Below are 258,899 nucleotides of genomic sequence, written 5' to 3' on the forward strand. Positions count from 1 at the left end.
CTCTCTTCATGGACTGTGATGCACTCTGTTACCTTGTCATATGTCTCCAATGGGGCTATGCTGGCCCTTGGCAACTCTCTTCATGGACTGTGATGCACTCTGTTACCTTGTCATATGTATCCAATGGGGCTATGCTGGCCCTTGGAAACTCTCTTCATGGACTGTGATGCACTCTGTTACCTTGTCATATGTCTCCAATGGGGCTATGCTGGCCCTTGGCAACTCTCTTCATGGACTGTGATGCACTCTGTTACCTTGTCATATGTCTCCAATGGGGCTATGCTGGCCCTTGGAAACTCTCTTCATGGACTGTGATGCACTCTGTTACCTTGTCATATGTCTCCAATGGGGCTATGCTGGCCCTTGGCAACTCTCTTCATGGACTGTGATGCACTCTGTTACCTTGTCATATATCTATAATGGGGCTATGCTGGCCCTTGGCAACTCTCTTCATGGACTGTGATGCACTCTGTTACCTTGTGATATGTCTCCAATGGGGCTATGCTGGCCCTTGGCAACTCTCTTCATGGACTGTGATGCACTCTGTTACCTTGTCATATGTCTCCAATGGGGCTATGCTGGCCCTTGGCAACTCTCTTCATGGACTGTGATGCACTCTGTTACCTTGTCATATGTCTCCAATGGGGCTATGCTGGCCCTTGGAAACTCTCTTCATGGACTGTGATGCACTCTGTTACCTTGTCATATGTCTCCAATGGGGCTATGCTGGCCCTTGGCAACTCTCTTCATGGACTGTGATGCACTCTGTTACCTTGTCATATATCTACAATGGGGCTATGCTGGCCCTTAGCAACTCTCTTCATGGACTGTGATGCACTCTGTTACCTTGTCATATGTCTCCAATGGGGCTATGCTGGCCCTTGGCAACTCTCTTCATGGACTGTGATGCACTCTGTTACCTTGTCATATGGCTCAAATATTCCTTATTTTTACAAGATTATTTATAAACGTTGTTGATGTTTTCTTACATACTAATAAAAGACATGTCATTGCACGATTCTTTGTCCTCATTATTCATTTTATTGATTGAAAGCTTTAGTTTATCTGGTTGATCCTTAAAGGGACCTACTAAAAATAATGGATTTTCAAGAATCATATATGTAATACAATTGTAAATGACTTTAAGATTAACATCTCCAATGTAATTTTATTATTTGTCTTTATATATTTTTCTCAAAGCTTTATCATTGCATGATTATGATTAGCATAGTAATTCTTTTATATATTTATATATAGATTGTTATTTGTGTATATATGTATATTTCAATTTTCACATCCATGTGTGTATTTAGAAACTCTGCATGAATTGATGCACCTTTAACAAATGATCTGAGGATTGATACAATGATATAATCCCTGTAAAGTGTTCATTTTATTGAAATAGTATTGTCTCTGTGTATCCTCTTTTAAAAAAAAAAAAAATCATGTCCCTTTAAGTGATGGTGAGCACAATTGTTAATGAATGTATTTCCATTTCTAAAGCGTTTTTGTCCTTTTTACATGAACAAGGACATATAATCTTATTAATAAACAATCTTATTGTAATGTTGACAGCACATGTATTTCATTTTCAATTCTATCTTATTGTAAAAGTGTAACCAAATAAATCTCTGTGTGTAATGCGCATATTTTAGATGATGAATATTTTTTACCAAATATGTTAACAAAATACTTCTCCTCCCATATATGGCTATAGGTAGGCTGACCATATTTCAACTTGAATAAATGACACGTTTAATCAATACATGTGTCATTATTGTTATTCAAAAACAATCTAAACATATCTTAAAACATCAATGGCATATGTATTTCTCATGTGTATCTTTTAAATGTTAAAGATATACACCATAGCTATAGTTCAAGGGACAGTCAAGTCCGAAAAGATGATTCATGATTTCGTGACATTCCTAGATAGCAATCTAGACACATACTTGTTACTAAAATATAAATACGTTTCTTAGTGATATGCCAAGCTGTCAACTGAGTCCTTGTATTGGCTGCAGTTTTTCAGCGATCGCGGATGCGCCATGTTGCTTAAGACGTCACCTGCCAGGCTGTCCAATGATTCCATGTATTGACTGACGTTCTTACGTGATCAAGAATGTGCCTTTTATTGGATGGCGTTTTGACGCGATCAAGGATGCGCCTTTTTTTGGGGGGCGTTCTTACGTGATCAAGATTGTCTGATTGTATTACGTAGTCCCGCAATATTTGTTTGTGCACGTTAAACACGTTTGTGAATGAAGCCAATTTTAAAAACCTTGCGAATATGTATTTTTTGCATCATGTTACATTGTTGACCTGTAGCTGATAAAGACCACCACATTCTCTTTTGCTGGATGTCTGGTTGAATAAACGAACGAAAGCAAAATGTTTTCATGCATATGATATTTCGAGGCAAGTGCAAATCTCTATAGTCCATGTTGTTTAATATGTTTGTCAACAATATGTTCCTTTTTCTGAAAAATGACTGTTGTGTTCAATGTTAAAGATATCTTATTCATAAATATGCGCTATTGTGTTAGAATAAAGTAATCAATATGCATTTATCTTTATCATATGCTAAATATATGATGCCGACTTCTAAATGTAATTTCGTCGTATATTTTATTAAAGGTTCATTAGACACTCACATTATAAATCAAATTTTTTAATTTGGTCTCTAGTTAGATAGTCCATTGTTTAACAAATACACGTTTCATTTTGTTTCAGTTCAAATAAAATGTAAGTAATTTTCAGACTCCTCGCCAAGCCTCTAAGTTTCATGTGAGTACCATCTCCAGCTTTCTCCTGTTTTGTGTATGATGGTGTATTGTCTTGTTTTACGGTTGTAATGGGGGTTCATCTATATTTTCAATAGAGCTAACCCGATTTTCTTTGAAAGTGTTTAAAGCTTTGTAATATTGATATCAGTATATGTTAATCTTGTTGTTTCTAGTAGTGTCTATTACATACAGTTCTGTTAAAAATATAGTATACTGTCCCTTTAATGCAAATGTTGATTTTTGTATCATGTATGAGTTCCACATTGGTTAATCTCCAAATATATTATTGTTAGCATATTTTCACCCCCCACTCCTAAAAGGACTTTAAACCATATTCATTGTTAAAACAAATGTCTTTCTAAAAATAAATTAACACAATAATGTCTCTTTAAGAAAATAGACTTTATTTAACATGTCAATATAAATCTGATTTCAATATTTATTGTTTGAACAAGTACATGTAGATATACCAACAATCTTCAAATATATGTTAGCATATGTAATTTTGTTAAAGGGACAGTTTAGAAAACAAATAATGTTTTGCATTATTCTAAAAGTCAATTTTGTAATATCAATGATATCAAATGTTTCTCACCAATTAATCATTTGTCTGTGTTTATTTTAATTTGCTAGCTAAACCTATGAGGTTCGTGTGCTCATTTCTTCGAGCTTGAAGAGTGTATGTAATCATTATACAATTTGACCACTAGAGGGCATTTGGATAGCATTTGTATATGTAAAACCTTGTGCTCATACAGCATATTATTTACCATGTATTGATCATTGATATCTAAAATGTTGTTATGTCAGAACAACAAATAAGTGGTCATTTTTCATAGTCATAGATACAAGGGTAAGCACATAAGTCACACGTATTTCTCCATGTTTTGTTGTTTCCAACTTGATAATGCGTAATACAGTGTTTTCTTTGTAATCAATAATTTTCTGACTGTCCCTTTAAGCTGTGTTATTGGCATTCAAACAGTAATATGCCATCATGGATAATTGTAATGGTAATTTTGTTTGCGAATCGGGAAACAGTTTGGACATCACATCACAGAAACCAATCAATATCATGAACAAGGATAGGTATGTGATGATGTGGTTTTCACACACTTATAACCCACACTCTGCAAACAATCTTCCTCCATGGACCCGGTCCCATAGAAGTAGATTATATACAGAGTGTGGTCCACAAGTGTATGAAAACCACATCATCACATACCTATCCATTACACATTAAATAAAAAAAACATTAAACATGAAAACAAATACTTACTTCCTCTTCCTTCCCCTCTTCCCATGGGGCTGAGGCTCTGGGAGGGGCAACTGCCAACTCTGACGAGTTCTCCTTGGAGATGTTGTGGGAAGAGTGGAAGGAAGAGTACTGGGACGACCAAGGTGAGGAGGAGAAGATGGCTGAGGAGGAGAAGATGGCTGAGGAGGAGAAGATGGCTGAGGAGGAGAAGATGGCTGAGGAGGAGAAGATGGCTCGGCAGGAGGAGATGGCCCGGCAGGAGAAGATGGGCCGGCAGGAGAAGATGGGCCGGCAGGAGAAGATGGCCCAGCAGCAGGAAGCCCAGCAGCAGGAGGCCAAGCAGCAGGAGGCGGACCAGGAGGCAGATCAGCATGCGCCTCCCGGAAAAAATTAAACATCTCTTGATGTAGATTAATGATTCTGTTTTGCCCTTGTTCTATTCTATTAAGTATGTTTATTATTTGGTTTTGTCCTTCAATTATTTGGTTTTGTCCATCAAGAATTCGAGTTCGGCCTTCAATATTTTGTATCCGGGAGTTACGCATCTGGTCTATGTAGTCCAGTAGAACCCGCACCTCCGCTATTTCCTCTTGTTGTGCTTGGCGGGGTACCCGTGCACGGCGGGGTGCCCGTGCATGGCGGTGTGCGGGTCCTTGAGGGGCCTCTGGTTCCGCGGCCTCCTCCTCTGCTTCCGGGGCCTCTTAATCTGCTTCCATGCCCTCTTCGTCACGGGGGGCCTCTTCCCTCCGAAGTGGAAATTCCTCCCCACCACTCTCATCCCGGGGAGATGGAGGAGGCTGTATTTGTTGTGCTGCCTCCTCCCCAGACTCTGTATATTTGAAAAATAAATAAATGTATATATTAGCATATTTCCAAATGAAGCTTTAAATGACTTAGCTTACGATACAATTACAAATGCAGAATCATTAATCCACTTTGAAATCTAACAATCAATACGATTTCCGCATTTTCTAAACCGTGTTTGTGATATCTCTGGTCAATCTGAATGTTTTAGCGTTTGTTTTCAGTCTGTTTAAATGCACACCTAACCTATAGCCTAGATACTGATGTAACCGCAAAGTAATTGTGAATGCGTGTAAACAGCGTAATAGCATTAATCTGATCCTTAAAGGGACATGAAACCCAATGTTTTATCTTTCATGATTTAGAAGCATACATTTATAATCAACTTTCTAATGTACTTTTCTTATCTAATTAGCTTCATTCTCTGGATATTTTTTGCTGAAAAGCATATCTAAATATGCTTAGATGCTGATTGTTAGCTGAATATAGCTGCCTCCTGTGATTGGTTCACCGTATGCATGGCTATTTCTTCATTAAAATATATCTCAAGAATGATTCAAATTAGGTAATATAAGTACATTTGAATGTTTTGTCAAATTGTATTCTCTACCTCAATCATGAAAGTAAAGGTTTGCGTATAGTGTCCCTTGAAAAAGGTCTATATCTGACCGAAACGCGTCGACTGGTGAGTAGCATTTTAATTTATTCCACTACTTTTGAAAACCATCTGCACTATTATTATTTCTTTCGGCAGAAGGAATAGTATTCGGGTGACGCTGGAGCTGAAAAACTGTCTAATGACGCTGAAGCCCAATCCCCGCTACAGGCGATAAACACCTCACATAGACTGCTAAATCTACTGACTATAATACAGAAAGAGGGATTAACGCCGATTTGGAACACTTTGAAAAACCGACTATAACATATATATTTTTTAATTTTTTAATTTTTTAATTTTTTTACTTTTTGATTCACAATTGTCGACTGGTATCCTGCTGGTCACTAGTGTTCTCTGGGGAATCCTTTGAAGCACACTTTAACACTTTGAAAATTCACTTTTGGAGTACTGTTTCACACATATCGTTTTTTGAAGTTACAATCTTTGCAAGATTTTTTAGTTAGAAGTTATGTTTTACTATGTTTATTAGTACCACTGTATATTTGTGATTTGTATATTTGTGATTTGTGTATTAGCACCACTCGAACCACCTAACATTTGCATTACTTGATTTGATCACCCATTCACTGACATTGAGCACAAATTCACTGACACTGATAACTATTTCTATCCGCTAGCGGAGAACGGTCTCTGATCCTTGTGAGGCACAGTAGACCAGTTCCTTTCATTCGACAAGCAGAAACAATATGAGTTGACATCTATTGAGGCCCAAACCCACTTTGGACGGACATAGAAAGATCTAAGATTAGAGATATTCTTAACCGGCTTGTTTCTGAACTGTCTAAATATTTCTGATATATTTTTGATGTAATACAGAAATGATTATTGTATAAACCTCAAACTGGTTAGTAAATTATAGTAAGTATCACTGCTATAGGGAACTACAGTAGTTAGCACCACTACAGAGGAGTGCGTTCATTTATCCATTCCGGACATTTTTTAGTAACCCTATGAAAGTATCTTTGGGTTATTTATAAACATATCAGGTAATACTGATTTAGAACAATCAATCTATATTTTATTGTTATCCTTGAAGGTACCTTCCATTGTTTTATTATTTTATTGTTAATTGTTACATGTGAATGTATGCAAGAAAAACCACATAACAACTGTATTTGGCTACATTTTAATATTGTTTTAATAAACACTAATTTTACTCTAACTGTGAAGGAATAGGTTTCACATTTCTGAACCTAAGCCGGTCAGCCGGCGCTTTGATATACTTTTGAATTTTCCGATTTTCCTAAACGTTTTTGACCACTAGGGGTCACTTATCAAAGCTAAGGGTTCTTCTAGCAGTAGGCGCTAAGTGAGATTTCCCACCTTGAAATACATTCGTATGTGAATTTATTCTTCAATGAGCTTACCGTCAGATGAGAATGGCAGGTTCCCAGTATCAATTCCTCCGATACCGACTACATCCACCTCGGAGATGCTGGGCCGCAACATTTCCTCCCATCGGCAGTACTCGATTTCCAGGGCAGGGCCGCCACTGGTTCCTGTGGCATGTCGGGCCTCCAGGCTTAACTTTTCTTGAGATCCATCTTACAGTCCCGGTAGCGATGTTTTATAGAGTCCATATCTCTGTTCCGGCCACCCACTGCATTGACTGCATTCCTAATCTCATGTCAGAGCTTCCTCTTCTCAGTCGGGGTGGTCTTCTGGTGCTGCAGCCTCCTATACCTGGCCATATAGGCCTCTACGAGGGCCTCCTTCTCCTCTATCGAAAACCTCGCCTCCCTAGTCGCCTTGGCCTTCCCCTGTGACGATGCCCTCTGTTTCCCGGACTGTGAAGCCCTACTCTGTCCGCCACTGGGCCCAGCCACTTGTTCATCTTGAACCAAGTGGCTGGGTCCACCCACCACTTCCACCCTGCTTCCTGCCCCCCTTCCTGCCCTGTTCCTCTCCCCCTCCCTCTCCTCCCCCCTCTACCTCTCCCCTGCCTGCCCTCCATCTGTTCCCTAAACTAAACCCCAAATAATCAAACAAAAAGTGAGTGTGATGAAATGAAAGGAGGTCAAAATAAAGAACTAAAAAGACAAAAAAAGTGCTGAAAGCGTGAGAGGGATCTAAAAAAACAAAGAGGGTAAGTATTTAAATAAACCAAAAGAAGAAGAATACTAAAAGGAGGATATGTAAACTAAATGTAACTAGGGGAGGGGTATGGGATGGGTATGGGGTATGGGATAAGAGTAAATGGGATGAAAGGGAATGGGACTACAGGGAATGGGGTATGGAGTGTAGTATGAGGGGGTATGGGGGATGGAGTGTATGTAGTGTTATTGATAAGTGTATGTATGTATTGAATGTGTTTGCGTGTAAATGTGTTAAGTGTACAGAAAAATCACTCGCTCGCTAACTCACACTACTACTAATTCTCACTAACACACTACTACTAATTCTCACTAACTCACACTCCCACTAACTCTCAATAACTCACACTACCACTAACTCACGCTCCCACTAACTGACTCACAGTACCACTAACTCTCACTAACAACTCCCACTACCAATAACTCACTCACGCTCCCACTAACTCCCACTCACTCACGATAACACTAACAACTGACTCTCTCACACTAACACTAACTCACTCACAATAATGCACAAACTCTCTAATCTTAAACCTCCAATCTCCAAAGACCCACCAGCAACACAGTCAAAGAAGCTATGCTTGTGTGGTGCTTATATACCCTGTGTAAATGTTTAATGATGTACCAATTTCCGTTGTAAATTGTGTTCAGGTGTGCTTTATTAGCAATTAATATTAGTGCAATGTGTATTAGTTGTGTGAATTTGCGCATGCTCATTTGGAGTTAGTATTTGTGGAATGTGTAGAATGCGATGATGTCATAGTGGTCGTTTTCTCTAACATTGTCCAATAGTATTCTGTTTAAATGTGAATTTGCGATGGTGTGTTATTAGTGAAGTGTTGTATATGTATGTTTGTCCTAATATATAGTGATATTGAATGCGATTATTTTGCTAGTGTATGTATATATTTTTTATTCCTTGTTGTTATTTTGCGAATTTCCGCATCTTAAAGTATATGCGTATTCCCTGTATTAAATTTTATTAAAAATCCCCCCGCTTGTGAATGTGTAGTGCTTGTGTGCTTTGTTGAGTGATTGTTGTTGTGACATTTGCGGCGTGTTATTGTTGTGCATGATGTGGTATGCGTCATATGACCGAGCTGTGCGTATTTCTCGCAAGATCGAGTGTTAGGTGAAAAAAGAGTTTTTTTTGCATTTCCATTGATCTCTATGGGAGACTGTCTAACGCGGGCAGGATTCCGCGTGTGACATACACGCGTTAGGAGCATCGTTAGATGGTCTTTTTTGTACTCTAAATACCGGAGTCAAACAATGCCGTGCGTTAGACATAAACCACGCGTAGCGTTAGCACCCCATCTACCGCCAAACTCCAAATCTAGCCGAGAGTTTGCAAAGTAGCAGTGTCCAGGAAACAATCCAGGAAATATATGGATACTTCCAATTTAGTATAATTCAGGCTTTAGCTGACAGGTAAGGCTGTAATTTGAATATATCTAGGAAAGTCCATGCTTGAACAAACACAGGGATCTGTAAATCTGGAACAAACTTTAAAGCTAGTGCAAAGCACAATAAGCCTGACATGACTTAAAAAGAGGCTGAGAGAATCAGGTGCATGAATAATTAATTAGGCAGACAAGTTTCAGAATTAGAATGAATGCAGACTACTCCCCAAACAGCATGATCGACAGAAGCAGGGAAGGCAGTCTTAAAGGGACAGTAATAGCAGGTAGGCATATGCTACAAGTCTGAAGAGATGTCCACAAAGAAAATGACTGCTTTACTAAAAGATCTGATAAAATAAAATGAGAAAGATTGTGGCCATCTTTATTCCATTCACGCAACATGCAAAACTGAAGGCAATGCATTGGAAACCACGCAAAAGGAATAGCGCCTGATGCTGCCACCATCAGACCCACTACCTCCATACACTGAGCTACTCAAGGATGAAACTGAAGATATAGGCAAACTGACTGAATTTTGAGTTTGTTTTGATCTGTTAAATACAGATGCATGGTCACAGAGTCTATAATTACTGCTAAGAAGGTGAACCAGAGAAATCTTGGAAACATTTTCCTTCCAACCATGACTGCGAAGAAACAACAGAAGTTTGTTGGTGTGAGAAATTTCTAAAGGTAAAGTTGGTGCCCTAAACAATATTTTATCCAGGTAAGGTACTACAGCTATACCCTGAGCCCCTGGAACCTTGGTAAAGAATCTGGGGACTGTCGATAATCCGAAAGGAAGGGATACAAATTGTTAGTGTTTTTTTCCTGAAATGCAAACCAAAGAAACTGATGGTAGTCCTTGAATATATGAAGATAGGCATCCTTTGAGACTATTGTTGTCATAAACTGACCTGTTGAACTAAATAAAGAATTATTCTGATAGTTTCCATCTTGAAAGAAGGGACTCTTAAAAACTTGTTCAGAGTTTTCAGATCAAAAACAGGTCTGAAAGTTCCCTCCTTTTTCAGAACGATGAATCGGTTGGAATAGAAACCATGTCCTTGCTCCAAATCACCACCATGAGCATTAGATTCTGAACACACTGAAAAGGCATTTCTCTTCTTTTATTGCACAAGTGACAGAAGGAACCTCCACTGAGGAGGCAGAGACTGAAAACCTATTATGTAATCCTGAGACACTATCTCTAGTACCCAAGGCCTTCCTAAGGAAAGGTAAAGGAAAAAGTCTACTTTTGAAAACTATGTCAGCAGACCAGTATTTCAGTCATAAAGCACTACTAGTGAGAAAAGCCAAGGCTGTATTTTTATTAATGCATATAATTTCAATCACTGCTTCAAAGATAAAGGAGTTAGCTAGTCTAAGACACTTTATACAGTCCTGAGTACCCTTTAATGAAGAATAATTGGAAACTACATCAGATAAAGAGTTGAACCATAGATATGCTTTACCAACAATACAATCGATTCTGACCACAAGCCTGAAAAAACTCCCCCTCTTGAAGGAAAGATTTTCTAAGAAAACCTTCAAGCTTTCTGTCTACTGGATCTCTGAAAGAATAACTATCTTCCAGAGGAATGGTAGTTCTCTTAGCTAATGTAGAGATAGCTCTGTCTACCTTTGAAATTGACTCCAGATAAATTTTAGATTAGTAGTAGGAATCGGAAACATCTTCTTAAACTTTGGAGATGGAAGAAAAAATCAATAGGTTTGTTCCATTCTTTAGATTTTTTTTTCAGAAATGCCTCTGGAACTAGAACACTGGCTTAGCTGCTGGTGTAAAAATTAAGTCCAGTTGATTAACAGATTTATCATTTACTGGATTAAAATCCTGCACCTGTAAAGTCTGTAATACCTCCATAAGCAAAGTGCGTAAATATTCAACCTTAAAATTTGGGAAGTGTCCTCTGGATTTTTATCAGAACTAGAGTACTGTTTGTCAGTGAATATGTCCCCCTCTGAAGATGGATTAGAGGCTTGTAATCTGAATCCTGGACAGATCTAGCAGACACAGATAAGAAAGGAAAATCACCTTTAGCAGAAGGCTGAGGAGAAATATGCTTTTGCTTACTTGAAGGTGGCATAGGAGCCAAACCCTCAGTAAAAGTTGACCATACAAAGTCCTTAAAACCTGTAATAAAGTCCATGGGACTCACCTGAGAAGGTTCCATAGAAGGGGGATACATCACTTTAGGAGGAACAGCTGGAGAACTCATATGAGAGTTTAAAACAGAATTTAAGCAAGAACTGCAAAGGACAAACAGTGGTCAGCTTGCAAAGCACACACTTATTTAAAGACAACAAATAATCAGTAAACATCCCTTTTAATGGAACACCACCAGAAGGAACAGTCCCAGTCTACTTTATATTGTAAAAATTGAACAAATAAAGCAAATGAATAATACAAAAAGAGAAATATGAGTTGTATATAGTCAATTGTTGAGGCTAAATATTTGTAGTGGAAACAAGTTAGACTGTTGATATATAGAAATATATGTAAACATAATATCATAGATATAAAAATGTTCCAAAAACTGTATTATGACTCTAATCCCAGAAATGGCTGCTGTGTAGAGAGAAAAAGCACATAAACTATAACCCCTGAAATCCTGGAGTCCGTTAGTACTGTAACTAACAGAAGAGGATTTCCATTGAGAGAACAATAGTATGGCCAAGGAGGAGAAGGCTGAAGGACCAGTCCTAGCAACACATGTGGCAGGCTTAAGATTAAAGACTCCCACAGGAGATTTACAGTATACAGCCCAATACTCTCCTAATACCCTCTCATCAAAGTGTCACCTTATGAGAGGAACACAGGGTCAAAAATGACCCCCTTCTCTGGGAGGTATAGGGAGTTGTAGGGGTTAACAGTTCTGATTTCTTTGTCTCCTCCTGGTGGCAAGGTACTGAATTCCCAATATGGAGGACTCATGGACTCTCGCCATCTTAAAGGGGCAATATACACCAATTTTCATTTAACCTTTTAAAAACACCAATTTTCATAAAACCTTTTAATAACTTACTTAGGGGGACTTGCGGTGGCCGGGCCAAGAGTAAGCAGCTCCGTTTCAGAGCTCTGTGAAACTCCTGAAATTTTGGCTATTTCCAGGAGACAAACTCAGCCCAACTGAACTGGTCCTTGGCAAGGATTGTGCCCTTACATAACTTAAAAACTTAAAGTTGAAGAGCAACATCGCTCCCCCACCGAGGACCTAACATCACAAGACAGTATTAAGCACCAGGATCAATGGTCATAAGGACCTTCACGGTGCAGATCTGCATCATACGCCTTGTTGGCTAGATCGGGAGGTGAGAACAAGCAGGGACAGAGAGATGCATGAAAACAGCCAGATGCATAGTGGAGCGGGGTAAAGAAGAGGCATGAAGCAGTTGTCGCCATTTCATTCACAAGCAGACACAGAACTCTCCTTACCCCAGGGTTATCTCACTCCACAAGCCGGCCTAACAGCCTTCCACGGACATCCGTAAACCACAAAGACATCTGCGCCCTGGATTCTACTGGGTCCTTGGTCTGGGTAAGGTTGAACCCCTCATGACCCCATAACGTTGCCGCACACAGCCATTGCTAAGGGGCACATTTCTCCTGGGACACCCTGCCTCATAGACACTTACCCTAGCACGTGTACTGGGTGGACATTGCAGCGGTATATGAGGAAAGACTTATACACTTGCCTGAATCTGTTGAGCAGAGGCAGAGCTTTTATAACATCAGGGGCCCATTTGGTCTACTTTGAACAGCTCCACATGGCCACCTTCTTATAGCATTTGCACAGTGTCTTGCAGACAACTCACTATACAGACCCAACGACAAGGAGCCCATTGGCAAGTAACTCTCACAAACACAGGAACCTGCACAAAGACTCCTGCCTGAGACTCAAAACCTTTACACAGTCACAACTTTATAAAGTCCTGATTTGTTATAACAGCCCTTAACATGGTAGTCTCCTAGCCCATAATAAGAATACTTTCAGTGTATGACTTATATTGCATCATTGTGAACTAGGTTTGTACTTATGTGTCTTGCATGGAACTGCCTATATGTTGATGGATGTTGTGTCCTACATACCCTGCATAACGCTTAGAAGTGCTAAAAGTGTATTGCATCAGTGATTGCTCCATTTTCTAATGTTTGTACACTACACATATTTCTGGAGTATAGGATGTATACCAATAATTGATGGTGGTTTGTGCTACACTTATAATCAGCAAAAACACTCAGTATTGTATGTTATTTACTGATACACTACCTTAAATTTAGGCTACTTTAGGCCTTTGTTTCAGATTATCTAGCCCTTTAAACTCTGACATAGGAAGAGACGGTATTTCTCTGGTGACATTGTCCTTTTCTGTAATTAGCACCCTGTCGAAGGACACATGTAACACAGCCACATTTCCTTCTTATATGGATACACTTCTAGAACCTTCTAGAATGTCTGGTAAAGGCAAGACAGGTGAGAGGAGACAAAAGAGCAGTCTAGATAACTCAGCTGCTCCCGCAGCTACAAACAGTGACATCATACCTGAACCCAAAGAATCTCATGCCATAGTACAACAACTCACTTCTCTTTTTATGCCCAAAATGGATAATATCCAAAGAGGTTTAGACGCTTTAGTTGGTGAGGTTAAACAAATAACAACTCGCTTTAATGAAGTGGAAGAAAGGGTCTCAGAGTTAGAAGATTTTAATGTCGCACACACACAAAAAAAGTAGAGGATTTGACACATCAGAATCAGCTATTGTACCAGCGTTTGGAAGACCTGGAAAACAGATCCAGGTGAAACAATGTCTGTCTGGTGGGCCTACCTGAATCTGTCAAACCCTCAGAAATAATACACTTCACTGAACAAATTCTTCCAACCTTACTAGGCATAGCAGCGGGCAGGGGTAGCGTTGAGAGAGCACATAGAGTAGGCCCAGAAAGACAGAACCCCAGAGAGGGCCAGCCTCCTAGACAAGTAATGATTACATTTTTGCACTTCCCGGTAAAAGTACAAGTGCTCTGGGCCTATCGCAGACTCCCCTCCTTAATGTTCGAAAACGCTAAACTCCTACTTTTTCAGGCTTACTCCGTGGAGTTTATGAGGAAAAGGAGGGAATTCTTTGCGATATGCTCATCCCTGAATAGGGAAGGTCGCAAAGTGTACTAACTCTATCCGGCTAGGTTGAAATTGTTAACTGTCAACGACCCCAAAGTCTTTGACTCACCCTCGGAAGTCCAGGACTTCCTGAGGGAGACCTAAGAATGGCCTGGCAAATCTCACAGAGAGGCAATGCATGTTGATCCAGATTGAGGGATGGAGGAAGGAGAGAAAAAGAGAGAAAATGTTTACATAAGGGTTTGGCCTACATTTTAAAGAAGATGTGTGGTCTTTTTTTTTATTGCTTTTTCTCTCGCACACTTAGGCTGGTATATTGCACTGAGCAATAATTGGGTGCAAACTGAGACCGCGTACTGCGAAGATGCCTCCTTTCTTGATAGAAACCCGGTATTGAACTCATGGCAATATCATGCTGTTAAAAGGTTTCATGGTGAAGTGAACTTTGATATTTTTATTCCCGTTGTGCTCTTGTTCATTGTTATATTTGAATTACTATTGATCTTGCACCTTAGGATATCACTCTGCAAACAGGACTCTGGAAAGAAAGGCGCTCCTACTGCAGCTCAATGTTGAAAAGTTTATTTGTTATACACACAATGATTATATTATTATTATTTGGTATGGTAATATTTTTGCACTCAATGTTGAAACTAACTGTGAGATACACAGTTCACGGTGCCTCTTTGTTGACTTGCACATTCTCATCCAAGTGTCTCTGGGTGCTTACCCTGGATGGAAGGTGATGCGAAATGGAAACCTCTTACATATAAATACTAATTTTTATAAACTGGTCTCAATGATCTTTAGGTTATCTCATATGCTACTGCTAATAATGTTTCTCATAAATGTGAGGATGGGCGGATTGTTGTCACTGGGGCCTGCACTTACATCTTTTTTTTTATCTCCTTAGCTGTGTGACACTCTGGGAGGAAACAACCTACAGGGAATGCCTCCCTTGGGATCAGTGGGAACCTGTGAGGCCTTCTGCCTCTGCTTCCGACTATTGGGTAATTGATGTACAGCATCAGACTCTCACTTTTTTTTCTATTTTTGCTAGATATGAATATAGCTGATTCTCCAATGGTTGGATGCATGCAGAGGGCCCTTTCCACTGGAAGGACTACTGATGGTCTGAATTTTTATCTCTTTCTCTGCTTGTTCTTCCTTCGAGTCCTCCTGCCCTCGCTCCATGGATCTGCAGATGGTAATTTGAATGTCTGCTAAATTTGTTACCTGGAATGTTGGGGGAATTCATTCCCCATTTTAAAGAAAGACCATACTGATGCATTTGCGTAAACTGCATACTGATGTTGCTTTCCTACAGGAGACACATCTGACTGACTCTGATCATGACAAACTAAAATTAGACTGGGTTGGCAACATTCCTTTTCTCTCACATACTATCTCCAGCAGAGGCTTAATTGACTACAGACATCACTAAAATTCATAAAGACCCAGAAGACTTCAACCTGGCTCCCAGATTAAGGGCTCCAGGGGCCCCTCCAGAGGCCAAATGATCTAAATACAAGGGGCGATTTGAGAAAAATATCTTTAACAATCTTGCAGCAGAGCTCGGGCTATGTGATATATGGCGGTTACGCCATCCTGAGGGTAGGGATTTCTCTTGTCTCTCAAAGATGAAAGCCTTGCTGTCCCGGATACACCTTTTTATGATATCGGAACCGATTATCTCGCTGGTTTAACAGGTCCATGATAATACCTTTTTCCTTCCACTGATGAAACGGTAAAGCATCAGTGCCTGCCGGGAAATCCAAGTTACACACTAGGGGAAGTAATGTAGGGGAGGGGCAATGAGACCCCAGGAATCTATGAGCCAAGCGACAAGATCTATGATATCCTCTTGTCTGATCATGCACCAGTTAAGCTTATGCTCCACCCTCACAGAAATCCCACTAACAGAAACACCTTGAGATTCCCAACTTACTTAAACATCTCAGAGCCTTTTAAACAATTTTTAGTTCACTCTTGGAACAATTTTTACACTGATAATCGGACTCATGTGGACAATCCCAAATTGTTTTGGGAGACTGCTAAAGCGGTCCTAACAGGTAATATCATCTCCTATTTAGCCAATCTTCACTGCAAAACTCAACATAGGTACGTGTCCTTGGAAAAAAGTCTAGTTGCGGCCTATCGGTAGTACAGCTCCTCTAGGACTAAAGAGCTATATGACACTTATATGGCAACTAAGGAAAACCTAGATACTTTTCTGGACCAACAGGCAGCATCAGGGTTAATTAAAACAGCCTCCAAATTCTATAGATTCGGAAACCGATTGGGGAAAATGCTGGCCTCCATAGTCAAAACCCGAATGGCAAAAAGAGATGTGGGGGGGAGGACTCACACTACTCCCGGAGATGTTGTCAGAGGATTTGCGGAATATTCTGCATTATATAATAAGCAACCGACTTGTCACCCGGATATCAAGGAATCATTGTGGTCCTTACTGAACTTATCCCAGCTTAGCCAAGACCAGGTAGAACAATTAAACTCTCCTATTACTGCCGATGAAGTAGATAAGGTAATCTTGTATATGGCCATAATTAAGGCGCAGGGCCTGGATGGCCTTCCCATTGAATTCTATTGATTGTTGCAGCCCAACATCTCTAGGACTCTATTGACCTTGTACAATGGATATTTTCAGGATGGAATTTCTCCATCCACTGCCTTTTCAGCAGCCCATATAACGCTCATTCCCAAGGCTGGGAAAGATCATTGTTTACCGGAATCTTACAGACCCATTTCGCTATTGAACGCCGATCATAAGATCTTTGTTCTGGCGAGACATCTGAAGGTTCTTCTCCCTTCTCTTCTTCACTCGGATCAGACAGGTTTTGTCTTCAAGCGATCATCGGCAGTCTGAGATGAGTACTGCAGGTCATTGATTTCTGTTGGAGAAGGGGAGGAGGAAATCACAGAAATGACCTATCGGAGGCCTTCCTGCTATCCTTGGATGCAGAGACAGAGAAGGCCTTCAACCGTGTGAAATGGGACCATTTGATTGACACTATGGCGCGTTTCCATATCAGTGCAGCATTTGCGACAAACCATCCGAAACATATACTCACGGCCAGTGGCTTGGGTTCTTGCTAATGGTATATTTTTGTCATATATCACTTTGCAAAGGGACATGAGGCAGGGCTTTCCCTTATCCCCGCTGCTCTTTGACCTGGCACTCGAGCCGTTAGCCACCAAACTTCAACAAATTTTCCCAGGGATTTTGGTGCATGACAGACCTCAAAAATTGGCTCTCTATGCTGATGACATGTTGCTATTTGTAGAAGACCCTGCAAGGCATATTTCCAACATCCTTAAAACCATTCAAGACTTTGGAACCTTTTCAGGCTACAAGGTTAATGCGGGGAAATCAGAGATCTTGTGGCTGAATAAGCACACCAATAGTCAGGGGAGCTACCTCTTCATGGTGGTGGGAAAAAAACTCACATACCTCCGTATCCACTTACACAGGAACCCGTAATGTTTATATGACACTAATATTTCGAAACATTGCATTAATCTCTGTAGTCAGCTTCAGCAATTGAGCTGTCTGTCGCTATCAGTTATGGGACGAATTAGCATTATTAAAATGGTAACTTTGCCATGACTCCTGTACCCAATGCTTATGTTACCTTTCTTGGTTAATAAGAGAGACTTGAGAACCTTGCATGCGGCTATTAGGAGGTTCATATGGCGGGGAGGTAAACCTCGAATAGCAGTTAAACTGTTGCAGCAACCTTATCGCAATGGGGGTCTAGGCCTCCCGAATCTTAAAATGTACAATTGGGTGGCTATAATTAGACTAGAACTAGACTGGCAATTGGGTACTTCACACTTTTGCGACGCTGACCTAGAAAATGCAGTACTGAAACCTATAGACTTATCATATCTTCCTTACCTGAAGATGGGTGAAACCCCTCCCCGCATCAAATCCTCCATTCTTTATAAAGGCTCTCTGGTGGCTTGGCGCTTGGTTCATAGATTCCTGGGGTCTCAACGCCCATCCCCTAAACTACTTCCCCTAGTGTGTAACTTGGATTTCCCGGCAGGTACTGATGCTTTAACGTTTTCTCTGTGGAAGGAAAAAGGGGTCAGGGTAGAGGGGACCTATTGGACCCTCTGTCACACACAGTTAAGACGTTCCATGAACTAAGTAAGAAACATGCCATTCCAAATAACCAATTCTATGCATATCTTCAGGTGCGCCACTACATTGACAGTCTTAAGCAGAACGACCAAAATTTTTGGGATGCCTCAGTATTTGCTATTCTGCCAACAACCTTTACATTAGGGAGCTTCTCTCTGTCTGGTATATATGGAATTCTAATACACAAGATAGCGACTGACAATCAGACGTAGACCCTAGACAGATGGACAGAGAGAGGGGTAAAAGACATCTCCTTTATTGACATAAAAAAAAGCTTAGACCAAATTAAAAAAGTGACACTAAGTATACCTTTGCGTGAGGCACAGGTGAAAATGATACACTTTGATTATATAACCCCCAACAGACTCTCTAAATGGAATCCGCAAAAACAAAATAGATGTGGGAAATGCGGAGCGATGGTCCCTAGTGTTCCACATTATTTTTACCGCTGCCCCCTAGTACGGCAATTCTGGGCCCGAATCCAACATTGGCTCAAGAGCACAATGGGAGTTTCCATTACATTGCATTTAGAACAGGTTTGCATCTTTCGCTGGACTGAACTGCCTCATAGGTACCATAACCTGCTGACATTATTTATGCTGATAGCCAGAAACTACATATTGTGCAAATAGGAAACCCCCTACTATAGGACAGTTTAAGCGTAAGCTTTACAAACAGCTGTTCACTGAACAGTTTGACGTTAAACTCGATATGACACGTAGGCTGCTACCTTTCCAGACTAAATAGAAGCCCTTCTTACAAGCCCAAAGTCCTATGATACAAAGACAAATTCTAGGACCGTTTGCACAGATGGAAATACTTCTATCTGCTTCTCTAAGGGGAGAGTGGACAGCACTCTACAAATCCGACGCACCTGCAGTGGACGGGGGGTGCGAGATCCTAATCTCGCAAATCTTTTAGGAAGGCTAAATTGAAAACATATAAAATGCTTGGGGGGGGGGGGGGAGTGGAGAGAGAGTAAATATATATATATATATATATATATATTGATTATTTTTTTTTCAGACCATGGGGACGTCTGCTATCCTTTAAGTATCCACAGGCCACATAATCACCTAGATTACGAGTTTTGCGTTAACAGGGGTGCGGTGCTAACGAGCAGTTTTCCCTCACCGCTCACCTACAGACAGTGCTGGTATTACGGGCTTTTAGAAATCTGGCGTTAGCCGCAGAAAAGTGAGCGGAGAGCTCCACATCTCACCTCAATACCAGTGCTGCTTACGGTAGCGGAATTAAAGGGATGCCATCTTGGATGACGTCATTTAAAAGAACTTTCATTCTTCAGTTGGACTTCGTTTGAAGAGGATGCTCCGAGTCGGATATCTTGAAGATGTAGCCGCTCCGAGCCGGATGGATGAAGATAGAAGATGCTGCCTGGATTAAGACTTCTGCCCGTCTGGAGGACCTCTTCCTCCCGGCTTGGATGAAGACTTCTGCCCGTCTGGAGGACCACTTTGCCCTGGCTTCGTTGAGGACTTCGGCCCGGTTGGGTGAAGACTAGTGATGTCGCGAATAGTTCCCGGCGAAAATAGTATGTTCACGTTCGCCGCGGATGGCGAACATATGCGATGTTCGGGCCGCCCCCTATTCCTCATCATTGAGTTAACTTTTAACCCTGTACCTCACAATCAGAAGACACATTCCAGCCAATCAGCAGCAGACCCTCCCTCCCAGACCCTCCCACCTCCTGGACAGCATCCATTTTAGATTCATTCGGAAGCTGCATTCTTAGTGAGAGGAGGGACAGTGTAGCTGCTGCTGATTTAATAGGGAAATCGATAGCTAGGATAGTGTATTCAGTGTCCACTACAGTCCTGAAGGACTCATCTGATCTGACCTTTTTAGGGCTAGAACATGTCTGCTTTTTTTTTTTTTTCCTGTGCAATCTAATTGCAGTTGCCTATCTGCCAGCATGTGTGTCAGGCTCACAGCGTATACTGTGCCCACTTGCCCAGGGCCACCACTCATATCTGGTGTAACAGTAGTGTACATTTAAAAAAAACAACACTTTTTTGACTGTGAAATAATAGCAGACAGCTGCCAGTACCCAAGATGGCCGCCAATAAGACAGATGGGGAGGGTTAAATTGCTGTTTTGGGGGGGATCAGGGAGGTTGGGGGCTAAGGGGGGATGCTACACCACAGCATATGTAAATATGCTAAAAAATAAAATAAACAAATTTAAAAACCTTTTATTTCAGTACTGGCAGACTTTCTGCCAGTACTTAAGATGGCGGGGACAATTGTGGGGTGGGGGAGGGAAGGGAGCTGTTTGGAAGGGATCAGGGGGTCTGATGTGTCAGGTGGGAGGCTGATCTCTACACTAAAGCTAAAATTAACCCTGCAAGCTCCCTACAAACTACCTAATTAACCCCTTCACTGCTAGCCATAATACACGTGTGATGCGCAGCAGCATTTAGCGGCCTTCTAATCAGTGGCGTCACTAGGGTTGGTGTCACCCGGTGCGGTAAGTTATGGTGTCACCCCCCCCCCCCCAGAAAGCAGACACACACAAAAACACAGGCAAACACACATACAAACACTCAGACACACTTAAAACATACTCAGATGCACACACAAACACTCGGAAACACACTCAGACACACACACACACAAAAACACTCAGACACACACACACACACAAAAACACACACACACAAAAACACTGAGACACACACACACACAAAAAAACTCAGACACACACATACAAAATATGTAAACTGCACTGCATTAATTATAAAGCTCATGCCTAGAGCTGCTCCCTGGCTCAGCAGAGCATCAAATGAAAGATAAATAGAGCACTCTAAAAATAAATCACTAAAGAAAAGTTTTAGGTGCAAACTATGAAAATTCTGCTCTCTGACTCTGTTCCAAGTCTGTCAGTGCACAGCCACGGGCCGCGTGCCTACCGCTTCTTATGGCCAATCAGCTCTGCACTCTGCCCACCCCCAGACCCCCGCCCGCCCTCCTACCTGTTCAGTGTGCACTTAGTGTACCGTAACCGTAATGGTCTGGTGGGCATCATATGTGGCTGCTTCACTTTAAAGACAGTGTCAAACAGTCATGCGGTCAGGTGCCAGGCATCCCCTCATGATTTGCCAGTTCCCGTTTAGAGAGACAGCACAGCAGTGAGTGACTCCACTGCTCCACATGTCACTGAGCAGTGAGCACAGATAGGCAGGCAGGTTTAGGCTAGGAGCAGCCGGGAAAACTATTTGTTGAAATTGCAGCACTGGCTCAAGGGGCAAAAAAATTGTGTGTCTACATCTTCCCCAGTCCCACCAATGTTCACAAATGCCAGCCCCTCTAATAAAAAAAAAATCTATGCATCTCAACATTGATTGTATTTCTTTGAATTTCAATAAAATTAAAAAAAAAAAAAAAAAAAAAAAAAATTTTTTTTTTTTTTTTTTTTTTTTTGGTGTCACCCCCTGGTGGGTGTCACCCGGGTGCGGCCCGCCCCCCCCGCCCCCCCCTAGTGACGCCACTGCTTCTAATTACCAGAAAGCAACGCCAAAGTCATATATGTCTGCTATTTCTGAACAAAGGGGATCCCAGAGAAGCATTTACAACCATTTGTGCCATAATTGCACAATCTGTTTGTAAATAATTTTAGTGAGAAACTTAAAATTGCGAAAAATTTGTTTTTTTTTAAATTTGATCGCATTTGGCGGTGAAATGGTGGCATTAAATATACCAAAATGGGCCTAGATCAATACTTTGGGTTGTCTACTACACTACACTTAAGCTAATTAATTAACTCTACAAGCTCCCTACATGCTCCCTAATTAACCCCTTCACTGCTGGGCATAAAACACGTGTGGTGCGCAGTGGCATTTAGCAGCCTTCTAATTACCAAAAAGCAACACCAAAGCCATATAAGTCTGCTATTTCTGAACAAAGGGGATCCCAGAGAAGCATTTACAACCATTTATGACATAATTGCATAAGTTGTTTGTAAATAATTTCTGTGAGAAACCTAAAGTTTGTGAAAAAGTGAACAATTTTTTTTTATTTGATCGCATTTGGCGGTGAAATGGTGGCATTAAATATACCAAAATGGGCTTAGATCAATACTTTGGGCTGTCTACTACACTACACTTAAGCTAAAATTAACTCTACAAGCTGCCTACATGCTCCCTAATTAACCCCTTCACTGCTGGGCATAAAACACATGTGGTGCGCAGTTGCATTTAGCAGCCGCCAGCCTTCTAATTACCAAAAAGCAACGCCAAAGCCATATAAGTCTGCTATTTCTGAACAAAGGGGATCCCAGAGAAGCATTTACAACCATATATGCCATAATTGCATAAGTTGTTTGTAAATATTTTCTGTGAGAAACCTAAAGTTTGTGAAAAAGTGAACAATATTTTTTTATTTGATCGCATTTGGCGGTGAAATGGTGGCATTAAATATACCAAAATGGACCTAGATCAATACTTTGGATAGTCTACTACACTACACTTAAGCTAAAATTAACTCTACAAGCTGCCTACATGCTCCCTAATTAACCCCTTCACTGCTGGGCATAAAACACTTGTGGTGTGCAGTGGCATTTAGCAGCCTTCTAATTACAAAAAAAAGCAACGCCAAAGCCATATAAGTCTGCTATTTCTGAACAAAAGGGATCCCAGAGAAGCATTTACAACCATTTATGCCATAATTGCATAAGTTGTTTTTAAATAATTTCTGTGAGAAACCTAAAGTTTGTGAAAAAGTGAACAATTTTTTTTTATTTGATAGCATTTGGTGGTGAAATGGTGGCATTAAATATACCAAAATGGGCCTAGATCAATACTTTGGGTTGTCTACTATACTACATTTAAGCTAAAATTAACTCTACAAGCTCCCTACATGCTCCCTAATTAACCCCTTCACTGCTGGGCATAAAACACGTGTGGTGCGCAGTGGTATTTAGTAGCCTTCTAATTACCAAAAAGCAATGCCAAAGCCATATAAGTCTGCTATAATGGCATGTCTGGCACACAGTGTTGGGGCAAGGGTCCATCTGACCACTGATACCTGGTCTGCAAAGCATGGTCAGGGCAGGTATATCACCTACACTGCTCACTGTGAAGCGGGCGTAACCCTTACACTACCTGATTGATACATTATACCTGATGTTTTAAAGCACGTTTTTCCAAACAATTTAGGAATGTTAGGTGATTTATGCCCTTTATGGATTAAAACCAGACTCTGCATCAACTATGTCATTTTCCATGGGAGTTTTGCCATGGATCCCCCTCCGGCATGCCACAGTCCAGGTGTTAGTCCCCTTGAAACAACTTTTCCATCACTATTGTGGCCAGAAAGAGTCCCTCTGGGTTTTAAAATTTGCCTGCCTATTGAAGTCTATGTCGGTTCCGGGTTCGCGAACTTTTGAGGAAGTTTGCGTTCGCCGTTCACTAACCCAAATGTTTATGTTCGCGACATCACTAGTGAAGACTTTTCAAGGTAGGGTGATCTTCAAGGGGTTAGTGTTAGGTTTTATTAAGGGGGTATTGGGTGGGTTTTAGAGTAGGGTTGGGTGTGTGGGTGGTGGGTTTTAATGTTGGGGGGTATTGTACTTTTTTACAGGTAAAAGAGATGATTACTTTGGGGCAATGCCCCGCAAAAGGCCCTTTTAAGGGCTATTTGTAATTTAGTATAGGGTAGGGATGATTTTATTAGGGGGATTAGATTAGGTGTAATTAGTTTAAAATTATTGTAATTATTTTATTATTTTCTGTAATTTAATGGGGGGGGGTTTCTTCGTACTTTAGATAATTTTATTAAATTGTATTTAATTGTATTTAGTTTGGGTAATTAATTTAATTATAGTGTAGTGTTAGGTGTAATTGTAACTTAGGTTAGGATTTATTTTACAGGTAAATTTGAATTTATTTTAACTAGGTAGCTATTAAATAGACAATAACTATTTAATAACTATTCTACCTAGTTAAAATACATACAAACTTGCCTGTAAAATAAAAATAAACCCTAAGATAGATACAATGTAACTATTAGTTATAGAGTATCTATCTTATGGTTTATTTTATAGGTAAGTATTTAGTTTTAAATAGGAATAATTTAGTGAATTCTAGTAATTTTATTTAGATATATTTAACCCCTTAATGACCGAGGACGTGCAGGGTACGTCCTCAAAAAAAAGGCAGTTAATGCCTGAGAACGTACCCTGCACGTCCTCGGTTTGGAAAGCAGCTGGAAGCGATCCTGCTCGCTTCCAGCTGCTTTCCGGTTATTGCAGTGATGCCTCGATATCGAGGCATCCTGCAATAACCATTTGTAGCCATCCGGTGCAGAGAGAGCCACTCTGTGGCCCTCTCTGCACCGGACATTAACGGCTACGTTCGTTGGTGGGTGGGAGCCGGTGTGGGAGGTGGGTGGCGGCCATCGATGGCCTTTGTGATGCGGAGGGGGGCGGGATCGGGGGCGGGGACGACCGGGGGGACGCGCACGGACGCGCGCACGTGCTCGGGGAGGCCGGGAGGGCGCGTGCACGGGGAGGGAGCGGGTGGGAACCACTACGCTACAGAAATTTTTTTTGTTAGAAGTGGGGATCAAAGGGGTTAATATGTTTATTTTGGTGATCAGTTTGGCTGGTGGGGTATTGGACTGTGGGGGGGAAGCTACACTACAGAAACAAATAGTAAAAAATTAAAAAAAAACATTTTTATTTGCAAACTGGGTACTGGCAGACAGCTGCCAGTACCCAAGATGGCCCCAATAAGGCAGAGGGGGAGGGTTAGGGAGCTATTTTGGGGGGATCAGGGAGGTTGGGGGCTAAGGGGGGACCCTACATAGCAGCATATGTAAATATGCTTAAAAAAATATATATATTTTTTTTTATACCTTTTATTTTAGTACTGGCAGACTTTCTGCCAGTACTTAAGATGGCAGGGACAATTGTGGGGTGGGGGAGGGAAGAGTGCTGTTTGGGAGGGATCAGGGGGTGGGATGTGTCAGGTGGGAGTCTGATCTCTACACTAAAGCTAAAATTAACTCTGCAAGCTCCCTACAAACTACCTAATTAACCCCTTCACTGCTGGCCATAATACACATGTGATGCGCAGCAGCATTTAGCAGCCTTATAATTACCAAAAAGCAACGCCAAAGCCATATATGTCTACTATTTATGAACAAAGGGGATCCCAGAGAAGCATTTAAAACCATTTGTGCCATAATTGCACAAGCTGTTTGTAAATAATTTTAGTGAAAAACCAAAAGTTTGAAAAAGTGAACAATTTTTTTTTATTTGATTGCTTTTGGCGGTGAAATGGTGGCATGAAATATACCAAAATGGGCCTAGATCAATACTTGGGGTTGTCTACTACACTACACTAGAGCTAAAATTAACCCTAGAAGCTCCCTACATGCTCCCTAATTAACCCATTCACTGCTGAGCATAATACACGGTTGGTGCGCAGTGGCATTTAGCAGCCTTCTAATTACCAAAAAGCAAAGCCAAAGCCATATATGTCTGCTATTTATGAACAAAGGGGATCCCAGAGAAGCATTTACAACCATTTATTCCATAATTTCATGAGTTGTTTGTAAATAATTTCAGTGAGAAACCTAAAGTTTGTGAAAAAATTTGTGAAAAAGTAAAATAATTTTTTTATTTGATCGCATTCGGCGGTGAAATGGTGGCATGAAATATACCAAAATGGGCCTAGATCAATACTTTGGGATGTCTTCTAAAAAAAAATATATACATGTCAATGGATATTCAGAGATTCCTGAAAGATATTAGTGTCCCAATGTAACTAGCGCTAATTTAAAAAAAAAAGTGGTTTGGAAATGGCAAAGTGCTACTTGTATTTATGGCCCTATAACTTGCAAAAAAAGCTAAGAACATGTAAACATTGGGTATTTCTTAACTCAGGACAAAATTTAGAAACTATTTAGCATGGGTGTTTTTTGGTGGTTGTAGATATGTAACAGATTTTGGGGTTCAAAGTTAGAAAAAGTGTGTTTTTTTCCATTTTTTCCTCATATTTTATAATATTTTTTATAGTAAATTATAAGATATGATGAAAATAATGGTATATTTTGAAAGTCCATTTAATGGCGAGAAAAACGGTATATAATATGTGTGGGTACAGTAAATGAGTAAGAGGAAAATTACAGCTAAACACAAACACCACAAAAATGTAAAAATAGCCTTGGTCCCAAACGGACAGAAAATGGAAAAGTGCTGTGGTCATTAAGGGGTTAAATTATATTTAATTTAGGGGGGGGTTATGGTTAGAATTAGATTTAGGGCTTAATATATTTAATATAGTTGCGGCAATCTTGGGGGCGGCAGATTAGGGTTTAATAAATGTAGGTAGGTGTCGGCGATGTTAGGGACGGCAGATTAGGGGTTAATAAAATTTAACTAGTGTTTGCGATGCGGGAGGGCGGCGGGTTTAGGGGTTAATATATTTTTTATAGTGGCATCGATGTCCGATTCGGCAGATTAGGGGTTAAAAAATATTTTTTAGTGTTTGCAATATGGGGGGGGGGGGCTCGGTTTAGGGGTTAATAGGTAGTTTATGGGTGTTAGTGTACTTTTTAGCACTTTAGTTAAGAGTTTTATACTACGGCGTTAGTCCATAAAACTCTTAACTACTGACTTTTATATGCGGTATCAGTCTTGACAGGAGAGGCTGTATCGCTCACTTTTGGTTAGACTCGTAATACCGGCGTTATGCAAGTCCCATTGAAAATATAGGATTCGCAATTGACGTATATGGATTTGCGGTATTTTCGAGTGTGACCAAAAAAGTGAGCAGTGAGCCTGTCATTTCAAGACACGTAATACCAGCGGGCGTTAAAAAGCAGCGTTGGGACCTCTCAACGCTGCTTTTTAAGGCTAACGCAAGACTCGTAATGCCGATGGTTAGGGAATGTTAGGTATTATTGTAGTAAGTTGTATAAAAATAATAAAATGCAGAGAGAGAAAGGAATAACAGGATACTAACAACAGCTCGGTAAAAGTGTATTGTACTACTAAAAGATACTATTGTGACTAGTCAACGACGAGCTAATAATATGTTCACTTGCAATGATATAACAAAATGTCTGGAGCATTATGTACAAACTCTAACTAATGTAGATAGTGAATCTGTAGCTGCACTGTTCATAATTTGACTATGTTATTGCATGACATTGTGTACCTGTTCCTGATCTCTTCTAATAAACAGAATTTATAAAAAAAAACTAAAAAAAAAACTTACTTAGAAGCTACCAATTTAACACTGTTAATGAGATAAGCCTGGGACACCCAATGAAAGGGCCTGATAGCAGAACCTGCCCTCTTACCCCTCCCCTGCATTTGAAAAGACCCATTATACAAACAGAAGCAGTCTGAAGTCTATATACATGAGTACACATCAGTACATCAGTACACATCTACACATCTAAAACTTTTGAGGTTGTTTAGGAGTCTGAAAATCATCACAATGTTATTTAAAAATAAGCAAAACTATACATTTTTACAAAAACACACCCAGATGGAACATATAAATTAATCATTCACAAAACATTTATGCAACAAAAATTCTAGTGAAGAATGTCCCTTTAAGAAAGAAAACAGCAATTTAATAATCAGGCTTTCTCCATCTGTAATGTAATCTTCCAACAACTAAAAATTCAGGATAAAAATAATTCATTATTAGGAACATTTTAAATAATAATAATAAAAAAACACCCTTTCATAATGGAGGATCTAGCTGTTTTCACATTTTTTCAATAAAATTCTTAATTATGCCAGTATGTAAATAGCATACAGCTGTCATCAATAAAAGTGATTCTGATTAAATCCAGATTAAAATCAACTGATGCTGTAGGATTTGCTTGGATGTTTGGAGCTCTATCCTATTGGTAAAACAAGGGTCTGCAAAGAGATGCCAAAGAGATAATTGTTGAAAATAATCAATCAGGAGAGGGATATACATGAATATCAAAGGCACTGAATATACCATGGAGCACTGTCAAAATGATTATCAATAAGTGGTGAAAATGCGGCACCATAGAGACATTGCAAAGATCAGGAAAACCCTCCAAAGCTAATGAGAGGACAAGGAGAAGACTTATCTGGGAGGCTAACAAGAGGTCAACAGCAACACTGAAGAAACTAAAGGAATTTCTGGCAGGTACTTGCACGAGACCACTGTCATATTTTGCACATGTCTGGGCTATGGGGTAGAGGGGCAAGATGGAAACCCTTTCTTACAAAAGATTAATTTACTAAACCCAAATCATGTGGGAAAATGTGGTGACGAGACAAAGGCATGCCTCTGTCAGAAGGCTAAAGAAGAATTTCACATTTCAACATGACAATGACAAAATCTACACATCTACCAAGGTATGGCTTCAGAGAAGGAAAATCAAAGTCTTGGAATGGCCCAGCCAGAACTAAGACCTCAATCCAATCAAAAACCTTTGGAATGATTTCAAGAGAGTTGTACACAGGAGATCCCCTAGGAATTTGGAGGAACTTGAATTTAAAAAGTCTAGATGTGCAAAGTTAGAGACTTAGGGGCCGATTTATCATCAGTCTGTCCGACATGATCCACTCAGTGGATCATGTCCGTCAGACATCGATGAATGCCGACAGCATAGGTTGTCGGCATTTATCATTGCACAAGCAGTTCTGGTGAACTGCTTGTGCAATGCTGCCGCCTGCAGATTGGCCGCTAGCAGGGGTGTCAATCAGCCAGATGGTATGAGATCAGGCAGATTGATGTCCGCAGCCTCAGATCAAACGGACCAGTTAAGAAGAAGTGGTCTTAAGACCGCTGCTTTCTAACTGCTGTTTCCGGCGAGCCTGAAGACTTGCGCGGAAACAGGGTCAGCAGGGGCGATTCGGCCCTTGATAAATCGGCCCCTTATTCACAAAGATTTTCTGCTGTAGCAAATGCAAAAGGTGCTTCTATAAAGTTAGGTGGGGTACGCATATTTTGTTGTTTTTTTAGTTTAAAATGTTACTAATTATTAAGTGGAACACAAACGATTTTCTGAGGGTTTTCACAATTTAACCTAGAATCATTACCGCAATTTCAGAGCTGTGGCTAACTGTTTTCAAAAACTAAAAAGTTACACAAAACATATCAAAAATACATTACAAAGTACTCTTACACTCATAATAACACTGTCTAATAAAAAATATTTAATAAAAACAATGAACAAAAAAGTTCTAATGGCTCAAAGATATGAGATCTCAGGTGTTAGAAAAAAAAAAAACCTAAGTGCTTTAACCTAGAGATACATACATATAAATGTCTAGATGTATATGTATGTGCACATATATATATATATATATATATATATATATATATATATATATATATATAAAAGGGTATGAAAAAAAGCAAACACTGCACGGGCAATCAGAGTGCTGTTAAAGTCAGAAAGTTTATTTCACCACAAAAGTTAGACAAGGTCAGACATCAGAACACCTGACATGTTTCGCGCAGGCGTACCTGCGCTTCATATATATATATATATATATATATATATATCAAGGACGTGCACTCATAAGAGGCAGGGGAGGCAGTGCCCCCCCATGTAATGCTATGGAGAGGCAGGTACAGGAACGCTTCTCTCCATTGCAGTACATGGGTCAAAGGAAAAGCTGTGCTGCAGCACCACCTGTGTTCTGTCAATATATTAGCAGCAAAAATTGGGACCAATAGGAGGCACCCCTCTTGATGCCTCCTAGCAAGTGAAGGAGGATGCAGTGAGCAGGGTCATGTGACACAACTGGAAGCTGAGGTAACCTAAGAACAGATGACACCAAGCAGAAGAGTAAAGTAGTATTCTACATCTCTTGTGATTCACAACTTGTGTGTTCAGATGCAGCTCATTAACAGGGGGACAAATACAAAACAGAACTCCAGCACTCCAAAAGTGTAGAAAGGCAATATTTATTAAGCAACGTTTCGGGGTCACAGCCCCTTCCTCATGCTATATTTTTAATGATTAACACACCAACATTTAAATACCCTTCACAAGGTGCCAAAATGCACCTACATTGGGGAAATATCTCCCCCTAGTGGTCATCTGTGACCTTTACACTAGGTCTATGTAACTTAATATACAACATAGAATACTGACCACCTATTTAAAAACAATATACAGTATCAAGTACTATAGAAACATATGAATGCAGAATAATTATGCAATGTTGCATTTTATGTTTTACCTGTACCTGACAAATGAGCACTAACTTACAGATTTTTAAACTAATAAGGGATATCCTAAGAGTTAATAACAGATAAAATAACTTTATCAGATAATATAGAGTGTCAGACTCATTATGTACCTAAATCTAGTTATCGAAAGATTACAGTATTATGTTTAGAAAAAACTATAATGTTGTGTTTAGAAGAAACAGGACAGATCATAGTCTCTATTGAGACCCCTAGGTTGTAGTGTGGCAAGTTGGTGTATCCACCACATTTCCCTTTGTTGCAGGACGCGTTCCCTATCCATACCATTTCTATTAGGGCCCACATGATCTATGATCTGCCACCTCATCTGGCTAACACTGTGGCCTTTCTCCAAAAAATGACTTGATACAAGGGCCTCTTTATTTTTGCACCTAATATTTGATCTGTGTTGGCTCATACGGTCACTAGCCTTGCGGGTGGTCTCGCCAATATATACCAAAGAACACGGGCATTTAATGAGGTAAATTACATGAGTTGTCTCGCAGGTATAAAAACCTTTAATCATATATTTCCTACCACTCTGTGGGTGATGGAAATTTTCTTCTTTAATGATTGAATGACAACTCATGTAATTGTAACAGGGGAAAGTGCCTACTCTCTTTTTACCTGTAAGAGTCTGTTGTACTTTGTCCTTGGTCCCCACGTCTGTCTTTACCAGCTGATCCCTAAGGCTCTTGACTCTTTTATAGGCCATGAGGGGAGGTTCTTGGAATTGTACCACTCCCTTGTTGCATTCCTCCAAAATATGCCAATTCTGGCGTATCAATTTTGCTATTTTGTTGATAAGAGGATTATATTGGCTCACAAAAACCATTCTATCCCTGTTCTTCTCTGTACTCTTACCCTTAGTTTTGTCTAATTTGGACAAAGTATTGTCCAATAGTTTATAGGGGTATCCCCTGTTGATAAACTTTTCCTTCATTTCTTTAAACCGGTGTGACTTCGTGTCATTAGTACTCACATTAGTACTCACAATTCTCTCGACTCTGAGAAACTGACTCCTGGGGAGTGACTCTATCAAATTCCTGGGGTGAAAGCTATTATAAAGAAGTAGGTTATTTTTATCTGTTTCTTTGCAGTGTAAATCAAACTCTAGGAGTCTACCTGCTTTAATAACTTTCGTATCCAGAAAAGCCACATGCTCCTCACTGTAGTTTACAGTAAACTCTAAACCCTTTACTTCAATATTGAGCTCTTTGACAAACTGTAGTAGGGACTCCACATTGCCCCACCATACGCCAAACACATCATCAATGTAGCGGAGTCAAACAGCCCCATACTTTCTGAATAATGTATTTTGATATACACAGTTTCCCTCTATTTCTTTCATGAATAGATTGGCGTATGATGGGGCAACGTTAGAGCCCATTGCTGTGCCTCTTATCTGCACATACCACTGGTCCTGAAACAAAAAATAGTTCCAATAAAGGATCAATCTCAAAAGATCCTCAATAAAGTTTACCTGGCCATGACTGTTTCCCCTGTTCACCATCAATGTCTTCCTAATAACAGCAATCCCTGTTTCATGTTTTATAGAGGTGTACAGACTTTTCACATCCATGGTGAACAGGAGATACTTGTCACTTGGAAATTCTAATGCCTTTGTCTTTTCCAGAAAGTGGTTAGTGTCTTTTAAGTAACAAGCCATCTTCACGACCTCTGGCTGAAGTACATTATCAATAAACTTGGAAATATTAGTGTATACAGAGTCTACACTAGAGACAATAGGTCTCCCAGGAGATCTTTGGCTGTCCTTGTGGACTTTTGGTACAGTATAGAAGATGGGGTTACGTGGATTATTTACACTTAAGTAATCCATAAGTTTATTATCTATAATGTCCCTGTCAACAGCTTTTTGCAGGATACATGTAATTTCATTCTGTATAATGTTTAATGGATTCTGTTGTAATGTCCTATATGTGTCCCCATCTCCTAGTTGTGATAGTGCTTCGTTAATATAATAAGCTCTGTCCATGATGACAGTAGCACCACCTTTGTCAGCCCCCTTGAATATGATGTCCCTATTTTGTATCAAATTTTCTAATAAGATGTTATATTTTTTAGAAAAGTTAGACAATTCAATTCTGTTCCCTTTGTACCAAATTTTTGAATGATCTTTCTTCTTGTACTGATCTTTAAGTTGTGACACCCCATTTTGTACCAGTTTAATAAAGGTATTAACCCCATGTTCACAAATATTGGGGTTAAATTTACTTTTTTTGGTAAGACCAAGATTTTTAAGGGACCATTCATTTGTATTATCTGCAACATACACATCTTTACCACAATTTTGCTGCTGAAACCATATTTTTAATTTAATATTATGAAATAGTCTATGTAAGTCCTTATCAACTTCAAAACAATTGGTGTCACTATACGGGCAAAAGGACAACCCTTTGTTAAGCATTTTACTTTCATCCTCAGACATTACATAAGCGGAGGTATTAATGATAATGTCCTTAGGTGCAGTATAGCTACTCACAAAGTCCTTTGTCAGTACTTCTTCTTCTGCTTCCTCCGTTCGGATCTCCGCACCTCTCCTGCCTTGTCCGCAATGTTTCTTGCCTGCCCTGCAGTTCTGGTGCTGTCTTCGCCGCTTGACGTGTCCAAAAGGGAGGACTGTGATGACGTCTCTTGTGCGCTTGACGTTCCTGATGCTTTGCCCTGATGTAATCTTCGTTGGCCATACCTACGTCTCCCCCTGGGTCCTACTGCACCCTGGCTTCCCTGGTTACCTCGCCAACGGTACACTCTGCCTGAGCGATAGTCATCCTCATCCCTTTGGAACTTCACCCGCTTCGTTTCTTTGATCACTTTTTGTTCCTCTGCCACTTTTGCTGCGATCTTGCTCTCCATCTCATCGAATTCCTCCTCAGACTTGGTAGTAAGTAATGCTTCTTTATGTTTTGCGATTACTTCTTCCTGCAACCCCATTTCTTCCTGCAGGGACTCAACTGTCCATACCATGATGTCATAGGAGCATTTGTTAAGAATCGCCTCAAACTTGTCGCAGTACTTTTTATTGTTAATCAGTAAGGTAGGACAGGTATTCATGCGGAGGCCTCTAGGGATCCTTTTTACCCTGTAATATTCTGCTAGCGTGGTAGCGTGCAGTTCCCACTTCATCTGTTTGATTTTTAACTTTTCATATTCCTTATTGATAGTCTCTCCCGGGGCAGTTCTCAGAAAGTCTCTCGAGCCCTTCATAAGGGCTGTGATTCTAGCTGCATCAACTTCATCGTAGGCAAACATAATGCTTCCATCTGTAGCCTGTGTGTCATTATTGCCTGTGGCCATCTTAGAGAATCCACAATCCAAAGGAGAGCACAGCACAGAGGTATGGGTGCACAGGAGACCAAGGGCACTGCCACAGCCCTCCAGCAATCAGCAAATACAAAACAGAACTCCAGCACTCCAAAAGTGTAGAAAGACAATATTTATTAAGCAATGTTTCGGGGTCACAGCCCCTTCCTCATGCTATATTTTTAATGATTAACACACCAACATTTAAATACCCTTCACAAGGCGCCAAAATGCACCTACATTGGGGAAATATCTCCCCCTAATGGTCATCTGTGACCTTTACACTAGTCACACAGGTTTAAAGAAATGAGGGAAAAGTTTATCAACAGGGGATACCCCAATAAACTATTGGACAATACTTTGTCCAAATTAGACAAAACTAAGGGTAAGAGTATAAAGAAGAACAGGGATAGAATGGTTTTTGTGAGCCAATATAATCCTCTTAGCAACAAAATAGCAAAATTGATACGCCAGAATTGGCATATTTTGGAGGAATGCAACAAGGGAGTGGTACAATTCCAAGAAACTCCACTCATGGCCTATAAAAGAGTCAAGAGCCTTAGGGATCAGCTGGTAAAGACAGACATGGGGACCGAGGACAAAGTACAACAGACTCTTACAGGTAAAAAGAGAGTAGGCACTTTCCCCTGTTACAATTGCATGAGTTGTCATTCGATCATTAAAGGAGAAAATTTCCATCACCCACAGAGTGGTAGGAAATATATGATTAAAGGTTTTTATACCTGCGAGACAACTCATGTAATTTACCTCATTAAATGCCTGTGTTCTTTGGTATATATTGGCGAGACCACCCGCAAGGCTCGTGACCGTATGAGCCAACACAGATCAAATATTAGGTGCAAAAATAAAGAGGCCCCTGTATCAAGTCATTTTTTGGAGAAAGGCCACAGTGTTAGCCAGATGAGGTGGCAGATTATAGATCATGTGGGCCCTAATAGAAATGGTATGGATAGGGAACGCGTCCTGCAACAAAGGGAAATGTGGTGGATACACCAACTTGCCACACTACAACCTAGGGGTCTCAATAGAGACTATGATCTGTCCTGTTTCTTCTAAACACAACATTATAGTTTTTTCTAAACATAATACTGTAATCTTTCGATAACTAGATTTAGGTACATAATGAGTCTGACACTCTATATTATCTGATAAAGTTATTTTATCTGTTATTAACTCTTAGGATATCCCTTATTGGTTTAAAAATCTGTAAGTTAGTGCTCATTTGTCAGGTACAGGTAAAACATAAAATGTAACATTGCATAATTATTCTGCATTCATATGTTTCTATAGTACTTGATACTGTATATTGTTATTAAATAGGTGGTCAGTATTCTATATTGTATATTAGTTACATAGACCTAGTGTAAAGGTCACAAATGACCACTAGGGGGAGATATTTCCCCAATGTAGGTGCATTTTGGCGCCTTGTGAAGGGTATTTAAATGTTGGTGTGTTAATCATTAAAAATATAGCATGAGGAAGGGGCTGTGACCCCAAAACGTTGCTTAATAAATATTGCCTTTCTACACTTTTGGAGTGCTGGAGTTCTGTTTTGTATTTGCTGATTGCTGGAGGGCTGTGGCAGTGCCCTTGGTCTCCTGTGCACCCATACCTCTGTGCTGTGCTCTCCTTTGGATTGTGGATTAACAGGGGAACAGTAAGTGAGCATAACCCAATACTGATGGGAAGTCAAAGGGTCAATTCAAATTTAAATCCATAATTTAAAACCCAGAGTTTGAAGTTAAGTGTGCAGTGTCCACATTATTTAAATTAAAGTTTTTGACATTGAATATTGCTAAGCCTCCCTTTTTCATGGTTATTTGATTTAATTAGGTACAAACTCCATATCTGTTATGTCTATTCGGTCAGAGGATGCAGTATCTATTTTTATTTTTCTCTAAGTCTCCATTTATTTAAAGACTGCTGTTAACTTGTAATTCACAAATCAATTGAAAGCTGTTGCATTGTGTTTTTAATATGTGCTGCTTTTATACAAGTTTATTTTAATAAAAAGGAGATAATGAGTCATTTAAAAAATATATGTAATTATTGCAGTTAAATGTTTTTAGAAAAAATGCCACTGTAAAGTAACTGGTTAAACACATAGTCAAAGGGAGACATTTAAAATTAAATTTTCATGATTGAGGTAGAGCATGCTATCTTAATAAACTTTTCTAGTTATTTATATTTTGAGAATTAGCATCAACTGTTACTGGCCCCATGTCAGCAAATCAAATTAGTTTTTGAAAGGAACATGAAAGTCATAATTACATCACCATCATTTAGATAGAAATTGCACACAAAAAATAAATAAACTTTCTATTTTACTTTTATTATTATGTACTTCATTATTTTGGTATCCTTTGGTGTTCTTTGCTGAAGAGCATACCTAAGTGTGCATGTGTGTTTCTTAAACACCATATTGCAGCAGCTGTGTTGGCAGTATTGATAACTTGTCCTTTGTATAAAACTCGTATGGTAAATTATTTCTATTTTTACAATACAGTAGTGAGTAGAGAAGAGATTGTGTATCATTCTAATTGCTTAGTAACTGGCACTGTGCCACAGAATTGTGTGAGTATGTGTGGGTGTCAGTGAGCAGAGTATGTGTGCTTTATTCTCCAGGTAATCAATACATTTCCGATGAGCTGGTGCTTTAGTGCAGTGTTTCTCAACAATGGTCCTCAAGTACCCCCAACAGGCCAGGTTTTCATTATAGCTGAATCAGTGCACAGGTGAAGTAATCAGCTGATCAGTAACTCATGCCTAGATTTAGAGTTCTGCGTTAGCCGTCCAAACCAGCGTTAAGGGGTCGTAACGCTAGTTTTTACCGCCCGCTGGTATTTAGAGTCAGTCAGGAAAGGGTCTAACGCTCACTTTCTAGCCGCGACTTTTCCATACCGCAGATCCCCTTTCGCCAATTGCGTATCCTATCTTTTCAATGGGATCTTTCTAACGCTGGTATTTAGAGTCTTGGCTGAAGTGAGCGTTAGAACTCTAACGACAAGACTCCAGCCGCAGAAAAAAGTCAGGAGTTAAGAGCTTCATGGGCTAACGCTGGTTTATAAAGCTCTTAACTACTGTGCTCTAAAGTACACTAACACCCATAAACTACCTATGCACGCTAAACCGAGGCCCCCCCACATCACCGCCACTATAATTAAATTTTTTAACCCTTCTGACCGCACACCGCCGCCACCTACATTATCCCTATATACCCGTAATCTGCTGCCCCTAACATCGCCAACATCTACATAATATTTATTAACCCCTAATCTGCCCCCCGCAATGTCGCCGCTACCTACCTACACTTATTAACCCCTAATCTGCCGACCGGACCTCGTCGCCACTATAATAAATGTATTAACCCCTAAACCGCCTCACTCCCGCCTCAAAAACCCTATAATAAATAGTATTACCCCCTAATCTGCCCTCCCTAACATCGACAACACCTAACTTCAAGTATTAACCCCTAATATGCCGACCGGACCTCGCCGCTACTCTAATAAATGTATTAACCCCTAAAGCTAAGTCTAACCCTAACCCTAACACCCCCCTAAGTTAAATATAATTTAAATCAAACGAAATAAAATAAATCTTATTAAATAAATTAATAGTTTAAAGCTAAATACCTACCTGTAAAATAAACCCTAATATAGCTACAATATAACGAATAATTATATTGTAGCTATTAAAGGATTTATATTTATTTTACAGGCAACTTTGTATTTATTTTAACTAGGTACAATAGCTATTAAATAGTTATTTACTATTTAATAGCTACCTAGTTAAAATAAGTTACAATTAAACCTAACACTACACTATCAATAAATTAATTAAATAAACTACCTACAATTATCTACAATTAAATAAACTATACATACCCATAATATAACTCAAACCCCCCTTAAAAAACCTAACACTAAGCCCCTGAAGATCTCCCTACCTTATCTTCACCACGCTGGGTATCACCGATCCATCCAGAAGAGGGTCCAAAGTCTTCATCATATCCGGCAAGAAGAGGTCCAGAAGAGGCTCCGAAGTCTTCATCCTATCTGGCAAGAAGAGGACATCCGGACCGGTAGACATCTTCATCCAGGTGGCGTCTTCTATCTTCATCCATCCGGCGCAGAGCGGGACCATCTTGAAGCAGCCGACGCGGATCCATCCTCTTCTTCCGGCGACTCCTGATGAATGAAGGTTCCTTTAAGTGACGTCATCCAAGATGGCGTCCCTCGAATTCCGATTGGCTGATAGTATTCTATCAGCCAATCGGAATTAAGGTAGGAAAAATCTGATTGGCTGATTGAATCAGCCAATCAGATTCAAGTTCAATCGGCATTCTATTGGCTGTTTTCCTACCTTAATTCCGATTGGCTGATAGAATCCTATCAGCCAATCGGAATTCGAGGGACGCCATCTTGGATGACGTCACTTAAAGGAACCTTCATTCGTCGGGAGTCGCCGAAAGAAGAGGATGGATCCGCGTCGGCTGCTTCAAGATGGTCCCGCTCCTTGCCGGATGGATGAAGATAGAAGACGCCGCCTGGATGAAGATGTCTACTGGTCCGTATGTCCTCTTCTAGCCGGATAGGATGAAGACTTCGGAGCCTCTTCTGGACCTCTTCTTGCCGGATAGGATGAAGACTTCGGAGCCTCTTCTGGACCTCTTCTTGCCGGATAGGATGAAGACTTCGGACCCTCTTCTGGACGGATCGGTGATACCCGGCATAGTGAAGATAAGGTAGGGAGATTTTCAAGGGCTTAGTGTTAGGTTTTTTAAGGGGGGTTTGGCTTAGGTTATGGGTATGTATAGTTTATTTAATTGTAGATAATTGTAGGTATTTTTTAAGGGGGGTTTGGGTTAGATTAGGGGTATGTGGGTGGTGGGTTGTAATGTTGGTGGGGGGTATTGTATGTTTTTTTTAAATGCAAAAGAGCTGATGACTTTGGGGCATGCCCCGGAAAAGGCCATTTTAAGGGCTGGTAAGGTAAAAGAGAAGTTAACTTTTTATTTTAGAATAGGGTAGGGCATTTTTTTTATTTTGGGGGGCTTTGTTATTTTTTTAGGGGGCTTAGAGTAGGTGTAATTAGTTTAAAATTCTTGTAATCTTTTTTTATTTTTTGTAATTTAGTATTTGTTTGTTTTTGTAATTTAGTATAGTTTATTTAATTGTAGATAATTGTAGGTAGCTTATTTAATTAATTTATTGATAGTGTAGTGTTAGGTTTAATTGTAACTTAAGTTAGGATTTATTTTACAGGAAATTTTGCAATTATTTTAACTAGGTAGCTATTAAATAGTTCTTAACTATTTAATAGCTATTGTACCTAGTTAAAATAAATACAAAGTTGCCTGTAAAATAAAAATAAACCCTAAGCTAGCTACAATGTAACTATAAGTTATATTGTAGCTATATTAGGGTTTATTTTACAGGTAAGTATTTAGCTTTAAATAGGAATAATGTATTTAATAAGATTTATTTTATTTTGTTAGATTTAAATTATATTTAGGGTGTTAGGGTTAGACTTAGCTTTAGTGGTTAATACATTTATTAGAGCAGCGGTGAGGTCCGGTCGGCAGATTAGGGGTTAATAAGTGTAGGTAAGGTAGCGGCGACATTGGGGGCGGCAGATTAGGGGTTAATAAATATAATATAGGGTGTTAGGGGCAGCAGATTAGGGGTACATAGCTATAATGTAGGTTGCGGTGGTGTACAGAGCGGCAGATTAGGGGTTAATAATAAAATGCAGGGGTCAGCAATAGCGGGGGCGGCAGATTAGAGGTTAATAAGTGTAAGATTAGGGGTGTTTAGACTCGGGGTACATGTTAGGGTGTTAGGTGCAGACATAGGAAATGTTTCCCCATAGGAAACAATGGGGCTGCGTTAGGAGCTGAACGCTGCTTTTTTGCAGGTTTTAGTTTTTTTTTCAGCTCAAACTGCCCCATTGTTTCCTATGGGGGAATCGTGCACGAGCATGTTTTTGAAGCTGGCCGCGTCCGTAAGCAACGCTGGTATTGAGAGTTGAAGTGGCGGTAAATTATGCTCTATGCTCCCTTTTTGGAGCCTAACGCAGCCATTCAGAGAACTCTCAATACCAGCGTTGTTTAAAAGGTGCGGGGGGAAAAAAACACTTGTAGCTAACGCACCCCTTCTAACGCAAAACTCTAAATCTAGCCGTCAGTGAATACTATCCCAATTAGTTTTTTTGGGTATAAATAGGAGACTTCAGTCATATTTCAGTAGAACTTGCCTGAGGAAACAGAGTGGTGAGCTCTGAGAAACGCGTAGCGTGTTTTACTGATTGTTTTTATGTTCATTTATTTATATTTATAAAACTCATTTTTGATATACTTCTGGAGTCTCCTATCTTTTATCTGCTACATTGATCCACTGCTTGCCAGAGTGTTATGTGCGCTGGGCCACCATAATATACCCAGCTTGCCTCATTAGCACTATAGTGTGCTCCATAATATGTGAGTATCTCTCTAAAGGGATCATTTGGGGCTTACAACTGTATCAACTGATTTGCACTAGGAGTCGCCCTCTGTATATTTTTCCAGTTTTCCAGATCTTTTCCATTCAAGAGGAGCAGCCCTTCTCATGGTGCACAGTCAACTGGGACACTGATAAGTTTCCAGACCATCTACCTAGGCATTATCGTTGCCTTCACTAAATGTGAGTACAAAATCTGTGAATATATATTATCTACTTACAAAAATTGGCTACACTAGGAGGCGCCCTTTCTTTTTTTGTTTCAGTCAGTGAATACTATATTGCTCTCACCCATCACCTGATTATGTCACCTGTGCACTGGTTCAGCTATCATTTAAACCTGCCCTGTTGGGGGTACTTGCGGCCCTCTGTACATGTGTTTCTCCATCGTATCATATCTAGTGCCTCACCAGCCAAATGTATGTAGACAATTAAATATGCTCAAAACACAGTAAAACTTGACAGTAATGAGTATCGGTGGCAAGCAAAAATAGAGAAATATTGAATATCTACAGTCTTAGAATAATAATGGACATTTTCATCAATAGGAAATGCCTAGGATGTGTTGTGTTAACTCACATGAAGCTTGCCCTGTTCAGGGCTCCTAGCTTCCAGCTACAGAGTGCAGCATATACTGCCTTGAACAATAAACGGAACACAATTTGCTCCCCAGAGTCCAGATGATCACCGGTCCCCCGGGAACTATGCAGGTCCGCCTTGAATTTGTCCCCCAGTTTGCCAGTGCGGTAGTTATACAGGCTAAAATGCTTCCTCTTTTCAGCAGCAAAACTGATTATCAATATCCACTGTAGTATGCTGTGTATTCAGACCAGTAACAGCTTCTCTCAAAAACAGTCTGCTCACCTGACCGCTAAGTACCTGCATCAAACAAACTCCAGCCCAATTCAGCAGGAAAGGAAAACGCCCGGTGTATGAGGATAAGTTTCAAAGCATAATCAAAGAACAAACCAGCATTAATCCTTGGTGCTGTTAAAACGAAGCTTTATTTTACCAATTTAAAAGTTTAGCCAGAAGTGTCTGACATGTTTCGGCGTGAGTGCCTTAATCATAGACATGATCTTGCTTAAAATGCAACTTGTTTTAAAAGAAAGCCTTTGCTTCTATTGGTAGCTCATTATAATCACATGATTAGCTTCTAGTCACATTTAAAGGGCTATTATACATCTAAAAAAGAATCATAAATACATAGTAGAAACAGAGCATAGGAGCTCATGGTTACAAAGTTAGTCAAGATATATGGCAAATAATATAATATTATTACATTTGTAGCAAAAAACACACCTAGACAAAATATTAAAGGATAAGCAATCATAAAGATACATTAATCCTAATTCATTTGAAACATTAAATTTGCATATGCTATAAAGATGCTACAAAATGTGTAAATACATATATCGCAAAAAGAACCCACTTTTTTAGAGCATAATCTAAGTTTGTCCTATGCTATACTTTTCTTAGTCACTTAGGACTCTGATCAATTTACTAGTCAAAACACTGACATTAAATTGGCACTGCATTGAAAAAAATTATTATTTATTTCAAGAAGAAAAAAATAAAAACAAATAAATGTTGTCATGTCTCGATACAATAGTGTCAAGAAAAAGAAGAACCTCAAGGATACAGTATTAAATGTTCAAAAATACTGATGAAAAGCCAATATACATTGCTGAATAAACACCCCATAAGTATATTAATTCATAATATCGTAATTAGACCATACAAAGTATAGTGCGTATACAGGATTAGTGTAGAGTGTAAACATTAGAATATACCTTCTAGGCTTGTCTACCTATATTCATGTACTCATACTTAATTCATGGTAAATGAGTGTTTATGTTTACTCTAGATATCAACCTATTCAAAGTCATCTTTTTACAGAGAGGATGGGCCGGATATAGATACATTACTGAGAAAACATTGATAATAAAGTCAGAATAAAAATATACTATGTAACATATACTAGTGATGTAGAATGTATTATTTATTCCCAGTAATTGATAATGTCAAATACAGAGTTATAACCCTTAGGTGTACGTGTACCTAATGTAAATATCCAAAATGCCTCTCTTTTGTGTAATAATTTCACTATGTCACCACCTCGTGAGGGCAGATTAGTTTTTTCAATAACCATTCATTTAAGGGTATCATTTTTGCTGTCATGTTTAGTAATGACAAAGAAAAAAAAAACAATGGCACTGCTAGAAGGGTGATAGGGAATAAGCTATAAAATAATTTTAATTTAGCTACTAGAGGGTGTTTATTAGCATCTCTGTAGTCTGCAATAAATGATGTCGCCTTAGGTGCTGTGTACTGAATACAATTCACTGGAAAGCAGAACAGGACTGCAGAGAGGTGTACACATGGGAAGCACTCAAATTCCCTCAAAGATAAACTAGATCCAGAGAATAGCAGTGGGCAGAGTTGCAACAAGGAAAATATCTTAATATTAAAAAATAACTTTTATTAGGTCGTTTATTAGGTCGTTTTTAAAATAATGGACACACATACATTAAAAACACAGGCTCGAGTGCATAGGCGATCAAGTAAATTATTTAAGCTAGATTCCTTCTCAAGTTAAAACATGGAGTGAGAGCCCATTAACTCCCCAACCTCCCTGACATGTTTCGCCGATTAACTCAGCTTTTTCAAAGGGTTACGGATGTGCCGTATTGGCGGGTATTTTTCCCCTTAGAACTCCGCCCATATCATGACTGAAACAGATTTCCTTGAATCGGATTGAAGGTATTGGTTGGTCCGTGATGCGGGGAATACCTCACACCGGTTTGTATATAAGAATGTGAGAATATTGTTTAAGAATTAAGCGGTATAAGTGCTAAGAGAATCACTTCCTTTGTCTTAGCTGGATTTGCATAACAGAAAAATCAGGAGTTGCGATCATAAAACCACCATTGATAATTTCAAGTTGGGGAATATAAAGTTTGAGATATCTTTCCAAAAAACAGACTATAAATGTGTCTTAGATAACGTACATATCTTAAAAGAAGTAACAACATGAATAATTTTGTTCATTATAAAGGAATATAGAATAGATGGATAATAGGGATTAAATGTGTCTGACTGACAAATGTTTGCACAAGAATTAAAAGGGGATAATGATGAATGTGGGATGAATGTTTTTAACACATATTTGTTTAAGAATGAGTAATAAATAATGAATGAATATATATTGGAATTACTTAGGTACCATGTATCATAGCATGATATCAGGTTCATCTTACTAATCAACTATATCCATAATTCTGCCAATATAATTAATATATATTACACCTAATATATGTTGTAAATATATCCGATAATTCAACTAGTATTATAGAGGTGATGTGTCTACCTGAAAAAGAATAGGGAAAATTAGGTATGAGAACCTGTCGTGATGTAAAATATAAATATTAATCAAAAGTGCTCTAGTATAAATTGTGTGTGAGACTATAAGACTGGTTGCCTAACCAAAATTGCTGTGTGCATGAGAATTAGGGATAAATACTATCCTCTTAAAATTTGAGGATAATAATTGTGAATATATTATGATGACTGGGTTAGGTCAATAGAGTGTAATTAATATTAGGGGTGATGATCTTCTTGATGTGAAATTGGACACAAAAAAATAAAAACATTGGTTTTATTTTTGTTGTTTATCAAAAAAACACCCGTGCAAAAATAAATAATGTGGAAAAATAAAAGGATTTATCACATTTCAGGGGGGCAGAAATGTCACTCACATTGTTATATGTTACCATTCTCTATATTATGGCATATTAATTTTCTAAATATTGAGTTTTGGGAAGTAGAATAGAATAGATATTGTATATGTATCTACAGAATATATGACATATATAGTTATTATAATATATATGTAGGGTACAGGTGCTATCAGAAATGTATTTATATAAAATGGACTTAATATCCACATATACTATATGTATTATCAAGGGATTAACTACGATATAAGAAAAGATGGATTAATATTTAAATGTATTTGTGAATTATGTGAATCATATATGATTATATAGTATATATCTAGAATATAAATGTTATCAGGAAATATTAAAAAACAAATCAAATGTCCACATATGATATATATGTGGTATCTAAAAATTAATATATAAGGTACCATGGGCATATGATATAGAAAACAACCTAATTTAATGTTCAGTCTTGTTAACCTCAGTTTTAATATCATTTTATATAATTTATTAGAAACGTTTCTACTTGAGATTAGGTGTCATTCTAACTGATGATAGTTAGATAAGGGTTGTATATTAATCTGAATCCTAGATAAACCTTACATTTATTTTAATAAACAATGTTTAGATTGTAAATTCTTATGTACTATTACTATATAATCAGAACATGAGTGGAATATGAAGATGATATTGAATAGTATACATTTTATTCCCAGATCTTAATATAATCAAAATCATATAGTGTTCTTTATAGATATGAAAAATAATTATTATGTTCATTGAGTCCGTTAGGTTGGACTGAACTCATGAGGAAGATCCATCTGCTTTCACATTGTAGCAGAGTTTTGGTTATATCTCTTCCTCTTATACCAAGATTAATCTTTTGAATCCCAGTGCAAGTCAGATTCCCGACTTTACTTTGATGGTATTTGAGGAAATGATGGTCTACAGAGGTGATGTTCTTGTGTTTTTGCAGATCATTTGCTGCATTTTTAATATTACGCAGATGCTCCTGAAGACGTATACGTAGTTTACGTGTAGTCATACCTATAGAGATTTTTGGGCAATTGCACTTAATCATATAAATCACTCCTAATGTATTACAGCTTATATAGGATTTGATGTTATGTACACCTCTCTGCAGTCCTGTACTGCTTTCCAGTGAATGTTTAGTAATGAAGTGAGTGGCCAGTTCAGAGGATTGGTGGGATCTTTTTATGTCAGACAGATGCTGTCTAATTCTTTCCCTGACCTCTCGCATGGTACATCCCATAAACTGTCTTGCAGGTGCACCAAATGAGATAGACCACATTCTTACAATTCACATAATCCCTGACTGCATATCTTTTGCCATTATCCAATTTCTCATATCCACATTTATGCATTCCCTTAGTAGTCAGCCATGTCCTATCTCTGTAGTTTGTTGGTAATTCACTCAAGGAGATAATGTTTCCTATGGTAGGTAGAGCCTCTCCTGTATGAGAAGCGACATCCTGATTTGTTGGCTTTATATAGTCTGTCATCCGCAGCCAACATGGGGATGTGTTTGCGTATGATTTTACACACTTCCTCATAGTCTGAGGAATATTGGGTCACAAAGGTAACTGGTTGATCTCTGCTATCATATCCTGACCCTATTTTGCTCATTTTGTTTTTATTTTTACTTTTATCGTTAAGGAGTGAAGTCCTATTTATGGCATCTACCTCAGTCTTAGCTTTTGAGATCACTTCCTGTTTGTAACCTCTTTCTAAGAGTCTATATGTTCTGTAGCTTGTTTGGTATAGTCTGATTCATTTGAACAATTACGTTTTATTCGTATGAATTAACCTTTGGCTATCGCAAACACTAAAATAAAATTATTAACCCCTAATCTGCCGTCCGCCCACACCGCCGCTTTAATAAACCAATTAACCACTAAACCGCAAGCCCCCCACAACGAAATATACTAAAATAAATTATTACCACTAAACCTCTGACCTCCCACATCACTAACTCTACATAAATATATTAACCCCTAATCCTAACCCTAACGTAACCCTAACTCTAAGTCTAACCCTAACATAACCCTAACACCCCCTAACTTAAATATAATTTAAATAGATCCAAATAAACCTCACATCTATTAACTAAATACTTACTTACCTGTAATAAAAAACCTAAGCTAGCTACAAAATAACTAAAGTCCGTTTTTGCAGAAGATATTGAGAGTGCTGCCTTTTCTTCTACTGTACAAAATAACTAATACTTATATTATAGCTATCTTAGGTTTTATTTTTATTTCACAGGTAAGTTTGTATTTATTTTAACTAGGTAGACTAGTTAGTAAATATTTATTAACTATTTACTAGTTACCTAGTTCAAATAAATACAAACTTACCTGTAAAATAAAACCTAAGCTACCTTACACTAAAACCTAACATTACAATAAAATAAAATAAATTAAATTATTAAAATACAATTTCTTTCATGTAATTAGCAAGAGTCCATGAGCTAGTGACGTATGGGATATACATTCCTACCAGGAGGGGCAAAGTTTCCCAAACCTTAAAATGCCTATAAATACACCCCTCACCACACCCACAATTCAGTTTTACAAACTTTGCCTCCGATGGAGGTGGTGAAGTAAGTTTGTGCTAGATTCTACGTTGATATGCGCTCCGCAGCAAGTTGGAGCCCGGTTTTCCTCTCAGCGTGCAGTGAATGTCAGAGGGATGTGAGGAGAGTATTGCCTATTTGAATGCAGTGATCTCCTTCTACGGGGTCTATTTCATAGGTTCTCTGTTATCGGTCGTAGAGATTCATCTCTTACCTCCTTTTTCAGATCGACGATATACTCTTATATATACCATTACCTCTGCTGATTCTCGTTTCAGTACTGGTTTGGCTTTCTACAAACATGTAGATGAGTGTCCTGGGGTAAGTAAATCTTATTTTCTGTGACACTCTAAGCTATGGTTGGGCACTTTGTTTATAAAGTTCTAAATATATGTATTCAAACATTTATTTGCCTTGACTCAGAATGTTCAACTTTCCTTATTTTTCAGACAGTCAGTTTCATATTTGGGATAATGCATTTGAATTAATCGTTTTTTCTTACCTTCAAAAATTTGACTCTTTTTTTCCTGTGGGCTGTTAGGCTCGCGGGGGCTGAAAATGCTTCATTTTATTGCGTCATTCTTGGCGCGGACTTTTTTGGCGCAAAAATTATTTTCCGTTTCCGGCGTCATACGTGTCGCCGGAAGTTGCGTCATTTTTTGACGTTATTTTGCGCCAAAAATGTCGGCGTTCCGGATGTGGCGTCATTTTTGGCGCCAAAAGCATTTAGGCGCCAAATAATGTGGGCGTCTTATTTGGCGCTAAAAAATAAGGGCGTCACTTTTGTCTCCACATTATTTAAGTCTTATTTTTTCAGTGCTTCTGGTTGCTAGAAGCTTGTTCTTTGGCATTTTTTCCCATTCCTGAAACTGTCATTTAAGGAATTTGATCAATTTTGCTTTATATGTTGTTTTTTCTCTTACATATTGCAAGATGTCTCACGTTGCATCTGAGTCAGAAGATACTACAGGAAAATCGCTGTCTACTGCTGGAGCTACCAAGCTAAGTGTATCTGCTATAATTTTTGGTATCTGTTTCTCCAGCTGTTGTTTGTATTGCATGTCATGACAAACTTATTAATGCAGATAAAATTTCCTTTAGTACTGTTACATTACCTGTTGCTGTTCCGTCAACATCTAATTTTCAGAGTGTTCCTGATAAACATAAGAGATTTTATTTTTTAAATCCATTAAGAAGGCTATGTCTGTTATTTCTCCTTCTAGTTTACATAAAAGTCTTTTAAAACTTCTCTTTTTTCAGATGAATTTTTAAATGAACATCATCATTCTGATACTGATAATGGTTCTTCTGGTTCAGAGGTTTCTGTCTCAGAGGTTGATGCTGATAAATCTTTGTATTTGTTCAAGATGGAATTTATTCGTTCTTTATTTAAAGAAGTATTAATTGCATTAGAAATAGAGGATTCTGGTCATCTTGATTCTAAATCTAAACGTTTAAATAAGGTTTTTAAATCTCCTGTAGTTATTCCAGAAGTGTTTAATCTCCCTGATGCTATTTCTGAAGTAATTTCCAGGGAATGGAATAATTTGGGTAATTCTTTTACTCCTTCTAAACGTTTAAGCAATTATATCCTGTGCCATCTGACAGATTAGAGTTTTTTTGGGACAAAATCCCTAAGGTTATGGGGCTGTCTCTACTCCTGCTAAATGTGCTACTATTCCTACGGCAGATAGTAATTCATTTAAGGATCCTTTAGATAGGAAAATTGAATCCTTTCTAAGAAAAGCTTATTTATGTTCAGGTAATCTTCTTAGACTTGCTATATTTTTAGCGGATGTTGCTGCAGCTTCAACTTTTTGGTTAGAAGCTTTGGCGCAACAAGTAACAGATCATAATTTTATAGCATTATTATTATTCTATAACATGCTAATAATTTTATTGGTGATACCATCTTTTGATATCATTAGAGTTGATGTCAGGTATATGTCTCTAGCTATTTTAGCTAGAAAAGCTTTATGGATTAAACTTGGAATACTGATATGTCTTCTAAGTCAACTTTGCTTTCCCTTTCTTTCCAGGGTAATAAATTATTATTTCAACTGTTTCTGGAAGGAAGGGAACTTTTTTTCCAAAGGATAAAAAATCTAAGGTAAATTTAGGTCTAATAATCATTTCGTTCCTTTCCTCACAATAAGGAACAAAAGCCTGATCCTTCATTCTCAGGAGCGGTATCAGTTTGGAAACTATTTCCAGTTTGGAATATATCCAAGCCTTTTAGAAAACCTATAGCCAGCTCCTAAGTACCCATGAAGGTGCGGACCTTATTCCAGCTCAGCTGGTATGGGGCAGATTACGTTTTCTTCAAAGAAATTTTGATCAATTCCGTTCTCAATTTCTGGTTTCAGAACATTGTTTCAGAAAGGTACAGAATTGGCTTCAGTTAAGGCCTCCTGCTAAGAGATTTTTTTCTTTCCCGTGTCCCAGTTAACACAGCAAAGGCTCAGCATTTCTGAAATGTGTTTCAGATCTAGAGTTGGCTGGAGTAATTATGCCAGTTCCAGTTCTGGAACAGGGGCTGGGGTTTTATTTTATCTCTTCATTGTACCAAAGAAGGTCAATTCCTTCAGACCAGTTCCGGATCTATCAATATTGAATCGTTATGTAAGGATACCAACATTCAAGATGGTTATTGTAGGACTGTCCTGCCTTTTGTTTAGCAAGGGCATTATATGTCTACAATAGATTTACAGGATGTGTATCTACATATTCCGATTCATCCAGATCACTTTTAGTGTCTGAGATTCTCTTTTTAGACAAGCATTACCAGTTTTGTGGCTCTACCGTTTGGCCTAGCCTCAGTTCCAAGAATTTTTTTCAAAGGTTCTCGGTGCCCTTCTTTCTGTAATCAGAGAACAGGGTTTTTTGGTATTTCCTTATTGGACAATATCTGGGTACTTGCTCAGTCTTCTCATTTTCGAAGAATCTCATACGAATCGACTTGTGTTGTTTCTTCAAGTTCATGGTTGGAGGATCAATTTACCAATCAGTTCATTGATTCCTCAGACAAGTGTAACCTTTTTAGGTTTCTAGAATAGATTCAGTGTCTATGACTCTGTCCTTGTCAGACAAGAGAAGTTTAACATTGATATCAGCTTGTCAAAACCTTCAGTCACAATCATTCCCTTTGGTAGCCTTATGCATGGAAATTTTAGGTCTTAGGACTGCCGCATCAGATGCGATCTCCTTTGCTCGTTTTCACATGCGACCTCTTCAGCTCTGTATGCTGAACCAATGGTTTACTCAAAGATATCTCAATTAATATCTTTAAACCGATTATACGACACTCTCTGACATGGTGGGCAGATCACCATCGTTTAGTTCAGGGGGCTTCTTTGTTCTTCCGACCTGGACTATAATCTCAACAGATGCAAGTCTTACAGGTTGGGGAGCTGTGTGGGGGTATCTGACGGCACAAGGGGTTTGGGAATCTCAGGAGGTGAGATTTCCGATCAATATTTTGGAACTCCGTGCAATTTCAGAGCTCTTCAGTCTTGGCCTCTTCTGAAGAGAGAGTTGTTCATTTGTTTTCAGATAGACAATGTCACAACTGTGGCATACATCAATCATCAAGGAGGGACTCACAGTCCTCTGGCTATGAAAGAAGTATCTCGAATTTTGGTTTGGGTGGAATCCAGCTCCTGTCTAATCTCTGCGGTTCATATCCCAGGTATGGACAATTGGAAAGCGGATTATCTCAGTCGCCAAACGTTGCACCTGGGCGAATGGTCTTTACCCAGAGGTATTTCCTCAGATTGTTCAAATGTGGGAACTCTCAGAAATAGATCTGATGGCTTCTCATCTAAACAAGAAACTTCCCTGGTATCTGTCCGGATCCAGGGATCCTCGGGCGGAGGCAGTGGATGCATTATCTCTTCCTTACAAGTGTCATCCTGCCTATATCTTTCCGCCTCTAGTTCTTCTTCCAAGGGTATTCTCTAATATTCTAAAGGAATGCTCGTTTGTCCTGCTGGTAGCTCCAGCATGGCCTCACAGGTTTTGGTATGCGGATCTTGTCCGGATGGCCTCTTGCCAGCTGTGGACTCTTCCGTTAAGACCAGTCTTTCTGTCTCAAGGTTCTTTTTTCCATCAGGATCTCAAAACCTTAATTTTAAGGTGTGGAGTTTGAACGCTTGATTCTTGGTCAAAGAGGTTTCTCTGACTCTGTGATTGATACTATGTGACAGGCTCGTAAATCTGTATCTAGAGAGATATATTATAGAGTCTGGAAGACTTATATTTCTTCAGGATGGTTTAGATAAAGGTTTGTCCGCAAGTTTCTTGAAAGACAAATCTCTGCTCTTTCTGTTCTTTTTCACAGAAGGATTGCTAATCTTCCTGATATTCATTGTTTTGTACAAGCTTTGGTTCGTATAAAACCTGTCATTAAGTCAATTTCTCCTCTTTGGAGTTTGAATTTGGTTCTGGGGGCTCTTCAAGCTTCTCCTTTTGAACCCATGCATTCTTTGGTCGTTATATTACTTTCTTGGAAAGTTTTGTTTCTTTTGGCCATCTCTTCTGCCAGAAGAGTCTCTGAATTATCTACTCTTTTTTGTGAGTCTCCTTTTCTGATTTTGCATCAGGATAAGGCGGTGCTGCGAACTTCTTTTGAATTTTTTACCTAAGGTTGTGAATTCTAACAACATTAGTAGAGAAATTGTGGTTCCTTCATTATGTCCTAATCCTATGAATTCTAAGGAGAAATCATTGCATTCTTTGGATGCTGTTAGAGCTTTGTAATATTATGTTGAAGCTACTAAGTCTTTCCGAAAGACTTCTAGTCTATTTGTCATCTTTTCCGGTTCTAGAAAAGACCAGAAAGCTTCTGCCATTTCTTTGGCATCTTGGTTGAAATCTTTATTTCATCATGCCTATCTTGAGTCGGGTAACACTCCGCCTCAAAGGATTATAGCTCATTCTACTAGGTCAGTTTCTACTTCCTGGGCGTTTAAGAATGAAGCTTTGGTTGATCAGATTTGCAAAACAGCAACTTGGTCCTCTTTGCATACTTTTTCTAAATTCTACCATTTTGATGTGTTTTCTTCTTCTGAAGCAGTTTTTGGTAGAAACGTACTTCAGGCAGTGGTTTCAGTTTGAATCTTCTGCTTATGTTTTTTCATTCAAATTTTATTCTGGGTGTGGATTATTTTCAGCAGGAATTGGCTGTCTTTATTTTATCCCTCCCTCTCTAGTGACTCTTGTGTGGAAAGATCCACATCTTGGGTAATCATTATCCCATACGTCACTAGCTCATGGACTCTTGCTAATTACATGAAAGAAAACATAATTTATGTAAGAACTTACCTGATAAATTCATTTCTTTCATATTAGCAAGAGTCCATGAGGCCCGCCCTTTTTTGTGGTGGTTTTGATTTTTTTGTATAAAGCACAATTATTCCAATTCCTTATTTTATATGCTTTCGCACTTTTTTCTTATCACCCCACTTCTTGGCTATTCGTTAAACTGAATTGTGGGTGTGGTGAGGGGTGTATTTATAGGCATTTTAAGGTTTGGGAAACTTTGCCCCTCCTGGTAGGAATGTATATCCCATACGTCACTAGCTCATGGACTCTTGCTAATATGAAAGAAATGAATTTATCAGGTAAGTTCTTACATAAATTATGTTTTTCTAACTTACAAAAAAAAATAAACACAAAATTACAAAAAATAAAAAACAACATTATCAAAAATAAAAACGAATTACTCCTAATCTAATAGCCCTATCAAAATAAATGAAAGCTCAATCCTATTGGCTGATTGCAACAGACAATAGTATTTTTTCCCTTTAATTCCTATTGGCTGATATAAATCTTTCAGCCAATAGGAATGTAAGGGACGCCATCTTGGATGACATCACTAACACCCCCTAACTTAAATATAATTTAAATAGATCCAAATAAACCTCACATCTATTAACTAAATACTTACTTACCTGTAATAAAAAACCTAAGCTAGCTACAAAATAACTAAAGTCTGTTTTTGCAGAAGATATCGAGAGTGCTGCCTTTTCTTCTACTGTACAAAATAACTAATACTTATATTATAGCTATCTTAGGTTTTATTTTTATTTCACAGGTAAGTTTGTATTTATTTTAACTAGGTAGACTAGTTAGTAAATATTTATTAACTATTTACTAGTTACCTAGTTCAAATAAATACAAACTTACCTGTAAAATAAAACCTAAGCTACCTTACACTAAAACCTAACATTACAATAAAATAAAATAAATTAAATTATTAAAATACAATTTTCTAACTTACAAAAAAAAATAAACACAAAATTACAAAAAATAAAAAACAACATTATCAAAAATAAAAACGAATTACTCCTAATCTAATAGCCCTATCAAAATTAAAAAGCCCCCCAAAATAAACTCCCCCTAGCCTACACTAAACTGACAATGGCCCTTAAAATACAAACACCCCCAACATTAAAACCCCCCACCCACTCAGCCAAACCCCCAAATAAAAACCTATCTAAATAAACCTAAGCTAAACATTGCCCTGAAAAGGGCATTTGGATGGGCATTGCCCTTAAAAGGGCATTTAGCTCTTTTACATTGCCCAAAACCCTAACCTTAAAATAACCCACCCAAAAAATCCTTAAAAAAACACTAACCCCTGACGATCCACTTACAGTTATCGAAGTCCAGGCATCCATCTTCATCCAGCTGGCAAAGTCCTCATCCAAGCGGAAAGAAGTCTTCATCCAGACGGCATCTTCTATCTTCATCCATCCAGCACAGAGCGGGTCCATCTTCATGACATCCGGCACCGAGCATCCTCTTCGTACGGTCATTGCTGGAAAATGAAGGTTCCCTTTAATTGATGTCATCCAAGATGGCTTCCTTTACATTCCTATTGGCTGAAAGATTTCTATCAGCCAATAGGAATTAAAGGGGAAAAATCCTATTGGCTGTTGCAATCAGCCAATAGGATGTAGCTTTTATCCTATTGGCTGAGCCAATCAGCCAATAGGATTGAGCTCTCATTCTATTGGCTGTTCCAATCAGCCAATAGGATGAAAGCTCAATCCTATTGGCTGATTGCAACAGCCAATAGTATTTTTTCCCTTTAATTCCTATTGGCTGATATAAATCTTTCAGCCAATAGGAATGTAAGGGACGCCATCTTGGATGACATCACTAACACCCCCTAACTTAAATATAATTTAAATAGATCCAAATAAACCTCACATCTATTAACTAAATACTTACTTACCTGTAATAAAAAACCTAAGCTAGCTACAAAATAACTAAAGTCCGTTTTTGCAGAAGATATCGAGAGTGCTGCCTTTTCTTTTACTGTACAAAATAACTAATACTTATATTATAGCTATCTTAGGTTTTATTTTTATTTCACAGGTAAGTTTGTATTTATTTTAACTAGGTAGACTAGTTAGTAAATATTTATTAACTATTTACTAGTTACCTAGTTCAAATAAATACAAACTTACCTGTAAAATAAAACCTAAGCTACCTTACACTAAAACCTAACATTACAATAAAATAAAATAAATTAAATTATTAAAATACAATTTTCTAACTTACAAAAAAAAATAAACACAAAATTACAAAAAAAAAAAAACAACATTATCAAAAATAAAAACGAATTACTCCTAATCTAATAGCCCTATCAAAATTAAAAAGCCCCCCAAAATAAACTCCCCCTAGCCTACACTAAACTGACAATGGCCCTTAAAATACAAACACCCCAAACATTAAAACCCCCCACCCACTCAGCCAAACCCCCAAATAAAAACCTATCTAAATAAACCTAAGCTAAACATTGCCCTGAAAAGGGCATTTGGATGGGCATTGCCCTTAAAAGGGCATTTAGCTCTTTTACATTGCCCAAAACCCTAACCTTAAAATAACCCACCCAAAAAATCCTTAAAAAAACACTAACCCCTGACGATCCACTTACAGTTATCGAAGTCCAGGCATCCTTCTTCATCCAGCTGGCAAAGTCCTCATCCAAGCGGAAAGAAGTCTTCATCCAGACGGCATCTTCTATCTTCATCCATCCAGCGCAGAGCGGGTCCATCTTCATGACATCCGGCACCGAGCATCCTCTTCGTACGGTCATTGCTGGAAAATGAAGGTTCCCTTTAATTGATGTCATCCAAGATGGCTTCCTTTACATTCCTATTGGCTGAAAGATTTCTATCAGCCAATAGGAATTAAAGGGGAAAAATCCTATTGGCTGTTGCAATCAGCCAATAGGATGTAGCTTTTATCCTATTGGCTGAGCCAATCAGCCAATAGGATTGAGCTCTCATTCTATTGGCTGTTCCAATCAGCCAATAGGATGAAAGCTCAATCCTATTGGCTGATTGCAACAGCCAATAGTATTTTTTCCCTTTAATTCCTATTGGCTGATATAAATCTTTCAGCCAATAGGAATGTAAGGGACGCCATCTTGGATGACATCACTAACACCCCCTAACTTAAATATAATTTAAATAGATCCAAATAAACCTCACATCTATTAACTAAATACTTACTTACCTGTAATAAAAAACCTAAGCTAGCTACAAAATAACTAAAGTCCGTTTTTGCAGAAGATATCGAGAGTGCTGCCTTTTCTTCTACTGTACAAAATAACTAATACTTATATTATAGCTATCTTAGGTTTTATTTTTATTTCACAGGTAAGTTTGTATTTATTTTAACTAGGTAGACTAGTTAGTAAATATTTATTAACTATTTACTAGTTACCTAGTTCAAATAAATACAAACTTACCTGTAAAATAAAACCTAAGCTACCTTACACTAAAACCTAACATTACAATAAAATAAAATAAATTAAATTATTAAAATACAATTTTCTAACTTACAAAAAAAAATAAACACAAAATTACAAAAAAAAAAAACAACATTATCAAAAATAAAAACGAATTACTCCTAATCTAATAGCCCTATCAAAATTAAAAAGCCCCCCAAAATAAACTCCCCCTAGCCTACACTAAACTGACAATGGCCCTTAAAATACAAACACCCCAAACATTAAAACCCCCCACCCACTCAGCCAAACCCCCAAATAAAAACCTATCTAAATAAACCTAAGCTAAACATTGCCCTGAAAAGGGCATTTGGATGGGCATTGCCCTTAAAAGGGCATTTAGCTCTTTTACATTGCCCAAAACCCTAACCTTAAAATAACCCACCCAAAAAATCCTTAAAAAAACACTAACCCCTGACGATCCACTTACAGTTATCGAAGTCCAGGCATCCTTCTTCATCCAGCTGGCAAAGTCCTCATCCAAGCGGAAAGAAGTCTTCATCCAGACGGCATCTTCTATCTTCATCCATCCAGCGCAGAGCGGGTCCATCTTCATGACATCCGGCACCGAGCATCCTCTTCGTACGGTCATTGCTGGAAAATGAAGGTTCCCTTTAATTGATGTCATCCAAGATGGCTTCCTTTACATTCCTATTGGCTGAAAGATTTCTATCAGCCAATAGGAATTAAAGGGGAAAAATCCTATTGGCTGTTGCAATCAGCCAATAGGATGTAGCTTTTATCCTATTGGCTGAGCCAATCAGCCAATAGGATTGAGCTCTCATTCTATTGGCTGTTCCAATCAGCCAATAGGATGAAAGCTCAATCCTATTGGCTGATTGCAACAGCCAATAGTATTTTTTCCCTTTAATTCCTATTGGCTGATTGGAACAGCCAATAGGAATGTAAGGGACGCCATCTTGGATGACATCACTTAAAGGGAACCTGTATTTTCTGGACAAAGAGGATGCCCCACTCCGGATGTCTTGAAGATGGACCCGCTCCGCGACGGAGAGATGAAGATAGAAGATGCCGTCTGGATGAAGACTTCTTTCCGCTTGGATGAGGACTTTGCCGGCTGGATGAAGATCGAAGAGGCCTCATGGATGAAGACTTCTTGCCACTTGGATGAGGATGGATGTCCGGACTTCGATAACTGTAAGTCGATCATCGGGGGTTAGTGATAGGTTTTTTTAAGCTTTTTTTGGGTGTTTTTTTTTAGGTTAGGGTTTTAGGCAATGTTAAAGAGCTAAATGCCCTTTTAAGGGTAATGCCCATCCAAATGCCCTTTTCAAGGCAATGTTTAGCTTAGGTTTATTTAGATTTGGGGGGTTTGGTTGGGTGACTGGTGGGTTTTACTGATGGGGTTTGTATTTTTTTACAGGTAAAAGAGCTGATTTCTTTGGGGCAATGCCCCGCAAAAGGCCATTTTAAGGGCCTTTGGCAGTTTAGTGTAGGCTAGGGGTTTTTTATTTGGGTGGGGGGGTTTATTTTGATAGGGCTAATTCGAGTAATTCGTTTTTATTTTTGATAATGTTGTTTTTTATTTTTTGTAATTTACTGTTTATTTTTTTTTGTAAGTTAGAAAATAGTATTTTAATAATTACATTTATTTTATTTTATTGTAATGTTAGGTTTTAGTGTAAGGCAGGTCAGGTTTTATTTTACAGGTAACAATATATTTATTTTAACTAGGTAGTTAGTAAATAGTTAATAACTATTTACTAACTAGTCTACCTAGTCTACGTAGTTAAAATAAATACAAACTTACCTGTGAAATAAAAATAAAACCTAAGCTAGCTACAATATAACTATTAGTTATTTTGTAGCTAGCTTATGTTTTTTTTTACACGTAAGTATGTATTTTAAAAAGATCAAAAAGCTGTGGCCTAGATTAAGAGTTTTGTGTTAGCGGCTGTGCGTTGCTAATGAACAGTTTTCCCTAACCGCTCACTTACCTACAGCGCTGGTATTACAGGTTTTTACAAACCCGTCGTTAAAAGACAAGAAGTGAGCGTTGAGCAAAATTTTGCTCATTACCGCACTCCAATACCAGCGCTGCTTAAGTCAGCGGTGAGCTGGTCATACGTGCTCATGCGCGATTTCCCCATAGGAATCAATGGGGAGAGCCGGCTGAAAAAAAGTCTAACACCTGCAAAAAAGCAGTGTAAAACTCCTTAACGCAGCCCCATTGATTCCTATGGGAAAACAAAAGTTATGTCTGCCCCTAACACCCTAACATGAACCCCGAGTCTAAACACCCCTAATCTTTCACTTATTAACCCCTAATATGCCACCCCCGACATTGCCGACACCTATATTGGATTTATTAACCCCTAATCTGCCGCTCCGGACACCGCCGCCACATACATTATATTTATGAACCCCTAATCTGCTGCCCCCAACATCACCGACACCTACATTATATTTATTAACCCCTAATCTGCTGCCCCCAATGTTGCTACCACCTACTTACACTTATTAAGCCCTAATCTGCCGCCCCCAACATCGCCACCACTATATTAAAGTTATTAACCCCTAAATCTAAGTCTAACCCTAACCCTAACACCCCCTAACTTAAATATAATTACAATAAATCTAAATAAAATTTCCATCATTAACTAAATTGTTCCTATTTAAAACTAAATACTTACCTATAAAATAAACCCTAAACTAGCTACAATATAACTAATAGTTACATTATAGCTAGCTTAGGGTTTATTTTTATTTTACAGGCAAGTTTGTATTTATTTTAACAAGGTAGAATAGTTATTAAATAGTTATTAACTATTTACTAACTACCTAGCTAAAATAAATACAATTTTACCTGTAAAATAAAACCTAACCTAAGTTACACTAACACCTAACACTACACTATAATTAAATAAATTACCTAAATTAACAACAATTAAATAAATTAAATGAGCTAAAGTACAAAAAAAAACACTAAATTACAGAAAATAATAAACAAATTACAGATCTTTAAACTAATTACACCTAATCTAATAGCCCTATCAAAATAAAAAAAGCCCACCCCAAAATAAAAAAACCCTAGCCTAAACTAAACTACCAATAGCCCTTAAAAGGGCCTTTTACGGGGGAAGTGCCCCAAAGTAATCAGCTCTTTTACCTGAAAAAAAAATACAAACAACCCCCCCAACAGTAAAACCCACCAATCACACAACCATCCCCCCAAATAAAATGCTAATTATAAAACAACTAAGCTCCCCATTGCCCTGAAAAGGGCATTTGGATGGGCATTGCCCTTAAAAGGGCAGTTAGCTCTTTTGCAAGCCCAAAGTCCCTAACCTAAAAATAAAACCCACCCAATACACCCTAACCCCCTGAAGATCGACTTACCGGGAGAAGTCTTCATCCAAGCCGGGCCAAAGTCCTCAATGAAGTCATGAGAAGTCTTCATCCAAGCCGGGCGAAGTGGTCCTCCAGACGGGCAGAAGTCTTCATCCAGATGGCATCTTCTATCTTCATCCATCCGACGCGGAGCAGGTTCATCTTCAAGACATCTGGCGCGGAGCATCCTCTTCAATCAACGCCTTCTTACTAAATGAAGGTTTTCAGGGCAATGGGGAGCTTAGGTTTTTTTAGTTAGTATTTTATTTGGGGGGTTAGTTGTGTGGGTGGTGGGTTTTACTGTTGGGGGGGTTGTTTGTATTTTTTTTTTTCAGGTAAAAGAGCTGATTACTTTGGGGCAATGCCCCGCAAAAGGCCCTTTTAAGGGCTATTGGTAGTTTAGTTTAAGCTAGGGGGTTTATTTATTTTGGGGGGGCTTTTTTTATTTTGATAGGGCTATTAGATTAGGTGTAATTAGTTTAAAGATCTGTAATTTGTTTATTATTTTCTGTAAAAAAATTTTTTTTAAATATATCTTTATTAAAAGGGAGTTACAGCATTAGACGTCAGAAGACATGCATCTCAATAAGTATACAATACTTAACATGGAGTTCAGTCTGATTAGTAATCAGATCACATAATGACAAAAAATGTCTACAATTCCATCCTCATTAGCATATTTAACATGACAATGTTCGATCCTTCATCAGGGTGTTTGCATATGTCAGCGTTCGTCCAAGTAGCTGCCACCCTTCATTTTTAATATTTTATAAACAATAACTTAACATAACTTATAACCTTATTAAACATACTCTAATAAATAACATTGGTCAAACACTCATAAACAGTTCAGTCTCTGGGGAATCTGTCTTTTTAAATCCTCATCAAGAGGGAGAGGGAGGAAGAGAAGAGTGGGAGAGAGAGAAAAAAAAAAAAGAGTTATAAGTAGAAAAGGAAGAAAGTTCCTATATTTCTTAGAAGAAAGATGGCACATCAATGTCATTCCCAGGCTCTGTTGGGGGTATATTAGGGAGAGGTTCATACAGAGCTCCCCACTCCCCCCTTAGTGTCGCTTCCATCATTATCTCAGTCTGGAGGAAGGGCCCTAATATTTGTTTTTGTTTTTCTATTTTGAGTGTTTCCAGGAAAGTCCTCCACTTCCTTAAAAAGGACAGTAGCCTTCCACCTGTATCCAATAATGTGTCTTGTTGCTCGATAAATATTTGTCTAATTAGGGCTCTTTTGAACTGTGTCAGTGTGGGAGAGCGTCTAGTACACCATAGAGTTAGAATACAGTTCCTAGCTATCAAAGTACAGAGAGTGCAAAAGGGATGTAGCCTTGCATTGATCCACTCCCATAGAAACAGGTATATATTGTCTATGGTAAATGTTATCTCTATTTTCATTACCCTCCTAAACCAGTATTGTAAGAGTCCCCAAAAGCGACGAACCATAGGGCAGTCAAAAAAGTAATGGGATAGAGAGGGATTAGGGTATCTGCATTTAATACAGTGATTTGGGAGTTGGGAGTTCCATTTACTCCGTTTACTGGGTGTGATGTAATCTAGGTGTAGCATCCTGATTTGGGCCTCTCTCAGTGTTATACTTAGTGTAGCTGATTTAACTTTTAAGATGCTCGTTGTGATGTCTGTGCTAGTGATAACGGGTGTGAGTACTTTCTGCAGATTAGCTAACAGGGAGCCCTGAGTCTTGACCAGCTGAGATCTAAGTAATGTCCTGTACAGTGCTGAAATGGAGAAACCTCCCAGGCTATATGCAGTTTGTGTGATTGCGAAAGGGGATTGATTCCAGAAATTCTTATCCGAGTCTATCAGAGCGTTCACATAGTGCCTGATTTGTAAGTAAGCATAAAAATGCTTGTGTGGTAAGTCAAATTTAGTTCTTAACTCCTGGAACGTTCTGACTGTGTGTAACAGCGGGTCCAGGATATCACCAACTTTATTTAGACCCTTCTCCCTCCACTCAGCAAAGGGCGCGTGATTGCCTCCCGCTGGGAAGTTGGGGTTCCCTATAATAGGGATAAACTTTGGAGATGGTCGGGTAGAGCCAAGTAGTTTATGTGCCTGGGTCCAAACCTTAAGTGGGTCTTCATACAAAAAGTTGTTTCTTAGCCGTTGTGGGAGATCACCCAGCGAGAGATAAGGCAACATATTCAATGCTAAAGGTGTCACAACCGACTCCTCTAGAGACTTATCACAAAAGTGTCGTGTGTCTAATTGCCAATCCATAACCAGTCTCAGCAACGCTACCCAATTGTAAAATTTGATGTTTGGGAGACCCATGCCTCCCTCCAGAAAGGCATGGTGAAGCTTGTGAGCAGCCATTCTCGGCTTCTTTCCCCTCCACACAAATTGTTGAATTGCTTTCTCCAGGGCTCTGATGTCTCCCCTGTGTAGCATAAAGGGAAGCATCAATAGTGGATAAAGGATTTTTGGCAGCAGGGACATCTTAAGGAGATTTATACGTCCTGTTAGCCCCAGGGGAAGATCTCTCCATCTCTCCATCTGGGAGCATATTGAAGCACATTGAGACTCCAGGTTCATCCGATATAATCTATTCTGATCAGTGCTCAAGTGGATCCCAAGATATGTGAGGGAGTGTACGACTTCCACAAAGGGATAGACCGCACCTCCACAACTGTTTTTATGTAGCCACAGTATCTCAGATTTCAGATTGTTTATCTTGTATCCAGAGAAGCTACCGAATACCTCCAGAGTTTTCAAGATTCTTGGAATGTGCGTCCTGGGAGACTCCACAAATAGCAGCATGTCGTCTGCATACAATGCTAATTGTTGAACACTGTTACCTACTCTAACTCCTGGGAAAATCTGTCTCAACTTAATCGCAAGGGGCTCCAGGGCAAGGTCAAAAATCAAAGGCGATAAGGGGCAACCCTGTCTTGTGCCTCTTTCAAGCCGAAAATCTGGAGAAAAGTGTCCGTTAACCATGATTCGGGCCATAAGGGCTTGATAGATTTTGCGCAATGACGTTATGAAGGGGCCCTGGAAATTAAAACGCTCTAAGGTGTCAAATAAATAGGGCCACTCCACCCTATCAAAGGCCTTTTCTGCGTCCAAAGACAGCAGAAAGGCCTCTGGTCCCTCGTCCGTCTCCTCTCCTCTCGTCTTTTCCCGGTAGTGATTTATCACCTGAAAAACCCGTCGTAGGTTGGTGACAGGCGATCTACCAAACACAAATCCCGTCTGGTCAGGGTGTAGGAGGCCGGGTAGTAAAGGTTTTAAGCAGTTTGCCAGTATTTTGGTATAGACCTTGTAATCCGCGTTAAGCAATGAGATTGGGCGGTATGATTCTGGGGCAGAGTGATCCTTTCCCGATTTGGGAATCAAGGTGATGTGGGCTGATGAGAATGTAGGAGAAGGAGGGTTATTCTCACTAAGAAGATTATTATATAACCTTCCCAGCGTAGGGGATACCTGGGATAACAGCATTCGATAGAATTCTATCGGGAGGCCATCTGGGCCAGCCGCCTTGCCCAATGCTATTGATTTTATTGTATGTAGGATCTCTTCGACCGTGATGGGCGCATTCAGGGACTCTAGTTGCTCCTCTGTCAGGGTAGGCAGTACCAGATTGTCCCAGAATTGTTGCAAACTAGCCGCCTCAGCCGCCGGTTGTTTGGTATATAAGGATTGGTAGTACTCTGCAAAGCAGCGTGCAACCTCCTGTGTTGTTTTGTATGTTGTCCCTTTATAAGTCAAGGCGGCCACTTCCCGCCTTGCCTCCTTTTTATTTACCAAGGATGCCAGCATTCGGCCCGACCTACCCCCAAACCTGTAGAACTTCCCGGCAGTTCTCAGGAGCCCATACGCTGCTTTTTGCTTCAAGAAATTGTCCATTTGTTCCTTAATTCCTACAAAGGCATCATAAGTCTCCCTGGAATTAGTAATAGAGTATGTCTGATATGCCAGGTCCATGCTCTTCTGTACTTCATCATGTTTCCTCTGAAGTGTTCTCTTCAAAGTCGACATGTAAGAGATAACCTGTCCCGTAAGGACCACTTTTGCAGTGTCCCAAAACAGCTGAGGCATATCTAGATGTTGCTGATTGTCGGTTAGAAAATCATTCCAGCAGTGCGTAAGGTATTTTAGGAATTTTTCAGAATTCATCAGATAAGTTGGGAATCTGAGTTATGTTTCTGTTAGGTTTGGGTTTATTTAAGTCAAGCACAATTTCTATAGGCGCGTGATCCGATAGTATAATCGAATGTATTTTTTCGGAGCGAACCAGTGGGATCATGGAATCAGATACTAAGAATAGATCTATTCTAGAAAATGAACCCGCCGCCCTAGAAAGACATGTGTAGTCTCTGTCCGTTATGTGTCTCCTCCTCCATATGTCACACACCTCGAGGTCAGCCTGTAATCTCTGAAATATTTTGTGTTCATATCTGCCTTTATATTTCAAGGATTTAGGATTAACCTCTTGTGGTGGAGGCCTCGATCTATCCAACTGTATATTGGGGGTCAGATTAAAATCCCCACCCAAAATAAATGGGAATCCTGTGAATGGGGTAAGAGCCTGTACAAGTCTGTCCCAGAACAATGGATCTTTATTGTTTGGTGCATATAGGTTACAGAAGATATAAACTGTATTGCCTATTTTGACTTTAAGTATGAGGAACCTACCCTCACTGTCTTTACATGTGTGAAGGATATCAACTGGATTTCTTTTCCCGAAGAGTATGGCAAGTCCCCTACTTGAGCCGGTAAATGAAAGACATGACAGTGTACCTACCCATTGTTTTTTAAGTTTATCATGCTCTTTATCAACCAGATGTGTCTCTTGAAGAAATGTGACATCAGTGTCTAATTTTCTTAGGTGCGTCAGGATCGAGCTTCTCTTTATCGGGGAGTTAATGCCCCCCACATTCCATGAATGGATCTTAAGTGTCATTGAAGGTCTAGGTGGGAAAGAAGGAGACAGAAACAGAGAAGAAAAAAAAAAAAAAAAAAATCTTTCCCCCCTCTTCCCCCAGTCAGGGTATAGACCCGCACAAGATAACTGTGTGTGATAACTTTGTTCAGTACATAAGTAGGTAAAAGTATAGCCCTAGTTTTAGATTCCAGAACTGGGACCACAGAAGCTTTTTTGCCTGCATTAATCAGTAAACTTTTCATAATGTATTCAGTAAATGATGTTTTCCTTCTGGGGCTAATAACAATCCATAATCCCCTTAGGCCATTATAAACTATCAGCATCTCTCTTGTGTTGTCCAACATAACAAATAAAATAAATAACATGTTAATAAACATTACACATAAAATTAACATAAGAATACGATAGCTATTATTGCTATTAATGTATTTCGGGGCTGTCTGCGACTTAGCCGCAGAGTATAATAATATTGTGTCTTCATGTAAAGAAAAAGTTTCGACCATCCCTGTGGACCTGTGAATTCCAACTTCACACAGGCCCGCCAGGGGCAGCCGCTTAGAAGTCTGTCTGTGAGCCAGTGGTATGTAGCCATTTAACAGGATCACATCTGCGAACACAACATGCAATTCAGAAAAAATATTTTTATTTTTAGCAGCCCTGCCATTTGTGAGTTTAGTGTTGACCTGACTGTATAGAGTCATGACCAGTCCAGAGAAGGAGGTCCCAGCCAGCCCCGTGGACCCGCAAATTTTAACGTCACACAGGTCCAACAGGGACAGCCGCTTAGGAGTCCCTCGCTGGGTCAGCAATACACAAGGATTTAACAGCATCACAGTATTTATCATGACATATAATTTGCAAGTATTTCCACTAGTGTTAGCATATGTGATATCAGTATTGACCTGTATGAAAGGAGTTGTGATCAGCCCCGAGGACCCGCCACTATCATCTACACCTGGGTCCCCGAGAGTCGACCACGTTGTGGGACGTGCCCGTGGTAGAAAGGCACAGTAAATGCGGGGGCTGTGTACCCGTGCATGTAAGGCATGAGCTGCTATTAGAACGTGTGGCTCAGGTCTCTGTAAGCTATTATGTGCCATCAGTAACTCTCCTGTGTTATCAAACAGAACATGTGAAACAAACAGCATGACAATAATCATTACATGTAAAGTATGGAGAAAAATAAAACCAAATGTAATTCAGGGTTATCCTTGACTCAGTAGCAGTATGCAATAATTCTTTGTTTTTATGTAGAGAAGGAGCTTTAACCAACCCTGTGGACCTGCGAATTTTAGCTTCACACAGGCCCAGCAGGGCTAGTCGCTTATAAGCCTGTCGTTGAACCAATGATACATAATCATACAGCAGAATCACAGTAACAAACATAACATAGAACTTAAAAACATTTCTAACTGAGGAAATAAATTTCCCAACATTACAAACATAACTTTCTCCTGGATTTGTCCCTGTTTGATTATCATTGTCATTACTAGTAGTTTGGGTGTGTTCTTGAAGTTCAAAGATAGAGTATATTTCATACCCAAGCAGTTTAGTAGCTTTTAACTGAAGTTCAGTTTGAGAGGGCCAGGATCCTTCAAAATGAACCTTCATTGCACTTAGGAGTCATTGCGACGTTTAAATGCAGCAAAATACCAACCCCCTTAGTCTGCTCCATTTTGTTTTTCGGTCTTTAAATAACTTTCCACGGCTTGAGGGGAGTGGAAGAATTTGGGGCCATAAGTGGTCTGAAGCCTAAGCTTTGCAGGAAACAGCAGCGCTGCCTGCCTTCCCTGATCGTAGAGACGGGAGCAGATGGGCGCAAATTCCTTGCGCTGTCTTGTAACTTCAGTAGAGAAGTCCTGAAACAAAAGCAGCCTATTGCCCTCATAAATGATTTCCTTCTTTAATCTGTAGGCTCTGAGAATTTTTAGTTTCTCCTGGAAATTGAGACATTTAAATATAACCTGCCTTGGCTTGGTGTTGTTGGTTTCTAGATTGCGCTCCAGGCCCACTCTATGTGCCCTCTCTACATCAATAGGAAGGATATCTTGTGAAATGCCCAGGAGTTTCGGGAATACCAATGCAGTAAAAGCCAAGAGATCCTTACCCTTCACCTTTTCAGGGAGGCCTATTATGCGCAGGTTATTGCGGCGGCTGCGATTTTCTAAGTCTTCTACTCTCTCTTGTAAAGCCTTATTTTGACGCAGAATTTGCTGCAAAGAGTTGCCAGCTTCCACTTGTCTATTCTCTACATCTGATATTCTATTTTCAGCCGCCGTTAGGCGCGTGGAATATTGACTAACCTCGCTGGTGAGAGTGTCTAGGCCCGCTTGCAGGCTCTCCATTTTAGGCAGGAAGAAAGATTTAAGTTCTGACATTAGTTGCCCCCTGTCATCTACACCATTAGACTGCTCCATTGGATGTGGGGATGTTTCTACACTCACCTCAGAGTGGTGCCTATTTTTTTTATCTCCTGCTTTATTTCTGTGGGCCATGGCGCCGTCCTGGGAGGATGACAGTTTATAGAAGTATTTATCCACTTTCATGTAAGCTTGGCCTGTTGTCAGCCTTTACAATGTTGTATTTTTTAAGGGCACAGTAGGTATATTAAGAGAGGCCCGTCTCTCTGACACAGGGGTGTAACAGTGATAGTGGTGTGTGAAAAATAGTTGCGGCACAGAATCTTATGCATGTACTACAAATCTAAGGAGCTGTTGGCCGCACAATCTTCGGTCTTTTTCCGGAGCTCCTCTCTCTGTCGTAAGTGGCGGGGAAACGCTCCTGCGTTCTGACATTAGTTGCCCCCTGTCATCTACACCATTAGACTGCTCCATTGGATGTGGGGATGTTTCTACACTCACCTCAGAGTGGAGCCTATTTTTTTTATCTCCTGCTTTATTTCTGTGGGCCATGGCGCCGTCCTGGGAGGATGACAGTTTATAGAAGTATTTATCCACTTTCATGTAAGCTTGGCCTGTCGTCAGCCTTTACTATGTTGTATTTTTTAAGGGCACAGTAGGTATATTAAGAGAGGCCCGTCTCTCTGACACAGGGGTGTAACAGTTATAGTGGTGTGTGAAAAATAGTTGCGGCACAGAATCTTATGCATGTACTACAAATCTAAGGAGCTGTTCTCAACTTCTCACACGAAAACTCACAGATGTCTCTGTTAAGCCCAGCCTTCACAAACACTGCAGTGTGGTGTGTATACAGATAGTACAATTAGCAGCCCAGCACACTTTATCACTAAGGGTATTAAAAAAAAATTATTTGTGTACAAGATTTCAATAGTGCAGCACTCCCAAGTCCTGAGTTCTCAGTACTGTATCCGCTGGGCAGTACTTGAAGTGTCAGTGCTTATTGGATACCTGTAAGGCCTTCAGTATCTGTCTATTCAATCAGAGCCAGGGCATATATGTAGCTGTACACAATCCAGTTAACCCCTGTAGCTCAGATATAATGCTGGCACCCCTAGTCAGGTTTAAAAATGCCCAAAGTTATCTCCAAAGATGTCTCTCAGTGATAGGGTGATTTGTGTAGGAGTGTAGGAGCATAAACAGTGAATCTTACCCAAGCTTCTAGCCGGAGCTGCAGGGGGATCTGTCCCACGTGTGATGCAAGATGGCGTTCAGGCGTGCTAGCTCTGTAGAGAAGCTGCCACAGTAGGAATCCGGAGCTGGGTATTGGGGATGCGGAGTTCCGGAGCTCGTCGCTCTCTCTGGGAGTATTAGGCAGTCTTTCCCTCTCCAGCCTCCGGTTCAGGCCTGTCTCACCTTTCCCACATGGCTTGGCTGTTAGGCGTGTGCATGAATGGGGGGGGGGGGCGTGGATCTTCACCCCACCGCCTAGCCAAATCTCACCGTGGGGCAGATGGGTGATGTCTCTGTGTTGGCCGCACAATCTTCGGTCTTTTTCCGGAGCTCCTCTCTCTGTCGTAAGTGGCGGGGAAACGCTCCTGCCCGCCACTCCACTCTGTCTCTGGTACTGTGCGGACTCGCAGCGGGGGCAGATAGCAAATGCCGGTGCTTAGAATAGCCGGGTACCCAGTGTACCAAGGTCAGAATGCACCCAGGTCCTTAGGGGGATATAATACCCACACAACAGGGGTAGTTAAATAGGTCAAAAACCTTTAATAAGAGTCTGCTGGTCCGGAGCTCTTACACCAGGCTTCTTCCTCCTAGGCCCACCCACCGGAAGTCGCCTGTAAATTTATTTTAAAAAAAATTCTGTTTTTGGTACTTTAGCGAATTTTATTTAATTGATTTAATTGTTGTTAATTTAGGTGTTATTTAATTGTAGTGTAGTGTTAGGTGTTAGTGTAACTTAGGTTAGGTTTTATTTTACAGGTAAATTTGTATTTATTTTAGCTAGGTAGTTAGTAAATAGTTAATAACTATTTAATAACTATTCTACCTAGTTAAAATAAATACAAACTTGCCTGTTAAATAAAAATAAACCCTAAGCAAGATACAATGTAACTATTAGTTATATTGTAGCTAGCTTAGGGTTTATTTTATAGGTAAGTATTTAGTTTTAAATAGGAATAATTTAGTTAATGATAAGAATTTTATTTAGATTTATTGTAATTATATTTAAGTTAGGGGGTGTTAGGGTTAGACTTAGAGTTAGGGGTTTATAACTTTAATATAGTGGCGGTGACGTTGGGGGCAGCAGATTAGGGGTTAATAAGTGTAGGTAGGTGGCGGCGACATTGGGGGGCAGTAGATTAGGGTTCATAAATATAATGTAGGTGGCGGCGGTGTCTGGAGTGGCAGATTAGGGGTTAAAAATTTTATTTTACTGTTTGCGATGCGGGAGGGCATCGGTTTAGGGGTTAATAGGTAGTTTATGGGTTTATGTACTTTTTTAGCACTTTAGTTATGAGTTTTATGTTACGGCGTTGTACCATAAAACTCTTAACTACTGACTTTTAAATGCATCAGGACTCTTGACGGAGTAGGGTGTACCACTCACGTTTTGGCCTTCCAGGACATACTCGCGCTATGGAATTCCCATAGAAAAAAGACTTTACGAAGTTTATGTAAGTCGTTTTGCGGTAAGGCCAAAGAAGTGTGCGGTGACCCTAAACCTTCAAGACTCATAATACCAGCGGGCGTAAAAAAGCAGCGTTAGGACCGCTTAACGCTGCTTTTTTACCCGAAAGCACAACTCATAATCTAGGCGTAAGTGAATAAACACCTAGGAAGGTGGCGCACTGATAGTATGTAAAAAGTAAATGAAGAAATTAAAATGAACAAATGTAACTGTTGTCTGTGTGGACAAAAATAATTTAAATATACATGATCACAATTATTAGAATGATAAATAATAGTTCAAAAGTAAAGTCCATAAATTGATAATCAAATTCTATTGCGAAAATGACTTTCAAGGGTAGAAACCAATTTCGGAAGCAATGTAAGGCAGCTCCACTTGTGGAGAAGGATCTCAATTCACCTCGATAATCTAAATAAGAAAAAGAAAAGGGGCGCATTATAGTGAAATCCATATGCAATATGGTCAGAACAAAGAAAGAGTGAAACTCACAATTTGTGATGGCACTTATGCAGTGCAAACAGGCAGGCTGACAGTCACAGTGGTCAGCTAACTGGATACTTCTCCCGTATCAGGGTGGATCCTGTCTCAGGTCTCTTGTCTGTCAGCGTCCAGGCCGCAACAACAGCAAACAACACAGTGTGGAAAAGTCAGTAGTGCAGTGATACAGATGTAAAAAACTTCAATTTAATTAAACTACATCTTAACATTTTACAGAGGTGTCTGCCTGTTACTTCCATGGAAGTTTTTTACATCTGTATCACTGCACTAGTGACTTTTCCACACTGTGTTGTTTGCTGTTGTTGCGGCCTGGATGCTGACAGACCTGAGACAGGATCCACCCTGATACAGGAGAAGTATCCAGTTAGCTGACAACTGTGACTGTCAGACTGCCTGTTTGCACCGCATAAGTGCCATCACAAATTGTGAGTTTTACTCTTTCATTGTTCTGACCATATTGCATATGGATTTCACTATGAGGCGCCCCTTTCCTTTTCTTATTTAAAGTATGTATTTAGTTTTAAATAGGAATTATTTAGTTAATAATTGTAAGATTTATTTAGATTTGTTTTAATTATATTTGTTAGGGGGTGTTAGGGTTAGGGTTAATTTAGGGTTAGACTTAGACTTAGGGTTACAATAGGGTTAGGTTTAGGGATTAATAACTTTAGTATAGTGGCGGCGACATTGGGGGCAGCAGATTAGGGGTTAATAACTGTATGTAGGTGGCAGCAATATCGGGGACGGCAGATTAGGGGTTAATAACTGTAATGTAGGTGGCGGCGATGTTAAGGGTGACAGATTAGGGGTTAATAAGTGTATTTCGGTGGCGGCGATGTTAGGGGCAGCAGATTAGAGGTTAATAACATTATGTAGGTTGTGGCGATGTCGGGCGCAGCAGATTAGGGGTGTTTAGACATGGTTATTATGTTAGGGTGTTAGGTTTAAACATAACTTTTTCTTTCCCCATAGACATCAATGGGGCTGCGTTACGGAGCTTTTGTTTCTGCGATCGCAGGTGTTAGGCTTTTTTTTTGGCCAGCTCTCCCCATAGATGTCTATGGGGAAATCGTGCACGAGCACGTCAAAGCAGTGCTTGTATTTGGGTTCGGTATGGAGCTCAACGCCATCATATCGCCCGTACAAGCCTGCTTTTTGGAAACGTGTAATAGCAGCGCTGTAGGGGTTAAAATTACGGTGCTTTTGTGGTGGTCAGTAAAATCCCTATAGCGCTCAAAACTCGTAATGTAGCTGTTTGTATTTAATGTATATATTTCACATTCTAGTGTTCTGCACATAGCAGAATATGTTCTATGTATTTTTACATAGATATTCCTATACATATCTGTATATATCTATACCTATATATAAACACATATATATACATACTGTATATATAGGTATAGATATATATCTCTGTAAAACAAATCAGAAATATTTATTTATGAATATATATAGAACCTATTCCATTACAAAAAGAACATTTTAATATGAAACGAGAATTTGTTATGGTGTTTGCACGAGAGTGGGGTGGTTATTTTTTTCTCCATTGACTTCTATGGGGGGATACGTGAACTCACACGATATTGTACGTTCAGATTATTGTGCCAGTTGGGTTACTGCTAGAGCAAAGTCATTTTTTATTAACTTGTAATATCAGCGCAAAAATCTTAATTCTAGAGGTGTTTTCAATATAGCAAAAATGCTAAATCATGCTCCACTTGTAATCTAGCCCTAACTGGGGGTTTTTTCTCTGGAATTTTGTTTGTTGGAAGTTCACATTACAGATGGAAAAAGCCTGATATTTACATTGTTGTTATTTTTGTCTTTACATTTAAAAAACCTGCAATTTCATAAGGGTGTGTAAAATGTTATATCTACTGTATTTACCAGTCTACCCATGCTCTTTAAAGACTACCTTATGTATTGCCTCTTTAGGACTGTCTGCCCCTACCATAGCCCAAGAGCATTATACATTGTCCCTGCTTATATGTTACTCTTTTGTTACAGTAATATTCATGTCACTCTTTTGAAATCTATGTCCTATTTGTGGCTACCATGTTTAAGGACTTCAAAAGACGATATAGATACAGTTTTTCTGATTGGTAGTGGAAGATCTTTAGGGTGTTTTGAAATAGAAAAATACACAGTTGTATCTGTTTAAAACAACAAATTTGGCAATTGGCATGTGTGTGTGTGTGTGTGTTTGTGTGTGTGTGTGTGTTTGTGTGTGTCTGTGTGTGTGTGTGTGTGTCTGTTTGTCTGTGTCTGTTTGTCTGTGTGTGTGTGTGTTTGTGTGTGTGTTTGTGTGTGTCTGTTTGTGTGTGTGTGTGTGTTTGTCTGTGTCTGTTTGTCTGTGTGTGTGTGTGTTTGTGTGTGTGTGTGTGTGTGTGTGTTTGTGTGTGTGTGTGTTTGTGTGTGTGTGTGTGTGTGTATGTGTGTGTGTCTTTATGTGTGTGTCTGTGTCTGTTTGTCTGTGTGTGTGTGTGTGTGTGTGTGTGTGTGTGTTTGTGTGTGTCTGTTTGTGTGTGTGTGTGTGTGTGTGTAAATATATTTCCTTATCCAGCACATATTTAGAAAGGTATTGTATAATAATGTTGTAACATAATAAGATCAAAGTTAATAAGCTTCTGGTTTCACTGATCACTTTTTGTTCCTAAATAGATGATGAAAACAGCATTGCATATCTCATAGGTTAACCAATAGAATTCAACATGTTTCTAAATGCCATAATTTCTGCTGCAGTTTTTGGCTGCCGGATTTTCTTTTCATCGGAGTCAGCAAAATATTTGGTCAAGGTTCATTCTCCCCTTGCTATGAATAAAATATAGAAGTCAAAGGTTGCAAATGAAAAGGGGGATGTTAATTTACAGCATCTCCAAACTTTCCAGTCTCACCAATTCTTATGTTGTCCTGTAAAGCATATTTACTAAAGAATGTAGAGATGTGAGCATTTATGAAATTATGAACATGCTTTCCTAGAATAACAAATAAATTAATACTTTTTTGTTTTAATTTTTCCTATATCTATAAAATAATTACTAGATAGCAAAGTGATTTCTTTCAGAATCTATATTTTTTTTATTTATGAGTCATTATTAAGGAAGTAATTTTGATATATAAATTAACACAAATGATGGAATGTTCTGTGTTAGTGTAGACCAATTTGATTTTACTTCTGTAATAAATGTTCTTTTTAAAAAAAAAATTAAAATATGAAATATACAGTATCACACAAAAGTGAGTACACCGCTCAAATTTTTGTAAATATTTTATTATATCTTTTCATGTGACAACACTGAAGAAATGACACTTTGCTACAATGTAAAGTAGTGAGTGTACAGCCTGTATAACAGTGTACTGTCCCCTCAAAATAACTGAACACACAGCCATTAATGTCTAAACCATTTGCAACAAAAGTGAGTACACCCCTAAGTGGAAATGTCCAAATTGGGCCCAAAGTGTCAATATTTTGTGTGGCCACCATTATTTTGCAGCACTGCCTTAACTCTCTTGGGCATGGAGTTCACCGGAGCTTCACAGGTTGCCACTGGAGTCTTCTTTCACTCCTCCATGATGACATCACAGAGCTGGTGGATGTTAGAGACCTTGCGCTCCCCCACCTTCCATTTGAGGATGCCCCACAGATGCTCAATAGGGTTTAGGTCTGGTGACATGCTTGGCCAGTCCATCACCTTTACAATCAGGTTCTTTAGCAAGGCACTGGTCGTATTGGAGGTGTGTTTAGGGTCATGGTCATGTTGGAATACTGCCCTGTGGTCCAGTCTCCAAAGGGAGTGGATCATGCTCTGCTTCAGTATGTCACAGTACATGTTCGAATTCATGGTTCCCTTAATGAACTGTAGCTCCCCAGTGCCAGCAGAACTCATGCAGACCCAGACCTTGACACTCCCACCACCATGCTTGACTGTAAGCAAGACACACTTGTCTTTGTACTCCTCACCTTGTTGCCGCCATACACGCTTGACACCATCTGAACCAAATAAGTTTATCTTGGTCTCATCGGACCACAGGACATGGTTCTAGTAATCCATGTCCTTAGTCTGCTTGTCTTCAGCAAACTGTTTGCAGGCTTTCTTGTGCATCATCTTTAGAAGAGGCTTCCTTCTGGGACAACAGCCATGCAGACCAATTTGATGCAGTGCGCGGCGTATGGGCTAAACACTTACAAGCTGACCCCCCACCCCTTCAACCTCTGCAGCAATGCTGGCAGCACTCATACGTCTATTTCCCAAACACAACCTCTGGATATGATGCTGAGCATGTGCACTCAACTTCTTTGGTCGACCATGGCGGAGCCTCTTCTGAGTGGAACCTGTCCTGTAAAACCGCTGCTCCAGATCAGTTTCAGGGTCTTGGCAATCTTCATATAGCCTAGGCCATCTTTATGTTGCGCAACAATTCTTTTTTTCAGATCCTCAGAGAGTTCTTTGCCATGAGGTGCCATGTTGAACTTCCAGTGACCAGTATGAGAGAGAGAGTGTGAGAGCGATAACACCAAATTTAACATACCTGCTCCCCATTCACACCTGAGACCTTGCAATACTATCGAGTCACATGACACCGGTGAGGGAAAATGGCTAATTGGGCCCAATTTTGACATTTCCACTTAGGGGTGTACTCACTTTTGTGGTCAACGGTTTAGACATTAATGGCTGTGTGTTGAGTTATTTTGAGGGGACAGCAAATTTATACTGTTATGCAGGCTGTATACTCACTACTTTACATTGTAGTAAAGTGTAATTTCTTCAGTGTTGTCACATGAAAAGATATAATAAAATATTTTTACAAAAATGTGAGGGTGTACTCACTTTTGTGAGATTCTGTAAGTATTGATAATTATAGAAATTCAAAACCAAAAAAGTTTAAAGGGAAAAGGAAAAAGAAAATGTATTTATACCAGTGTATTTATGGTACAACCTCCAGCAACAGACCTACCTAACATAGGGCCCTGGGGCAAACATTTTTGGGGGCCTCCGCAAAGGTACTCAGTAGTAATCATATTAATATACATACTGCTCTGTATAATGGCAGAGGTAGCAGCAACTGAGCAGATTGCATAGCAATAGAGTGGAGACTCAAACATATACAACATTCCTGTTTATTAGGAGAAAGGTACACAGGCAAATAGCAAGTAATGTCATGAAACAGGTTATACTTGAAAACAGGAAAAAAAGGTACAGGCAAGCGTTAAAGCAAACTGTATAAACCAGTATAGCTGATGTTCAGGTGCAAGTTAAGATAGACAAGAGCCAAATTTTAAAATGCCCACTTAAGTGTCAAGGACTGGAGTGCCCGCTTCTGGGCCAAGCAAAAGGGAAAACCCACTTCTGGGCCCCGCAAAGTAGTGCCCACCTCTAGGCAAAGCAAAAGGAGTGCTCACCTCTGGGCCAAGTGAAAGGGAGTGTCCACTCCTGGGCCAAGCAAAACGGAGTCCCCTCTTCTGGGCCAAGCAAAAGCAAAAGGCAGTGCCCACTTCTGTGCCAAGCAAAGGGATACCAGGCAAGCAGCAGCAAACAGAGACAGTGTTGGAGACAGGACAAACCATCTTGCCAGTTGCAAACCTCTTTGGCATCTAAGGTGGTAACAGAAGTTTGACTCCAGTGCCATTGTTGTCAGTGACATTGCTACTGTCACATTCTGGTCATTGTAATATTACAACTGTGATACTCTGGGCAACAGTAAAAAAAATGCTTTATATGCCTGCCATTATAAGTGCTAGTGAAGCATATCATGCCTCAGACCAGACATATGACCTTCATCCTTATGCCAGCTAATTTCTTTATTAGAGTTATGGCCATATACTAGACCCTGTTGTCAGCAACATGCCACATCAGATTATTTAGATGAAGTGTTCCTATCCCATGTAGGCTAGATTTATGCTATGTCACTAGATATATGATGAAGTCCTAAGCATATTATTTTCTTGGCTTAATATTGTCCATCTAGGAGCTCGCTTCTATTGAGCTGTTAAAAATGGAGCCGTAAGCTTTCGAAGCGGCCGACAACTAAATGTAAATTACAGCTCTATTTTAGTACCAGGTTTCTATTGAAAAAGTTTCCGCTTTGTGTGCGGTCACTCTTTTCGTGTAGGTGTTAGCGTTGTGTTAACACTTCCACCCGATACCCGATTTCTAAAACATTAATAGGTTACTATGGTAACCCGACCTTACACTACACTCGATCGCATAAACGGCGCTGCATACAAGTGTGGCGCGTATATGTTCCCCGTCGCTCGCTGTTAAAATCAAACACCTAACACATGCGCAATATCTACCTTGCAAGCGCAAACCCCCCATCGCAATAACTAATAAATGTATTAACCCCTAATCTGTCAACCACCATATTGCAAAGTATCTATTTAAACTATTAACCTCTAAACCGCCATGCCCTATATCGCAAAGTATCTATTTAAATTATTAACCCCTAATCCGCCATGCCCCCACAACGCAATCTAGGTATTTAAACTATTAACCCCTAATCCGCCATGCCCCCACAACGCAAATAACTAATCACTAAGCCCCCTAACCTAACACCCATTAAATTAACCCCATTACATAAATTAAAATAATACTAAATTACAATTAAAATAATAAATACTAAATTACAAATAAAAGTAAAAAAAACTAACATTACTTTAAAAAAAAAAAAATAGGTTTAAATTAATCTAAAATTACAAAAAATAAGAGTCTAATATTACATAAAATAATAAACCAAATAATCAAAAATTAAAAAAATTAAACCTAATCCCTATGAAAATAAAAAAGCTCCCCAAAATAAAAAAAAACCCTAATCTAATACTAAACTACCAACAGCCCTTAAAAGGGCCTTTTGTAGGACATTGCCCTAAGTTAAACAGCAATTTTACCTTTAAAAAAAACCTAAAGTTCCCCCAACAGTAAAACCCCAACACCCACCAAACCCCCCAAAAAAACAAAACCTAACACTAAAAAATCCTAAACGAACCATCTCCATTTGTATGGAGATTGCCCTTAAAAGTGCATTCAGCTCTTTTACTGCCCTTAAAGGGCATTCATCTTAAAATATCCCATTAAATCCATAATCTAAAAAATAAAACCCCTCAAAATTTAAAAAAAAAGCCTAAATCTAACCCCCAGATAGGTACTCCCGGCTCCTGAAGTCTGGCGGTGAGGTCTTCTACCAAGCGGGACATCTTCTTCCATCACGGCGACCTCTTCTATCTTCATCCAGGACCGTGGAACTGAAGACCGTTGACCGCGGAACTAAAGACCCGCAACCGAGGAGCCAAGGAGCGTGGAGGATCCTCTTAGTACGATCACCACCGTACACTGAATATTGAATGCAAGTTACATGTTTAAATATGGTGTACATTGCTATCCTATTGGCTGATTTGATTCTTCCAATTCAAATCAGCCAATAGGATGAGAGCTACTGAAATCCTATTGGCTGATTTGAACAGCCAATAGGATTTCAGAAATTCTCATTCTATTGGCTGATTTGAATTTGAAGAATCAAAGCAGTCAATAGGAATGCAAAGTACACCATATTTAAACGCATAACTTGCATTCAATATTCAGTGTACGACGGTGATATTTCAAAGAGGATCCTCCACGCTCCACGGCTCCATGGTCGCCGGTCTTCAGCTCCTCGGTCGCCCGGGCTTCAGTTCCACGGTCCTGGAAAAAGATAGAAGAGATCTTCACGATGGAAGAAGATGTCGCTACTTGGAAGAAGACTTTACCGCCGCAATTTAGAAACCCTGATTATCTATCTGGGGGTTAGACTTAGGCTTTTTTTAAATTTTTTATTTTTTTTATTTTTTAGATTAGGGATTTAATGGGCAATTGTAAAAGAGCTGAATGCCCTTTTAAGGTCAATGCCCATACAAATGCCCCTTTAGGGGCAATGGGTAGTTTAGGATTTTTTAGTGTTTGGCTTTTTTATTTTGGGGGGGTGGTGGGTGAGGGGGTTTTACTGTTAGGGGGAATTTGTTTGTTTTTAAATATAAAAGAGCTGTTTAATTTAGGGCAACGCCCTACAAAAGGCCCTTTTAAGGGCTATTGGTAGTTTAGTTTAGATTATGGGTGTTTTTATTTTAAGGGGGCTTTTTTATTTTTATAGGGGTATTAGATAAGGTTGAATTTTTTTATTTTGGATAATTTGGTTTATTTTTTTCTGTAATTGTAGACTTTTTTTTCTTTTTCTTTAATTTTAGATTTAAGTACAGTATTGTAATTTAATCTTAGATTTAGTTTTTAAATTAATGTTAGGTTTTTTATTTTTATAGTAATTTAGGTTTTATTATTTTAATTGTAATTTAGGATTATTTTAATTTATGTAATGGGGTTAATTTAGGGGGTGTTAGGTTAGGGGGCTTAGTGTTTAGGTATTTGTGTTGTGGGGGAATGGCGGATTAGGGGTTAATAGTTCAAATTGATACTTTGCGATATGGGGGCATGGCGGATTAGGGGTTAATAGTTTAAATAAGATACTTTGCTATATGGGGGCATGGCGGTTTAGGGGTTAATAGTTTAAATAGCTAGATTTCATAGTGGAGGCATGGTCGGATTAGTGGTTAATAGATTTATTATAAGATGTGATGTGGAGGGGTGGTGGATAGAGGTGTTTTGATGTGGAGGGTTAGATTTCAATGGGAAAAAGGTCTCAAAAAGCACCTTTTTCCTGTTTTACACCTAGTTGAGCTGGGTGGAATTTTTTGTTAATGTATCAGCAGCCTATGACAGTGTATTAATGGTTTGCGCAGGCATTGGAAATCTGGTATTATTTAAAGATTAGCTGCTTCTGATACTTTGTATGGGACACGATAATGTTTTCGGCAGCCGGAGTCCGGTTGCCAAAATTGAGGTATAAGGGCCGTTGAAAGCAGTAGGTGAACAATATTGCTTCTAACAGCCTTTTTAACGGTTTGCGAGCACACACAAACCTAATTACGGCTCAAGAGAAATGAGCCCTATATTGGCAGGAGGGGCTAAAAAAATATTATTAATATTATCGTTTATTTGTATAGTGCTGCAAAATTTCGTAGCACTGGGTACAGAGATAGTGGTGTACAATGACAAGGGTTTGTGATAATATACAAAAACATACAAACACATAACAGACTTTACAGATCTAGTACAGGAGAAACAGAGAACCATGCTCTGAAGAGTTTGCAGTCTACAGTTTGAGAGTGCAGAGACATAAAGTTTTGTGTAGCTTGTCACATGGACTGTAGTAGCAGCAGTGAGTTAAGGCACAATCAGCTAGATTACGAGTTTGGTGTTATGACTCAAAAAGCATTGTTATGGCCCATAACAATGCTATTTCCCTACCGCTGCTATTACAAGTCTTGTCAGAATAGTTGTACCACACACTTTTTTGGCTGTCAAGCAACGTCAGTAACGCACTTTAAGAAAAGTCCTTTTTCAATGGGACTTCCATAGTGCCGGTATTACAGCCTAAAATGACAAGATTTGTACTGCCATCTAAAGTCAGTAGTTATGAGTTTTATGCTACAAAGCTGTACCATAACTCATAACTAAAGTGCTAAAAAGTACACTAACACCCATAAACTACATATTAACCCCTAAACAGAGGCCCTCCCGCATCGCAAACACTATATTAAATTTATTAACCCTTAATCTGCCGCTCCGGACATCACCGCCACTATAATAAACCTATTAACCCCTAAATCGCCACCCTCCGGTATCGCAAACTTTATTAAATATAATTAACCCCTAATCTGCCGTCCGCCCACACTGCCGCTATAATAAACCTATTAACTCCTAAACCTAACGTAACCCTAACACCACCTTACTTAAATATAATTAAAATAAATATAAATAATACTTACAATTATTACCTAAATAATTCCTATTTAAAACTAAATACTTACCTTTAAAATAAACCCTAAGCTAGCTACAATATAACTAATAGTTACATTGTAGCTAGCTTAAGTTTTATTTTTATTTTACAGCTAAGTTTGTATTTATTTTAACTAGGTAGACTAGTTAGTAAATAGTTATTAACTATTTACTAACTACCTAGTTAAAATAAATACAAATTTACCTGTAAAATAAAACCTAACCTGAGTTACACTAACACCTAACATTACAATAAAATTAAATTAATTAAATTAATTAAATACAATTATCTAAATTACAAAAAAAAAATAAACACTAAATTACACAAAATAAAAACTAAATTATCAAACATAAAAACGACTAAAAAATAAATAAAATTGAATTACTCCTAATCTAATAGCCCTATCAAAATAAAAAAGCCCCCCCCCAATATAAAAAAACCCTAGCCTACACTAAACTGCCAATGGCCCTTTAAAGGGCCTTTTGTGGGGCATTGCTCCAAAGAAATTGGCTCTTTTCCCTATAAAACAAATTACAAACAACCCACTAACAGTAAAACCCACCACCCACACAACCAAACCCCTCAAATAAAATTCTATCTAAATAAACCTAAGCTAAACATTGCCCTGAAAAGGGCATTTGGATGGATATTGCCCTTAAAAGGGCATTTAGCTCTCTTACTGCCCAAAGTCCCTAACCTAAAAATAAAACCCACCAAATAAACCCTTAAAAAAAACTAACACTAACCCCTGATGATCCACTTACAGTTTTGGAAGACCAGACCTCAATCCTCATCCAGCCGGCGAATTCCTTATCCAAGTGGGCAGAAGTCCTCATCAACTCGGCCAGAAGTCTTCATCCAAGTAGTCAGAAGTCTTCATTCAGACGGCATCTTCTATCTTCATCCATCCGGCACGGAACAGGTCCATCTTCAAGACATCCTGTGCGGAGCACCCTCTTCAATCAAAGTCTTCTTCCACAATGTAGGTTCATTTAAGTGACGCCATCCAAGATGACGTCCCTTGAATTCCGACTGGCTGATAAAATTGTATCAGCCAATCGGAATTAAAGGTGAAAAAATCCTATTGGCTGATGCAATCAGCCAATAGGATTGAGCTTCAATCTTATTGGCTGGTCCAATCAGCAAATAGGATTGAGCTTGCATTCTATTGGATGTTCCAATCAGCCAATAGAATGCAAGCTCAATCCATTTGGCTGATTGCATCAGCCAATAGGATTTTTTCACCTTTAATTCCAATTGGCTAATAGAATTCTATCAGCCAATCAGAATTCAAGGGACGCCATCTTGGATGACATCACTTAAAGGAACCTTTATTCTGGAAGAGTCGTCGTAAGAAGAGGATCCAAGAAGAGGAGCGGGTCCATCTTCAAGACATCCGGTGCGAAGCATCCTCTTCAATCGAAGTCTTCTTCCAGAATGAAGGTTCCTTTAAGTGACATCATCCAAGATGGCGTCCCTTACATTCTGATTGGCTGATCCTATTGACTGATCAATGAAAGCTCAATCCTATTGGCTGATTGCACTAGCCAATAGGATTTTTTCCTTTTTAATTCCTATTGGCTGATAGAATTCTATCAGCCAATCGGAATGTAAGGGACGCCATCTTGGATGACGAACCTTAAAGGGAAACTTCATTCTTCGTTGACCATCGGAAGAAGAGGATGCTCCATGCTGGATGTCTTGAAGATGGACCCGCTCCGCGCCGGATAGATGAAGATAGAAGATGCCGTCTGGATGAAGACTTCTTGCCGCTTGGATGAAGACTTCTGACCGCTTGGATGAGGACTTCTGCCCGCTTGGATGATGACTTCGCCAACTGGATGAGGATGGATGTCCGGTCTTCCAAAACTTTAAGGGTATCATCAGGGGTTAGTGTTAGGTTTATTTAAGGGTTTATTGAGTGGTTTTTATTTTTAGGTTAGGGACTTTGGGCAGTAAAAGAGAAGGCAATACCCATCCAAATGCCCTTTTCAGGGCAATGGTTAGCTTAGGTTTATTTAGATATGTTTTTATTTGGGGGGTTTGGTTGTGTGGGTGGTGGGATTTACTGTTGTGGGTTGTTTGTTTTGTTTTTTACAGGTAAAAGAGCTGATTTCTTTTGGGCAATGCCCCGCAAAAGGCCCTTTTAAGGGCCATTGGCAGTTTAGTGTAGGCTAGGGTTTTTTTATTTGGGGGGGGGGCTTTTTTATTTTGATAGTGCTATTAGATTAGGAGTAATTAAATTTTATTTTTGATAATTTCTTTTTTTATTTTGTGTAATTTAGTGTTTTATTTTTTTGTAATTTAGATAATTGTATTTTATTAATTTAATTTATTTAATTTTATTGTAATGTTAGATGTTAGTGTAACTCGTGTTAGGTTTTATTTTACAGGTAAGTTTGTATTTATTTTAACTAGGTAGCTAGTAAATAGTTAATAACTATTTACTAACTAGTCTACCTAGTTAAAATAAATACAAACATACCTGTGAAATAAAATAACACCTAAGCTAACTACAATGTAACTATTAGTTATATTGTAGCTAGCTTAGGGTTTATTTTACAGGTAAGTATGTAATTAGTTATTAATAGTAAGGTTTATTTAGAATTATTTTAATTATGTTAAAGTTAGGGTTAGACTTAAGGTTACGTTAGGGGTTAATATATTTATTTAGTGTTAGTGATGTGGGAGGCCAGAGGTTTAGGGGTTAATAACTTTAGTAAAGTGGCGGCGGCGGTGGCGACAATGGGGGCGTCAGATTAGGGGTTAATAAATGTAGGTAGGTGGTGGCAACGTTGGGGTGGCAGATTAGGGGTTAATAAATTTATGTAGGTGGCATTGACATTGGGGATGGCAGATTAGGGGTTAATACATTTATGTAGGGGGCGGCAATGTTAGGGGCAGCAGATTAGGGGTGTTTAGACTCAGGGTTTATGTTAGGGTTTAAACATACATTTTTTTTCCCATAGACATCAATGGGGCTGCGTTATGGAGCTTTTCATTCCGCGATCGCAGGTTAGGCTTTTTTTTAGCTGGCTCTTCCTATTGATGTCTATGTGAAAATCGTGCATGAGTATGTCAAAACACTGCTTGTATTTGGGTGAAGCATGGAGCTCAACGCAACCATATCGCCCGCACAAGCCATTTTTTTGCAAACCTGTAATAGCAGCACTATGAAAGGTGAGCGGTGAAAATAGCGTGCAAGTACTTAGCGAGCCAGCCATAACGCAAAACTCGTGATCTGGCTGAATAAGATTTATTTTGGCTAGGATGAAAAGCAGGGGAAAGATGGCAAGCCTCGATGAACAGGTTTGTTTTCAAATAGCGTCTAAAGATATTAGTTCCAGAGGACAGGAGCAGTGCTTGAGAAGTCTTGGAGGTGAGAGACGGACATTAAGGTAATAGGTGTGGAGAGACATAGGTCAGAAATTGATCGAAGAGGATGTGTCTGGGAGTATTTGTATGAGAGAAAGGAAATATAGTTGGGAGCGAGGCTGTTGAGTGCTTGACAGGTTAGAGTTAATACTTTGAAATGTATTCTAAATTGGATGGGTAGCCATTAGAGATTGGCAGAGTGGAGCAGCTGATGTAGATTGGCGACTTAGGGGGATGAGTGTAGCTGAAGAATTCATAATAGATCTGAGGGGGAAGGTGGTGTTTGGGAAGGCCATTTAGAAGTGCAATTAATTAATATTTTTGTAATTTCTTGAGTAAGGAATGTTTGAATAATGGAGATGTTGCGTAGGTGTGCACAGCAGGATTTGGCAAGCGCTTGTATATGTCGAGTGAATGTGGGTTCAGAGTCTAGTGTGACCAGGGGTGAGGTGTTGAGTATAGAGTCTCTAACTGTCAGAGAAATGTCAGGTGTTGGATGTCTCGAAGAGGGGGGAATAAGAAAAAGTTCAGTTTTAGATAGATTGACTTGGAGATAGTGTGAGGACATTCAAGAGAAAATTGTAGCCAGACTATTTCTAATCTTGTTGAGTAAAGAGGTAGAGATATCAGGAGAGGAAATAAATATTTAGGTATCATCAGCATAAAAATGTTACTGGAAGCCAAAGAAGGATATCAGTATAGAGAGAAGAAAAGCAAGGGACCCAAGACAGAGCCTTGCAGTATGCTAACTGAGAAAGGCAAAGGATCAGAACATACAGGGAGTGCAGAATTATTAGGCAAGTTGTATTTTTGAGGATTAATTTTATTATTTAACAACAACCATGTTCTCAATGAACCCAAAAAACTCATTAATATCAAAGCTGAATAGTTTTGGAAGTAGTTTTTAGTTTGTTTTTAGTTATAGCTATTTTAGGGGGATATCTGTGTGTGCAGGTGACTATTACTGTGCATAATTATTAGGCAACTTAACAAAAAACAAATATATACCCATTTCAATTATTTATTTTTACCAGTGAAACCAATATAACATCTCAACATTCACAAATATACATTTCTGACATTCAAAAACAAAACAAAAACAAATCAGTGACCAATATAGTCACCTTTCTTTGCAAGGACACTCAAAAGCCTGCCATCCATGGATTGTGTCAGTGTTTTGATCTGTTCACCATCAACATTGCGTGCAGCAGCAACCACAGCCTCCCAGACACTGTTCAGAGAGGTGTACTGTTTTCCCTCCTTGTAAATCTCACATTTGATGATGGACCACAGGTTCTCAATGGGGTTCAGATCAGGTGAACAAGGAGGCCATGTCATTAGATTTTCTTCTTTTATACCCTTTCTTGCCAGCCACGCTGTGGAGTACTTGGACGCGTGTGATGGAGCATTGTCCTGCATGAAAATCATGTTTTTCTTGAAGGATGCAGACTTCTTCCTGTACCACAGCTTGAAGAAGGTGTCTTCCAGAAACTGACAGTAGGACTGGGAGTTGAGCTTGACTCAATCCTCAACCCGAAAAGGCCCCACAAGCTCATCTTTGATGATACCAGCCCAAACCAGTACTCCACCTCCACCTTGCTGGCGTCTGAGTCGGACTGGAGCTCTCTGCCCTTTACCAATCCAGCCACGGGCCAATCCATCTGGCCCATCAAGACTCACTCTCATTTCATCAGTCCATAAAACCTTAGAAAATCAGTCTTGAGATATTTCTTGGCCCAGTCTTGACGTTTCAGCTTGTGTGTCTTGTCAGTGGTGGTCGTCTTTCAGCCTTTCTTACCTTGGCCATGTCTCTGAGTATTGCACACCTTGTGCTTTTGGGCACTCCAGTGATGTTGCAGCTCTGAAATATGGCCAAACTGGTGGCAAGTGGCATCTTGGCAGCTGCATGCTTGACTTTTCTCAGTTCATGGGCAGTTATTTTGCACCTTGGTTTTTCCACACGCTTCTTGCGACCCTGTTGACTATTTTGAATGAAACGCTTGATTGTTCGATGATCACGCTTCAGAAGCTTTGCAATTTTAAGAGTGCTGCATCCCTTTGCAAGATATCTCACTATTTTTTACTTTTCTGAGCCTGTCAAGTCCTTCTTTTGACCCATTTTGCCAAAGGAAAGGAAGTTGCCTAATAATTATGCACACCTGATATAGGGTGTTGATGTCATTAGACAACACCCCTTCTCATTACAGAGATGCACATCCCCTAATATGCTTAATTGGTAGTAGGCTTTCGAGCCTATACAGCCTATACAGCTTGGAGTAAGACAACATGCATAAAGAGGATGATGTGGTCAAAATACTCATTTGCCTAATAATTCTGCACTCCCTGTACAGGTATGCAGTTAAAGGAAACTGTAAAAGCTATTTTAGAGACATGAAGCAAACCAGGAGAGCGTTGTGTCTCAGATGCCAAATGAATGTAGTATTTGTAAGAGTAGAGCATAGTCAACTGTGTTGAAAGCAGCAGATAGATCCAGAAGAATTAGTAAGGAATAGGGCCCCTTTGCTTTAGCTGATTGCAGAATATTTGTTACTTTAGTAAGAGTGGTTTTCTTTCCACTATCATGAAAATGGATTTCTATAGAGAGTGTGGTAGATTCAATATCAATAAGGGACACATTTCTTTGGTAGCTTCCTTTTAAAAATAATATTGTGTAATGTTTTAAAATGGTATTGAAAGCTTGTGTTCTATACCTCACACTTAAAAGATCAGTAAATACAGAAGATTTGAATAATCAACAAATCCATGATAACAAGACAATGCAATGGCATTTAATCTGAACTTCAAATGAGTAGTATTGATTAATTTTTCTAACAAATTTCAAAGTTATGTCAATTTATACTCTTGTATCATGTGACAGTCATCAGCCAATCACAAATGCATATATGTATATTCTAAGAATTCTTGCACATGCTCAGTAGGAGCATGTGCACATTGTGTTAATGTAAGTAAATTGGAAAGTTGTTTAAAATTGCATGCTCTATCTGAATTATGGAAGTTTAATTTTGACTTGAGTGTCCCTTTAAGTAAAATAAAGAATGTATGGCCCCCAAATCGCCTGAGGCAGCATTATACCTTCTGTTTTGTGTTTTAGTATATGGACTCATTTATGAATCTGCAAATGCAGCTCCAGGGCCTGAGCATTGCAGGTTTGCATGAGCAATTATTGTTTAAGGGTCTCCTAGGAAGATACTGTGCGTGTAGTAAGGCAGCAGGATCATGATTTTCAATTCAAAGAACATTAAAATACAGTAAAAAAAGATATTAAAAGTCCTTTCCATAGAAACCTTTAGCCACCATTTTGTTGTCAATTCACACCAAATTTAGTTGAACGGTGTCCAGATAGCGATAGAAAAATGGTGATATATATATAGTTGTTGTTGAAGGATAGCATGCATTATTTGTGGAATATATATATATACAGTATCCCACAAAGTGAGTACACCCCTCACATTTTTGTAAATATTTTATTATATCTTTTCATGTGACAACACTGAAGAAATTACACTTTGCTACAATGTAAAGTAGTGAGTGTACAGCCTGTATAACAGTGTAAATGTGCTGTCCCCTCAAAATAACTCAACACACAGCCATAAATGTCTAAACCGTTGGCAACAAAAGTGAGTACACCCCTAAGTGGAAATGTCCAAATTGGGCCCAAAGTGTCAATATTTTGTGTGGCCACCAGCATTTTCCAGCACTGCCTTAACCCTCTTGGGCATGGAGTTCACCAGAGCTTCACAGGTTGCCATTGGAGTCCTCTTCCACTCTTCCATGACAACATCACAGAGCTAGAGGATGTTAGAGACTTCCATTCCCCCACTTTCCGTTTGAGGATGCCCCACAGATGCTCAATAGGGTTAAGGTCTTGAGAAATGCTTGGCCAGTCCATCACTTTTTACCCCCAGTTTCTTTAGCAAGGCAGTGGTCATCTTGGAGGTGTGTTTGGGGTCGTTATCATGTTGGAATACTGCCCTGCGGCCCATTCTCCGAAGGGAGGGGATCATACTCTGCATCAATATGTCACAGTACATGTTGGCATTCATGGTTCCCTCAATGAATTGTAGCTCCCCAGTGATGGCAGCACTCATGCAGGCCCAGACCAAGACACTTCCACCACCATGCTTGACTGTAGGCAAGACACACCTTTCTTTGTACTCCTCACCCGGTTGCCGCCACACACACTTCACACCATCTGATCCAAATAAATGTATCTTGATCTCATCAGACAACCGGACATGGTTCCAGTAATCCATGTCCTTAGTCTGCTTGTCTTCAGCAAACTGTTTGCAGGCTTTCTTGTGCATCATCTTTAGAAGAGGCTTCCTTCTGGGATGACAGCCATGCAGAAAAAAATTGATACAGTGTGCGGCGTATGGTCTGAGCACTGACAGGTTGTCCCCCACCCCTTCAACCTCTGCAGCAATGCTGGCAGCACTCATACGTCTATTTCCCAAAGAGAACTTCTGGATATGAGGCTGAGCACTTGCACTCAACTTCTTTGGTCAACTATGGCAAGGCCTGTTTTGAGTGGAACCTGTCCTGTGAAACCGCTGTATGTTCTTGCCCACCATGTTGCAGCTCAATTTCAGGGTCTTTTTTCTTATAGTCTAGGCCATCTTTATGCAGAGCAACAATTCTTTTTTTCAGATCCTCAGAGAGTTCTTTGCCATGAGGTGCCATGTTGAACTTCCAGTGACCAGTATGGGAGAGTGTGAGAGCGATAACACCAAATTTAAGACACCTGCTCCCCATTCACACCTGAAACCTCGTAACACTAAAGAGTCACAAGACACCGGGCAGGGAAAATGGCTACCTGGGCCCAATTTGAACAATTACAATTAGGGGTGTACTCACTTTTGTTGCCAACAGTTTAGACATTAATGGCTGTGTGTTAAGTTATTTTAAGGGGACACTCACTACTTTACATTGTAGCAAAGTGTCATTTCTTCACTTTTGTGGAATACTGTATATATATATATATATATATATATATATATATATATATATATATATATATATATATATATATATATGTGTGTGTGTGTGTGTGTGTATATAGTGCTATAATTGTTTAGTTAGATTTCATGAAATATTTATTGCCATATTGCATTAACTAAATATTATATTACACTACTACTTTAAGACAACCTCTCCTAGCAACCAATAAGAACAAATAAGAGAGAGATCCATGTAATAATAAGTTAACATCTAACTAATTCTGTTTGCTGACTCACTTTGCACTGGAAGCAGCTCTCACATAATCTACTTCTATACTAAGAACATTCATTTTTTGTGTGCAAAATTCAGTCTGTTTGTGTCTATTCTACAGTAAATACAATCCTTTTTTGTTTGGATGTATAAAACTTTATTTCAAATGGATTCGGTGATAACAGTCTTTTTCCTTGTTTGTGTGGGTTTTACATTGCAAGAAGCAGGTAAGAGAGACTTTAATAATTAGTGCCTCATTCATTTATATGTCAATGAGCAGATACATACTTGTTACTTATGCTATTTATTCTTAGTTGTAACTTTTTTTTTCTGAATGACACCCAACAGCTCAATAATAAAATAACATTCTAATGCAAAAGCATAATGCTCTTATTTGTTGCACGTGTAATTCTTACAACAGTGAACCTTTAAATCATATCTACAAAATGCTCAAACAAATAGCTTGAGTCCTGCTTGGAACACGATGCAGAATCTGAGCAGAACACAGAGGGTGATTTCATGCCATTGCTATTCAGGTGCTGCATTGTGATGTGGCACTAAAATTGAACTTTAGCTATGTGTTTAACAACTTTGAAAGGATTAAATATATAGCCCCACCTCATTCAAAAACATTTGAATTTACGCACCAAAAAGATTGTATAGCAGTTTCGGTGTTATTTTATGCCTGAAATGTTTCTATGCAGTTTATCAAATGATTTCTCTACTAAAAAGTATTTTTCTGTTGAAAACCTTTAGATACTTTTTTCTAAAGGATTGTGATTCTCCCCAATATTAATTAATGAAATGTGTATAATCAATAATTTCATTATTGCTTTTGGTTAATTGTTATTTGAGTGTTTAACATATGAAGTGAGCAAGCACAAGAATGTTCATATTGACTACAAGGTGTGCCACCAGTTAAAAATGTCACTTTTAAACATGTCAAATGCTTAGAATTTAAGCAAAAAATACCCGAAATTAACAACTGTCTCTATGAAATTTGAAAACCCTGTTGAATCACATAGCATACACTTTGTAAGGGACATTTATTTGGGCCCCATTTAATAAGCTGCAAAAGCAGCTTTAGGGCTCCAGTATGTCAGGCTCATCTGAAACGCTAGTTAAGTAGCAGCAGTCTTAAAACCACTGCTGCTTAACCTCTCCGTTACCTAAAGTATGGCGGAGTGAAATCATCCCAATCCAATCAGGATGATTGACAGCCCCTGCTTGTGGCCGATTAGCTGCCAGCAAGCGGGGGTTGGCATTGCTCAAGCAAATGCTTGTGCAATGTTAAAAGCAGGTATGGTACTCCGCCCACTCGCAGTTAGGTCGGGCAGATATGTTTGCGGTAGCAAATCATATTTCCCAACCTTTAATAAAAGGAGCCCATTTTTTAATTGGAATGGCGTTTATATTTAAAAAGGAGGACAGTATTGCAAAATCAGATCTTTGCTAGGAGAATTGCACAAAATCCTAAGCAAAATTGAACACAGTGATAACTTATCCCTTCTAATATTCACTCAGACATAAATGTATCTGTATAGACACTATTTATCACCCACAACCGCATGCATATTTATACACACATAGCAATATTTGCCTGCAGAGGCGAGACAAATCAGCTCCCCTCCTGATAGATGTGCTGATGAGACTTAAAGGGACATGAAATCCAAAATGTTTCTTTCATGATTCAGATAAAGGGTCCCATTTATTAAGCTTTGGATGGAGCTTGAGGGCCCATGTTTCTGGCAAGTCTTTCACTGCTCCATAACCTGTCCACCTGCTCTGAGCAGACGGACAAATATCACCAAAAATCAACTCGATTGAGTACGATCGGGTTGATTGACACCTTCCTGCTGGCCGCAAATCTTCAGGGGGCGGCGTTGCACCAGCAGCTCACAAGAACTGCTGGTGCAATGCTGAATATGGAGAGCGTATTGCTCTTCACATTCAGTGAGGTCTGGCGGACCTGATCCGCACTGTCGGATCAGGTCTGCCAGACCTTTGATAAATATCCCCCAAAGCTTCTTCCTTACTTCTGTTTTGAAATGTTCATGATTTTCCTGGACACATTCATATGTTAATGATAAAAGACATATATCATGCAGCCACCAATCAGCAGCTAGCTACCAGTTGTTCCCTGCTGCTCTTGAGCCTACCTAGGCATGCTTTTCAATAAAGGATACCAATAGACTGAAACAAATTAGTTAATATGAATAAATTGGGAAAAGTAATGCTTCTAATATTGTTTATTTGTTGTGACATTGAAATTTCAGAGTTCATCTGTGTTTGTGCTATGACTATGGAAACCATTTGGGGGGTCCATGATTAGGGGAGGAGTTTTAGCCATACATTTTCTTTGCTTATTATCTGGCAGTCGGATAAAGTGGCTGTGAAATTTAATATATATATATATATATATATATATATATCAGCAATTAATAACTGAATTGCGTTGCTTTTTAGTTAAAAAGTCTGTTTTGTAATACAAAAGCACTAAGCAGTGGCTGATACTTAATAGAGATCATTGCAATATTGTCAGTGTTTCACCTGACTTTGCTTGTTGTTTGCAGCTTTTTGTTATGGCTGCAATTTCTCTCACCTGTGTTCTCTCCTTGCCTGAAGCAGAATTTGTAACGCTGCTCACTACACCCAGGCTTCACAAATATGACAATGGTAATTGACTGCGCCAGGATAAATGAACCAAGCTCACTATAAAGGGACCTCCTGACAACAGGACCCAGCTATGTATTGGGATGTCTCTATCCCACTACACTCAGGCTCCTCTTATGTCCAAACTGGAGAAATTCATCAGTGAGAGACAGGTATCAGTCCCAGAATGATGATGTCATCACTTACAATTTAACCCCTTAATGACCGAGCATGTGCAGGGTACGTCCTCAAAAAAAAGGCAGTTAACGCCTGAGGACGTACCCTGCAAGTCCTCGGTGTGGAAAGCAGCTGGAAGCAATCCTGCTCGCTTCCAGCTGCTTTCCGGTTATTGCAGTGATGCCTCAATATGGAGGCATCCTGCAATAACCATGTATGGCCATCCGATGCAGAGAGAGCCACTCTGTGGCCCTCTCTGCACCGGACATCGATGGCCGGTATCGTTGGTGTGTGGGAGCCGACGTGGGAGGTGGGTGGCGGCCATCGATGGGCCCAGTGATGTCGAGGGGGGGCGGGATCGTGGGCGGGGATGACCGGGGGGCACGCACGGACGCGCGCGCGTGCACGATAGGGAGGGGGCGGGTGCGTGCATGGGAGGGAGCGGGTGGGAACCGCTACACTACAGAAAATATGCACCATAGGATTTGCTAATCAGGGTTCTAAAACCTAATAATAATAAAAATAAAAAGCAAAATCAGGGGGTGTTGGGTTGGTATGTGGGAGGGAAGCTACACTACAGAAAAAAAACTGGGGAAAAATAAAAAAAAATACATTTTTTTCTTCAAATTGGGTACTGGCAGATAGCTGCCAGTACCCAAGATGGCCACCAAAAAGGCAAAGGGGGATGGTTAGAGAGATGTTTGAGGGGGGATCAGGGAGGTTGGGGGCTAAGGGGGATCCTAAACAGCAGCATATGTAAATAGGCTATACAATTTTTTTTTAAAAAAACAACAAAGATTCCCTTTATTTTTGTACTGGCAGACATTCTGCCAGTACTTAAGATGGCGGGGACAATTGTGGGGTGGGGGAGGGAAGGGAGCTGTTTGGGAGGGATAAGGGGGTGTGATGTGTCAGGTGGGAGGCTGATCTCTACACTAAAGCTAAAATTAACCCTGCAAGCTCCCTACAAGCTACCTAATTAACCCCTTCACTGCTAGACATAATACACGTGTGATGCGCAGCGGCATTTAGCGGCCTTCTAATTACCAAAAAGCAATGCCAAAGTCATATATGTCTGCTATTTCTGAACAAAGGGGATCCCAGAGAAGCATTTACAACCATTTGTGACATAATTGCTCAAGCTGCTTGTAAATGATTTCAGTGAGAAACCTAAAATTGTGAAAAATTTAACGTTTTTTTTAATTTGATCGCATCTGGCGGTGAAATGGTGGCATGAAATATACCAAAATTGGCCTAGATCAATACTTTGGGTTGTCTACTACACTACACTAAAGCTAAAATTAACCCTAGAAGCTCCCTACATGCTCCCTAATTAACCCCTTCACTGCTGGGCATAATACACGTGTGGTGCGCAGTGGCATTTAGCGTCCTTCTAATTACCAAAAAGCAACAACAAAAGCCATACATGTCTGCTATTTCTGAACAAAGGGGATCCCAGAGAATAATTTACAACCATTTATGCCATAATTGCACAATTTGTTTGTAAATAATTTCATTGAGAAACCTAAAGTTTGTGAAAAAAATTGTGAAAAAGTGAACGATTTTCTTTATTTGATTGCATTTGGCGGTGAAATGGTGGCATGAAATATACCAAAATTGGCCTAGATCAATACTTTGGGGTGTCTTCTAAAAAAATATATATACATGTCAGGGGATATTCAGGGATTCCTGAAAGATATTAGTGTTCAAATGTAACTAGCGCTAATTTTGAAAAAAAGGGGTTTGGAAATAGCAAAGTGCTACTTGTATTTATGGCCCTATAACTTGAAAAAAAAGCAAAGAACCTGTAAACATTGGGTACTTCTAAACTCAGGACAAAATTTATAAACTATTTAGCATGGGTGTTTTTTGGTGGTTGTAGATGTGTAACAGATTTTGGGGGTCAAAGTTAGAAAAAGTGTGTTTTTTTCCATTTTTTCCTCATATTATATAAGTTTTTTTTATAGTAAATTATAAGATATGATGAAAATAATGGTATCTTTAGAAAGTCCACTTAATGGCGAGAAAAACGGTATATAATATGTGTGGGTACAGTAAATGAGTAAGAGGAAAATTACAGCTAAACACAAACACCGTAGAAATGTAAAAATAGCCTTGGTCCCAAACGGACAGAAAATGGAAAAGTGCTGCGGTCATTAAGGGGTTAAGCGCCTCAGTTCAGTCTGCCTTTGTCCTTGTGTTGTCTCTGACTTCTCTGTGAGTTCCTGTGTTCCTGGCTCCGTGTATTACCTGGCTTGTTTGACGTCCCTTCTGGTTCCTGATTCATGGCTTTTTCCTGACTTTGCTGATCTTCTTATTCCTTATCCCGGTTTGTCTCACTACTCGCTTTGGTTCCTGACCCCTGCTTGTCTTACTACCCACTCTGGCTTTGACTCCTGGCTTGTTATATGACTTTTGGGCTTATAATAATTTTTTGTTATTTTTTAATAAAGGTGTGATTAATTTAGTATTTCATGTCTCTGTCTGGTTCCTGGTACCCTGGTATTGCACAAGGGCCATGAATCCTGTCAATGCTAATAATCTACCTTTGCGCACCATCATTTCCAGGATGGAGGAACAGGATCACTGCATGGATCAATTTGCTCTAGCCCAACAAACCATTCTGACTCCCACAGCACGCTTGGTTCGGAGTGCCCCACACAACATAACACACTAAAATATACCATAACACTAATTCTACAGCATAGCTTATCATAGTGAATAATCAGTTTACACCCTTCTCAGCACCTTTAGGGTGCTACATCTCCTAACATAATATGAAACTACCACATCTATTACTTTATAAGCAAGCATTACTCCCCAATAATGCCCCTGTTCAGCACATAGAGATATTAACCTACAGATCACCTTTGATACTTTACCCATAGGCCTGGATTCTCTACTTTTCCCAATGCTATAGCAGTTTCTCTCCTTGTGTATGATTCACCTCCATAACCTCCCCATCTCTCAAGGTACTGCCTATTTATCTATTTATATCTAGGAATTATCTGTTTCTGGTACGCTGTTTACAACATAATAATTTGAGACACGAATACAGTTTTAGGGGCATATTTATCAAGCTCCATATGGAGCTTGATGCCCCTTGTTATAAAGCAGCAGTCTAAAAACTGCTGCTCCATAACTTGTCCGCCTGCTCTGAGGCGGCAAATACAATCGGGTTGATTGACACCCCCTGCTAGCGACCGATTGGCAGCAAATCTACAGGGGCGGCATTGCGTATTGTGTTAAGTTGATTAAAATTGTGTGTTCTATCTGAATCGTGACAGCGTATGCTGTCTGCATTTATCGATGTGCAGCAAACATGATACGCTACTTCGTATCATGTCTGCTCGCACATTGTTAAATATGCCCCCTGGCCTTTGATTAATTTTTAATTTTTTCATGTTTACATAAATATATATGCTGTAATACCTTTATAATTTCCCTAAATCAATCCTTATTTGCTGTTACAGAGGATTCAAGAGTGGTCCGGTTTGCTTATAAAAGGGACAAAAATGAGGACAATCATTTTGTATGCACACCTATTAAGGTTAAACGACATAAGCTATTTTGTGAGGAATGCATATTCTGTTTTCCAGAAGATTATTAATGATGTCCTATGAGATATGTTTCAATGCTCCTGCTGTTTTCCAGGAGTTTATTTATGATGTCCTATGAGATATGTTGCAATGCTCCTGCTGTTTTCCAGGAGTTCATTAATGATGTCCTACGAGATATGTGGCAACAGTGTGTAGTGGTGTACTTAGATAGCATCCTTAAATACTTACCCGCACTTGAGGCTCACTGTTCTGATGTCACACGGGTAGTTCAGAAACTACATGAGAATGGCCTGTTTTGCAAACTCAAGTCACTTTCCTAGGTTATGTAATTTCTGCAGCAGGGTTCTCCAAGGATCCTGGCAAGTTATCTGTAGTTCTTCATTGGCCTCACCCAGTTGGTCATTAGGCCATTCAACATTTTTTAGGCTTTGCCAATTACTATAGGAAGTTTATTAAACACTTTTCTTCCTTGGTCAAACCTATCATGGACATGACCATTGGTCTCCTTCTGCAATTAAGACCTTTGAGAGTCTAAAACTGCCTTTGCTGCCACCCCGGTTCTGGCTCATCCTTACCCTGCTATGCCTTTCATTCTAGAGGTCGATGCATCTGAGACAGGAGTAAGCTCCCTCATGTCTTAACATCCTACGCCTGAGGGTCACAGCATCTGTGTGGTTTCTTCTCTAAGAAATTGACCCCAGTGGAATGCAACTACGAAATTGTTTAAAAGGGAATTACTGGCCATAATTTTGTCATGAAAGGAATGGAGGCACCTTCTCGAAGGTACTAGCATACCGGTGCTTATCCTCATTGACCACAAGAATTTGACTTGCCTTTCACAAACTAAATGTATGATGCCTAGAAAGGCCAGATGGGTGCTTTTTTGTCTCGATTCAATTACATGGTTTCCTACCTGCCTGGTAGTAAGAATGTTAGGTCTGATGCCCTCTCTTGTCAATTTTAGCCTCTGTCCAAAGAGGTGTCTGTTCCCACTCCTGTTATACCTCCTGACCATATTTTGGCCACCGTATGTACCAATTTGACTTCTCCCTTGGGGGAGGAGATCCTGGCCGCACAAATCAATGCCCCTCCAGAGAAACCTAGTGGCAAGTGCTTTGTACCTGTGAACCTTTGCACCAAACTATTGCAAACTTACCACTAGCCTAAAGTCGCAGGTTACCCAGGTAAGAACCAAATTATTTGGTTTGTCTATCAACAATAATGGTGGCCAGGTCTTCATTCTGAGGTTTCTGCGTATGTTGCATCCTGCTCAGTCTGTGCACAGAATAAGACTCTTCGATGTCTTCCTGTGGGCCTTCTCCAACCTATTGCTAATGGTGAGCATCCTTGGACACATCTATCCATGGACTTCATTGTCAACTTTCCTTTTTCCAGTGTCAATGCTGTTATCTTGATGGTTGTAGACCGTTTTTCCAAAATGCCACATTCCCTTGAAGAAGCTGCCTACTGCTCAGAAGCTTGCTTCAATGTTTGCCCGGGAGGTCTTCCATTTACATGGGTTACCCAAGGAGATAGTCTCAGACTGGGGAAGCTAGTTTGTCTTTAGATTTTGGCTTTCTTTTGTGCCTAAATGGGGATCCAGCTTTCCTTCCCCTTGGCCTATCACCTTCAATCTAATGAGGCTTCTGATTCGTTAAACCAAGCTGAGGAACAGTTCCTCCATTACTATGTCTCAGATCACCACAATAACTGGTCTGACCTGTTAACTTTGACGGAGTTCGCTCGAAATAGTGCTATATATCCCACATGTCCCCTTTTATGGAGAACTATGGGTTTAAGCCAGCCATGTTGCCGAATACATTTTTGCCACAGGGTATTCCCGCTTTGGAGGAGCAACTGCAGGAACTCTGTTACACTTGGGTGCAAGTTCAGGATTGCCTTATTCAGTCGATGCAGGGCCAAAAGTTCCAGGCAGACCATAGGCGTCTAACTGCACCTACCTACCAGGTACAAGAAAGGGTTTGGCTGTGCTCCTGCAAGTTGAACCTTCGTGTGCCTTACAATAAACTGGCTTCTCATTATGTTGGGCCTTTTCGAGTACTCTGACGGGTCAATCTGGTTGCCTACGCTCTTGACCTTCCTCTTACCATGCGTATCTCCAATGTGTTTCACATCTCCATTTGAAACCCATTAATTTGCAATTAGCTTACCACTGTGTTGCCTCGTCCCATCCTATTTCTATTGACAACCATGAAGAATATGAGGTCAGCAGCATTATTGACTCTCGTATGTCCAGAGGTCGAATACAGTATTAGGATCACTGGAAGAGTTACAGTCCAGAGGAGCATTCTTGGGTTCTCTCCGCTGGCATTCATGCTCCTTCCATCCTCCTTGCCTTCCATGCCCTTTACCCTGATAAGCCTTTTATCCTCCTGCAAGGGAGGGGTTGTTGAGGGGAGGGTAGTATCAGTGTTTCACCTGACTTCGCTTGTTTTTTGCAGCTTTTTGTTATGGCTGCCATTTCTCTCACCTGTGTTTTCTCCTTGCCTGAAGCAGAGTGTGTAACACTGCTCACTACACCCAGGCTCCCTCTTATGGCCAAACTGGAGAAAACCATCAGGGAGAGACAGGTTGCAGTCCCAGAATGATGATGTCATCACTTACTATTTAAATGCCTCAGTTCAGTCTGCCTTTGCCCTTGCGATGTCTCTGACTTCTCTGTGAGTTCCTGTGTTCCTGACCCCTGTATTGTCTTGCTTGTTTGACATCCCTTCTGGTTCCTGATCCCTGGCTTGTTCCTGACTTCACTGATCTTCGTGTTCCTGATCCCAAGTTGTCTGACTACCTGCTTTGGTTCCTGACCCAGCTTGCCTGACTACCCGCTCTGGCTTTGACTCCTGGCTTGCTATTTGGCTTTTGGGCTTGTTATAATTTTCTGCTATTTTTTATAAAGGTGTGATTAATTTAGCATTTCACATCTCTGTCTGGTTCCTGGTACCCTACCAAATATATTGTATTCCTCATTGTAAATGGATTTGACCTCTTATTTCTATTTTTACACTACATTTATGCAGTGTCCATTACTTCCTGTCACAGCACATCAAGCAGGAGAAGTCCTGTTAGAATAGATAAAAAGGAGTCATATTTGCCCTTGGAGTCATCCTTTAAAGGGATATGAAAACCAATTTTTTCAAATAGAGCATGCAATTTTAATTAACTTTCTAATTTACTCCTATTATCAAATTGCCTTTGTTCTCTTAGTGTCTTTATTTGAAAAGCACAAATGTAAGCTTACGAGCCAGCCCAATTTTGGTTAAGCACCTGGGTAGTGATTGCTCATTAGTGACTACAATGTAGCACAATAAGAATAAAAAAGAGTTCCACGCACCTGCTCCACAACTATACAAAAATAAATATCTTCCAACTCCTCCCATTAAATATCATATGCATCCAATCAAAAAAGTGACAAGTCCGGTAAGCCCCACCCATCCAGTGGACGAACACCGGAATATGGCCATTTAGCTAAGTCTCCATCAACTGTGTAGGGACATTAAACCCTTAAACACAACAAGAGGGGAGGAAACCTGGAATCACTTAGATAACAGAGCCGATGGCAACACACACATTGGCCCCACCCAAACACCCCATGACTCCAAACACCCTGGGACTCCAATAAAGATGCTAAGGATAAACTATACCCATATTAAAACTGGTACACCATCATCTACGCATTGGCTTTGCCCCCTAATAAGCAAGAGACCAATCCTAGTTAGAGGATACACTCCACTTGACTATTTTCCATAAATACAAATTACCCCATGCAGATTAGGTCTCACCACATGCACAGAACTGTAATATTTGACATTTAATTCATTCTGGTCAATATTTAGTTTTCCAATAATATTGTGTGTATATCTCAATTTGGTTAATTTTAAATACATTTAAATATTTATATAGCTTGTTTTGTACTTTATTCATATTCACCTAGATTACGAGTTTTGCGCTAAACAGGGTGCAAAACTAATGCCAAAAAGTTGCATTATTTCAGTCTCTATAGCACTGCCATTAGGAGTTACTGAAAAGCCTCCATGTGCGTGCGATATGGTGGCATTAAGCTCCATAACACACAAAATCCAAGGGTTGCTTTGACGTGCACGCTTTCCCCCATAGACATCAATGGGGAGAGAGTGTTAGAAAAAAAACTGAAGTGTGGAATGAAAAATCTCTGTAACGCAGCCCCATTGATGTCTATTGTGAAAAAAGGTTACTTTTAAACCTAACATCCTAACATAAACACCCCTAATTCACCCCCCCCGACATCGCTGACACCTTAATAAAGTTATTAACCCCTAATATGCCGCTCCTGACATCACTGACACTAATAAAAGCTATTAACCCCTAATCCGCCGCTCCCCGCCATCGCCGCAACTATAATAAAGCTATTAACCCATAATCCGCCACTCCCCAACATCGCCGACACTATAATAAAGCTATTAACCCCTAAACCTCCAGCCTCCCACATCTCTGCAACTAAATAAACCTATTAACCCCTAAACCGCCGGGCCCCCACATCGCAAAACACTAAATTAAACTATTAAACTGTTTTTTATTGTTCGTAATTTTGTGTTTAATATTTTTTGTAATTTTTGATTTTTTAATTTTTCTCGTAGTGTTAGGTTTTTTTAAATTTGTAATTTAGATTTTTTAATTGGTAGTATTTTTTTATTTTATTAGAATAGTAAGGTTAGGTTAATTTATAGTTTAATGGTAGGTTTATTTTTATTTCACAGGTAAGCTTTTATGTATTTAAATATAGTTATATCGTAATTTTAATTTAAAGTTAGGGGGGTGTTAGGTTTAGGGGTTAATAGTTTAATTCTTTAGAGCTGCCACGCTAAGCCTCCTATTAGCGTGTGAAGAAGACAATGGAATTAACTATGAAGAAAACAATGGTAATAGCACTGTTCTTTAGTGCGCTAAAGTACTGCGATTATTTAAAGGAAATGAATGAATACTAAGGAACTTATTATTCATTTGTTTTCCTTCATTTTCATGCTGCCTTCGTTCAGATAATGATTTTGTGGAAACAAGGCGAAGATTCGTGTTTTGTGAATGAATGTGCATCCATAACAAAATGATTGCACATGTTCTAAGGCTATTGTCGTATTGTAGAATGTACCTGTGCAAAATGCATTTACACATTACCTCTATCAGCTGTAAAATGATAACTCTTACAACAAGCAGTACTATCCAAAGAACTATGACCTGCAATACAAAGTAAAAATAAAGCAATATCAAAGTGATATGAACCTTTATGATGCAAGCTGAACAAGTAAATATGTGCAAGGTCCTATGAAAATAGATTAACATGGGATAATGATGTAAAACATTTACTTCAGAAGTAGACAAACAGTATTGCAGTAACTTGATTGTTATTTAAAGATGTGTTAAAGGGATATGAAACCCAAATGTTATATTTCATGATTCAGATAGAGCATGCAATTTTAAGCAATTTTCTAATTTGCTCCTATTATGCATCTTATGTAAATGTCCTTGGAATCCCTTCCTACCACATCATTGCCTCTGAGAAAAAAAGCCACATAGAACTGGGTAGCAGATGTATTACAAGTTGAAAGTAAAACATTTTGAATGAGCGTTAACCAGACGCATGCAAAAATCTGAACATCTAATATTGCAACCACATTAATGTTTTCCCCCATACACTTCAAAGGAGCGTAAAAAGTGGACCCTTATGCGCAAACCTGATCACGTTTACTCAAGTGCGCTAACCCGACATGAAATATTAATGTTTCACATTACAATGTTCTTCACAAAGCTGAATATGTATTATTTATTCATAAATATCTGCAGTATATACTGTATATATATATGATGTCTTATATATATATATATATATATAATGTATATATATATATATATATATATATATATAATTATATATAGGTATACCTATTTAAAAATACTTAGAACAAATTCCCCTATGTGAAGTATACTTGAATGTGAAATATTTATAGTAAATACACACTATAACACTTTATCAAATATGAATTAACATTGCATAAATATGATATTACATATTTTTAGCTACTTGACTGCAAAGGGCTCCAATGCACTTATATATACAGTCATGGCCAAAAATATTGGCACCACTTCACCCAGAAAATTGTTGCAATTTCAAATGTTTAGGCATTCTCATGTTTGTTTCTTTTGGATGTATTGGTATGACACAAAAAAGTAGAAAGAAAAAAGCCAAATCTGACACATTTCACGCAAAACTCAAAAAATGGACTGGACAAAATTATTGGCACCCTCAATTTAATATTTGGTATCACACCCCTTGGAAAAAATACCTGAAATCAATCACTTCCTTTAACCATCAATGAGTTTCTTACACCTGTCTACTGGAATTTTGGACCACTCTTCATTCGCCAACTGCTCCAGGTCTCTCAGATGGGAAGGGTTCCTTTTCCCAACTGCTGTTTTGAGATCTTTCTACAAGTGCTCTATGACATTGAGATCTGGACTTATTGCTGGCAAGCTCATTACTGTCCAGCACTTAAACCATTTATGGGTGCTTTTTGGTGTGTGCTTTGGGTCATTGTTCTGCTGTTAAACCCATAACCTCTTAAGGGGACCCAACTGTCTGGTATTGGGCCCTACATTGCACAACAGTATTCTTTGGTAGTCTTCAGATTTCATAATGCCATGCACACAGTACAGACATTCAGTGCCTGAAGCAGCAAAGCAACCCCAAAACATCAGTGAACCTCCACCATGTTTGACTGTAGGGACTGTATTATTTTCTTTAAAAGCCTCATTTCTTTTTCTGAAAACAGTTGAATTATGAGCTTTACCAAAAAGCTGTAATCTTGTTTCATCTGTCCAAATACATTCTCCCAAAAGGATTTTGGCTTCCTCAGGTAAGTTTTGGCAAACTCCAATCTGGCTTTTTTATGTTTCTGTGTCAGCAGTGGGGTCCTCCTGGGTCTCCTACCATAGCCTCCCCTTTCATTCAGATGGCGAGGTATAGTGTATCCTATGCCTGAAGGTCAGCTTGAATCTGTCTGGAAGTTGATTGAGGTTCTTTATCCACCATTCGAACAATCCTTTGTTGCAATCTTTGATCAATTTTTCTTTTTCGTCCACATCCAGGGAGATTAGCTACAGTGCTATGGGCTGTAAACTTCTTGACAATATTGCGCACAGTGGACACAGGAACATTAAGATCTCTGGCGATGGACTTGTAGCCTTGAGATTGTCCATGCTTTTCTACAATTTTTGTTCTCAAATCCTCAGACAATTCTTTGCTGCTCTTTCTCTTCTCCATGCTCAGTATGGCACACAGACACACAACTGAAAGGTTGAGTACATTTTTCACCATTTTAACTGGTTGCCGGTGTGATTTCTATATTGTCAGCACCTGTTAATTGATACAGGTGAGTTTAATTACAAATTACAGGAGCATCACAAACTTGGAATGCAATTATTTCTTATAATTTTGAGAAGGTGCCAATAATTTTGTCCAGTTCATTTTTGGAGTTTTGCATGGAATGTGTCAGATTTGGCTTTTTTTTTCTCCACTTTTTTTGTGTCATACCCATACAAACAAAAGAAATAAACACAAGAATGGCTAAACATTTGTAATTGCAACAATTTTCTGGGCGAAGTGGTGCATTATCAGACAGAAATGCAGGGGTGCCAATATTTTCGGCCATGACTGTATGTTTTTATGTGTGTACATGTGTATTTATGTGTTTACATGTGTATATATGTTTGTAAATAATTATATACACATACAAATACACACATATAAATAGATAGATAGATAGATAGATAGATATACATATATACAAACATTTATTTAGACATGTATATTTATGTAGCTCTATATGTGTATATATGTCTGTAAATAATGATATACACATACAAATACACACATATAAATAAATAGATAGATAGATAGATAGATATACATATATACAAACATTTATTTAGACATGTATATTTATGTAGCTCTATATGTGTATATATGTCTGTAAATAATGATATACACATACAAATACACACATATAAATAAATAGATAGATAGATAGATAGATAGATAGATAGATATACATATATACAAACATTTATTTAGACATGTATATTTATGTAGCTCTATGTTAAAACCCTTTGCATGCTTGAGACTTCATATGTTTAAGGCCAAATAACTTTTATGTGCAATATTTTTTTAATAATTGTTATTAAACAGTGTTATTATGAGTGTAACTGTACTTTTGAATGTATTTTGATGTGTTTTCTGCAACTTCTTTCACTGACGTATATCCTGGTGCGCACTAAATTCAATTGTAAAAGCGTTCACTTTTAACTTGTTATACACACGATACTTCAAATCCTCGAAGAGCTGTGAAAAACCCCTTATCGTTCTCGCACAACAGTTAGCCCGCCATTTGTAATCTAGTCCTAAATTGTTACTAAGAGAATCCAAATTTGGAAAATATGTTCATACAGGACTTTGGAGGTTGTAATAAAAAACAGAGAGTCCCCTTTGTTCCAGATTAGAAATAAAATACATTTTACAGACAAAGAGAAAGAGACTTGCCCACTTTAGAAAAAAAGATACATTTCAAATTTTTATTTATGTGTGCCTAAATATCTCTTCCCTATAAAAAAAAAAAAAACATTGTTCTGACTTTTATTACCTTTTGCATTTTTGGGGGCCATTCTCTTTCAAATGAGGGGTCTTCTTCTAAGATTACTCTTGTGCCTTTAATGAGTGCTGTAGATGCAGGGGAACTGGATGAAGGGGAGTTATTCAAACCCCTCTATCTTAGCTCACTTGCAGCTACATTGGCACCGGCCTTTGTGACCTCACCACATATTTCTTTGAAGTGGCTGCTGCTTCCCCTGCCTTTTCTCTATCAACATTTTTCTGTGTGTTCTCACAGGAATGCATATTGTTATCCATCTAAGCCAACTAATTGTATGTTTTATTAGTAAAAAATATAACAGCTACAAGTTTTGGAAAATTATCAATTGCCTACACCACTGTTGAGTTGCTACATAGGCACTAGGCCAGTTGTACCCACTAAAAACAACAGTGAGCTGTGTGTAATTTAAACTATTTTCTGTAATGCACGTGCATCCTGATTGGCTGTTTAAAGTCACTGTTTAATGGAATATGGCTACTGAGGAAATTTTGAGGTAAAATAACTTCCTATGTTCACATAGAGATGTTTAGGTGATATATTCGTGTCAGCTTTTTTACAGATATGCTGCATTGCTTTTAAGTGCTTCAATGATTGGGTATCATGTCCTTTAACTTATCGTCGCATTCCACTTTATTTTTATACAAATTTCCTTCTTGTACTTTGCTCAAGCTCTTCAAAATGCTTTAATAAAAACACTCCCCTGCAGCTCCACAGGATGCAGCAAATTTGTATCCTTACTTCTGATTGGCTAATTCGATATATAACTAACTGGAGAGGCACAACAGAACTTTGCCTTTTTTATTCAAACCACTTTAAAGGGTAGATTTACCATTGTGCAGGCGGAAATAATCCGCTATAGCGGATCATGTCCTCCGCACATCGATAAATGCCAACAGCATACGCTGTTGGCATTTATCATTGCACAAGCAATTCTAGCGAAATGCTTGTGTAATACAGCCTCCTGCACATTCTCGGTCAATCGGCTGCTAGCAGGGGGTGTCAATCAAACCCAATGGTATCCGTTCGGGCGGATTTGCTGTCCCGCCGCCTCAGAGATGGGGGACGAGTTAAGGAGCAGCGGTTTTAAGACCGCTGTCTCTTAACTCCTGTTTCCGGCGAGCCTAAAGGCTCGCGCGGAAACAGCTGCATATAGCAGCACTCAGGCCTTGATAAATCGTCCCCCATGTGGTTAAAACCTAATAGAAGAAAATTAAAAAGGATTATTTTAAAATTAAATTCTTTCAATAAATAGTAGTGCATATAGTTTTAACCTGGAATACTTCTTTAAGTGGTAGTCAATGTTTTAATTAAGTGCTCTTAGTACAGGTAAAGAGGGATGGACGGGATGCATTGAGTTTAATGCATAAGTTCCTATCCATATACTACAACTCAATGCCACAAGTTAAAGGGACACTGAACCCAAATTTTTTCTTTTGTGATTCAGATAGAGCATGACATTTTAAGCAGCTTTCTAATTTACTCCTATTATCAAATTTTTATCATTCTCTTGGTATCTTTATTTGAAATGCAAGAATATAAGTTTAGATGCGGCCCATTTTTGGGTGAACAACTGGGTTGTTCTTGCTGATTAGTGGATAAATTCGTCCACCAATAAAAAAAGTGCTGTCCAAAGTTCTAAACCACAAAAAAAAGCGATCAGGGGAGTTCCTTGCCCAATTAACACTTTATACTGGTGATAATAGCTTTTTTCTGCTATAGCCTCTAAAACAATATGTTAAACACACAAAACATGAATACACCAACCCTTGCCATCACCAGTAGGAATGGGTGAGTGTTTTACAACATTATAAAAATTAAACTAATTTTAAACGCATTCGTTCTTTCTGAATTTCAATGTTTGTACAACATTCTAAAATTTGTTTAATGTAATAGTTTTTCTAATGCTTTTTTTAAATGTAATATTTAAATTATGTAATATTCAAAATGGAAAAATGTGAATCAATATATTGCTATCTATTATGTATAATTTTACTAACTTCCTTACATGAACTATTGAACTTCTGAACAATATTTGTTAAAGCGAATATTATATTAAAAATTTTGAATGTGGATATTAGATTTAATTTTGAACACCTCAAAACAAAAGTACTATTTGAAACTCGGAAGGAATTAACAAAATTTTAAGGGGGTTTCTGTCCTTATCGACATTCCTTTTTCCGAAACAAATGCCCACAGGACTATTTTGTTTGACCAAACAAATTGGACTTTTGGACCATCCCTAATCACCAGGACCCCCTTGGTGATATTTTCTAGTCAGCTTTTTACAGCTATGCTGCATCACTTCCATGTGCTTCAACATTTAGATATCATGTCACTTTCAAAGAGATACTTTCTGAGTAAGGGTTGAACAACGACAAAAAGTAGTGTAGTAGGTTTTTTTGAACGTTGTAGTGGTATTACACTGGAGATTTATAAATGGTGTCCACTGTGTGATAAAGGAGTCTTGCCAATAGGGGATTATTTAGGTGGAGGATAATGTGGTTAAGGTTGATGTAATGGGGACTGTGCAGCTAGAATTAATATGATGAGGGAACTCAAAGAAAATATAATGTGGCAGTGCAACACTGGTTAGTAGGGGTTAAATAGCAGTGTAAACTATTTCTGTTAAGGTTTATGTGGTGTGTGGGAGAGTCACTGTAAAGGTTAATGTATTTATGATGATGAAGTAAGGGTTAATGAGCTGGGAGTCCAGAACAAAAAAAGCAGCATATTGAAGCTATTGTGATACAGGGCTCTCTTTAGTGCTATTGAGATTTACTCTGGGGATGTAGTGTACAAAGTTTCTTGGGTGATGAGAGTTGCACTATAGGGTTAAGTTGGGGTTCATTGGGTGCTAGGGTAATCTTGGTCAGAAGGGATTAAGAAAGTGAGCCTCACAATTTCCATAGTAACCACACCCCTTTGTATATGGACATTAAGCATTCAGTTTGCTTGTACCATAGCTAGCAATTAAGGGATGTGCATTTAGCAAATGTAGGAACAGTCACTTTTTTTCCTCTTGCAAGATTATCACAAAATTCCATAAGATCACAATGAAGTAAATGAAGCAATGATGATGTTTTTTAATCACAACAATGAAAGTATGGGATCTGAATGGTAAATGCTCACAACGCAGTTTTAAATAAAGAAAAAATGAGGTATAACGTATGATACGTTTTCTTTTTCACAATTGCTTCAGTGATAAAGTAGAATTTATGTTGAATAACTTGTCTCTATTTATTTTTTAACCCTTAATACCCAAGTTTATGCTACATTCATTTCAGTGCAAGCAGATACAAATCCATTACTGGAAATCAAGTATGGACAGTTACGAGGGAAAATAGTTCATGTGAAAGAGACAGATCAAGCAGTGGATGCTTTTCTTGGAATCCCTTTTGCAAAAGCTCCAGTTGGATCATTAAGATTTGCACCTCCTCAACCAGTAGAACCATGGAACTCCATCCTAGATGCAACACGGCATCCACCCTTGTAAGTCGCTAAGAAAAGCAATGTTTTAAGATCCATTCACAACTGGGGATGGGCGAATATTTCTAAAAATTCGAAATTTAAAACAAATTTTTATACATTTGTTCGTTCTAATGGAATTTCGAATGTTTATATAGCATTCTAGCATTCTATTTTCGAATTTTCGTTTTCTAATTTTTCAATAAAATTCGAAAATATTCGTTAGAATAATAGAATGTTTAGCTATGTATTCATTCATTCAATTTTGAAATGTAATATTCAAATTCGAATGTGACATTCAAATTCTAAATAGTATTTCTAGTCTACAACTGTGTTTAATAAATTTAATATTCGAATTCGAATGCTTCATTCGAATTTGAAATAGTATTTCTAGTCTAATACTGTGTTTAAATGAAATATTCAAATTTGAATGTGACATTTGAATTTGAATGTGACATCTGAATTCGAAATAGTATTTCTAGTTTACAACTGTGTTTAATAAATGTGATATTCGATTCAAATGTGATATTTGATTTGAATGTGATATTCGATTTGAATGTGACATTCAAATTCAAAATAGTATTTCTAGTCTAATACTGTGTTTTATAAATGTAATATTCAAATTCGAATGTGATATTCGATTCGAATGTGACATTCGAATTCGAAATAGTGTTTCTAGCCTACAATTGTGTTTTATAAATGTAATATTCGAATTCGAAAGTGACATTCGAATTTGAATGTGACATTCGAAAACTGTAAATACTATTCTATTCGTTCTTATCAACATTCTATTATGTAAATCGAATTTCTACAATAACATTCGTTCTAACATTCGAATTTGAATATAAACACATTCGCCCATCCCTATTCACAACATTACTTTAAAATAAAATGTCCTACCTAATTAACAGGCAACATAAATAGAATAACAGTTTCTTACCCACAAAAGTTTTTAGGAAGGGACCAGATTACTCATTAGGCCTGTTAGACATCTGTCTATGGGAACTTAAAGAGTCAACAAAACAACTGATCAAGCAATGCAATCCATTTTTTGTGTTTGCTGTAAAATGGCTATCCAATAAAGGCCTAGATTACAAGTAGAGCAAATGTTAGAGCTGTGGTGTGCTAACATCACAAGAGTGCAATCTTTAGAGCTTACCTTTTTACTCTCATATTACAAGATAAGACTAAAATATTAGTGCTCAAGTGAACACCTAGGGGTAGATTTATCAACTGTTGGGCGAACATCGCTAAATGCTGACAGTATACGCTGTCAGCATTTATCACTGCACAAGCATTTCTGGTGAAATTTTTGTGCAATGCCGCCCCCTGCACATTTGCGGCCAATTGGCCACTAGCAAGGGGTGTTAATCATCCAGATTGCATCTTATCGGGATGATTGCTGTCCGCCACCTCAGAGGTGGCGTATGAGTTAAGGAGCAGCGGTCTAATGATTGCTGCTTCTTAACTTTTGTTTCCAGCAAGCCTAAAGGCTCGCACCGAAACATCTACATTTGCAGCATGATAGGGTGCTCTAAACCTGGAAATTGGGTAGTGCTGGTGTGCTAAATACCTCAAATAATAGACTTCCTTTGGGCATGTTGAACAACTCAGGTCTAATCCATAAAACTATGCTTTTATATTGAAATGTATGTTTATGTGTGTATGTACACACACATATATATATATATATATATATACAGTTGTGCTCATAAGTTTACATATAGTGATGTCACGTACATAAAAATTTGGGTTCGCGAACGGCCAACGCAAACTCCCGCAAAAGTTAGCGAACCGGCAAACCGGGCGAACCCCCATTGACTTCAATGGGCAGGCGAATTTTAAAACCCACAGGCACTCTTTCTGGCCACAATAGTGATGGGAAAGCTGTTTCAAGGGGGATCCATGGCAAAACTCCCATGGAAAATTACATAGTTGATGCAGAGTCTGGTTTTAATCCATAAAGGGCATAAATCACCTAATATTCCTAAATTGTTTGGAATAACGTGCTTTAAAACATCAGGTATGATGTTGTATCAATCAGGTAGTGTAAGGTTACGCCCGCTTCACAGTGACAGACCAAACTCCTGCAGCGGGTACAACATCATCATCATCACACCGTACGTCCATGTGTGTAATGCTGCCTGACTGAGACATATCCCTGTTATCTACATCCTCTGGCAATAATGGTTGTGCTTCACTCATTTCTTCCAACTGATGTGTGAATAACTCCTCTGACGGATCAAGTGAAGCGGCTGTGGTGCTAGTGTTGGTGGTGGCGGCAGGCGGGCGAGTGGTAACTTGAGAGGTGCCCGAAGCTAAGCTGGAGGAGGATGGTGCGTCAAGGTTCCGAGCGGAAGCTGTAGAAGATTGGGTGTTCTGTGTTAGCCAGTCAACTATGTCCTCAGAACTTTTCGAATTCAGGGTACATGGCCTCTGAACACTGGGCATTATTCTAGGGCCAAAGGGAATCACAGTACCATGACCATAACGGCCCCTGCAGGGTGGCCTGCCTCTGCCTGTCATTTTTTTTTTTTCGATTAGTGGTACTATGCGTGCAAGCTACTGTGACATAAGATATGAGTGGCACTGTGCACTGGCAGAAGTTGGCAGAGTAGACGCGCTGTAGGCCTGACACACACACTTGCAGACAACTAACTGCTATTCAATCTATTACAGTCAAAATTGTATTTTTTTTTTAATGTACACTACTGTTATACCAGATATGAGTTGCACTGGTGTGACACTGTGCCCTGGCAGACCCTGAAAAATCTGTTACACATCTACAACCACCAAAAAACAACCATGCTAAATAGTTTCTAAATTTTGTCCGGAGATTTGAAATACCCAATGTTAACATATTCTTTGCTTTTTTTTTGCAAGTTATAGGGAAATAAATACAAGAAGCACTTTGCTATTTCAAAACCACTTTTTTTCAAAATGAGCGCTAGTTACATTGGAACCCTGATATCTGTCAGGAATACCTGAATATCCCTTAACATGTATATATTTTTTTTTAGAAGACATCCCAAAGTATTGATCTAGGCCCATTTTGGTATATTTTATGTCACCATTTCACCGCCAAATGTAATCAAATAAAAAAAAATTGTTCACTTTTTCACAAACTTTAGGTTTCTCACCGAAATTATTTACAAACTTATGCAATTATGGCATAAATGGTTGTAAATGCTTCTCTGGGATTCCCTTTGTTCAGAAATAGCAGACATATATGACTTTGGCGTTGCTTTCTGGTAATTAGAAGGCCGCTAAATGTTGCTGTGCATCATACGTGTATTATGGCTAGCAGTGAAGGGGTCAATTAGGTAGTTTGTAGGGAGCTTGCAGGGTTAATTTTAGCTTTAGTGTAGAGATCAGCCTCCCACCTGACACATAAGACCCCCTGATCCCTCCCAAACAGCTACCTTCTCTCCCCCACCCCACAATTCTCCACCTCCATCTTAAGTACTGGCAGAAAGTCTGCCAGTACTAAAATAAAAGGTTTTTTTTTAAAAAAAAAATATTTTTTATAGCATATTTACATATGCTGTGGTGTTAGCATCCCCCTTAGCCCCCAACCTCCCTGATCCCTCCCAAAACAGCTCTCTAACCCTCCCCATCTGCCTTATTGGCGGCCATCATGGGTACTGGCTGCTGTCTGCCAGTACCCAGTTTGCAAAAAAAAGTAGTTTTTTTCTGTTTTTATTTTTTTTTTCTGTAGTGTAGCTTCCCTACCCCCACAGACCAACCCCCACCACCTGCCTGATCTTTTTTTTTTTTATTTTTATTCCTTTTTTTTTTAAAATTTTACACCAACTTTTTCTGTAGTGTAGCGGTTCCCACCCGCTCCCTCCCCGTGCACGCGGCCACCCCCGCCCTCCCGTGCACGCGCGCCCCCGGACATCTCCGCCCACGATCCCACCCCCCTCCACTGACTGCTATTATTTCACAGTCAAATTTCTAGTTTTTTTTTAACCCCTTAAGAACCAAAGGCCATTTTTCAATTTCTTTCCCTTAAGGACCAGGGCTATTTTTACATTTCTGCAGTGTTTGTGTTTAGCTGTAATTTTCCTCTTACTCATTTACTGTAACCACACATATTATATACCGTTTTTCTCACCACTAAATGGACTTTCTAAAGATACCATTATTTTCATCATATCTTATAATTTATTATTAAAAATATTATAAAATATGAGGAAAAAATGGAAAAAAACACACTTTTTCTAACTTTGACCCCCAAAAATCTGTTACACATCCACAACCACCAAAAAACAAACCATGCTAAATAGTTTCTAAATTTTGTCCTGAGTTTAGAAATACCCAATGTTAACATGTTCTTTGCTTTTTTTTTGCAAGTTATAGGGAAATAAATACAAGAAGCACTTTGCTATTTCAAAACCCCTTTTTTCAAAATGAGTGCTAGTTACATTGGAACCCTGATATCTGTCAGGAATACCTGAATATCCCTTGACATGTATATATTTTTTTTTAGAAGACATCCCAAAGTATTGATCTAGGCCCATTTTTGGTATATTTTCATGCCACCATTTCACCGCCAAATGCGATCAAATAAAAACAAAATTGTTCACTTTTTCACAAACTTTAGGTTTCTCACAGAAATTATTTACAAACAACTTATGCAATTATGGCATAAATGGTTGTAAATGCTTCTCTGGGATCCCCTTTGTTCAGAAATAGCAGACTTATATGGCTTTGGCGTTGCTTTTTGGTAATTAGAAGGCTGCTAAATGCCACTGCGCACCACACGTGTTTTATGCCCAGCAGTGAAGGGGTTAATTAGGGAGCATGTAGGGAGCTTGTAGAGTTAATTTTAGCTTAAGTGTAGTGTAGTAGATAACCCAAAGTATTGATCTAGGCCCATTTTGGTATATTTCATGCCATCATTTCACCGCCAAATGCGATCAAATAAAAAAAAAAAACGTTAAATTTTTCACAATTTTAGGTTTCTCACTGAAATCATTTACAAACAGCTTGGGCAATTATGGCACAAATGGTTGTAAATGCTTTTCTGGGATCCCCTTTGTTCAGAAATAGCAGACATATATGACTTCTGGTAATTAGAAGGCCGCTAAATGCTGCTGCGCATCACACGTGTATTATGGTTAGCAGTGAAGGGGTTAATTAGGTAGTTTGTAGGGAGCTTGCAGGGTTAATTTTAGCTTTAGTGTAGAGATCAGCCTCCCACCCAACACATCAGACCCCCTTATCCCTCCCAAACAGCTCCCTTCCCTCCCCCACCCCACAATTGTCCCAGCCATCTTAAGTACTGGCAGAAAGTCTGCCAGTACTAAAAAAAAAGGTTTTTTTTTTTTAAAAAAAAAATTATAGCATATTTACATATGCTGTGGTGTAGCATCCCCCCCCTTAGCCCCCAACCTCCCTGATCCCCCCCAAAACAGCTCTCTAACCCTCCCCATCTGCCTTATTGGCGGCCATCTTGGGTACTGGCAGCTGTCTGCTATTATTTCACAGTCAAAAAAGTGTTGTTTTTTTTAAATGTACACTACTGTTACACCAGATATAAGTGGTGGCACTGGGCAAGTGGGCACAGTATACACTGTGATCCTGACACACACGCTGGCTGCAATTAGATTACACAGGGAAAAAAAAGCAGACTGATGTTCTAGCCCTAAAAAGGGCTTTTGGGGGTGCTGTCCTTACAGCAGAGATCAGATGAGTCCTTCAGGACTGTAGTGGACACTGAATACACTAGCCTAGCTATCGATTTCCCTATTAAATCAGCAGCAGCTACACTGTCCCTCCGCTCACTAAGAATGCAGCTTCCAAATTAATCTAAAATGGATGCTGTCCAGGAGGTGGGAGGGTCTGGGAGGGAGTGTCTGCCGCTGATTGGCTGTAATGTGTCTGCTGACTGTGAGATACAGGGTCAAAGTTTACTCAATGATGACGAATAGGGGGCGGATCGAACATACTATGTTCGCTGCGAACTATTCGCCGGCGAACTATTCGGGACATCACTATTTAGATACCCTGGCAGAATTTATGATTTCTTGGCCATTTTTCAGAGACAAAGGGGCATATTTATCAAGCTCCGAACGGAGCTTGATGCCCCGTTTTTCTGGCGAGCCTGCAGGCTCGCCAGAAACAGCAGTTATGAAGCAGCGGTCACAAAGACCGCTGCTCCATAACCTGTCCTCCTGCTCTGAGCAGACCTTGATAAATAGAGGCCTATGAATGATAATACAAAAACTTTTCTTTCACTCATGGTTAGTGTTTGGCTGAAGCCATTTATTATCAATCAAATGTGTTTACTCTTTATAAATCATAATGACAACAGAAACTACCCAAATGCCCCTGATCAAAAGTTTACATACCCTTGTGATTTTGGCCTGATAACATGTACACAAGTTGACACAAAGGTAACCATCCTCACCTGTGATCTGTTTGCTTGTAATTAGTGTGTGTGTGTGTGTATAAAAGGTCAATGAGTTTCTGGACTCCTGACAGACCCTTACATCTTTCATCCAGTGCTGCACTGATGTTTCTTGAAAGAAAAAGAATTGTCAAAGGATCTATGGGAAAAAGGTAGTTGAACTGTATAAAACAGGAAAGGGATATAAAAAGATATCCAAGGAATTGAGAATGCAAATCAGCAGTGTTCAAACTCTAATCAAGAAGTGGAAAATGAGGGGTTCTGTTTAATAACATACTGATTTCATCTTGCCATCAATTCTGACCAAATTTCCTGTGCCTTTGTAGCTCATACATCCCCAAAACATCAGAGATCCACCTCCGTGTTTCACAGTATGAATGGTGTATCTTTCCTCATAGGCCTTATTGACTATTCTTCAAATGTAGCGTTTATGGTTGTGGCCAAAAAGCACAATTTTGGTCTCATAACTCCAAATGACTTTGTGCTAGAAGGTTTGAGACTTGTCTCTGTGCTGTTTGGCGTATTGTAAGCGGGATACTTTGTGGCATTTGCGTAGTAATGACTTTATTCTGGTGACTCAACCATGCAGCCCATCTTTCTTCAAGTGCCTCCTTATTGTGCATCTTGAAACAGCCGCACCACATGTCCTGTATTTCACCTGAAGTTATTTGTGGGTTTGTGTTTGCATCCCGAACAATTTTCCTGGCAGTTGAGGCTGAAATTTTAGTTGGTCTACCTGACCGTGGTTTGGTTTCAACAGAACCCCTCATTTTCCACTTCTTTATTCTCAATTCCTTGGATATATTTTTATATCCCTTTCCTGTTTTATACAGTTCAACTACCTTTTCCCGCAGATCCTTTGACAATTATTTTTCTTTCCCCATGATTCAGAATCCAGAATCGTCAGTGCAGCACTGGATGAAAGATGCAAGGGTCTGTCAGGAGTCCAGAAACCCATTGACCTTTTATACAAACACACTAATTACAAGCAAACAGATCAGAGGTGAGAATGGTTATTTGAAAAGCAGGAATGTAAGCTTAGGAGCCAGCCCATTTTTGGTTCAGCACCTGGGTAGCGCTTGCTGATGGTGGCTAAATTGATAATAGTAGTAAATTAGAAAGTTGCTTAATGGGCCAGTCTAGTCAAAATTAAACTTTCATGATTCCGATGGGGCATGCAATTTTAAAAAACTTTCAATTTACTTTTATCATCAAATTTCTTTGTTTTCTTGCGGCTAGATTTAGAGTTTGGCGTTAGCCGTCAAAACCAGCGTTAGAGGCTCCTAACGCTGGTTTTGGGCTACCGCTGGTATTTAGAGTCAGTCAGGAAAGGGTCTAACGCTCACTTTGCAGCCGCGACTTTTCTATACCGCAGATCCCCTTACGTCATTTGCGTATCCTATCTTTTCAATGGGATCTTTCTAACGCCGGTATTTAGAGTCGTGGATGAAGTGAGCGTTAGAAATCTAACGACAAAACTCCAGCCGCAGAAAAAAGTCAGTAGTTAAGAGCTTTTTGGGCTAACGCCGGTTTATAAAGCTCTTAACTACTGTGCTCTAAAGTACACTAACACCCATAAACTACCTATGTACCCCTAATCTGCTGCCCCTAACACCGCCGACACCTACATAATATTTATTAACCCCTAATCTGCCGCCCCCAATGTCGCCTCCACCTACCTACACTTATTAACCCCTAACCTGCCGAACGGACCTCACCGCTACTATAATAAATGTATTAACCCCTAATCTGCCTCACTCCCGCCTCAATAACCCTATAATAAATAGTATTAACCCCTAATCTGCCCTCCCTAACATCGCCGCCACCTAACTTCAAGCATTAACCCCTAATCTGCCGACCGTACCTCACCGCTACTCTAATAAATGTATTAACCCCTAAAGCTAAGTCTAACCCTAACACTAACACCCCCTAAGTTAAATATAATTTAAATCTAACAAAATAAATTAACTCTTATTAAATAAGTTATTCCTATTTAAAGCTAAATACTTACCTGTAAAATAAACCCTAATATAGCTACAATATAAATTATAATTATATTGTAGCTATTTTAGGATTAATATTTATTTTACAGGCAACTTTATATTTATTTTAACCAGGTACAATAGCTATTAAATAGTTAATAACTATTTAATAGCTACCTTGTTAAAATAATTACAAAATTACCTGTAAAATAAATCCTAACCTAAGTTAAAATTAAACCTAACACTACACTATCAATAAATTAATTAAATAAATTACCTACAATTATCTACAATTAAACCTAACACTACACTATCAATAAATTAATTAAATAAAATACCTACAATTAAATACAATTAAACCTAACACTACACTATCAATAAATTAATTAAATACAATACCTACAAATAAATACAATTAAATAAACTAACTAAAGTACAAAAAATAAAAAAGAACTAAGTTACAAAAAAATAAAAAAATATTTACAAACATTAGAAAAATATTACAACAATTTTAAACTAATTACACCTACTCTAAGCCCCCTAATAAAATAACAAAGCCCCCAAAATAAAAAATGCCCTACCCTATTCTAAAATTAAAATAGAAAAGCTCTTTTACCTTACCAGCCCTTAAAAGGGCCCTTTGCGGGGGCATGCCCCAAAGAATTCAGCTCTTTTGCCTGTAAAAAAAAACATACAATACCCCCCACAACATTACAACCCACCACCCACATACCCCTAATCTAACCCAAACCCCCCTTAAATAAACCTAACACTAAGCCCCTGAAGATCTTCCTACCTTGTCTTCACCATGCCAGGTATCACCGATCGCTCCAGGATCCCGAAATCTTCATCCAAGCCCAAGCGGGGGTTGGAGATCCATCATCCGGCTGAAGTCTTCTATCAAGCGACGGCTGAAGAGGTCCAGAAGAGGCTCCAAAGTCTTCCTCCTATCCGGGCAGTAGATCCGGACCGGCAACCATCTTCTTCCAAGCGGTCACAAGCGGCTCCATGTTGAAGACCTCCGGCACGGATCCATCCTCTTCTTGCGACGTCCTAAGTCCGAATGAAGGTTCATTTAAATGACGCCATCCAAGATGGCGTCCCTCGAATTCCGATTGGCTGATAGGATCCTATCAGCCAATCCGAATTAAGGTAGGGAAAATCTGATTGGCTGATTGAATCAGCCAATCAATTTGAGCTCGCATCCTATTGGCTGTTCCGATCAAAGGGCCCTTTTAAGGGCTTGGTAAGGTAAAAAGAGCTTTTCTATTTTAATTTTAGAATAGGGTAGGGCATTTTTTTATTTTGGGGGTATTTGTTATTTTATTAGGGGGCTTAGAGTAGGTGTAATTAGTTTAAATTGTTGTAATATTTTTCTAATGTTTGTAAATATTTTTTATTTTTTGTAACTTAGTTCTTTTTTATTTTTTGTACTTTAGTTAGTTTATTTCATTGTATTTATTTGTAGGTATTGTATTTAATTAATGTATTGATAGTGTAGTGTTAGGTTTAATTTTAACTTAGGTTAGGATTTATTTTACAGGTAATTTTGTAATTATTTTAACTAGGTAGCTATTAAATAGTTCTTAACTATTTAATAGCTATTGTACCTGGTTAAAATAATTACAAAGTTGCCTGTAAAATAAATATTAATCCTAAAATAGCTACAATATAATTATAATTTATATTGTAGCTATATTAGGGTTTATTTTACAGTTAAGTATTTAGCTTTAAATAGGAATAATTTATTTAATAAGAGTTAATTTATTTAGTTAGATTTAAATTATATTTAACTTAGGGGGGGGTGTTAGTGTTAGGGTTAGACTTAGCTTTAGGGGTTAATACATTTATTAGAGTAGCGGTGAAGTCCGGTCGGCAGATTAGGGGTTAATAATTGTAGGTAGGTGGCGGCGACGTTGGGGGCGGCAGATTAGGGGTTAATAAATATAATATAGGGGTCGGCGGTGTTAGGGGCAGCAGATTAGGGGTACAGAGGGATAACGTAGGTTGCGGCGGTGTACGGAGCGGCAGATTAGGGGTTAATAATAATATGCAGGGGTCAGCGATAGCGGGGGCGGCAGATTAGAGGTTAATAAGTGTAAGGTTAGGGGTGTTTAGACTCGGGGTTCATGTTAGAGTATTAGGTGCAGACTTAGGAAGTGTTTCCCCATAGGAAACAATGGGGCTGCGTTAGGAGCTGAACGCTGCTTTTTTGCAGGTGTTAGATTTTTTTTCAGCTCAAACAGCCCCATTGTTTCCTATGGGGGAATCGTGCACGAGCACGTTTTTGAAGCTGGCCGCGTCCGTAAGCACTGCTGGTATTTAGAGTTGCAGTGGCGGTAAATTATGCTCTACGCTCCCTATTTGGAGCCTAACGCACTGAAAACGCAGCCATTCTGTGAACTCTAAATACCAGCGGTATTTAAAAGGTGCGGGGGAAAAAAAGCATGCGTAGCTAACGCACCCCTTTGGCCGCAGAACTCTAAATCTAGCCGTTGGTATTCTTAGTTGTAAGATAAACCTAGTTTAGACAGCACTAATTTATGTGTGCCCTATAGATAACATTGTGCTCATGTCCGTGGAGTCAGCACTGATTGGCTAACATGCAAGTATTTTTAAAGAACTGATTCAAGTGGACACTCTGCAGAGGGATAGATACAAGGTAATCACAGAGGTAAAAAGTATATTAATATAACTGTGTTGATTATGGGTAATATAGGGATTATCTACCGTTTTAAAAAAATTGTATCAGCATATTCAAGTATTTTCAAGCACTGTGTTAATTATAAATACAAACATACAGCAAGATTACAAGTTGTGCGGTACGGCTATACCGCTAAAAAAATTGGTCTTTCTGCGCGGAATGGAAGGTCACCCGTATTACAAGTCGCTGCGGTATGACTTTACCGCAAGCGTTTAAGCCTTTAACGCAACTCTCCATTCCGCACTCAAAAAATGGCTTTTGAGTGTCGAATTTTCAGTTCACCTGTATTACAGGTTGTGTGGTCCGGCTATTACGCCAGCATTATAGCTTATACCGCAATGATTCATTCCTTGATCAAAGACCAGTAGTTATGGATTTTGCAAAAGAAAAATGTTTTTACAAGACTCATATCAAAAATGTTACAAGTACACTAACACCCATAAATTACCTATTAAGCCCTAAACCGCAATCCCCCACATTGCAAATACTATGTTAAACCTATTAACCCATAATCCACCGCTCACCCACATCACCAACACTAAATAAACCTATTAACCCCTAAACCGCCGGCCCCCACAATGCAACTACTATAATATACCTATTAATCCCTAAACCACCAGCCCCCAACATTGCTAATACTAAACTAAACCTATTAACCCCATAAACCACCGGCCCCTCACATTGCTAATACTAAACTAAACCTATTAACCCTTAAACCGCCGGTACTTCACAGAGCTAATACTAAACTAAAGCTATTAACCCCTAAACCTAACACCCCCTAACTTTAAATTAAAGTTACAATACAACTACCTTTAAATAAAAAAAAAACTTACCTGTTAAATAAAAAAAAAATAAGCTTAAACTATAAATAAACCTAATAACCCCTAAACCACAGACCCCCACGTCGCAAGTACTATAATAAACCTAATAACCCCTAAACCGCCGGCCCCCCACATAGCTAATACTAAACTAAACCTATTAACCCCATAAACCGCCAGCCCCGCATCGCTAATACTAAACTAAACCTATTAACCCTTAAAACGCCGGTACTCAACAGAGCGAATACTAAACTAAAACTATTAACCCCTAAACCTAACACCCCAAACTTTAAATTAAAGTTACAATACAACTACCTTTAAATGAAAAAAAACTTACCTGTTAAATGAAAAAAAACTAAGCTTAAACTATAAATAAACCTAATAACCCCTAAACCACCGACCCCCACATTGCAAGTACTATAATAAACCTAATAACCCCTAAACCGCCGGCCCCCCACATAGCGAATACTAAACTAAACCTATTAACCTCATAAACCTAACGCACTGAAAACGCAGCCATTCTGTGAACTCTAAATACCAGCGGTATTTAAAAGGTGCGGGGGAAAAAAAGCATGCGTAGCTAACGCACCCCTTTGGCCGCAGAACTCTAAATCTAGCCGTTGGTATTCTTAGTTGTAAGATAAACCTAGTTTAGACAGCACTAATTTATGTGTGCCCTATAGATAACATTGTGCTCATGCCCGTGGAGTCAGCACTGATTGGCTAACATGCAAGTATTTTTAAAGAACTGATTCAAGTGGACACTCTGCAGAGGGATAGATACAAGGTAATCACAGAGGTAAAAAGTATATTAATATAACTGTGTTGATTATGGGTAATATAGGGATTATCTACCGTTTTAAAAAAAATTGTATCAGCATATTCAAGTATTTTCAAGCACTGTGTTAATTATAAATACAAACATACAGCAAGATTACAAGTTGTGCGGTACGGCTATACCGCTAAAAAATTGGTCTTTCTGCGCGGAATGGAAGGTCACCCGTATTACAAGTCGCTGCGGTATGACTTTACCGCAAGCGTTTAAGCCTTTAACGCAACTCTCCATTCCGCACTCAAAAAATGGCTTTTGAGTGTCGAATTTTCAGTTCACCTGTATTACAGGTTGTGTGGTCCGGCTATTACGCTAGCATTACAGCTTATACCGCAATGATTCATTCCTTGATCAAAGACCAGTAGTTATGGATTTTGCAAAACAAAAATGTTTTTACAAGACTCATATCAAAAATGTTACAAAGTACACAAACACCCATAAATTACCTATTAAGCCCTAAACCGCAATCCCCCACATTGCAAATACTATGTTAAACCTATTAACCCATAATCCACCGCTCACCCACATCACCAACACTAAATAAACCTATTAACCCCTAAACCGCCGGCCCCCACAATGCAACTACTATAATAAACCTATTAATCCCTAAACCACCAGCCCCCAACATTGCTAATACTAAACTAAACCTATTAACCCCATAAACCACCGGCCCCTCACATTGCTAATACTAAACTAAACCTATTAACCCTTAAACCGCCGGTACTTCACAGAGCTAATACTAAACTAAAGCTATTAACCCCTAAACCTAACACCCCCTAACTTTAAATTAAAGTTACAATACAACTACCTTTAAATAAAAAAAAAACTTACCTGTTAAATAAAAAAAAAATAAGCTTAAACTATAAATAAACCTAATAACCCCTAAACCACAGACCCCCACGTCGCAAGTACTATAATAAACCTAATAACCCCTAAACCGCCGGCCCCCCACATAGCTAATACTAAACTAAACCTATTAACCCCATAAACCGCCAGCCCCGCATCGCTAATACTAAACTAAACCTATTAACCCTTAAAACGCCGGTACTCAACAGAGCGAATACTAAACTAAAGCTATTAACCCCTAAACCTAACACCCCAAACTTTAAATTAAAGTTACAATACAACTACCTTTAAATGAAAAAAAACTTACCTGTTAAATGAAAAAAAACTAAGCTTAAACTATAAATAAACCTAATAACCCCTAAACCACCGACCCCCACATTGCAAGTACTATAATAAACCTAATAACCCCTAAACCGCCGGCCCCCCCACATAGCGAATACTAAACTAAACCTATTAACCTCATAAACCTAACGCACTGAAAACGCAGCCATTCTGTGAACTCTAAATACCAGCGGTATTTAAAAGGTGCGGGGGGAAAAAAAGCATGCGTAGCTAACGCACCCCTTTGGCCGCAGAACTCTAAATCTAGCCGTTGGTATTCTTAGTTGTAAGATAAACCTAGTTTAGACAGCACTAATTTATGTGTGCCCTATAGATAACATTGTGCTCATGCCCGTGGAGTCAGCACTGATTGGCTAACATGCAAGTATTTTTAAAGAACTGATTCAAGTGGACACTCTGCAGAGGGATAGATACAAGGTAATCACAGAGGTAAAAAGTATATTAATATAGGGATTATCTACCGTTTTAAAAAAATTGTATCAGCATATTCAAGTATTTTCAAGCACTGTGTTAATTATAAATACAAACATACAGCAAGATTACAAGTTGTGCGGTACGGCTATACCGCTAAAAAATTGGTCTTTCTGCGCGGAATGGAAGGTCACCCGTATTACAAGTCGCTGCGGTATGACTTTACCGCAAGCGTTTAAGCCTTTAACGCAACTCTCCATTCCGCACCTCAAAAAAATGGCTTTTGAGTGTCGAATTTTCAGTTCACCTGTATTACAGGTTGTGTGGTCCGGCTATTACGCTAGCATTACAGCTTATACCGCAATGATTCATTCCTTGATCAAAGACCAGTAGTTATGGATTTTGCAAAACAAAAATGTTTTTACAAGACTCATATCAAAAATGTTACAAAGTACACAAACACCCATAAATTACCTATTAAGCCCTAAACCGCAATCCCCCACATTGCAAATACTATGTTAAACCTATTAACCCATAATCCACCGCTCACCCACATCACCAACACTAAATAAACATATTAACCCCTAAACCGCCGGCCCCCACAATGCAACTACTATAATAAACCTATTAATCCCTAAACCACCAGCCCCCAACATTGCTAATACTAAACTAAACCTATTAACCCCATAAACCACTGGCCCCTCACATTGCTAATACTAAACTAAACCTATTAACCCTTAAACCGCCGGTACTTCACAGAGCTAATACTAAACTAAAGCTATTAACCCCTAAACCTAACACCCCCTAACTTTAAATTAAAGTTACAATACAACTACCTTTAAATAAAAAAAAAACTTACCTGTTAAATAAAAAAAAAATAAGCTTAAACTATAAATAAACCTAATAACCCCTAAACCACAGACCCCCACATCGCAAGTACTATAATAAACCTAATAACCCCTAAACCGCCGGCCCCCCACATAGCTAATACTAAACTAAACCTATTAACCCCATAAACCGCCAGCCCCGCATCGCTAATACTAAACTAAACCTATTAACCCTTAAAACGCCGGTACTCAACAGAGCGAATACTAAACTAAAGCTATTAACCCCTAAACCTAACACCCCAAACTTTAAATTAAAGTTACAATACAACTACCTTTAAATGAAAAAAAAACTTACCTGTTAAATGAAAAAAAACTAAGCTTAAACTATAAATAAACCTAATAACCCCTAAACCACCGACCCCCACATTGAAAGTACTATAATAAACCTAATAACCCCTAAACCGCCGGCCCCCCACATAGCGAATACTAAACTAAACCTATTAACCTCATAAACCGCCAGCCACCGCATCGCTAATACTGAACTAAACCTATTAACCCTTAAACCACCGGTACTCCACAGAGCGAATACTAAACTAAAGCTATTAACCCCTAAACCTAACACCCCAAACTTTAAATTAAAGTTACAATTCAACTACCTTTAAATAAAAAAAAAACTAAGTTTAAACTATAAATAAACCGAATATAACTATTTTAAAAAACTAAAATAAATGAAAAAAACTAAAAAAAACTAAATTACAAAATTAAAAAATCCAAACACTACGAAAAAATAAAAAATACCTAACATTGCAAAAAAAAAAACCCACTAAAATTACGAAAAATAAAAAAAATCTAAGATTACAAAAAAAGTAAACAAAATGTTCAAATCAGCCAATAGGATTTAAGCAGCTCTCATTCTATTGGCTGATTTGTAAATTTCATCCAATAGGAATGCAAGGTACCCCAAATATAAAAGAGGTACCTTGCATTTAATCTTCAGTGTGTGGCGGAGATCGCATGAAGAGGAACCTCCACGCCGCTGAGGACTTCCGCCATTGAGGACCGCCGCTGCTGAAGAGTACCACCGATCCAGGTCCGAGCATCGGAGAAGAAAGCTCTGCACCTCCAGGAAGAAGTTAGAAGATGGTCCCGCAATGGATGAAGACCTTCATCTCCGGACTTCAGGAATGGTGAGTACCTATTTCAAGGTTAGTTTTTTTTTTTTTTAGATTAGGGATTTTTTATTTTGATGTGCAGCAAAAGAGCTAATTGCCCTTTTAATGGCAATACCCATATAAATGCTCCTTTAGGGCAATAGGTAGCTTAGGTTTTTTTAGAGTTAGGTTTTTTTATTTTGAGGGGTTGGTTGGGTGGGAGGGGTTTACTGTTAGGGGGTACTTTGTCATTTTGTTTTATGTAAAAGAGCTGATTGGTTCAGGGCAATGCCCTACAAAAAGCCATTGTAAAGGCTATTGGTAGTTTATTGCTAGATTAGGGGGTGTTTTTATTTTGGGGTGGCTTTTTTGTATTTATAGGGGTATTAGATTAGGTTTAATTTTTATTATTTTGGATAATTTCATTTATTATTTTTTGTAATCTTAGATTTTTTTTCGTAATTTTTTTTGTAATGATAGTTTTTTTTTAATTTTTCGCAGTGTTAGGATTTTTTAATTTTGTAACTTAGGTTTTTAATTTTTTGTTTATTTTAGTTTTTTAAAATAGTTATATTAATTTTGTTTATATTTTATGCTTAGTTTTTTTTATTTATTTCACAGGTAATTTTTTTATTTTTATTTAAAGGTAGTTATATTGTAACTTTAATTTAAAGTTAGGGGGTGTTAGGTTTAGGGGTTAATAGTTTAATTTTGTGTGTCGCGATTTGGGGGGCCAGCGGTTTAGTGGTTAATAGGTTTAGTTTAGTATTAGCTATGTGGGGGGGGGGGGCTGGCGGTTTAGGGGTTAATAGGTTTATTATAGTAGTTGCGATGTGGGGGGCCTTTGAGATAGCCGTTTAGGGCAAAACATGTTAGGGACGCTAGGGTTCTGGTGAGGAGTCCTAGGAGCTCCTGTATTTTTAGTAAGCATTAGGCTACCTTAATTTACTATAGTGTTACTTACGGCTCTTTAGATGGAGTGCTTAATTGTTACCACATAGCAAACATATTAGTTCAGCGCATTTCAGCCTGTTGATTCCCCAACCGGAATTTGTACCCATTAGGAAACACAGTGAACCACAGTAGCTCAAACGCTTGACATCCTTATGATCCGATAAGACTACCAGATTAAGCCTTAACAGTAAGGGATATTGTTGAGAGACTATTTACTAACTACACCGAATAATGGTTATATCTCTGATTCCATACTTATATGGTTAAATTTCGGTGGAACCATATTACTCAATAATTATTTAGTCAGTTGATATTATTAACTGCTACATCCCTCGCTTATAGCACTTATATGTATCAAACAAGTTACAATTCTTCCTGGGATATAAATACTATGTGTATACATTAAGGTCATATGTACGAACAACATCTATATATATATTTCTTTGTTACCAGTCCCTGTGTGGACTAACTACACAAATACTTGAAGTGGTATTTGACCTTGTATCTTCACGTTGTTACTTTTTTCAGGATTATTATTATTATTATTATTATTATTAACCCTTGTTTGTACACATTGTTGGTTCCACACTTCTAAATTCAGCGAGTTTATACACCACACAGTTTTCAATTAATTTAATCCGTGTCAAATAACCTATTATTCAGCTACCTCGCTTTAGCCCTCACAAGAGGCAATATAAAGCTAATCAGATTCTATGTTGGATACTATTGCATTAATTCTGAACTATATCAGTGGCCATATGAGAACACTTACCCCTGGGATTTATTATCAGAAGATCTCAGTACACACTAACTCCCCTACATTTTCTGATTACAAAACATATAGGGGAATTCAATAAAGCTGTAACAATCACACTGCAATATTATTGAGCTACGTTTGACTATATTTGTGGTCAAGCTCTATTTCATATTCCTATAATAATTTATATACACTTTATAAGGTACCTATGTGTGTTTTTAATGATTTTATATTTTATTTGTGCCTTAATAAAAGTAAATTTTTATTTCACTATGAGCCCACAAGTCTATTAGTGAATAAGCTGTATATTTCTACCAGATGTTTCAGCTGCATGATAATTCTAAAACCGAGAGTGCTATATGTGTTTCTCTTGAAGAGAAGGTCTCTTTACCTCTCTTCACATTTGTTTAAGATTTAGTTTAGCATTAGCGATGTGGAGGGTCGGCGGATTAGGGGTTAATAGGTTTATCTAGGTGTTAGCAATACGGGTGTGCAGTGGATTAGGGGTTAATAATTTGAATTAGTGTTGGCGATGTCGGGGGTGGCGGATTAGGGATATTTAGACTAGGGAGCCTATTTATCAAGCTCCGTATGGCTTGATAAATAGCATTCAGGCTCGCCAGAAACACAAGTTATGAAGCAGCGGTCTAAAGACCCCTGCTCCATAACCTGTCCGCCTGCTCTGAGGTGGTGGACAGACATCGCCGAAAATCAACCTGATCCAATACGATCGGGTTGATTGACACCCCTGCTAGCGGCCGGTTGGCAGCGAATCGGCAGGGGTTAGTATTGCACCAGCAGTTCACCAGAACTGCCCGGTGCAATAATAAATGCAGAGAGCGTATGCTGTCTGCATTTATCGATGTGCGGCGGACATGATCTGCTCGCACCTTCTTAAATTATGCCCCTTTGGGTTTATGTTAGGGTGTTAGATTTTTACATAACTTTCTTGTCCCCAAAGACATCAATGGGGATTGCGTTATTGCAATCGCCATTCCACAATCGCAGGTGTTAGTTTTTTTCTCTCCATTGATGTCTATGGGGGAAAATGTGCACAAGCACGTCAAGTCAGGACTTGGCTTTTGTGCGGTATGGAGCTTGAAGCACCATAACGCACAGCACAAGAAGGTTTTTCTGTAACTTTTAATGGCAACGCTATGGAAAGTGACAGTGATACCACTAAATATTTAGCGTTATTTATGCATCAGGTTCAGCGCACAACTTGTAATCTTGGTGATAGGTTATTATAAGAAACCAAGATTAGGGCAAATAAAATAGGTTGCACAGTTTAACCACAAATTGCATTTTATTTGGGATGTATAAATAGCAATGCCAAAATAAGAAAAATATATAGGATTAGGATATTATACAAACCCGAAAAGAAAAATACAACCATACTTTGATATTACAATAATATGTGCCATCCACGGATATAGCATAAACAAGAAGTTTTTTAAAGTAACGTACAATGAACAGTTGAGTGCTAAATGTGTATCTTATTCAGCAATTTTGCTGAATTTGACATAAAATAGCTGTTTCAGCAATCAGCCTTAAGCTCACAGCATCTCTGCAACTCAGATGATTGCTACACTGTTTACAGCTTCACACAGCAAACTTGTCAGACAGACTTGCAGCCTCCTGTGCCTACTTAACAATCTGCCTATAACTCACAGTAAGTTGTTCTTTAGGCTGCAACACAGAATCTAGTTTCACCGACTTGCTCATAACCAGATATCCTGCTGCTGTCTGGTTCACAGCCTCTCTGCTACACTGAAGCGGCAGCCTGTTTCATAGACTGTCTGCTACTTCCAGTAAGTTTGGCTCATCTTACCTGCTACACAGAGTCTTATTACCCAGTGAACCTGTTGCTCTCCACCAGCTTATTTCACAGTCACTTAGCCTTTTAGGCCTGCTCACAGTTTGTCTACTAATCTGATTGTCAGGTTGTTATTCACAAGAATATTATAGAATCTGCCTAGTGCACTGCTTGCTTCGTTGCTTTTTAGTCTAGAGGCACAATTACCTCCATTAGCCTTCTCCAAGACTCTCACTCAGGAACTTCTTTAATTAAAGGGACATTAATCATCTTTGCCCTTCTACCTTCCTATCTCTTTAAACTGGGGTCTACTCTGCAGTTGTTGTTCTATCTTGTACATTTCCTAGTAGTGATGTGTTGTAGTGTGTGTGAAATAATATATTGTATTATACTATACATGTTTGTAGTTATGCTTTTATTCTAGCCCTAAAACTTTACTCCGGGTGTCCAGTCACATTACATTTTTCAGCACCATTATGTTTTGTGCTCAAGGACACCCTGTGCTTTCCATTGAAAGCATATGGGGCATCTAAAAAAACATCGGCCACACTAAAATGTTCTGGTAAATCTCTTTTACCATTGATTTGTTATAGCAGATTGTGCACTTTTTTTAGAGCAGGGTCTTGGTATGGATAGTGTACCCTGCATTATAAATAGTGCTCCACTTGTAATCTAGACCACAGTGTTCCGAAAACATAGTCTAGTGGCGATGCCATTAACATAAATATACTAGATTTGCCTAGGAGCATATACATGATATGGCTTACGTAACTCTTGTGTAAACTGAAGGTATTTCCTTATCAAGTTCTGACAAAAATGTTGTATTTACAATCTCCAGATGTTTGCAAAGCAGAGAATCAAATTTTTACTTCGCTGAAATGTACCAATCAGATATAGAAATACCCCCAATGTCAGAGGACTGCTTGTTTCTAAATGTCTTCACTCCTGCAAACCGAGAAAAACATTACAAGTTTCCTGTAAGTATTTCTATTTTACAGACACAAAACTGAAAAAGTTATTTTTCTGTAATGGTAGAATGCACATATATTTTTCCATGATGTCTTCTTTAATTCATTTAATTAGATAAAGGGACATGAAACCCCAAACATTATTTCATGGTTAAGACAGAGCAAATGATTTTAAACAAACAATCCAGTTTACATTTATGATCTAATTTGCTTTGTTCTTTTGTATTCTTTGCTGCAAACATGCAAAGCATACATAGGTAGGCTCAGGAGCTGAGATGTAGTTGCTGATTTGTGGCTGCACATATATGCCTCTTGTCATTGGCTTACAATGTGTTCAGCTACCTCCCAGTAGTGCTTTGCTGCTCCTTCGGTAAAGGATACCAAGAGACTGAAGCAAAATTGATAACAGGAGTAAATTAGAACGTTCTTTCAAATTGTATTCTCTATCTGAATCATGAAAGAAAAGATGTGGGTTTCATGTCCCTTTAAATTAAGACATTTCAAGCTTTTTAAAGGGATGTTGTAGGGTAAAACTTAAATGCTTAGGCCTAGATTTAGAGTTTGGCGGTAGCCGTGAAAACCAACGTTAGAGGCTCCTAACGCTGGTTTTAGGCTACCGCCGGTATTTGGAGTCAGTCAGGAAAGGGTCTAACGCTCACTTTTCAGCCGCGACTTTTCCATACCGCAGATCCCCTTACGTCAATTGCGTATCCTATCTTTTCAATGGGATCTTTCTAACTCCGGTATTTAGAGTCGTGTCTGAAGTGAGCATTAGAAATCTAACGACAAAACTCCAGCCGCAGAAAAAAGTCAGTAGTTAAGAGCTTTCTGGGCTAACGCCGGTTTATAAAGCTCTTAACTACTGTGCTCTAAAGTACACTAACACTCATAAACTACCTATGCACCCCTAAACCGAGGTCCTCCCACATCGCAGCCACTCGATTAAATTTTTTAACCCCTAATCTGCCGACCGCCACCTACGTTATACTTATGTACCCATAATCTGCTGCCCCTAACACCGCCGACCCCTATATTAAATTTATTAACCCCTAACCTGCCCCCCACAACGTCGCCGCCAGCTACCTACAATAATTAACCCCTAATCTGCCGACCGCAAAGAGCCGCCACCTACATTATAGCTATATACCCATAATCTGCTGCCCCTAACACCGCCGACCCCTATATTATATTTATTAACCCCTAATCTGCCCCCCTCAACGTCGCCTCCACCTGCCTACACTTATTAACCCCTAATCTGCCGAGCAGATCTCACCGCTACTATAATAAAGTTATTAACCCCTAATCCGCCTCACTCCCGCCTCACTAACCCTATAATAAATAGTATTAACCCCTAATCTGCCCTCCCTAACATCGCCGACACCTAACTTCAATTATTAACCCCTAATCTGCCAACCGAATCTCGCCGCTATTCCAATAAATGGATTAACCCCTAAAGCTAAGTCTAACCCTAACACTAACACCCCCCTAAGTTAAATATAATTTAAATCTAACGAAATAAATTAACTCTTATTAAATAAATTATTCCTATTTAAAGCTAAATACTTACCTGTAAAATAAATCCTAATATAGCTACAATATAAATAATAATTATATTATAGCTATTTTAGGATTAATATTTATTTTACAGGTAACGTTGTATTTATTTTAACCAGGTACAATAGCTATTAAATAGTTAAGAACTATTTAATAGCTAAAATAGTTAAAATAATTACAAAATTACCTGTAAAATAAATCCTAACCTAAGTTACAATTAAACCTAACACTACACTATCAATAAATTAATTAAATAAAATACCTACAATTACCTACAATTAAACCTAACATTACACTATCAATAAATTAATTAAATACAATATCTACAAATAAATACAATGAAATAAACTAACTAAAGTACAAAAAATAAAAAAGAACTAAGTTACAAAAAATAAAAAAATATTTACAAACATCAGAAAAATGACCCCCAAAATAAAAAAATGCCCTACCCTATTCTAAATTACTAAAGTTCAAAGCTCTTTTACCTTACCAGCCCTGAACAGGGCCCTTTGCGGGGCATGCCCCAAAGAATTCAGCTCTTTTGCCTGTAAAAAAAAACATACAATACCCCCCCCCAACATTACAACCCACCACCCACATACCCCTAATCTAACCTAAACCCCCCTTAAATAAACCTAACACTAAGCCCCTGAAGATCTTCCTACCTTGTCTTCACCTCATCGGGTAACACTGATCCGTCCTGGCTCCGATATCTTCATCCAACCCAAGCTGGGGCTAGACATCCATCATCCGAAGGCTGAAGAAGTCCAGAAGAGGGTCCAAAGTCTTCATCCTATCCGGGAAGAAGAGTAGATCCGGACCGGCAACCATCTTCTTCCAAGCGGCATCTTCTATCTTCATCCGATGAGGACGGGCTCCATCTTGATGACCTCTACCGCGGACCCATCTTCTTCCGACGACGACTTCCCGACGAATGACGGTTCCTCTAAGGGACGTCATCCAAGATGGCATCCCTCGAATTCCGATTGGCTGATAGGATTCTATCAGCCAATCGGAATTAAGGTAGGAAAATTCTGATTGGCTGATGGAATCAGCCAATCAGAATCAAGTTCAATCCGAATGGTTGATCGGATCAGCCAATCGGATTGAACTTGATTCTGATTGGCTGATTCCATCAGCCAATCAGAATTTTCCTACCTTAATTACGATTGGCTGATAGAATCCTATCAGCCAATCGGAATTCGAGGGACGCCATCTTGGATGACGTCCCTTAAAGGAACCGTCATTCATCGGGAAGATGTCGTCGGAAGAAGATGGGTCCGTCGGATGATGGATGTCTAGCCCCCGCTTGGGTTGGATGAAGATATCGGAGCCAGGACGGATCGGTGTGATACCCGGTGAGGTGAAGACAAGGTAGGAAGATCTTCAGGGGCTTAGTGTTAGGTTTATTTAAGGGGGTTTGTGTTAGATTAGGGGTATGTGGGTGGTGGGTTGTAATGTTGGGGGGGGGTATTGTATGGGTTTTTTTACAGGCAAAAGAGCTGAACTTCTTGGGGCATGCCCCGCAAAGGGCCCTGTTCAGGGCTGGTAAGGTAAAAGAGCTTTGAACTTTTGTAATTTAGAATAGGGTAGGGCATTTTTTATTTTGGGGGGCTTTGTTATTTTATTAGGGGGCTTAGAGTAGGTGTAATTAGTTTAAAATTGTTGTAATATTTTTCTTATGTTTTTATTTTTTGTAACTTAGTTCTTTTTTATTTTTTGTACTTTAGTTAGTTTATTTAATTGTATTTATTTGTAGATATTGTATTTAATTCATTTATTGATAGTGTAGTGTTAGGTGTAATTGTAAGTAATTGTAGGTATTTTATTTAATTTATTTATTGATAGTGTAGTGTTAGGTTTAATTGTAACTTAGGTTAGGATTTATTTTACAGGTAAATTTGTAATTATTTTAACTATTTTAGCTATTAATAGTTCTTAACTATTTAATAGCTATTGTACCTGGTTAAAATAAATACAAAGTTACCTGTAAAATAAATATAAATCCTAAAATAGCTATAATATAATTATAATTTATATTTCAGCTATATTAGGATTTATTTTACAGGTAAGTATTTAGCTTTAAATAGGAATAATTTAATTTCGTTAGATTTAAATTATATTTAACTTAGGGGGGTGTTAGTGTTAGGGTTAGACTTAGCTTTAGGGGTTAATCCATTTATTAGAATAGCGGTGAGCTCAATTCAGCAGATTAGGGGTTAATGTTTGAAGTTAGGTGTCGGCGATGTTAGGGAGGGCAGATTAGGGGTTAATACTATTTATTATAGGGTTAGTGAGGCGGATTAGGGGTTAATAACTTTATTATAATAGCGGTGCGGTCCGCTCGGCAGATTAGGGGTTACTAAGTGTAGGCAGGTGGAGGCGACGTTGTGGGGGGCAGATTAGGGGTTAATAAATATAATATAGGGGTCGGCGGTGTTAGGGGCAGCAGATTAGGGGTACATAGGGATAATGTAAGTAGCGGCGGTTTACGGAGCGGCAGATTAGGGGTTAATAATAATATGCAGGGGTCAGCGATAGCGGGGGCGGCAGATTAGGGGTTAATAAGTGTAAGGTTAGGGGTGTTTAGACTCGGGGTACATGTTAGAGTGTTAGGTGCAGACATAGGAAGTGTTTCCCCATAGCAAACAATGGGGCTGCGTTAGGAGCTGAACGCGTTTTTTTTTTCAGCTCAAACAGCCCCATTGTTTTCTATGGGGGAATCGTGCACGAGCACGTTTTTGAGGCTGGCCGCGTCCGTAAGCAACTCTGGTATCGAGAGTTGAAGTTGCGTTAAATATGCTCTACGCTCCTTTTTTGGAGCCTAACGCAGCCATTCTGTGGACTCTCAATACCAGAGTTATTTAAAAGGTGCGGCCAGAAAAAAGCCAGCGTTAGCTACGCGGGTCGTTACCGACAAAACTCTAAATCTAGCCGTTAGTTTCTTTATAGAATTTTATTTTGGAAATGCCTATGATTAACCACTGTGTTGCACTCATGTGCCACTCCTGATGAGGATAAAGCTGGTGATCAATTGAGAAGCAAGTATACAAGTGCATGCTCCAATCACTGACATATCCTCATCTGGGGCGAGATTACATATGCGGCGCATGCTTCAGCGTAACTGCTGAAACCTGTGTCACCCGCAATTTCACATTGGGGAATCACATATACGGTAAGTCGGATAAACTAGCGATGTCCAGAAATGTGCGTAAATACAAATTTCTGGAGTCGACGGTGACTTACTGTACGTTAGAAACTGCCGGCGCCTAAGAAAAAAAAAATTAAATCTCCCGTAAAAGTCTAACACGCCTGTCAAAAATAAACCTGAAACGTAAAACCCCTATATCCGCCATCACCCCCATATCATAACTAATAATAAATGTATTAACTCCTAAACCGACAACCCCCCAATACGCAATATGCCTAATTAAACTATTAACCCTTAATCCACCCACATCACAATATACCTACTATATTTATTGACCCCTAAATCCTCCAACCCCAACATCACAAACTACCTAATAAATGTATTAACCCCTAATCCACCATTCACCCACATTGCAAAAAAAAAGGGCCTTTTGTAGGGCATTGCCCATTTTCCCTAAGTTAACCAGCTCTTTTACCATAAAAAATACTAAGTCCCCCCTTTTCCCCCCTCAGTAAAACCCCCCACCCACCAAACCCCCCAAAATAAAAAAAACCTTACACTAAAAAATCCTAATACTATATGTATTGACCCCTAAATCCGCCAACCCCAACATCACAAACTACCTAATAAATGTATTAACCCCTAATCCACCATTCACCCACATCGCAATCTACCTAATAAAAGTATTAACTCCTAATCCGCCAACCCCTCACAACGCAAAGTACCTATTAAAAATATTAACCCCTAATCCGCAAAACCCACATCGCAACAAACCTAATAAATCTATTAACCCCTAATCCGCCAAACCTCCACAACGCAAATAACTAATTAAATTACTAAGCCCCCTAACCTAACACCGCATAACCTAACACCCCCTAAATAAACCCCAATGAGCTAAATTAAAAAAATACTAAGTTACAATTAAAATAAAAAATCTAACATTACTTAAAAATAAAAAAATAAATAAAAAAAAGTAATCTAGGATTACAAAAAATAAAAAAGTCTAACATTACATAAAATAATAATCCAAATTATCAAAATAAAAAAAGTAAACCTAATGCCTATAAAAATAAAAAAGCCCCCCCAAATGAAAACACCCCCTAATCTAATACTAAACTACCAATCGCCCTTAAAAGGGCCTTTTGTAGGGCATTGCCCATTTTCCCTAAGTTAACCAGCAATTTTACCATAAAAAATACTAAGTCCCCCCTTTTCCCCCCTCAGTAAAACCCCCCACCCACCAAACCCCCCAAAATAAAAAAAACCTTACACTAAAAAATCCTAATACTATATGTATTGACCCCTAAATCCGCCAACCCCAACATCACAAACTACCTAATAAATGTATTAACCCCTAATCCACCATTCACCCACATCGCAATCTACCTAATAAAAGTATTAACCCCTAATCCGCCAACCCCTCACAACGCAAAGTACCTATTAAAACTATTAACTCCTAATCCGTCATCAACCCACATTGCAAACAAACCTTATAAATCTATTAATCCCTAATCCACCAAACCCACATTGCAACAAACCTAATAAATCTATTAACCCCTAGTCCGCCAACCCCTCACAATGCAAATTACCTATTAAAACTATTAACTCCTAATCCGCCATCAACCCACATTGCACCAAACCTTATAAATCTATTAACCCCTAATCCGCCAAACCCACATCGCAACAAACCTAATAAATCTATTAACCCCTAATCCGCCAAACCTCCACAACGCAAATAACTAATTAAATTACTAAACCCCCTAACCTAACACCCCCTAAATTAACCCCAATGAGCTAAATTTAAAAATACTACTTTACAATTAAAATAAAAAAGCTAACATTACTTAAAAATTAAAAAACCTAAAATTAAATTAATCTAGGATTACAAAAAATAAAAAATGTCTAACATTACATAAAAAAATAAACCAAATTATCAAAAATAAAAAAATTAAACCTAATGCCTATAAAAATAAAAAAGCCCCCCCAAAATAAAAACACCCCCTAATCTAATACTAAACTACCAATCGCCCTTAAAAAGGCCTTTTGTAGGGCATTGACCATTTGTCCTAAGTTAACCAGCTCCTTTACCATAAAAAATACTAAGTCCCCCCTCCCCCCACTCAGTAAAACCCCCCACCCACCAAACCCACTAAAATGAAAAAAACCTAACACTAAAAAATCCTAAACTACCCATTGTCCCTAAAGGGGCATTTGTATGGGCATTGCCCTTAAAAGGGCATTCAGCTCTTTTACTACCCTTAAAGGGCATTCAGCTCTGTGCCCAAAATACCTAAGCTAAAAAAAAAAAAAAATCCTGACTCTAAGTCCCAAATAGGTACTCACCGTTCCTGAAGTCCAGCGGAGAAGGTCCTCTTCCAGGCGGCGGTGAAGTCTTCTTGGAACTGGCGACATCTTCCATCTTCATCCAGGACCAAGCCAGCACAGAGCGGAGATGACCGCGGAACTGAAGAACGGCGACCGCGGAGGATCCTCTTCGTACAATCACCGCCGTACACTGAATAGTGAATGCAAGGTACGCGTTTAAATATGGCGTCACTTGCATTCCTATTGACTGATTGGAATCTTCAAATTCAAATCAGCTAATAGGATAAGAGCTACTGAAATCCTATTGGCTGTTCAAATCAGATTGAAGATGTCGCCGGTTCCAAGAAGTCTTCGCCGCCACCTGTAAGAGGATCTTCTCCGCCGGACATCAGGAACGGTGAGTACCTATTTAGGGCTTAGAGTTAGGATTTTTTTATGGGGGGGGGTTATTTTTTAGATTAGGGATTTTGGGTACTTATAAAAGAGCTGAATGCCCTTTTAAGGTTATTAAAAGAGCTGAATGCCCTTTTAAGGGCAATGCCCATACAAATGGCCCTTTAGCGGCAATAGGTAGTTAAGGGTTTTTTAGAGTTAGGTTTTTTTAATTTGGGGGGTTTTATTTTTGATAATTTGCTTTATTCGTTTCTGTAATGTTCTTATTTTTTTTAATTTTAGTTTAATTTAAACTTAAGGGACACTGAACCCAAATTTTTTATTTCGTGATTCAGATAGAGCATGCAATTTTAAGCAACTTTCTAATTTACTCCTATTATCAATTTTTCTTTGTTCTCTTGCAATCTTTATTTGAAAAAGAAGGCATCTAATATCTTTTTTGGTTCAAACTCTGGACAGCACTTTTTTATTGGTGGATGAATTTATCCACCAATCAGCAAGAACAACCCAGGTTGTTCACCAAAAATGGGCCAGCATCTAAAAGTACATTCTTGTATTTCAAATAAAGATACCAAGAGAATGAAGACAAATTGATAATAGGAGTAAATTAGAAAGAAAAAAAATTGGGTTCAGTATCCCTTTAGTTTTTTTTTTATTTTTAAAGTAATTTTAGGTTTTTAATTGTAACTTAGTATTTTTTAATTTAGGTAATTGGGGTTAAATTAGGGGGTGTTAGGTTAGGGGGTTTAGTAATTTAAATAGGTTAATTGCATTGTGGGGGTTTGGCGGTTTATAGTGTTATTTGAAAAAGGTTCTCATATGGCTAAAGCTCACATTCAGGCTGTTTGCTTTCTCCTCAGGTCATGGTGTTTATCCACGGAGGAGGTTTGGTGGAAGGAGGAGCAGCACTTTATGATGGAGCTGCTTTATCTGCTTATGAACATGTGGTGATGGTGTCAATCCAGTACAGGCTGAACATACTGGGTTTCTTTAGGTAAATACCAAGCTAGGGGGTCGATAACAATCTTATCGGCTATTTCCTCCTAAAATGACTTTCTTCTTTCTAGACGAATTGGGCCTATTTTCCATTAATGTGGTAAATTGTGGAAGCTTGTGATAAAAATATTTATCTCTATTAAAATCTATGGAGATTTTTTTATGTTAGCACCAGTTTCCAAAACCTCAATGGAAACTAGGCCTTGGTTAGCATATTTTTTGGTGATCACAAATTGGACCCGTGCATTAAAAGTCTGCATCTTTGAGCAAGTTTTTATTAGAAAAGTTCTCAAAAATGTATTTTTGTGTGTTAAGTACTTGTTATCTGGATAGAAACTTAGGCCTAGATTTGGAGTTTGGCGGTAGCCATGAAAACCAGCGTTAGAGGCTCCTAACGCTGGTTTTAGGCTACCTCCGGTATTTGGAGTCACTCAAAAAAGGGTCTAACGCTCACTTTTCAGCCGCGACTTTTCCATACCGCAGATCCCCTTACGTCAATTGCGTATCCTATCTTTTCAATGGGATTTTTCTAACTCTGGTATTTAGAGTCGTGTCTGACTCTGGTATTTAGAGTCGTGTCTGAAGTGAGCGTTAGAAATCTAACGACAAAACTCCAGCCGCAGAAAAAAGTCAGTAGTTAAGAGCTTTCTGGGCTAACGCCGGTTCATAAAGCTCTTAACTACTGTGCTCTAAAGTACACTAACACCCATAAACTACCTATGTACCCCTAAACCGAGGCCCCCCAACATCGCCGCCACTCGATTAAATTTTTTTAACCCCTAATCTGCCGACCGCCACCTACGTTATCCTTATGTACCCCTAATCTGCTGTCCCTAACACCGCCGACCCCTATATTATATTTATTAACCCCTAATCTGCCGCCCACAACGTCGCCTCCACCTGCCTACACTTATTAACCCCTAATCTGCCGAGCGGACCGCACCGCTACTATAATAAAGTTATTAACCCCTAATCCGCCTCACTAACCCTATAATAAATAGTATTAACCCCTAATCTGCCCTCCCTAACATCGCCGACACCTAACTTCAATTATTAACCCCTAATCTGCCGACCGGAGCTCACCGCTATTCTAATAAATGTATTAACCCCTAAAGCTAAGTCTAACCCTAACACTAACACCCCCCTAAGTTAAATATAATTTAAATCTAACGAAATTAATTAACTCTTATTAAATAAATTATTCTTATTTAAAGCTAAATACTTACCTGTAAAATAAATCCTAATATAGCTACAATATAAATTATAATTATATTATAGCTATTTTAGGATTAATATTTATTTTACAGGTAACTTTGTATTTATTTTAACCAGGTACAATAGCTATTAAATAGTTAAGAACTATTTAATAGCTAAAATAGTTAAAATAATTACAAAATTACCTGTAAAATAAATCCTAATCTAAGTTACAATTAAACCTAACACTATACTATCATTAAATTAATTAAATAAACTACCTACAATTACCTACAATTAAACCTAACACTACACTATCAATACATTAATTAAATACAATACCTACAAATAACTACAATGAAATAAACTAACTAAAGTACAAAAAATAAAAAAGAACTAAGTTACAAAAAATAAAAAAATATTTACAAACATAAGAAAAATATTACAACAATTTTAAACTAATTACACCTACTCTAAGCCCCCTAATAAAATAACAAAGACCCCCAAAATAAAAAATGCCCTACCCTATTCTAAATTACTAAAGTTCAAAGCTCTTTTACCTTACCAGCCCTGAACAGGGCCCTTTGCGGGGCATGCCCCAAGAAGTTCAGCTCTTTTGCCTGTAAAAAAAAACATACAATACCCCCCCAACATTACAACCCACCACCCACATAACCCTAATCTAACCCAAACCCCCCTTAAATAAACCTAACACTAAGCCCCTGAAGATCATCCTACCTTGTCTTCACCTCACCGGGTATCACCGATCGGTCCTGGCTCCAAAATCTTCATCCAACCCAAGCGGGGGCTGGCGATCCATCATCCGGTGGCTGAAGAGGTCCAGAAGAGGCTCCAATATTCCTACCTTAATTCCGATTGGCTGAGAGAATCCTATCTGCCAATCGGAATTCGAGGGACGCCATCTTGGATGACGTCCCTTAAAGGAACCGTCATTCTTCAGTTGGACGTCGCCGGATGAAGATGGGTCCGCGGTGGAGGTCTTCAGGATGGAGCCGGTCCTCATCGGATGAAGATAGAAGATGCCGCTTGGAAGATGATGGTTGCCGGTCCGGATCTACTCTTCTTCCCGGATAGGATGAAGACTTTGGAGCCTCTTCTGGACCTCTTCAGCCACCGGATGATGGATCGCCAGCCCCGCTTGGGTTGGATGAAGATTTTGGAGCCAGGACCGATCAGTGATACCCGGTGAGGTGAAGACAAGGTAGGATGATCTTCAGGGGCTTAGTGTTAGGTTTATTTAAGGGGGTTTGGGTTAGATTAGGGGTATGTGGGTGGTGGGTTGTAATGTTGGGGGGGGGGATATTGTATGGTTTTTTTTACAGGCAAAAGAGCTGAACTTCTTGGGGCATGCCCCGCAAAGGGCCCTGTTCAGGGCTGGTAAGGTAAAAGAGCTTTGAACTTTAGTAATTTAGAATAGGGTAGGGCATTTTTTATTTTGGGGGTCTTTGTTATTTTATTAGGGGGCTTAGAGTAGGTGTAATTAGTTTAAAATTGTTGTAATATTTTTCTTATGTTTGTAAATATTTTTTTATTTTTTGTACTTTAGTTAGTTTATTTCATTGTAGTTATTTGTAGGTATTGTATTTAATTAATGTATTGATAGTGTAGTGTTAGGTTTAATTGGAGGTAATTGTAGGTATTTTATTTAATTAATTTAATGATAGTATAGTGTTAGGTTTAATTGTAACTTAGGTTAGGATTTATTTTACAGGTAATTTTGTAATTATTTTAACTATTTTAGCTATTAAATAGTTCTTAACTATTTAATAGCTATTGTACCTGGTTAAAATAAATACAAAGTTACCTGTAAAATAAATATTAATCCTAAAATAGCTATAATATAATTATAATTTATATTGTAGCTATATTAGGATTTATTTTACAGGTAAGTATTTAGCTTTAAATAAGAATAATTTATTTAATAAGAGTTAATTAATTTCGTTAGATTTAAATTATATTTAAGTTAGGGGGGTGTTAGTGTTAGGGTTAGACTTAGCTTTAGGGGTTAATACATTTATTAGAATAGTGGTGAGCTCCGGTCGGCAGATTAGGGGTTAATCATTGAAGTTAGGTGTCGGCGATGTTAGGGAGGGCAGATTAGGGGTTAATACTATTTATTATAGGGTTAGTGAGGCGGATTAGGGGTTAATAACTTTATTATGATAGCGGTGCGGTCCGCTCGGCAGATTAGGGGTTAATAAGTGTAGGCAGGTGGAGGCGACGTTGTGGGGGGCAGATTAGGGGTTAATAAATATAATATAGGGGTCGGCGGTGTTAGGGGCAGCAGATTAGGGGTACATAGGGATAACGTAGGTTGCGGCGGTGTATGGAGCGGCAGATTAGGGGTTAATAATAATATGCAGGGGTCAGCGATAGCGGGGGCGGCAGATTAAGGGTTAATAAGTGTAAGGCTAGGGGTGTTTAGACTCGGGGTACATGTTAGGGTGTTAGGTGCAGACTTAGGAAGTATTTCCCCATAGCAAACAATGGGGCTGCGTTAGGAGCTGAACACGGCTTTTTTGCAGGTGTTAGGTTTTTTTTCAGCTCAAACAGCCCCATTGTTTCCTATGGGGGAATCGTGCACGAGCACGTTTTTGAGGCTGGCCGCGTCCGTAAGCAACTCTGGTATCGAGAGTTGAAGCTGCGTTAAATATGCTCTACGCTCCTTTTTTGTAGCCTAACGCAGCCTTTATGTGGACTCTCAATACCAGAGTTATTTTTATGGTGCGGCCAGAAAAAAGCCAGCGTTAGCTACACGGGTCCTTACCGACAAAACTCTAAATCTAGCTGTTAGTGAACACAAATTCCAAACACATTCATGACAGTGTGTTTTACAATTTTTGCACCTACTTTATTACATTTCTAAATGGGATAACACCTTAGTGAACATGAGTTGTTTAGGGCTAAATCTGCACAGACCCAAGCAGAGTTTAGGTGAAGTTGTGGTATCATTGCTTTATGATGTTGAATTTTGGCCATCCTAATTTTCTGGACTGATTTAAGCAATCACTTTGTACCATGTAACATGGACAAAAACATGCTACATTCTTAGATATGACATAAAAACAACAATCTGTTTTAAGAAGTTGAACAATCACAATCGGATTAAATAAACTTTTGTTTCAAATAAAATTGCAAAAAAAGTAAATTGCATACCTCCCAACCCTCACTGCATTTTCCAGAATTGTAAGAAGTTGGGAGGTATTACCGCTTCCTGTCCATAGCCTATTGGGGTCCTGTTTTTAAGTGGAAAACTGAGCCATGCCCATGGCCCACCTGGTCCTGCCCAAAGCCTGTCCCTTTGTGTAACCCCACAGACACTTCCCACATGTTCTCAATTCTCAATCATCCCAGAGAGCCTACAGTAATTGTTGCTAGACATTACATTGTTTGTTATTACATGTTATAGGGAATTTCATTTTGAATTTAATATCCTTTGATATTTTTTATGAGAGTGATATATGTATGGTTCAACAAGGAGGTTTGAAAAGATATTAAATAGTCCTTTTTCATATATATGATGAGGAAATATTAAAAAAGGTATTCTAGGTATGATTATTTTCCAAGCATTAAATATTGCAAATTAAATAATTACATTGTGCAAAGTTAAATTTGATTTTAGGTAGCTTTGCAATTTGCCAAAATAGTAAATATATGTTAGTGTAAGATGATTTCATCCTACCTCCTAACATTTCCTGGAACTGGGTGAGGGACGCTTGATCTGGGTGGTGGTCTGTACGTGTCTTGTGGGTGGAGCTATGGCTTGAGCGGCTAAGTATCACAGGCATAATTGGGACTATCCCTGGTTTCACTTTGGGAAAAAAAAAACATTTACCCTTAAGTGCGAAGCTCCAAAAACTGGGATGGGATTGTTTATGAGCTTCTGCTTGAGCATAGTAGCCTGGTAATTACATTACTAACCGTACCAACTTCTCCATTAACTTAGGGTCGTCAGCTAATTAGTGGAACACAAGACTTCCATGCTGAAGTGAACCCTGATGCATAACATAATGTCTTTCTTCTATCTCAGTACAGGAGATGAGCATTCACATGGGAACTTAGGATTTTTGGATCAGGTTGCTGCATTAAAGTGGGTTCAGGAAAATATTGAGGATTTTGGAGGAGACCCACAGTCTGTTACTATATTCGGTGAATCTGCTGGTGGAGTCAGTGTTGCTGCACATGTGAGTGTTGTATATTTATTTGTTTGACAAAGAAGTCTTTGATTTGAAAGTAGACTAGGCTTTAAATCTAGATAATACAAAAAAAGTTTGTTTACAAATTTATATGATCTCTACTCATTTTGTCAAGTACATTGTTCAAACTTCAACCTGTTTTTTAAAAAAATTTAAATAATAATAATAAAATAAACAAGTTTGCACAGCAAAAATGTAATTATAAAAATGTGCAAGCCTGCCTTAGAATTAACACTTTGACTTCCAGTCCTAAATAATAATAAATATTTGTGTCAAACTGAAATTCATATTAGTAAATGATCGTTGATGCATTCAAATTTGACACATCTGTTTCTAGCCATTTATCATGTTAGACTTCCTATAATTATGTTTCTTAAGTCATCACTATAGCAAGTCAAGTTATTTGGCTGACGTTGCTAATGTTAATCTTTTTTATATGGCCATTAACTTTTAACAACAGGCAGCAGGTTACAGAGAGGCCAAGTGCTTAGTGCTCCCAAAATTATGAAGAGAGAAGGTTGTTTTTTTGGATCTATTTCAATAGGTGCTAAAAATGATCAATTTCTCATAGTTCATATTATTCCCATTTAATAACTCTTGACTTTTTTAGCTTCTTCTGCTAGATATAAGCGGCTAGAATGCAGTTTTAAAACATGTAAAAAACACATTTTAAATAATATCTAATGAAAATGTTGATAGAATGGATTAACAGTTCTCATTATGGGCTAGGTTACAAGTGGTGTGCTATTTAATGCTTAAGCTCAAGCGTTAACACCAACAGAAGTAATTGCTACCCCTCAGGCGCATTACAGGTTGAAAGTAAAACTATTATGCATAAATGAAACCTGATACACTCTTGCCAAAGAAATTCAGATATCGTGACCATGCTAAGACTTCAATGGAGAGCGTTGAAAAAAAAAAAAAACTAACACTTAATGCTCGCATGCTAACCTGACAAGAGTTATTAATATTTCACATTCCAATGTTCTTCACATACAGAAACATGTTAATTTTATTTTAAATACAAATTTCTATAAATATCGATAAATATCTACACCTGTATATCTATTACAATAGATGTATAGGTATATATCTTACACTATCATTATCAGATTATAATATATATATATATATATATATATATATATACCAGTAAATTAAGTACATTTGCATAATTGACATATGCATTATAACAAGACAATGCACTAGAACTGTATGAAGCAGCATAGGCTGCTACTAAACCCTTGCGGGGCAGGTTCACACATCATATATATATATACAGTATATCTGATAATGTTTATGTAAAATATATATTTCTATACCGATACATTTATAAGAATAAATCTATAGGTGTATATGTGTGTGTGTGTGTGTAAATATATATATATATAATATACATACATATACATATACAGTGGGGCAAAAAAGTATTTAGTCAGCCACCCAATTGTGCAAGTTCTCCCACTTAAGAAGATGAGAGAGGCCTGTAATTTTCCTCATAGGTATACCTCAACTATGAGAGACAAATTGTGGAAACAAATCCAGGCAATCACATTGTCTGATTTGGAAAGAATTTATTTGCATATTATGGTTGAAAATAAGTATTTGGTCACCTACAAACAATCAAGATTTCTGGCTCTCACAGACCTGTATCTTCTTCTTTAAGAGGCTCCTCTGTCCTCCACTCATTACCTGTATTAATGGCAACTTTTTGAACTTGTTATCAGTATAAAAGACACCTGTCCACAACCTCAAACAGTCACACTCCAAACTCCACTATGGTGAAGACCAAAGAGCTGTCGAAGGACACCAGAAACAAAATTGTAGACCTGCACCAGACTGGGAAGACTGAATCTGCAATAGGCAAGCAGCTTGGTGTGAAGAAATCAACTGTGGAAGCAATAATTAGAAAATGGAAGACATACAAGACCACTGATAATCTCCCTCGATCTGGGGCTACACACAAGATCTAACCCCGTGGGGTCAAAATGATCTCAAGAACGGTGAGCAAACATCCCAGAACCACACGGGGGGACCTAGTGAATGACCTGCAGAGAGCTGGGACCAATGTAACAAAGGCTACCAACAGTAACACACTACGCCACCAGGGACTCAGATAATGCAGTGCCAGACGTGTCCCCCTGCTTAAGCCAGTACACGCCCGGGCCCATCTGAAGTATGATAGAGAGCATTTGGATGATCTAGAAGCGGATTGGGAGAATGTCATATGGTCAGATGAAACCAAAGTAGAACTTTTTGGTAGAAACACAACAACTTGTCGTGTTTGGAGGAGAGAGAATGCTGAGTTGCAACCAAAGAACACCATACCTACTGTGAAACATGGGGGTGGCAACATCATGCTTTGGGACTTTTTCTCTGCAAAGGGAACAGGACGACTGATCCGTGTACATAAAAGAATGAATGGGGCCATGTATCGTGAGATTTTGAGTGCAAACCTCCTTCCATCAGCAAGGGCATTGAAGATGAAACGTGGCTGGGTCTTTCAGCATGACAATGATCCCAAGCACACCACCCGGGCAATGAAGGAGTGGCTTTGTAAGAAGTATTTCAAGGTCCTGGAGTGACCTAGCCAGTCTCAAGATCTCAACCCCATAGAAAACCTTTGGAGGGAGTTGAAAGTCCATGTTGCCCAGCGACAGCCCCAAAACATTACTGCTCTAGAGGAGATCTACATGCAGAAATGGGCCAACATACCAGCAACAGTGTGTGACAACCTTGTGAAGACTTACAGAAAACGTTTGGGGAACAGGTTTGCTATAATCATGTATATATGTTATGGGTAAAGTAAGAAATCCAGGTAATCCTAGCAGCTGTGGGTAAAGCCGATTTACTGTAATTCCCCCATCCACACTATTTCGTTTGCCTCTGCCTGGGGGGTTCAAGAAATATGCCCCGACGATCCTCTGGCATCCACCCCAAATGAACCTTGAGGAATGTGGTTTATAAAAGATAGTGAAGATAGGGGAATTACCTTGGGGAATAAGGAAAAAAAGATAGTGAAGATGAGGGAATTATAGTGCATGCTATATATGTGACTTTGCACTTTGAGGGGATTTATGATCATACATCGGGTTTTACCCACAGCCACTTGGGTAATGTCTGTTAGATTTGTTCTACAAGCTGTATACTTCTATGCTCTGCAATAAAATAGTGTTGTACCTTCTATGCTGTGTCCTGCATCTCATGACATGGTGTCAGAAGTACTTGCCTGTGCTTTTGTTTCCTGATTAATGACGATGTCAAAGTTTACCCCACCTGAGCCTTTTGATTTCTCTCAGCCTGCAGCTTGGCCCACATGGCATCAACGGTTTTAACACTTTAGGATTGCTTCCAAGCTGGACAAGGATAGTGGTGAAGTACAAGTTAATTCTCTTTTATACTCTATGGGGAAAGATGTGGAGCCAGTGTTCAATGCCTTTACTTTCTAAGAAGGGGAAGAATTTGACTTTGAAATAGTCATGAACAAACTCAGTGCTCACTTTGTGCCCAAAAGAAATGTTATTCATGAGAGGGCTTGTTTTCACAAACGTGCTCAGCGTATGGGAGAATCTGTGGAGTAATTTGTGTGCAGCCTGTATGAACTAGCTGAATTTTGTAAGCTTAATGTTGCTAAAAAAGAGCAAATCAGAGACAGAATAGTCATAGGAATTGCAGATGTTGAGGTCTCACTGAAGCTACAGTTGGAGGCTGAATTAACATTAGATGGGGCTATTAGGATGGCCCGCCAGAGTGAACTGGTGAAAAAGCAAAGTGCTGATCTGAGGTCTGAGAGTATTGTGGATGAAGTGCAGCAGTTCAGGAGAGCTGCAGGTGAAAGGCACAGTGTGAGCGGGGGACCAATTGCAGCAGATAGGCCCAGAAGCGGATGGGCGCAGCCGGCTAGCTGCACACGGTGTAACCATACCCGTGATCAGAATGTCGTATAAAAGATGTAGAAAGTGTAACCAAATGGGTCTTTTTGAAGTGGCGTGTTAAACTGAATACATTAAGGAGATGCAGGTGGATAGTGACCAGGAGGGTCAAGAAGTGTCCTTTGTAGGGTCTGTTGTTGAACGGTCTGGTTCAGATGAAGATTGACGGGTTACCCTTACTGTAATGGGAGCCAAGGTTGCCTTCAAGATTGACACGGGAGAATACATCACTGTTATGTTATTTGCAGCATTCATAAAACTGCCTCGACAGCCTCAGCTGGTGAAAGTTACAACGTAGGTTCATAGTCCTGGTGGCCGCATCGATTGTGCGGGGAAATTTCTTGCCAGCTGTGAGTACAAGCAGAGGAAATTCACCATGTGGGTGCATGTAATTAGAGATCAGTGTGTTAACAACCTATTGAGCAGGAAAGTGAATGAGATTTCGGAAGACATGTTTGGTGAATTGGGCCTACTGAATTGCAACCCAGTCTGTATATATCACTTAAAAGTGAAGCAGTCCCATACAGCGATACCACTCTTAGTAGAATTCTGTTCCCTCTCATGCCTCAAGTGGAGAAGGAACTTCTGCATATGAAGAATATGGGAGTTATTGAAGAGGTTGATGAAGCAACTGACTGCTGGTGTGCCCCCATTGTGCCTGTTGCGAAGAAAAATGGGAAGGTACGCATCTGTGTAGACTTGAAAAGGCTGAATGAGGCGGTGAAAAGAGAGAGATATGTGCTGCCAATGCTTGAAGACATAGCTCTGAAACTGGCTGGGGCGAAGTTCTTCTCTACACTGGATGCTTCCAGCGACTTCTGGCAGATACCTCTAGATCCACAGTGCTGCAAACTGACTACCTTCATTACACTGGTAGGTCAGTTTTGCTTCTGCAGACTCCCCTTTGGGATATCCTCTGCTCCTGAAATCTTTCAAAGAGAGATGAGTTCCATTCCTAAGGGAGCACGAAGCATGTCAGTCGTCATGGATGACATTTTAGTGTATGGGTCTACATTGGAAGAACATGACCAGCGATTGAGCTGTGTGCTGCAGACCATTAGAGAGTCCGGACTGAAATTAAATAAAGAGAAATGCCATTTTAGAAAATCTGAGTTATGTTACTTTGGGCATATCATCAATGGAGATAGCATCAAGCCGGACCCTGATAAAATCCTTGCTATTGAACAGATAAAAAGTCTTTCGGATGTACACGAGCTGAAACAACTATTGGGCCTTGTGAATTATGTGGGCAGGTTTCTTCCAGATTTATCCAAAGTACTATACCCTATCACAGAGTTGTTGAAGAATGATGCTGCCTGGGTCTGGGGTCCTTCACAGGAGAAATCTTTTGTACAGGTCAAGTCCTTGCTGGGGATTGCCCAATGTTAGGGTTCTACGACCCTTCTAAAAAGACTGTGGTTAGTGCTCATGCAAGCACAGTTATGGGCTAGGGGCCCTCCTGCAGTTGAATGAGAACAAACTACAGCCCATCGCCTACTGTTCCTGTACACTGATGACTGCTGAGTCGAAATACGCCCAAATTGAAAAAGAGTGCCTGGCTTCAGTTTAGGCCTTTGAGCCCTTCCAGCATTACTTAATGGGTTTAGAAAAATTTAGTCTAGAGACTGACCATAAATCGCTAGTCCCTCTAATCAACTCCTATGATATTGACAAAATAAGATGCCAGAGACTTCTAATGAGGCTGCTCAGGTTCAACGTTGAGGCAGTGCATGTGCCGGAGGAACAGATACACTTTCCAGGCTCCCACTGGCTGCTGCTGAAGAATCTTCAACGGAATCAGATGTGAAAGTGTATGTGGATTCAGTTCTGGCATCCAAATCCATTTTCACTTTGATACCCTGGAACCAAAGGGGCTCAACAGAGAAATAGATTGGTCAGTTTTTTATTGAATTTAGTAAATGTTTAAATTAAATTAATGTTTTGCTTAACTTTGGCCATTCTATGTGGACGACCTAAGTAATAAATCTTTGCTGTAAATAAATTGATAGGTTGGTAATGTAGTGTATTTTTTTGAATATATTTGCCTGTATTTTTCTAGTTTAGGCTTCATATCTGTTTGTTTTTAATTTTATCAGATACATCTTGGGTGTTCGCTAGATGGCGCTATTGCATAATATGCTGTGCTGTTAGTAAGAATGTAAGGGTAAGGTAAGGCTATTTAAACAGGTCTATCTGCATTGTGATTGTACACATGATTAAGGGGTGTATTACCCCGAAACGTCGTGACTGTTAATCCTGATTTTTCATGGAATAAAGAATTAACTTTGGCATTTGGTGAGCTTCCAATTTTAACATTGCCTACTTTACTATTGGAGTTTGGTAGTAACTCCTTGGGGCTTGAACCGTTGGTGTTTTGTGCTGGATATTGCTGGACTTTATCCAAATCCATTTTGTCAGGGAAGCTAGAGCAAATAAGAAAGGAGACACGTTTAGATACAGACCTTCAAGAACTTATTAAGTACATAAAAGAAGGTTGGCCTGAGAGCTGGGCAGACTGGATATCATTAAGTTCTTACCAGTCAGAGAGGTTGCAGCTCACGGAGCTGAATGGGTTGGCATTGTTATTCCTGTTATCATGCAGCAGGAGATGTTAAGCAGGATTCATTATGGCCACTTGGGCATTACAGAGTGCAGAGAATGGGCAGCTATGGCAGTATGGTGGCCTGGGATCAGTTCTGACATTGCAAGCCACATGTCAAAATGTGCCTTTTGCCAGGAATGCCGGTCTACTCAGAGAAGGGAGCCCTTGATTTCTACTCTGCTGCCTGTAGGCCCATAGCAGAAAATAGCTGCTTATTTGTGTGAACTGCACGGAAAAAAAGTACCTAGTCATGATTGACTACTATTCCAGATATTTGGAGATTGCACCCTTGAATGAGATCACCATTCAAGCCGTTATCACTCGTCTCAAGAGCTTGTTCGCCCGGTGGGGCATACTAATGGAGTTAGTGAGTGATAATGGACTGCAGTTTGCTTACATGGAGTTCAGTTCTCTCAGCAGTGAATATGATTTTGTCCATTCTACGTCAAGTCCACATTACCTGCAGGCCAATGGAATGGCTGAAAGGGCAGTTCAAACAACAAAATTCATTTTGAAGCAATCTGAGCCGTACCTAGCTCTCTTGGCCTATAGGACGACTCCCATATAAGCCACAGGTTTTAGCCCGGCACAGCTGATGCTAGGATGTCAGATTTCCACCACTTTACCCTCTGTGGGTGTTTTCCAGCCAACCAGCTCTGTTCCTCGTGATGAGGTCCTTAGGAGGGAGGAAGAGGCTTAAAGGGATTATCGATTCTTCTACGACAGAAAACACTCTGTGAGGCCCTTGCAGGAGCTGAATGTGGGGCAAAGTTTCAGAGTTAAACTGGATGATGAGAAGAAATGGAAGACACCTGCTATGGTAATTGGACACTCTCCAGAACCAAGGTCTTATGTAGTCCTTACTGATGAGGGACAGTCACACGTTGAAATAGAAGACATCTTCAGCCAGTACCTGAGAGTTTGGGACTGGATGCCTCTGAGCCACCGCCAGTGGGATCTCCTGTTTTAAGAGAGGTGCCTTCCCCGCAAGATCACAGCAGGGATACTTATTTGCTTCCAGCAGACTCTCAATCACTTTCTTCTGTATCATGTAAAATGACATCAAGTTGAAGAGCGGTGAAACGTCCAGCCCAATATCGGGATTAGCACTAGTTAAATCAGTGACCAGAAGAATAGGCAGAATAATCCTATGGTCACTGTGGACTAGGGTAGTCTACCCCGAAGTTCAAGTCAGGATTGTATTTCTTGTTGTTCATATATATTCTCTTTAAAGGAACAGTCTAGGCCAAAATAAACTTTCATGATTCAGATAGAGCATGTCATTTTAAACAATTTTCCAATTTACTTGTATCACCAATTTTGCTTTGTTCTCTTGGTATTCTTAGTTGAAAGCTTAATCTAGGAGGTTCATATGCTAATTTCTTAGACCTTGAAGGCCACCTCTTTTCAGAATGCATTTGAACAGTTTTTCACCACTAGAGGGTGTTAGTTCACGTATTTCATATAGATAACACTATGCTCGTGCACGTGAAGTTATCTGGGAGTAGGCAGTGATTGGCTAAACTGCAAGTCTGTCAAAAGAACTGAAATAAAGGGGCAGTTTGCAGAGGCTTAGATACAAGATAATCACAGAGGTTAAACGTATATTATTATAACTGTGTTGGTTATGCAAAACTGGGCAATGGGTAATAAAGGGATTATCTATCTTTTAAAACAATAAAAATTCTGGTGTAGACTGTCACTTTAACTTGTAATTTGTTATACACTAAACAAAACTATTTTTGTATGCTTCTTGTATACCTTGTTATTTGATATACTCTAAAAAAAAATATGCTTTGTCCTTTGAGAAAGGGGAAGATGTTATGAGAGTGGGAGGTGATGTCACTAAATAGGGGCGTGGCTTATAGCCGTTATTGTCTATGTTGCAAATACTAAATTAGATGTGTTGTACAAGCTGTATACTTCTATGCTCTGCAATAAAATAGCGTTGTACCTTCTATGCTGTGAACTGCATCTTATGATAGTCCATTTTACCCGGGATTATCCAATATCTGACTTTACCCTCAACATATATAGTTATAAATATATTGTGCAAAAATCCATCAGATGTATATTTAAATAGCTCTTTAAGAATAAATAGAACATATTCTGCTATGTGCAGAACATTGGATTATGAAATATGCAATATTATCTTCTTATGTTGCACTTTTAAATAACCGTAATTGTGTTTGCGCATCTTGTTAATAGGTTTATTTCAACTTTTTGGCACCATTGAAGTCATGGGGGAATGCAATTTTGGATTCCTGACTTCTCAGAGTCTATCGGCTAGATTATGAGTCTTGCGTTAGCCTTAAAAAGCAGCATTGAGAGGTCCCAACGCTGCTTTTTAACGCCCGCTGGTATTACGAGTCTTGCAGATACAGGTGTTCCGCTCACTTTTTCGGCCAGACTCGAAAATACCGCAAATCCACTTACGACAACTGCGTATCCTATTTTTTCAATGGGACTTGCATAGCACCGGTATTACGAGTCTTCCAAAAAGTGAGCGGTAGACACTCTCCTGTCAAGCCTGGTACCGCATTTTAAAGTCAGTAGTTAAGAGTTTTATGGTCTAACGCCGTAGCATAAAACTCTTAACTAAAGTGCTAAAAAGTTCACTAACACCCATAAACTACCTATTAACCCCTAAACCGAGGACCCCCCCACATCGCAAACACTAAAATAAAATTTTTAACCCCTAATCTGCCAAACCGGACATCGCCGCCACTATAATAAATATATTAACCCCTAAACCGCCGCACTCCCGCATCGCAAACAATAGTTAAATTTTACTATCCCCAAATCTGCCATCCCTAACATCGCCGACCCCTACCTATATTTATTAATCCCTAATCTGCCGCCCCCAATGTCGCCGCCACTCTATTAAAGTTATTAACCCCTAAATCTAAATCTAACCCTAACCCTAACTTAAATATAATTTAAATAAATCTAAATAAAATAACTACATTAACTAAATTATTCCTATTTAAAACTAAATACTTACCTATAAAATAAACCCTAAGATAGCTACAATATAAATAATAGTTACATTGTAGCTAGCTTAGGGTTTATTTTTATTTTACAGGCAACTTTGTATTTATTTTAACTAGGTAGAATAGTTATTAAATAGTTATTAACTATTTAATAACTACCTAGCTAAAATAAATATAATTTACCTGTAAAATAAAACCTAACCTAAGTTACAATTACACCTAACACTACACTATAATTAAATTAATTCCCTAAATTAACTACAATTAAATACAATTATCTAAAGTACGGGGAAAAAAACACTAAATTACAGAAAATAATAAAATAATTACAAGATTTTTAAACTAATTACACCTAATCTAATCCCCCTAATAAAATAAAAAAGCCCCCCAAAATAATAAAAAGCCCTACTCTATAATAAATTAGAAATAGCCCTTGAAAGGGCCTTTTGCGGGGCATTGCCCCAAAGTAATCATCTCTTTTACCTGTAAAAAAGGTACAATACCCCCCCAACATTAAAACTCACCACCCACACACCCAACCCTACTCTAAAACCCACCCAATCCCCCCTTAATAAAATCTAACACTAAGCCCTTGAAGATCACCTTACCTTGAGAAGCCTTCACTCAACCAGGCTGAAGTCCTCAACAAAGCTGGGCGAAGTGGTCCTCCAGACGGGCAGAAGTCTTCATCCAAGCCGGGAAGAAGAGGTCCTCCAGACGGGCAGAAGTCTTCATCCAGACGACATCTTCTATCTTCATCCATCCGGCGCGGAGCGGGTCCATCTTCAAGACATCCAACGCGGAGCATCCTCTTCTTTCTTCGTCTGACGACTGAATGAAGGTTCCTTTAAATGATGTCAGCCAAGATGGCGTCCCTTCAATTCCGATTGGCTGATAGAATTTTATCAGCCAATCGGAATTAAGGTAGAAAAAATCCTATTGGCTGATTGCATGTAGGGCTTTTTATTATTTTGGGGGGCTTTTTTATTTTATTAGGGGGATTAGATTAGGTGTAATTAGTTTAAAAATCTTGTAATATTTTATTATTTTCTGTAATTTAGTGGGGGTTTTTCGTACTTTAGATAATTGTATTTAATTGTATTTAATTGTAGTTAATTTAGGGAATTAATTTAATTATAGTGTAATGTTAGGTGTAATTGTAACTTAGGTTAGGTTTTATTTTACAGGTAAATTTGTCTTTATTTTAACTAGGTAGCTATAAAATAGTTAATAACTATTTAATAACTATTCTACCTAGTTAAAATAAATACAAAAGTTGCCTGTAAAATAAAAATAAACCATAAGCTAGCTACAATGTAACTATTAGTTATATTGTAGCTAGCTTAGGGTTTATTTCATAGGTAAGTATTTAGTTTTAAATAGGAATAATTTAGTTAATTGTAGTAATTTTATTTAGATTTATTTAAATTATGTTTAAGGGTTAGACTTAGGTTTAGGGGTTAATAACTTTAATATAGTGGCGGCGACATTGGGGGAGGAAGATTAGGGGTTAATAAGTGTAGGTAGGTGGTGGTGACATTGGATGCAGCAGATTAGGGGTTAATAAATATAATGTAGATGTCGACGATGTTGGGGGCAGCAGATTAGGGGTTCATACGTATAATGTAGGTGGCGGCGGTGTCTGGAGCGGCAAATTAGGGGTTAATAATATAATGTAGGTGTCGGCGATGTTGGGGGCGGCAGATTAGGGGTTAATAAGTGTAAGATTAGGGGTGTTTAGACTCGGGGTTCATGTTAGGGTGTTAGGTGTAGACATAACTTTTATTTCCCCATAGGAATCAATTGAACTGCGTTAGGAGCTGAATGCTGCTTTTTTGCAGGTGTTTTTTTTTTCAGCCGGCTCTCCCCCATTGATTCCTATGGGGAAATTGTGCACGAGCATGTTTAGCCAGCTCACCGCTAACGTAAGCAGCGCTGGTATTACAGTGAGATGTGGAGCAAAATTTTGCTCTCTGCTCACTTTTATGCGGATAACGCCGGGTTTGTAAAAACCCGTAATACCAGTGCTGTCTGTAGGTGAGCTGTGAGCAGAAACTGCTCATTAGCACCGCACCCCTGTTACCACAAAACTCGTAATCTAGGAGTATATATTTCCTCAACATTACGAACACTAGAGCACAAACTATTTACTTTCAACTTGTAATACAAGCACATCTCTCGGAGCGCAAAAAAATACTTCTAGCGGTTTTAACGAGAGCTGAAACTACCTTTCCACTCGTAATTTGGCCCTATGTATTTTAAGTAACTTTGCTATTAAAATAAACATTTATTGTATGGGATATTAATATCCAATTGAAAACAGTAGCCATTAGTTTTTTTTCTTAAAATAATGAACTTGCTTCAAATACATAATATATTATTTTACAGTTTAACACTACAACTATATACACATGTACAATATAGCCACAGACCACCAGCACATATAGGTTTATATTAACAATGTTGATGACATAAATAGCAAATACAGTATATAGGTTTCTATAGGAGTATCCTCTATTATAAAGGGAAACTTTGCAGGTATGGTTTAAACATTACATTCTAGCTTGGGTGAATATTTTAACACATTTTACCTGTCTCACCACTCTTTCAGTGATGAGAGGAACAATTGTAAGACATTTACAGCATTTACTGTGAAAATTAGTTGGCATTTAGATTATTTGAAATATTACAAAACGTAAATTATTTTTATAGTTAAGGAATGCATATCATATGTTGTGTAAACATGTTTTAAACATGCCTTATAGTTTCCATTGGAGGGCACATCACCACTCATCTGTACAGCAAGGAAAATCCCCCTTTTATTATTACATGTTTCCCAATGGGGGGGTTAGTGAGATTGGAGAGACTGAAATTACCATTTCTCACGGACCTGGTGATGCTTTTATTGGTGGGCCCTTGATATCTATAACAACAGTAGTCACATAATCAGAATATTGACTCTCAATTTTATTATATATTTTTCTATTTGGAGATTGCAAGCGGGTAAACTTATTCGCAAAGGGATTATGATCTAGGACAAAAGTGTTGAAGAAACTTTAAGAACTTTGATAGTGTTTTCCTCTTTAAAAAAAGTGGTTTATCATTGGTGCACGCATCAGGTTTTTCACTCGTATTACAGGTTGAAAGTAAACACGATCGCATGAGTGCAATAGAAGGTAACGTGCGATGGATTAGCATAACCTCAGAGCTCTGGTTAACTGTTTCACAAAATAAAAAAGTGTCACAAAACACATCAAAAATACATTCAGCGTTAAGGGGTCCCAACTAGGGATGGGCGAATGTTTCTAAAAATTCTAAATTTAAAATGAATTTTGATACATTTGTTTGTTCAAATCAAATTTCGAATGTTTATATAACATTCTAACATTCTATTTTCTAATTTTCGTTTTCGAATTTTTCAATAAAATTCGAAAATATTCGTTCAAATAATAGAACGTTTAGATATGTATTCATTCAATTTCGAAATGCAATATTCAAATTCGAATGTGACATTCAAATTTGAAATAGTATTTCTAGTGTACAACTGTGTTTAATAAATGTAATATTTGAATTTGAATGCTACATTCGAATTTGAATGTCACATTCGAATTTGAAATAGTATTTCTAGTCTAATACTGTGTTTTAAATGTGATATTCGATTCGAATGTGATATTCAAATTCGAAATAGTATATCTAGTCTAATACTGTGTTTTATAAATGTAATATTCGAATCCGAATGTGACATTCGATTCGAATGTGATATTCGATTCGAATGTGACATTTGAAATGGTGTTTCTAGTCTACAATTGTGTTTTATTAATGTAATATTCGAATTCGAATGTGATATTCAAATGTAACATTCGAATTCGAATGTTACATTCGAATTCGAATGTTACATTTGAATATTACATTCGAATGTGACATTCGAACTGTAAATAACATTCGAAAATTTAATTTTTAAGAATATTTGTTCTTATCAAGATTCTATTATGTAAATCGAATTTCTACAATAACATTCGTTCTAACATTCAAATTCGGATATAAACACATTCGCCCATCCCTAGTCCCAACGCTGCTTTTTAATGCCTGCTGGTATTACAAGCCTTGCAGGTACAGGTGTACCGCTCACTTTTTTCCACGATTTTAGCATACCGCAAATCCCTTTACGTCAATTGCGTATCCTATCTTTTCTATGGGATTTTCCTAATGCTGGTATTACAAGTCTTGGAAAAAGTGAGTGGTAGACCCTCTCCTGTCAAGACTCGTACCGCATTTAAAAGTCAGTAGTTAAGAGTTTTATGGGCTAACGCCGTAACATAAAGCTCTTAACTAAAGTGCTAAAAAGTACAATAACACCCATAAACTACCTATTAACCCCTAAACCGGGCCCCCCCCCCCACATCGCAAACACTATAATAAAATGATTTAGCCCCTAATCTGCCGACCGGACATCGCCGCCACTTTAATAAATGTATTAACCCCTAAACCACCGCACTCCTGCCTTGCAAACACTAGTTAAATTTTATTAACCCCTAATCTGCCATCCCTAACATCGCCGCCACCTACCTACATTTATTAACCCCTAATCTGCCGCCCCCAACGTCGCCGACACTATACTAAATTTATTAACCCCTAAGTCTAACCCTAACCCCCCCTAACTTAAATATAATTTAAATAAAATGAAATAAAATTACTATAATTAACTACATTATTCCTATTTAAAACTAAATACTTATCTATAAAATAAACCATAAGATAGCTACAATATAACTAATAGTTACATTGTAGCCATCTTAACGTTTATTTTTATTTTACAGCTAAGTTTGTATTTATTTTAACTAGGTAGAATAGTTATTAAATAGTTATTAACTATTTAATAGCTACCTAGTTAAAATAAAGACACATTTACCTGTAAAATAAACCCTAACCTAAGTTACAATTACAACTAACACTACTCTATAATTTAATTAATTCCTTAAACTAACTACAATTAATTACAATTAAATTAAACTAAATTACGAAAAAAACACTAAATTACAGAAAATAAAAAAGAAATTACAATTTTTTAAACTAATCACACCTAATCTAAGCCCCCTAATAAAATAAAAAAGCCCCCCAAAATAAAAAAAATCCCTACCCTATACTAAATTACAAATAGCCCTTAAAAGGGCCTTTTGCGGGGCATTGCCCTAAAGTAATCATCTCTTTTACCTGTAAAAAAAAAATACAATACCCCCCAACATTAAAACCCACCACCCACACACCCAACCCTACTCTAAAACCTAATGAAAAGAGTATCCACAGCACCAAGTAAAATGAAAGCTGTTTATTCAGGTACAGAAAATAAAAATAAACACCTTTCATTTTACTTGGTGCTGTGGATACTCTTTTCATTGGAATGCTGAGAGGAAGGCAGTCTCCGCTATCCCACCGGTCACCATAAACCCTGAGATGAAAAGGGAATTAGGGAATTAAGGTGCTGTTTGTGCATTGTTTGGTGCTACTCTAAAACCCACCCAATCCCCCCTTAAAAAAACTAACACTAACCCCCTGAAGATCACCCTACCTTGAGCCGTCTTCACCCAGCCGGGCACAAGTGGTCCTCCAGAGGGTCAGAAGTCTTCATCCTATCCAGCCAGAAGAGGACATCCAGAGGGGTAGAAGTCTTAATCCAGACGGCATCTTCTATCTTCTTCCATCCGGAGCGGAGCGGGTCCATCTTGAAGACATCCGACGCAGAGCATCCTCTTCTTGCAACGGCCGACGACTGAATGAAGGTTCCTTTAAGTGACGTCATCCAAGATGGTGTCCCTTGAATTCCGATTGGCTGATAGAATCCTATCAGCCAATCGTAATTAAGGTAGGAAAAATCCTATTGGCTGATGCAATCAGCCAATCGTATTGAAGTTCAATCCTATTGGCTGATCCAATCAGCCAATAGGATTTAGCTTGCATTCTATTGGCTGTTCCAATCCTGTTAAGGGCTATTTGTAATTTAGTGTAGGGTAGGGAATTTTTTTATTTTTGGGGGCTTTTTTATTTTATTAGGGGGCTTAGATTAGGTGTGATTAGTTTAAAAAAATGTAATTTCTTTTTTATTTTCTGTAATTTAATTGTATTTAATTGTAGTTAGTTTAGGTAATTAATTTAATTATAGTGTAGTGTTAGGTGTAATTGTAACTTAGGTTAGGATTTATTTTACCAGTAAATTTATATTTATTTTAGCTAGGTAGTTATTAAATAGTTAATAACTATTTAATAACTATTGCACCTAGTTAAAATAAATACAAAGTTGCCTGTAAAATAAAAATAAACCCTAAGATAGATACAATAGTTGCGGCGACGTTGGGGAGGGAGATTAGGGGTTAATAACTATAATGTAGGTGTCGGCGATGTTGGGGGCGACAGATTAGGGGTTCATAGGTATAATGTAGGTGGCGGAGGTGTCCGGAGCGGCAGATAAGGGGTTAATAATACAATGCAGGTGGCGACGATGTCGGGGTCGGCAGATTAGGGGTTAATAAGTGTAAGATTAGGGGTGTTTAGACTCGGGGTTCATGTTAGGGTGTTAGGTGTAGACATATTTTTTATTGTCCCATAGGAAACAATGGGGCTGCGTTAGGAGCTGAACGCTGCTTTTTTGCAGGTGTTAGTTTTTTTTTCAGCCGAATCTGCCCCATTGTTTCCTATGGGGAAATCGTGCACGAGCACGTTCAGCCAGCTTACCGCTACCGTAAGCGGTATTACAGTGAGATGTGGAGCAAAATGTTGCTCTCCGCTCACTTTTTAGAGGCTAACGCCGGCTTGCAGAAAACCTGTAATACCAGCGTTGATTGTAGGTGAGCGGTGAGCTGGAACTGAGCCTTAGCAACGCATAGCTTTACCGACAAAACTCGTAATCTAGGTGATTGCAAAGTACAGTTACACTAATAATATTACCATCCAATACAATTTATTAAAAATATATATATATAAGTGCACTGGAGCCCTTTGCAGTTAAGTAAATGAAAACATGTAAAAGCATATTAATGCAATATTCATATTTAATAAAGTGTTATAGAGTGTATTTACTCTAAATATTTCACATTCCAGTGTTCTTCACATAGCAGAATATGTTCTACGCATTTATCTATATATATATTCCTATATATAATCATCCATATATATATAGATAGATAGATAGATAGATAGATAGATACAGTATCTCACAAAAGTTAGTAGACAGCCTGCATAACAGTGTAGTAGTATACATTTACTGTCCCCTCAAAATAACTCAGCATACAGCCATTAATGTCTAAATCATTGGAAACAAACGTGAGTACACCCCTAAGTGGAAATGTCCAAATTGGGCCCAATTAGCCATTTTCCTTCCCCAGTGTCATGTGACTCATTAGTGTTACAAGGTCTCAGGTGTGAATGGGGAGCAGGTGTGTTAAATTTTGTGTTATCGCTCTCACACTCTCTCATACTGGTCACTGGAAGTTCAACATAGCACCTCATGGTAAAGAACTCTCTGAGGATCTGCAAAAAAGAATTGTTGCTCTACATAAAGATGGCCTAGGCTATAAGAAGATTGGCAAGACCCTGAAACTGAGCTGCAGCACGGTGGGCAAGACCATACAGCAGTTTCACAGGACAGGTTCCACTCAGAACAGGCCTTGCCATGGTCGACCAAAGAAGTTGAGTGCTGCCAGCATTGCTGTAGAGGTTGAAGGGGTGGGGGGTCAGCCTGTCAGTACTCAGACCATATGCTGCACACTGCATCACATTCGTCTGCATGACTGTCTTCCCAATAGGAAGCCTCTTCTAAAGATGATGCACAAGAAAGCCCCCAAACAGTTTGCTGAAGACAAGCAAGATTTAGGACATGGATTACTGGAACCATGTCCTTTGGTCCGATGAGACCAAAATAAACTTATTTGGTTCAGATGGTGTCAAGCATGTATGGCCGCAACCAGGTGAGAAGTACAAAGGAAAGTGTGTCTTGCCTACAGTCAAGCATGGTGGTGGGAGTGTCATGGTCTGGGCCTGCATGATGGCTGCCAGCACTGGGGAGCTACAGTTCATTGAGGGAACCATGAATGCCAACATGTACATTGACATACTAAAGCAGAGCATAATCCCCTTCCTTCGGAAACTGGGCCGCAGGGCAGTATTCCAACATGATAACGACCCCAAACACACCTCCAAGACGACCACTGCCTTGCTAAAGAAGCTGAGGGTAAAGGTGATGGACTGGCTCCAGACCCAGACCTAAACCCTATTGAGCATCTGTGGGGCATCCTCAAACGGAAGGTGGGGGACTGCAAGGTCTCTAACATCCACCAGCTTCGTGATGTCGTCATGGAGGAGTGGAAGAGGACAATTTGAAGCTCTGGTGAACTCCATGCCCAAGAGGGTTAAGGCAGTGTTGGAAAATAATGGTGGCCACACAAAATATTGACACTTTGAGCCCAATTTGGACATTTCCATTTAGGGGTGTATACACTTTTGTTGCCAACGGTTTAGACATTAATGGCTGTGTGTTGAGTTATTTTGAGGGGACAGCAAATTGACACTGTTGTACAGGCTGTACACTCACTACTTTACATTGTAGCAAAGTGTAATTTCTTCAGTGTTGTCACATGAAAAGATATAATAAAAATATTTACAAAAATGTGAGGGGTGTACTGTATATATGTATAGGTATAAAAATATATTTGTGCAAAATACCATTATTTATATGTATATATATATATATATATATATGTGTGTGTGTGTATTTATGAATAAATAGAACATATTCTGATATGTGAAAAACATTGGAATGTGAAATATTCATATTTTTATGTCAGGAATATGCAATGGGGTTTATATGACTTGTTTGGTGTTAGTTTCACCCCCCCCCCCCTTTTTTTTGCTCCATTGACTTCTATGGGGGAATACTTTCTCGAAAACAGTTTACTTTCAACTTTTAATACGATCGCTACCTGACACACACAAGAAGCTTACTTCTAGTAGAGTTAATGCTCAAGTGGGAGCATTAAATACTGCTCCACTTGTAATCTTGCCCATAGTTGGGTACATTACAACAATACCCTTTCTTCTAAAAGTTTGATGGCAAGTATGCAGAATTTACTTTATTTTTAACCTGTCTTTGCCTCATCTACCCCATCATTGTGGCACCATGTACTTATCAAATTTCACCTTAACCAGATACGCTAACTAGATTTTTTATGTATTCCTGCTTACATTTCCCAGCCCATTGTATTGTTCTCATCAACATTTTTTACTTTATTTTCAGATGCTATCACCGTTATCAAAGAATTTGTTCCACAGAGCAATAGCTGAGAGCGGAGTTGCATTAATGCATGAACTGATATTCAGTAAAGCTGAAGATGTAATATTATTCAGAAATGTAAGTTTTGCTTGTTTTAAATGTTTTGGTTCCTGGACTGTAGGGGGCCCGATTGTGGAGAGAAATCCTCAGCTTATTTTACTGAGCATTATATTCTAAAGTAAGTGTCCCTCCTTCACATAAAGAATATAATGCGATACACAGTTCCCGATGTAAAATTGACATTAAGAAAATCCCTGAGGGAACTTCTAATATTGACCGGGCGTCTTATAGAATCTTGTCCGACCAGAGAGCTTTAGAGACTTTAGCCCTTAATATCTAGTGGCCTTTCTTTTAAAGGTACACTCTCAGAATTGTCACCGGGGTTCATCAGGCTGCAAAATAAGCTAAAATGTCATTTTTAGAGTCTGACTTATTTTAAATTAATTAGAAAATTTATATTTTCAATAAACCTATGGTAGGTTGAACTTGCCTGTCAGGAGACTGTGAAATGTAGAGAAATAAAAGCCTTTATTTAGCAGTATATTGGGTGTACATATATTTCCAGTTCTAGCTGCCTGGAAGCTGCAAACTTAAATGGGCATAAAATCAATATTAAACTTTCATGATTAGGATACTGCATGACATATTAAACAACTTTCCATTTTACTTCTAATATCAAATTTGCTTTGTTCTCTTAGTATTCTTTTTTTTAAAAGCATACCTAGGCAACAGTGCACTACTGGGAGCTAGCTGCTAATTGTCGGCAGCACTTTTATGCTTCTTGTAATTGACTCACCAGAAGTGTTCAGCTAGCTCCCATGAAAGCATTGCTGACTCTTCAACAAAGGATACAAAGAGAATGATGCTAATTTGAAATCAGAAGTAAATGATAAAGTTGTTTAAATTTGTATGAAGTATCTGAATCATGAATGTTTAATGCTAAGTTTACTGTCCCATAAATAGAACAGAAACACCACACTCGTGGGTATTTTACGTGCGTAACTCTGTTTTGTTGTTATTCCCCAAAACATAATGGGCAACAATAAAAATTAAATAGAAATCTCAAAATTGCCAAACATTTTGGTCAAATTAAATGGTAAAAATAAACGTATAGGCTCTATTCTACTAAAAAATAAAAAAATTGAAACGCAAGCTGATAAACCATATTTTCAAATTATGCAAGATATAGTTTTTGATTACTTCCTGCTACAATCTTTTGGAAATAGGGTTAAATAACTCTCAATTTCTTAAAGGGACATGATAAGACACAGCATTTTTCTTACATGATTCAGATAGAGCCTGCAATTTTTAACAACTTTCTTTTTTACTTATACTATCTTTCTTTGTTCTCTTGGTATTTTGTTGAAAAGTAGGAATGTGATTGCCGGAGCACTATATGGCAAAAAAATTTTTTTAAATTGTACGCTCTGTCTGAATCACAAAAGAACATTTTATGGTATCATATCCCTTTTATTCCAGATGTTATGACACTTAGATATTAGTGTTAAAAAAAAATCAAGTAGATTGTAGTATCTGTATAAATCCAATAGTTGAATATCAAAATAACAAGAGTATTGCAGTATGCAATAATACCTTTTGTATTGGACTAACATTACATAGTAAAAGACAAGCTTTCAAGATTCCTCTCTTCCTCAGTATTGCTTAAGACTTGAGGAAGAGAGTAATGTAATGTTAGTCCAATAAAAAAAGGTATTGCTGCATACTGCAATACTCTTGTTATTTTGATCAAAACTAAATCATTAAATCATTTTAAATAAATTATCTTCTTTTATTAAACTCCCTCAAACAGGTTTAAAACATAGTAAAAGTTGCAACTATTTTGCTCTAGAAGAGGATATGACCAGTGATTGAAGCATATTTTTTGTATTATTTTGTTAAAATTATGAAATTCAGTATTCTATATTATTGTCTTGCAGTTTGTTGCTAAGTTGGCTGGCTGTGCTTCACGTTATTCATCTGTTATAGTAGACTGTTTGATGAAGAAAACAGAAGAAGAACTTATCACACTCCTTTCAAATCCGGTAAAGTACATAATAATCAAGTTTATGTTAAAGACACAATGTCATTTACAACAGTAAGTTCACAAAATACTGAACAGTATCTGAAATGTATTCAATAAAACAGTATAGATTGTTTTTAAAAACAGATATTTTAACAATACTAGCAAAACATTATTATTTTCGTTGTATGTTTTTAAAGAGACACTAAGCACCTTGTAATTTCAAGACATTTATAATGTATTCCTATAGAAAAACATACCAGCCAAGTCTAGACAAATAAGCTAAATTTTACTAGTATACCGTTTTTTTACAGGAGCCAATCCAGTCTTGTTACGGAGTACACAATGATAGCCATAGTTGTTATTTTATTAACAACTGTATTGTTTTGCAATTTATTTTCAGATAATCTTCAGATAATCTTTGACGGGGTCAATTACTATCTGATATTTAGCAAGATAAGCCTTGAGAAGGTTTTTAGAGTTACATTTTATATAAAGGGGCCAAAATAAATAATACAATTATACTGAATATTTGTTTAACTACGCATCATTAATCATTTGTATATACTGTCCATTTAAGGCAGGCTAGAAAAAGAGAGAGAGCTTTTACCTGTCTACTTACCTGCATTCGCCGGCCCAATACGATCGCCTAAGCTCGCCTACCATCGCCGCTGCTGACCTGAATACGTTCGCCAAAGTTATCAAAAAAGCTGTCAAGAAGCCACGCACCAAGTACGGAGCGATGAGCAGCGGACTGTTATTAACTGACAGTCATCAATCTCGCTGCTCATAGGCTTCTTCGCAGCTTTCTTGATAGCCTGTCACTAAGCACCCACACTATACTATACTGTTTTACCCCCTAAACCGCCGCTCATGGAGCCCCCCGCACCTAAATAAAATTATTACCCCCTAAAACTCTGCTCCTGGACCCCGCCGCAACTATAATAAATGTATTAACCCCTAAACTGCCACTCCCGGACCCCGCCGCCACCTACATTATACCTATTAACCCCTATCCTGCCCCCCACTACACCGCCGCCACCTAAATTCAAGTTATTAACCCCTATCCTGCGGATCCCATAACCCGCCGCAACTAAATAAATTGTTTAACCCCTAAACCGCCGCACCCGGAGCCCACCGCCACCTACATTACATTTATTAACCCCTATCCTGCCCCCCACTACACCGCCGCCACCTACATTAAACTCATTAACCCCTAAACCGCCGCTCCCGGACCTGCCTGCAACTAAATTAAATGTTTAACCCCTAAACCGCCGCTCCTGGGCCCCGCCGCCACCTATATAAAACTTATTAACCCCTAAACCTAAGTCTAACACTAACACTAACACCCCCTAACTTTAATATTATTTTAATAAATATAAACAAAACTTACTATTATTAACTAAATTATTCCTATTTAAAAATAAATACTTACCTATAAAATAAACCCTAAAATATCTACAATATAACTAATAATTATATTGTAGCTTTTTTAGGATGTATTTTTATTTTAAAGGCAACTTTGTATTTATTTTAACTAGGTAGAATAGTTATTAAATAGTAATTAACTATTTAATAACTACCTAGCCAAAATACTTACAAAATTACCTGTAAAATAAATCCTAACCTAAGTTACAATTAAACCTAACACTACACTATCATTAAATTAATTAAATAAATTAACTACAATTACCTAAAATTAAATTAAATTAAATAAACTAAACTATAGTACAACAAACAAACAAACACTAAATTACAGAAAATAAAAAAGAATTACAAGAAGTTTAAACTAATTACACCTAATCTAAGCCCCCTAATAAAATAATAAAGCCCCCCAAAATAAAAAAATGCCCTACCCTATTCTAAATTACAAAGTAACCAGCTCTTTTACCAGCCCTTAAAAGGGCTTTTTGTGGGGCATTGCCCCAAAGAAATCAGCTCTTTTACCTGTAAAAAAAATACAACCCCCCCAACATTAAAACCCACCACCCACATACCCCTACTCTAACCCACCCAAACCCCCCTTAAAAAAAACCTAACACTAACCCCCTGAAGATCACCCTACCTTGAGCCGTCTTCACCCAACCAGGCCGAAATCTTCATCCAAGTGGCGCAGAAGAGGTTCTCCATCCAGCCGAAGTCTTCATGCAGGTGGCGTCTTCAATCTTCATCCATCCGGAGCGGAGCGGAGCCATCTTTCAAGGAGCCAACGCGGAGCCATCCTCTTCAACCGACAACTGAACGACGTATGACGGTTCCTTTAAATGACGTCATCCAAGATGGCGTCCCTCGAATTCTGATTGGCTGATAGGATTCTATCAGCCAATCGGAATTAAGGTAGGAAAAATCTGATTGGCTGATTCAATCAGCCAATCAGATTTAAGTTCAATCTGATTGGCTGATCCAATCAGCCAATCGGATTGAGCTCGCATTCTATTGGCTAAGTGTAACTTAGGTTAGGTTTTATTTTACAGGTTAATTTGTATTTATTTTAGCTAGGTAGTTATTTAATAGTTAATAACTATTTACTAACTATTCTACCAAGTTAAAATAAATACAAACTTGTCTGTAAAATAAAAATAAACCCTAAGCTAGATACAATGTAACTATTAGTTATATTGTAGTTAGCTTAGGGTTTATTTTATAGGTAAGTATTTAGTTTTACATATTAATAATTTAGTTAATGATAGTAATTTTTATTTAGATTTCTTTTAATTATATTTAAGATAGGGGGTGTTAGGGTTAGGGTTAGACTTAGATTTAGGGGTTAATAACTTTAGTATAGTGGCGGCGACATTGGGGGCGGCAGATTAGGGGTTAATAAATGTAGGTAGGTGTCGGCGATGTTAGGGACAGCAGATTAGGGGTTAATAATATTTAACTAATGTTTGCGAGGTGGGAGTGTGGCGGTTTAGGGCTTAATATATTTATTATAGTGGTGGCGATGTCCGGTTTGGCAGATTAGGGGTTAAAACATTTTTTTAAGTGTTTGCAATGCGGGAGGACCTCGGTTTAGGGGTTAATAGGAAGTTTATGGGTGTTAGTGTACTTTTTAGCACTTTAGTTAAGAGTTTTATGCTACGGCGTTGTACCATAAAACTCTTAACTACTGACTTTAAAATGCGGTACCAGTCTTGACAGGAGAGGGTCTACCGCTCACTTTTTGGCAGACTCGTAATACCGGCGCTATGCAAGTCCCATTGAAAGAATAGGATACACAATTTATGTAAGTGGATTTGCGGTATTTCCAAGTCTGGCCAAAAAAGTGAGCGGTGAGCCTGTACCTTCAAGACTCATAATACCAGCGGGCATTAAAAAGCAGCGTTAGGACCTCTTATCGCTGCTTTTTAAGCCAAACGCACAACTCGTAATCTAGACGAAAATTTCTAGACATTTGATCTTTCTAGATATTTTGATATTTCTGTGCAATCTTATTTTCCCTGTTAAAGGATAAAAATACCCATGTACATCAAAACTGATATAACATAACTAAGAAACACCTAGATTACGAATTTTGCGTTGTGACTCGTAACGCTGAAAATATGGCATTTTCAGTGTTAAAACAGCACAGCAGCTATTACAAGTCTTGTCGGTATAGGTGTACCGCACTCCTTTTAGCCTGTAACACAACGTCAGTACCGCACTCGTAAAAATGAAGTTTTTTTATGGGACTCCCATAGTGCTGGTATTACGAGTGTTGCTGTATGGCTAAAAAGTGAGCATTACACCCTATAACGACAAGATCCGTACTGCCATCTAATGTCAGTAATTATGAGCTTAACATTACAAAACTTTAACATAAAACTCATAACTAAACTGTTACAAAGTACACTAAACACCCATAAACTACCTATTAACCCCTAAACTGAGGCCCTCCCGCATTGCAAACACTATAATAAATGTATTAACCCCTAATCTGCCCCTCCCAACATCGCCGCAACTAAATAAAATTATTAATGCCTATTTCGCCGTTCCAAGACATCGTCACCACTATACTAAAGTTATTAACCCCTAAACCACCGACCTCTCGCAAACACTATTTAAATATCATAAACACCTAATCTGCCGTCTGCCCACATCGCCCCCACTATACTAAGGTTATTAAGCCCTAAACTGCAACCAACTATAATAAACCTATTAACCCCTAAACCGAAAGCACCCCCCCCACATCGCAATAAACTAATTTAAACTAGTAAACCCTAAACTTAACGGCACCCTAACTTTATATTAAAATTACAATTTCCCTATCTTAAATTAAATTAAAACGAACTTGTCAAATTAAAAACACTAAGGCCTAGATTTAGAGTTGGGCGGTAGCCGTGAAAACCATCGTTAGAGGCTCCTAACGCTGGTTTTTACCGCCCTCTGGTATTTGGAGTCAGTCATTAAAGGGTCTAACGCTCACTTTTCAGCCGCGACTTTTCCATACCGCAGATCCCCTTACGTCAATTGCGTATCCTATCTTTTCAATGGGATCTTTCAAACTCCGGTATTTAGAGTCGTGGCTGAAGTGAGCGTTAGAAATCTAACGACAAAACTCCAGCCGCAGAAAAAAGTCAGTAGTTAAGAGCTTTCTGTGCTAACGCCGGTTTATAAAGCTCTTAACTACTGTGCTCTAAAGTACACTAACACCCATAAACTACCTATGAACCCCTAAACCGAGGTCCCCCCACATCGCCGCAACTCGATTAATTTTTTTTAACCCCTAATCTGCCGACCGCCACCTACGTTATACTTATGTACCCCTAATCTGCTGCCCCTAACACCGCCGACCCCTATATGATATTTATTAACCCCTAACCTGCCCCCCACAATGTCGCCGCCAGCTACCTACAATAATTAACCCCTAATCTGCCGACCGCAAAGCGCCACCACCTACATTATAGCTATGTACACCTAATCTGCTGCCCCTAACACCGCCGACCCCTATATTATATTTATTAACCCCTAACCTGCCCCCCACAATGTCGCCTCCACCTGCCTACACTTATTAACCCCGAGCAGATCTCACTGCTACTATAATAAAGTTATTAACCCCTAATCCGCCTCACTCCCGCCTCAATAACCCCATAATAAATAGTATTAACCCCTAATCTGCCCTCCCTAACATCGCCGACACCTAACTTCAATTATTAACCCCTAATCTGCAGACCGAATCTCGCCGCTACTGTAATAAATGGATTAACCCCTAAAGCTAAGTCTAACCCTAACTCTAACACCCCCCTAAGTTAAATATAATTTAAATCTAATGAAATAAATTTACTCTTAATAAATAAATTATTCCTATTTAAAGCTAAATACTTACCTGTAAAATAAACCCTAATATAGCTACAATATAAATTATAATTATATTAGAGCTATTTTAAGATTTATATTTATTTTACAGGTAGCTTTGTATTTATTTTAACCAGGTACAATAGCTATTAAATAGTTAAGAACTATTTAATAGCTAAAATAGTTAAAATAATTACAAAATTACCTGTAAAATAAATCCTAACCTAAGTTACAATTAAACCTAACACTACACTATCAATAAATTAATTAAATAAAATACCTACAATTACCTACAATTAAACCTAACACTACACTGATGGGTATATGAAGTAACCCTACATACACTATCAATAAATTAATTAAATACAATATCTACAAATAAATACAATGAAATAAACTAACTAAAGTACAAAAAATAAAAAAGAACTAAGTTACAAAAAATAAAAAAATATTTACAAACATCAGAAAAATATTACAAGAATTTTAAACTAATTACACCTACTCTAAGCCCTCTAATAAAATAACAAAGACCCCCAAAATAAAAAAATGCCCTACCCTATTCTAAATTACTAAAGTTCAAAGCTCTTTTACCTTACCAGCTCTGAAAAGGGCCCTTTGCGGGGCATGCCCCAAAGAATTCAGCTCTTTTGCCTGTAAAAAAAAACACATACAATACCCCCCCAACATTACAACCCACCACCCACATACCCCTAATCTAACCCAAACCCCCCTTAAATAAACCTAACACTAAGCCCCTGAAGATCTTCCTACCTTATCTTCACCATACCAGGTTCACCGATCGATCCAGAAGAGCTCCTCCGATGTCTTGATCCAAGCCCAAGCGGGGGGCTGAAGAGGTCCATGATCCAGCTGAAGTCTTCATCCAAGCGGGAGCTGAAGAGATCCATGATCCGGCTGAAGTCTTCTATCAACGGCATCTTCAATCTTCTTTCTTCCGGATCCATGTTCATCCCGCCGACGCGGAACATCCATCTTCACCGACGACTTCCCGACGAATGACGGTTCCTTTAAGGGACGTCATCCAAGATGGCGTCCCTCGAATTCCGATTGGCTGATAGGATTCTATCAGCCAATCGCAATTAAGGTAGGACAATTCTGAATGGCTGATGGAATCAGCCAATCAGAATTAAGTTCAATCCGATTGGCTGATCTGATCAGCCAATCAGATTGAGCTCGCATTCTATTGGCTGATCGGAACAGCCAATAGAATGCGAGCTCAATCTGATTGGCTGATTGAATCAGCCAATCGGATTGAACTTGATTCTGATTGGCCGATTCCATCAGCCAATCAGAATTTTCCTACCTTAATTCCGATTGGCTGATAGAATCCTATCAGCCAATCGGAATTCGAGGGACGCCATCTTGGATGACGTCCCTTAAAGGAACCGTCATTCGTCGGGAAGTCATCGGTGAAGATGGATGTTCCGCGTCGGCGGAATGAACATGGATCCGGAAGAAAGAAGATTGAAGATGCCGTTGATAGAAGACTTCAACCGGATCATGGACCTCTTCAGCTCCCGCTTGGATGAAGACTTCAGCCGAATCATGGACCTCTTCAGCTCCCGCTTGGATGAAGACTTCAGCCGGATCATGGACATCTTCAGCCCCCCACTTGGGCTTGGATTAAGGCATCGGAGGAGCTCTTCTGGATCGATCGGTGAACCTGGTATGGTGAAGATAAGGTAGGAAGATCTTCAGGGGCTTAGTGTTAGGTTTATTTAAGGGGGGTTTGGGTTAAATTAGGGGTATGTGGGTGGTGGGTTGTAATGTTGGGGGGGTATTGTATGTGTTTTTTTTACAGGCAAAAGAGCTGAATTCTTTGGGGCATGCCCCTCAAAGGGCCCTGTTTACGGCTGGTAAGGTAAAAGAGCTTTGAACTTTAGTAATTTAGAATAGGGTAGGGCATTTTTTTATTTTGGGGGTCTTTGTTATTTTATTAGGGGGCTTAGAGTAGGTGTAATTAGTTTAAAATTGTTGTAATATTTTTCTGATGTTTGTAAATATTTTTTTATTTTTTGTAACTTAGTTCTTTTTTATTTTTTGTACTTTAGTTAGTTTATTTAAATGTATTTATTTGTAGATATTGTATTTAATTAATGTATTGATAGTGTAGTGTTAGGTTTAATTGTAGGTAATTGTAGGTATTTTATTTAATTTATTTATTGATAGTGTAGTGTTAGGTTTAATAGTAACTTAGGTTAGGATTTATTTTACAGGTAAATTTGTAATTATTTTAACTATTTTAGCTATTAAATAGTTCTTAACTATTTAATAGCTATTGTACCTGGTTAAAATAAATACAAAGTTACCTGTAAAATAAATATAAATCCTAAAATAGCTATAATATAAATATAATTTATATTGTAGCTATATTAGGATTTATTTTACAGGTAAGTATTTAGCTTTAAATAGGAATAATTTATTTAATAAGAGTTAATTAATTTCGTTAGATTTAAATTATATTTAAGTTAGGGGGGTGTTAGTGTTAGGGTTAGACTTAGCTTTAGGGGTTAATACATTTATTAGAATAGCGGTGAGCTCCAGTCGGCAGATTAGGGGTTAATGTTTGAAGTTAGGTATCGGCGATGTTAGGGAGGGCAGATTAGGAGTTAATACTATTTATTATAGGGTTAGTGAGGCGGATTAGGGGTTAATAACTTTATTATAATAGCAGTCCCTTGCATTGAAAATCCAGTGTACGGCGGTGACTGTATAAAGAGGATGCTCCGCGCCGGATGTCTACTGGATGGACCCGCCCCGCTCGGCAGATTAGGGGTTAATAAGTGTAGGCAGGTGGAGGCGACGTAGTGGGGGGCAGATTTGGGGTTAATAAATATAATATAGGGGTCGGCGGTGTTAGGGGCAGCAGATTAGGGGTACATAGGGATAATGTAAGTAGCAGCGGTTTACGGAGCGGCAGATTAGGGGTTAATAATAATATGCAGGGGTCAGCGATAGCGGGGGCGGCAGAATAGGGGTTAATAAGTGTAAGGTTAGGGGTGTTTAGACTCGGGGTACATGTTAGAGTGTTAGGTGCAGACGTGGGAAGTGTTTCCCCATAGCAAGCAATGGGGCTGCGTTAGGAGCTGAACGCTGCTTTTTTGCCGGTGTTGGTTTTTTTTCAGCTCAAACAGCCCCATTGTTTTCTATGGGGGAATCGTGCACGAGCACGTTTTTGAAGCTGGCCGCGTCCGTAAGCACCGCTGGTATCGAGAGTTGAAGTTGCGTTAAATATGCTATACGCTCCTTTTTTGGAGCCTAACGCAGCCATTCTGTGAACTCTCAATACCAGCGGTATTTAAAAGGTGCGGCCAGAAAAAAGCACGCGTAGCTAATGCACCCCTTTGGCTGCAGAACTCTAAATCTAGGCGTAAGTTTAAACTAACAATTAAACTAACATAACTATTAAACTAAAATTAAACTAACTACCAATTAAATTAAACTAAACTACACATTAAAAAAAATCCTAACACTACTCTGAAAATTACAAACTATCTTATTACAAAAAAACCCACTAAGTTACGAAAAATAACAAACACTAAATTACAGAAAATAAAAAAAAAACGAAATTATCAAAAATAAAAAAGAATTGTACCTAATCTAATAGCCCTATCATAATAAAAAAGCCCATCCAAAATAGAAATAAAAAACCCTAGCATACAATAAACTACCAATGGTCCTTAAAAGGGCCTTTTGTGGGGCATTGCTCCAAAGATATCAGCTCTTTTACCTGTAAAGAAAAACACAACCCCCCAACAGTAAAACCCACAACCCAATCAACCCCCCAAAATAAAAACTGGGAAAAAGACAACAAATCCGGACAGGTAGCCAGTGCCAACAGTGTTTATTCAACAGGTGATAGACAAGAGGTGCAGCTCTTACTGTCTGACATATTTCGCGCATGCACACATGCGCTTCCTCAGAGATAAAAAATAAAAAGCCTAATTCTAAAAAAAACAAAGCTACCCATTGCCCTGAAAGGGGCATTTGTATGGGCATTGCCCTTAAAAAAGCCTAACACTAACCCCCTGACGATCCGCTTACAGTTTTTGAAGTCCCGCTTGAACGATCTTCATCCCCGCGAAGTCTTCATCTAGGCGGCCTCTTCAATCTTTATCCCGGCAGCAACATCATGATCCAAGCGGCGAGAAGTCTTCATCCAGATCCAGGTGGCATCCTCTATCTTGATACCAGAGGAGCGGGGTGGGTCCATCCAGTAGACATCCGGCGCGGAGCATCCTCTTTATACAGTCACCGCCGTACACTGGATTTTCAATGCAAGGGACGCGATTCAAGATGGCGTCCCTTGCATTCCTATTGGCTGAAAAGTTTTATTCTAATCTAATTTCATTATGTTAAAGTTAGAGGGTGTTAGGGTTTGGGTTAGGGTTAGGTTTAGGGTTAGGGTTACGTTATGGTTAGGTTTAGGTTTAGGGGTTAATATAGTTTAATTTAGGTTGTTGCGATGTGGCGGGCTGGCAGTTTAGGGGTTGATAGGTATTATTTAGTTAATAATTGTAAGTTTAATTTGGATCTATTTTAATTATGGTAAAGTTAGAAGGTGTTAGGGGTTAATAGTTTAATTTAGGCTGTTGCGATGTGGGGGGCTGGCTGTTTAGGGCTTAATAGCTTTATTTAGGTGGAGGCGATATCGGGAGCAGCAGATTAGGGGTTAATAACTGTAGGCAGGTGTTGGCAATATCAGGGTCAGCAGATTAGGGGTGTTAAGACTCAGAGTTTATGTTAGGGTGTTAGGTTTAAACTGTCTTTTATTTTCCCCATAGACATCAATGGGGCTGTGTTACGAAGCCTTTGTTTCCGCGATCGCAGGTGTTAGACTTTTTTTTGCCGGCTCTCCCAATGATGTCTATGGAGAAAGCTTGCACGAGCACGTCAAACACAGCGCTTGTTTTGGGAGCGGTATGGCGCTTAAAATCACCATATCGCCCGCACAAGCAGTGTTTTTTTAAACTTGTAATGGCAGCGCTATAGGAAATTAAATTAAATTAAATAACGCCACTTTTGTTAGCCAGGTTGCTTACCTTAAAATTACCCTGCTAACATATTTGTTTAGTTTTAAGATGGAGATTAAACTATTAAAGGGCATTTTTAGATTCTGATAAGCTGATTTTTGTTCATTTTAATGGACTACAAGATTAAATTTATGGTAAATCCTAGGGTTTCTGAAATGCTAGGATTTACCATTGGAACAAATAAAGGGGACTTTCAGTCATGAAGTATAAAATACTTCATGCTGAAAGCTGATTTATTTGTTTGCAACGTTCGCCGCACTGAGCTGCTAAGGCAGCCCACGGCAGAATGCTAATTTGGCTGAGAGGTGACGTTTTCACCTCTTAGCCAATAGCCGTGCGGGAAATCTGGCTCCGACTGTTGATGGATTTCCTGCACAAGTATTGGCTAAGAGGTGGAAACCGCAGGAAGTACATATCATTACTATGTATACACAGTTACTGTCTCTATTGTGCTAGTCAAGACTTTGAACTGTTCTGTTCTCGATGTATCATATTACACACTTGTTTGCTTCCATTATGTCAACAGCAAAGATTGCTATTTCCACTGGGCCCATTCTGCATTTTTTTTTATTTATTATATCTGTGCATTATCATGCGTAATTTAAGTTAGTAATTATGGTGTAACACCTTGTCATGTCTAAATCCATTCCACCTTACACAGCTTTTCTAACCTGTCATACCACCTTTTATTTCAATTAAGCTGATCAGGTTTCCTTATTTAATCTCCTTGTAACCAAGATGCATTGCTGGTTTATTGAAGTTTATTGCCAAAGTAAAGCAGCTCAACTCCGTACCTAGAGTACCAAAACAAGATTCTCCTGATCAGAGAAACCTTTTGCCGTTACAAGCAGCTTCTGCTTCAAGCTGCCACAGCCGCTGACGTCACCGCAGCGCCAAATCACGCTACCGCTCTGACACACACTCCCTGTCTAAACAGACAGCATACAGACTCCCAGCTACACAGAGCCATTACCACGCTGCACGCTCACTAATCCCTGCAAGTATTCTACCTACCCGCATCTGGGATTCCTCTCACAGGCTCTGCTTCTGAATTAAGGTTCTGTATATAGAGTGCTTAAGTCTCTGTTTACACATTTGACATTACTCTTTAAACAACAGTTGAATTGAAGGTAAAACTCCTGTTTGTATCTGTGCAGTCTGGGTTCCATATTTCACCTGTCACCAGTGAATCTGACTTTACAGACTTATACTATTTATGTTTAACCCTTATGCTTCCTGTTGCACTATATAAGACCTGCCTAAGATAAAGCTCATTAGTACTACTCATATTATTGGGTCTTATCCCTCAGGCTAAATTAACACAAGTGATTAAGTTAGTGTTTATCTTACTAGCAAGCACACTTAGTAACTTGTAACACTCCACAATTATTTATCCTGCTTAGAGGTCTTAAATGTTTACTTAAATACTTGCTGCATATCACAGAGCTTTACATATTATCACAGATCGTTACATAATAAACCAGCCATATTAAAATGGAGCCTTCTGATGTGACCCCACAACTACACAGCCTTAACCAACGTTTAGATAATCTGACCCAGGCTTTTAGAGAGCTGCAAGTAGAGAACCAGAGCCTCAAAGCCTGTTTTAGGGAAGTTTTATCTAACAGAAATACCGGAAACGACCACCAGGCTGAACCTCAGGTCTCATACCCAGAGAAGTTTTCTGGTGATCGCTCCACTTTCAGACAGTTTAGAAATGCCTGTCTACTATTGTTTGACTTACGTCCCAGGACCTATGCTACTGACCGGAGCAAGGTGCTCACTATATTGTCCTACTTGAGGGGAGAACCTAGGGCCTGGGCAGATTCATTTTATGAGACCCAGGATCCTATCCTAAACTCTTTAGATGCATTCCTCAAAGCTTTGTCTACCCTTTATGACGACCCCTATCGGCAAGTTACTGCAGAAGGTAAACTAAGAAACCTCAGGCAGCTAAAAACACTGGTAGAGGAGTATATCACCCGCTTTAAGATCTGGGCCAGGGATTCCCTCTGGAATGAGGTTTCTTTAAAAAACCAGTATCGCCTAGGATTGGCGGAGGACATTAAGGACGAACTAGCCAGGGTAGGCATACCAGACCGCCTTGAAGAATTATACGCTCTTACTATCACTATAGACCGTAGGCTTAGGGAGAGGAGACAAGAAAGAAACCCTTCTACTACTCCTGTACGCAGGGTTTTACCCACACCTCCTACTTCCAGTTCTTCAGCTGAACAGCCTATGGATATCAGTTTCCTCAGAGGACCTCTTTCCCCACAAGAGAAGGCTAGACGCCGTACACTCAATCTCTGTATGTATTGTGGGGGGACTGAACATACTGTTAAAGAATGTCCTTTACTCACAAAGCAGAAGTTAGGTAAGGCACTCACAACTAAACATTGCTTACATACAAAAACCTTATCTACCACCTATCTTACTTTACCCTTACTTTTGCAGTGGGATCGACACAGGATAAACTGTAACGCCATGATTGACACCGGAGCATGTGCAAACTTTATTGATTTAAGTTTAGTTGAAGTTAATAAAATACCTTTTTTGTTCAAAAGCACACCTATGCCTCTTAAAGTCATTGATGGTACACCATTAGCATCAGGTCCAGTCTCTCAACAAACCATCCCTCTCCTTGTTACATCTACTTCTGGTCATTATGAGACTATCTCTTTTGATATCATCTCTTCTCCAATTTATCCTATCGTTCTGGGTATCTCTTGGCTCAAAAAACACCAACCTACGGTTCATTGGGATTCTCTCACCTTATCCTTCTCATCACCTTACTGTACTTCCACGTGTTTTCCTAATTCCAACTTGCTTTCCACAACTACTCCTACCATTCCTTCTCCATATCTTGACTTCTCTGAGGTTTTCAACAAAAAGGAGGCTGAGACATTGCCTCCACATAGGCCTTACGATTGCCCCATTGACCTTCTCCCTGGGGTAACCATACCCTATGGGCATATTTACCCCCTCTCAAGACCCGAATTAATCCATCTAAAGTCTTACATTGCTGAGAATTTAAAGAAGGGGTTTATCCGTCCATCCACTTCCCCTGCCGGAGCTGGCATCTTTTTTGTTAAAAACAAGGATGGGTCCTTACGTCCCATAATTGATTATTGGGAACTCAATAAGCGTACTGTAAAGAACCGATACCCACTACCTCTCATCCCAGAATTGATTGAGAGGTTAAGAGGCGCAACTATATTTCACGAAACTGGATCTTAGGGGCGCATACAACCTTGTTAGAATAAGGGCCGGAGACGAGTGGCTGACGGCATTTAGGACCAGGTATGGTCTTTTCGAGTATACCGTTATGCCGTTCGGTCTCTGTAATGCTCCGGCAACATTTCAAAACTTCATTAATGACATCTTTAGGGATATTCTTGACACTTTTCTGGTGGTCTACCTTGACAACATCCTAATCTACTCTTCTTCTTACTCAGAACATATCAATCACGTCAGGCTTGTACTATCCAGACTACAGACACACAAATTGTATGTTAAGCTGGAAAAATGCCTTTTCCATGTCAGTCAGGTTTCCTTCTTGGGCTACAATATTAGTAAAAGTAACATCATGATGGAGGACAGTAAAATTACAGCTATCACCTCCTGGCCAAGACCCTCCAATATAAAAGACGTCCAACGTTTTTTAGGCTTTGCAAATTTTTACAGACGGTTCATTAAAGATTTCGCAGCCATCACCAAACCCCTCACTAATCTGACCAAAACCACTTCTGCCTTTCTATGGACTTCCCAGGCACAGAACGCCTTTGATCTCCTAAAATCGTGGTTTATCACATCCCCAGTTCTACAACTACCTAATAGCAAAGCACAGTTTGTCCTAGAGGTGGATGCATCAGACTACGCTATCGGCTCCGTTCTCTCACAAAAAGCTTCTCCAAAAGACTCACTCCATCCAGTATGTTACTTTTCCAGACTTCTGACACCAGCGGAGTTGAACTATCCGGTTGGTGAAAAGGAGCTTTTGGCCATTAAGTCATCTTTCGACCAGTGGAGACACTTATTGGAGGGCGCAGAACAACCCATAGTGATTTACACGGATCATAAGAACTTGCAATACCTCCAGACCAACCGTACGCTCTCAGCCCGTCAGCTCCGCTGGAGTCTTTACTTTTCCCGATTCTCCTACACCATCACTTACCGTCCTGGAACAAAAAACGGGAAGGCTGACGCCCTCTCTCGTAAGGATGCTAGACTCCAGACAACCCCATCCTACTCAACTATTTTCCCCAAGTCCCACATCATAGGTCTCCTCTCCAAGGATTTTGCTGAACTAAAAAACCAACAACAGCTGGATACAACAAAATCTTCTTACCCTCTCTTACCTGATGTCAACGGAGTTCTCTGCAACCACTCCAAACTTTATATACCTCCTTCGCTCCGCAACAAAGCCCTATCGCTCTCCCATGACTCTTCCTTAGCTGGTCACTTGGGTATACACAAGACCCTAGATCTACTTCGCAGATATTTCTGGTGGCCATCTATGAGAATGTCTGTTAACAATTATGTCAAGTCTTGTCCCACATGCCAGATTTGTAAACCCTCACATCAATTGCCTCTGGGGCTATTACAGAATTTACCTATTCCTGAACGCCCTTGGGCTAGTGTGTCCATGGACTTCATAGTGGACCTTCCAAAATCCGACGGCATGACTGTTATCTTTGTCGTTGTTGACTTATTCTCAGGAATGGCACATTTTATTCCAATAGAATCACTACCGACTGCTCAAAAAACTGCAGAACTGTTCATCAAAGAGGTTGTTAGACTACATGGACTCCCAACATCCGTCCTCAGTGACAGAGGGTCACAATTCACCTCCAAGTTTTGGAAATATCTTTGTCAATCTCTTTCTATCCAACAACATCTTACCACCGCATACCATCCGCAATCTAATGGGTTATGTGAGAGAACCAATCAGTGGTTGGAACAATATTTGAGATGCTTTTGCTCCAACAAACAGGACTCTTGGCTATCTTTCCTACCACACGCTGAATTAGCCTTTAATAACACTACCAACACCTCCACGGGGTATTCACCCTTTTATGCCAACAACGGACTCCACCCACGATTTCATCCGTTACCTCCAACTGACACTCCTTGTCCGCAGGTTAATGACCTGATCAATTCTATCAAACAAACATTTACCGTAATCAAAGATAACATTCAGCAAGCTCAAGCCACCCAGAAACGCTCCTATGACCTCCGACATCGGGCTCCTCCCGTATACAAGGTTGGTGACCTGGTTTGGTTAGCCACAAAAAATCTCAGGATACCTACTCCTTGTAGGAAATTCAACAACCTTTTTGTATGGCCTTTTCCCATCATCTCCATCAGCAACCCTCTCACGGTCACTCTGCAGTTGCCCTCTTCCTACCGCATCCATCCGACGTTCCACATCTCCCTCATCAAGCCTTGTGACACCTCCCGATGTCTGCCTCTCCCTCCACCGTCTTCCCCGGCATCCGATCCTGAGTATGAAGTCCACTCTATCTTGGACTCTAGGCGTTGCCATGGTCAACTTGAGTACCTAGTGCATTGGGCTGGATTTGATTCTTCCGAGGATTCTTGGGAGCCGGCCTCCAATCTCTCTGCACCCCGTCTGGTGTCCCTTTTCCATAGGCGCCATCCAGAAAGACCCGCGCCTTGACACCTTTGGGGTTCCTTTGCAGGGGGGTATGTCATGTCTAAATCCATTCCACCTTACACAGCGTTTCTAACCCGTCATACCACCTTTTATTTCAATTAAGCTGATCAGGTTTCCTTATTTAATCTCCTTGTAACCAAGATGCATTGCTGTTTTATTGAAGTTTATTGCCAAAATAAAGCAGCTCAACTCCGTACCTAGAGTACCAAAACAAGATTCTCCTGATCAGAGAAACCTTTTGCCGTTACAAGCAGCTTCTGCTTCAAGCTGCCACAGCCGCTGACGTCACCGCAGCGCCGATTCACGCTACCGCTCTGACACACACTCCCTGTCTAAACAGACAGCATACAGACTCCCAGCTACACGGAGCCATTACCACGCTGCACGCTCACTAATCCCTGCAAGTATTCTACCTACCCGCATCTGGGATTCCTCTCACAGGCTCTGCTTCTGAATTAAGGTTCTGTATATAGAGTGCTTAAGTCTCTGTTTACTCATTTGACATTACTCTTTAAACAACAGTTGAATTGAAGGTAAAACTCCTGTTTGTATCTGTGCAGTCTGGGTTCCATATTTCACCTGTCACCAGTGAATCTGACTTTACAGACTTATACTATTTATGTTTAACCCTTATGCTTCCTGTTGCACTATATAAGACCTGCCTAAGATAAAGCTCATTAGTACTACTCATATTATTGGGTCTTATCCCTCAGGCTAAATTAACACAAGTGATTAAGTTAGTGTTTATCTTACTAGCAAGCACACTTAGTAACTTGTAACACTCCACAATTATTTATCCTGCTTAGAGGTCTTAAATGTTTACTTAAATACTTGCTGCATATCACAGAGCTTTACATATTATCACAGATCGTTACACACCTGGACATAACTCTCTGTCACCAATGTGTATATATCCTTATAGTCACTAATTTGTATTCTGTATTCTTTGGGTTACTGATTAATTAATTAATGCAATACAGATAATGGAGTTTTGCTTTGATGTTACTATGGTAACCCTTTGACGGTTTTTCTATCAGTGGGTGGGGTACTAACACTTTAAATTGTTTGCTGTGAGATTCATTATTGTTGGTCTGATGAAGGGGTGAACACCCCGAAACATCACTGAGGAATAAATTAGTTTGAACACTTTACAAGACAAGTGAGTGCTTTGTTCTATAATCTTTATCTACATTCTTCTTAGCACCCTGGCATTTGACTAACCTTTTTGTGAGAGTGCACTTACCCTACTACCTATATATATATTTATATATATATATATATATATATATATATATATATTATATTTATATATATATATATATATATATATATATATATATATATATATATATTGTATCAAAATGCCATTAAATATATGTAGAAATGTGTATTTATGAATAAATAGAACATAGTCTGCTATGTGAAGAACATTGGAATGTGAAATATTCATGTTTTCATGTCGAGTTAGCGCACTTTAGAATATGCGATCAGGTTTGCACGTGAGTAGGGTGTTAGATTTTTTTCCACTTTTTTTGCTCCACTGACTTCTATGGGAGAATACGATATTGTGCGCATAATATTCTAATTTTGGCTTTTTACGCTTGGCGAGTTAGCATGCAAGCAAAAACCATTTACTTTCAACTTGTAATACGAGCACCAAATGACACGCACAAAAAGCTTGCTTCTAGCGGATTCAATACTTAAACGGGAGCATTAAATACTGCTCCACTTGTAATCTGACACAGTATTGTTAGTATTACTAATTTGCACAAATATCATAAAAAAACTTTTAGGGAATAATGAGGAAACATTCTGCTTTTACAGCAATTTCCAATCACCCCTGCCTGTGTAGATGGAGTGTTCCTACCCAAACATCCAGAAGAGCTTCTGGCTGCGAAAGAGAGCCACCGTGTTCCTTATATAATTGGTGTAAATAACCAGGAGTGTGGGTGGATTCTTCCACAGGTAAGGAACAGTTTCTTGAGAAACCCAAAATTTAAAGACTATTGTTTATTGAATATTCTTAAACCTAATATTACAAACAATAGGCTCAGGCAGGGTGATTCTAATAAATTGTATGTCAGCATCTTAAAAAACTATTTTGCAAAACGTTATTTAATAAAAAAAATGTTTATGATATAATCAGTACATGCACTACTGAAGTCAGACAAACTAATAATCTATATTTATGTTGATTCTCTTCCCAAGAAATCCCTGAATTTATATTTAAGAAGCCAATTTATCAGACACTACTTACCTTTCCACAAAACAATTCATCATTAGTATAATTTTATCAGAACATGCTGTAAAGAAAGGGTAATAAGTTTCCAAAATATAGTTAGTCATATTCAGAATATGCATAAGGTGAAAATTAAGTTATGTTTGATGTAGCATAATTGTTGTTGTGATAATGGTTCTTTTCAAACTAGAAATAATGTGAAATGACATTGGAAAGTGAAAACATTTATGATTGCACTCTGGATGAAAGTCTAACAAGTTCGTTTGCATGTATCTGAAATTAAATCAGAAGATATCGCTATTGAAAAAATCCTTGAGAGTCTGGTTATGTGAGTGAATGTGGAGTGGCAACTTCGTTGAGATTGTAAATTGTTGTACTGCTTTACTGGATTGTGGCATGTCCAGTCCTCTTTGATTCCTATTTCAGAATGTTTTTCCTGTCCTGAGTGGTTATGTTGTCTGGATAGGTTGCTTTGACATACAGCTCCCTTAGGGTTGCTTTAATTCTCCATGGAAGACAGAGCTTTAATTTAAATTAACTGTGCTGTTTGCTGGATAACTCACACAATATGGGGATAGAGTTTTACACCCTTGCCATTTGGTTGGTTGTGGCCCAGTGAGCAAGCAGATAATGTACTGAAATTATCTTCAATATGGTGTATTAGTTGCAGCTGTGGATATAATTTACTTAGAATGGTTTGTTTGTTGCCATATCAAATGCCACACTCAAGGTAGACAATACAGTAAATACAGGCATGTTCACTGATTTTATACCACTCATGTGAACTACACCAAAACAAGGGGTCATGTTCTCAATTTGCTGGGTAGATGTTTCACGAACAATTTGTGTAAGAACTTATATGAGAAAGTTTGTTTGATTAATAGATCTGGCAGAGGTGGTAAGGATATCCTAAGGCAATTCAAAACAACATGAAATATGGACAAGGCTGTCCTGAGGATTCATTAAAGTGAAAGTAAATCCTAGCTTTTTACAAATGCTAGGATTTACTATTGAAACAAATAAAGGGCACTTTCATTCATGAAGTATAAGATACTTCAGGTAGAAAGCTCCTTTATTTAATTCAACCGATCGCTGCTCTTAGATCCTACAGCAGCGCACGGCTAAAAAATTTTTGGCTAAGAGGTGACTTTTCACCTCTTAGCCAATAGCTGTGCGGTAAATCCGGCTCCCATGGGCGCCAAGCCAGATTTACCGCACGGCTATTGGCTAAGAGGTGAAAACGTCATCTCTTAGCCAAAACATTTTTTTAGCCGTGGGCTGCTGTAGCAGCTAAAAACGGCGATCGGTTAAAACAAATAAAGGAGCTTTCTACATGAAGTATCTTATACTTCATGAATGAAAGTGCCCTTTATTTGTTTCAATAGTAAATCCTAGCGTTTGTAAAACGGTAGGATTTACTTTCACTTTAAGTATATACATATGATAGAAAGAGTGACATACTAAACCAGACTTCTTGTTCTTATTTACCATCAAAATCTGTTCCTAAATATCTGTATAAAGTGGCCACTGACCAGCAGGTATCTCATTGAATAAAAAGGTAGCAGAGAGTTGGAATATAACATAAAGCTAAACAAAACAGTCATAGATATCACACAGATAATTAAAATAAAAAATTATCTTATAACGGTTGTATGACACAAATCCAATGTATTTATGCACTTGTATAAGAAGAAGACAGCAATTTATTTCAATAAGATACATTTTAATTTAAACTATTCTTTTTTTTTTTTTTTTGTCCAGTTCATGAATCTTACGCACGTGATAGAAAAAATGGATAAAGACACTACACACTCAATTCTCCTCGATGGTCCTTTCTTAGTAAGGCCTTTTGACTACCTTATGAAATCATATTTTTAAAACTCACTTATTTTTAATGTTTATTAACCCATTTCAATTTGGTTATACAGGGTATAAGGCCCGAAACTGTTCCCATAATTATAGATGATTACTTTGGTCATACGGAGGATCCAGTAGAAATACGAAACAAGTTTATTGATTTATGTGGAGATCACATGTTTGTTGTGCCTGCCATCAAAACTGCCAGATATCACAGAGGTATGGAATTCAGAATGTGTATGATGTTTCAGAGTTTGGCAAACAAATCCATAGATTGCTATGATCTAATATTAATTAGTTGACTGTTTACCCTTCAGTTCTAGATTTCTAGTGATAGCTTGGTAGATATACATGTTTAAATGGTGACAGTTCCCTGCTATCATACACAATAGGGATCCAGAGGGATGTGGTGTTAAAAACACAAATATTAGCTTAATGGGATAATATAATCATGTATACTTAGTCAATAATCCCCATTTCAACCCATCTAAATTCCAGTATGAAGTACCTTGCATGGATTTTTCAGATTTTCCAAATTCACAACTAAAGTTAGTGCAGGTCCTGGGAACCAAGCGCACTAAGGCCCTGAATTCAAAACCTCTCTGATTAGGTGAGATATTCTAAATTGTTCCTCCAGCATTGCAAGATCCCTAGAGAAATTTTCAAAAGGCAGATTTTGCTTTACTTCTAGAAGGGGCCTTTCCTGAATTTCTGTATGTGAAGAAGAGACAAGCCCAGTGCATGACATGACAGTTCTGCTGCATTTACACGTTGTGCTTTCTATTTTATACCACTTTACAATTCAGATTACATTTTATTACATTTTAACTTTGCACTTTCTATTTTGTACTTTATTTTGTATACAGCAGTGTCAGGGCCGGATTGGGCCGTTGGGATATGGGGAAAAATCCTGGTTGGCCGGCAGAGGTTGCTCTGGGGCAGCTGCAGAAGTGTGTGGAGAGCAGCAAAGTTGTGAATTACTTGTGAGGGAGCGCAGCGGCAGAACAGCGCTGCACACAGAATGACAGGCTCAGCCACTAATTTAGGCCTGATTTACTTTTCATGCATTATGAGCAGCTGTCATCTGAGGCAGTCAGGACTCAGGAACGGCCGTTCATCGCTCCAATAGAGGTAATAGGGCAGCGACAGCATCACACATTTGCTTACTTTAGGCTAAGGCAACTTAACTGGTCCACAACCGCAATCAGTTTGATGTCAGACTCACTCAGTCACTCACTGGCTGACTGTCTGTCTTTCACTCAAGCTAGAACGTCAGTTGTCACACAGAGTCACACGTGACATAGTCATTGGGGAGCCTACTAGCCTAGTTGGAACAACTTGGAGGCCACGTGGGAGTCGGACAGCAGTCACCGGTAATACGGATCATGACACAGACCAGTGCACTACTAGTCTAACACAAAAAGAAAATTTAAAAAGAAACTTTAAGGTATGTTAATTAAAAATACTGGGTTTAGGGGAAAGCGTCAAGGGCCCAATTATGTATATGTATTCGATAGGGTAATAAGACTGTACTGTACAGTAGTGTAATGGCACATTTGTATATTTGTAACTGTTGATTTAAATTAATTAAATCAACAGTTACAAATATACATGACCCTTTAGTCTGCCCTATTATCCACCTATCAATATCTGCCCTGGTCAAGGTTGCTTCTTCTTCTGAAAACAGTGCAAAGCCCTTATATAATAAATCTATTGATTTATGAAATGATACCTCCATGTAGTATATATATATATATAGTATATAATAAGGGTAAATACACACCCACATGGACAAACCTACATTTTTCGTTGTCTTTAAATTTTGCTGATGCATTCAATTGGATATTCCATTTAGTTTAAGAATGTGCATTTGTAACAAAACAAATCCAAATCCCTAGTGTAGATATCTATTTTACATTAACATTTTCATATATATATATATATATATATATATATATATATATATATATATATATATATATATATATATATCAGGGCTCTAAATTTCCTCTAGCCCACTAGACACTGCGAGTGGAAATTTAACAGTGGCGAGTGAAATATTATCTAAAGGTATATTATATATCCATAAAAGGGCAAGGATATGTTATTCCTCTAGGGCTATAAGGACCCCATTTGTGCTTAGACTGTTTCTTCTGAGAGGTTAAACAGGGGCAGAGAGAGATTGAAGAGGAAAAGTGGAGAAAAAGATAGTGTTACGAAAGAGTGGAGAAATAAAGAGTGAAGAGATTTGAGAGAGAAGAGAGAAAGAGTGCTAAAGAGAAAATATGACCTGAGAGAGAAGGGAGGGAGTAAAAAGAGAGATTAAAGAGAGGGAGTGGAGAAATATAGATTAGAGATGATAGTTTTAAAACATTTTTACCAGGTCTTCTATGACCTCACATTAATGTCAACACTCTCTGCTTTCTCTCAGTTCAACAACTTCCTTTTTATGTCCCTTATTTGATGTTGCTAACTGCTATGCACTTATTTTTTGCTAATTTATTACTTTAACTAGCATTATTTAATTTAATGTATGGTATAAAGCAAAAACAATATAAAAAAATTACTTCACAATTAGGTGTTTCACATTGGCTAAACTTATGCAAAGAGAGGGGGGGGGGGTTAGTGGGTGTGGTGTGGGCAGGGTTGTGGGGAGGATTAAAAGTGGTGGGTAATATTTTGGGATGGCTAGTAGCTTAGGGCTTGACATTTTGAGCCCTATATATATATATGTATATATATATATATATATACAGTATATATATATATATATATTTTTTTTTTATTTTGTTTTTTTAAATAAAAATTACATTTTCATCTATGTAAGGATCATAGGAATGTAAAATATGAGTAATGAGCTAACGGCTTCAAGCTTTAGGTCTAACGCATTGTCGCATTAGCGCACATAAAGAATTCGTAATCTTAAAGCGCATTCTTGAAATATAAAATATAAATAAATATTAATAATAATTATTATACATACTAAGAAAAAAAACTATCGGCTAGATTACGAGTTTTGCGGTAAGGTAAAAAAGCAGCGTTAACAGGTCCTAACGCTGCTTTTTTTCGTCCGCTGGTATTACGAGTCTTGCAGGTATAGGGACACCGCACACTTTTTTGGCCTTACCGCAAACCGACTTACGTAAATTTCGTAAAGTCTTTTTTCTTTGGGACTTCCATAGCACCGGTATTACGAGTCTGTCCTGGGAGACCAAGAAGTGAGTGGTACACTCTCTACATCCAAGATCCCTAACGCATTTTAAAGTCAGTAGTTATGAGTTTTATGGTACAATTCCGTAGCATAAAACTCATAACTAAAGTGTTAAAAAGTACACTAACACCCATAAACTACCTATTAACCCCTAAACCGAGGCCCTCCAGCATCGCAAACACTATAATAAAAAATTTAACCCCTAATCTGCCTCACTCCTGCCCCGCAAACACTAGTTAAATATTGTTAACCCCTAATCTGCCGCCCCTAACATCGCCGCCACCTACATTATACTTATTAACCCCTAATCTGCCATCCCCAACGTCGCCGCCACTATATTAAATGTATTAACCCCTAAATCTAAGTCTAACCCTAACACCCCCTAACTTAAATATAATTACAATAAATCTAAATAAAATTACTATTATTCCTATTTAAAACTAAATACTTACCTGTTAAATAAACCCAAAGCTAGCTACAATATAACTAATAGTTACATTGTAGCTAGCTTAGGGTTTATTTTTTTTTACAGGCAAGTTTGTATTTATTTTAACTAGGTAGAATAGTTATTAAATAGTTATTAACTATTTAATAACTACCTAGCTAAAATAAAGACAAATTTGCCTGTAAAATAAAACCTAACCTATGTTACACTAACACCTAATACTACACTACAATTAAATAAATGACCTATATTAAATACAATTAAATAAATTAAATTAAATTAGCTAAATCACAAGAAAACCAAACACTAAATTACAGAAAATAAAAAACAAATTACAGATCTTTAAACTAATTACACCTAATCTAAGAGCCCTATCAACATAAAAAAGCCCCCCCCCCCTCAAATAATAAAAAACCCTAGCCTAAACTAAACTGTCAATAGCCCTTAAAAGGGCCTTTTGCTGGGCATTGCCCCAAAGAAATCAGCTCTTTTACCTGTAAAAAAAAATACAAACAACCCCCCAACAGTAAAAACCACCACCCACACAACCAATCTAACTAATAAAACCTAAGCTCCCCATTGCCCTCAAAAGGGCATTTGGATGGGCATTGCCCTTAAAAGGGCAGTTAGCTCTTTTGCGGCCTAAAGCCCCTAACCTAAAAATAAAACCCACCCAATACACCCTTTAAAAAACCTAACACTAACCCCCTGAAGATCAACTTACTGTTCTGAAGACCGGACATCCATCCTCAAGGAAGTGGCAGAAGCCTTCATCCAACTGGGCCGAAGTCCTCAACGAAGCCGGGAGAAGTCTTCATCCAAGCCAGGCGAAGTGGTCCTCCAGACGGGCAGAAGTCTTCATCCAGACGGTATCTTCTATCTTCATCCATCCGACGCGGAGCGGCTCCATCTTCAAGACATCCGACGCGGAGCATCCTCTTCATCCGGAGTCTTCTTTAAATTATGTCATCCAAGATGGCGTCCCTTAGATTCCGATTGGCTGATAGAAATCTATCAGCCAATCAGAATTAAGGTAGAAAAAATCCTATTGGCTGATGCAATCAGCCAAAAGGATTGAAGTCCAATCCTATTGGCTGATCCAATCAGCCAATAGGATTGAGCTTGCATTGTATTGGCTGATTGGAACAGCTGATAGTTTAATTTAGGCTAGGGGGTTTTATTTGGGGGGGGGGCTTTTTTATTTTGATAGGGCTCTTAGATTAGGTGTAATTTGTTTAAAGATCTGTAATTTGTTTTTTATTTTCTGTAATTTAGTGTTTGTTTGTTTTTGTGATTTAGCTAATGTAATTTTATTTATTTAATTGTATTTAATTTAGTTAATTTATTTAATTGTAGTGTAGTGTTAGGTGTTAGTGTAACATAGGTTAGGTTTTATTTTACAGGTAAATTTGTCTTTATTTAACTAGGTAGTTATTAAATAGTTAATAACTATTTAATAACTATTCTACCTAGTTAAAATAAATACAAACTTGCCTGTAAAATAAAAATAAACCCTAAGCTAGATACAATGTAACTATTAGTTACATTGTAGCTAGCTAAGGGTTTATTTTATAGGTAAGTATTTATTTTTAAATAGGAATAATTTAGTTAATGATAGTAATTTTATTTAGATTTATTTTAACTATATTTAAGTTAGGGGGTGTTAGGGTTATGGTTAGACTTAGGTTTAGGGGTTAATAAATTTAATATAGTGGCGGCGACGTTGGGGACAGCAGATTAGGGGTTAATAATATTTAACTAATATTTGCGAGGCGGGAGTGCAGTGGTTTAGGGGTTAATATGTTTATTATAGTGGCGGCGATGTCGGGGCGGCAGATTAGGGGTTAATAAGTATAATGTAGGTGTCAGTGATGTCGGGCGGCAGATTAGGGGTTAATGAGTGTAAGATTAGGGGTATTTAGACTCAGGGTTCATGTTAGGGTGTTAGGTGTAAACATACATGTTCTTTCCCCATAGGAATCAATGGGGCTGCGTTACTGAGTTTTATGCTGCTTTTTGGCATGTGTTAGACTTTTTTCACCCGGCTCTCCCCGTTAATTCCTATGGGGAAATCGTGCACGAGCACGTACGACCAGCTCACTGCTGATTTAAGCAGCGCTGGTATTGGAGTGCGGTATGGAGCTCAATTTTGCTCTACGCTCACTTCTTGCCTTTTAACGCCGGGTTTGTAAAAACCCGTAATACCAGCGCTGTATGTAAGTGAGCGGTGACAATAAACTGCACGGTAGCACCGCACCCCTGTTACTGCAAAACTCGCAATTTCGCCGTATATATATATATATAATGGATTATTTAGATTTTTTTATAGTATGTATAATTTATTGTTAATAATTATTATTTTATATTTCAAAAACACACTTTAAGAGTACTAACCCGACACAGTGGCGAGTTACGCATATTTTACATTCCTATGTTCTTCACAATATTTCTAAATATATCTGATAATAATGTAAAATAGATATCTATATCTATATATTTATAGGAAAAGATATACATATATACACAATATAGCCCTTTGCAGTCAAAGACCTGGTCATATACCATATACATTTGAACCCTTATAATTTTTTAATAATATTTATATGAATAATTTTTTATCAGGGTTTTATATGAGTGTAACTTTAATTTTCAATTGTATTTATGTAGTGTTTAGTGTTTTAAATGTACTACTCTTTACGCAAGGTTTTCAGTCGCGCTAATCTGCAGAGTGCAAAATGTGACTGCTCTCTCATGATTGTGTTTACTTTCAACTTGTAATCTAGCCCTTACTTCACTAATTACTTTAAATGTAATATGTATAAATATGAAAGAAATGCTTTATTTAATATGTTATACGTGTATTTTTGTTATGCCTATATTCAAGCATTGACACAATCTCAAGTCTCCAAAAGCTCTAAATATTCCAGCGTTATTTTGCATTACACTCAAGCACAAATCTTAACTCTCTACTTATAGTAGTGAGTTAAGCGATATATAAGCGATAGTAGCTCACTCTGCACTGTCCATACAAAATATTATTTATTTATTTATTCATAAAATATTTTACCAAGAACGATACATTGAGATGTCTCTCGTTTTCAAGTATGTCCTGGATGAACAAAACATTGCATTGATAAAATAGGGTACAATACAATACAAAACAATATTAATAAAAATATTACAAAATTTAACATAGAACAGGTAGGAAATATATAATCAACCATGACAGGTGCATTCTGTTTTGAGATATGCGGAGAGGGATCTCTTAAAGGATTTTAGGCTAGGGGAAGATTTGAAAGTGTGCGGGAGGTCATTCCATATTTTTGGTGTCTGTAGGAAAAGGAGGATTGAGCTGCTTTATTTTTATATTGAGGCAGACTAAATAAAGTGCAGTTATTAAATCGGAGGTTATAGGAGGTGGGAATAGCCGGGGAGAACATCTGCTCAGGTAGGGTGGGAGCTTCCCAGAAAGGCTCTTAAACACAAGGCAGGAAAGATGGAGGGTGCGTCTGGATTCCAGCGACAGCCAGTTTAGTTCTTCTAGCATGTCACAATGGGGGGTCCTGTAGTTACATTGTAGCACAAAGCGGCAGAACGAGTTATACAGTGTATTAAGTTTATTAAGGTGAGTTTGTGGTGCAGGTGCATATACTACATCCCCATAATCATTGATTGGCATCAGCATTTGCTGTACAATCTTTTCCTTTACTTTAGGACTTAGGCAGGATTTGTTTCTGTACAGGGTGCTTAGTTTTGGATAAAGTTTAGATGCAAGTTTTTCTATGTGGAGGCCAAAAGATAGATTGGTGTCTAACAAAATACCCAAGTATTTGAAAGAGTGGACTGTGGTCATTGTGCTATATGATTTTGTTTTAATGCATAGATGGGAATTTTGTAATTTGTGTAATTTAGGAACAGTTCCAAAGATCATTGTGACTGTTCCTAAATTATATAGGGCGCTAAATAAATGTTGGTGGCTTTAAGAATCTCTGGTAATCCTTTTTTACTATTCATATGTAATACCAGATTGTGCGCTATTGGTTACACTCCACTTGTAATCTAGTCCTTAATATATTAAGGTGTTGCAGTAAAATTAACATTTCACGTAAAAAGACAGAAAATGGATGTAAAGTCCAAAAAACAAGCTAAAGTCAAATAACCAAGTCAACCTAAACTAAAGGGATTAAACAAAAACAGAGTCAGGTGTAGCCAAGTCAAAACCAGAAAATTCAAAAAAGTAAATTGCCAAAGTAGAGGTAGCTAACACACTCAATACACAAGCAGTATCATGCTAAAAAATTAAAGAGCTTATAAATGTACAGCACGCCTTACTTCAGTAGGAAGATAAATCACTCTTATTGGCAAGTGCCTGTTATGACAGCTTTAAAAACAGTCGAGTGGACAGGATTCGCTGTAGCAAATCATGTCTGCTCGACCTCGCACAAGCATTTCAACTAAAAAGTGGCGGACAAGTTAAGGAGCAGCAGTTTTACGACCTCAGCTTCTTAACTTCCGTTTTAGGCGGACCTAAAACGATGGGGCTCCGAAGCAGCATTCGCTGCTTAATAAATGGAGCCCCCTCAAAGGGTTCTCTAGTTTCCACCACAGCTGTCTGCACTATAAGTTATAAGATACATAATAGCTGTAAAATAGGAAATGGGAAACCAGGCACAGGTACAGATGAATATATGTGGAAAGAGAAACCTAATATGCTATACAAACATATAGGAAACTATATCTGTGGTGCTACTAGAGCTGCATATATAAGCAGCATCAGGCTTAAAATTCCAAATAAAAAAATAGCTTTATAGCAGACTAGTAAGGTAATAACATTATACTATCAGACTACAAGTGTAGTATCAGAAATCAGGATAGATTTAATGTGGACAAAAAAATATGCATAAAAAAATTGCACTTTTAAAAACACATAAAGAACGCAATATAAAACGCAATATAAAATAAACATTTGAAAAGAAGGGGGCGTGTCTGGGCGGCGGCTATGTTTGCTCGCATATACTAGTGGCTCAGTGCTCAAAAAGGATAATCCGCCAATTACCTGTATTTATTCCAACCATCCTCATTCACAAGCACCAAATGTATGAGCAAGAACAGTTGGCAGTTGCGAGGACACTTTCATTTGTGAATTATGCTCATGCTGGAGCACTAAACTGGGCCTTTGGAGGTCATGGTGGCGGCCTACTTTTCTTGCTTCTAACACTCCCCGGTTCGCCTGGTAAAGCAGTTCATACCACGCTGCTATATACCCCAATTAGCCTTACATTTTGTCATGAGACACTGAGACCTACGGAAAACTCTGCTATTTACAATTCAATATGGAGTCTCTCAGGAGGTGGGAGTCTAAAACCCTATGACTGCTTGATACCTACTTCACAACACTAGAAAATAATTTTGCATATTAATAGAGGCTGCACAACACTGATCAAGTGATCTGCTACAGCCTGACATGCAACAGAAGCTTACCGATCCAATTACCACTAACGGTGCTGAATTAGAAGTAGAAGAGGTAAAACATACAAGCGAAGACTCAACCAGGCATTCTTCACCACAGCCCTTACCCAAGACTGGAATATCTGGAGACCTATACAAAGGCAATGCGGATAGAATAGAGTGTACGGGTGACTATGCAATTACATCTCTTGAGGTAATTAACCCATTTACTGAGGTGTACATCTTAGAACTGTATGACCGGCAATGGCAAAAAAAAACAGGATCTGACTGCTGAACCACTTAATATATTTATCCCTTCTTATGCGAACACATTCCTAACTGAAAGTTTGTCTCGTGTTGAAGATTCTTTGTTCTGTGGAAACCCAAGACCAATTCTACCAACTGAGGAATTCTTCCCCTACCTTTTTGTTCTATGAAGGTCAATATGGGACCAGGGGAAGTTCCCCCTCTACACCATCATCCATAAGCTACCCTTGGGTAAAGAATCCAGAGGCTAATTGTTAATAGCAGATAATCCTATACCTACTCATGCCTAATACCATCACAAGTTTGTGCACTGTTTATAGACTTTTAATGTTGATTACATCAGTTTGCTTGCAGTCTTCCTTATGCTCAGAATAAAAGGCTGATATACTATATTCTCTACGTTAATAATATTTAGACATGTGTTTAAACAATTATAATTTTATATAGTTCAGAGTGGATATAATCAAAAGATAGTATGTCATTGCGGCTAGTTATATATGCTAACCTACCTCTTTAAAAACAAGATGCCATATTTTAGTTACGCATCTGTTTTTCCCTTACTTTGTTTTAGCAATGTACTAGAAAGTTTATAGCCTAACATTTTAAAATATCCTTCCTCCATTAAGCTATGGTCTGAGTTTCTACACTTTGCCTATTACTAACAGCATCTATTTAAACATTGTATTATTATTATTGTATTTATAGTTGATATTTTTACTAAGTCTAGTACTATGTATTGCAGCAAATGAATATGCTATATATTTTCTATCGGTAGGTATATGTAGCCTTCATACACCCTCACAGCTCCCTAGTCCAAACTAGTGGTAAAAGTAACATACATCTTTATACTGTGTCTCTGACCTACTATATATAGAAGCAACATTGATGCCCTACTTATATGCATATGCCTGTCCTGCAGTTGGCGGCCAAAACAGCGGGTTTGGCTATATTCTGTTTATGAAAGTGAAGTGTGGAATATTTGAGCGCCTCTGACGATACTAAATGGTTATACTACTTTCCCTGATAAGGGACAAGCTCATTATCAGCTCCTTCAGGGATGGAAGATTGAAACTAGAGACATATCCCCTTGGACACTGTTATGTATCATCTCAAAACCTTTTAGACAATCAAATATACAGAATCCTTAACCATTGACCATACATAGCATAGCTAACTGTAAATGCTCCTGTGTCACGTACAACATATGTTCATACTGGTATGTTACTTAGCTAACTCTCAGCATCCACATTACCTTTTGTTTTCCTATAATAGCTATTTGGGGTTCCTACTTAAACAATATAAATGTAAGAAATTATTTTTTATTTGTATTCCATATGTATAGCAACATTTTTCAAACTATTATTCAAAAATAGAGCAACTTGTATATTTTCCCATAGCCCTTCCTCCTCTAATCTACCAGTCCCTCTACAGACTGGGTAACCTGAAAGGGCCACATACTCTACCTAGGGGGTCATTTTACATCTCTAACATGCAACGGAGGAAATATCAGTTGCTAGTTTGTTTAAGAATGCTAGATCCAAAAGTGACCACTCCAAATGCCAACGTTTGTACTGGTGGAATTCTTACATGTTGTATTCTTTGCACAACCTCAATAAAAAAATTATTACAAAAAAAACATTTGGAAGGTATGGATATTTCCAATGATCCTGTGAAAGATAGGACGAGACAAGGGATCCTTGTCAGAGTATGGCAGAGTTATTCACTTAAAGGTGCACTGTATTATTTACTCCGAAAGTGGAGTAGAGATGACCAGATATAGGTGTCTTTTCCTTTGAGGTCTCTTCCGTTATCACATTCTGTGATTCGAATATGTAACTTACTGTTACCGATCCCTTCTGGATACAAGTTACTTCTTTGCTTTACAAATCTGTCGCCTGAGTTCAGTGCGGTCAAACTACGAAATCCTCAAGTGTCCAAAAACAGAGCAATGCGTTTCGGCTACAAGCCTTTCTTTCAGGGAGAATCCAAGTGTAGGTAGTAGAATGTGTGGTTGCCCATCATTAGCCACCAAACCATAAATATTTACCATTGTGGTCAACTTTTTGTGCCGACAAATTTAATGTTCCAGAATGATCCATTGCACATGTCCATGCAATAAACATTGATTGATAATCAGACCCTTTGTGTTCTGTTCATTGAATGGAGCTGGATATACTGCTTTGCTTTTATGTATGATAACAGCACTTGGGGAAAGATAACACTTATGAAAACTGGTACTCTTGTATCGGCAAAATCTGGAGCACAAGGTACGGTATTAGTACAGGCATGGCCAAAAATATTGGCACCCCTGCATTTCTGTCAGATAATGCCCCACTTCGCCCAGAAAATTGTTGCAATTACAATGTTTAGGCATACTCATGTTTATTTCTTTTGTTTGTATTGGTATGACACAAAAAAATGGAGAAAAAAGCCAAATCTGACACATTCCATGCAAAACTCCAAAAATGGACTGGACAAAATTATTTGCAAATTATTTTCCCTCAATTTAATATTTGGTAACACACCCCCTGTACCCATCAATGAGTTTCTTACACCTCTCTACTGAAATTTTGGACCACTCTTCTTTCGCCAACTGATCCAGGTCTCTCAGATTGGAAGGGTTCCTTTTCTCTCAACAGGTGCTCTATGGGATTGAGATCTTGACTCATTGCTGGCCAGTTCAGTACTCTCCAGCACTTTGTCTTAAACCATTTCTGGGGGCTTTTTGACGTGTGCTTTTTCTGTCATTGTCCTGCTGTAAGACCCATGACCTCTGATGGATACCGAACTTTCTGACACTGGGCCCTACATTGCACCACAGAATTATTTGGTAGTCTTTAGATTTCATAATGCCATGTACACAGTCAAGACATCCAGTGCCTGAAGCAGCAAAGCAAACCCAAAACATCAGTGAACCTCCACCATGTTTCACTGTATTCTTTTCTTTAAAAGCCTAATTTCTTTTTCTGAAAACAATAGAATGATGGGCTTTATCAAAAAACTGTAATTGTGTTTAGTCTGCTCACAGCACATTCTCCCAAAAGGATTTTGGATTCCTCAGGTAAGTTTTGGCAAACTCCAATCTGGCTTTTTAATGTTTCGGTGTCAGCATTGGGGTCCTCCTGGGCCACCTACCATACTGTCCCTTTTCATTCAGTTGGCCAGGTTCTATATCCACCATTCAAACAATCCTTTGTTGCAATCTATGTTAAATGTTTCTCTTTCGTCCATGTCCAGGGAGATTAGCTACAGTGCCCTGGGTTGTAAACTTCTTGACAATGTTGCGCACAGTGGACACAGGCACATTAAGATCTGGAGATAGACTTGTAACCTTGAGATTGTCCATGCTTTCCACAATTTTTGTTCTCAAATCCTCAAACAATTTTTTGCTGCTCTTTCTCTTCTCCATGCTCAGTGTAGCACACACACACACACAACAGAAAGGTTGAGTACAGTTTTCACCATTTTATCTGATTGCCGGTGTGATTTCAGCACCTGTTAATTTATACAGGTGAGTTTAATTACAAATTACAGGAGCATCACAAACTTGGAATGCAATTATTTTTTACAATTTTGAGAAGGTGACAATAATTTTGTCCAGTACTTTTTTGAAGTTTTGCGTGGAATGTGTTAGATTTGGCTTTTTGTTCTCCACTTTTTTGTGTTATACCAATACAAACAAAAGAAATAAACATGAGAATGTTAAACATTTGTAATTGCAACAATTTTTTGGGTGAAGTGGTGCATTATCTGACAGAAATGCAGGGGTGCCAATATTTTTGGCCATGACACAAGGCAGGACTGGTACAATTGACAGGACAAGTTCATAATAGGAGGAAAGGGCAGAATATCAGTACCACAGAAATTTGAGAGTGGAAATAAAGGACTAGATACTACACCCACAGAAGCCCAAGGATGAATACAGGTATCTCTGGAATACTGGACTGCAGGAACCCAAGACTGAGTGCCGGTGTCACAGTAATAAAGAACTAGTTACTGGCAATGCAAGAACGCAAGGCAGGAAACTGACACCAAAAATAATCAGAAGAAGATGCTGGTACCGCATGAACACAGGGCTTTGTATTGGCGTAAAAGGAGCACAGGACATGGGAGTGACAGATTTTACACAACAAAGATATAGTGTTGTATAGCATAGTATATAGTTGGGTTAAGTGATACAGAGAGGAAACCATATAAACCCTATAAATTATGAGCAGTGGTAGTTGTTGATGGAATATAAAAAATTTAGATATTAGTTAAAAAATTATTATTTTTTTCCATATCCATTAACTCTACTAGAGAGGTGAAATTAAAAATATGACGAAATCTTTGTTTTCTGTTCTTAAAAAAAATGATTTCACATTATTGTCCTCCAAGCAAATGATATTATCTAGAAGTAGTAATACTGTAAACATGTGTCAAATATTACATTTAACAAGAGTTCATCCGTTAAAATCGAGATTTGACTTACAGAAGAGTAAAGTGCCAAAACAGATATAAAGGAATAGAGATATAACATTAATGGCACTAGGGTCTACATTACCAGAGGAGCACAAAACTATCAGAGCCACTGTGAGTTAACTATTACTTGAGCAGAATCAATAGCAATCAATAATACTTCTATTTTTGTAATCATAATTTATTTTTTAATAGTCTGTGGGCAATAATATCTGCATGTCATATAGGTGGTGCACTAAACCCCTCAAATAACAGACTTCTATGGGGGTGCTAGTACAATTTTTGTTAGATATTTCTCAAGCTCTAAGCCAATGGTGTACTTGGCAAGTGATGATCTTTTCATGTTGTTCTGTGCTGTACTTGTAATAATAATGGTTTACTTCAGGTCTTAAAAAGCACTACATTTAGAAACAGCAAACATAGAAATTGCTTCAATTTGAGTTTTTAGCCTTCATTTGTGTCCACAGTAGTAACAGAAATGTTTGAAAGGTTGAATTTGATAGATATAAAATATTTTTTAACCTATATTACTTTGTAACTATGTCATTTCAAGAAACAAATACATTTCATATGGTTTATAGTTACTGAAAGTTTTAGGGCTACAAATGCTACAAATAAGAACATATGCATTGTCTGTTATGTAGTTATAGCTGACCTTGCTTTATTTTCTTTTAGATTCTGGTCTCCCTGTTTACTTCTATGAATTTCAGTATCGTCCCTCAATGTTTCATAAATCCTTGCCAGATCATGTAAAAGCGGATCATACATTTGAGCTCATATTTGTTTTGGGGGGCCCATTCAGGGAAAAGAACGTCATGTTTAGCAGTAAGTAATGAATCTGCATTTAACCCATTAGTAACAACACATTTTATATTTATGTAACTTCAAGAAGTCGTTAACAAAATATTTCTTTCTTCACAAGCTCCTGCCACCGATGAAGAAAAATCCTTAAGTAGAACAATTATGAAATACTGGGCCAACTTTGCTCGACATGGGTAAACTAATTCTTCCTCTCACCTTTAATTACTTTTTATGTATCACTATAACAGTGCTGTAAAAACCATGGTATCTTGACATCAAAGTTCTTTTTTTATACTTATGTGTCTAACCCATCTTTAAATATTTCACAAGGTTCTGTCTGATGTTTTGTCAGTTTTCTATACCCTAAATAGGGGGATATTTTTTTTTTTTTTTTAGAATATGACCATTAACTTAAATAGTGAATTCTGAAAAAAGAATGATACAATATTCTAAATTTTTAGAATATAATCATTGTTATCTTGCTGTATCTCACCATGTGCCCATATTCTCTAAAGCTCTTTGGTCTGGTAAAATTCTATAACATGCCTTGTCAGCATTACTAGGCCCCTCAGGGATTGTTTTAAAGGCCATTTTTATCTTGGGAACTGTGTATCTTATTAAGGAGAGTTCACTAATATGCTTTATTTTAAGGAGGGATATTTACAGTATAATGCTCTTTAAAATAAACTGATAATATCTCTCCCTGATGGTGAGTTTTGAGAATCAGGCCCCTTGACTCTTGCAAAACAACAGCTCCATTCATCAAAGGCCGAGCAGATGAGATTCGCTGTCTTGAATCTCGTCTGCCCAGTCTTGAGGTAAGCTGACAGCAATACTCTGCCCGCAGTTAACATTGCACAAGTCGCTAATTGTACAATACCGCCCCCCTTCTTGCGCACGGCCAATTGCACGCAAGCTGGGGCTGTCTATCATATTGATCTTGACGGATCGAGATGATTGCAATCTGCCATCTAAAGTGTCGCGGATAGGATAAATACAGAAATATACATATAGGAGGCGCCCTAGACTGGATTTGTTAGCTCTATAAATATACAAATCTAAATATGAGAATATAGAGGACAAATAGTAGACAAATTAACAACACTCTATTAGTGAAAAAGAAAAACAAGCAAATATTGCAAAAAAACAAATAAACAAAAAGAACAAAAGTATATAAATCAATGTAAAAGTCCCATATATCAATTGAGAGTATATTAAAATAAGCAACAAGAGTGTGTGGGTAAAGTCCAGGTCCAGGCAGCTGTCTGTGAGTGGATCAAGGGCCAAGATACAGGGGTTAGCAATCTGTAGAAGATGAAAGGAAACAGAAGCGCCACATGGCCTAGTATTGTATGTACTTGTGTGAAGATGTACATAAAATGTTTCACTCACATTTATTTAAGCACCCCTCTTGGTGCAAATAGCGCAGGCTGGAATCAAACAGTCATCCAGCAGACTGGCTTCCGGTACAGCTCCAACCACAGTGTAATGGATCAGGATACTGTGTCTCAAAAAAGATTTCTTGCGCCATATGAGATAGTAGTGGTGATAAATAATGAAATAGCAGCAAGTGGTAAGTTCAAAACTTACTTTAATTAAAATCAAATAAAAACAGCCACATGTTTCTCAGCCAACCAATGGCTGTTTCATCAGGCTTAACAAATAACTTGCTATATATACACCAAACATAAAAAATAAACAGCACCTGTAAGTGAGTGTCAACTAGACATGTGCGTTTTGTTTCATTCCGAATCAAAATCAAATTTGGATCTTTGGATCGATTCGAATTTCCGAATTACCCTTGCAATGAAACTAAACTAATCTGAATGCATTTGTAACAAATAAATTTGAATTAGTTTGGATTTATTCATTACATTCAAATGGCCATGGACTAATCCCAATTACACTAGTATTATACAGTATATTAGGTTATATCACCCTGCTAGCTCTGTGAACATTATGTAGCTGGTACCTGTTAAATTGGTACTTAGGTGGGATGTGCTGTGTTTTACACTAATATTATGTGTACTGTATATTAGGTTATATACCTCTGCTAGCTCTGTGCATATTGTGTATCTGGTACCTGTGAGGTTGGTACTTATGTTGATTCAGATGGGTTACACCTAATATACAGTACATAATATTAGTCTAATACACAGCACATCCCACCTAACACATACCAAACTTCCGAATTTATGAATCAAATCCAAACCGAATACATCCGAATACATCCAAATTCGAATCGATCCGAAAATGAAATTCGAAAAAATCCATTCTCTTTTTCATCTTTAGGTCATATAACTTCTAAAACTTTTTTGAAGAGGGTTGATTGTAATAGCTTTTTAGATTTTAATAGAACCACTATTTAAGTTAGAATAAAAATATCCCTTACGTACAATTCAGAAGTATAAGAAGGAATTGTAGCACTGTAGAAAGCTATAAAACACAGTCAATCCTTCTTAAAAATAGGTTTCTTGAAAAGGGATATCCTTTAAACCTCATACAACAAGGCTAGAATAAATATTTCTCAAAACCTGTGCACAAGAACATTAAGGGGGATACTGTGGACAGGGATCAATCTGGGAAGTCTACTACCCCTTTGTTCGTCACTGGCTTCAATAGTGACCATTGTGAGATTAAGAAAATAATCTCGAAACATTGGTCTATATTATGTGATGACCCTTACTTGAAAGATCAGATTTCCTCTAAACCTAGAGTTGTCTTTAGAAGAGCCCCTGCAATTAAAAGTAAATTGGCACTGAGTAAAATAGTTAGAGAGAAAATATGTATCAACTAACTTATTGGGGCAAAAAAGAATAACAAAAGTACTTTTTTGGATAACTTCAAACCACAGTGTGGTGTTTTTAAATGTTATAAATCCAGGTGTAGTATGTGCAAGTGTGTGAAAAATGTCACAAAGACTTTTCAGTCGAATATTACAGGAGAACAATTCATTATTAGAAAACACCATACATGTGAATCCACTTTCGTGGTATATTTGATACAGTGTGTCTGTGGGACACAGTACGTAGGGCATACAAGCCTTAAAGTAAAGAGACGTTGCAGCGAACATATCCATAATATTTAAAAGAAATTTCTAAAACACAGCATATCTAGACACTGTACTCATATTCATAGGTGAAGCTCTAAAACACTCTCCATTATTCTGATTGAACAAATATCCAGAAACTCTCATAACCCTTTACTACTACTCAGACGCAGAGAAACATACTGGATCCACAAGCTACATTCCTTGATCCCAGAGGGATTAAATGAATGTGTGGATTTGGCTGCTTTTGATGTATGACACTGTAACAGTTTATTAGTATATTATCACTTTTTCCCCTCGCTGCCCCCCCCTTCCTTATGTTCTCTCATCATATACCCCCTTCACTGCGTCTTTAAATTGAACACATCATATATTACTTGTTCCCCTCGTTTATCTTCTTTTTCCCCTTTTTTTTAGATAATAATATTATAGTTATACACATATAATTATGACCCTGATCATTAGGATCTTCATTATCATTACTATTCTCATTTTCAATCGTTCGCTGTATAATGCCAGCCATATAGGATTAAATTCACCCTTGCTTGTTTGTCACTTCCACCACACATATATTTACACTTCCCAGATTGATTGACATTATTACTATACAAATGTGTCCTTGTGATATATATATACAGTTACACACCCACTATTGTGATTAATATGACTTTTTGTTCTTGTTTGTCATATATAGGTTTATGTACCCTGCTCCCCCATTGTTTCACATCACAATTATACACATGCACTTCTGATGCATATTTATCAATCTTATCCTTCACTCCCCTTCTCTCCCTTTGTTGACACTTAGAATTTTGATTCACTTATATAGATATGATTGTCACATTCCTATATTAAATATCACCCCCACATAGATCAATTGATCGATCATTTAGTATGACTATAAAGTACATTTTTATCTCATTCCGTTTTTTGTTTAGAGGGAGCAAACATATTGGAATAGTGTTTAGGAATTACAATATTACACTTTAGATCTCTTGTCACCCTTTGTTGGTTAAATGGGATATCATACTCTTTTCAACGGGAAAACAGAAGGTGTCAGACTGCGCCAAAATAAAACTACTACACAAACTCCAAAACAGATAGAAGTCTCTCAGATACTATAGAAACTAGCAAATATTTAAAGTGTGTGATAATGGAGCGCTCGAGGAGAGCTAAAGTACAGCCGTATTGGACAGATTATAAAATACCAGATATGAATAGACTATAGCAAGCGCAGAAGATTAACCACAAAAGCCTAATCTATAAATCCTATAATAAATACTGGGCAGTACTGCAAATAAATTACTACAATAAATGCAATCAATAAAATGCGAATAAAAAATGCGGATAAAAAATGCGGATAAAAAATGGGTTAATTTATATAGAGCAATTCATATGTATGTTTATAAGAAATTTACATAGATATACTGAAATTCATAAAAATACATTTAATACAATAAGTAGAAGGTCGACCTTAATATCTCAAATAACAATGCATCAATAAATAAAATACAGAAATAAAAATATACAAAAAACAAAATACAAAATACAATGGTTTGATACTGTGTATCCAATCGAACAAATGTGAAATTGTCTATAAAAGAGTCTTTTAGTCCTTTGTGCTTGCAAACTTGAGTATCCGTGTAGACGACAAGCCTCCTAGTGACAAAGGACAGATTCCTTAAGGCAGTGTGAAGAGCCTTATGTGAAATATATAATCTGTACTCACAGTTAAGAAAGTCGATATCTGCAAAAATATAATGCCCAGGTGCATATACTTGTGTGTTCAATAGTCCCAGAGGATCACCACACCATAAACTTGATAACAATTAGATGATAAAAGTATAAATACGATATGGATATAAATATAAAATTACAAGTAATATCTACTCGCAATCCTGGAGCCTTAGATCCTACAAGCGGCTGCTAACTGAATAACCCCTGAGAACTGACAGGCTGAATTGCAATCAGGCTGAACAGTCTAGGGTGCCGTGGGTCAAAAATTCAGATACGCCGTCTGGTCACAGGAATACCGGCTCTATGCGAATATAGATAGTAACTCCGTAAACGGAGTGATTATGAGCAACGCGTTTCAATTTTTCAATCTTTGTCAAGCTCGTTACCGGAGTACTCTTTCCCGGAAAAATATATACCTATATCTGCGTTCTGATTGGAGGGCTTCATAACCAATCGGAATCGCTGCAGTTGCTAACTGTCAATCTTTCCTTGTTCTAAGCCGCGGCCAAGGTGCAAACGGCAAATTGCCATGCCAACACTAAAACTTACAGTTTGCTAGATAAATGGTATGATATATACAAACCACTACTTTAAATGTCAAAGTCTCACTTAGAAATTAGATTAAAAATGACATCATGATAAATATATAAAAAATATATAAAAACCGAATCGAGTAAAACTGCCAGAGGATATCACATTTAATAATTTAAAAAGTTTTGGAAGCTTATTAAAATATTTATTTATAATTCTTTCACTAGCTTTGATAAGGTGATAATTAATGATAAATTTCCTCAAATATAAATGTATGATAAATACATTTAAATATATATTGAGGATATGGAAAAAATGGTGAAAAACATATTTGGCATTAAAACTAAAATATAATAAGATTAAATATCGAGATATAAAATCTTATAAAAACATAAAAATTGGAGTGATGAAATCACATATAGAAATACTAGTATTATTTTCTTATTCTAACAATATTATTTTCTTATTATAAAAAGCAACCTAAGTCAAACTCAAGATTTAGACCATTTGGAGTTAATGTTCTAAGCTCAAATATCCACTTGGCTTCTAATTTGAGAAGTTCATTTAATACATTACTCCCTCTCCAGTTTGGTTTTATTTTGTCAATCACAGTGTAGCTAAGGTGCTTAGTGTTCCCATTATTGCATCTTTTGAAATGTTTAGGGATTCATGTTTTCAATTGAGTTTAGATGTTCCCTAATTCTGTCACGTATAGGCCTAGTGGACTCACCTATATATTGAATCCCACACGAACACTCTAATAAATAAACCACATTTGAGTCAGTGCACCTGTATAAGTTTTTAATTTTATATACCTTCTTTGTAATTGTTGATTTAAATTCTTTTCTTTTAGTTGAGTGTTTGCAGGCTTTACAGCTCAAACATGGGTAAAAACCCACAATTTTGTCACCTTTCAAATCTATATCATTTAGAGAACTAGCTGTTTTCTTTAAATCAGTAGGCGCTAAGTAATTTTTCAGATTCTTGCATTTCTTATATATTACACTAGGTTGATTTGGCAAACATGGGCCAATCACTTCATCAGACTTTAAAACATGCCAATGTTTTTGAGGATTCTTTCTAATTTTTTATTATCCTCATTGTATTGTGTAATAAACGGGACTTTTAGTTCACCATCTTCCCGTATAGTGGCAACATTAGTTTTACTCTGTTTTCTACTCAATAAAAGATCCCTATTCATATTAGAGGCCTCGGTTCTTGCATTTTCTATTAATTCTACATTGTATCCCTTATTAATAAATTTATTCACCAAAATTTGTGATTGTTGATTGTAATCTAAATCTTCCATGCAATTTTTCCTAATTCTCATGAATTGGCTTTTTGGAATGTTTTTCTTCCATTTATCCAAATGGCAGCTTTCTGCATGTATATAGCCATTTGCCGTCTACGGGCTTAAAATGAGTTTTCGTTACAATCTTATTATTTATAATATTTATTTGTAAATCTAGAAAGTTTATACTCGTTTCATGTATTTCAAACGTAAATTTCAGATTTTTTTCATTATTATTCATTCTCGAACAGAACCATTCCAAATCAGTTTTGTTGCCTCTCCATATAATAAATATATCATCTATATAACGTTTATAGGAGACCAGATTTGCCCCCAGATCGGTGGAGTCAAGAAATATTCTCTCCCACAGACCCATAAATAAGTTAGCATAACTAGGGGCAAATCTGGTTCCCATCGCTGTCCCACATAATTGCAAGTAACATTTTCCATCAAAGTTAAAATAATTGTGAGACAAGATAAATCTAATGCTCTCAATTAAAAAAGATTTTTGTTCTACTGAGAGTGTGTCATCTTTATTCAAATAAAATGTGATTGCTTCAAGCCCTAATTCGTGTTGGATACACGTGTATAGCGCTGAAACGTCACATGTAGCTAAAAGGCATTCTTCATCCCATTCAATATCCTCCAACATTCTCAGGACATCAGTAGAGTCCTTCAAGTATGAAGGAAGACTTTTTACATGGTCTTGCAAAAATATATCTATGTATTCTGAGAGATTCGCTGTGATTGATTCAATACCCGAGACTATTGGTCTCCCAGGGGGGTCAGAAATATCCTTATGAAATTTTGGGAGACAATATAGGAGTGGAATTTTCGGACATTTAGGTATAAGGTAACTACTCTCCTTATCATTCAAAATAACTACATTGTTTGCCCTCCTCACTAGAGCATTCAATTCTATTAAAAAATCATCAGTAGGATTCTTTTTTAGAATTTTATAAGTTTCTTTATCATTCAGTAGATTATAACACATACCGAGATAGCGGTCCTTATCCATAAGGACTATCCCCCCTCCTTTGTCCGCTGGTTTCACTATTACTGTGATATTAAGTTCTAAGTCCATTATTTCTGATAGTTGTGCTTTAGTTAGATTTGCCTTTCTGTGTCCTGTTTTTTTCAACTCCAAATTTTGTATATCTTTAGTAACTAACCTCTCAAAGGTCTCGATTGCCCCTCCTTTTATATGTTTGGGGTTAAAGCGTGATTTTTCTTTGAGATTTGAATGTTTAAATGTCTCATCTTCCTGTCCTAGAGTATTAGTTCTCTCATATGGAGTTCTTAAGAACCATTTTTTAACCGTTAGGTTTCTAATAAATTTGTGTGCGTCTATAAACGCACCAAATTTATTCACCCTATTCGATGGGGCGAAAGAAAGGCCTTTATTCAGAACCTCAGTTTGTTTCTCTGTTAATTCAATTTTGCTCAAATTGTATATATTACTCCTATCTTCATTTAAAACCTTTTTGTTTTTGGATTTCTGTAATCCTCTCCCTCTTCTCCCCCGTTTTCTGAAGCCCTTCTTTTTCTTTGGCTTTGATGTATATGTTGTAAATTTACCTCCTCCCAATTTTGATCTCTCTCTAAAAAATGATTCTGTCTCGTTCCTGAATCACTTGGGCCTTGTGTTAGTTGTTCATTGAGTAAAGGATTTTCATTTAATTCTTCTTGATCAGGGAAAGTTAGAGGTTGGAATCTATTTTTATTTTTTAAAGTGACATTTTTTTGGGGAGCCGAAATCATTACTTCTAAATGCATGTCGATTACGTGTTTGCCACTGGTTTGGAGTATTTCTCCAATTGTTATTATAATTTCTATTTTTATTGTTATTATATGTGCTTTCCCTATATTGATCCCTTGGGTTGGAATCTAGAGTCTTAGAATGAGCATTTTGCCATTGGTTAGTTCTATTCGGTGGGTACTGGGTATATCCAGACTCATAATCTCTATTTTGTCTCCAGTAATTGCCACTCTTATTCGCAAAACTAACGTGTTCTCTATCATTGGAGTAATATCCACCATTGTACACTCTAGGTTGTTCATATTGTATATGCTGACTATATTCAGCATGTCTCAATCTTGATTGAGGCCATGTGCCTTGTTCCCTTCTAAGTGGTTTAATACCATTGTCATTTCCAAACCTTAGGTTATTAGGATTATAGGACATCATCTTTGGTTTATTTTGGAAACTAGGTTGTTTATATTGATGTTGAACATTTTCATCTCTAATTGGTTTTTTTATCTTTCATTTGTATATAAGACTCTAGATTCCAACCCAAGGGATCAATATAGGGAAAGCACATATAATAACAATAAAAATAGAAATTATAATAACAATTGGAGAAATACTCCAAACCAGTGGCACACACGTAATCGACATGCATTTAGAAGTAATGATTTCGGCTCCCCAAAAAATGTCACTTTAAAAAATAAAAAATAGATTCCAACCTCTAACTTTCCCTGATCAAGAAGAATTAAATGAAAATTCTTTACTCAATGAACAACTAACACAAGGCCCAAGTGATTCAGGAACGAGACAGAATCATTTTTTAGAGAGAGATCAAAATTGGGAGGAGGTAAATTTACAACATATACATCAAAGCCAAAGAAAAAGAAGGGCTTCAGAAAACGGGGGAGAAGAGGGAGAGGATTACAGAAATCCAAAAACAAAAAGGTTTTAAATGAAGATAGGAGTAATATATACAATTTGAGCAAAATTGAATTAACAGAGAAACAAACGGAGGTTCTGAATAAAGGCCTTTCTTTCGCCCCATCGAATAGGGTGAATAAATTTGGTGCGTTTATAGACGCACACAAATTTATTAGAAACCTAACGGTTAAAAAATGGTTCTTAAGAACTCCATATGAGAGAACTAATACTCTAGGACAGGAAGATGAAACATTTAAACATTCAAATCTAAAAGAAAAATCACGCTTTTACCCCAAACATATAAAAGGAGGGGCAATCGAGACCTTTGAGAGGTTAGTTACTAAAGATATACAAAATTTGGAGTTGAAAAAAACAGGACACAGAAAGGCAAATCTAACTAAAGCACAACTATCAGAAATAAAGGACTTAGAACTTAATAACACAGTAATAGTGAAACCAGCGGACAAAGGAGGGGGGATAGTCCTTATGGATAAGGACCGCTATCTCGGTATGTGTTATAATCTACTGAATGATAAAGAAACTTAAAAAATTCTAAAAAAGAATCCTACTGATGATTTTTTAATAGAATTGAATGCTCTAGTGAGGAGGGCAAACAATGTAGGTATTTTGAATGATAAGGAGAGTAGTTACCTTATACCTAAATGTCCGAAAATTCCACTCCTATATTGTCTCCCAAAAATTCATAAGGATATTTCTGACCCCCCTGGGAGACCAATAGTCTCGGGTATTGAATCAATCACAGCTAATCTCTCAGAATACATAGATATATTTTTGCAAGACCATGTAAAAAGTCTTCCTTCATACTTGAAGGACTCTACTGATGTCCTGAGAATGTTGGAGGATATTGAATGGGATGAAGAATGCCTTTTAGCTACATGTGACGTTTCAGCACTATACACGTGTATCCAACACGAATTAGGGCTTGAAGCAATCACATTTTATTTGAATAAAGATGACACACTCCCAGTAGAACAAAAATCTTTTTTAATTGAGAGCATTAGATTTATCTTGTCTCACAATTATTTTAACTTTGATGGAAAATTTTACTTGCAATTATGTGGGACAGCGATGGGGACCAGATTTGCCCCTAGTTATGCTAACTTATTTATGGGTCTGTGGGAGAGAATATTTCTTGACTCCACCGATCTGGGGGCAAATCTGGTCTCCTATAAACGTTATATAGATGATATATTTATTATATGGAGAGGCAACAAAACTGATTTGGAATGGTTCTTTTCGAGAATGAATAATAATGAAAAAAATCTGAAATTTACGTTTGAAATACATAAAACGAGTATAAACTTTCTAGATTTACAAATAAATATTATAAATAATAAGATTGTAACGAAAACTCATTTTAAGCCCGTAGACGCCAATGGCTATATACATGCAGAAAGCTGCCATTTGGATAAATGGAAGAAAAACATTCCAAAAAGCCAATTCATGCGAATTAGGAAAAATTGCATGGAAGATTTAGATTACAATCAACAATCACAAATTTTGGTGAATAAATTTATTAATAAGCTATACAATGTAGAATTAATAGAAAATGCAAGAACCGAGGCCTCTAATATGAATAGGGATCTTTTATTGAGTAGAAAACAGAGTAAAACTAATGTTGCCACTATACGGGAAGATGGTGAACTAAAAGTCCAGTTTATTACACAATACAATGAGGATAATAAAAAATTAGAAAGAATCCTCAAAAAACATTGGCATGTTTTAAAGTCTGATGAAGTGATTGGCCCATGTTTGCCAAATCAACCTAGTGTAATATATAAGAAATGCAAGAATCTGAAAAATTACTTAGCGCCTACTGATTTAAAGAAAACAGCTAGTTCTCTAAATGATATAGATTTGAAAGGTGACAAAATTGTGGGTTTTTACCCATGTTTGAGCTGTAAAGCCTGCAAACACTCAACTAAAAGAAAAGAATTTAAATCAACAATTACAAAGAAGGTATATAAAATTAAAAACTTATACAGGTGCACTGACTCAAATGTGGTTTATTTATTAGAGTGTTCGTGTGGGATTCAATATATAGGTGAGTCCACTAGGCCTATACGTGACAGAATTAGGGAACATCTAAACTCAATTGAAAACATGAATCTCGAAAGGAACAAAGATCTCCCTGTCCCTAAACATTTCAAAAGATGCACTAAGCACCTTAGCTACACTGTGATTGACAAAATAAAACCAAACTGGAGAGGGAGTAATGTATTAAATGAACTTCTCAAATTAAAAGCCAAGTGGATATTTGAGCTTAGAACATTAACTCCAAATGGTCTAAATCTTGAGTTTGACTTAGGTTGCTTTTTATAATAAGAAAATAATATTGTTAGAATAAGAAAATAATACTAGTATTTCTATATGTGATTTCATCACTCCAATTTTTATGTTTTTATAAGATTTTATATCTCGATATTTAATCTTATTATATTTTAGTTTTAATGCCAAATATGTTTTTCACCATTTTTTCCATATCCTCAATATATATTTAAATTTATTTATCATACATTTATATTTGAGGAAATTTATCATTAATTATCACCTTATCAAAGCTAGTGAAAGAATTATAAATAAATATTTTAATAAGCTTCCAAAACTTTTTAAATTATTAAATGTGATATCCTCTGGCAGTTTTACTCGATTCGGTTTTTATATATTTTTTATATATTTATCATGATGTCATTTTTAATCTAATTTCTAAGTGAGACTTTGACATTTAAAGTAGTGGTTTGTATATATCATACCATTTATCTAGCAAACTGTAAGTTTTAGTGTTGGCATGGCAATTTGCCGTTTGCACCTTGGCCGCGGCTTAGAACAAGGAAAGATTGACAGTTAGCGCCTGCAGCGATTCCAATCAGAATGCAGAATGAATTCCTCCAATCAGAATGCAGATATAGGTATATATTTTTCCGGGAAAGAGTACTCCGGTAACGAGCTTGACAAAGATTGAAAAATTGAAACGCGTTGCTCATAATCACTCCGTTTACGGAGTTACTATCTATATTCGCATAGAGCCGGTATTCCTGTGACCAGACGGCGTATCTGAATTTTTGGCCCACGGCACCCTAGACTGTTCAGCCTGATTGCAATTCAGCCTGTCAGTTCTCAGGGGTTATTCAGTTAGCAGCCGCTTGTAGGATCTAAGGCTCCAGGATTGCGAGTAGATATTACTTGTAATTTTATATTTATATCCATATCGTATTTATACTTTTATCATCTAATTGTTATCAAGTTTATGGTGTGGTGATCCTCTGGGACTATTGAACACACAAGTATATGCACCTGGGCATTATACTTTTGCAGATATCGACTTTCTTAACTGTGAGTACAGATTATATATTTCACATAAGGCTCTTCACACTGCCTTAAGGAATCTGTCCTTTGTCACTAGGAGGCTTGTCGTCTACACGGATACTCAAGTTTGCAAGCACAAAGGACTAAAAGACTCTTTTATAGACAATTTCACATTTGTTCGATTGGATACACAGTATCAAACCATTGTATTTTGTATTTTGTTTTTTGTATATTTTTATTTCTGTATTTTATTTATTGATGCATTGTTATTTGAGATATTAAGGTCGACCTTCTACTTATTGTATTAAATGTATTTTTATGAATTTCAGTATATCTATGTAAATTTCTTATAAACATACATATGAATTGCTCTATATAAATTAACCCATTTTTTATCCGCATTTTTTATCCGCATTTTTTATCCGCATTTTATTGATTGCATTTATTGTAGTAATTTATTTGCAGTACTGCCCAGTATTTATTATAGGACTTATAGATTAGGCTTTTGTGGTTAATCTTCTGCGCTTGCTATAGTCTATTCATATCTGGTATTTTATAATCTGTCCAATACGGCTGTACTTTAGCTCTCCTCGAGCGCTCCATTATTACACACTTTAGATATCATACTCTTTCCCATGTTTGCAAATTCACATTGTCATAGCCACACTATAGGTTTAATCGGTCGTATTGATTGTAGACACCTCGCAAATAGATTACGTCATTTGTGGAGTGTCTGTGTTGTGACGTTGACTTTAGCTCCTTCTATCATTTCACGCTACACACACGGCTGGTCCCTCCCCTCTTTCATGGCGTTGTTCTCTTGTTTATGATCACACACAGTAAGTATTATAAACACTACACTTCCTTAGCTGCTTTATTCGATTATTGTACAGAAGTGTTTCTATCTGTTTTAATCAATATTGCTAACCTCTTGTTCATTACTATTATTGGTGATTCTGACTGTGGAAACGGATATAACAAACTTCACAACAAGGATTATACACATGACATTATTTTTTATTGTAATAATTTCAAAATGTTTGTTTTTCTATTAACAATATTATGTGCAACTCTCTGACTATGAGATTCTGAGTGCACACAAAGACTGATGGTGTTTTTTAATAGAATAAGTTGTGTCAGTTGTCCTATACAAGATATTTGATCATTTGATCAAGTGCTGTTTTTGACATACTTTTAATATATTAATTATATACCACATTGTTTTCATGTAAGTGGCAAGAGTCCATGAGCTAGTGACATATGGGATATACATTCCTACAAGGAGGGGGCAAAGTTTCCCAAACCTCAAAATGCCTATAAATACACCTCCCACCACACACATACCTCAGTTTTACAAACTTTGCCTCCTATGGAGGTGATGAAGTAAGTTGTGCGTGATTTCTTCTAAGCATTATGAAGCCCAATTCCTCTCAGAGTACAGTGTTTTTCAGAGAGATGTGAAGGGAGTATTGCCTGTTGATTTAGTGTTTTCACTCATGGGAAATCCTTTCAAAGGCTCTCTGTAATAGATCGCAGGGATTCATCCCCTGCCTCCCTTTTCAGATCGACTTTATACTCCTATACCATTACCTCTGCTAAAATTTTTCAGTACTGGTTTGGCTGTCTGCTATATGTGGATGGGTGTCTTCCAGTAGGTATGTATCATTTTATTAAGACACTCTCAGCTATGTTTGGCGCTTTATGTTATAACTAGTCCTAAAGCCCATTCACACGGGCCATTTTTTTACAGTACAGCGGTCCCACCCCTTGCTCTCTCTCTCCCCCATCTCTTTTGCGCTCTCTCTCTCCCCCTCTCCTTTGAGCTCTCTCTCTCCCCCATCTCTTTGCGCTCTCTCTCCCCCTCTCTTTTGAGCTCTCTCTCTCCCCCATCTCTTTTGCGCTCTCTCTCCCCCTCTCTTTTGAGCTCTCTCCCCCCTCTTTCTCTCCCCCCTCTCCTCTCTTTCTCTCCCCTCCTCTCTCCCCTCTCTCTCTCTCCCACTCTCTCTCTCCACCCCTCTCTCTTTTGCTGTCTCTCTCTCCCCCTCTCTTTTGTGCTCTCTCTCTCTCCCCCTCTTTTGCTCTCTCTCCCCCCTCTCTTTTGCACTCTCTCTCTCCCCCTCTCTTTTGCGCTCTCTCTCCCCCTCTCTTTCACGCTCTCTCCCCCCTCTCTTTTGTGCTCTCTCCCCCCTCTCTTTTGCTCTCGCTTCCCCATCTCTTTTGTGTTCTCTCTCTCCCCCCTCTTTTGCTCTCTCTCTCCCCTTCTCTTTTGCGCTCTCTCTCTCTCTCCCCTTATCCTCTCTCTCCCCTCCTCTCTCTCTCTCCCCCTCTCTCCCCCCTCTCCTCTCTCTCTCTCCCCCTCTCTCCCCCCTCCCCTCTCTCTCTCTCCCCCTCTCCTCTCTCCCCTCCTCTCTCTCCCCTCCTCTCTCTCCCCCTCTCTTTTGAGCTCTCTCTCTCCCCCATCTCTTTTGCGCTCTCTCTCCCCCCCTCTCTTTTGAGCTCTTTCTCTCCCCTATTTCTTTTGCACTCTCTCTCCCCCTCTCTTTTGAGCTCTCTCCCCCTCTTTCTCTCCCCCCTCTCCTCTCTCTCAACTCTAATCTTTCTCTCTCTCCCCCTCTTTCTCTCCCCTCTCTCTCTCTCTCTCTCTCCCCCCCCTCTCTTTTGTGCTCTCTCTCTCTCCCCCTCTTTTGCTCTCTCCCCCCTCTCTTTTGCACTCTAACTCCCCCTCTCTTTTGCGCTCTCTCTCTCCCCTCTCTTTTGTGCTCTCTCCCCCCTCTCTTTTGCTCTCTCTTCCCCCTCTCTTTTGTGTTCTCTCTCTCCCCCCTCTTTTGCTCTCTCTCTCCCCCTCTCTTTTGCGCTCTCTCTCTCCCCCTATCTTCTCTCTCCCCTCCTCTCTCTCTCCCCTCCTCTCTCTCTCCCCCCCCTCTCCTCTCTCTCTCTCCCCCCTCTCCTCTCTCCCCTCCTCTCTCTCCCATCCTCTCTCTCTCCCCTCCTCTCTCTATCTCTCCCCCTCTCTATCTCTCTCCCCTCTCTATCTCCCGACCGCACCCGGCCATGCCCCCTTCACGCTTGGCCACGCCCCCTTCATGGCCATTCCCACCCGCTCCCCCCCCTCTCTTTGCGCTCTCTCCCCCTCTCTCTCTCCCCCTCTCTCCCCCCCTCTCCTCTCTCTCTCTCTCTCTCTCTCTCTCTCTCCCCCCCTCTCCTCTCTCTCTCTCTCCCCTCCTCTCTCTCTATCTCTCCCCCTCTCTATCTCTCTCCCCTCTCTATCTCCCGTCCGCGCCCGGCCATGCCCCCTTCACGCTTGACCACTCCACCTTCACGGCCATTCCGCCCGTCCACGCCCCTTCATGTCGGCCACGCCCCCGCTCATGCCCGGCCACACCCTCTTCTGCCGCAGACGGCAGATCAGCTAGGTAGGGAGCAGGACTCAAAGGCCAGGTGTGTTTGTTCTCGTGCTGTCTCTACTGTGCATGACAGCTTCGGACAAACACACTTGGCCTTTTATAGAATAGGATGTTTTAAATATATGTATTTGCTTAAATTTGCCAAGAGTCAGGTCTATGTATATTTCCCTTTTCTGCAGACTATCAATTTTAGTATGGAATTTATATTTGGGAAGATTATTTTTTCTTACCTGGGGTTCCAGTTTTTTCAAATTGAATTGATTTTTTCCAAAATTTTCGCTGCAAACTAGGCTCGCAAGGATGCAAAATGACGTTTTTTATGCCACGGAATTGCATCTAGGGTGACGCAAGTTTCGTCATTTCCTGCATCTTTGTTGACGCAAGTTGTTTTTGCGCGAAGTCGCACTTATTATGATGCAAGTTGTGTCATTTCCTGATGTTAGCTTTGGCGCCAAAAAAGGTTTTACTTCCTTTTGCGTCATACTTTTTTGTATATTACCCCTCTTCCTTTAATGCTTCTGGATTTCTTTATATTATTAAGAGCTATGGTGCTTATTTTTTTTTTGCATTTTACTTTAGCATAAGCATTTTTTCCCATTCCTGAATCTGCTATGCTAGGAAATTGGATATTTTGTTTAAATGTTGTTTTTTTTCTTTTTACATTTTGCAAGATGTCTCAGTCTGATCCTGCCTCTGATGTTGCTGTAGAAACCATGCTTCCTGAACACAGGATGCTTATCTTCATATTGCAATTCATCCAGACCATTATCGGTTTCTGCAATTATCTTTTCTAGTCAAGCATTACCAGTTTGTTGCTTTTCCATTTGGCCTAGCAACAGCTCCAAAAATCTTTTTGAAGGTTCTTGGTGCCCTTCTATCTGTAATCAGAGAGGCAGGGTATTGCTGTGTTTCCTTATTTGGATGATATCTTGGTACTAGCTCAGTCTTTTCATTTTGCAGAATCTCACACAAAACAACTAGTGTTGTTTCTTCAAAGGCATGGTTAGAGGATCAATTTACAAAAGAGTTTATTGATTCCTCAGACAAAGGTCACCTTTTTAGGTTTCCAGATAGATTCAGTGTCCATGACTTTGTCTTTAACAGACAAGGGGCAAATTAAATTGGTTTTATCTTGTCTAAACCTTCAGTCTCCATTGTTCCCTTCAGTGGTTATGTGCATGGAAGTTCTAGGTCTTATGACTGCTGCATCGGACGCGATCCCCTTTGTTCAGTTTTTATATGAAACCTCTGCAGCTTTGCATGCTGAATCAATGGTGCAGGGATTAAACTTGGATATCACAACTGATATACTTAAATCCCAACATTCAACTCTCTCTGTCATGGTGGATGGACCATCATCGGATTGTTTGAGGGGCCTCTTTTGTTCATCCTTCCTGGACTGTGATCTCAACGGATGCAAGTCTTACAGGTTGGGGAGCTGTCTGGGGGTCTCTGACAGCACAAGGGGTTTTGAAACCTCAAGAGGCGAGGTTACCAATCAATATTTTAGAACTCTGTGCTATCTTCAAAGCTCTTCAGGCTTGACCTCTGTTAAAGAGAGAACTTTTAATTCGTTTTCAGACAGACAATATCACAACAGTGGTCGATGTCAATCATCAGGGAGGGACTCGCAGCTCTTTAGCAATTAAAGAAGAATCTTGGATACTTTCTTGTAAGTAGTCCAACTCTTGGCTAATTTCTGCTCTTCAGGCTTGGCCTCTGTTAAAGAGAGAACTTTTAATTAATTTTCAGACAGACAATATCACAACAGTGGTCGATGTCAATCATCAGGGAGGGACTCACAGCTCTTTAGCAATGAAAGAAGTATATTGGATACTTTCTTGTAAGTAGTCCAACTCTTGTCTAATTTAAGTGATTCATATTCCAGGTGTAGACAATTGGGAAGCAGATTATCTCAGTCGTCAGACTTTGCATCCGGGGGGAGTGGTCTCTCCATCCCAATGTTTTTTATCAGATTGTACAGATGTGGCATCTTCCAGAAATAGATTTGATGGCCTCTTGTTTGAACAAGAAACTTCCCAGATATCTTTTCAGATCCAAGGATCCTCAGGTAGAGATGGTGGATGGTTTAGCGGTTCCTTGGTTTTACCAACCTGCTTAACTTTTTCCGCCTCTAGTTCTTCCAAGGGTTATCTCAAAGATCATAATGGAACAATATTATGTGTTTCTAATAGCAACAGCATGGTCTCACAGGTTCTGGTATGCGGATCTTGTCCTGATGTCCAGTTGCCAGCCTTGGCCACTTCCTTTCAGGCCAGACCTTCTGTCTCAAGGGCTGTTTTTCCATCAGGATCTCAAATCTCTAAATTTGAAGGTATGAAAATTGAACACTTAGTTCTTAGTCATAGAGGTTTCTCTGGCTCGTAAGTCTATTTCAAGGAAGATTTATTATCAGGTTTGGAAAACCTATATTTCATGGTGCTCCTCTCATCATTTTTCTTGGCATTCTTTTAGAATTCCTCAAATTTTACAGTTTCTTCAGGATGGTTTGGATAAGGCTTTGTCTGCAAATACTTTAAAGGGACAAATCTCTGGTCTTTCTGTTTTATTTAATAGAAAGATTGCTAAACTTCCTGATATTCACTGTTTTGTTCAGGCTTTGTTCGCATCAAACCTGTTATTAAGTCTATTTTTTCCTCCTTGGAGTCTTAATTTGTTTTTAGGATTTTGCAGGCTCCTCCTTTTGAGCCTATGCATTCTTTAGATATTAAACTACTTTCTTGTAAAGTGTTATTTCTTTTTGCTGTCTCTTCTGCTAGAAGAGTTTTCTGAGTTTTCGGCTCTCTCCTGTGAGTCTCCCTTATCTGACATTCCATCAAGATAAAACGGTTTTACTGACGACTTTTTTAAATTTTTAACTAAGGTTGTGAATTCTAACAACATCATTTGGGAAATTGTTGTTCCTTCCTTGTGTCCTAATACTAAGAATTCTCTTGAGAGATCTCAACATTCTTTGGATGTGGTAAGAGCTGTGAAATACTATTTTGAGGCTACCAAGGATTCAGAAGACTTCTAGTTTTATTTGTTATTTTCTCTGGTTCCAGGAAAGGTCAGAAAGCCTCTGCCATTTATTTGGCATCTTGGTTAAAACTTTTTGATTCACAAGGCTTATTTGGGAGGTGGGGGCAGTCTCCGCCTAAAAAAGAATTACAGCTCATTCTACTAAATCAGTTGCACTTCTTGGGCTTTCAAGAATGGAGCTTCAGTTGATCAGATTTGCAAAGCAGCAACTTGGTCTTCTTTGCATACATTCATTAAATTTACCATTTGATGTATTTGCTTCTTCAGAAGCAGTCTTTGGTAGAAATGTTCTTCAGGTAGTTTCTCAGTTTGATTCCTTTGCCTATAATTTGAGTTTTTTTAATTTAAGAAACTTCATTATTATTTGGATTTATTTTTTTTTCAACGGGAAATAGCTGTTTTTATTTTATTCCTCCCTCTCTAGTGACTGTGGATTTCAACATCTTGGGTATTATGTCCCATATGTCACTAGCTCATGGACTCTTGCCACTTACATGAAAGAAAACATAATTTATGTAAGAACTTGCCTGATAAATTAAATTATTTCATAGTGGCAAGAGTCCATGAGACCCACCCTTTTTTTGGTGGTTATGATTTTTTTGTATAAAAGCACATTATTTTTTCAGTTCCACTTTTTGTATGCTTTTATACTCCTTTTTACACCTCACTACTTGGCTACACATTAAAACTGAGGTATGTGTGTGGTGGGAGGTGTATTTATAGGCATTTTGAGGTTTGGGAAACTTTGCTCCCTTATGGTAGGAATTTATATCCCATACGTCACTAGCTCATGGACTCTTGCCACTCTGAAAGTAATGAATTTATCAGGTAAGTTCTTACATAAATTATGTTTTTCTTGTAATAAGGTTATAGTTATATAGAATATGTACATTTATCATGTTTGTAGAAGTGTTTTGTGCAACATATTACAACCACATGAGACTCTTGATTCTATATATTCTTATAACCTAAAAAATTGAGCTTTTTAATGAGTGATAACATATGTGCACACTGTTTTATTTTTGGTTGCCATGACACCTGTGATTGGTTGACACCCACTTACAGGTGCTGTTTATTGTATTGATTATATGTTTGGTGTATATATAGCAAGTGATTTATATCTATTGTATTAAGCCTGATGAAACAGCCATTGGTTGGCTGAGAAACGCGTTGTTGTTTATATTTGATTTTATTAAAGTAAGTTTTGAACTTACCACTTGCTGCTATATCATCATTTATCACCACTACCATCTCATATGGTGCACTAAATCTTTTTTGAGAGCAATTTCAGGCTCAATCATGAGCAGAGACTGAAACGCTGGGTACTTTTAAAATGGAGCCATATACTCTAATTATGTTTTGTCCTCTGCTTGCCTATATGCTTAAGATTCAATACAAAATCTTGAACAGAAACTTATAAAAACCTAATTAACCCCTTTAGACCATTAGGATGTTCGATGCGCTGGTCTTTAAAAACCATTAGGATGGCATGAGAACGTCCTACCATATAAGAGTTTTCCAGCAGCTTCCCCTTTGATGAAGGCAAGGGACCAGCCAGTGTGGGGGGGGGTGCTTAGCAGCGTAGGCAGTCCCCCATGATCCGAATCCTGGCCTTGAAATCATGTGATCTCATGGACAATCATTTTATTTCATTTTTACTAATAGTGTTTACAACTGAACTTTGTTCCAATTTCACACTAATGTTTCATCCACAAAGGGATTAAGGATGAACAGATTTACATTTTAAAGAACCACTAAACACAGCAGAATAACACAATGCATACTAAAAAGACAACTTAGGTTAAATTTAAAATGAGGAAATAGATTTTAAAAAAATGTATTCAAAAATTCTATATACCGTATAACATACTACCATAAAGCACTACCGTAAAGCCATATACAGTACTTTGCAAAAAAATGATTTAAAGCTGCATTGAAACAGATGTAGAACACATCACCCTGAACAAATAATCCATATAAATTATAATAATCCCAGCACTCGAAATTTGTCAGATATAGAGCAGATATGTCAGATATTTGTATGCAATCATTAGTAAATTACGTGTACACAAAAATATATAATTCCAAAACACCCACTCCACGCAATTATGCTACATCTATCTCAAGACAAAAAATTGCACTAGACACAACCTGATGGAGGGCACTTTTTATATTAAAATCATACAAAATGATTGCTACTTAAAGCAAAAGTCTAATATGGAAATTAAAACAATTTATTTCACAAATACACAGTATACCAGAGTGTGCCCTCTAAATCTAACTCTATAGGTATAACATTCATTTCAAATAATAAATTATATAAAATTGATAGAATCAGTCTTACTTGACTGTATCTCAAAGAAATTGCACCTAAAGATATAAACGCAGCACACAGTCTTTGCTTAGAGTTACAATATAGCGTCCGCTTTAAAGCCGTATACGAATGGGGCATGTTATAGTTCTCTTTGTTCACGTGACCAAATTACAGTACACCAAATATTGCAGTATCATTGCAATATTAGAATGATTATAATACTGTAGTAGTTAGTCTGATGTATTAGATCTTACAGAGTGTCAGATATTGTAGATACATATAGGGCCTAGATTACGAGTTGAGCACAAAATTGCACTTTTGCAAGCGTATATATTTGCACTCCACCCATTATACCACACTGGCATTTGCATGGAAGTGCACTTCCATAGGCTCCAATGGGAGCCTCATTCTGATGCCGATAGACACGGCACAGAACCTAGCGCAGGGAAGAGGGGGTAGTCGCACCTGTTTAGATGGCAGCATATTAAAAAAAATATATATATATATGAATATATACATTTATATTTAATGTTTTATATGTGTATATACGTATATGTATGTGTAATATGTATATAATCATATGCATATCTATTTCAAGTGGATAACACAGTCCCCATAGACCGCACTGTAAAGGTCGCTTTTCACATCCACACACTTTAACCCCTTATAACTGCTTAGTGCAGTTATATTTAAAAAATAAAAAAAATGCTCATATATTTTTTTCTTAAAAAGGACCAATACACTTATTTTAGGGACGACTGGGGATAACTTTTTTAATTTACCAGAGGTCCTGACTGCTGGTTAATTTTTCAAGCAGAAAGTGCTACCCGCAAGCTCCTGGTAGCATTAACCAGCAACTTGTAATGGCTGGTTATTAAACGAGCGCCCGTAAATGGGCAAATTTGGCCGTTTATGGGAGAATGATAAATTATGCACACCATTTGTAATCTAGCCCATAGTGTAGTAAAATATTAAACACAGACTTAAAGCTTTGTATCATTGTTTTTTATTCATAGGTCCCCCACTTCAGCTTGCAAGTTGATTACTTTCACCTAGATTTACGAGTTTTGCGTTAACAGGGGTGCAGTGCTAAACGAGCAGTTTCCCTCACCGCTCACTTACAGACAGCACTGGTAATACGGGTTTTTACAAACCCGGCGTTAACCGCAAAAAAGTGAGCGAAGAGCAAAATTTTAGCTCCACATCTCACCTCAATACCAGCGCTGCTTACGGTAGCGGTGAGCAGGTAAAACGTGCTCGTGCATGATTCTACATAGGAATCAATGGGGGAGAGCCGGCTGAAAAAAAAAACTAACACCTGCAAAAAATCAGCGTTCAGCTTGTAACGCAGCCCCATTGATTCCTATGGGGAAATACATATTATTTCTACACCTAACACCCTAACATGAACCCCCGAGTCTAAACACCCTAATCTTACACTTATTAACCCCTAAACTGACACCCCCCGACATCGCCGACACCAACATTATATTATTAATAGTATAATATATATATATAATATATTATGTGTATATCCTATAGAGGATAACACAATATTATATAAAATAGGGGCGCTATCTAAATATAATGATGCTGGACAAAATTATTATAATCTAGGGTCAACATGATTCAAAACACATATATTCAATGTTCACAATAAATCAGTTCCATAAATAGTAGTACTTATTGCAATGACAATTTAGCTCATAACATACAAACAGTAATACAGAATGTCCAAAATAGACAAAAGATAAAAAAAATGTCCAAAATAAAGTCCAAAGAATCCCTTTAAGGTTATAAAGGTTGGGAGGCAGCTCTCCTCGATGTATAAAGGCCATCCACAACAGGGTTAATCAATAATGAAATAGAGAAGGCGCCACATAGCATAATTTCCGTATATTATAGTCAGATTTTAAGATATAGTTTAGAACCACTCACTGTATAAAAGCAACCAAGATGTAGTGCTAGCTAGGCAGACCGGAACCTCAGAGTTGTCCGGTAAACTCTCCTCCCTGGGCAAAGATTCCTGCAAGCCAAGAAAGGTGTTCACCAAATGGTCTATCAGTCAGGAAGGCACCGTCCCCGCCTCCAGCAGAGGTATATAGAACTCCTAAAGATGTCCAAAAAAACAACAACGTAGCAAGTTGTATATATTTAAAAGTGTTTATTACAACACATTAATAACACAGCAACGCGTTTCTCAGTATCATGTACTGTTTCATCAGGCTGGTGCCTTCCAGGACGGTGCCTTCCTGACTGATAGCCCATTTGGTGAACACCTTTCTTGGCTTGAAGGAATCTTTGCCCAGGAGGAGAGTTTACCGGACAACTCTGAGGTTCCGGTCTGCCTAGCTAGCACTACATCTTGGTGCTTTTATACACGTGAGTGGTTCTAAACTACTATCTTAAAATCTGACATAATATACGGAATTATGCTATGTGGCGCCTTCTCTATTTCATTATAGATTATATTATTAATCCCTAATCTGCTGCTCCGGACACCGCCACCACCTACATTATATTTATGAACCCCTAATCTGATGCCCCCAACATCGCCGTACCCTACATTATATTTATTAACCCCTAATCTGCCGTCCCCAATGTCGCCGCAACCTAACTACATTTATTAACCCCTAACGTCTCCACGACTATAATAAACATATTAACCCCTAAGACCGTTGCACTTACCGCATCGCAAACACTAGTTAAATATTATTAACCCATAATCTGACTGCCCAAACATTGCCGACACCTACCTACATTTATTAACCCCTAATCTGCTGCCCACAACGTCGCCACCATTATAATAAATGTATTAACCCCTAAACCTAAGTCTAACCCTAAACCTACCCCCCCCTAACTGAAATATAATTTTAATAAATCTAAATAAAATTACTATCATTAACTAAATTATTCCTATTTAAAACTAAATACTTTCCTGTAAAATAAACCCTAAGATAGCTACAATATAGCTAATAGTTACATTGTATCTATCTTTTAGTTTATTTTATTTTACAGGCAACTTTGTATTTATTTTAACTAGGTACAATAGTTTTTAAATAGTTATTAACTATTTAATAACTACCTAGTTAAAATAAAAATAAATTTTACCTGTAAAATTAAAACCTAACCTATGTTACAATTACACATAACACTACACTATAATTAAATTAATTACCTAAACTAAATACAATTAATTACAATTTAAATAAATTATCTAAAGTACGAAAACCCCCCACTAAATTACAGAAAATAATAAAATAATTACAAGAATTTTAAACTAATTACACTTACTCTAATCCCCCTAACCAAATTAAAAAGCCCCCCAAAATAAAAAAAAGCCATACCCTACACTAAATTACAAATAGCCCTTAAAAGGGCCTTTTGCAGGGCATTGCCCCAAAGTAAACAGCTCTTTTACCTGTAAAAAAAGTACAAATACCCCCCCCAACATTAAAACCCACCACCCACACAACCAACCCTACTGTTAAACCCACCCAATCCCCCCTTAAAAAAACCTAACACTAACCCATTGAAGATCCCCCTACCTTGAGAAGTCTTCACCCAACCGGGGCGAAGTCCTCCACGAAGCCGGCAGAAGTGGTCTTCCAGACAGGCAGAAGTGGTCCTCCAGATGGGCAGAAGTCTTCATCCTGGCGGCATCTTCTATCTTCATCCATCCGGCGTGGAGCAGCTCCATCTTCAAGACATCCGACGCGGAGCATCCTCTTCAAATGACGGCCGTCTGAAGAATGAAGGTTCCTTTAAATGACATCATCCAAGATGGCATCCCTTCAATTCCGATTAGCTGATTCTATCAACCAATTGGAATTAAGGTAAAAAAATCATATTGGCTGATGCAATCAGCCAATAGGATTGAAGTTCAATCCTATTGGCTGATCCAATCAGCCAATAGGATTGAGCTGGCATTCTATTGGCTGATTGGATCAGCCAATAGAATGCGAGCTCAATCCTGTTGGCTGATTGCATCAGCCAATAGGATTTTTTCTAACTTAATCCCGATTGTCTGATAGAATTCTATCAGTCAATTGGAATTGAAGGGACGCCATCTTGGATGACGTCATTTAAAGGAACCTTCATTCTTTAGTCAGCCGTCGTTTGAAGAGGATGCTCCACGTTGGATGTCTTGAAGATGGAGCCGCTCTGCGCCGGATGGATGAAGATAGAAGATGACGTCTGGATGAAGACTTCTGCCCGTCTGGAGGACCACTTCTGCCGGTCTGGAGGACCACTTCTGCCGGCTTCGTGGAGGACTTCAGCCCAGTTGGGTGAAGACTTCTCAAGGTAGGGTGATCTTCAATTAGAGTATTAGATTATAGTAGGTGTAATTAGTTTAAAATTCTTGTAATTATTTTATTATTTTCTGTCATTTAGTGTTTGTTTTTTTCGCACTTTAGATTAATTAATTGTATTTAGTTTAGGTAATTAATTTAATTATAGTGTAGTGTTAGGTATAATTGTAACATAGGTTAGGTTTTATTTTACAGGTAAATTTGTCTTTATTTTAACTAGGTAGTTACTAAATAGTTAATAACTATTTAATAACTATTGTACCTAGTTAAAATAAATACAAAGTTGCCTGTAAAATTATTAGTTATCTTAGGGTATATTTTACAGGTAAGTATTTAGTTTTAAATAGGAAAAATTTAGTTAATGATAGTAATTTTATTTAGATTTATTAAAATTATATTTCAGTCAGGGGGGTTAGGTTTAGGGCTAGTCTTAGGTTTAGGGGTTAATACATTTAATATAGTGGTGGCTACGTTGGGGGCGGCAGATTAGGTATTAATAAATGTAGGTAGGTGTCGGCGATGTTAGGGATGGCAGATTAGGGTTTAATAATATTTAACTAGTGTTTGCACTGCGGGAGTGCGGCAGTTTAGGGGTTAATATGTTTATTATAGTGGCGGCGATGTCCGGTTTGGCAGATTAGGGGTTAAAATATTTATTTTAGTGTTTGCGATGTGGGGGGGGCCACGGTTTAGGGGTTAATAGGTAGTTTATGGGTGTTAGTGTAATTTTTAGCACTTTAGTTAAGAGTTTTATGCTACAGCGTTGTAGTGTAAAACTCTTAACTACTGACTTTTAAATGCGGTATCAGTCTTGACAGGAGAGGGTGTACCGCTCACTTTTTGTCAGACTCGTAATACCGGTGCTATGCAAGTCCCATTGAAAATATAGGATACGCAATTTACGTAAGTGGATTTGGTCAGTCTGGCCAGTGAGCGGTACACCTGTCATTTCAAGATTCGTAATACCAGCGGGCATTAAAAAGCAATGTTGGGACCTCTCAACGCTGCTTTTTAACCCTAACGCACAACTCGTAATCTAGCCGTTTATTTTTAAGGACTCCGTTTCGGATATCTTCCAAGCTCATGTACTAATGTAGGGCACTGGGTGTTTGATGCTCACAATCTCTTATTAGATCAATTTACTTGTTGGTGTGAATGATTCCACAACGGCTTTCAACAAATGCTGTTCTATCAGCAGTAGATAAATAGCACGGCTGCTAATTAAATATCTTGAACAAGTAATGCTGCTTAAAAGATTTCAGTCACAATACGAAGGACTCCCAACAGTTGCTAGTATGTACCGAGGTCACACAGATAAAGTGAATTCCTGCACAAATTGTATATATTTTTTAGTTTATACTTCCCACAGCTTTACATACACGCTGTTCTGTCCTGTACCAACAGCAGCTCATCAAAATCAACGCGTTTCAGTTTTCTGCAAGCCTTTCTCAAGATGCAGCTGTAGCCTATTTCCTGCTCTATTTAAAGCAGAAGTCTTAACTACTTGGCTGCTGTAACTAATTTAAAATATTAAAGGGATATGTTTCATATTGTAATCCCTCACAAAAGATATCTAAACTTAAAAAAAATGCATTATACATTGATTAAAAATTCTTACTAAATTCTTAAAAGGACATAACCTCAAATAAATAAAAACATAATGGGCCAGAATACAAGTGAAACATTATTTAACGCTCCCACTCTCATGCTAACTCCACTAAAAGTATTTTTTTTTTGTGCTAACCCGTTGTGCAAAAAAAGCCCAATTTAGAATATCATGCGCACGTTCATCTATTTCCCCATAGAAGTCAATGGAGCAAAAAAAGTGGGAAAAATAACACCCTACTGGCGCGTAAACCAAAAGCATATTCTCTAGTGCGCTAACCCGACATGAAAATATGAGTATTTTACATTCCAATGTTTTTCACATAGCAGAATATGTTCTATTTATTCATAAATACATATTTCTACATATAGATGTTCTTTGGTACAATTTATATATCTATATATCCATTTTCCCTCTCCAGTGTCATGTGACTCATTAGTGTTACAAGGTCTCAGGTGTGAATGGGGAGCAAATGTGTTAAATTTGGTGTTATCGCTCTCACACTCTCTCATACTGGTCACTGGAAGTTCAACATGGCACCTCATGGCAAAGAACTCTCTGAGGAGCTGAAAAAAAGAGTTGTTGCTCTACATAAAGATGGCCTAGGCTATAAGAAGACTGCCAAGACCCTGAAACTGAGCTGCAGCACAGTGGACAAGACCATACAGGACAGGTTCCACTCAGAACAGGCCGCCGCCATGGTCGACCTGCACCATATCCAGAGCTTGTCTTTGGGAAAATAGACATATGAGTGCTGCCAGCATTGCTGCAGAGGTTAAAGGAGTGGGGGGTCAGCCTGTCCGTGCTCAGATCATACACCGCACACTGCATCAAATTGGTCTGCATGGCTGTCTTCCCAGAAGGAAGCCTCTTCTAAAGATAATGCACAAGAAAGCCCAAAAACAGTTTGCTAAAGACAAGCAGACTAAGAACATGGATTACTGGAACCATGTCCTGTGGTCCAATGAGACCAAATAAACTTATTTGGTTCAGATGGTGTCAAGAGTGTGTGGTGGCAACCAGGTGAGGAGTACAAAGACAAGTGTGTCTTGCCTACAGTCAAGCATGGTGGTGGGAGTATCATGGTTTGGGCCTGCATGAATGCTGCCGGAACTGGGGTGCTACAGTTCATTGAGGGAACCATGAATGCCAACATGTACTGTGACATACTGAAGCAGCTCATGATCCCTCTCTTCAGAAACTGGGCCCCAGGGCAGTATTTTACCATGATAACAACCCCAAACACACCTCCAAGATGACCACTGCCTTGCCAAAGAAGCTGAGGGTAAAGGTGGTGGACTGGCCAAGCATGTCTCCAGACCTAAACCCTATTGAGCATCTGTGGGGCATCCTCAAACGGAAGGTGGGGGAGCGCAAGGTCTCTAACATCCACCAGCTCAGTGATGTCGTCATGGAGAAGTGGAAGAGGACTCCAGTGGTAACCTGTAAAGCTCTGCTGAACTCCATTTCCAATAGGGTTAAGGCAGTGATGGAAAATAATGTGGCCATACAAAATATTGACAGTTTTGGCACAATTTGTACATTTTCACTTAGGGGTGTACTCACTTTTGTTGCCAATGGTTTAGACATTAATGGCTGTGTGTTAAGTTATTTTGAGGGACAGCAAATTTACATGAAAAGATATAATAAAATATTTACAAAAATGTGAGAGGTGTACTCACTTTTGTGGGATATTGTATGTGTACATATGTATTTATGTTTATATTTATATATATATATATATATATATATATATATATATATATATATATATATATATATATACAGTATATATATATGTAAATACATAAATACACATATAAATACATAAATACATACAATATGTACACACACATATAAATATAAATATATATATATATATATATATATATATATATATATATATACTTTATATATATCAGTATTTAGAAATGTATATGTATGTATATCAATGTTAAAGCCCTTTGCCTGTTTTTTTTTTCTAACACTTGAAAGCTCATATATTTTATTAGATGGTGTTATTAATTATTATTAGTGTAACTGTAATTTGTAATGATTTTTTTATGTGTTTTGTGTCACTTGTTTGTTTCGCAAAACAGTTAACCAGAACTCTGAGGATGCTGTAATCATTCTAGTGTAAATCGTGATTTGGATTAAGCATTTGCGTTTACTTTCAATACTTGTAATACGAGCGGAAACCCAGACGTGCACATAAAAAAAAATAAACCGCTTTTTGTCATTACTAATATTAATTCAGGAAAAAATACACCAATTAGCTACAACTAATTTATATTAATACAAGGATTCAGATCTAATTCAGCTTTCAGACCTTGTGGATATAACGTTTTAAAAATATAAATGAATTCTGCTTCATTATAAAGTAACTTTTGCTCATAATTACCACCTCTCCAGTCTTTGGGGATTAGTTTAGTTCCCTAATATTGAAAACCTGCAGTACTTTGTTGCTGTGGTTCTTGAAATTTTTAGAAAGTAAATGCCCTTCAAAGCCATTACTGTTTTGAACAAGGGCGTTGAATTAAATTCACCTCTCCTCTATCTTTACATCTAATCATTTGTTTTATTTGAAGTTCCCTAGCAGTAACTTTAGATTTTACATGCTTAGTTTTTATACTGTATTTACAAGCAGTACAGAGATGACATGAAAAGAAGCTACACTGCTTTTTTCCCTTTCAGATCTATTTGAATTCTATTGGATGTGTCCTTTTGTTTAAAATTGCTAGGAGCTAGTATATTTTTCAAATTTCTAGCATTCTGAAAAAAACACCTGTGGTTTCTCATTATGACTATTGCCAATTATAGGATCCATTTTTAAAATGTGCCATTGTTTTTTTAATATTTTATAAATTTTTCCATGCTGTGCATTATCAGTAGTAATAAAAGTCACAAATAATTTGTTTTTACTCTTGGATTTCTTATTATTACACTTGTTTTTAAATAAAAGATCCTTTTGTCTTATCTCCCTAATTTCTGACTTTACCCATTCAATTTCATTTTCTCAAATCCTTTTCCTAGGAAACTTTCCTCAAGGATACTTGCTTCTACATCATAATCTCTAAATGCTGTGCAGTTTTCCTTTAGCCCTAGGGACTGCCCTTTTGGAACGTTTCCTTTCCACCTTTTATGGTGTCAACTCTGGGCATGTATATAGTTATTTCCTTCTACTTGTTTGAGGAACTTTTTTGTTACCATCTGTTGGTTCTTAATCTCTATATCAATATCTAAAAAATTCAATTAACTTGTACTAAATTCATATGTAAATTTAAGATCCATATAATTTGAATTTAGATCCTCAATGAAGAAAAACATACGTTCTAATTCTCCTCTCCAAACAAAAAAACTATCATCTTTATACTGCCTGTAAAGCACAAGGTTTGCATTCCAATATAATCTATAAATAAAGTGATCTTCAAAATAACCCATAAACAGGTTAGCATAACTGGGTGCAAACCGTGTGCCCATAGCTGTACCTTTATGTTGAAGAAAGCTCTTTCCATAAAATGAAAATGAATTATTTCTGAGAATGAATTCTATACATTGTAGCAGAAAACTAGTTTGTAAATGAGACATTATATATATTTTTTTCAAATAATACGAAATAGCCTTTAGGCACAAATCTTGGTCAGTAACAACATATAGTGAAGAAACATCACAATGTACTAATATATCATTTGACTACCATTTGACTACCATGATCAAATATTTGTAATAACTTGATAGAATCTTTCAAATACACTGAAAGTTTTACAACATATTCTTGAAGGAAGAAATCTACATATTGGGAGAGATTAGAAGTAATTTAGTTATTTTCCAATATTGGGCTAGATTAAGAGTGGCGTGCTAACTGTTGTGTGCAAACAAAAAGGGGTTAATCACAGGTGTTTGCACATGTCAGGTTTTTTGCTTGCATTACAAGTGGGAAATAAACGGAAACGCTTGAGCGTAATCTAAGTTAACGCACATCGGGTTAGCGGCGTGACCTCAGAGTTCTGGTTAACTGTTTCACAAAACAAAAAAGTGTCCCAAAACAAATACATTACAAAGTACAGTTACACTCAAAATAACACCACCTAATAAAACATATCTAAAAAAAATATTGCACAAAAAAGTTATAATGGCTCAAAGATATTAGGTCTCAGGAGTTAGAAAAAAAAGGTTAAGGGCTTTAACATAGAGATACATACATATACATGTCTAAATATGTATGTGTGTGTGTGCATATGTACAGTATGTATTTATATGTGTATATATGTTGTTTTTATGTATATATATATATATATATATTTGTTTAAAACAGCATCAGATATTTATTTATGGATAATCAAAACATATTCTATTATGTAAATAACATTGGAAAATTAAATATTCATAATTTCATGTTGGGTTAGCGCCATTGCAAATATGTTTTGGTGTTTGAGCGAGAGTAGGGTGTTTTTTTTCTCCATTTTTTCTTCTTCTGGGAGAATATGCAAACGCGATAGCGATTTTCAACGTTTTTGCTAGTCGGGTTACTGCTGGAGAAAAAAATGTTTACTTTCAACTTGTAATACCAGCGCAACTCGAATAGCGCAAAAATGAGTTTTCGCTATAACACAATACCGCTCCACTTGTAATCCAGCCTTTTGCATTTCACTACCTCTTAAGCAGAATCTTAAAATATGTTTATTACTACAATTACTAACAATAAAAATATTTTCCTCTTTCATCTGCAGTGACCCTAATGGACCTGGTCTTGTAGAATGGCCGGCGTATGATGAAGAGGAAGATTATCTGGGACTCAATTTGAAACAAAAATCATCAAAAAAGCTAATAGAGAAAAGAGTAGAGTTTTGGACAGTTTCACTTCCTGAGAAAATTCGGATGTTACAGGAAGAGAAAAAAGACCACACAGAACTTTAGATATATACAGGATCTGTATTATTCATGCTAGAACTGGTCCCTTTTCTAAAATAAGCTTTACAACGTATTGACACAATGTGACATAAGCTAATGAAATTCTGTTTTTGGTTATGAATTGATGTTACTACTCCATGTTAATAGTTTCAATCTAATAGTTCAAATTTAAAGACTTTCATATGATTAATCTATTCTTTTACACTTTCAGTCACTCTGCAGTTTCACATAATAATAAATGCTTTATAAACAAATATACAATCTACATCTTTTACTTGTCTACCTTTCCCTTTAACAAGTTGCTAAACAAATAGTTGCTTTTTGATTCTCTCATTGTTGGTGGCATTGCATGTTTTTTCAGATCTATTTTGCACACCTCATTGTGTTGCTGTCCTGTTACTGACAAGTGTACCTGCATTTGCTCGTGAGTTTAATGCTTAGAAAGACATTTTTTTAAGTTGCTTTAAATGCTCTCTTGTCCCAGTCTATTTAAAAGACTCAAAGATGAATTGGTGTATAACATTGGTTGTCCAATATGAAGAGCAGCAGCTGGAGAACGATACCATAAGTCTTAGGAGCCTATGGAAGTAGGCACTAAATCTTGGGTATAGTTATTATCATTGAAAAAAAAACTGTTAAAGCCCACAAAATAAATCATTCACATTATGGGGTGTATTTCTTAAAGGTCTGTTAGACCTGATCCGACAGTGCGGATCAGGTCCGACAGACCTCGCTGAATGCGGAGACCAATACGCTCTCCGTATTCAGCATTGCACCAGCAGCTCTTGTGAGCTGCTGCTGCAACGCCGCCCCCTGCAGATTCACAGCCAATTGGTCGCCAGCAAGAAGGAGTCAATCAACCTGATCGTACTCGATCGGGTTGATTTTCGGTGATGTCTGTCCGCCTGCTCAGAGCAGGCGGACAGGGTTATGGAGCAGCAGTCTTTAGAAAAAAAAATGGGCCCTCGAAAACATGGTTATATTTTAGACACTATAAATGTGTTAAACATTTGCAATCTTGGCAAGACAACACAGGTCTAATAATAATACTAAACTCTGAAAACCTAGCAATTTGCAAACTGATAAATGTAAAGTTTTAACTCAAATTTTTTTTTATTAACTCAATATATATATAATCACTAAAAAAACTAACATTTCATATTTTTATTCTCTATAGTTACACTGTACAGAGGCGTAACTAGAAACCACAGGGCCCAGGTGCAAGAATCTAAGAAGGGCGCCCCCCACCACCACCCCACCCCCACCCCCCAAAAAAAGTGAATTTGATACATATAATTTTTTTTACATTTAACACAGAAAAAAAAGTGAATCAGATTACATGTCTGCAAAAGGAGGTACCCTTTGCCCACAGTCTGTGAGATGGTTTGACCCCCTATTACTGTATATAGTGACACTGTTTAACCCACCAGTACTGTATATAGTGAGTCAGTGACACAGTCTGTAATCTGTCGGTGAGATGGCTGGCCTGACCCTACCCGCCCCAGTACTTTATAAAGTGACCACAGTAGTCTGTGACATGGTCCAGCCCCCCCGTACTGTATATAGTGGTACTGTATAGACTGACACTGTTTACCCCCGCCCCCCCATGCTGTAGTAACAAGGTCTGTACTTTGCTGGTTCCACAAACATACACACACAGTCACATACATACATACACACATAAACTCGCTAATTGTGACCTGGCACACACGCTGGCAGGCAGGAAACTGCAATTAGATTACACTAGCAGACTGATGTTTCACAGTCAAAAAAGTTTTTTTTTTAAATTTACACTACTGTTACAACAGATATGAGTGGTGGCACTAGTTGGCAAGTGGGCCTGGCACACACGCTGGCAGGCAGGCAACTGCAATTAGATTACACTAGCAGACTGATGTTTCACAGTCAAAAAAGTTTTTTTTTTAAATTTACACTACTGTTACAACAGATATGAGTGGTGGCACTAGTTGGCAAGTGGGCCTGGCACACACGCTGGCAGGCAGGCAACTGCAATTAGATTACACTAGCAGACTGATGTTTCACAGTCAAAAAAGTTTTTTTTTTTTAAAAATGTACACTACTTTTACAACAGCTATGAGTGGTGGCACTTAGCAAGTGGGCCTGGCACACACGCTGGCAGGCAGGCAACTGCAATTAGATTACACTAGCAGACTGATGTTTCACAGTCAAAAAAGTTTTTTTTTTAAATTTACACTACTGTTACAACAGATATGATTGGTGGCACTAGTTGGCAAGTGGGCCTGGCACACGCTGGCAGGCAGGTAACTGCAATTAGATTACACTAGCAGACTGATGTTTCACTTTCAAAAAATTTTTTTTTTACAAAATTTTAACTACTGTTACAACAGATATGAGTGGTGGCGCTAGTTGGCAAGTGGGCCTGGCACACACGCTGGCAGGCAGGCAACTGCAATTAGATTACACTAGCAGACTGATGTTTTACAATCAAAAAAGTTTTTTTCTAAAAATTTACACTACTGTTACAACAGATATGAGTGGTGGCACTAGTTGGCAAGTGGGCCTGGCACACACGCTGGCAGGCAGGCAACTGCAATTAGATTACACTAGCAGACTGATGTTTCACAGTCAAAAAATTTTTTTTTTTTTTTTAAATATTACACTACTGTTACAACAGATATGAGTGGTGGCACTAGTTGGCAAGTGGGCCTGGCATACACGCTGGCAGGAAGGCAGGCAACTGCAATTAGATTACACTAGCAGACTGATGTTTCACAGTCAAAAAAGTTTTTTTTTTTTTTTTTTTAAATTTCAATAATTTTTATTAGTTTTCAATTTTTTTCAAAACAATACAACAAGTAGACAAATACGGTTCATACAAATAACAAAAAAAAAGGAAAAAAAAAACATCTGCGGTATATGGCATTCATATAAATAACATATCTAGATTCTCTAGATCCTTTATTTCACAAACTTTTTGAGCCACCACATTATTATCTGCTATCTGTATTGTTCTATCTTTAAAGGTTATATAAAGAAAGGCAATAGTGTATGGGGAAAATGGGGGAGGGTAGGAAAGGGAAAGAATAAGAAAGTGTATCCAGTTCCCACTAGTGTATGTCTAATCTGAATGCATGTTAAACTAGGGATGATTTACCATGTTCCCAAATAAAGAGTAAATCATTAATAAAGTCGTGTTTGCCGGTATAGGTGTAGTGATGTTTTTCTAGTGTTATAATATGGTCTGTCTCAGCTAGCCATTGTGTTTGAGTGGGTATGTCTTGGCTCTTCCATAGACGAGGGATTAGTCTTTTTGCACTTGTTAGCATCAGTTGGAGAAGTTTCGTGCGGTAAATACAATGTATTGGTGGAAGGATATTGAGCATAATATGTTTACTATTGAGAGAGATATTTGTTCCTAGTATTTTATTAATACACCTTTCTATTTGTGACCAGAATTCTGTCAGAAGTGGGCAATCCCACCATATGTGAGTTAAGCTGCCTGTCCCACCACAGCGCCTCCAGCATGCTGAGGAAGTGGTCGGATACATGTATCTAAGACGCTGTGGTGTCAGGTACCAGCGGGAGAGTATTTTATAGTTCAGCTCGGTTAGTAACACCGAAGTGGAAGCAGAGTGTGTAGCTTTAAAACTGTTTTTCCAGTCCTCATTCGTGATCTCTTCCAGTCCCTCAGCTTCCCATTTCTTTAAGAAAGTAGGACTACGGTCAGGAAAAGACCCTCTCAATAGCTTATATGTCAAAGAAAGAAGTGATCTTTGGTAGTCGGGATTAATACATATCTTTTCGAATACAGTCAATGGTCTAAATATGTGATCTTTGTGTGTGTTGTTGTGAAGCGCATGCCTTATCTGAAGGTATGAGAACCAACCATGAAAGGGTGCTCCTAGTTTGTCGTTTAACTCAGTTCTGTCCTTAAACTTTCCTGATTCTAGTAAAAGATATATTGGCAAGTTACATAAATGTTTCTCAGAGTTCCAATGGGTAAAGGAAACCTTTTCTAAAAATAGCCGGTTGCCTAGTAAGGGAGTGAGAGGCGAAACTGGGGTGGAGATTGCAGTATCATGGGCTAGGACCGAATCCCAGATTTCTAGAGTGGCCTTGATATAGGCATTCTGGTATGCCTGTGGTGGTCTGTGAATTTTAGGTAACCAAGCTATATCTCTCATTTGGTCTATTCCAGTAAGGGAGCTCTCCACCTGCACCCAGAGGTCTGATTGTAGGGAATGAGTCAAGGAGATCACTCTGGATAGGTGTACCGCCTTGTAGTAGTTTAAGAGGTTTGGCACACTGAGACCGCCATCCTCTTTATGCATGTATAGTGTGTGCTGGGAAACTCTAGGCTTTTTGTAGGACCATATGAATGAATTGATCATTTTCTGTTGCGACCTTAGATATGAGATAGGCAGGGCCATCGGTAGTGTCCGGAAGAGAAATAGATATTTGGGAATTATCATCATTTTAATAGTGTTCACTCGTCCAAACCAAGAAAGATGTCCCTGCCTATGCCATCCCTCCAGAAGGTTTTTGATAGTTTTTTGTAGGCTGATATAATTGCACCGAAAGAGGTCTGTGTTGTTCTGGGGAAGATTTAAACCTAAGTATTTAAGTTTGTCTGTAACACGAAATGGCGTATGTTTCCTTATAAAGTCAATATCTTGCTGGGGGAGGTTCGATAGCATTATGCCTGATTTTTCCATATTTATAGAAAAGTTGGAGACCTGCCCATATTCCTCTAGAGTTTTTACCAAGGCAGGAAGGGTAGTAGTAGGTGACTGGAGAGTGAAGATCACATCATCCGCGAATAATAGGCACTTTTGGTTTACTTGATTATATTGCAAGCCTAGTATATCTTTATTTTCTCTGATTTTTATTGCTAGGATTTCCATAGTTATTGCAAATAGTAAAGGCGACAGAGGGCAACCCTGACGGGTTCCGTTTGTTATATGAAAAGGCTGTGAGAGGGTTCCGTTCACTCGGACTCTAGCTTGGGGGTTTGAGTACAACGCCTGAATTCTTGTAATGAAAGCTTCCGAGAAGCCGAACTTCGACAGAGCCCCCCACATAAACTGCCAGTTGACCCTGTCGAAGGCCTTCTCGGCGTCAGATGACAGAAGCGCTAGAGGAGTCCCATTTTCTTTTGTGCACTGCAGGGATTGCAACACTCTAATTGTGTTGTCCTTTGCCTCTCTTCCCCTTACGAAGCCAACTTGATCTGGGTGTACGATCTTAGGTAAAATTGCATTAAGGCGGTTAGCGAGAATTTTTGCATATATCTTTATATCAGTATTTAGAAGTGAGATGGGTCTATAGTTACCCGCCAGGGTCCCCACTCTGTCTGCCTTCGGTATCACTGTAATTATGGCGTCTAGTAAAGAGGTAGAAAATGTCTCTCCCTTATCTACAGATGTAAAGAGTGCATGTAGTGGAGAGCAGAGATGAGCCTGAAATAATTGGTAAAATTTGGCAGTTAATCCGTCGGGTCCAGGGGATTTACCATTTGGGAGTGTCTTAATGGTGTTTGCTATTTCTTGGATAGTTATTGGGGCGTCTAGCACTTGGCAATCTTCCTCTGAGATACAAGGGGTCTCCAGAGAAGCAAGATAATGAGAAATATTTTTAGTAGTCTCCTGGGTGGTGTTGGAGTTGATGTTATAGAGCTTTGTATAATAAGAAACAAACGTGTCTGCTATTTCTTCGTGTTTGCTGACCGGCCCTCTAGCTGGGTGTATGATAGTCCTAATAAACGAATGAATCTGTCTTCTTTTGAGTGATCTTGCTAACAAGCGCCCCGCTTTATTACTTTCTGCGAAAAACTTGGCTTTGGTTGTTAAAGCCCTCAGGTGGGCTTTTTGGGTTAGATAATTATTAAGGGCTTCCCTTGCTAGCTTAAGGTCAGTGAGCTTTTGGTCTGAAGTTGGATCTACCTTGTGTGCTTTATCAGCTGTGTTCAAATTGTCAGTCAGTGAGGTGAAAAGTTTTTTTTTTTTTTATTTACACTACTGTTACAACAGATATGAGTGGTGGCACTAGTTGGCAAGTGGGCCTGGCACACATGCTGGCAGGCAGTCAACTGCAATTAGATTACACTAGCAGACTGATGTTTCACAGTCAAAAAAGTTTTTTTTAAAATATTTTTACACTACTGTTACAACAGATATGAGTGGTGGCACTAGTTGGCAAGTGGGCCTGGCACACACGCTGGCAGGCAGGCAACTGCAATTAGATTACACTAGCAGACTGATGTTTCACAGTCAAAAAAGTTTTTTTTTTTAAATTTACACTACTGTTACAACAGATATGAGTGGTGGCACTAGTTGGCAAGCGGGCCTGGCACACATGCTGGCAGGCAGGCAACTGCAATTAGATTACACTAGCAGACTGATGTTTCACAGTCAAAAAAGTTTTTTTTTTTAAATTTACACTACTGTTACAACAGATATGAGTGGTGGCACTAGTTGGCAAGTGGGCCTGGCACATACGCTGGCAGGTAGGCAACTGCAATTAGATTACACTAGCAGACTGATGTTTTACAATCAAAAAAGTTTTTTTCTAAAAATTTACACTACTGTTACAACAGATATGAGTGGTGGCACTAGTTGGCAAGTGGGCCTGGCACACACGCTGGCAGGCAGGCAACTGCAATTAGATTACACTAGCAGACTGATGTTTTACAATCAAAAAAGTTTTTTTCTAAAAATTTACACTACTGTTACAACAGATATGAGTGGTGGCACTAGTTGGCAAGTGGGCCTGGCACACACGCTGGCAGGCAGGCAACTGCAATTAGATTACACTAGCAGACTGATGTTTCACAGTCAAAAAAGTTTTTTTTAAAAAAAAATTACACTACTGTTACAACAGATATGAGTGGTGGCACTAGTTGGCAAGTGGGCCTGGCACACACACTGGCAGGCAGGCAACTGCAATTAGATTACACTAGCAGACTGATGTTTCACAGTCAAAAAAGTTTTTTTTAAAAAAATTTACACTACTGTTACAACAGATATGAGTGGTGGCACTAGTTGGCAAGTGGGCCTGGCACACACGCTGGCAGGCAGGCAACTGCTATTAGATTACACTAGCAGACTGATGTTTCACAGTCAAAAAAGTTTTTTTTTTTTTAAATTTACACTACTGTTACAACAGATATAAGTGGTGGCACTGCAGGCAGGCAACTGCAATTAGATTACACTAGCAGACTGATGTTTCACAGTCAAAATTACACAGGCAAAAAAAAAAATAAAAAAAAATGATGTTCTAGCCCTAAAAAGGGCTTTTTGGGGTGCTGTCCTTACAGCAGAGATCAGATGAGTCCTTCAGGACTGTAGTGGACACTGAATACACTAGCCTAGCTATCAATTTCCCTATAAAATCAGCAGCAGCTACACTATCCCTCCTCTCACTAAGAATGCAAGATCAGAATGAATCTAAAATGGCTGCTGTCCAGGAGCTGGGAGGGTCTGGGAGGGAGTGTCTGCTGCTGATTGGCTGAAATGTGTCTGCAGACTGTGAGATACAGGGTCAAAGTTTACTCAATGATGACGAATAGGGGGCGAATCTAACATCGCATATGTTCGCCCGCCGCGGCGAACGCGAACAAGCTATGTTCGCCGGGAACTATTCGCCGGCGAACTATTCGCGACATCACTATTAAGCATCACATTTTTGAAAAACCCTTATAACTTTGGAATGGTTCAACAAATTTGACAGTTTATTTCAAAGTAAACTGGTTCAGTATTTTTTTTGTTGTTGTTCTTTTAGATATTTAGATTATGGATTTGGCATTGCGAAATATCTCATCTGGTAGTTTTCTAGCTTTGTTTGATGAAACACCAAGGAATAGATCCATAAATACAAAGATTCAAATATTTTAAAGTTGCTCTCATATGAGAAATAGAATATAATGCCTGAATTATATTTTGTGTGTATAAGTTTTTTATAGTGATTTTGAGAGTTATGGCAACTAACATTTGCATTTTTAAAGCTAATCCAAAACTAATGTTAAAATAGACATTGAAGTCTTCAAATAATAACATTTACCTAGATTACAAGTTTTGCAATCGCGTTTTAAAGGTGAAAAAAGTGTAATTTCAGTGTTAAAACAGCACCGCAGCCATTATAAGTCTTGTCGGTATAGCTGTACCGCAAACATTTTAGCCTGTAACACAACATCAATCCCGCACTCAAAAAATATATGTTTTTTCATGGGACTTCCATACCGCTGCCATTATGAGTTTTGTGGTGAGGCTAAAAAGCTTGTGTTACACCCTATACCGACAAGATCCGTTTCGCAATCTAAGAGCAGTAGTTATGAGTTTTACACAACAAAACTGTTACATAAAACTCATAACTAAACTGTCACAAAGTACACTAAATACCTATAAACTACCTATTAACCCCTAAACCGAGGCCCTCCCACAACGCAAACTCTATATTAAAATTTATTAACCCCTATTCTGCCGCTCTCCAACATCGCAAATACTATTTAAATATAATTAAATCCTCATCTGCAGTCCGCCCACATCGCCCCCACTATACTAAAGTTATTAAGCCCTACACCGCTGCCACTATAATAAACCTATTAACCCCTAAACCGAAAGCCCCCCACAACGAAATATACTAAGTTAAACTATTAACCCCTAAACCTAACACCCCCCTAACTTTATATTAAAATTACAATTTCCCTATCTTAAATTAAATTAAAACTTACCTTTAGCCCTATAAAAATAAAAATGACTTTTTTCCCAAATAGCCAAAATAATTTTTCAAAGCTACACATGTCTACCAGAAACCAAGAAAAGGTCCTCATAGGCTGAACTAAGGAACAGGCAAACAAAGAAACCAGGATATCCATGAATCCCATGTTGGAACATTAATTTCATAAGGAATGGCTAAAAATACACAAACCAGGAAACCCATAAAGCTTGCACTGAAAGCCCATTAAAAATAAAAAATGCCTAATCTAAAAAAAAAAAAACACCCCAAAAATAAAAAAATCCCATTTAAAAAAATAACAAACAAAATTATTCAAAATAATAAAAAACATTCCTATTCTAATACCCTGTTTAACCCCCCCCCCAAAAAAAACCCTAACCTATAATAAACTACCAATAGCCCTTAAAAGCTATTTTGCTTAAAAATTGCAACAAACACCCATTAACATTGCAACCCCCCCAAACCCACAAAATAAAAAAAGCATAACTCAAAAAAAAATAATCTAACCATCGCCCTGAAAAGGGCATTTGTATGGGCATAGCCCTTAAAAGGGCATTCAGCTCTTTTTCGGCCCATTAAAATAAAAAAGCCCTAATCTAAAAAAAAAACACCCCAAAGTACAAAAAAATACCTAACATTAACCCCAAAATCGGTATTCAAATCAGCCAATAGGTTTAAGCAGCTCTCATTCCTATTGGCTGATTTGAATCAGCCAATAGGAATGAAAGCTGCTTAAATCCTATTGGCTGTTCAAACCAGCCAATAGGATTTAAGCAGCTCTCATTCCTATTGGCTGATTTGAATTTTTCAGTCAATAGGAATGCAACGGTACCCCAATATAAAAGGGGGTACCTTGCATTCAATCTTCAGTGTACGATGGTCAATCGCATGAAGAGGACCTCCATGTCGGGCCGATGGACCTTCGCTTGGACCTCTGTCTGGACCTCCGACTGGACCTCCGCCTCCATGCATCCACCAACTGCTCCGCCTCTGCTGGGATGAAAATAGAAGATGCCGGCCCTGTGATGGATACAGATGGAGCCGCCTGGATGAAGATCTTTTGCCGGACTTCAACAACTGTGAGTACCGATTTTGGGGTTAGTGTTAGGTATTTTTTTTGTTTTTTTGGGTGTTTTTTTTAGATTAGGGCTTTTTTTTATTTTAATGGGCCGAAAAAGAGCTGAATGCTCTTTTAAGGGCAGTAAAATTCTGAATGCCCTTTAAAGGGCAATGCCCATACAAATGCCCTTTTTAGGGCAATGGGTAGATTAGGATTTTTTTAGTTAGGTTGTTTTTATTTTGTGTGTTTGGGGGGTGGGTGTTTGTAATTTTAGGGGGTGTTTGTTGTAATTTTTTAGCAAAATAGCTGTTAACTTTAGGGCAATGCCCTATAAAAGGCTCTTTTAGGGGGCCCTTGGTAGTTTATTATAGATTAGGGGTTTTTTTGGGGGGTGTTTTTTTTTTTTTAATGGGTTATTTAAATAGGAATAATTTTTATTGTTTTGGATAATTTCGTTTGTTATTTTTTGTAATGGTAGTTTTTTTATTTTTTTTTATTTTAGTGTTTATTATTTTTTGTAATTGTAGTTTTTAATTTTTTAGTAATCTTAGGTTTTTTATTTTTAGTAATGTTAGGTTTTTTAATTTTAGTAATGTTAGATTTTAGTTTAAGCTTCGGTTTTATTTTTATTTCACAGGTAAGTTTGTATTTATTTTAATTAGGTAGTTAGTGAATACTTATATTGTAGCTAGTTTAGGTTTTATTTTTATTTCACAGGTAAGTTTGTATTTATTTTTAAATCGGTAGTTAGTTAATAATTGTAACTTTAATTTAGGTCTATTTTAATTATGTTAAAGTTAGGGGGTGTTAGGTTTAGGCGTTAATATAGTTTTATTTAGATTTGTTTTTGCGATGTGGGGGGTGGCGGTTTGGGGCTTAATAGGTTTAGTTAGTGTTGGCGATGTGGGTGTATGGCAGTTTAGGGGTTAATAGGTTTATTTAGTCTTTTAGTTAGTGTTGACGATGTGGATGTATGGAGGTTTAGGGGTTAATAGGTTTAGTTAGTGTTGGCGATGTCAGGGAACTGTGGTTTAGGGGTTAATAGGTTTAGTTAGTGTTGGTGATGTCAGGAAACTGTGGTTTAGGGGTTAATAAGTTTAGCTAGTGTTGGTGATGTTGGGGAACTGCAGTTTATAGGTTAATAGGTTTAGTTAGTGGCGGCAATGTCGGGTAACTGTGGTTTAGGATTTAATAGGTTTAGTTAGTGTTGGTGATGTTTGGGAATGGCATTTTAGGGGTTAATAGGTTTATATAGTGTTTTAGTTAGGGTCAGCGATGTTGGGGAACTGTGGTTTAGGGGTTAATAGGTTTAGTTAGTGTTGGCAATGTTTGGGAACTGCGGTTTAAAGGTTAATAGTTTTAGTTAGTGTTGGTGATGTTTGGAAATGGCGGTTTAGGGGTTAATAGGTTTAGTGAGTGTCGGCAATGTCAGGAAACTGCGGTTTAGGGGTTAATAGGTTTAGTTAGTGTCGGCGATGTTGGGGAATAAAGGTTTAGGGGTTAATAGCTTTATTTAGTGATTTAGTTACTGTTGGCGATGTCGGGAAACTGCGGTTTAGATTAGAACAATTAAAAATTCCGAATATGAATAAAGAATGGATCCGAAAATTTTTAAACTGATTTATTAATTTTCTGATTTTTTCGGGATTTTAATTATGGTGCCGTTTCGTAAATTCGGATTTATTCAAATCTCCGAATCGGCCAAAATTCGTCCGAAAACAAAATTCAGCTGAAACTAATTGCACATGTCTACTTAATATACAGGAATGGAAGGAGATAATAAGAGAGGAGGAAAGAGGTATGTCTTCAGCAAAGCAAAGGGACAGTAGGAGAAAATTTGAAGACTATGCAGAGATATAAGAAATGACAGTGTTATTGATGTATAACAGAAGGGTCATAGCTATCTTGGCAGGTCAGAAAGGATATTTAAAAAAAAAAAACAAATCTTAAGCTGCGACTAAACCTGGAATGTTGATGTTTAAGACTTTTTCGCTGAAGGTGAGTTGCAGCCAGTATTGTGTACAATGAAGAGAGAAAGTGGGCGTGTCACAATACCAAAGGATTTAATGTTGGAAAAGAGTAGTCTATATAATAATAATAATTTGAGATTTATATAGCGCTTTTCTCCCTGTGAGACTCAAAGCACTTTACAAATATACCAACATTAGACATAAAAGTTAGGAGTTTCTGAAGGTCAGATAAGCGGACTGAATGCCTGATGGAAGAGGTGGGTCTTTAGCATTTTTTTAAAAGTCTGTAAGGACGGGGCCTCTCTGATTGCGCACGGTAAGGAGGTACAGAAAGTAGGGGCAGCGTGGCTGAATGCTCTGGAGCCCGAGTTTGTCCTTATTCTTGGCACTGAGAGGAGGGATGTGTTGGCTGACCTAAGTGAGTGGGATGGGATGTTGTCAGGGTGCCAGGAATCAGACTGGGATGAGAAGTGCAAAAATAATCACACCTTTATTAATAGCAAAAAATAATAAAAAAGTCCACAAGTCAAATAACAAGCCAGGAGTCAAAACCAGAGCTGGTAGTCAGACAAACCAAGTCAGGAGCCAAAGCAAATAGTCAGATGATGCGGAATCAGGAACAAGGAAAACAGCAGAGTCAGGAACAAGCCAGGGATCAGGAACCAGGAAGGACGTCAAGCAGCCAGGTAATACACAGGAACTCTCACAAACAGGTCTGAGACAACGCAAAGGCAAAGCATACTGAACAGAATCCCTATAATAAGTGATGACATCACAATTCTGAGACTGCATCCTGTCTCACATGGATGATGCACACCAGTCTGGCCATAAAAGGAAGTGCAGGAAATAAGCAGCATCCCCCAAAATGCACCATAGTCCGGAAGAGAGGTGAGTAAAATGGCTGCCAGCAGCACATGGCAAACACAACAGGGAAAAAACCATGACAGATGTAGGGTGTCAGGAGCTCTTTCAGGTACTGTGGACCTTGGTTGTTTAAGGCTTTGAAGGTCAGCAGGCCAATTTTAAAATATATTCACAATTTAATTGGAAGCCAATACAGGGAGTGGAGAACAGGTGTTATGTGGCAGGAGCGAGTTTGATTGGTCAGTAGTCTGGCTGCTGCATTTTATACTGTCTGAAGGCGATGGAGATCTTTTTTTCGGAGGCCCAAGTAAAGTGCATTGCAGTAATCTAGCTTGGAGGATACCAATGCATGGATTAATGTTGGCATATCATCCGGAGGAATTAAGTGTTGTATTCTGGCTATGTTTTTCAGATGAAAGTAGGCAGATTTGCTGTTTAAAAGATAGTCCAGCATCAATCAGCACTCCGAGGTTTCGTACCTTTGCTGAACTAACGAGTTCAGAGCCTCCAAGCTCCAGGCCAGTTGGGTGATCGTAGGATATTTTTGATGCCCGGGTTCCCCTCACCAATTGTAACTCTGTTTTGTCCGGGCTCACTATTAGACAGCTAGCATTCATCCATTATATGAGGTCTGTTAAGCAACTGTTTAGTGGCATGCTGGATCTGTAGCATCTGGAGAAAAGGAGAAGTAGAGTTATGTGTCATCAGTGTAACAATGATACCTTAGGCCATGCCGGTTAATGATGTCCCTCAGTGGTAGTAAGTAAATGGGAGACAGGATGGATCCTTGTGGAACTCCACAGGCCAGTTCTGTTGGTGCTGATGAGCTTGCTACTGATATAACTCTGGGAAGTCTCCTGTTTTTAGTGAACACTGCACTATTTTTGTGAGGACTGGGGCTTGTGTTTCAATGCATCCAGATATGAGCTGAGTTGGAGCAGGGTTTCTAGGATGTCTCTCATGTTTTTTTTTTGTAGAGTCGAACTAAGGAGCTGGGGTCTTCGCAGGTGCCCATTAGTTAACTTAGATCCATATGTGATGCTACATCCAGTGTTGTCACCCCTTTTAATGAGCACTGTTTTTCCAGGTTCTGAGGCTGGTGTCTGGTTGATTGTGATACAATGGAGAAGTGAATGGAGTGGTGATCTGACCAGGTAACTGGGTTTGCAGTTACTTGTGACACTTCTAGTTCAGGCTGGAACACTAGATCAAGTGTATGACCTTTTCTGTGGGTGGGCAATGGTGACGATTTGTGTGAAGCCAAGTGTACTCATCAAGCTGAGGAGATCCTGCCCAAGCAAGGATAGGGTGTTGTCAATCTAAGTGTTGAAGTCTCCTAATATAAGCCATCTGGGGTGTTCAAGGATTAAGCCAGCCAAAAGATCTGGAAGTTCCTGAAGAAATCTCTTCCCATCCCCTGGGAGGTCTGTATATTAGAAGTATTCTGTATCCTCTTTCTATTGAGAGGCTGGCAGCTATGCATTAAAAAGATTGGGTTTTGTGGACTGATATTGGTCTGGGATTTAAGGAGGATTTTGCACAGATCATAACTCCCTTGAGATCTTGACACGGGCGGTGGAACACCATGTAATTGTCTGGAATAGCTGCCTCTAGAATAGGCCCTGCATTGTCATCTAACCATGATTCTGTGATGCATGCTAATTTGTATGTTTCAATAAGGTCGGCAATAATAGCTGTTTTATTCTTTATTGATCTGGTATTGCATAGGATTGCTCTGATAGGACAGTCTTGGTATTCTGAGTTTTTGCTCTGTACTTTGGAGACAGTGTGTCTTCTAATCGGGATCACACAAAGAGATGTTCTTAATTTAAAAGTGCGTTTTTTGTGGCTTTTAGGTTGGATCACTTCAATTGGGCTTGTGGGTGGACAGGGTGGTGGGGCAGCTGTGATAGTGTCAGAATATAGAGCTTTAAATTTTGATTTTCCTCCACAACAGCCCCTGTCGGTCCCTTTGAAAATGCTGAGTGATTTTAGGGTAGCCACTAGTGAGGAACTGAGTGCCGCAACCGCTTTTTGGGGTCTTAGGGAGTGCAGATGTGAGGACATATAGGTGGTCATTCCCTCTGCAGTAAAGGGGTTAAAATAGCTTCTAGTTTTTGTAGGGATGTTAGCAGTGGGGGTTGGTAACATTGCCCTGCTCTATAGGATTCAGGCCAGAGTGAGGTGTGAGATTTTGCACTTCAGGCTGCATTGTAGATAACAGATAAGAAAGCATGCAGGGGTTTAAAAACCAATGTGTTTTAGTAAAATAGACTTCATTGATTAGTTTTTCTTGAGTTTAGAAATGAAATCTGAGCATTGCTAAATGGATGTTAAAATCCAAAACCCAATTTGTACATGGGTTGAGTCTGTTTTCTTTTTTTTTTTTTTTAGTTTAAGTGTACCTTATTTGTGGTGTTCAGCTGAAGGTATCTCTTTCTGGTAGTAAGATGGTCCGGTGGGAGTATATTTCCATCCATTGAATATCTCACTTTAGTAATGCCATCCGTTCAATTATTATGTGTCTAGTTGTGCGTTATGTGGAGTCGATATTGGCCCTTGAAATAATTGTGATGAATTTTGAATGTAAGGAGGTTAAAATTAAGATAAATCGGGGCAGCAATATTGGTAGCTCCATATGAATCACTGTTAATATGCCTATTATCAGTGAATGTACAGACCATTCAGCTATATCACTTTAATATATAGAATCTATGGACCAAGATGACTTGAAACATATGTTTTATTGAGTATTTCACCCTTGCAAACCAAGCCCAAAGGCAGGCTCCTTACAGAGAGGCTCTCAACAACCCCCCCGGTCATACTACAGGCCGGGTAAGCAGTGCACAGACACTGATAAAACATTAATTTATCATTGATAATACCTATGTCTATTTTGCCATCCTTGTACTACGAAATAGATAGGAGAAGAAGAATAAGGAGCTTCTTCGCTACGCACGTCCCTATAAAAAATGGCGCCTGATGTTGCTATACTACTTAGGGCTGTAGCCCGCTTGCTAGATGAACATCACAAAAGGATACTATAAAGCTGGTCAGATGAAGTGGACAGCCTGCGAGCTCTAACAAAGCAGAGTGGACATCGTTTTGTGATGCCAGGATTTCTCCCAGGGGAACATGTTAAAGAGGCCAGCCCCCAAGTGCACCTCCCACATACAACAGACCCCTTGCCACAGGTTCAAGCCCCGGCTAAGATAACACAGCACTGGCACCTAAGTATACCAGAGGATAATGCTCCAGATGTGAATATCCCTTTGGATTACTCACCAGGATTGAGAGCACTAGCAAATCACTCCTCCGGGTGGAGGCTGCAGGTGGAGAGACCCACAAGCTAAACCAGGGCGAATACACATATCACCTCTCCCAACCCAATGGTGATGTGTCTTGAGGAGAGTGATAAGGGGAGACTTGTTCCAGGGCTCTCACCATACCCCCGCCAAAGGACGCCTCTCTGAGATCCTTAGTCTCATCTGGATTTGCAAGCCGTAGTCATCGATCACACAGCATTACTAAGAGGAGGAAATCTTCTTTACAAGGTCCCCACAGCTTAACTGGAAGCTCGTACACACCACATGGTCCAACTTTAACCTGGTCATGCCTTCTAAGCTGGGAGATCGATGAGGCAAGGAGGAAAACAGGTATTGGATAAGACGGCATACAATATCCCACGCTACTCTCCCTACTCTTGATGCGATGCAATCAGACAGCACACTATATTTTCACATATGTAGGACTTACCCTAAGACTCAATAGGAACATATTAACTCTGCCTATACTTGTTTGGGGTCACTTTCCACCATGATCATGGACGAAATAGTGATTCAACCAACTTTACTATGGGCTTTGAGTGTTTTCTCTATTTTGTTTTACACTTTTTTCTCTTTGCTTATGTATTGTTTGATATTGGTAAGGCACGCATTTTTTTTATCTCCCCAGCCTGACATCCAGATGGAGGTAGATATAAAATTTACATACCTCCACTGCTACCCTGCTACTATGAATGTTCCTTCTATGTTATTTAAGGGGGCCTAATTGAAAAGCTATTACATATCCTGGGGGGGAACCTCACTTTTTGCTTTGCCTGGAGCTTTACTGCCTGTAATCTGCTCTTTGTTGATACCCTGTTGCTATAATAGTGTACTACTGGGGATTTCTCTGTGGGAATCATGTACCTACATTTGTTACTGTTATTGTGATGTGATCTCATTAAGGGAGCTTCGTGCATATGTCAGGTGCACAATGTTATTCTTAGTCCAGTTACTGGTTAGACTGCCTGTAGGGGATAAAAATTTTTATTTATGTTCCTCCTGCTTCCTTTATAAAGTTATGACTATGGCAATACTGTTATAATTCCTCTGCTTATACTACTGTCCTCTATTTATCGTACAGTAGATATATCTATAAATCTATGTAGATTAAGGAATATCTTTGAAAGCCATCAAATTCCAGGTGGAAACCTCCTATTATGATACTTACAGTATATAGCAGAGTAAACAATCCCTAATAGCCCTTGTGCTTCCTCATAGCCCTTTATAATCCACAACAATGTTTGTACCCAGCTCCATATGGTTCTCTCATTATTGTAATTGATACCGGACTGTCGGAGGCCAGGACGGTCTGGCGTCTTTATCATAGTGAACACATATTCCACACCTATTAATACTAGGCACCATTTATTATGGCTGGGCATATAGGTCTCTAAAACCCTTTCAGGGATTGGTTTTGGGGTAATTTTTTAACATGCTTGTCAGTCTCGGTCTTATTATTGATGCTTAATTGACAAGAAATCCACAACATATATCTTTACACTCTAGGGCAAATTTTCCAGTCTGTCCCTTACTGTCAGGTTTTTTCCCTGTTTTGTTTGTCATGTGCTGCTGGCAGCCATTTTACTCACCTCTCTTCCTGACTATGGTGCATTGTGAGGGATGCTGCTCATTTCCTGCACTTCCTTTTATGGCCAGACTGGTGTGCATCATCCATGTGAGACAGGATGCAGTCTCAGAATTGTGATGTCATCACTTATTATTTAAAGGGCCTCTGTTCAGTATGCTTTGCCTTTGCGTTGTCTCAGTCCTGTTTGTGAGAGTTCCTGTGTATTACCTGGCTGCCTGACATCCTTCCTGGTTCCTGATCCCTGGCTTGTTCCTGACTCTGCTGTTTTCCTTGTCCTGATTCCGGCTCATCTGACTATTCGCTTTGGCTCCTGACTCGGCTCGTTTGACTACCAGCTCTGGTTTTGACTCCTGGCTTGTTATTTGACTTGTGGAATTTTTATTATTTTTTGCTATTAATAAAGGTGTGATTATTTTTGCACTTCTCATCTCAGTCTGATTCCTGGCACCCTGTCATTACGCAAAGGCCATGAATCCTGATGGTGCTAATAATCCACCTTTACCTGCCATCATTTCCAGGATGGATGTACAGGATCACCGCTTGGATCAATTTGCACTAGCCCTGCAAACCCTGCTGACTCACACTGAACATTTGGACCAAAGTGTCCTGCAAGTTATGGCTGCTCCTGTTTCCGCTGCTGCACCTATGCCTACCAGGAGCATGTCCAGTTCTGCACCTCTACCTCAGCAATATGGAGGCAATCCTATTTAGTGCAGAGGGTTTTTGAACCAGGTGGGCATTTACTTTGAGATGTTACCTCAGGCGTTTCCCTCTGACAGAGCTAAGGTGGGATTTCTCATCTCGTTACTCTCTGACACAGCTCTTGCCTGGGCTAATTCCTTGTGGGAGACTAATAAACCTGTGATTTCAAATTACCCTGAATTTGTGGCCTCCTTTTGAAGGGTATTTGATGTTCTGGCTTGCTCCTCCTCTGCTGCTAAATGACTCATGTCCATTCAGCAAGGTACAAGATCTGTTGCTCAGTATGCTATTGAGTTCCATACGCTTGCCGCAGAGGTAGGTTGGAACAATGAAGCCCTTGCTGCCGCCTTCTTTCATGGGCTCTCTGATGCGATTAAAGATGAAGTTGCTGCCAGAGATTTACCAGAGGATCTCGAGGCATTGGTGTCTTTTTTTATCCTAATTGACATCAGACTCAGAGAGAGGCCCTCTTTCAAGGAGCGCTTGCGGAAGCCTCCTGTTCCATTGTGTTCATTCCCACCCATGCCTCCCTCTCCTCCCATGCCTCCTGGTCCCGAGTCACCAGGTACTGCTGAGCCGATGCAGTTGGGATTCACGCGTCTCTCAGCGGCAGAGAGGGCCTTTAGGAGGAGGGAGGGGCTCTGCCTCTATTGTGGGTTACAGGGCCACCATTTGAAGTCTTGTCCTACACGGCCGGGAAATGCTCACACCTAAGGTCCTGTTGGGGGCAGACCTTGGGTGGTTTATCCTCGTCCCCGGAACTGCTTAAGGAGAAACCTTTGGTCACGGTTGTCCTTTCCTGGGTGGACTCCTCCATAGTCACTCAGGCTCTTGTTGACTCCGGTGCTGCTGGCTGTTTCATCGACAGTGCATTTGTATCAAAGCACTCCATTCCTGTTTTGCCTCGGTCCGTTCCGCTTGCTATTGAAGCCATTGATGGCAGGTCCCTTCAGCCCGCACTCGTTACTCACGAAACTGCTCTGTTTTCCATGGCTGTTGGGGCTCTCCATTTTGAAGCCCTACAGTTCCATTTGATAAACTCTCCACATTTTCCGGTTGTTCTGGGTTATCCCTGGCTCGAAAAGCACAATCCCAGTCTCGACTGGCGCAGGTCCAAAATTATGTCGTTGGTCCCGCAATGTATTTCCACTTGTCTTCGTAAACCAGTTAAAGTCTTGTGCACTTCTTCGGTATCTCAATTGCCAGAGGAGTACCGAGAGTTACTAGAGGTTTTTGACAAGGTGCGTGCCGGTACATTGCCTCCTCACCGGTCTTACGATTGTGCCATAGACCTGCAACCCGGAGCCATTCCTCCTAGGGGCCGGGTGTATCCTCTGTCTGTTGCAGAGAATTGTGCTATGGAGGAGTATGTTGCCGATGCTCTGTCGTGGGGGATCATCCGCAAATCCTGCTCTCCTGCAGGGGCTGGCTTCTTCTTTGTGAAGAAAAAGGGTGGCGAGTTAAGACCATGCATTGATTATAGGGGTCTTAATCGTCTTACCATTAAGAATGCTTACCCTTTTCCGCTCATTACGGAACTCTTTGACCGCCTCAAAGGAGCTCCGGCCTTTACTAAACTTGATTTGAGGGGAGCGTACAATCTCGTTAGGATTAAGGAGGGCAACGAATGGAAAACAGCATTTAACACCAGGAGCGGGCATTATGAGTATCTTGTAATGCCCTTTGGCCTATGTAATGCTCCTGCTGTTTATCAGGAATTTATTAATGATGTCCTACGAGATATGTTGCAACAGTGTGTTGTGGTGTACTTAGACAACATCCTCATACACTCACCCACACTTGAGGCTCATCGTTATGATGTTACACGGGTTCTTCAGAGACTACGTGAGACTGCGGCCTGTTTTGTAAACTTGAGAAATGTGAGTTCCATCAGACTCAAGTAACCTTCCTAGGTTATGTTATCTCTGTTGCAGGGTTCTCCATGGATCCTGACAAGTTATCTGCAGTTCTGCAGTGGCCTCACCCAGTTGGTCTTCAATCTATTCAATGTTTTTTGGGGTTCCCCAATTACTATAGAAAGTTTATTAAAAACGTTTCTTCCTTGGTCAAACCTATCACAGACAAGAAAATGATCCACTCCATTGGTCACCTACTGCCATTTAGACCTTTGATAGTCTTAAGACTGCCTTTGCTGCCGCTCCAGTTCGGGCTCATCCTAACCCTGTCCTGCCTTTCGTTCTTGAGGTCGATGCATCTGAGACTGGAGTAGGTGCCCTCTTGTCTCAACGTCCTACGCCTGACGGTTCCTTGCATCCGTGTGGTTTCTACAGAGTCTGTACTTACTCCTATTATACCTCCTGACCATATTTTGGCTACAATACATACTATTTTGACTTCTCCCTTGGGGGAGGAGATTCTGGCTGCACAAACCAATGCACCTCCTGAGAAACCTAGTGGTAAGTGTTTTGTTCCTGAGAATCTTCGAACTAAACTTTTGCACACTTACTACTATCCTAAAGCCGCAGGTCACCCAGGCAAGAACCAAAGGATTTGGTCTGTCACTCAACAATTCTGGTGGTCAGGTCTTCGTTCTGATGTTGCTGTGTATGTTGCCTCCTGCTCAGTTTGTGCACAGAATAAGACTCCTCGACATCTTCCTGTGGGTCTTCTTCAACCTATTGCTAATGGTGAGCGTCCTTGGACACATCTTTCCATGGACTTCATTGTCGAGCTCCCTGTTTCCAATGGCAATACCGTTATCCTTAGGGTGGTTGACCGTTTTTCTAAAATGTCACATTGCATTCTTTTGATGAAGCTGCCTACCGCTCAGGAGCTTGCTTCAATTTTTGCCAGGGAGGTCTTCTGTTTACATGGGTTAGGTTTAATTGTAACATGGTAAATTTGTATTTATTTTAGCTAGGTAGTTATTAAATAGTTATTAACTATTTAATAACTATTGTACCTAGTTAAAATAAATACAAAGTTGCCTGTAAAATAAAAATAAACCCTAAGATAGCTACAATGTAATTATTAGTTATATTGTAGCTATATTAGGGTTTATTTTACAGGTAAGCATTTAGTTTTAAATAGGATTCATTTATTTAATTATAGTAAATTTATTTCGTTTTATTTAAATTATATTTAAGTTAGGGGGTGTTAGGGTTAGGGTTTAGACTTAGGTTTAGGGGTTAATAACCTTATTATAGTAGCGGCGACGTTGGGGGCGGGAGATTAGGGGTTAATAATTGTAGGTAGGTGGCGGCGATGTTAGGGAGGGCAGATTAGGGGTTAATAAAATTTATTATAGTGTTTGCGAGGCGGGAGTGCAGCGGTTTAGGGGTTAATACATTTATTATAGTGGCGGCAATGTCCGGTCGGCAGATTAGGGGTTAATACTTGTAGTTAGATTGCGGCGACGTTGGGGGGGGCAGATTAGGTGTTAATAACTATAATGTAGGGGGTCGGCGATGTTAGGGACAGCAGATTAGGGGTTAATAGCTATAATGTAGGTGGCGGTGATGTACGGTCGGCAGATTAGGGGTTAATACTTGTAGTTAGATTGCGGCGACATTGGGGGGGGAAGATTAGGGGTTAATAACTATAATGTAGGGGTCGGCGATGTTAGGGACAGCAGATTAGGGGTTAATAGCTATAATGTAGGTGGCGGCGATGTCCGGTCGGCAGATTAGGGGTTAATTACTTGTAGTTAGATTGCGGCGACGTTGGGGGGGGGGCAGATTAGGGGTTAATAACTATAATGTAGGGGTCGGCGATGTTAGGGACAGCAGATTAGGGGTTAATAGCTATAATGTAGGTGGCGGCGATGTCCGGTCGGTAGATTAGGGGTTAATACTTGTAGTTAGGATTGCGGCGACGTTGGGGGGGGGGCAGATTAGGGGTTAATAACTATAATGTAGGGGTCGGCGATGTTAGGGACAGCAGATTAGGGGTTAATAGCTATAATGTAGGTGGCGGTGGTGTCCGGTCGGCAGATTAGGGGTTAAATAATTTTATTATAGGGTTTGCGATGTGGGGGGGCCTCGGTTTAGTTGGTTCATAGGTAGTTTATGGGTGTTAGTGTTCTTTGTAGCACTCAGTAGTTAAGAGCTTTATATTCCGGTGTTAGCCCATAAAGCTCTTAACTACTGACTTTATTCGGTAGATTCGGATGGCTGTGTATTACACTAGTATTTACACCTAATATATAGTACATATAATACTAGTCTAATACACAGCATATCCCACCTAAAACATACCGAATTTCCGAATTTCGGAACCGAATCGAACCGAATAGAAACAAATTCAGCCGAATTTATTCGAATCCGAATAAATCCGAAACAAATTAATTCGAATCCGAATAAATCCTAAATGAATTCATTCAAATTTTGCCGAACTCGAATCGATCCGAACCGAAATTCGAAAAGTCCGAATCGATCCGAACCGAAAACGAACCAAATTTTTTAGCCATGCACATATCTACTGAGGATCTGAAAAAAAAAGAATTGTTGCTCTACAAAAAGATGGCGTAGGCTATAAGAAGATTGCCAAGACCCTTAAACTGAACTGTAGCACGGTTGGTAAGACCATACAGCGGTTTCACAGGACAGGTTCCACTCATAAAAGGCCTCGTCATGGTCGACCAAAGACGTTGAGTGTACGTGCTCAGCGTCATATCCAGAGGTTGTCTTTGGGAAATAGACGTATGAGTGCTGCCAGCATTGCTGCAGAGGTTGAAGGGGTGGGGGGTCAGCCTGTCAGTGCTCAGACCATACGCTGCACACTGCATGAAATTGGTCTGCATGGCTGTCGTCCCAGAAGGAAGCCTCTTCTAAAGATAATGCTGTGGTCCGATGAGACCAAGATAAACTTATTTGGTTCAGATGGTGTCAAGGGTGTGTGGCGGCAACCAGGTGAGGAGTACAAAGACAATTGAGTCTTGCCTACAGTCAAGCATGGTGGTGGGAGTGTCATGGTCTGGGCCTGAATGAGTGCTGCTGGCAATGTGGAGCTACAGTTAATTGAGGGAACTATGTATTACAACATGTACTTTGACATACTGAAGCAGAGCATGATCCCCTCCCTTCAGAGATTAGGCCGCAGGGCAGTATTCCAACATGATAACGACCCCAAACACACCTCCAAGATGACCACTCGCCTTGCTAAGGTAGCTGAGGGTAAAGGTGATGGACTGGCGAAGCATGTCTCCAGACCTAAACCCTATTGAGCATCGGTGGGGCATCCTCAAACGCAAGGTGGGGGAGCACAAGGTCCTCTAACATCCAACAGCTCTGTGATGTCTTGGAGGAGTGGACGAAGACTCCAGTGGCAACCTGTGAAGCTCTGGTGAACTCCATGCCCAAGAGGGTTAAGGTAGTTATGGAAAATAATGGTGGCCACACAAAATATTCACACTTTGGGCCCGATTTGGACATTTTCACTTAGGGGTGTACTCACTTTTGTTGCCAACGGTTTTAGACATTAATGGCTGTGTGTTGAGTTATTTTGAGGGGATAGCAAATTGACACTGTTATACAGGCTGTACACTCACTACTTTACATTGTAGCAAAGTTTCATTTCATCAGAGCTGTCACATGAAAAGATACAATAAAATATTTACAAAAATGGGAGGGGTGTACTCACTTTTATGGGATACTGTATATATATAAAATTAAAAGAAAAAGTGGTGGAATTTAAAAAAAAAATCTTTTAAATAATGCAAACAAAAATGATATGATAGTATAAAGCAACATAAACTCACCTAGATTACAAGGTCTTGTGTTAGCCTTAAAAAGCAGCGTTGAGAGGTCCCAATGCTGCTTTTTAACGCCCGCTGGTATTACGAGTCCTTGAAATGACAGGCTCACCGCTTACTTTTTTGGTCAGACTCGAAAATACTACAAATCCACTTACGTCAATTGTGTATCCTATATTTTCAATGGGACTTGCATAGTGCCGGTATTACGAGTCTTCCAAAAAGTGAGCGGTACAGCCTCTCCTGTCAAGACTGATACCGCATTTAAAAGTCAGTAGTTAAGAGTTTTATGGGCTAACGCCGTAGTATAAAACTCTTAACTAAAGTGCTAAAAAAGTACACTAACACCCGTAAACTACCTATTAACCCCTAAACCGAGGCCCTCCCGCATCGCAAACACACAACATTTTTTTTAACCCCTAATCTTCTGAACCAGACAACGCCGACACTATAAAAAATATATTAACCCCTAAACGGCCGCCCTCCCGCATCGCAAACACTAGTTAAATTTTATAAACCCCTAATCTGCCGTCCCTAACATCGCTGACACCTACCTACATTTATTAACCCCTAATCTACCGCCCCCATCGTCGCCACAACTATTATTAAATGTATAAACCCCTAAATCTAAGTCTAACCCTAAACCCTACACACCCCCTAACTTAAATATTATTTAAATATATCTGGATGGAGCTGCTCCGCACCGGATGGATGAAGATAGAAGATGCCGCCTGGATGAAGACTTCTGCCCCGTCTGGAGGACCTCTTCTTCCCGGCTTGGATGAAGACTTCTGCCCGTCTGAGGGACCACTTTACTGGCTTCGTGAGGACTTCGGCCTGGTTGGGTGAAGACTTCTCAAGGTAGCGTGATCTTCAAGGGGTTAGTGTTTAGGCTTATTAAGGGGGGATTGGGTGGGTTTTAGAGTAGGGTTGGGGTTGTAGGTGGTGGGTTTTAATGTTGGGGGGGTATTGTACTTTTTTACAGGTAAAAGAGCTGATTACTTTGGGGAAATGCCCCGCAAAGGGGCGATTTGGTTAATTTAGTATATGGTAGGGCTTTTTATTATTTGGGGGGCTTTTTTATTTTATTAGGGGGATTAGATTAGGTGTAATTAGTTTAAAAAAACTTGTAATTATTTTATTATTTTCTGTAATTTAGTGTGGGGGGGGGGTTCGTACTTTAGATAATTTTTTTAAATTGTATTTAATTGTATTTAGTTTAGGTAATTAATGTAATTATAGTGTAGTGTTAGGTGTAATTGTAACTTAGGTTAGGATTTATTTTACAGGTATATTTGTATTTATTTTAACTAGGAAGTTATTAAATAGTTAATAACTATTTAATAACTATTGTACCTAGTTAAAATAAATACAAACTTGTCTGTAAAATAAAAATAAACCCTAAGCTAGCTACAATGTAACTATTATAGTTTTAAATACAAATTATTTAGTTAATGATAGAAATATTTATTTAGATATATTTAAATTATATTTAAGTTAGGGGGGTTAGGTTTAGGGTTAGCCTGAGGTTTAGGGGTTAATACATTTAATATAGTGGCGGCGACATTGGGGCGGCAGATTAGGGGTTAATAAATATAATGTAGGTTTGGTGATGTTGGGGGCAGCAGATTAGGGGTTAATAAGTATAATGTAGGTGGCGGTGTCCAGAGCGGCAGATTAGGGGTTAATAATATTATGCAGGTGTCGGCTATGTCAGGGCGGTGGATTAGGGCTTAATTAGTGTAATATTAGGGGTGTATAGACTCGGGATTCATGTTAGGGTGTTAGGTGTAGACATAAAATGTGTTTCCCCATAGGAATCAATGGGGCTGCTTTAGGAGCTTTACGCTGCTTTTTTGCAGGTGTTAGGTTCTTTTCAGCCGGCTCTCCCCCATTGATTCCTATGGGGAAATCGTGCACAAGCATGTTTTGCCAGCTCACCGCTACCGTAAGCAGCGCTGGTATTGAGGTGAGATGTGGAGCTAAATTTTGCTCTCCGCTCACTTTTCTGCGGCTAACGCTGGGTTTCTTAAAACCGTAATACCAGCGTTGTCTGTAGGTGAGCAGTGAGGGAAAACTGCTCGTTAGCACCGCACACCATTACCGACAAAACTCGTAAACTAGCCGACTGTAAATTGCACTGATGTATTGCCTTTGCACTGTTTATATTATTGTGGACTAACTTCATCTTTCAATAGATAAGAAGAGTTCAGAGTAGTATGTGCAGGCTGCAGAATGAAGGGCATTTCTAAAGTTTACTTTCCTTTTAAATAAAAGAGCAAATCACTTATTAAGCCTCAAATAAAAGAGGTGGGGACCGTGTCATTTGAGGTTGTTACACAGCACTATGATCCCATTGGTTGATTACTTTTTTCCTGTTATGATGTCACTGCTGCTGTAGGGATTCAGTATAGAACTAAATGCAAAATACGAAGCCTCTTGTCTTGCAGTAAATTTGTTCTAAACATGATACTCTGATCCAAATCCTTCTCTTTTGGTGCCTGTCCGTGCAGCTGCAAGTCAGTGGTGAGTAAAACAAACTGTCAGAAGGGAATATTATTGTCTTTTCTAACAGAAATGCTTTAAAGGAACATTCCAGTACAATAATCTATTTCTCTAGAGCCCTGTGTTTTGCATGCATCTAAGAAACAAATATGTACTTTTTGCCTATTTAAAGATCATCTTGGATTGGAAATTCAAGAGTGAAATGTATGAAACTTTTTTTTTCTAAATATGGTCAGTTTAGGAAATAAATATTGGCAACCCTTACTTTACTGTTAGGTTCCTCGCACTCCCTAATTGTGAATGTGTCTAAGGCTTCAGACATGTAGAGTTGATCTCTGTAAACAGATTCTTAAATGGACATTAAATACTAAAATACATGTTATAAGCATAACATTGAGGTTATTATTCGTGGGTGCCAATATGCTGAAATCTAGTTTTCACTGATTTCCAATGCTGGTGTGTTTGTATATGTGCAGCAACTCTCCTTCAGATAGCTACAGTGTAGCCTGGTCCCAAAATGTTGGCACCCATAATTAGAGTTTGGTGCATGACATTTATTTACGGCTAGATTTAGAGTTTGGCGGTAGCGTAAAAACCAGCGTTAGAGGCTCCTAACGCTGGTTTTGGGCTACCGCTGGTATTTGGAGTTAGGAAAGGGTCTAACGCTCACTTTGCAGCCGCGACTTTTCCATACCGCAGATCCCCCTATGCGAATTGCGTATCCTATCTTTTCAATGGGATCTTTCTAACGCCGGCATTTAGAATCTTGGCTGAAGTGAGCGTTAGAAATCTAACGACAAAACTCCAGCCGCAGAAAAAAGCCAGTAGTTAAGAGCTTTCTGGGCTAACGCCGGTTTATAAAGCTCTTAACTACTGTGCTCTAAAGTACACTAACACCCATAAACTACCTATGTACCCCTAAACCGAGGTCCCCCCACATTGCCGCCACTCTATTAAAATGTTTTAATCCCTAATATGCCGACCGCACACCGCCGCCACCTACGTTATCCTTATGTACCCCTAATCTGCTGCCCCTAACACCGCCGACCCCTATATTATATTTATTAACTCCTAATCTGCCCCCCCAACATCGCTGCCACCTACCTACAATTATTAACCCCTAATCTGCCGACCGCACACCGCCGCCACCTACGTTATCCCTATGTACCCCTAATCTGCTGCCCCTAATACAGCCGACCCCTATATTATATTTATTAACCTCTAATCTGCCGCCCCCGCTATCGCTGACCCCTGCATATTATTATTAACCCCTAATCTGCCGCTCCGTACACCGCCGCAACCTACGTTATCCCTATGTACCCTTAATCTGCTACCCCTAACACCGCCGACCCCTATATTATATTTATTAAACCCTAATCTGCCGCCCCCAACGTCGCCTCCACCTACCTACAATAATTAACCCCTAATCTGCCGACCGGATCTCACCGCTACTCTAATAAATGTATTAACCCCTAAAGCTAAGTCTAACCCTAACTCTAACACCCCCTAAATTAAATATAATTTAAATCTAACGAAATAAATTAACTCTTATTAAATAAATTATTCCTATTTAAAGCTAAATACTTACCTGTAAAATAAACCCTAATATAGCTACAGTATAAATTTAATTATATTGTAGCATTTTATATTAATATATATTTAGGTACAATAAATATTAAAATATATAATACTAGTACAATAGCTATTAAATAGTTAATAACTATTTAATAGCACCTAGTTAAAATAATTACAAAATTACCTGTAAAATAAATCCTAACCTAAGTTACAATTAAACCTAACACTACACTAGCAATAAATTAATTAAATACAATACCTACAATTAAATACAATTAAATAAACTAACTAAAGTACAAAAAATAAAAAAGAACTAAGTTACAAAAAATAAAAAAATATTTACAAACATTAGAAAAATATTACAACAATTTTAAACTAATAACACCTACTCTAAGCAACCTAATAAAATAAACAAAGACCCCCAGAATAAAAAAAATGCCCTACCCTATTCTAAAATTAAAATAGAAAAGCTCTTTACCTTACCAGCCCTTAAAAGGGTCATTTGCGGGGCATGCCCCAAAGAATTCAGCTCTTTTGCCTGGAAAAAAAACATACAACACCCCCCCACCAACATTACAACCCACCACCCACATACCCCTAATCTAACCCAAACCCCCCTTAAATGAACCTAACACTAAGCCCCTCTCTCCCACCTTGTCTTCACCACACCGGGTCCCGATCTGTCCAGAAGAGCCTCCTGTGTCTTGATCCAAGCCCAAGCGGGGGCTGAAGACATCCATCCTCCGAAAATCCATATGCAATATGGTCAGAACAAAGAAAGAGTAAAACTCACAATTTGTGATGGCACGTATGCAGTGCAAACAGGCAGGCTGACAGTCACAGTGGTCAGCAAACTGGATACTTCTCCCATATCAGGGTGGATCCTGTCTCAGGTCTCTTGTCTGTCAGCGTCCAGGCCGCAACAACAGCAAACAACACAGTGTGGAAAAGTCACTAGTGCAGTGATACAGATGTAAAAAACTTCAATTTAATTAAACTACATTTTAACATTTACAGAGGTGTCTGCCTGTTACTTCCACAGAAGTTTTTTACATCTGTATCACTGCACTAGTGACTTTTCCACACTGTGTTGTTTGCTATTGTCGCGGCCTGGACGCTGACAGACCTGAGACAGGATCCACCCTGATACGGGAGAAGTATCCAGTTAGCTGACCACTGTGACTGTCAGACTGCCTGTTTGCACCGCATAAGTGCCATCACAAATTGTGAGTTTTACTCTTTCATTGTTCTGACCATATTGCATATGGATTTCACTATGAGGCGCCCCTTTCCTTTTCTTATTTAACCCCTTAATGACAACTGACGTACCAGGTACGTCCATTGTCATTAACTAGTAGTTAATGACAATGGACGTACCTGGTACGTCAGTTGTCTAGAGAGTGCTGGAAGCGATCGCAATCGCTTCCAGCAGCTCTCAGGGTATTGCAGTGATGCCTCCATATGGAGGCATCCTGCAATACCCTTTAGAAGACTCCGATGCAGAGAGAGCCACCTCTGTGGCCCTCTCTGCACCGGTAGCGAGTGCGGCCGTTCGTTGGTGGGTGGGAGCCAACAGGGAGGAGGGTGGGCGGCCCATCGCTACCCGGCATCCGGTTCCTAGAAGTGCAATGTGCACGCCGGGTGCCGGGAGCGCGCGGGGCGCGCGTGCGCGCGTGCGCGCGCATTAGCTGGCCACTGACACCAATGAGGGAAGAGGGGGGGGAAATATATATTTTTTTAAATCATATAAAAGGATCTGGGAGGGGGAGGGGGGTAGGGGTATTGTGGGGGGCTGCTACACTACAGAAAACCCCCCAAAAAAGAAAAAAAGCAGAAAATACTTATATGTTTTTGTGCAAATTGGGTACTGGCAGACAGCTGCCAGTACCCAAGATGGCCGCAATTAGATAGGGGAGAGGGTTAGAGAGCTGGGGGGGGATCATGGAGGTTGGGGCTAAGGCAGGAGTCCATCACAGCTAAAATATTTTATTTTTTTTATAAAAAAAAAACAAAAACCTCCTTTTATTAGTACTGGCAGACTTTCTGCCAGTACTTAAGATGGCGGGGACATTTGTGGGGTGGGGGA

The 258,899-nt window shown here is 38.6% G+C and overlaps 1 protein-coding gene across 2 annotated transcripts; it reads left to right on the plus strand.

The window, feature by feature from the left end:
• The first annotated feature begins 35,444 nt into the window (after positions 1–35,444).
• On the plus strand, positions 35,445–229,043 carry LOC128648600 (pyrethroid hydrolase Ces2e-like). 2 transcript variants are annotated; one of them, XM_053701374.1, is made up of 13 exons: positions 35,445–35,549; positions 106,169–106,373; positions 127,043–127,181; positions 135,456–135,589; positions 140,837–140,990; positions 159,813–159,926; positions 161,786–161,890; positions 179,701–179,841; positions 181,877–181,954; positions 182,044–182,191; positions 196,477–196,626; positions 196,724–196,796; positions 228,615–229,043. In XM_053701374.1, coding segments are annotated over exons 1-13 (1,629 nt in total). In that variant the 5' UTR covers positions 35,445–35,548; the 3' UTR covers positions 228,802–229,043. The 2 variants fall into 2 exon arrangements, with proteins under 2 accessions (XP_053557349.1, XP_053557341.1); XM_053701366.1 differs by lacking the exon at positions 35,445–35,549 and adding an exon at positions 87,841–88,029.
• Positions 229,044–258,899: the final 29,856 nt, after the last annotated feature.

Source organism: Bombina bombina, chromosome 1 (genome assembly GCF_027579735.1).
Source record: "Bombina bombina isolate aBomBom1 chromosome 1, aBomBom1.pri, whole genome shotgun sequence".
NCBI classification, from domain to species: Eukaryota; Metazoa; Chordata; class Amphibia; order Anura; family Bombinatoridae; genus Bombina; species Bombina bombina.

Bases quoted from the DNA above. Each gene is read 5' to 3' on its own strand.
- LOC128648600 (XM_053701366.1), top strand. From the start codon at position 87,948: ATGTATAAAACTTTATTTCAAATGGATTCGGTGATAACAGTCTTTTTC. The intron at 88,030-106,168 runs GTAAGAGAGACT...CATTCATTTCAG, and splicing joins TTTTACATTGCAAGAAGCAG to TGCAAGCAGATACAAATCCA. The intron at 135,590-140,836 runs GTAAATACCAAG...CTTCTATCTCAG, and splicing joins AACATACTGGGTTTCTTTAG to TACAGGAGATGAGCATTCAC.